This window comes from Choloepus didactylus, chromosome 11 (genome assembly GCF_015220235.1).
Source record: "Choloepus didactylus isolate mChoDid1 chromosome 11, mChoDid1.pri, whole genome shotgun sequence".
NCBI classification, from domain to species: Eukaryota; Metazoa; Chordata; class Mammalia; order Pilosa; family Megalonychidae; genus Choloepus; species Choloepus didactylus.
Window position 1 is genome coordinate 18,542,143 of NC_051317.1, and position 243,793 is coordinate 18,785,935.

Consider the following 243,793-nt stretch of genomic DNA (forward strand, 5'->3'; position numbering starts at 1 on the left):
GCCTTTTCTGGAAAGCCGCCCTGACTACACTAGCTCATGATATGTATTGTATTCTCGGGCTTTACAATTATGTTGGCACTTGTCACATTCTCTCTTGGTGTATGCTCTTTATGTTCACGTATCTAGACTCTGTAGATCAGGGATAGCAAATACGTTTTATCTCATGTGCCAACACTGATCTCAATTAGTAGTGGCTTCCTAGGGTGCTATCGCTAGAATGCTGCAGTTGCATTCAGGTTCAGTGGACAAAACGCCAAGGATTGACTAGCAAGGTGTGCAACAGACCTGGGCTTTTACAAAAGGACAATGTGTGTGTGTCATGTTCACCTTCCATGCTGTATACAGTAATTTCTTTCAATATAGAGTCCATAAACCCTTATTTATATTCCCATGAGTATTACATAATCACACTGTGCATGCTCAAACTTGAATTGAAGAATAAACATCTCCTCTTGTAACAATGACCTAACTCTAATGCATTAATCATATATGTTCTAATCACAGTTCTTTCAAACAGCTCTTGACACACCTCTGTGTAGACCTGACTCCCATCCGGAATTTTTCCAAGGCTAGATTGCATATGAGGACTGACTTTTGACACATCAGCCCCTAACATTTATGAATCTCAAAATATTAATATCTTATAACTCCTTGCATCTGTACAGTTATTGATGACTTTCAGGGTTTTTGTACCTAGTATCTCATTTGATTGCTACAAAACCTTCATGAGGTAAAACATCATTCCCATTTACAGATTTGAAACAACTTGTTGTGGGGAGCATAATGATTCATCAGGACAAAGAGGAGGCAACACCCAACAAACATTTTCCAATCCCCATAAAGTTAAATAAGCAGCTAAAGCTTTTTTTCCAGAGAACATGAGAATATTAGTAGACGTGGAACATGTTTTTTGTGGTCAAATAAGTTTGGGAAACATTAACAAGTTTCCCTATCCTAGGACTTCTCATAACTTTTAAAACACTAATGTACATGGGAAATTGCACAGAGGACCTTTGACATCAAATTCTTCTCACTTATTTGACCCCAGAATCCCTTTTGATAAAAAGCATCTTGTGTTCTGCAAACCATTTTGGAAAATGCTTGTCTGGGCTCATCAAACACTCGTTCTTAGTTTATCTAAATTACCAAGGGTGGCACTAGAAAGACAGAAGAGTAACTAAGAACCTGGGATCTTGAATCCACTGCCTGGATCCAAATTCTGGCTCCACCACATCTTGGCTGTGCAGCTGTGGACAAGTCACTGCATCTCAGCCTCCCTTCCTCACCTGTAACATGCAGGTTCTAACTGGGCCCAACTCCCAGGGCTGCTGTGAGGATTGACTGAGTGAGACAAGGCAGTGCCTGGTACCTGGTAAGCACTCGCTAAATATTAGCTGATACTATTGCTAGTGAGGGAGAGGGTCAACATGGAATCTATTCAAAAACAAAAAATAGAACAAAATGTCACAGGCTGAGTTCTCCAGGCTGCAGACTCTGCTGCAGAGTTTACGTACAGTCTGTTCATGAAGGGAGAGGACAGAAGAGAAAGCCAAGCTGTGCTGCGGCCCAATGACAGCCAATCCCACTAAGAGACAGAGAGCTAAACCAATCCTTCAGGATTCTCCCCAGACAGGCTGAGAAGGTTTGGCCTTTTCACTCTGCTTGGATCAGTCATTAGAGGTGGAGTGCACCAGAAAGGGGTACCTTGGATGACGTGGCTCTCTGCAACTCAGGCTGTCCCTAATGGGGCCGGAGCACTCCCAGCTGCTGGGACAGCAAGTCCTTCACTGAAGGGAGTGGGGGGCTCTGAGCAGTGCACAAAATGTCCACCCAAAATGAAACAAATCACACACAAAACCAAAAAAGGGGGGTTGGTAAGTTATTTCTTAATGTGTACAGAGTTTCTGTTTGGAGTGATGAAAAAGCTTTGCTAATGGATGATGATGATTTACAATACTTTGAATGCAATGAATACCATTGAATTGTATATTTGGAAGTGGTTAAAATGGGAAAGTTTGAGTTGTGAATATGTAACCATAAAAAAAAGTTTAAAAATAATAAAAGTAAAAACAAAAACCTCCTCTGTCCCTCTGGGAAAGAAAAGGGCAGTTCTGCAGACTTGGACCAAATCTAATCATTTTTTCATTCATTTATTAATGCCGCAGGCTCAGGGCTTATGAATCCGGTACTGATTCTACAGCAATAATAATAATAATGGTTTCTCTTTTCTTTTTAAGGCATGAAAACAAAGACAGGGAAACAGAGAAGGGAGAGAGAGAAAATCACTTGAAGCCAGACTATAAACTCAAGTGATCAGTCACCTGTCAGCCAATATGAAAAGGCATTAATTTGAAATGAAGAAAGGGACACAGCAATTGTTTTCCCACAGCAATACATCAAGTTGTTCTCCTGGTGACTTGGCATGCTTGGCAAACTCTGTACGCTGCACAAAACTGAATTCCCAGGTTTGGGGAAGCCTAGGCAGGCAGGAAGTACATGAGGATTTATTGCTTCAAGTACTTAAAATGCCTCCCTCTAAATTTGTCGTAACCTTCTCCCCATGGCTGTGGCCCCCAAGTTAACCACAGCCTGGCACTGAGCAAAGGTTAACAACACACCAAATAAAACAGAGGACTGCTGCGTGGTGACAGAGCCAAGTCCTGCCCATCCCTGGAAGCTCAGCTGCTTTCCTCTCTCCCCGGGAGCGGCTCCCCTCCTCAGAGCCCATCCTGGACTTCTCTCCTCCTCTCCATCTTGTTACCTAATATCTCCTCCCTAGTGGCCCCTGGAGCACTGTTCTCCCTTAGCATGATACAGCTCTTGTTTTTCCTACTAAACTTCCCACCTATTTATGTCCTGTCTTCTCAACAAGCCATCAAGCTACTCAGCAACTAATACCTCATTTGCAGAGCACTCTACAATTTACAGCCTGCTTCTGAGCCTCCCAACGAGAGCTGAGAGGCAGGCACTGCAGACATGAACACCCCCTCTCTGGAGATGAGGGCACTGGGGCCCAGAGAGGTACAGTGACTTGCCCAAGGTCACAGAGCAAAAAGGCAGGACTTAAGCCAGACCCTGTGTGCCACAAACTGGACCCACTCCCTGCCTCCCAGCCACAGGGACCGGGCCACACATTGGCAGCATGGCTTACACTTTGTAGGACAATTGATTCCAGGTCACAGGTTGGGGGAAGTCCCTGCACATACACAGGCAGGACATCCAGCCTCCCACAGGAAGCCCATGTCTACATTTATGTGCAGATACATTATTCCACTCAAACTGACCTGGAGCAGCCAAAGGGTTTTTTTCTCTTTGTGTTACTATTAAGCCAAAACAACTGATAAAAATCTTGGAATAAAATAACTGGAATAAAATGATATTGTTAGTTTGACTCTCATGATGTTAAGAAATTATGGTCCTTCGAGCCTAAATGTTTTTTCTTGTCAGTTAAAATTCCTATTTTAAATTTTTCCAAAGCACCCTTCTAAGAATGAACCCTTGGCAGGTATTCATTCTGCTCCTTGTCTTACACTCAACAAATATTTACCGAGCACCTACAGTGGGCCAGGCACGGGGCGGAGTGCTGAGGACAAGCAGACAGATTCCTGCCCTCAGGGAGTCTTACAGTCTGGCAGGAGAATATGGTTATTAAACAAGCAAGCACAATACAGAATTTAGAAACAGCCGCTTTTGGCGGCTCGGTTGGTGGGAGTCTGAAATAGGGCAATTTGGCAGCAGCTATCAAAATTTTAAATGTGCATAATTTAGGATGCAGCAGACACAAAAGTAAAACCAAACAAACTGAAGAGAAATAGGAGATACTAAAACAAGTGCATAAAGTTATAAGTGTGAAAATATTCACTTCAGCATTAATAGTAATAGCAAAGAGGGAAAAAAGGATGGAAGTAGTCAAGGAAGGGACAAAGAGAGGAGAGAGGGAGAAAGGAAGGAGGAAGCATATAACTGCCCATCCGGAGGAGAATGCTATGTGGTCAGTAACCGAGAGATCTATCTGAACCGACTGAGGAAAATGCTTATAAAATATGCTAACAGAAAACAAGCATGTTGGAAACCAATGTATATGGTATACACATCTATGTGAGAGTGTACATGGATATGCCTATAGGTACATGTGTACATGTCAATGTACATTTGTTTAAAGGCAAAGAAAAAAATCTGGAAGGATACAGACAGGCTCCTTGTGATTACCTCTATGAAGTGGAATGCAGATCATTTTAACTGATAAACTTCTAAACTATTTGTAAGGAGTATTACTTTTGTAATATTGAAAACCCAATTTAGCAAAATAAGGAGTATCACATGCTATGAAGGGGAAGAAGAGAGTGCTATTTCTGAGCACAACACAGGAGTTCATTTACTGTCATTTTAATCTGCTCATTCTATAATCTCCAAACATGTCCCTCCAAAAACCCAAGCATCTTGCAATGTGTAACCCCATCTAAGTGGCAAACACAAGTGCATTTGGGACACCAAAACCATTACGAGAGAAAAAAAAATGCTTTTAAAGGAAGGTGAAGATGATGAATTTCATAAATAATGCTGAAAAATTCCATGACTAGTGACAGAAATGGGTCCAGGGGGTGGGGAGAGGCCGTCACTAACTTTACAGGCTTGTGTGAGGATAAAATGAATACAGGCTATGATTCTCAGTTCACATTCTTGGTTGTGCAAGAAACCCAATTTTTCTTATTTTTTTAATAATCTTTTGGTAACCTCTATTTTTAGCCCTTCCTTATTCTGTCAAGGCAGCATAAACTTGTTTTCAGTTAATACAGTTTTATTTTCATTCAATACAGTACCACCCGCTCTCCCCCATCACCACCACCCCACCCCATGCACACACACACACACACACACACACACAGATAAACACCAGGACTGGGTTAAGGTTCAGCAGAAAGAAGAGAAGGTCTCTGGGATGCCAATGTGTAGAGATGGGCTTTAGGTCTACACAGGATACCGCTAAGGTGCCCCCTGTCCCTACACACTTGGCTTTTTCAGGCGCAGCAACTCTTTCTCTTGCTTCTGAATCATGGACCCTCTTGCAAGTCCATGGCTGCCTCCTTCCAACAGGACCCGCGCCACCACCACCTTCTCTTTGAAATCTGGCTACCTCCTTCCCTGAGGCAGATCCCTCCTGGGGCGGCGGGAGGACAGGGGGCAGGGGGAGAGGGGCTGGGAGGTCACAGGACCTCTTTCTCCCAGATCCAGAGTCCACAGAGTTCACGGTTCTCAATCGTCTCCTCTTTAGCTCTCCTCCCAACAACACAGACAATCTGTTCCTAGTCTGGCAAGTGCTGTGGGAAGCTGTAAAGCCCCAGACCCTCCAACCCTCGTCCCATCAACTGAATCTGAGGAGACAAAAAGGTTGCAACAGTGCAGGGCAGAGGAGGGTGTCGTACAGGGATGGGGATGGTGGTGGGAGGGAATATAAGGGAACAAAGAAAGAGGCTCGTGTGCCATGTGCAAGCATTGTAGCATGATGGTTAAAGGTTTGATTTCTGGTGTCTTAACTGTATTGGGTATGAATGTCCAATCTGCCACTTACTATTTCACTTTTGTTTAAAAAAATAATAAAATATCTACTTCAGGAGACATTTTGGGAAATTAAATGGGATAACACATGCAAAGGGCCTGGTGCAGCAGACACTGAGTCAGTCTTGGTTCCTTCCCATTCTGCATACAAACAAAGACTGAAATTAGAAATGGGTTGATTGTGATTCAATTCAGAGGGCTTTACACACCACTCCCTACCTGCAGATAAGAAATGTCAGCTATCTGAGCTTGAACCTCATGTTGACACTGCTTATTCTTTTGAGAGATGAAAAACAAGAGAAGAGTGGTGCCATCAATAGCTGAACCACTATAAGGAATTTTCAGGCCAACATAAAACCAAGAATTCTAATTTTTCCCAAGGCTGAGAGAAGCAATGGTTGAAGCTGATGGTAATATGTACTGAAAGCTTCTTCAGGGCTTAATCCGAAAGGCCTTGCTCAGAAAAGTCTTCACACAGATATATCCTATGATGCCTTGAACCAAAGAGCAAGCCTCTTCCTAATCTGATTAAGGTGCTAGTTTGCCCAACCAACACGCACCAGAATCAACAGGAAGGCTTGTTGACCTGCCAACCCCCGAGTTTCTAATTCTGTAGGTCTGAGGTAGGATCCATGAATTTGTGTTTTTAATAAATCCCCAGGTAATGCTGCTGCAGCTGGTGGAAGACCATTCTTTGAGAAACACTGGGTTAGGGGAACACACATCTCTATAGGGAAGGCCAGCAGGAAGTCTAAACTAAGAGACAGGATTTGCATGCGTAATGCATTACCCCTTGAGGTAAACCTACGGATATTTACAAGAAAGAGAAGAGTGATTTTTGGCATGCCTTGCTCAAGAACTAGAGTCTCAAATTTATTAACACTCATTATTCCCATTAGAACTGAATATGTTACATGGCTGGTTGCCCAGGAAATGTCAGGCATCAATAGGAAGCCTCCCCAAAACATAAGCCACTTATACGGAGATAGGGAATCCAACAGTCCTGTAAATTCTTGGACGTACACATTTCCTCCCAGCCATGCTCTGGGAGTAAACACTATGTCCCCCTGCTCACCGCAAATCCTTTGATGATAAGCTTCTCCTTTCACAGCCCAGCAACATAAAGTAGCCAGTGAACTAGACATCTTTTGAGGGGTCTGTCAGCTCACAAGTCTCTCTCTTCTAGAAATTTCCCCCAATCCTTGGGAGGGAGGTGGGGGGTGAAGGCCACGGTGTGACCCCACCCCCTACCATTTCTGATTGGACCAGGAATGGACACCAGGCCCATGCTCAGCCAATCAGATTCACTCCCAGGAATTTGAAGTCAGGATTCAGAGCATCCAGTCAGTATCTCAAATCAGCTGGACCGATCATCATGAAGTAGCAGGTTCCAGCAGACACCCTGAGGAGCAGAGAAAAGTAGGCTAGAGAGAAAGAGAAAAAAGAACATAGTAACAGTGCCCAGGTGGAGAGAGAAGATGGTAAGAGGGTCCCCCTGGAATATTCCAGACTCCAACTTCTATCTCCTCCTTAGGACTTCCTGGGGCCTTCTCCATCCCTGACTTGGGTTTCATGGGCTATTTTATAGCCGTATCATTATTTCCCCTTTTAGACTTAAGCTAGCTCCAGTTGGTTACTGGCACTGTCCTGGGCACCGGAGAAACTATGGTGAACACAACAGACCTATCCCTGACCCAGTGGAGCTTACAGTTCAGTTCTGTTACCCAAAACCCAGGACTCCTAATACAGGCACTCACACCAACCACAGTATAGAGAAATGCACATGCAGAAAGAAAAATCCTAGAAAAATAGATACAACTTATTGAGCAGTCTGCTAAGTGCCTCACATGCACCCTCTCTCACAATAACCCCTGAGGTCAGTATTGTTACCCCCATTTGCTCAGGGACACACAGAATTCACACCTGGATAGTCTGACCTTCAGAGCCACTGCCCGTACCCACTTTGAGAAAGAGAAATGCCCAGAACAAAGGCAGACACCAAGGGAAGACACACACACACACACACACACACACACACACACACACACACACACAGAATTCGGGCCCAGCTATACCAGCACAGATGCAGGCATCCTCTTGCTCCATGTCAGGCACTGGCCCTTCTATTCCATCATTACCCTCAAAGGAGAAAAATTCAACCCCTCCCTCTTCAGAAATAACCCTGAGGAGCCGCTGGGCTTAGTAATACTTTAATTGGACAAGAGCCTTCCAAATGTGGCCTCCTGAGAACAGCAGGGATTCATTTCCACCTGGCTTTTAGAAAAAGATGATTGCATATGAATGCTCTTAGGGTAGTGCCAGAGAATCACTTCAAATGCTTTTCCCCCAGCAGGTCTGCACTTACTCTCTAGATGCCTCCCCAGGAGCCCCATTCAGGTTCCCTTTCAGTTCCCTCCCAGCCTGCTCCCTGCCAGACCCAGCAGAGGTACACAGGGGTGAGGACGCACGCTGCCAACAGCCCCTACTCCCCTCAGGGTGGGCAACCAGAGCCCTGCAAGGCTGGCCGAGGCTTCAGAACTGCACAGCCTGGGGAGGAAATGGGATTCTACTAGGCAAATGAGAAGAGAGGAAGTAAAGTGCAGATCGTACTCCAGGAGCTGACGGCAGGTGTGCATCTCTCCTTCCCCACCTGCAAAGTTGGGATCATATCTGCCCTGCCTAGAAAAAGCCACCATTTCTTAAGCACCTTTTATGTGCCAGACACTGAGCAAACACTATATGCATATGACTTTACAGAACCCTACTAGGCAGAGATGACTGACCTTTTCTTATAATTGAGAAAACTGAGGCCCCAAAAGGCAAAGCAGTTTGTCTCGGTTCACATGGCTTACAAACGAGGACAACTGTCGGTCACTTTCCAAATTCTACGTTCTTAGCCACTAGCTGGCTTCCCTCGGGTTCTATTTGGGAGGTTGGAACTGGCAGTGAGGAGAAAGAACCACAGAGCCACCAGCACGTCTTCATAATTTGCCAGCAGCCAGCCTTTTCTAGCTGCAGCTCCACCTCCTCATCTCCCCCCACCCACTCCTTGAATTATTTCCTACAGGCTTCTTAGATCCATTTCCAGGATCCTAAGACAGGAGGCTTCAGCCACCACCCAGCCCAGCAAGTTCACAGAGCTCTGAAGGATGCACTGACAAACCAGATCCTATCACCTTGGCTGGAATTTTTTAAAAAAAGAAATCTGAGCAGTGCTGAAGGAATTAGGAAGTGGGGAGTGGTATCAGAGTTCAGCCTTCAGTAGCTTTTCTAAAGAACAATAGGAAATGTCTGTCTTAAAGACCCAGAAGTGGAGCTTTATAATAAATTTGGGAAAACTTTGAAAACTTCTCTGCCTCCCTATCCCCTCTGCTGAAAGAATCACTCACATTCTCCATTTAGGTTTTCTGCCTTGCCCTCACACAAGCTTCAGGGTGGGTGCCCTCTTTCCACTTGTCCTTCTTGAATTCTTAATGTTCCCAGCAAAAGAAAATAAAAAAAAAAAAAAAAATCAGCCAACTATCCAGTCCTCTATGGAAAAAGAAATCTGCATAGACACATGTCTCAGAAACAGAAAGATATGCTTTTACCACACATCCGATCAGGTGTGTTTCCAGTTACAGACAAGAACAACTATATCTTGGAACCAACTGTAACTCAGATGTCAGCTGGGGTCTCTCTGCCCTTGTCATCCAGAAAAATAGAGAATGTAAGCTGCATCAGGGCAAGCATCTTTGCTTTTTTCTTTTCACTGCTACATCCCCAGTGCCTAGAAATGTGCATAACACATTGCAAGTATTCAATAAATATTTTTTAATAAATCAGATTGCCTCAACACACACACACACACACACACACACACACACATGCATACATGCATGTGCACACACACACAGACACACCTTCTGTGGTAGGCAGGTTTCTAAGATTACCTCAAATAATTCCTACCTCCTGGTTTCATGCCTTTGTATAATTACCCTTCCCCTTGAGTGTAGGCTGTGCCTGGTAACTTGCTTCTAATCAAAAAATATAGCAAGTGTAATGGGATGTCAACCCCTTGGTTAGGTTACAAAACATTGTGGCTTCTGTCTTGCTAGCAAACTCTCGTTCTTGCTGGCATTGATGAAGCAAGCTGCCATGTTGGAGAAGCCCACATGGCAAGGAAGTGAGTGCATCCTTTAGCTAAGAGCCAGTGATGGAATGCAGTCCTCAGTCCAACAGCCCTTGGGAACCGAATTCTGTCAACAGCCATGTAAGTAAACTTGGGATCATATCCTTCCTCAGTCGAGCCTTCAGATGAAACCTCAGCCTTGACTAATATTTTTATTGCAGTGGGAGATCCTGAAGCAGAAGACTTAGTTAACCTGTGTCTGGATTCCTGACCCACTGAAACTGTGAGAAAATAAACTTGTATTGCTTTAAGTTTTGGGGAATTTGTTACATGGCAATAGATAACCAATATACCCTCACACTGTAGAAATACAAGACCTTCCCTAAGACTGCTTAGTTCTATGTTCCCTCTGGATTTGAACACCCGGATTAGTTTTATTTATGGACCCTTTCACCATTCCTCCTCCAAAATCCCTAATCCATACTGTCTCAATCTAGCCATGAATCTCAATCTCTTCTTTGATTTCCACAGGATAAGGAAGCAGCTAAAGTTCATCAGTGCAAACAACTTCAAATTGAACTCCTGATATCTATGACCAACAGTCGCTGCCCCATGCAAATCCCCTCAGGGCTTACACTGTAGTACAAGATGGCCCAACTTCCTTTGGCAACAGAAGGCCAAAAGTGCTAGAGAATTAACACCTCCTGGAAGAAGCTCTCAACTAATAAAAGACAGGATAAAATTCCCCAGATCCCTCCCTCCTTAGACATTCTACACTGATTCCCATAGTTACTCAGAAAAATTAAGTCTTAGTTACCCAAAATGACAAAAGTGACTTGAAAAACACCTTACATTGCTTGTCCAACATTACCTGTGTCACTTCCCAACTCCCTTACTGTTGTTTCCTGGAATCACCTCCTAAATAAATCATTTGCCATCAAATCCTTGTCTCAACGTCTATTTCTGGGGAATCCAAATTAAGAAAATGTTCTTGTTCTTAAAAGTGCTTGCATATAAAATTTCTCCAGGAAGTTCTTACTAGCTGCTCAACCTCAGCTTCATGCCATCTCATGGCCTCCTTTCCTCTTTCTCTGTGACAAAGACTGCTAATTGTTCCCAATATTTATTCTCCCTTTCTTCCTTAGTACTAAAACCCCTGATTTTATCTGGGTACATGGCCTGAGTAAAGACTACATTTCCCAGCCTCCCTTGCAATCAGGTGGGGCCATCTACATTCTGGCCAATGAGATACAAGAGGAAGTAGTTTGCGTGTGTATGATTTCCGGGAAATATCCTTAATGGGAAGGACTCACTCTCCTCTGCCCTTCCCTCACTAAGAGAAACTATGGTGCCAACTAATCAGATAATGATATAATAATAATAAGATAAACCACTCTACATAATCATAATTTACCACTATACATAACATTTATGCCAGGCACTATGCCCAATGTTTATGTGATTAAATCATCCTTATGGATCCATATTTTCATTTTATAAAAATAGCAATTTGTTATGCCTTTCCTTTATAAACTATTTATCAGTATAATGAATTAGTAGATGAAACTAAGTTTTCATTACACAAGAATTACAGTTATTAAATGATAAAGAAATGATAGAATTGTAATATCACCATTTTGCAACCCCTAATGAATTAACGGATCCATGCAATGATCTTCAGTGGGTATTACAATTATTTTTAAAAGGAGACCAGACTTAGTATGTCTCCTGAGGGAAGAAAACAGCACTTATGAAGAAGTCTGTGAAAACAAATCAAATATAAATGTGACTCTTTTTGTTTGCTAGGCTGCTCAAGGAAACACTATGAAATGGGATGGCTTAAACAATGGGAATTTTTTAGCTTACAGTTTGAGGCTAAAAGAAAGTCCAAATCAAGGCATCACCAAGTTGATACTTTCTGCCTGATGACTGTGGCATTCTCGGGCTGGCTACGGGCAATCCTTGGCTCCTTTGCCACATGGCAAAGCAAATGGCAGTGTCTCCTGGCCTCCCCATTCTCTTCCAGGTTCCGTCAATGTCCAGCCTCTTGCTTCCTGTGGCTTTTTCTCTCTCTGAATTTCATTCCACTTATAAAGGTCTCCAGTAATAGGATTAAGACCCATCCTGATTGAGGTGGGCTACACCTTCTTAACTGAAGTAACCTCATCAAAATGTCCTACTTACAATGGCTTCACACACACAGGAATGGATTAGATTTAAGAACATGTTTTTCTGGAGTATATACAGTTTCAAACTACCACAGTGGCAAAGCCTCTAAACCCAATTTATAGGAAATACAGGAACAGATGAACATGTTAAATGATACCACAGGGATGCAATCAGAAAAATCCAAACTGAATATAGGAAATAATCTAATTTCACCAAGAAAAATATTTCTAGGAAAAAAAGGGTGATGATGAAGGAACGTATAGATAAAGAGTTAAGAGGGAGGTGGTGTCACTGACAATGACAGAGTAAGGACTTCCAGAAATATTCTTCTATATAAAAGCCATGAGAAAACTGGAAAAAAATTTGTCAAAATCAGCTTTTTCAGAACTCTGGAAACTATTCAAGGGCTTGCAGCAATCCAGGGAGTGTTTACTCTGGAGAGATGGCTGACTCTAAGTAAGAATAGTGAACTTTGTGGCATTTTAACGTGCCCTGTTTCCTATCTTCACTCCTACAATCATGATGAAAACCAGCAACCTGGCAGCCACTAGAGGAGGCAGAATGGTATTGAAGCACCTTTAAAGCCCCATTCCAAGAGAATTATTTCACCTGTCTGGTGGTTCCTAGAAGACCCCACTCTAAAGTCTGTCTTTATTTGACCTGGCCTAGAGCTCATCCACATTGAACAGACTTTTCCCTAGAGGCAGTTGTTGAAAGCGATTATTGTTTAACATTGTAGCTGCCTGAGGGGGTGGATAACAGATGGGGCAAACAATAGGTTAACCAAAAAGCTTAAAAAGAAAAAATAGGGAATGAGATGCGACAGATGGTTGTGAATCTAGATGGCCACAGGCATGCATAGGACTGTATATATGCTCAGAAAAGGAAAAGGCCCTAAGCTCTCACCTTGGGCTAACCTTGAAGCTCTGCGCAAGCAGGAAGTTCAAGGCTAAAGCAAAGTTGAAACTTCCTGGCTGAGTACTAAGCTTGGGATTCTACTGGCTTCCAGCATTAAAGGAAATAATCTCGTCCAATAATTAGCCAACCACTAAGCTAATCATGCAGAGACTTCAGTGGCCACATATGACAAAGAGTGCATACTTCAGAGAATTAGTTGAGAAAAAATCACTAAACAACAACAAAGAGCAATAACAGCAAATCCTCCTCTGGGAAGGGGAGAGAATCTTATTTTAAGAGTTTTCACATTGTAGTCTTTAAAATATTCAGATTTCATCATGAATATAGGAGACACATAAAGTCAAGAAAGCATGGCCAATACAGAGGGGAATAAACAGTTAATAGAAACTGTCCCTGAGGAATCCCAGGCATTGGATTTACAACACTTTTAATCAGCTATTTTAAATATTTTCAAAGAATTAAAGAAAACCACATCTAAAGAACAAAGGAAAGTATGAGAATGATGTCTCACCAAATAGAGAGTATCAATAAATAGAAAACATTTTTTAAAGAACAAAATATAAATTCTTGAGTTGAAAAGTACATAACTGAAATGAAAAAATTCACCAGAAGGCTCAACAGCTGGTTTGAGGAGACAAAAGAAATAATCAGCAAACTTAAAGATAGAAAGAAAATGGAAGGAAAACTGAACAGAGCCTCAGAGACTTCCATCAAGTATATTAAAATACACTTAATAGTAATCCCAGAGGAGCGGAGACAGAAAAAGGGGCAGAAAGAATGTTTGAAGAAATAATGACCAAAAACGTCCAAAATTTGATTAAAAACATTAATCTATACTTAAAAAAAAAAAACCCTCAATGTACTCCAGGTAGGATAAACTCAAAGAGATCCACACCTAGAAAACATGCTAATCAAACTGTCAAAAGACAGAGATAGAATCTTGAAAACAGCAAGAGAGTAGGGATTCATCATGTACAAGGGATCCTCAATAAGGTTAACAGCTGACTTCTCACTAGAAAACATGGAGGCCAGAAGACAGTGGGATGGCATATTCAAAGTGTTGAAAGAAAGACTGTCAACCAAGAATTCTATATTCATCAAATTTATCATTCAAAATTGGAGGAGAAATTAAGACAATCCAAGATAAGAGCTGAGAGAGTGCATTACTAGCAGACTTCCTAACAACAAATGCTAAAGGGAATCCTTAGGCTGAAATGAAAGGACACTAGACAGTAACTCCAACTGACACAAAGAAATAAAGAGTACAGGTAAAGGTAATGACATAGTTAAATATAAAAGAGAATAAATGTATTTTTTTATTTTTTATTTGTAGCTCCTTTTTTCTTCATAACTGACTAAAAATACAACTGCATATAGTAATGATTATAAACCTGTGTTGATGGGCATACAAATATATAAAGATTTAATTTGTATGGCAATAACAGCACAGAGAATGGGGGTAAGGAATGGAGCTATATAGGAGCAAAATTTTTGTACACTCTGTAAATTAAGTTGATATTAATCCAAACCAGAGTATCAAAGCTATTCAATTGTAATTCCCAAAGCAAACACAAAATAATTCTAAAAAGATAATAAAAGAAATAACAAGGATTGTAGAAAGATGTCAAAGTGGGAAGCTCTAGAATTCAGTCATTCCACCAGGACAACCATTAAACAGGCAAGAATTGTCTGAAATAACAATTTTGAAACTCCAGAGGCCAGTAAAATACTGTACAGCATTCAGGGAAAAGTGGAAGGAAGAGGCTGACAAATTATAGTAAAGACAAGTAAATTGCTCTCTCCAAGTTGTGGTTGTTCTGGTTTGCTTAAGTTGTCAAAATGCAATATGTCAAAATGAATTGGCTTTTTCAATGGGGATTTATTAGGTTGCAAATTCACAGTTCTAAAGTCATGAAAATATTCAAATTAAGGCATCAAGAGGTAGATACCTTCTCTGAGGAAAGGCCGATGGCATCCAGGGTTCCTATCACATGGGAAGAAACATGGTTGCCTCTGTTGAACCTTCTCTCCCAAGTTTAGCTTCTGGTTTCAGTAGCTTTCTCCAAAATGTCTCTAGGCTTCTGTCTCAGCTCCTGTGGTTCCTTGCTTGCTTCTCCTGGGGGAAAACTCTGGATTGCATCTCTTAGCTTCTCCAGTTCAAATTCGGGACTTCATCCCTTAGCTTAGCATCTCCAAATGCCTTTCTGTCTGTATCTCCAAACATCTGGGTCTGTGTCAGCTCTCTGTTCTCTCTCTCTGAGCTCTCTTAAGGACTCCAGTAAACTATTTAAGACCCACCTTGAATGGGCGGGAAGTAATCTAATCAAAAGTTCCCACCCACAACTGGGTGGGTCACATCTCCATGGAAACAAGTCAACAAAGCTCAGCTTTGAGGCTTGTGGAAGAAGTTCCTGGTGTCGTTCCTGATCTGCTCCTCAAGGCATGTTGGAGCTGGTCTGTACCCCCTTTGTAGGTCCCTGGCCCTGTTTCGGATGGGAAAGACTGACTTGGGAAAGCTTTCTCCAGCACACCCACCCTCCCAGATTTTGCCCGACAGGTGAAAGCAGCTTGAAACAATAAAAGGAGTATAAGAAACTATAGAGGAAGAAAGTCTGGGGCAAAGGGTTGCCTGCTTTAAATGCCCAGGAGAGGGAGGCCTGTCTCCTGGGACATAGAGGGGGCATTTGAACTCCTGTAAATGGGGGAACTCCAAAACAATTGGCAAGCATGTGCCAAGGACAAGACACAGGCCCAGAAAAGACAGGGAGGACTCTGTACACTGCATTCTTATTGGGCAGACCTTCCTGACAGGAGGGCTAAAGCTCACGAAAATCGCTGTCTTATCACCAGCCAGTTACAAAATCAAGAGACAGATATCTCAGAGAATAAATTCCAGAGTTAACATTTTAAAATATTAAAATGTACAGTGTCCTACAAAGAGTACAAGACAAAGAAACAGGAAATGATGGCCCATTCAAAGGAAGAGGACAAAAATCCAGAAAACACCAATGAAGAAGACCAGAATGTGGACATACTGAACAAAGACTTTTAAAAAATGATGGAAAAAAGGCTCAGGGATATGAAGGAAAATACAGAGAGAGAACTAAAGACATCAGGAAAACAAAATGAGCACTATGGGAATCTTAGTAAAGAGATTGAAATTTTAAAAAGGAACCAAACAGAACTTCTGAAATGAAAAATTCCCAGGAGGGTTTCAAAAGAAGACTGCAACTGGCAGGAAAAAGAATCAGCAAACTCAAAGACAGTTGAAATGAGTCAGGTTGAGGAGCAGAAAAAGAAACATAAAAAGCAATGGATTATGTGAGTCCCAGAAAGAGAAGAAAGAAAAAAAAGGGGCAGAATGAATATTCACAGAAATAACTAAAGAACACTTCCCAAACTTAGCAAAACACATGAATATGCACATCTAGGAAGCCCAGAGAACACCAAACAGGATAAACTTGAAGAAAAATACACCCTACCATATATTGATCACACTATCAAATGCAAAGGACAGGAGAAAGTTCTGAAAGCTGTAAGAGAAAAGCAATGTGTTATGTACAAGGGAGTTTAATTAGATTAAGCTCCAATTTCTCACCAGAAACCATGGAGGCAAGAAGGCAATGGTTGAAATACTTAAAGTGCTGAAAGAAAATATTTGCCAACCAAGATTTCCTAACCGGTGAGACTGTCTTTCCAAAATGAGGGAGAGATTAAGACATTCCCAGATAAACAAAGGTAAGGGAGTTATCATCACTAGACCTGCCCTATAAGAAATGCTAAAGGGAGATCTTCAGACAAAAAGGAAAGGACACTAGACAGTGGTCCAAAGCAGCATGAAGAAATAAAGACCTGCAGTAATGGTAGCCTTTTTGGTAATTATAAATGCCAGTAATGTTGCATTGTATTTTTTGGTATACACCACTACATCTTACTTCCAAAACTTGCTAAAATTCAAATACATAAAGAATAATGATAAATCTATGTTTTTGAACATACAACAAAGTTATAAGTGATAACCAGCATAAAAAAAGGTGGGAGGACAGAGGGATATAGGTAAAGTATATGTGTATGCTATTAAAGTCAAGATGGTATCAAACCAAATACATTGTTATATATTTAGGATGTTAAATTTTAACCACATGATAACCACAAGGAAAATAGATGAAAAATATATCCAGAGAATGTATAACAGTGAATCTTATGGTGGACAATGCCATGATTAACTGCACAAATATAAAAAGTTCTATCATGAACTAGAACAAATGTATGACACTATTACAAGGAGTTAATAATAGAGGGATATGGGGGGGGGATGTACCTATTGCAAACTATGGACTATATAGTTAACAGTAATATTTTAATACTCTTTCATCAACAGTAACAAATGTACCACACCAACACTATGGATCAATAATAGGGGAGAACAAGGGGGTATGGGAGGATTTTTTATTTTTCTTTTACACATTTTTTTTTCTTTGTTCTTATTTCTTTTCTGGAGTAATGAAAATGTTCTAAAATTGATCATGGGACTGTATGCACAACTATGTGATGATACTGTGAACCAGTGATTATGCACTTTAGAAGGTCTGTATGATGTGTGAATATATAGCAATAAAACTGCATTAAAAATAATGATTAAAACAAAGGAAAAGTGAGAAATGTCATGAGAGAGGCCCAAATGCAGGGCTTTTAGGAGTTAGTGAGGGAGAAATTGTTGCTGATGGGGAATAAGGGCAAGCCTAGAATCATAGATTAGAAGGAAGAATATTTATCTCGACCTCTCATTTACATATGAAAAAGTGTGAGCTCCAAAGAAAAAAAGTAACTTTCCCCAGTTACCACAGCAACATTCTATCAGAGCTGGGACTTACTCTGTTTTGTAACTATCATTAATTAAGAGTTTATTATTTTTAAAAAATCCTTAAAAAGAAACATTTACAGTCAACTACATCTGGCCTTGGGCAAGTTGGATTTGAGTTCTGTAAATTTCAAATTTCAGTATTTAAATAAAGATCACTCAAACATGAAAAAAAGAGAGTTTATTATGATTTAGCATCTTGCCAAGAACTTTGCACATATTATTTTATTTTAACCTCACAATGAATTCCATTATTACCCCATTTCATGGAGGAAGCTCAGAAAGTTTATAAAACTCACCTAAGTTGGCACAGTGGCAGAGCTGGGTCTCCAACTTAGGTAGCTTATTCCAAAACGGTCTCTCTTCCCACTATACTGGGATATAAACCAGGGCTCCTTCCACAACTCCATGCTAAGTTATGCTATAGTAGGATGTACAGGGAGAGACCAAGAGATATTTCAGGCAAAGGAAATGGAGATTATACTAACACTAGTACTTTATGCTACAGGGCTTTCTACGATTGATAAATGAGCACCCCAAGAGAAAAAAACCTATTACATTAACAATGGCTGCATTCATATAAATGTACAAACTTTGCCTGCTGTGACCATTTTCCAGAAAGTGTCCTCTGACCCCTCACTCTGGTTTTCTACACTCAGCAATACAAAGCCCAGAAGCAGGAGGGATCCAAGATGGCTGATTAGAAGAGACAGAGCAAAATTCTCCTCTGTGAAAAACACTAGATAAAGGACAGAAAGCACACCAGAGCAGCAGTTCCAGGATTCCACTGGCTGGGCAGGGACTTCTACACCCACAGTGAATGTGTACTTGGAGAAACCAAGAGGCTGCATTTAGAGCCAGGTGAGTGTTCAGCCCAGAACACCACTGGGGAACAGGCAGTTGGAGCCAGCTGACGGCGAGGAGGGGAGTAGCCTTCCACACACCAGGCAACCTCCTCAGTACCTGGCCTGGGTGATACCCCTTCGCAGACTCACAGCCAAGAGCCCTCATGCCAGGCACTGGCCATTGGAGCAGGCAGACGATCGCGGAAAGGGGGTACCTTTCCATGCCCCGTGCAGTCATCTTTACAGCTGGCTGGGAGACACCCCTTCCCAACACAGAGGCCGAAAGCTCCTTTGAAAGAATTCAGGATTTGGCGGGCTTGTGACGGCGTACACTCTTCCTCCATGGAAGCCCATGGGGTGCACATCCTAGAGGCAGGGATACCCCACGGAAGTGCCAGGAGCCCTCCTGCAATCCCAGAGACTAGTGGGCACCCGACAGAAAGGGAATGTGGGGCATTCGGGCTGGAAGGTGAGACATGCAGTTCTGCAGCCCCAGAGTACTCCACCCACAGCCCCAGGAATGGCTGGACCACTGTGTCCTGGAGCGGACTCCTTGCCAAACTACACAGGGAATGCCCGCCAGCCACAGTGCTGGCAGTACCTAGTGCACACAGAAAGTTGGTGCACTGATTGGACCTCCACATGGTTTGGACCCTTACTCAGCACACAGACAAAATTGGGGAGAACTGGTTTAAGGGTAAGAGGTGGCTCAGGTACGCCACCTGCTGGTAGGTCAGGGAAAGTACACTCCACCAAGCTGTGGCTCTGCCAAATTATAGATAAATGTTCAAATAATTCTGCATATCCTAAAAAACCCTATCAAGATAAGCAAATGCCAAGAGGCCAAAGAAAAACAGAAAATTATACAGCATATAAAGAAACCAGAAGATACAGATAACCCAAACATCCAAATTGAAAAGCCAGAGGAGACACAGAACTTGGAGCTATAATCAAACAAATGAATGCAAACATCAATATGGTTCATGATATAAAGGGTATGGAGAAGACCCTAGAAGAGCATAAAGAAGAATTTGAAAGAGTAAATAAAAAAATAGAAGATCTTATGAAAATAAAAGATACTATTGATCAATTAAAAAGATTCTTGAGACACATAACACCAGATTTGAAGAAGTACAGGAACAAATTCGTGAACTTGAGGATGGATGATTGAAAGTGAAAGCACAAACGAACAAATGGTGAAAAAAATCAAAAACTTTGAAATGGATCTCAGGGAAATTATGCACATGAAGCACACATGACCAATAAGGAAACTGAGAACCTAAACAATGTGATGAACAAATTAGACTTAACAGACATATATAGAGCATTACATTCCAAATTACCAGGATATACATTCTTCTTTAGTGCTCATGGAACTTTCTCCAGGATAGATCATAAGCTGGGGCATAAAACAGGCCTCCATAAATTTGAAAAGACTGAAATTATTCAAAGCATATTCTCTGACCACAGTGGAATGCAATGAGAAGTCAATAACCGTAAAAGATCTAGAACATTAACAAATACATGGAGGTTAAACAACACACTCCTAAACAATCAGTGGGTCAAGGGGAAAACTGCAAGAGAAATTGCAAAATATCTAGAGACAAATGAAAATGAGAACACTACATATCAAAACTTATGGGATGCAGTGAAGGTGGTATTGAAGGGGAAATTTATAGCTCTAAATGCATACGTTAAAAAGGAAGAAGGAGTAACAGATGGTGGTGATGGTAGCACAACATTGTGACTATAACAGCACTGTAATATATATATACATATATATATGAACGTGGTTAAAAGGGGAAATGTTAGGTTGCATTTATGGCAACAGAATAAAAGTTGTTAAAAAACCTATGGAACTGTACTTCACAAACAGTGAACCCTAAGTTAAACCATGGACTATAGTTAATAATACAATTATAAAAATGTGCTTCCATTAATTGTAGCAAATGTACCACACCAATGCAAGGTGTTAAAAAAAATAATTTACAAATTTGCATTCTCTAATTTATTCTTGTAAATGGATTGAGGTAAATCTCCTCACTTTACCTTTTTTTATACTTTATTTATCAAAAGATTTTAAAAAAACATTTCAAACAAAACAAAACAAAGGAATAAGAAAACAAATAACCTAAAATAACTACATTGCTTCCAACTTGTTCCTCACACACTCCAAGAAAATTTGCACACCATAGTCACTCCTGAGCATTCCCGTATCATTAAGATTACTCTCCATATCTTGGACAGATGAGTAGGAAAATGGGAACAAAAATTAGATGAAGAATAGGGTGGGATGGAAGGAATGGAAAGATCTAGGTGTTCTTTTTTGCTTTTATTTTTATTTTGGAGTAAGGAAAGTTTCAAAAATTGATTCTGGGGATGAACACACAACTGTATGATGGCGCTGTGTATAACTGATTGTACACTGTGGATGACTGTAGGGTGTGTGAATATATCTCAATAAAACTGTATTTAAAAAAGTAAATGAACAATGGGGGTAGGAGGGGAATGGGATGTTTTGGATGTTCTTTTTTATTTTAATTTTCATTTTATTTTTTGGAGCAATGAAAATGTTCAAAGTTTGTTTGTGGTGATGAAAGCACAACTATATGATGATGCTGTGAATAACTGATTGTACACTTTGAATGATTGTATTTTATGTGATTGTATCTCAATAAATTGCAAATAAAAATCAGCAAAATTTAAAAAAAAGGAAGGAGTTAAAATCAAAGAACTAATAGAACAACTGAAAAAGCTAGCAAATGATCAGTGAATTAATCATAAAGCAAGTAGAAAAGAAATAACAAGGATTAAAACATATATAAATGATATGGAGAACAAAAAAAATAGAGAGAATAAATAAAACCAAAAGTTGGTTCTTTGAGAAGATCAACAAGATTGACAAACCCTTAGCTAGACTGACAAAATCAAAAAGAGAGAAGACCCAAATAAACAAAATAATAAATGAGAGGGGGACATTACTGTGGATCCCAAAGAAATTTTAAAAATCATAAGAGGATACTATGAACAACTGTATGCCAACAAACCAGGCAGCTCAGAGGAAATGGGATACTTTCCTGGAAACACACCAACAACCCAGATTGACCAGAAAAGAAACAGAAGATTTCAAAAAACCAACCACAAGCAAAGAGATCCAGTCATCAAAAAGCTTCCTGCAAATAAATGTCTAGGGCCAGATGGCTTCACAGGGGAATTCTACCAAACTTTCCAAAAAGAACTGACAACAATCCTCCTCAAACTCTTTCAAAAAATTGAAGGAAATGGAATACTTCCTAACTCGTTTTATGAAGCCAACATCACTCTAATACCAGATGACAATCTACAAAAAAGGAAAACTACAGGCCAATTTCCCTAATGAATATACTGCAAAAATTCTCAACAAAATACTTGCAAATCAAATCCAAAGACACATTAAAAAAATCATACACCATGAACAAGTAGGGTTCATCCCAGGCATGCAAGGGTTGTTCAACATAAGAAAATCAATCAATGTATTACAACACATTAACGAATCAAAAGGTAAAAATCAAATGATCATCTCAATGGTTGCTGAAAAAGCATTTTACAAAACTCAGCATCCTGTTTTGATAAAAACACTTCAAAAGGTAGGAATTGAAGGAAACTTCTTCAATACGATAAACAGCATATATGTAAAACCCACAGCCAGCATAGTACTCAATGGTAGGAGACTGAAAGTCTTCCCTCTAAGATCAGGAATGAGACAAGGATATCCACTGTCACCACTGTCGTTCAACATTGTGCTAGAAGTGCTAGCCAGAGCACTCTGGCAAGACAAAGAAATAAAAGGCATCCAAATTGGAAAGGAAGAAGTAAAACTGTTATTATTTGCAGATGATATGATCTTATATTTGGAAAACCCTGAGAAATTGGTGACACAGTTACTTGAGCTAATAAACAAATTTAGCAAAGTAGCAGGATACAAGACTAATGCACATAAGTCAGTTATGTTCCTATACACCAGAAATGACCTAACTGAAGACACACTCAAGAAAAAAATTCCATTCTCAATAGCAACTAAAAAAATCAAGTACCTAGGAATAAACTTAACCAAGGATGTAAAAGATCTCTACGCAGAAAATTATGTAACTTTACTAAAAAAAATAAAAGGGAACATAACAGATGGAAAGATATTCTGTATTCATGGATAGGAAAGCTAAACATCATTAAGATATCAATCCTACCCAAACAGATCTAGATTCAATGCAATTCCAATCAAAATTCCAACAACCTACTTTGCAGACTTGGAAAAGCTAGTTATCAAATTTATTTGGAAAGGGAAGATGCCTCGAATTGCTAAAGACACCCTAAAAAAGAAAAACGAAGTGGGGGGACTTACACTCCCTGACTTTGAAGCTTATTATAAAGCCACAGTTGTCAAAACAGCATGGTACTGGCACAAAGATAGACATATAGATCAATGGAATCGAATTGAGAATTCGGAGATAGACCCCCAGATTTATGGCCGACTGATCTTTGATAAGGCCCCCAAAGTCACTGAACTGAGTCATAATGGTCTTTTCAACAAATGGGGCTGGGAGAGTTGGATATCCATATCCAAAAGAATGAAAGAGGACCCCTACCTCACCCCCTACACAAAAATTAACTCAAAGTGGACCAAAGATCTCAATATAAAAGAAAGTACCATAAAACTCCTAGAAGATAATGTAGGAAAACATCTTCAAGACCTAGTAGTAGGAGGTCGCATCTTAGACCTTACACCCAAAGCATAAGCAATGAAAGAAAAACAGATAAATGGGAACTCCTCAAAATTAAAAGCTTCTGTATCTCAAAGGAATTTGTCAAAAAGGTAAAGCGGTGGCCAACTCTATGGGAGAAAATATTTGGAAACCATGTATCTGATAAGAAACAGATGTCTTGCATATATAAAGAAATCCTACAACTCAACGACAATAGTACAAACACCCCAATTATAAAATGGGCAAAAGATATGAAAAGACATTTCTCTGAAGAAGAAATACAAATGGCTAAAAAACACGTGAAAAAAATGTTCATCTTCATTAGCTGTTTGGGAGATGCAAATCAAGACCACAATGAGATACCATCTCACACCAATAAAAATGGCTGCCATGAAACAAACAGGAAACTACAAATGCTGGAGAGGATGTGCAGAAATTGGAACTCTTATTCATTGCTGGTGGGACTGTATAATGGTACAGCCACTCTGGAAAACAGTTTGGCAGTTCCTCAGAAAACTAGATATTGATTCAGCAATTTCACTTCTCAGTATACACCCAGAAGATCTGAAAGCAGTGACATGAACAGATATTTGCACACTAATGTTCATAGAGGCACTGTGCACAACTGCCAAGAGATGGAAACAATCCAAAAGCTCAACAGATGAGTGGATAAATAAAATGTGGTATACACTAATGATGGAATACTATGCAGCAGTAAGAAAGAACAATGTCATGAAACATATGACAATATAGATAAATCTTGAAGACATAATGCTGAGTAAAATATGACAGACACAAAAGGAGAGATACTGTCTGTTAACACTTGTGCTGGTTTGTATATAGAATGTTCCTCAGAAAAAGCCATATTCTTTAATGCAACCTTGTTGGGGCAGACGTATTAGTGTTGATTAGGTTGGAACCTTTGATTGAATGTTTCCATGGAAATGTGCCCCACCCATTCAGAGTAGGTCTTGATTAGTTCACGGGAGTCCTATAAAAAGGGCTCACAAACAGAGGAACCTCAGAGTAGCTGTGAGTGGCATTTTGGAGAGCAACTGAAAGAGACATTTAGGGGACAGCCATTCAAAGCAGACTTACACTAGCCCAGAGTTTGCTCCAGAGAAGCTAAAAAAGGACAGAACATCCCATTTTGGAGAGTGCCATTTTGAAACGTAACTTGGGAACAAGCAGATGCCAGCCATGTGCCTTCCCAGCTAACAGAGGTTTTCCAGATGCCAACAGTCTTTCTCCTGTGAAGGTACCCTATTGTTGATGCCTTACCTTGGACACTTAACGGCCTTAAGACTGTAACTTTGTAACCAAATAAACCCCCTTTATAAAAGCCAATCCATTTCTGGTGTTTTGCAAAATGGCAGCATTAGCAAACTGGAACACCACTAATATGAACTCTGTGAAAAATGTAAAATAAATGTCTTATAATGTAGAATATAAGGGACCTAGAGATAGTCAGAAACTAGTGAAGGGGGTTCAATAATCTAATATGTACAGATATGATAATGAGGGTGATCTTAATGGTATGGGAATGGTCAGATGTGACTATGGCTCGTTAATGGGATTATAAGTATCAGTGTTGCATTGAAGGTGAATGTGTTCCTAAATGATTGTTTAAAGGCAAGTAACCCACAGAGAGTAGACCACAAACCTAAATAATTGTTAGCATGATATAAGGTGTGACACTGGTGCACAGAGTTTACAATGGAGTGGTATGGAAAAACTACCCATTACGTATTAATGACTATATTTAATAGGAATATCTTATCAACCCTACACTAATACTAGGGATGAACAATTAGCAACTGATAAGAGCTCTGGGATGTATTGTGTTATGATAATTGTTTAACATTTAGAGTGATGATGATTGTACAACTAAGTGAAGATAATGTAAGAAACTGACCGTTTATCTTGGGATAGAATATATATTTAGTGAAGTTAGGAGCCCACTACTTAATAAATAAAGCCCTCAACTTGAGGCTTGCTCTTGAGAAATTTGGGGTTTAATTATGCCTAAGAGGCACCTCCAAGGAACCTCTTTGGTTGCTCAGATGTGGCATTTCTCTCTCTAAGCCCAACTCGGCAAATAAATTCATTAACCTCCCTCCCACGAGGGACATGACTCACAGGGGAATGAATCTCCCTGGCAACGCAGGACGTGATTCCCAGGAATGAGCCTGGCCCTGACAGTGAGGGATTGCCTACTTGACCAAAAGGGGGAAAAATAAGAAATGTAACAAGCTGAGGTCAGAGTGGCTGAGAGATCCCAAATAGAGTCGAGAGGCTATCCCTGAGCTCCTAAGCTCCAACTAGACATCCCAATTGGCCACAGTATGCCATGCCCTTACCAAAAGTAATCCCCAAATACCTAGGTCCCTACCTGAGATTCTATAAAAGATGCACTACACTAAGTTTTATCTTTCAGAAAGTTAAATCCACCAGAGTGTTCCTATACCAGATGTTCTGGTTTGTTAATGCTGCCATTAAGCAAAATACCAGAAATGATTGGCTTTTATTAAGGGGGTTTATTTGGTTACAAAGTTACAGTCTGAAGGCCATAAAGTGTCCAAGGTAAGGCATCAGCAATATAGGATACCTTCACTGAAGGATGGCCATTGGCATCTGGAAAACCTCTGTTAGTTTGGAAGGCACGTGGCTGGTGTCTGCTTGCTCCCAGGTGGCGTTTCAAATGGCGTTCTCCAAAATGTTGCTCTTGGGGCATGTTGTCCTCTCTTAGCTGCAGCTGCTCTTCAAAATGTCACTGTCAGTTGCTCTCAGGTCCTTCTGTCTGTGAACTCCTTTATACAGACTCCAGTGATCCAATTAACACACACCCTGAATGGGTGGGGTAAGACCTCCATGGAAATTACCCAATCAAACATTTCACTCACAGTTGATTGAGTAACATCTCCATGGAAACAATCAAAGGATTCCAATCTAATCAACATTAATACATCTGCCCCCACAAGACTGCATCAAAGATAATGGCATTTTGGGGGACATAATATATCCAAACTGGCACACCAGAAAAGTCCTAAAACCCAGAGACAACAGCTCTTTAACATCAACTATCAGATGTGGCCCACTTCCCCATACTGCCAACACCCCCTTTCTAAATGAACAAGTTAGGGTGCTCACTGCCTGGACTCCCCTGAAGATGCAGAAAGAGATTAAGTGAGAGGAAGGGGTAGCAACAAACAAGATAAGATTTAACAAAGGTCTATGAATACTGAAACTTCATATAATTATATATAATTTTGGATGCTGGGGTGTTGGAATGGCTGGAAGAAGGTGAATGACATGGTGGAACTGTGGCCTATAGCATCCTTTGGAATTTGCTCTACAGCCGCTCATTGAACTGTGCCTTGAAAGTCTTCATCTTCCTGTATATACCTTGTATTGCATAATAAGGAAAGAACTGAAATTGTGGAACTGTAACCCATAACAATTTTTGAAGTTACCTATAAGACTGCTTGTCGAGAGATGACACCTTTCTGTATGTCTGTTATATTTTACAATAATGGAAATGGCTGAAGTTGTGGAACTGTGACCCATGACATTCTTTGAAGTTTGCTCTCTGACTTCTTGGGAAATCATACTTTGAAAGTTATCACTGTTATGTACATATGTTAAAGTTCACAATAAAAATTATTTAACAAAAAAACAAAGCCCAGAAGCCCTCAGGCCTGCACCAGTAGCTCTGCACCACTCCCAGTCGGGTTCCGGTGTAGAAGGCCGCCGGGCCATCACACAAGGCCCAGCCCCCTCCTCCTCCAGATGGGCTCTGTAACATAACGGAAACCTGGGCTTTCATCCTCAGGTCTCTCAGTAACTCACCAAGTGACTTTGAGCAGGTCATACAACCTCTCTGGGCCTCAGTTTCCACATATGTCACATAAAAGGGTTTTATAAAGGTACTTTTTTCTCTGACAAGACATAATTCCATGAAATCAGAAAAGATCTCTTAGGTTATATCATTGAGGTCAGGGAAGGAGAAGGACACATTTCTTAAACATGTCCCTATTTAAGAGAAACAAGAAAACTTTATAAACCAAATATAGAACTGAAAATTAAATGCATATGTATGTGATCTTATTTGTTACACTAATTACAGTAACAACAACAATAATAGTTAACAGTCATTGAATACTGTCTATGTGCCATGAACTCAGATTCTCCTGTCTCCTTCTGGGGCAAATTGCTTAAGTCTCAAGTGCCACATCTATAATGACTAGTGGGAGAGCACATAGTTCAGAAGCTGCAAAATTACAGATTCTCAGCAATTTTTTTCTAAATCCTGTCATGTTATTTTGAACAATGTGCATGCTTATTCAGAACAATTAATCCACCGACACCCAAGGTAGTGTACAGTTTGCAGCCATGTACTGTAGAAGAAAAAAATCTATTCAAATACGTTTGTCTTTACTATTCTTGAAAATTAACATTTTTAAATGTCATCTTATGCTGTGCCAGTTTGGATATATTATGCCCCCAGAAAATCCATATTCTTTAATGCAATCTTGTGGGGGCAGATTGATTGTTGATTAAGGTGGAAAGGGTTGATTAAATTATTTCCATGGAGATGTGGGCTGCACCCACTCAGGGTGAGTCTTGATTAAATCACTGGAGTCCTATAAGAGAGCTCATAGACAGAAGGAGTGGAGAGCAGCTGAGAGAGACTTCTGGAGAGATGCTTGGGAGCTGATGCTTAGAGAGGCTTGGAGATGTCTGGAGATGCTAGCCCAGAGTTTGCTCTGGAGAAGCTAAGAGACAAGCCCAGAGACATTTTGGAAAAATCCATTTTGAAACACAACCTGGGAACAAAGGAACAGCAGATGCCAACCATGTGCCTTCCCAGCTGACAGAGGTGTTCCGGATGCCATCGGCCATTCTTCAGTGAAGGTACCTTTTTGTCCATGCCTTAGTTTGGACACTTTTATGGCCTTAGAACTCTAACTTTGTTACTTAATAAATCCCCTTTATAAAAGCCAATCCATTTCTGGTGTTTTGCATAATGGCAGCATTAGCAAACCGGAATATATGCCTTCCGGGTTGTTCATCCCAAAAGCAATTATAGTAATAAATTTATTATTTCCCCCATGTTTCCCATTATAATTCCAAAGTGAGTGCTCACAAATTCAGATAAGCTCATCATAAGATGCTACAAAGCACAAATAAGAAAAATAAAAACATTTGTGGGAGGGATGTCTTCTATTGAAAAGCTAGAACCAAAAACTGAAGGTTTGAAAAACTATGTAAATCACAATTACATACTCAGATGTTCTTACCAGCCATTCAAATATTAATTATACTATTTCCATCACCACCGTAACTATGTTCTTGCAATCGGATTTTGTGGAGACACAGAATTTTCCCTGGCTTGATTAAATTATACAGGGAAGCTGCTCCCAAGCATTGGAAGCCTGAAGGCGGGCACCAGGCTGGGGGAAGGCCAAAGCTTTGCGTGCCTGAAGGCAGGCAGCAATTTAGATAAGGGTAAGGTCTCCGGGCTCCTTCGTGCTCCTGTCTCCTGCTCCTGCTGTCTCCCATCTAGCCCCAAAGACACTGTCCCTTGAGATCAAAGACATGCAATCACACCTTACAGCTTTAGAAAAAATGTACCCTCCCTGGAATACCTGAAAACAGTAACGTAGGAGACTACCTTGTATGCTATAAAAACCTGTAGGAATGAGTAGAATAAAACTTTCTTTTGCATGAACACAGAGACGGGGTCGGCTCCCTTCTTTCACAGGATTTTATTATTTTTAGTGATTCAGTAGAATCAGGAGAGCACTTAGAGATCATCCAGTTCAATCCCCTCCCAGTTCCAATCCCTATATCCAGAAAAGAAAATGAGAACCCAACAAATGAGAACCCAGGCAGTCAACAATTAGCTGTTGAGCACTTACTGATTGTTCTAGGCTCTTGGGATACCTCAGCAAACAAAACGATACCAGGGAGAACCCCTGCCCTCATGGCACTCACATCCTAGCAGGGAGAAGTGACTTGTCCAGGGAATACGTCAGGCCAGTGGCAAAACTAGGTCACCCAGTGCACAGGCCTGGACTTGAACCTCTAAAACCAGTGACTGGACACCTTGTTTTTACCTCAAGATTTGAATCATACCTGTAGTTAGGATTATTCTTTCCACATATTGCCCAAAAAGCCTTTAACGGTTTTTTTTTTAGTGCTCTCTTGTTTTGTTTTGATAAAGCTGAATGCAATATACCAGAAATGGACTGGCTTTTTACAATGGGGATTTTTTAGCTTACAAGTTTACAATTCTAAGGCCATGAAAATGTCCAAATTAAGGTGTCAATAGACAATACCCTCTGAAGACCAGTTATGAATGAGCTTGGGCTCCTCTGTCAGATAGCAAGGCACATGGGGACATCTGTCGGTCCTTCCTCTCTCCCGGGTTTCATTGCTTCCAGCTTCTGATTTCAGCGGCTTCCTCCCAGCTTCTCTGGGGCTTCTTCTGTGAGCTTCTCATAATTTCATCTCTCAGCTTCTATATGTGTTTTATTCTTATAAAGGACTCCAGTAAGAAGATTAAGACCCACCTTGAATGAGGTGGGTCACATCTCAATTGAAATAACCTAATCAAAAGATCCCACCTACAATAGGTCTGCACCCACAGGAGTGGATTAAAAGAACATGATCCTTTCTGGGGTACACATAGCCTCTAAACTACCACATACCCTTTGGCAGAGATATAAATTTCTGATTGACAGATCACTCTGGATGGGCTACTATGGGAGACTTAAGCCTATCAAATTAAAATAGATGATACAATATCATGGACTATAATAATTATGTCTTATAACATGTGTAATGCTATAAAATTCACAAAGGTTTTGGAATCACTTGAGAGTAGGGTATCCATGCTATGTGCTTCCATAGTACCCTATGCTTCCATTATTACAGCATTTCTCACACTGTATTTGTAAGTGCTATGGTCTGTCTCCCTCTCTAAACTGCAAGCTCCCTGATGGACCAGGGCATATGTCATCCCCAGTAGGTCAATATCTAGCCCTATGCCCGGTATACTGTTGAAACCTGATATAGATTTACAGATTGAATAAATTGAAGGAATGATCCATTTCCACTCCAAATCTCTCAATGACTCTTTGAAGTGTGTAGATATTACTATTCTATTCTGTAACTGAGTTAACAAATATAATTATAATTCACTGAACTGTAACCCACTCATGACTATTAACCTTCTGATGTAATGTAGCCAAAAGCTGATAGTTGTAACTGGTGCAACTCACTGAACTGTAGCCTAGATGATTTGATGCTTTGCTTTGTAACTGTAACCGAGCAGCCTCATCATAATCTCATGACCCTGTACTTACTTATCCCATATCTTGTTTTGCAACCTAAAATCTTGTGATCCTGCTTACAGCCCCTTAATGTTTATCAACAAAGAAACCTAAGTCAACCCACCCCCAATTCCTACCTTATAGTGCTAGATAAAGCCAATTCCAACTAGAATCGCCCATCTGACATGCACAGTGGCATAGAATTTTACCCTAAAGTAACCTGTACCTCGTCATACTAAAAATCACGCCCATCGTCATGTTAAGGTCTCCAATTTCTTACATGCATCCTAAGACCAAGTAGGTAAACTACGCACATGCTCCACAATTAGACTATCTCTAACTTCATCATCTCAAGTCAATGTACTCATTATCATAAGTCTGCCTTTGCAAAAATACTATAAAACTTTCAGTCTTTCCAGTTCAAGAAGGCAGATCTGAGGCTCACAAGCCTCCTGTTCTCCTTAACTTGCACTTCGTAATAAGTACTTTCTCTCTTTGAAACTCCAATGTCACAGGATTGGTCACTGTGTGCATTGGGGAGCATACCTGCATTTTGTCCAGTAACAATTCTGCTGGCCTGAGAACTGAAACTCACAAAGCCCAGGTCATATTTCCAAGGTCACCCATATAGTTGTGGTAGAACTTGATCTTCCGACAATTACTCCAGGAAACTTTTATGTTGTTTGAAGACTAGCACCACATTTTTTTTTTTCCCATCTCTGGGCCCTTTACAGCATGAATCATGGTGCCTGGCCCCCAAGGGGACAGTAGTAAAACTAACTATGAAGAATTTCTATTATGATTAAGAACAGGAACTTTGGAATAAGAGGGTTCGAATCCCACTTCTGTCACTTCCTAGCTGAGAGCCCTTGGCAGGTTTCTTCATCTGTTCCTTTACTCACAAAAATATAATAATAATAGTCCCTACTTCTAGGGAGGCTGGAAGGATTAAATGAGAAATTGCATGTAAAGAGGTCAGCATGGACTCTGGTATTTCCTAGGTGGCACTTTCAGGGAAAGGCCTCCTTCCCACAGAAATCACAAAGGCTTCCAAGAAGGAATCATGGCTAGGCCTATCGTACTACCTCATTGAGGAAAGATGTGCCAACCAACGTCTTCTGACAGCCAGACCCTCACCGGTGCCCACCTGAATGGGTAGAACTCATGTTCCCACTTAAATTTTCTAAAAGCCATATAAAGGTATGACACCTTAATACATGCTACAACTTGGACAAACCTTGAAATTCATGCTAACTGATTAAGCTAGACACAAAAGGACAAATATTGTATGACTCTGCTTGCATGAAATATCTAAATAGGCAAATTCATAGAGATGGAAAGTCGATTAGGGGTTACTAGGGACCGAGGGGATGGGGAAAAGGAGAGTTATTGCTTAATGGATGGGTATGGAGTTTCTGTTTGGGATGATGAAAAATTTGGGAAATAGATAGTGGTGACTGTTGCACAACTTTGCAAATATAATTAATGCCACTGAATTGTATGCTTAAAAATGGTTAAAACAGGGGGATTCTGGGAAGATGGCAGCATAGAGACAAGTGGAAGACTTAGTCTCCCCCAGAACAATTCATAAATGAACAAAAAACCAATAAACAACCTGGAATAACAGCGGGGAGACAAACGTGACAGTACACTCAACTTCCACCAACCTGAATTGGGAGGAATGCCCGAGATCACAGCATAAAATCTGTAAGTAAAACTGCAGACCCGTGCTAAGAGCAGAGAGCCTAGAGCTGAGAGCTCCTCCCTCACAGAAGCCACGCCATGCACTCTCTCAGCCCAACTCCAAGTGAGGTTTTAATATTAACTGCTCAATACAGACAGCGAATCCTCAACAAGCAGACAGAGGCTTTTGGTGACAACTGACCTTGGGAGAATCAGGGGAAATACTCTGTCTCTTGCTCTCTCTCTGTGGAGAAAACCTCAGCTGTTCTCAGCCCACAAGGCATTACAGTAAAGACAGGCTCAGACATTCTGCATTCTGAAACGAGCTGAGAGCCCCGCGGCACAGCCCAGTGGCCCGGGGCTTCCCTTGAGGGACGGCGCACACTGGTGATGTAGCACGGCATTCCCTCGGCTGAGGAAGGATCACAGCTGGGAGGAGGGGGTCCGCTTGGAGAACCCAGGGGTGCTACGCCAAGTCCAGTGGTTTGTAGAGCAGAGAGAGAGAGGGTCTGGGGCTGAACTGAAATGAAGGCTTAGACTCTTGTGGCGGCCTGGAATCTCCTGGAACCAGGGGGATTTGAATATTAGAACTGCCCTTCCTCCCTGGCCACCCGTACACACGCCCCACATTCAGGGCAGACGGCTTCAGCAACACACCCAAACTGAGTTCTCCAACTGAACCCCACAAGAATCATTTCCCCACACACTGTGGGAACAAGGTTGAGAACTGACTTGAGGGATATAGGTGACTCACAGACGCCATCTGCTGGTTAGTTAGAGAAAGTGTACGTCACCAAACTATGTCTCTGAAAAATTAGATCAATACCCTTTTTTTTTGTTACAACTTGAAAGAACCCAATCAAGCAAAACAAATGCCAAGAGGTCAAAAACAACAGGAAATCTTAATGCATATGATAAAACCAGACGATATGGAGAATCCAACTCCAAACACACAAATCAAGATTTCAGAAGAAACACTCTACCTCGCACAATTAATCAAAGAACTACAATCGAGGAACAAAAACATGGCAAAGAATTTAAAGGACATCAAGAAGACCATGGCCCAGGATATAAGTGCCATAAAGAAGACCCTAGAAGAGCATAAAGAAGACACTGCAAGAGTAAATAAAAAAAAATAGAAGATCTTATGGAAATAAAAGAAACTGTTGGCCAAATTAAAAAGACTCTGGATATTCACAATATAAGACGAGAGGAAGCTGAACAACATCGCAGTGTCCTAGAAGTCCACAGAACAGAAAATGAAAGAACAAAAGAAAGAATGGAGAAAAAAATTGAAAAAAATCAAAACGGATCTCAGGGATACGATAGATAAAATAAAACGTCCAAATTTAAGACTCATTGGTGTCCCAGAAGGGGAAGAGAAGGGTAAAGGTCTGGAAAGAGTATTCAAAGAAATTGTTGGGGAAAACTTCCCCAACCTTCTACACAATATAAACACACAAAACATAAATGCCCAGTGAACTCCAAATAGAATAAATCCAAATAAACCCACCCCAAGACATATTCTGATCAGACTGTCAAATACTGAAGAGAAGGAGCAAGTTCTGAAAGCAGCAAGAGAAAAGCAATTCACCACATACAAAGGAAACAACATAAGACTAAGTTGTGACTATTCAGCGGCCACCATGGAGGCGAGAAGGCAGTGGCATGACATATTTAAAATTCTGAGAGAGAAAAATTTCCAACCAAGAATACTTTATCCAGGAAAACTCTCCTTCAAATTTGAGGGAGAGCTTAAACTTTTCAGAGACAAACAAATGCTGAGAGACTTTGCCAATAAAAGACCTGCCCTACTTCAGATTCTAAAGGGAGCCCTACCAACAGAGAGACAAAGAAAGGAGAAAGAGATATAGAGAATTTTAACAGACATATATAGTACCTTACATCCCAAATCACCAGGACACTCATTTTTCTCTAGTGATCACAGATCTTTCTCCAGAAGGGAACATAAGCTGGGACATAAAACAAGCCTCAAGAAATAAAAAAAAAAAAAAAAAAATTGAACATAGTCAAAGCACAATCTCTGACCACAATGGAATACAAATAGAAGTCAATAATTTTTGAACTGTAACTCCACTATTTACTTCCTACATGATAAAAAATACACAAACTCTAAAGACAAATCAGTGGTTTTGAACTCAATGTAAAATATGTAATTTTAGACAACTATATAAAGGTGGGGGAATGAAGGAGTATAGGAACATAGTTTATGTGCCCTATTGAAGTGAGGGTGGTATCAAAGAAAAACAAGATTGATAGAGATTTAAGAGGTTAATTTTAAGCCCCACAGTAAACACAAAAGAAATTATCAGAGAATATAACCATAGAGATGAAAAGTAGAGTTTGGATTAAGAGAAATGGGGGAAGGGGCAATGGGGAGTTAAGAAATGAGTGTAGGGTTGCTGTTTGAGGTGAAGGGAAATTTCTAGTAATAGATGGTAGGAAAGAGCATTACAACATTCTAAATGTGATTAATCCCACTAATGGAAGACTAGGGAGGGGGTGGAATGGGAAGATTTAGGCTGTATATATGTTTCCAAAACTGAAAAAAGAAAAAAAAAAATGTCTAACTAGACGACAATTGAATGCTAAGGATGAACTTGGATGGAATTGGAGGATAGAGGACAGGTGGCTCAAAGCGACACCGTTGAGACATAAGGAAAAGGAAATATAGAATGTAAGCTTTGTATCATTGTTTAATCTCTTTTACTTCTTAGCTGCACTTAATGGAATTACATAAAAGAATGTTCTTGTTCATGGGAAGTGTATACGTGAATTATAGTGTATGTTCAAGGATGTGTGCAGCTAACTCTCATATGTTCAGAAGACAAAGCAATAGATGATGGATGATAGATAGGGAGAGAGGGAGGGAGGAAGGGAAAGAAATAGTGATGTGACAGCATGTTAAAGTTGGTGGATTGAGCTATCCGGGGAGGGGTGTCAGGGTATGATGGAATTCCGTGTATGGGGCTAGTATTGTTTTTGCAACTATTCATGTAACTTTGAATTTATTTCAAAATAAATTTAAAAAAAAAGAAAAGAAAAGAAAGGGTAGGATACATGCCAAGATCCAGAGTTTCACTTCTAAAGAGAGAGTGAGACGAATGGGATTGGGGGACTGTCACATGTTCACATTGGGTAAATCTGATGATGAGTAAATGGGTGTTTATTATAAAAAAAAAAATGGTTAAAACAGCAAATTTTAGGTTATATCTATTTTACCACAATAAAAAATATTTTTAAACAAATATTTTTAAAAAGGCTTCTTTCTCAGCCTCTGTTCAGTTCAAAGTTTGCTCTGTATCTCCCATGGGTTCCTAAAGCTACACTCATTTACGACATTTTTTCCTGGTGGTTCATGTGCGAAAAAGTTGAGATGCTGCTAATCTTCAGTTTGCAAATGAACAAAGGAAATGCTTTTGGTTCAGACTAAAACCTTTGAAGAAACAATCCAGGGGCTGATGTCAGAGAGAAGCCTGACAGTCGACACAGGCAGGTCAACAGCCTAACAGTATTAATAGAACTATGAGAATAATAGGAGGCATCACAATTCTCCCAAAAAATGCCCCAAAATGTCAAAAAAAAAAAAAAGAACAAAGTCCAAACCAAGAGCACCACACACTGGATGACGGGTTAGAAACGCTGCATACAAGTCAACCCCCCTTCTTTACTCTTTTTTCCAAGTTGTTTAGCTCAGGGACACATGCTACATTGGATCTACTGATACAAAAGCCACTTCTGAATAGTTTTGACAATTCATGAGTATCATTTATTATAGTTTAGAACCTCTACAAGGGAAAAGTCTGGAGCTGCTCTTTAAAAATCAACACATTTTTATATCTTCCTTCATTCAGCAAATATTTATTGGATACCCACCCTTTGTCAGGCTCTGACCTAGTTCCTGGGGACATCACAGCAAACAAAATACAAAGGGCTGCTGCCTTCAGGGAAGTTACATTCTGGCGGTATAGGCAGACAGAAGCAAGCAAACAAAGAAATAATTAAAAATTGCAGTAAGCTCTACAAAGGAAACAAACGAACAGCTAAGATGGAGAATGGTGAAGTTTGAGGAAAGAGGAGATACCATTTTGGCTAAAACTCAAAGAACAAGGAAAAGCTAGGCATTTAAAAAGAGATACAGTATTGTATGGTTGCTTTTATTGGAATCCATTCATTGTATGATTCCATTTATATAAAATGTCCAGAAAGGCAAATCTATATATACAGAAAGTGGATTCGAGGCTGCCTATGGCTCGGGATGGTAATGGGGTGTGACTGTAAATGGGCATGAGGTTTCTTTTTGGGGTGATGGGAATGTTCTAAAATTAGACTGTGGTGGCAGTTGCACAACTCTGTAAATATACTCAAAGCCATAGACTAGTACCCCTAAAATGGGTACATTTAATGATATTAAATTTATCTCAATAAAACTGCTAACTAATTAATTAGTTAATTGCCCCAGGAAACAGGTTTTCCTGAGGGTCCCGTGACCAGCCCACCCCTTACTCTCCCATCACTTCTCCTGGGTTAGTCAAGGTTCTCATCCCTGAATTAAAAGGACACTATAGAGACTGGCTCCGAGTCCCAGCTCGCTGAGCATCCGCCCTGTGCCTCCCAGCCAAGGTTTCAGCAGATCTCATCAAAATGCCATCTCAAATGGAACATGCCCTAGAAACTATGATGTTTACGTTTCACAAATTTGCCAGGGATAAAGGCTACTTAACAAAGGAGGACCTGAGAGTATTCATGGAGAAGGAGCTCCCCGGATTTTTGGAAAATCAAAAAGACCCTCTGGCTTGGACAAAATAATGAAGGATCTGGACCAGTGTCAAGATGGTAAAGTGGGCTACCAGGGCTTCTTGTCACTAACTGCTGGGCTTGACATCACATGCAATGACTATTTTGTAGTACACATGAAACAGAAGAGAAAGAAGTAGGCATTTGAGGAATTAATTCCCCCCACGCTCATAAGAATTATCCCAAGAATCGCTTAAGGAATCTGCCCTACAGCTTCTGCCTGCATAAGAATTTCATAACAGATCAGGGTCCTTAGAAAATGCACAAATAAAATCCAACTCCCATTTGACAAGTAGTGGAAGAAAAGTCAGTTAAATGCCAGATAAACTTTTAATTTTTATATTGTTTGCATCTTCTTGCCATCAATAAACAAATTTCTTTTTTAATAATAATAAAAAAAAGGATGCTATAGAAGAGGACAAAGGTTTTCTTCTTGTCTTTTTGATTGTTTGGATTCAAAACACATAGCATATATTAATTTCTAATAGTATGACTTAATCTGATCCTATCTGAATTATAACAATTAAACTGTACCTGAACACTGGTTCAAATAAGAACTGTGGGAAGGTTTTCCCATGGGAGGAACAGCAAGTTCAAGGTGTCTGGTGTGGAGAGGGGCCTGGCACGTGGGAGGAACCAAGGAAACCCCGAGTTCCAGGGTTCCCTGGAACAGGGCGGGAGGCAGAAGAGGAAGTGGAAAGAACAGCAGAGTCCAGATCACGCCGGGCCTCAGAGACCAAGGTAAGGAGCAAGGTGCTTTCAACTCTATAAAAGGGACTCACTGCATGAATTCCTCAAGTTATTAATGTTTTGATGATAAAACAAAAAACAGAATGTAGAGAAATGATCCACAACTTCCTGTTTTAGAATATGCTGTCCCATCCTTTCTCCCATTTGCTCTTCCTGACAACCTAGTCAGAAAAAAAAAAAAAAAGTTTTATTATCTCTATTTATCAAAAGAGGAAACTGACACACAGTGAAGTTAAAATGACTTGTCCAAGTTGACACAGCTATTCACACAAAACCTAGGAATTATCTTTATTTTAGAAATAGATTCTTCACCTCATTTACCAAAACCCAGATTACCAATCTCCCTGTATCAGTTAACTTTTGCAGCACAGCAAATCATCCCAAAATTTAGTAGCTTAAAACTACCATTTATTATTGTTCATGAGTCTAGGGATCTGCTGGGTGGGTCTGTTGATCTGGATCAGGCTCAATTGATCTTCACTGGGCTTGCTCACTGGTCTGCAGTGACCTGGCTGCTCAGCTGGGATCCACTTGGTCTTGGGTGGCATCCCTAACATGTGGCAACTGACTGGTAGTAGGGGCAAAGGAGGTGATTGGGCCATATCTCTTCATCTAGCAGGCCACTTCTGGCATTTTAAATGGCGGCAATAAGATTCCAAGAGGGCAAGGGGAAGCATGCAAGGCTTCCTGAGGTTCAGGCTTAGGACCAACACCCCTCATTCCTGTTGCATTCTATTGGCCAGAGCAAATGACAAGTTCAGCCCAGAATCAAGGGGAAGAGAACAGATTCCACTTCTTGGTGGGAAGGGGTGAAAAGGCACATTGCAAAACCATAAATACCAGAAGGAGTGGAACACTATGGCCTTTTTTTTTTTTTTTTTGCAATCTACCAAAATCCCAGTCTTACAGATAGCAAGAAGTCAATTGCCCCTAAAGGACTAATGATCAGGACTTATTCCCAGAGTCCCTTTGTCTCCTCTGGCCACCACCAGGTACTCACAGGCATTTCTGATTGTGAGGAAACAAGAGGAGGATTATTATACCTGTGCATCAATTTGCCTGCCCTCTCAATTCCCCTTTCTTGGAGAGCTCTCTTCAGGCCTCTGGTTCAACCCCTCCACAGCTAACCAAATGGCCACCAGGGTGGACACCGGACCAAGCTAGGCCAAAGAGATTCTCTGTCCCAGGCATCTGGAATTGAGACTCAGAAATGCCCATTTGTCTTTGCATGCTCTTGAACAAAAAGGCTATGTAGGGAACTAGAATGACCATTTTCTGTCATGTGTGTAAAAACAGAGAAAGTCAGTCTGCAGAGAAGAAAAAAATGAAGCAGATGTTTAGAGAGAAGCAGGGATGAGGAATCATGCAAAGCATGCTGAGACAGAGACACAGACAGACAAATAGAGACAGAGATATACCATTTTGGCTTCGGAGGGTTTTCAGAGTCCTGGTTCAGTCCTTCGTGGGGCGAGATTGCGCTTCCTACCTTTAAATTCCAAGAGATACCTCTGATCCTTGTAATAAATTTCCCTCGTTGGTGTAAGTTAGCTTGAGTGGATTTTGGTTTTTGCAACCTAAAGAGCCTCAGTAATGCCACAGGGGTCTTTGTCATCCTGCCAAGATACACCTTGCAACCAGCCTGGCCAGGTCAAGAGCAAAAAGGTTTCAATCAGGAAATGGAAAGTCATGTCCCAGATGTTGCTGCTGCCTCCATTCACTGCACAATGTTATACGTTGTGGGTAGGTTCCCAGGCTGGCCCACAAGGGTCTGTTTAATCCTACAATGCCATTAGCATGTACGCTCAGTTACAGAACAGAGAGATAAATAGATAAATGTATCAAACAGCACACAAATTAATCAAATAAACTCATGTAATCTAATTTAGCATCTGCCACAATTAGGGATGTTCCCTTCTCTATCCAAACCATTCTTTCTTTCTATTTTCTTTTTTCCCCCAAGAAACAGAGACAATGAGAATGACAAAGCATTTTCACTCTCCTTTTAATCTCAATTAACTGTAGTACTTAGTAATGTCTTAATACGGAATGGACATTTGTGGTCACCCACCATCTCCTGAGCATACTACGAGTCCATGTTCTCCACGGAAGAAGCCAGCTTCCCAGCTCCCCTTGATTCAGGTTCAGGCACATGATGCAGCCCTCTCAGTCAGACAGGACATATGTGAGTCTTCAATTTGGAAACGAGGGAGATGGGAACAACTAATGTGCAGAGTCTCTCTTTTGTCCAAATGATAAACAGCCTTTTGTCAAGATTTAACTCTGTTATCAGTTATTCCAGAATATCTGGTTATTCACACAGGCATTTTGTTTTAATCAGAATTCTTTCATTTGCAAGTAACAAACCATTCAAACTGGCTTTAAATGGGCAAAAGATTTGAACTGACACTTCACAGAAGAAGGCTTTCAAATGGCCAATAAGCACATGAAAATGTGCTCAATATCATTCATCATAAGGGAAATTCAAATCAAGACCACAATGAAATGCCACTTCACATTCATGAGACCGGCTAAAATTACAAAAAATGAAAATATCACATGTTGGCCAGGATGTGAGGCAACTGGAACTTCCATACAATACTGATTGTTCCAGTTTGCTAATGCTGACGTTATGCAAAATACAGAAATGGATTGGCTTTCATAAAGGGGGTTTATTTGGTTACAAAATTACAGTCTTAAGGCCATAAAGTGTCCAAGGTAAGGCATCAACTACGGGGTACCTTCAATGAAGGATGGCCATTGGCATCCGAAAACCTCTGTTAGCTCAGAAGGCACGTGGCTGGTGTCTGCTTGCTCCCAGATTGCATTTCAAAATGGCATTCTCCAAAATGTTGCTCTTGGGGCGTTTTGTCATCTCTTAGCTGCAGCTCCTCTTTTAGAATGTCACTGTCAGTTGCTCTCTAAAATGTCACTCATAGCTGCCCTGTGTCTGGGCCTGTGTGGCTCTTTTTAAGGTACTCCAGTGATCCAATAAAGACCCACCCTGAATGGGTGAGGCAACACCTACATAGAATTAATCTAATGGAAGGTCTCACCCATAGTTGATTGAGTCACATCTCCATGGAAACACTGAACCAATAAATTCCAACCTAATCAACACTAAGACATCTGCCCTTCACAAGATTGCATCAAAGAACATTGCTCTTTCTGGGGGACATAATATACACAAACCAGTAGAAGTGTAAAATGTACAAATCCTTTGAAGAACTGTTTGTCAGTTTCTTACAAAGTTAAATATGCATCTAACCATGATCAGAATCCATCTCTGGATATTTACCCAGGAGAAATGAAAACTCACGTCCACAAAGACTCATACAAGAAGATTTATAGCAGCCTTATTCATAATAGTGTAAAGTGAAAATAATCCAAATATCTATCAATAGGAGAATGATAATCAAAATTGATGTACTCATATAATTAAATACTACACAGCCATAAAAAGGAACTAACTACTAATATACAAGACAGCATGAATGAATCTCCCAAAACATTATGCTGACCAAAAGACAATAGACCAAACTGTAATTTAAAAGTTATCACCTTTATATATATATATATATATATATATATTTCACAATAAGGAAACAACTGAAACTATGATACTGTAACCCATAACATTCTTGGAAATTTCCTATATAACTACTTGTTAAATCGTACTTTGAAAGTTATCACCTTTTTGCATATATGCTATATTTCACAATAAGGAAATAAATGAAACTGTGGAACTATAACCCATAACATTCTTTGAAATTTGCTCTCTGACTACTTGTTAATTTGCACATGCAAAGTTATCACTTCTATGTAAATATGTTATATTCTACAATAAAAAAAAAGGAAAAAAAAAGACAACAGACCAACAAGTAAAGACTGTATGATTGCATTCACGTGAAATTCTAAAATAGGAAAAATTACTTTATGGCAATAGAAATCAGAAAGTGGTTGCAGGGGATGGTGGTGGGAGAATTGACTGGCAAGCGGCACCAGGGAAACTTCTGAGGCAATGGAATGTTTTATAACCCATTTTGGGTGGTGGTTATCCAGGTTATATATGTGTGGCAACTCAACAAATTTAATACCTGATCTGTACATTTTTAAAGTAAGTTATGCCTCAATTAAAAATAAACTTGCTTAAGCACAGAGATTTAATTGGCCCACGTAAGTGAGAAGCCCAGAGGTAGGACAAGAATGACTGGACACAACAGTACAGATTACATCCTAGGGTTCCTCTCTCTCTAGAGCTCTATCTCACCTGGCTACTTTCATCCCTCCACTTGTCTACACTCACAGAGACTCCACATAGTGGTAAGATGGGCCCCAGTATCCCTGGGTTTATATGGATGTAAGAAGTAGTGATCCCAGAGAAAATGGCAGGACCTAAGGGCTCCAGCAAGAGAACCAGGGATGGTTCTAATTGGCCCTGCTGTGTTGCTCACCCCTATCCCCAAATCAAGCATTGAGGTAAGAGGTATGGAATACTTTGCACAGATTGAGGGGAGGATGGGGGAGAGGAAACTGGGGGTTTAGCACCACATGGGCTATCTAGAGTAATCAGAGATTGGAGGAGCAACATTTGATTCTTATGTCACAGCTCCCAGCTGTCCACCCATCTATGCTCTGTGACTCTAGAGGTGAGACTCTGCACATTAGCTATCCCCATCTCCCTTCTGTTCTGACTTCTGATTGGGCTCTGCCAATAGGAAGCATCAGCAAGAGATTGGAAGGGAGGAGGAGGGGGAAAAAGACTTCCTTCCCACTTCCAGTTCCTGTCAATTTTGTTCCAAAAACAGAAGATACTTTAAGCTCCAGTGTCAGCTTTGCTCGGCAGTCCTAGCACCCATATCTGAGCCACATCATGGTCCCTCACCATTGGCCATGTCACTTTAGACAGGCTGAACATCTGTGAATCCCTGAGCCCTTCACAGAATTCCAGGTATCAGCTGCACAGAGCCCCTTCCCAGAGGTTCAACCCTCCGCTATCCCCCAAGCTCCCAGGTCCTGTTTTGTTGTCGTTCTCCCACCCAAGAGATGGTGGCTGCTTTCTGCAGTCACCTCAGCAACTTCTTTTTGCCCTCTCAGTCTTCAAACAACTGAAACCAATTCCCTATATTAAATGCCCTCTGCTCGAAAATCCTAGCAAGATTTCTATTCTGGCTTCACTGTGCAACATGCCCTGAGCAGGTAAAAAACCCCTGCCCAGTACATATTTTATGTATTTATGTACACATAAATTAGAATCCATCAATTACACACGTACTTTTTTTAAACCCCATACACAAAACTTCAAACTTCCCATAATCCCTCACATAAAGTGATTCTTTGCATTTTAAAAACTTTCACCCAGAGGGTCCCAGAAACTCTGTTGCCTGTGCTTATTTTTGTAGACTGTTTGCTGCTACAAAAAGAGACAGTTCAAACTAGAGCAGGAGGGCCCACTTTTATGATAGGCTGACTGGGGTGTGGGGAAGCCCAGCTTTTGCAGACAGATCAGATTCAGATCCTAGCTCTGCAGTGTTTTAACTGGTGTAGACAAGTTACTTAAATTATCTAGACCTCAGTTTCCTCCTGTAAGAAGAGGAGATAATGAAGCCTACCTTGGAAGAGAAGTATGAGGTGTCTATGAGAGGAAGTATGACAAGTGCCCAGCACAGTGCCTGGAACACAAAAGGGACTTGCTATCAGTTCCCCTCTCGGCCTCTGACGGTCTAACTGTCTGCCATGTTTGCCAGGTTTTCTCACCCTATAACTAATCTATGCTGATCTGTCTTAGTTTGCCAGGGCTGCTGTAACAAAGTACAACAGACCAGGTGACTTAAACAATAGGATTTTATTGTCTTACAGTTTGGGAGGCTAGAAGTCCAAATGCAAGGTGTGAGCAGAGCCGTGCTTTTTCCGAAGTCCATAGTGTTCTGGTGGTGCCTTAACAGCAACCCATAACTCAGTCTCTGCCTCTATCATGTGGCCATCTCTCCTCCTGTCTCCTCCTGTCTCCTAATCCCTGTGTCCAAATTTCCTCTGATTATAAGGACTCCAGACATATTGGATTAAGGCCAACCCTCTCAGTTTTGCCTCACCTTAACCAATATCTTCAAAGATCCTATTTACAAATGTGCTCACATCCACAGGACCGCGAGTTAGGACTTGGACATCTCTTTGTGGGAGGCCTGATTCAATCTGTAACACTATCTTCCTGGTTTCATGGTGAGGCAGCAAAGTCAAGGGCATGGGCATGGGCTTTGGAAGGGCACAGGCTTTGGAGCCTGCAGATCTGAGGTCAAAGCCTGGTTTGCCTTTCTAAGCTGAGAGGCCGCTCACCGAGGCTGACAACCTTAATGGAATCCTTCTCTGACTGGTTTAAATCCCCCTGGAACAATTATCAACATACCAACTCTCAGATCCATATCCACGCTTCACTGCTGGCTTGCAATACAGGAATATATTTCTCCCTTGCCAGCTGAACTGATAGGCTTTGTCAGTAGAGGGCACTGGAAGGACACTGCTCCAGCCAAGGGATGCTTCCGATTCCAGTAGACTCTCTTCAGCGTGCATGCAGTCCTGGGGCATGCAGTGGCCAGCAAGGTGAAGGACACCCCATAGTGCTCACTTCCAGCTTGCCAGTCTGAGCCAGCCTCAGCCCACCAGCACCCCACAGGGAAGCTTCCTGCTCACCAGTCCCAGCCCGCAGTCTCCAGCCCACCAGCCTCACCGCAGGCTATAAACTAGCCCTGGTCCCAGACAACCCAGCCAAGCCTCCACCATCCAGCAGTCTGCAGCCTCTTCCTCTCCAACAAGGTCTGAATCTCAGGCTTAGAGAGGAGAACCCCCCTTCCAAATCTGGGTACACTTCCATGGATACACTTCCTCAGTCCTACTAGGGTTCTTCAGAGTTCTGTTTTACTCCCTCTTAACAGCAAATCCTCTGTGAATAGTTACTGTTTCTTTATATTAAGTCATCCCTGTTCAAATTACTGTGTGGTTTCTGTCTCCTGATGAACCCTGGTGAATACACCCCCTGTTTTGGTTTGCTAAAGCTGATGGTATGCAATATGCCAGAAATCAATTGGCTTTTACAATGAGCATTTATTAACTTACGAGTTTATGGTTCTGAGGCTGTGAAGAATGCCCAAATCAAGGCATCAACAGGACGATACTAGACTCTGAAGACTGGCTACTGGCGAGCGTGGGCTCCTTTAGCAGATAGCAAGGCACATGGCGACATCTGCTGGTCCTTCTCTCCCAGGTTTTGTTGCTTCCAGCTTCTGGCGTCAGTGGTTTCCTCTCTGAGTTTCTTCATGTTTCTCTCTTTTAGCTTCTGTCTCTCTTAGCTTCTGTGGGGCTTTTTTCTATCTTTTGTTCTCTTATAAAGGATTCCAGTAAGAGGATTAACACCCACCCTTGAGTGAGATGTGTCACATCTCAATTGAAACAACCTAATCAAAAGGTCCCACCAAGATTAATTAGGTCTGCACCCACAGGAGTGGATTAAAAGAACATGATCCTTTGTGGGGTACATACAGCCTCAAATCAACAAAACTCCTATTAGGGGATTTCATAGCTGGAACTACATCTTCATCAAAATACCCACTATAAGTGTAATTTTACATTGTTTATATAAATATTTGATTAATGTCTGTCACTCCCACCAGAGGATAAACTCCATAAGGGCAGGTTTTTACTCACCACTGGATGTTGTGCTGGTTTGGAGCTGTTACGTACCCCAGTTTTGTGAGTGAGACCTTTTGATTACATTGTTTCCATGGAGATGCGAGCCCACCCATTCAACATGGGTCTTAATCCCCTTGCTGGAATCCTCTATGAGAGGATAAATGCAGAGACATTTTGGAGAGAGCTCAGAGATGCTTAGATGGAAACGCCCCGGGGAGAAACAAGCAGAGAGCCAACAGAAGATAAGAAAGAAAATGCCCCAGGAGAAGCAAGAAGGACACACAAAAACTGAAAGAGACCAGTTTTTTTTTTGAGACCAGAACACAGGAGAAGCAGGGCCAGCAGACATTGCCTTGTGCCTTCCCATGAGACAGAGGAACCCCGCATGCCATCAGCCTATCCTCAGAGATGGTATCTACCTTAAGATGTCTTAATTTGGACATTTTCATGGCCTTAGAACTGTAAATTTGCAACCTAAAAAATCCCAATTGAAAAAGCCAACCCATTTCTGGTATACTGCATTCCGGCAGCTTTAGCAAACTGAAACAGATGCCCTGTGGGCAGCGACTGGTAGATATTAGGTGTTCTATTAATATAGTTCTTCAAACAAAGAATTAGCGAATGACCTCAGACGAGGCACATCTCTCCAGGCCTGTTGCCTCATTAGGGATATGGCAGTGGGTAAGGGAAAGATTAGGCTAATTAGGGTTTCTTTAACTTAGGTGGAGGGAGGTTTCCAGACTCCTCTGAGAATCTGTTTACAGTTATGGATCCTCTTCACAGATCTAGAACTAAACACACTCTCCCCATTTTTCCTGTAATTTCAGCCTGTTCCCAGACCCCAGGAATCCACAGAATCTAGATTAAGAACCCCTAGTCTGAATAGCTTCTAAAGGTTTTCCAACATCTCACATTATCTGAATTCTCTGAAGAAAAAACACAATTCTGGAGCCAAGAGGCAATCACAAAGTCAGGGAGGAAAAATGATTCTCCAAATTCCACTGATTCACAGCTCACCTACAGCATAAAGCAAGAAACACTCACACACATCTTTCTTGGAAGTTAACTGCAAAGGTCAATGTCTTCATTCTGGCCCAGTGGAGCAGAGGTGGAAGTCAGGAACTCAACAAAAAGAACATGGATTAGAGGCAGCTACCAGCCAGAAGGAGAAGGGTCTTGAGGCAGAGGCCCTGATGTCAAGTCTCAGCCTTACCACTAAGAAGCTGAAGAACCCTAGAAGGAATCTTGTTATCCATCAGGCCAATTGTCTTGTCTCAAAGATGAGCACACTGAGTCCCAGAGAAGGGGACTGACGGACTCAAGTTCACACAGCAAGTTAGTACCCGAGCCTAGACTATAACCCTGTTTTATCGAACCCGATGGGTGTGGCCCCTATCATTTCATTTGCCCAGTCTCCATTTTCTAGGAATTTCTGCTTCTTCCCATTATGTACAGGGCTATAGACATTGGTATATTCCTTCAGTGTAACCTGCCCACCTGGCCTTCAGTTCATGGATCCAGATGTGGGCACTGGACTCAGTTTTTGCCAATCCATCCTTTTCAGAGACAGAGAGTGAGAGAAAGAGAGAGGGGAGGGGATAAGGAGACAAAAGGAGAAGGAGGGGAGCAGGAGGAGGAGGGAAAAGAGAGAGATTCCATGTCCTCCTGGATGCTTGTACTACACATATAAACTTGGGAGCTGTTGGCAATGACCAATATGTGCCCCATGGTCTGGAAAATACATAAGTCAGAAGTTCCCAGGAACGAGGCCTGCCAGTCAGCCTCCAGATTTCTCTACAGAGCTTCAGAGAATTCAGAGATAATTCAAGAAGGTGTTTAGTCAGGGAACATGAAAAAGCTGTGGGGAAAATTAAACCTAAGTGTGGCAACTAAGACTAAGTGTTGAGGTACGAATGGAAAAAGGGACACCTCTACAACTGAGATTCCTTATTCTAAGGAAAGGATGTGTGCAGAGAGATGACTGTTCTTCATACAGTTACTTATGCGAGCAAAAAAGATGGAAACCACCTAAATGTCCAAAGTAGGAGAACTGTTAAATAAATTATGATGTAGCCCTGTGATAAAATGTTACATAAACATTAAATATCCTGTCCTAGAAGAATATTTAATGATTTGGCTATTGTTTTCAATATAATGCTAAATATAAGCTACAGAATACAAAACTACATAAAATATAATCCCAATTTTGTGGAAAGATAGATACCTATTTATATGGAAAGGAAAGGAAAGGAAGGAAAAAATATGTTAATAGCTGTTATCACCATGGGAGATATGGTTTGTTCCAGTTGGTTCCTCATTGCTCAACAGAATTAAGGATAGGAAAAAACAACTTACTCCACTCCTACCCTATCTGCACAATTAAATAAACACCCTTAATGCCAGGTTTCTTAAAAACAAAATGGGACTTATTTATTGGAGTTGTAGGCAAGAAAAGGAAGAATTGGCACCAATACCATGTCTTTCTAGATGTTCTACCCTTGGTCCTAGGCAGGATGTTTTCAAGATTCTACACATCACCCTCAAGATAATCTGGCTAGCAATGGCTGCAATGTTTGTCACCCCATGTGGACTCCTTGTTGCTGGGTTCCCACCAAGGGTGCTTGTCTGGGAAAGCTCTCAATATCTTCTCTGATAGAATGCATGTGACCCACTGCATCCCAGCCTATCACCTGGGCTTTGTCTTCTCACAGCACCCACCCTGTTTCTATCATCATTCGTCTCCCTCCCACAAAACTGCCTCCACAAGGATGTAGTTTTCATTGGATAGTTACTCTTAGGCAGGGGTGATCATCCAAATATTTAACAACCTGATTGGCACATCCACCAGCCAATCAGAACAGGCATAGACCCCAGCTCTGGAGCAGTGTTCTGGAGGCCCTTGCCTGGGTGGGCGTTGACTTTTAGTTGTTGGATCACGGCAGGGAGGGGAGTGCAGGGAGGTGGGTCCATGGCACGAGCAGTGAGGAGAGATCACCTAGATCTCAGAGCCACATCTAATGCAAACTGTATAGAAGTAATTCACTACTTTAACAAGCAGGCTGGTCATGCCAGTATACACCACCACCCAGACCTAGGCACAAAGGGTGACTGCTCTGAGCCCCAGATTTATAAGGCCCCACGTATCACCAAAAATAAATCCTTCAAAGAACACACGGGCACCTTTGTGAGTTAAGTGTTCAACACTTGCAAGCACGACCCAGTCCCTAACACCTGCTCTTAGAACCAACACCGTTCAGGCCCCGGGGAAGCAGTTCTGCTCATCTCTTGCCCTTTGTCCTTGAACAAAAGATGACTGAGTCCAAATGCTGTGAGGGTTTGTGGCTTGTGCCACTGCTGACATCAAAGACAGACAGTAATTCAGAACATGAGGAGCATTTGTATGGCAAGAGTGCTTAGGTTAGAGAAAACACTAATCAATTAATTTGTCAAATCTTTCCACAAAGATGGCATAAATGTGACAGATCCTTGAATAATGAAGCGTCATTTCCCAGTAATGCTGAGCATCCATTTTTTTGGCTTTTCTTTGTGTTTCAATGTTATTCCATAAGGATTCACAAATCGGCATGATATTCATAACTGTACATGGTGACTAAGGAATATTTGCCATATTAAATAATTCATTTGTATGTACTGTCATGGAAAGATAGCCAAGATGTGTTAAATGAAAAAGAAAGGTGCAGAATAGCATGTGCATTATGTTCCCTTTTGTGTTTTCTAAAAGTTTATATAGATAAATGTATACATTTGTACATCCTAGGAAGCTTCTGGAATTCTCTGTCACAACAAAAGGAGATTGGAGGTTCAATAAGAGGAGATTTTACTTTTTATTTATGCCCTGTGCCAGTCTGAATGTATTATGTCCCCCCAAATGCCATTATCTTTGATGTAATCTTGTGTGGGCAGGTGTAACAGTGTTGATTGGATTGTAATTTTTGAGTGTTTCCGTGGAGATGTGCCCCACCCACCTGTGGGTGATGACTCTGATTGGATAATTTCCATGGAGGTGTTACCCCACCCATTCAGGGTGGTTCTAAATTAAATCACTGGAGCCATATAAATGAACTGACAAACAGAAGGAACTCAGTGCAACTGAGAGTGACATTTTGAAGAGGAGCTACAGCCAAGAGGGACACTTTGAAGAATGCACAGGAGTTGAGAGAGAAGCTGCAGATGACAGACAGTTTGAAGACGGCCGTTGAAAGCAGACTCTTGCTCTGGAGAAGCTAAGAGAGGACAAATACCCCAAGAGCAACTGAGAGTGACATTCTGAAGAGGAGCTGCAGCCTAGAGAGGAACGTCCTGGGAAAGAGCCATTTTGAAACCAGAACTTTGGAGCAGACGCCAGCCATGTGCCTTCCCAGCTAACAGGTTTTCCGGATACCATTGGCCATCATCCAGTGAAGGTACCTGATTGTTGATGCATTACCTTGGACACTTTATGGCCTAAGACTGTAACTATGTAACCAAATAAACCCCCTTTATAAAAGCCAATCCATTTCTGGTGTTTTGCATGCCAGCAGCATTAGCAAACTAGAACATGCCCTTTTGAGTATCTGAATATTTTTGGCTATGTATAGATTACTTTTTCAATTAAAAAAAAGTATATTGTTTTAAAAAAAAGAAACTTTTTATATACTGAGTGAATTTTATCTTCTTTTTTGTTTGTATTTTTTAATTTTTTATGTTGAACATGCATTATTTAATAACTTCTTAAATTCATAAAAGTTGGAGTCACCATTTTCCCTCATTAATTAGGCCAATGTGCCACCATGGGATATTCCCCCGTCTCTTTCTGGTTATGCTGGGAAAGGAAGCCACTGCAGGGTGTGGGTGTGTATGTGTGTGTGTGTGTGTGTGTGTGAGAGAGAGAGAGACAGACAGACAGAGACAGAGAATATGAGGAAATCGGGAATGTAGCAAGATAATGTCGTAAGGAAAATCTAGGGGTGTCCAGGGGGGCTTCCCAGCATCACACTTCCCTCTGAAAATCACAAATCCCAGGCCATTTGGACGGCTTGGAGATTACTGACATATGCCGAGGAAGAGAAAGAACGCAGAACCCAGCAGCTGCTGTTAGGTTGATATCAGCCGTTCAGACAGCAGACCCATCCATATAGCCACTGGCCAGCTAACCTCCTTCAACATCTAAGCTTCCTGGTCATTCCAGAACTCTCTGCTGGCCCTCCACCTTCTTCTTTTTTTAATCACCCTAACTTGTTCATGTTGAAAAGGGGAGTCGGCTTTATGGGAAAAGGGGACACATCTGGTTGATGTTCTTGAAGAGGCTATTGCCTCTGGGTTTTGGGACTTAGCTGGCATAGGAGTTCTCTGAAGAATTTAAGTTTCTGAAGAATAAACTTAGTGAGTGAAAGTTTCATAGAGTCTCAGACAGGGATCTGAGTATTCCTTAACGTTTTTGGAACTACTGTTGACTTGGGCTTATCACACTGTGGTCATCTGGCATATCCAGGTGAAGCTTGCATAGGAGTAACCTCCATGATAACTTCTTGACTCTATTTGAATTCTCTTAGCCACTGAAATCTTATTTTGTTGCCTTTCTTTCCTTTTCCCCCTTATGGTCAAAAAGGCATTCTCAATCCCTCAATGCCAGGGTGAGGCTCGTTTCCGGAATCCGTGTCCCATGTCACCAGGGGAGACTTGTTCATCTGGGGGGGGGAGGTCCTGTCCCACCTCAGGGAGAGGGTGATGAATTTATTTGCAGAGTTGGGCTTAGAGAGAGAAAGTCCACATTTGAGCAACAAAAGAAGTTCTCTGGAGGTGACTCCTAGGCATAATTATAGGTGGGCTTAGCCTCCCCTTTACCAAGTTTCACAAAAGCAAGCCTCAAGATTAAGGGTTTGACTTACAAAGTAGAGAGTTCCTAAGTTCACAAGTCATATGCTGTATCCACAATAATCCATCCATGTCTCACATTATCATCACTTAGTTGTTCAATCCTCATCACTCTCCATTTTAAACAATTCTCATGACCCAAAACACCTTGTAGCTCCTTTCAGCCCTTATTTGTCCCTAGTATTGTGGTATTAGTATGGTCTTCCTATAAATTATAGTCCCTAGTATGCAATAGGTAGATTTTTCCCATATACCATTCCATTGTTAACTTTCTGCACTAGTGTCATACCTTAGAAGTATATCATGCAAGCACCTATCTATATTTGTGGTGCTGATCTGTGGGAAACATGCTTTTAAACTGGCCCTCCAGCTTTGTGCACAAGCTGTACAAGACTGAAACCAAAACAAGAAGTCTCCACTATCCTAAGCTTTACACCTCCAACTCCAGATTCCTCAGACTCCTCTTTTAAAAATACCTATTAGCTCCATTTCATTTCATTTCATTCTAAAATCCACCCATTCACTTGGGGAAAGAGGGCTCTTTTGATTTCTGGTGGCCTGACCATTCATAATTAACAACTTGCCTTGAAAAGAAAAAGTCACTGTTAGCTGTTTCCTTTGATACCCCCCAGAGCTTCAATCACGGAAGCCCCACTGGTTGAACCGAACTCTATTCCAATGAGGTGAATCAATAAGGAATGAACAGAGAAAAAGAAGAGCGAGAGAAAGAAAGACAGACAGAAAAACTAAGAGACGGACAAGGAGCAAGAGTCCTACAGACACACAGAGGGCAAAGGCAGAGACACAGAAAGAGGGTGACTTTGGCAAATTTCCAGCAGCCAAAGCATTGCCCAGGAAGGTTTTTGGCACAACCCTAGTTGTTTTCTAAACTCAGGCTTTGTAAAACTCCCCTGGCACTTCACGACACATAAGCATGGGAGGAGCACTCCCTTTGCCTGACGGGTCCACAAGCCCTATTGGCATCAGTGACCTTTCGAGTATGTGCATCCTCTGCCTTAAAGGTCCTGGGCTTTCCCCAAGCCTTCAGAGGAAGCCAGGATGGGGGGGGGGGGGCGTCCCTCAGCACTTAGAGCTGCTGAAACAATGAAAGTTTCAGTGTAAAACTGATGAGATTGAGGGAAAGGAGGAATGGATGGTGGTTCATTGGGTGTGTGGGAAAAACTGGGGAACAAGTTCAAAGGAAATATACTTTATTACCAAGAACTTTGTCTTAATCAGCTCTTCTTAAAAGAATGTTTTCACAATGCTGTTTATGTGTGTCTTGGTTTCAATTTCACTACTCAAGAAATAACGTGTATAATATTCAGTCGTGTCAGTTCTGGCAGCAGTGGAATGCTCAAGATATCGGAGTAGAAGTCTCTTTTCTGAAATATTCTATGCAAACACTAAACACACACACACACCAAATGAACTGACTCAAAATAGTTTCCTAGACACCCAAAAGCCCCAACAAAGTCACTGCTCCTACCAAATCACTTGTGTAGCATCTCAGTAGGAAAGTTGGAATCCAACCCCCACAAAAGACAGCCTGCAGATCACCACAGCTGCATCAACTTAATTCTTATCAATTTGCTTTGAAAAGCCTGATGTGGACATTTTGAGCTTCAAGCGGGGATGACTGCAGCACTTCTCAGAAAATTTATGTCAACAAGCTAGTTGCAAATTCAAAGTCCAAATCCGTTAATTGTGGGTAAAATGTCTTCAAATAACGACAGCACCTGGAAATTATATAGCACTTTATAGATTCAAAGTGCACTCACCTGCATGGTCTCATTTGAAGCTCTCCCAGTGCTGGCAGCCAGGCAGGAAGAGAGGAAACCACCAGGACATTGCCATGTAGGCTGCATGTATGTGAGCTGATGCCCCGACTGTCCACCACGGTTGAGGCACCAAAAAATCCCAACTTCAGGCTCCTTCCATGATACCCGATGCCCAGGAACCCTTGCCCATTGCCTGAGTCTCACATTTCAAATGTCATTACTCTGCCAGCTTACATGAATATTCCAACTCACTACCTGCCCCTCAGAATTAATGCCTCTGAACTGTACACTTAAAAACGGTAAAAGTGGCAAAACTTACCATGACAAAATTTAAAAAAAAAAGCATTAGAAGGCTAGGAAGACAGGAGTCCTCCATCTGCCTGCAATGTTCTCCCCAGGATGGCCAGCTCTTTCTCATTATTGGACTTTCCACTCAAATGTCACCTCCTCAAGAGGTCTTCCCTACACCCTATCTAGGAGGCCCCACCTTTACCACGACCCTCCCTTGCTTTATTGTCCACCTAGGACTTCACACTTTCTGAAATCATTTTCTGTACTGGTGATCTGATCTTGCTGATCATCTACTCTGCCAACAAGAACAGTGGGGGCAGAAACCCAGCCTGGCTTGTTCATCATTGTATCTCAGCATCTAGAGCAGTCCCAGGTATACAGTAGGTGCCCCAAAATACTCATCAAATGACTAAGCTACCTAATTAAATACAAAAAATCTCATGAAACAGGAAAGCATTATCATTTGCATTTTTCAGATGAGGATATTAAGGTCCAAGAAGCTTATAAGTGCTTTACTCATGACCACACAGCCAGAAAGTGGCAGAGTCAGGAAAAGAACCTGTACATGCCCTGGACAGCTGTTTTTCTACCAAAAGTTTGGGAATTGAGACATTCTTATTAATTAAGAATTACTTTATATACCATTCATTCATTCAGCTAATGATTTTGAGTATTTACTAAGTGCAAGAAAGTATATTAATACTATGGAAGGTAAAAGGATATAGACAAGAGACTTCCGGGGAAGACGGCAGGGCAGAGAGCTTTGGGACTCAGTCCTTCACTAAGACAACTAGTACACAGCAGGAACTGTCTGGAACAACTACTTTGAAACTCTGGAGGCCAGAAGAACACTGTACAGCACCCAGGAAAGAGGGAGAGGAAGAGGCTGATAAATAACAGTAAAGGTCAGTAAACTGCTCTCTCCACATGTCAGCTACCGGTGCCCATCCACCGTGGGGACCAGTCCCTGGCTAGGTTGCTGGTGACAGAAGAAGACATAAAATTTCTCCTCCCCAAGAATAGCAGTGGGCATGACTGATTGCTGATCACGGCTTTTGATTCACAAATTCGGATCACTGTGTCCTGCTCTGAGGGCAGCCACTGTTTCAACCCTCCCCAGACAGGGGTAGAGGCAGTGGAGATTCAAAGACACAGCACTTCCTCAAGACTGCTGGGGACAGGTAGCTGAAGAGCTGCACCTGCTGGGCAAACCAGAAAACATAGCTTTGGGGAGCCAACGGAGAAGCTCTTGGGGCCCTTCCTGACCCCCTCCCAAGGCACTTTGGAGCCAGTCTGTGCCATCTTCATGGGTCCCTGACACTGTTTTGTCTGGGAAAGACTGACTTGGAAAAGTCCTCTCTGCGTTGCCCCTCCTCACAGAATTTATTCCCCAGCAAAAGCAGCTTGAGACTATGAAAGGAGTGTAAAAAACTATAGAGGCAGACAGTCTGGGGCAAAGCCTGACAGCTCCGAACACCAGGGAGAGGGAGGTCTGTCTCCTGGGAAACAGAGGGGACAAGAAAACTTCTGTAACGGGGGAACTCCAAAACAACTAACAAGCACAAGCCCAGGGCAGGGTAGAGGCCCAGTAAGACAGGGAAAACCCTGCACAATGCATTCACTTTGGGCAGACCTTCCTGATAGGAAGGCTGAAGCTCAAGAAGATCTCTATCTTATCACCAACTACTAACAAAACCAAGAAACAGGCATCTCAGGAAATAAAACCCCGAGTTAACATTTTAAAATATTAAAATGCACAGTGTGCAACAAAAGACAAAGAAGCAAAAAATGATGGTCCATTCAAAGGGAGAGGATAAAAATGCAGAAAACACCAACAAAATAATGCAAATGCATAAAAAAGAAATGATAAATCTATGTTTTTGGACATACAATGTACAAAGATACAATTGGTAACGTATAAAAAAATGGGAGTGGGCAGAGGGGTATAGGAAAAGTATATGTTTAAGTTATTGAAGTTAAATTGGTATCAAACCAAATATGATTGATACATATTTAGGATTTTAAATTTTAATCCCATGGTAACCACAAGGAAATGAGAAGGCACTCAATATGGTACATAATAAAAAAAGCAAATATATATAAAAGTAAGCATTAACAGATGTGAGGGACAAAAAAGGTGCAAGACTTACAAAGGCTAAATATAGCAAAATGGAGAAGAAAGTCCCGTATTATCAGTGGTGACTTTAATTGTAAATAGATTAAACTCTCCAGTCAAATGGCAGAGATTGGCAGAAAAGATGGAAAAAAAAAAAAGTATGACCCAACTTTTCGCTGTCTACAAGAGAGTAACCCTAAATTCAAATATACAAGTAGGTTGATGGTAAAAGAATGGAAAAAAATATACCATGCAAGTAATAAGCAAAGGAGATCTGGGGTGGCTATACTAATATCAGATAAAATAAACTTTAAGTCAAAAACAGTCTGAAGGCGGTTGCTGCAAAGGAGAGGCTAGGCCTCCCTATATTTGTGCCTAAGAGTCTCCTCCGGAATGCCTCTTTGTTGCTCAGATGTGGCCCTCTCTCTCTGGCTAAGCCAACTTGAAAGGTGAAATCACTGCCCTCCCCCCTACGTGGGATCAGACACCCAGGGGAGTGAATCTCCCTGGCAATGTGGAATATGACTCCCGGGGAGGAATGTAGACCCAGCATTGTGGGACGGAGAACATCTTCTTGACCAAAAGGGGGATGTGAAAGGAAATGAAATAAGCTTCAGTGGCAGAGAGATTCCAAAAGGAGCCGAGAGGTCACTCTGGTGGGCACTCTTACGCACACTTTAGACAACCCTTTTTAGGTTCTAAAGAATTGGGGTAGCTGGTGGTGGATACCTGAAACTATCAAACTACAACCCAGAACCCATGAATCTCGAAGACAGTTGTATAAAAATGTAGCTTATGAGGGGTGACAGTGGGATTGGGAAAGCCATAAGGACCAAACTCCACTTTGTCTAGTTTATGGATGGATGTGTAGAAAAGTAGGGGAAGGAAACAGACAGACAAAGGTACCCAGTGTTCTTTTTTACTTCAATTGCTCTTTTTCACTCTAATTATTATTCTTGTTATTTTTGTGTGTGTGCTAATGAAGGTGTCAGGGATTGATTTAGGTGATGAATGTACAACTATGTAATGGTACTGTGAACAATCAAAAGTACGATTTGTTTTGTATGACTGCGTGGTATGTGAATATATCTCAATAAAATGATGATCAAAAAAAAACAGTCTGAAGGACAAATATAGTCACTATATACTGATAAAGGGGACAATTCAATAGGAAGATGTAACAATTATAAATATATATATATATATATATATATATATATTCACCTAACAGCAAAGCCCCAAAATACATGAAGCAAATACTGATAGATTTGAAGAAACTGATGGTTCTTCATTAACAGTCAGAGACTTTAACACACCATTCTCAATAATGTATACAACATTTAGTCAGAAGATCAATAAGGAAGTACAGGACTTAAAAGATACATAAACTATTAGACCTAACAAACATATATAGAACATAGCACCCAACAAAAACAGAATACACATTCTTCTCAAATGCATGTGGATCAGCCTCCAGGAAAGACCTTTGTTGGGTCACAAAACAAGTCTCAATAAATTAAAAAAAATACTGAAATCATGCAGTGTATATTCTCTGACTGCAATGGAAAAAGGTCAAAAATCAAGCTAGAAAGGAAGATGTAAAACTTTCCCTATTTGCAGATGACACAATCCTATATACAGAAAATCCTGAAAATTTCACAATGAAGCTCCTAGAGCTAAAATGAATTCAGCAAAGTATCGGGGTATAAGATCAACACCCAAAAATCAGTAGTATTTTTAAACACAAGCACAGAACAATGGAGGAAATCAGGAAAAAAGTTCCATTCACAATAGCAACTAAAAGAATCAAATATCTAGGTTATCTAATCAAATTGTAGGGGAGTTAGAATAAGCCCACAAATATCTACAAAATAAAATAGGTAATTACCTAACCAAGGATATTAAGAACTTATACACAGAAAACAACAAAGCATTGCTAAAAGAAATTAAAGAAGATCTAAATAGATGGAAGGACATTCCCTGTTCATGGACTGAAATACTAAATATAATTAAGATGTCAAATCTACCCAAAGCAATTTATAGATTCAATGCATTCTCAATCAAAATTCCAACAACCTTCTTTACAGAAATGGAAAAGCCAATTATCAAATTTATAGGAAGGGGTAAGGAGACCTGAATAGCTAAAACCATCTTGAAAAAGAAGAATGAAGTTGGAGGACCCACACTTACCGATCTTAAAATTTATTACAAAGCTACAGTAATCAAAACAGCATGGTACTGGCGTAAGGACAAACATATAGGCCAATGGAATCCATTTGAGAAATCAGAAATCAACCATTCCATTTATCACCAGCTGATTTTTGACAAGGTGACAAAGACCTCTCAATTGGGAAAGAATAATCTCTTCAACAAATGCTGCTAGGAAAACTGTATCTCCATTTGCAAAAGAAAGAAAGAGGACCCCTACTTCACACCATATGCAAAAATCAACTCAAAATGGATCAAAGACCTAAATATAAGAGATAGGCTGTTCTAGTTTGCTAATGCTGCAGAATGCAAAACACCAGAGATGGATTGGCTTTTATAAAAAGGGGGTTTATTTGGCTACACAGTTACAGTCTTAAGGCCATAAAGTGTCCAAGGTAACACATCAACAATCGGGTACCTTCACTGGAGGATGGCCAATGGCGTCCAGGAAACCTCTGTTAGCTGGGAAGGCACGTGGCTGGCGTCTGCTCCAAAGTTCTGGTTTCAGAATGGCTTTCTCCCGGGACGTTCCTCTCTAGCAAGCTTGCTCCACTTCAAAACGTCACTCACAGCTGCACTTGGGGTATTTGTCCTCTCTTAGCTTCTCTGGAGCAAGAGTCTGCTTTCAACGGCTCTCTTCAAAATATCTCTCATCTGCAGCTCCTGTGCTTTCTTCAAAGTGTCCCTCTTGGCTGTAGCTCCTCTTCAAAACATCATTCACAGCTGCACTGAGTTCCTTCTGTTATGTCAGCTCATTTATATGGCTCCACTGATCAACTTAAACCCACCCTGGATGAGTGGAGCAACACCTCCATGGAAATTATCCAATCAGAGTCATTACCCACAGCTGGGTGGGGCACATTCCAAAGAAACACTCAAAGAATTACAATCTAATCAACCCTGATAACCTCTGCCCAGACAAGATTACATCAAAGATAATGGCGTTTGGGGGACATAATACATTCAAACCGGCACATAGGCCTATCAAACTCCTAGAAGAAAACGTAAGGACACATCTTTGTTTAGACAATGCTTTCTGAAACTTTACACCCAAAGGACAAGCAACAAAAGAAAAAATAGATAAATGCTACCTCATCAAAATTAAAAACTTTTGTGCCTCAAAGATCTATATCATGAAAGTAAAATGACAACCTACATGATGGGAGAAAATATTCGGAAACCACATATCCAATAAAGGTTTTATATCTAGAATATGTAAAGAAACCCTTCAACTTAACACAAAAAGACAAAAAACCCAATTACAAAATGGGCAAAAGACGTGAACAAACATCTCTCTATAGAAGATATACAAATAGCCAAAAGGCACATGAAAAAATGCTCAACATCATTAGCCATCAGGGAAATGCAAATCAAAACCACAATGTGATATTATTTAACACCCATTAGAATGGTTACTATTAAAAAACAGAAAATTATGAGTATTAGAGAGGATGTGGAGAAATTGGAACACTCATTCACTGCTGGTGGGAATGTAAAATGGCACAGCCATTGTGGAAAATGGGTGGTTCCTCGGAAAGTCAAGTATAGAATCACCACATGGCCCTACCCACTACTAGGTATATAAACAAATGAATTGAAAGCAGGGACACAAACAGATATTTGCACACCAATGTTCACAGCAGCACTATTCACAATTGCTAAAAGATGGAAGCAACCCATGTCCATCAACTAAAGAATGGATAAATAAAATGTGGTATATGCATGCAATGGAATATTATTCAGCCAGAATGAAGTTCTGATACATGTGACAACATGGATGAACCCTGAAGACATTATGTTGAGTTAAATAAGCCAGACACAAAAGGACAAATATTGTATAATCTCACTGATTTGAAACAATTAGTATAAGAAAACCCAAAGTCAGAATCTAGAATATAGGTTACCAGGGGACCAGATAGGGATAGGGAATGGGAAGTTAAGGCTTAAAACGTACAGGGTTCCTACTTGGAAGGATGGAAATGTTTTGGTAACGGATGGTGGTGATGGTAGTACAACGTTGTGAATGCAATTAACGGCATTGAAGTATATATCTGAATATGATTAAAAGGGGGAAATGTTAGTTATATGTATGGTAACAGAATAAAACCTTTAAAAAGAAATCCATGGAACTACACTACACAGTGAACCCTACGTTAAACCACAGACTTTAATTAATAATAAAAATGTACTATAATCAATTGTTACAAATGTTCCACATCAATGCAAGGTGTTGATGTTGGGGTGGTGTGTGGGAATCCTGTATTTTATGCATGATTGTTCGGTAAATCCACCACTTCTCTATTAAGGAAATTAAAAAGGATGTAGACTAGACATACTCCCTGCCTTCAAGGAATGTATCAAATTTTAGGGGAATTAAAATAAGCCCACAAATATCTACAAAATAAAACAGAAAGCCTTAAGTCTTAAAGTACCTCAAAGGAAATGGAGAAAAGTGTTCAGCCTGTAAAAATTTCCAGCCAAGAATACATCTTGAAGGAGGCTGAATTTGACTTGGGCTTTAAATGGCAACTCAAATTTAGACATATGGAGATGGAGGGATCAGCCTCCCAGACAGGGACAAAAGCACAAGCCAAGTCACAGAAGAGGGAGCCATGGGCTTCCTCATGAAACAAAAGGAAGTCAGTATGGGTATGAAGTGTATGGAAATGAGGAGAGGGAGACTGGTCTAAAAATATGGTGGAAGCCAGCTTGAAACAGCCTGCATGGAAGATGAAAGATCTTACTGTGTTGGTTTATCCACAACAGCCAAAAGGTGGAAGCAACCCAAGTGTCCATCAACAGAAGAATGGATAAACAAAATGTGGTGTATCCATATAACAGAATATTATCCAGCTGTTCAAAGGAATGAAGCTCTAATACATGCTACAACATGGATGAACCTGGAAAACATGCCAAGTGAAATAAGGCAGACAAGAAAGGAAAAATGATGCATGATTTGCTTATATGAAACATCTAGAATAAGCAAATTCATAGAGAAAAGGTTACAGAGATTGGGGAAGGAATGGGGAGTTATTGCCAAATAGACACAGAGTTTCTGTTTCGGGTGATGAAAATGTTTCAGAAACAGATAGCGGTGATGGTTGTACAACACTGTGAAAGTAATCAAGGCCACTGAAACTTATACTTAAAAGTGGTTAGCATATCAAAATCTACCACAAGAAAATTTTGAAAAATAAAAGCATTAGAAGAGTAGGAGGGAAGAGTCAAGGGTCTCGAAGGGACCATTGAGCTCAAGGAGAAACTACCACAGCTGCAATCCCAAGATCAGGAAGCTACTGCCATTGCTGGTCCTTAAAACCCTGGAGGCTGGTGACCAGACACTGGAATGCCGAGTCCAGGCACCTTGGCTGCCTCCTAACACCCACATCGCCACTGGTCTGCCTCTTAGCAGTCTCAGCTGCAGAAAGATCACATGCAAGGGCAACAAAGTGATGGAACTTACCTTGCATTTGGAAGCTCAGCTGCAAGAACGCCTGGGAAATGTCATTTTAAGCTTTCCAATCTCTCCCAGTAGAAGGAAGGAGAGATGGAGACTGAGGAAGCCAAGTCTTGAATTCCCCCACAAGGGACGTATGAATACTGTGAGAAAACAGATGAAGGAGCAATTACCTGTCAGTCTTATTGCTGTACAACCTTCCAGGACTCAGTTTCCTGTCTCTAAAATGAGACAGCTAAACCATGTGGTTTGTAAGGGGCTCTCCAACCCAGCTATTCTGGAAGCCTAGGAAAGGCATCCTTGCCCTGACCCAGAGTTAGACAATTTTCTTCCTGGGATTATTATCTTCCTAGCCAATAGGTCAGCCCCACACATTTGACACGATCATTAAACACCTGGCAAGAAGTGCCACCCCACATTCACTTTAATAATTCACATTCCAATCCAATTACTGCAAGTTTCAAAAACAAGTGCTTATTAGAATACAGTCCTTTCCTCTGAGCAAGCAGGGTTTTTAGAAGGGAAATTACAATGATTATCTTCAAGATACAGGCATGAATAACAGAATCATTCCCCCCTTGCCTTGTTTGTATTGCTCCCCTTCTATGCTGTCTTTGATGGAAGGCTTCTAGCCCCCAGCAGCTCCCTGCAGCTACCTCTCCCACGCTGGACTCTTCCCTCCACTTGACATAAAAGGTCCTCCCTGTCTCTTCATCAAAAGTCATCTGTCCTGGGTCCCCAGGGTGCTTATGGATTTGCTAAGTGTTTTACTTATTATTTATTAATCTCTGACTTACTATTAGTGTGAAGATAGAGGGAATTTGGTAGGGAGAAGAGCAGCAGACTGATGGTCAGGGAACTGTGATGCTTTAAGGAGTTATGGCCCCTTTCTGGGTTTCCAAATCCCCATCTCTAAAACAAGGGGGTTGGATTATATCAGGGGTTCTTAATAGGACATACATGGAAAGGTTTCGGGGAGTCTAGGAACAGTCCTAAATTATATGCAATAAATTTTCTGTGTAAGGAGTGTTCAGGTCCCCAATCTTTACTTGGGGAACAATATGGCACAAAAGGCAGTCATGCCACCCTGCACTCCAAGGCAGAGCAAGTGATCTAGCTAAGAGAATCAGTGCGCTCTATTTCCTGGCCCAGTTTTGGGTCAGGGATGAGCATGTACCTAAACCATTACAAACAGATCAAATCTTCTGACCTTTCCTGGGAACACTGAGGCAAAGGCCCTCTCTCACTGGATATGAACAAGAATGATGTCCCAGAAGCTTTCCTTCCACCAGCCATCTTAGGACCCATGGGGAAGCCAGCCTTAGGATGAAGTTGACATTATGGGAGACAGAGCAGAGAGACAAAAGAAATGAGAGACAAAAGAAATGAGAGCCTTAGCAGAAATGCTGAAGTGCTGGATCAAGCTTCACCTGATTCCCCCTGAAGTTTTCAGTTACATGAGCCAATAAATTTCCTCTATTGTTTAAGCGGCATTGAGTAGGGATTTTTGTATTTTGAAACTGAAAGCAACTTAAATGACAGTATGTACACGTGAAATGTTCTAAGGAAAGAAGCCATAGTTGGTTTGCAGGAGATCCTCAAAGGGATCTGTGACCCAAAGAAAGATTTAAAATCCTTAAACTAGGAAAATCTCTAAGGCTCCTTGCAGTATTAGCATTCTGTAATCCTATGAATCTGTGAAGTCCTAAATTGCTGGTTTGGCTGATAATGTGTAACCCTTGCCAGTATTAAAATAGTTTTATTTTTAAATAAAGTTGGATTTTTCCATTACGAAATAAAATTTGTAAACTATGGGAAAACAGACTAAACAAAAGGACAAGCACTTTTAATATTTTGGAAATTTCCTCCCAAATTTTTCATTTTTCTATGTTTAATCTTAGGGAAATTTTAATATAGCTGAGTTCAGACTAAATATACAATTTTGTATATCAGGCTTTTTTTTTCTTTAATTGGCATTATAACATAATGCCACATAATTCTCACATCATTACAAATCTTTTGTAAACAGCCTTTTTAAATGGCTTCCTAACATTCCACCGAATAGATATTCTATAATTTACCATTCTCACAATGCTGGACACAATGAGGTCGTTTCCGGGTTTTGTTTTTGTTTGCTTGCTGGCTACGCATTCTGCGATTCTGTTTTCTTTTTTATCCAAGGACTCCTCACCGAATGTGCAGGAAGGAGTCACGGGGATCGGAATGTCCATCAGGGGCGGCAGGAGGTGGGAACTTTGAACCACCGTCTAGGGCGCCCCTGCCTCGCCACGGAGACAAGGGTTAAGAGGCGCCTCCCTCACCTCGCGATTTTTCCTCCGTCTGGAAGGAGCTCCCTTAGGGACAGACCCAGCCGCTCCCCACCTGGGGGTGCAGCTATTGCCCCAAAGGGTGGGCGCGGACGAGCCCTCCCCGAGGCCGGCGTCCACTTCAGTCAATTGAGTCTGGGCTGCGCTCTGCGGGGATCCGGCTTTGTCTGTTACGGGTGAGAAGTCTCTTTCTGGAGTTGGGCGGTAAGAAATCCCTTTAATCTCCCTAATCAGTTTAGTCAGAATAAAGGTGATACTTTGGTCACCTCTCTGCCCTCAGGCTTTTGTCTTATTTTTCAGTTGGTTGAGGGCACGGGCAGGGAAGAAGTATGCTATTTATTGGACTCTGGACTCTGTCAAAACCAGTAACCAAGAATAATATCCTCTACTGCTGCTAAGTCTCTTCTTCTCCTATGCCGCAAGTGGGCTGTTGGGGGCTGGGATTCTGTTTTAAAGGCTTAGCTGAAGGCCAAACTCCTTGCCACCTCTGGTTCTTGGCCATTGTTACTATGCTCAGACAGATACAGCAGAAAATAGAGCTATTTTATAAAATAGAACTATTATTATAAAATTATAACGTCTACTACTATTTATTGACCAGCAATAATGTGCCAAGCACTGTATTAAATGCTTTAGTTACACTTAGTTCATTCCAAGAGAAACCGGTGCAGTAGCGATCACTATCCCCATTTTATAAGCCAGGAAACGGAAGCGCAGAGAGGTTGGTAAGTAACGTCCAGATTCACACTGTCAGGAGTCAGGAGTCACGTTCTGGCTAAGATCCCCACAGCAATGGCACAGGCCGCACTGCGGATTCTTCCGAGGAGATGTAACGAGAAGGGACAGGGCAGAGGGTGTGAGGACTCCACAAAGCCACCACACTGAGTCAGGGGGACGCCCCCAGGCCAGGAGCCCGGCCAGACTCTCTCTCCCACGAGGCAGGCCTGACAGCATCAGTGTGGTGAATTTGAAACTGCAGCCTGACTGCAGAAGGAAAATGACCCTTAAGGATGGGACCCTCTCTCCTCTAAGAGAGTTCTCATGGGTGAATCTTTAGATAGCATCCATTTTGTAAATAGGTGTTCTGGTTTGCTAATGCTGCCAGACTGCAAAACACCAAAAATGGATTGGCTTTTATAAAGGGGGTTTTATTTGGTTACAAAGTTACGGTCTGAAGGCCATAAAGTGTCCAAGGTAAGGCATTGACAATAGGGTACCTTCACTGGAGGATGGCCAATGGTGTCGGAAAACCTCTGTTAGCTGGGAAGGCAGGTGGCTGGCGTCTGCTGATCCCGGGTTGTGTTCCAGCCCCTCCCTCAGCTCCTGTGCATTCTTCCTTCTTTCTCCCGGGATGTTTCTCTCTAAGTGCCTGGGGGTCCTGGCTTAGCCTATCCCATGGCAAACTCTGGGCTAGCAAAAGTCTGCTTTCAACAGCATCTCCAAAATATCTCTCAGCTGCAGCAGGCGTCTGGGCCTGCATGGCTCTTTTTAAAGTAGTCCAGTAAATCAATCAAGATTCACCCTAAATGGGTGGGGCCACACCTCCATGGAAATAATCCAATCAACGGTATTACCCACACTTGGGTGGGTCACATCGCCCTGGAAACAACTCAATCCGAAGGTTCCAACCTAATCAAGACTAAATACCTTTGCCCCCACAAGATTGCATCAAAGAACATGGCATTTCGGGGACATAATATATCCAAACAGGCAAAATAGGGGACCAATTCTGAAAGTACAGCATAAAGAACTTGCCTCTCATTGTCTACCCTGTCTTCCCACTTAGCCAGTCTGCTGCCTTGTAGCCATTCTCTCCCTGACTGGCCAATCCTCCCCCTAGCCCCACCTCCACCTCCACTCTAAAACAAAACCCTTCCCAATCACTGAACTAGGGATTGTGGTTTCTTCTGGACAGGCGAACTTAGGAAATCCCAGTGATTCAATCCTTTCTCTCCTGGCTTGATAGTCAGACCAAAGTGGCACTGATTTTGATGGAGTCCAGCGATCCAAGTAGCAACCTCTAGCCTAGGCCCAAGAATCCTCAATCAGCAAGCATATTATTGAGCTGTCTTTCCTGCACCCCTTACCAATGTTGGCCTTCAGTTTTGACATAGGAGCTCTGAAAACTACATACATCCTTACAATGTATTATCTCTTCTTTTCAAACTAATTCTAGTACTTCCTGGAGTAGTTACAGCAGTGAGCAGTGAGCCTAATTTGTCATTCCTATCTGTGATTTTTTTTTTTCCCTTCTGCTTGGGTAAGGCAGGGGAGAACCTCAGAGATGCTCAAAATGATACTGCCAGGATGTAGAGCAAAGGAGGCAGAGAAGGAACAGCTGACAAGGAGACCAGGACCAGTGAGGTCAACACGGGATGGACTAAAAAGGACTTTTATATCTCTCAGGACCATCCTGAGGAAAAGACCACCTACTGGCTGACTTTTGGAAACTAGATGGGCACGTGGCATATCCCTCACAATGAGGGCAAAATAATATTCTCCGGTCCCCACCTGACTCAAAGAAAGAGGCATCTACCAAGGGCTTAGAGATCCCGATAATTTCCTAAGTTGGCCCCGATTTCTCTCCATCTCAACTGAACAACAAAACTGCCCATATTCGCATGCCTGGGAAGGGAGAAGAGGAGGACTTAACAGGAGAACCGGAACAAATTACCCAGAGCAGCCTCTGCCCTCTTTCCTGTCAGGTCCCCTCCCATCTTTTCAAAATGTGCTCCAGGCATTCTGTGGTCTTTCCACTCATAAATGTGAAGAATCCTGGTTCTCCTTGATCATGCCACTTATGGGCCACCCCTACACACACACACACAGATACACACACACCTCCAGATCATTGAGTCAGTAGGCAAGCACCCAGGATTTCATAATGACAATTTGGGAGGTTCTTACTTGGGGATCTATTCATAAATTAGTAAATGCTTCAATGTGGACTCAGAATACCCCTTCATCCCACTGACACCCTTGAACAAGGACTAAACCAGAGGCCTGTGATGTTAATAGAAAGATGTTTCCTACTGTCAGTTCCTGGAACTCCAAAAATACATTATCCTTGACATCACAAAATACCAGTATTTACTGGGCCCTTACTAAGTGCCCAACATTGTGCTAACTACTTTTCATGAATTTTCTTGTTAATCCTCATATTCACTCTGTGAAGTAGGGACTATTATTAGCCCCATCTAAAACATGAGGAAATTGGAGCTTTAGAAAATTAAGTAGCTCACCCAAGAAATATAGTGATAGACCCAGAATTTTAGCCCAGTTCTCTCTGATCCCAAAGTCCACCCAAGGTCAAATTCTTCCATACATTGCTTTCAAGCTAAGCTGTCTGACTTTGGGCAAGTAACCATCCTTCTCTGAGCCACACTTTCCTTGTCTGTAAAAAGAAGAGTTACTCTAGTTTCTAAGGGCTTTTTCTGCTCTGATTCCTCAGCTCTTAATCTGTTCATCCAAGGGAACCCATCGCTCTGGCAGCTGACCTACTTTTTGAAATCTGCTGCAGAAATTCGGCTCCTCGCTCCACCCCAGTTCCAAATGGTGGTCAGACATCTTTCAGAGTATATATGCATGGTTCAAATAAACAGGACTTCAAATAGCTTTCCCGAATTCTGATATCCAGCTTTCACAGCCTCATGGAAAGCAGCCATCATTTCCACCTGCATTATGCTTCAAGGAGAACCCACCTACGGGGAAAGACCAGCTCCACGGGCAACAGGCACTTTTACAGCAGTTGGGGGAAATGTCATTTCTAATTTGTTTCTTATCAGCAGTGTGTTTCTGGAACTAAGAGAATATGTTCATAATGTCTTTCATTTGACTTAAATGAATATTTCATATTCCAATTCTAGAGAGCAGGTTAATGGAAGGGCCTCACACATGACCCCACCAGCCGGCATTCCTCCCTGCTTTTCCAGCAGGATAACTCCATTTTCCAACTAGGCCATGTTGTAAAGGGGCTCCAGCTGTCATGACTTAATAAAAACAAGCAAGGGAAGGGGGTGGGGAGTGGTAAAAAGGTGAGGGTCAGTAAAGGAACTGGTGGAAAGATCCAAAAAATGCTAAGAGCAAGCTGGAGCCAAAATGTTCACAAATTCGTAAAAAGCTCCACATCGAACCACCACTCCAACTGTGACTGCTTTGTTTATGTAGAGGAAAAGGAAAGGGGATCACATTTATTGGATGCTGCTAGCTTCCAAACACATATCCTCTTCTTTATCTGCTCAGCAACTATGGGAGGCAGCAGTGCTATAGTCCCACTCTGCAGATGCAAAACACTACGGCTCAGCCAGGAAATGAGATTTGGAACCAGGTGTGTCTGATTCCAAAGCCTCTTCCCATTACAACCAAGTGGTGTGAGGATCACAAAGCATAAAAGTCACTTTCCTTTTTCTAGGGTTTACATTTCTATTGGCATCACAGGGGCCAGTTTTAAAGATCAAATGCTCTTTCTTTTGTTTTTATGGGGTAGGAGAAAAGACTTCATTCTGATGCAGCCAATAACAATTTTAAGACTATCTTAGATTCAAACTCTCAGATAGAATAAAGTTCTTGGGGAAAGAGTACAGACAATCTGGCTTAGGGCTGCAGAGTAAAGCTTGCCCAAGGGGATAAATCCACCGTCTACTCCTTGGTTCTCCTTCCTGATGCTCACCTGCCTCCCTCTTGCTCCTGCTGCAATGTCAGAATCGCGGATAAATGATGTCTGCCATCTCTCGGGGCCACAAGATCTTCCTTTCCCAAGCTGCACTCCACACGCACTCCCAGCAGAGCACAGACATCACACAGACTTGGATTCCAGTGCTGGCTCTCCAAGCCTCTACTTCAGATCCCACATCTGTAAGATGAGAATGATAATACCTTCTTCAGATCCATCCTGAATCCTACCCCTTCTCCCTCCCTCCACCCCATGGCCCTATCCAAGCTGAATCCATGACAGTAGCGTAACTCATCTCCCTTCTGCCACTCTTGTCCCCTCACAGCCACAGCATCCACTCAGCAAGCAGAGTGGTCTTTCAAAATTGTAAATTAAATCACATAACTCTTACTCAAAACTTCCCAGGACATCTCATCATTCTTTAATTTTAAAAATTCTTTGCCATAGTCTTCCAGTCCCTCCCCTACCTGCTTCTCCTGCACTCACCCTCCTGAGCTCTCCATGCCGGCCACATGGGTCTTCCAGCTCCTGGCATCTGCACACTAGCTGTTCCTTCTGGCTGGCATGCTTTTCTCTGGAGCTTCACACAGCTACCTCCCGCACTTCATTCGGGTCTCTGTCAGATGCCCTTTCCCCAAAGAAGCCTCCTCTAACCTCCCCAGATAAAAAACAACTTCCCTAGCAAACTCTAGATGCTTACTTGCCTTGTTTCTCTTCATAACATTGATGATTACCTGAAGTTATACATGTGGTTAACTTACTATTATCAGTCTCTTCCACTAACATATAAACTCTATGAGAGCAGGAGCCTTGTCTATCTTATTCACCTAATACCTATCATACAGTACAAGCTTAATAAATATTAGTGGAATGAATGAATGATTAATGAATGAGATCACATAAGTCATGGCAGAGACTACTAGTTGTCCCCTGTGGCAGCTTGGAGTTATGTACCCTAGAAAAACATGTTCTTACTCTTAATCCATTCCTGTGGTTGTGAACCCATCGTAAATGGGGCCTTTGATGAGCTTACTTCGGTTAAGGTGTGGCCCAACTGAATCAGGATGGATCTTAATCCTATTACTGGAGGGCTTATAGTGAAGGCCACAGGGAGAGAAGCCACTGGGTGCGGCCAGAAGCTGGAAGTCAACAGAACCCCGAAGAGAAAGAAGACGTTGCCACATCCATTGCATTGCCGTGTGATGGAAAAGCCAAGGAATCCCAAGATACCAACCCCGGGAGAAAGCAAGCCTTTCAGCCTCTGAAACCATGAGTCAATCAATTCCCATTGATTAAGTCAACCCATTGCATGGTGTTTAGCAGCTAGACAATGAAAACATCCCCAATATCCTTTCTCCTCTTCTTCCTTTTAGTAGTTAAGATCCCAAGTTGAAGTTGAGCACATGACCACCCAGCTGAAAACTACATTTCTCAGCTTCTGGGTGTGTCCGTCTGACTAGATTCTGGCCAACTAGGGTTCCAGATAAAATGCAGATGCTGGTTAAATTTGACTTTCGGATAAACAGCCACTAATTTTTTAGTGTATGTGTGCCCTACTTGGACATAGAAATTATTGATTAGTTGTTTTATCTGAAAGTCAAATTTAACTGGGTGTCCTGTATTTTTATTGGCCAAATCTGGCAATGCTATTGCCAATGGAACATAAGAGAAAGTAATGTCTACAACTTCTAGGTCATTCCCTTTAAAGCTAAGAGGCATGCCCTGATTTCTCTTTCCCCTTCCTGCTGGCTAAAACACAGTCGTGTAGGGTGGAATGTGCCATCTTGGACCCTTGGACAAGGGCAACACTCTACGACATGGTGGAGCAACAGAATAAATATATCTGGGTTCCTGGATAGCCTCATGGAACAGTTTAGCTCTACTCCCCTAGACCACCTACTAGCTCAGACTTTTAGATGAGAGAAAAATTAACTTGCTTTATTAGCACCTCTGTTACTTTGTTCTTTATTAAATGGCGAAACCAATAACCAAACTAATGCAAAACTGTAAATCAGTTCTGGTAATGTAGAATGCCTGGTACATTGAAGACTTCAATAAATATTCATTTCCTATTTTCTCACAAATAGGATTGTCCCTTCTTCATCAAATTTCACATCCTTGTTTGAAAGAATTTGACATCTTCATCCTTTATCAGCAGCTCTCAAAAACCCTGGTTGCCTCAAAGGACTGCCAGGGTGGGGCTGAAGCGATTCAGCTGGCTGCAGAGGCTGGATGCCCTCTTGGCCTCTCATGAGCAAGGTTCAAAGTTAAGGGATATTCAAAGGTTAAAATCAAGCAAAGGAACTGGTAAAATTTTTCATTTCTCCCAACATCAATCCCCAACTGCCTGGAGAAGGTTCAAAATTCCATAATACGTAAGTCTGAGCTCTTGAAACACTCGTCCGTTGAAACCCAGAGAGAAGGAACCCTACACTCTGGCCCTCCAATGGGCCTGCCCATCACCACCGACTCCCAAGGCAGGACGGTGGGCAGTCCCGGGGTCTCTGGAATGTCAATCACTTGGCCACTGTGGCTCCCACTGCCTGCAGTGCTCATCTTGACCTCCTCGTGGCCAGTCTCGCAATCCACTCAAGTCTCTGCTCAAATGCCACCTCTTCCGAGAAGCCTTCCCTAAGCACCCCATCTTGCAAAGCAGCCCTGTCACTCTAGCTCCTTGTCTTGTATTGCTTTCTTCATAGTGACTGCCACTTCCTGATTGGATAACATCCATCTGCTCATTGTCTGTCTTCTCCACAAGGACAGGGAATTTGTCTTTCTTGTTCACTCTTGTATCCCAAGCACCTCATACAGTTGCCTGGTAATTAGAAGGAGTTGGAAAATGTGTTTTGGATAATAACATAGATAGGTAGGTAGGTAGATAGATAATCAGTGGTACTGACAAGCAGGACGGACTTTGCCAATGGCTTCCTCCTGGGATGACAAGAAGAGCCCTGTACCAAAACTCTGTGTGTGCCTGATGATGCAGATGTCTCACTAGAGAAAACTCAGCAGTTTGGTGTAAGGCTTGACTCCCTGTTGAAATAGAAAGCTCTGCCAGATAAAAAATCATGTCTTCACAGTATGTTGGAATGAAGGGATATGAAGTCCAAGCCCCTGAGGAGGGAATGGAACCCAGAGAGGGGATGGGGTCATGCTAATAGTAGCAACTGATACCAGCAAAGCACTTTGTAGTTTACAAAGTAACTTCATATCCTTTATTCTCATTTTATCCTCATGGCAATTCAGGTAAGTGGTGGTAATATTAGTACCATAATAATTGTATTTCAATATAATTATTAGCCACAACTCCATTTTGCAGATAAGCCAGTAAAGCTCAGAGAGCCTGGGACTGGTAAAAGTCACACAGCTAGGGACCAGGGAAGTTAGCCTCAACATCAGGATTTCTGGGTCCAATGGCAGACCTCCTCCACATGGGAGAGGGAAACAACAACCTTTGGCTACTCTGCAGACATTCCAAGAACCAACCCAAAGCTAGAAAATGGGTGCTCCCTAGTTTTCCAAGGAACCTTCTAATGTTTAATCCTGCACAGCTACTCATGGCACTCAGCTGCAGAAGCCTGCCTCTTCCATGACACCAAGGGGAGAGATGGTTGATCCAACAGATAACAGCTCAATAGGACCGTGTGTCATTTATTCTCATTTTGCAACCATTAATTTGCTCAGGGAACAAGTGTGTTCAGTGGTTACATTACCATGCAAAGTAAAATTAAACATTTATGCATCCTTTATCTCTTCAGTGCTAGATGGATAAGTCCTGTTAATGTCTGGAAAAGATATTTTCATTGACAAGGTTTATCTGTTCTACTTGACTCCAAATTACACTTGAGAAATAAGAACTATCATACCACAGTGTTTTTATATGAGTGTGATTAAAGGGGGGAGATGTTAAAGAAAAAAAATATCTAGCCTGAGATTCTAGTACAGCATAAACTCAATGTAATATGAACAAATAATCAGGCCTAAACATAGTAGGAGCTCATTAAAGTCCTCTTGGAAGAACCCATCCTGATTTCTTGAGTCCCTGTTTAGTCTGCAGCACTGTGCTAGAGATGGCAAAAGGGTTTCTTCTAATGTATAAGCTCTGTGTAATCACTATGTTGTCAAAGAGCCTGAGGCCTAATTATAAGCAGTACAGTGATAACTTGGAGTAAATTCTACTGTCATTGCCTATTTTCCTGTCCTACACTAGCTCTTCCACCTCACTTACATCATGCTTATCTCTTTCATACGGGTGGGCAGGTCTTAATTCAACACCAGGCTTCTTAAGACAGTGCAGTGCAAAGGTTAATCAGGGACCTGGTTTGAATCTTAGTGCCATCACTTACCACCTGCCTGTGCTTGCAAGTGTACTTAACCTCACTGAGCTTGTTTTCTCATTTCAAAAAAGAGAATAATAATACCACTACCACATAGGATTGTTGTGTGAATTAAATGAGATAATAGGCACAAAGCATGAGCACTACACGTGGTAGCACCAAGGGTTCAATAAATGGGCTATTGATAAATGTTCCACAATGCCTGGCACTGGATGTTCTGGTTTGCTAATGCTGCTGGAATGCAAAACACCAGAAATGGATTGGCTTTTATAAAGGGGGTTTATTTGGTTACACAGTTACAGTCTTTAGACCAAAAAGTGCCCAAGGTAATGCATCAACAATTAGGTACCTTCACTGGAGGATGGCCAATGGTGTCCGGAAAACCTCTGTTAGCTGGGAAGGCACATGACTGGCATCTGCTCCAGAGTTCTGGTTTCAAAATGGCTTTCTCCCAGGATGTTCCTCTCTAGGCTGCAGCTCATCTTCAAAATGTCACTCTCATTTGCTCTTGGAGCATTTGTCCTCTCTTTGCTTCTCCAAAGCAAGAGTCTGCTTTCAACGGCCATTTTCAAACTGTCTCACATCTGCAGCTCCTCTCTCAGCTCCTGTGCGTTCTTCAAAGTGTTCTTCTTGGCTGTAGCAAGCTCACTGCTTCTGTCTGAGCTTATACAGTGCTCCAGTAAACTAATCAAGGCCCACGCTGAATGGGTGAAGCCACACCTCCATGGAAACTATCCAATCAGAGTTATCACCTACAGTTGGGTGGGTCACATCTCCATGGAAACACTCAATCAAAGACAATCTAATCAACACAAATAAATCTGCCCCCACAAGATTACAGCAAAGAACACGGCATTTTGGGGGACATAATACATCCAAACCGGCACACTGGGTTAATCACATAGTACACTTTCCATTAATAGTTATTAGTGGTTATCTCAGGATCACAGAGGGAGTGATCTGTTAGTTGTTGTTTACTGTATTTTTTTTCTTCAATAATAGTTAACATTTACTGGGCACATATTATGTGCTAAGCACTGTTTCAGGTGTTTTGTGTGCATTAGCTCATTTAATCCTCCCACAACCCAATCAGTCTGCTGTGTGTGGGGAAGCAGAGGGTGCCCCCAGGCAGTCCAGCCCTGGCACCTGCCTCCTTGACCACCATCCTCACTGCCTCTGTCAAGAAACAGCTGTCACTTCTTTTGGAATCAGAAAAAACATTTAAATTTTTAAAATAATTTAAGATTTTAAATACACATCTGTTGAATGACTGTAAGTTCCCATTTAAATCTGTAAGAGCCTCAAGATTGAGAGATACCATTCTTCTCCTGCTGTAGGTTTAATGTAAATGAAAATTTGCATTGAGAACAGAGTATGCATGAGGCACTGAGAAAGATGCTATGGAAAATGTAAGAAATGTCCTCCCCTCAGGGACTTGTAGAGGTGGAAGGTGAATTATCATTGTATTGTTGACGGCTAATGTTCATTCGATGCTTACCATGTGCCCAGTCACTGGCCTAAAAGCTTTATCTGGTTATCTCACTTAAGCCCCGGAACCAATCAATGCAATGGGTACAATTAATACCCCCATTGTACAAATGAGGAAACCAAAGCCATCAGATGTTAATAACTTGCTCGGGGTTTGCAAGAAGGAAAAGAGCTAAGAGCCACGAGGCTGCCACAGTCAACAATTCCTGTTGTCTCTTCCCTGGCAGCATCACACAAAAAACGGGGCTCCTGATAGGAGCTTGGAACATTCCTGGCAAAGTGAATACCAACTTTTTAATACACTCCTATAGCTAAATAGCAGTGCATTTACCAGACACTAAACTTTACATGCAGACACTTTCAGAGTCAGTGAGTTCTAAAGAATTCCATTCTCCAGGTTTATGGACCTCTCTTTACATCTTCCTCACCAGCACCTCTTTTCCCATCTTCAAATTTAGAGATGGGTCTGAGATGGAGAGGAAACTGCTGTCTCCCTGCTCTCGCTTGCTAGTTCTCAATTTCATGATTTTCTATTACACCTGATTTATGACCTGACAGGGCTCATTCTAGCCCACAACCTTGAGCTTGTAAAACGCACAGGGGAAAATTTACTAACGACTGTGTTCTTCTTAATGCACTATGGGGAATGTTTTAAGTGAAAAAGACTCACGAAGCAGGGACATTTCAAATAGCCAATTATGAATAACAATTGTCTGATGGCCGAGTGCAGATCTTCCATCTCATTCGGTTTTCATCCAATTAAATCTTTCATTTCCACAGGCAGCACGCTGTAAGAGCTTGTGTTTGCTTTTGACGGTAGGGGATAATCAATAGAAGAAATGTGGACGCATTCCAGCATTTATTAGCAGCTCAATTGGAAGTTGTTTTATTTTAATAGCAACCTTGCCTTCGTTTGGTTCAGGATGAATCAACAGCTTTAATGAATAATGGACAACAGAAAACTGGTTTATATTATCCCATTAGGAGTAAAAAAAAATCAAAGAATGAAAGGAAGCTCAGAGAGAAATTGCAAAACACTTTAAAACTGCATTTTCTCTGTTACAAAAAAAGGAGAAGCAAACAAAAGTTGCCCTCCATTCACTCTAAAAGATAATCAAACCTATTTGACTTCAGCTAGATTTACCTTCCAAGAAAATGACAATAAACAGCCTCCTTCTGAAGCTTTCCATCACTTTTATTTGCAGCTTATATTTAGTTATTCTTAGTTAATTTCCACTAGAGCTGCAACATGAATTAGAAAGGGCAGAGCCAGATATGAACTCAATGTGAACGAGAACTGAAGCCAAATGCCCAAATGTTCACCTCTTCAAACAGAGGAATCCCTGGCAGAACTAGGTAGCCTGAACTCAATGGGCTTCAGACTGACCTGTGAGCCAAAAGATGTCTCTTCTGAAGTCCTGGCCAGTTATGTCCAACCATTTCCTTGACAGTTCCACGTGAACATCTATCTCTCAGGCATCTCAAATTTCCCATCTAAAAGTCTGAATGTTTTAATCCCCAGGTACAGTCCCCTGCTCTTTCCCACCCCAGCATATAATACATCCACTCACCCAGCTCAAGCCAGAGACCTGGGAACCAGGCCTGACACCCCCACTCCCGACCAGCCCCCATCCATCCATTCTCCTGAGTAACTGAATGCTCAGACTACCTCCTGCCCACCCACTACAGGCCATTCTCCATCAGCAACTAGACATAAACCGGGTCCTGTCACTCACCTGCTCCAAAGCTTCCCATTGCACTTATAATGAAATCTGGGCTCCTCTCCAGGCCTTAAACCTTCCTGAATCGGTCCACCTCTCCATCTTCACATTGGGCGTGTTTTCCTCAGTCTGTGCTTCTGTATTTCTCCACACTTTCTGTTCTTTTTTAGTTCCCTAAACTTACTAGATTCCATCCTCATTCAGAGCCACTACCTTTGCCTGGAACATCCACCCCTCATCCTTTACCTGGCCAATCACCGCCCCCCACCACCACCCTTTACTTCAGGCCTCAGTACAAACAGTACTTCCTCTGAGTCTTTCACTGATGCCACATTGCAAAAAGATTGCCTGTGCTCTCCTTCCAAGCACTCTCTCTTTTATTCCATGGTACTTTTCATAGTTCTGTATTTGTATATTCCTCTCTACCTATGGTCAATATTCTTGATCAATATTCCCAGCACCTAGTATAGTACCTGGCATATATTAGATACTCTGTAAACATCTGTTGGATAAATAAACAAAGGAATGCACGTCTTTTTAGGTCACTGTTCCATTATTCATTCAAAATACCAGAAATGGATTGGCTTTTATAAAGGGGGTTTATTTGGTTACAGAGTTATAGTCCTAAGGCCATAAACATGTCCAAACAAAGGCATCAGCAATAGGGTAACTTTGCTGAAGAACTCTGATGGTGACCAGAAAACCTCTGTTAGCTGCAAAGGCATGTGGCTGGCGTCTGCTCCAGGGTTCTGGTTTCAAAATGGCTTTATACCAGGACGTTTCTCTGTAGGCCTCTGGGGGTGTTCTCTTAGTTTCTCCCAGGCAAACTCTGGACTAGCAAAAGTCTGCTTTCAATGGCCATCTCTAAAATGTCTCTCTTGGCTGCAGCAGCAAGCTCCTTCTGTCTGAGCTCTTGTAGGGCTCAGGTAAACTAATCAAGACCCAGGCTGAATGGGCAGGGCCACACCTCCATGGAAATAATCTAATCAGAGTTATCACTCACAGTTGGGTGGGTCACGTATCCATGGAAACAACCTAATTCAAAGGTTCCAACCTAATCAAGACTAAATACATCTGCCTCCACAAGATTGTATTAAAGAACATGGCATTTTGGGGGACATACTACATCCAAACCAGCACAGTCGCCCAACCAATAAGAAGAGAAAGCCTGCCTTAACCCAGACAGCTTCAACTTTTACTTTCTTAGAATACCCAGACAGCCCTCTCTACAGTTATCTGAAACCAGCTCCACATACACAATTCTACATACCCTCTCATAACCACTTGATATCAGACATACATACTCAAAGGCCTCACTTTTCCTGAGATGGGGATAAGAGTGATGCTTCTCAAAGACAAGGTAAATGCTTTAGTTGTTCCCTGCAATGATATAAATCCATTGGCAAGTGCCCACAGCTGTCCCTGTTCCTTGGTTTTCAGTGGCATTCTGCCTTGGGTACTAAAGAACAAAATCCTTGAAACAACATGAGATTGGCAATATAGATGGAATATAAAATTAGGTCTGTGGTTGCCAGGCCCGCTGGAGCGTTCCCAGTTCCTTACCTCAGCAGTAAGGATGGAAGGGCCGGCTCCCCCGTAGTTCCTCCTCCCTTCTGCAAGCGCCTTCCCCTAGGTAACACTCCAACAGGCAGCAACTTGAGTAACGACCAATGCTATAGTGATTATTATTGTTATTATGGACTCTATTTTATTTTCACTAAATTAGTAATTATTTTAAATTACACAGCTGAGGAGCTGCTACAATGGGTGTTTCTTGACAGTCAGTGGCTAAATCTCCATCAATGCAGAAATATGGGCTATTTTGAGTTCAGCCGTTAGAAGCTATAGTGATGAACACCTCTCAGTGCCATATGGTGTAGTCTAAGCCTAGTGTCTTTTCACAACAATAGTTTCGCTTCTATTACCATTAAAGAGAAATATGTAAAAACAGTTTTCTCCCTAGACAGAGCTCCCACACTTGCAGGCCTTTGGATATCTGTGAGGAAGAAACCAAACAATTCCTGCAAGACAGACTGTGCTAATTCCTTTCTGCATCCCCCTCAAGGCTGCTCCAGTTTACAGCTAATATTTAATTGCCCATAGAACTCGTAGGTTGATACATTCTGGTTAACAAATTTGGTTAACAAGCCAGAAGGGAAATCTCAAACCTGCAGAACTAGGTGGGTAATGTATGTGCATGAAACACACAGGGTGGCACTCTTTTTGCCATTTTAAACATTTAGGAATAGTCTTATTTCCACCAATAAATATGCTTTCTTCAAATGGTAGATTCCAGCAAAAGAATAAGAGCCTAGAACATCTCTTTTTATACCATAAAGTAAGGAAGTGCCCAAAAAATAATGGACAAATGAAACGAGGACATAGAAGCCAACCTGAAGAAAATAATGGCCAAATCTGTGGAAATTTGAGTAATAAATAATGATATTTATTAAATAATTAATGATAAATAAATTGATAGTAATGAATTATAATCCATTCAATTATAATCCATTAAATAAAAAAGGCACCCATGAATCCATATTGATAGAAAAGAATAAATGAATGAGGAAAAGAGAAAGTTCTTTAGAGTAGAAAAACAACTAATAGCTACAGAAGGAATGTTAATGTTAGAAAATCACCATTTGGCAAACATCATATTAACAATTAACTCAGGCAAGAAACAAAAATCAATTTTAAAACCAGTTGGTAAAAGGTTGATGAGGAAAGGGATGTCTACATAGTCTCAAAGTATCTCCTCACAAGATAATTATTTCTTACAAAGAGAGTGAAAAGTAACTTGACAATGAAGACACGTGGCAGACACCAGCATAAATGATCAAAGTTAATATCACCGGTAAAGGGACGGACATCATGTGCCATCAGTGACAACAAATGGGATGCAACAACAACAAAAGTAGAGCATATGCAATATTTTAGGCAAAATGCATAACCATGAGGAAATAGGACAAGACCAAATTGAGGGAGAGTCTACAAAATGGCATACGATCTTTAACAGTGTGAGGACCATGAACATCAGGGAAAGGCTGAGGAAATGTTCCAGGTTGGAAGAAACTAGAGACCCGACAACTGGCTGCAGTGCGTGACCCTGGACCAGATGCTTTACCATGAAGAGTGCTACTGAACACAACTCTCTACATTTGCACTTGATGCTGCTTTCTCTCTTTGTCTACCCAGCAAACTACATTGCTCCAGTTACAGTTATCTCCAAACTAATAGCCACCCGGCCTTATCCCATCATTCACTGTCTTTTGATTCTACTTGATTTCCTATGTAATACCATCATGATCTAAAACGATATCATTAATGTATTTGTTTATTTGTGTTCTCTTCTTCTCTCACTCTGCATACCCTCCCAGGATAATCTCATGGGCTCATGTGGCATCAGTCAGATCTTAATCTCCTGCCTGGATCTCTTTCCTGATGTCCAGGCTGCACACCAAAGTGCCCATTGCATGACTTCACTAGGGTGATACATAAGCACCTCAAATATCCAACAAAATGCCTCAAGCCAACTACTCCTATCTTCCAACATGTTCCACTTCCCAAGCTCTCATCTTAGTCAGTGATACCAGTTGCACCATCAAGAAAGCTGGGTGTCCGAACACTGTGTCTTGCTACGCTTCAAGGAATCTGTCCCTGCAAACCCATTGGTCACTGTGTAAGAATAAATAATGTCTGAAATTTAGCCAAACTATTCTAGTATTGTATGCCTAAATGCTAGTGTGTATGTTATAGAAAATTTTAAAATAAAGCTCTGATGCTCTGCTTGGTCGGAGATTTCATCTTCGTACCCAGACACAAAAAAAAAAAAAAGAAAGCTGGGTGTCGTCTTTAATTCCACTCCCTACCCCAGCCAGTCATTTCAGTTTGATGATTCTTCCTTCTTAAATTCCTTCTAGTACATCTTCATTTCTTGTCTAAATTACTTACCATCTTAGTCCAGGTCCTTTAGAACAGCAGTGTCCAATAGAAATATGTATTATTTTAAATTTTCTAGTAGCTACGTTAACAAAAGTAAAAAGCAGGTAACATGAATTTTAATAATCTATTTTATGTAAACTAATATATCCAAAATACTATCATTTTAACATGTAATCAACATAAAAACATATTTAGGGGGTATTTAAAATTTTTCTTTTAATACTAAACCTCCTAAATCCAGAAGTATATATTTTATACTTACAGCATATCTCCATTTGGACCAGCCACATTTCTACCTCTAAATAGGCAACTACGGCTAGTTGGCTACCACATTTGACCACAAAGCTACAGAACATAGGCAAGGATTAAAGTGATGACATTTTCTTTGGCAGGTTCCAGGCCAGAGTGGTGAGGGTTAAAGGAAAAATGTGATGCAGTGCATTCCCATGCTGATCACCACCTCACAGCCAGTGCAAAGACTAGCAGGCTGTTCAGTAGACATAGCTCCTTCCCATCTTGTTTTCCATTGATCATGAGAAGTTCTGTGTTCCTACAACCCTTTGACAATTGTTTGGAAAGAATTACGACATTTTATCCCGGTCTGCAAGAAGAAGAGTGACTCAGCAAGGGTTAATCAGAAAGTTCAAGGAGGTTGAGGGAATCTTAGAGACACACTAGGTTTATCACTGACTGCGATTTTTGACTCTGGTTTTCTCTCTCTCCAGTACATTTTCCACACAGTAGCCAGATGCTCTTTCTAAAATGCAAACCTGATTCTATCATCCTGTATTTCAAAACCTCCAATAACTCCCCTTTGTTCTCAGAATAAAACCCAACCTCTCTTTTGTTCAAAGCTTTACTTGATGTAGCCCTGCCTACCTCCCCAGCTTCTTGTCTCCACCACCTCCCTCTCATCTTGAATGCTACGTGTGTTTGTTATCTATTGCTGTGTAACAAATTACACCAAATGCAATGGCTTAAAACAATAAACTATTATCTTAAAAAAAGGTTTAACTGGAACAATTAGTGAAACTCTAATGGGATCTCTAGATGGATATATGGGAGTTCTGTGTACTGTTCTTGCCATTGTTCTATGAATTTTAAACTTATAAAATACAGTATTTTTTAAAAATATGCTTTCTTCCATTTTTCCTTGAAACAGGCTTTCTTTTATTTTTCACCTCTAACAGTGATATGCTGTTCTGGTTTGCTAATGCTGCCATTTTGCCAAACACCAGAAATGGATTAGCTTTTATAAAGGGAGGTTATTTGGTTACAAAGTTACAGTCTTAAGGCCATTAAGTGTCCAAGGTAAGGCATCAACAATCAGGTACCTTCACTGGAGGATGGCCAATGGTGTCTGGAAAACCTCTGTTAGCTGGGAAGGCATGTGGCTGGCATCTGCTCCAGAGTTCTGGTTTCAAAAGGGCTTTCTCTCAGGATGTTCCTCTCTAGGCTGCAGCAGCGAGCTCCTTCTGTCTGAGCTTCTTATCTAGTACTCCAGTGATTTAATTAAGAGCCACTCTAAATGGGTGGGGTCTGTATCTCCATGGAAATTAACCAAACATTTCACTCACTGTTGATTGAGTCCCATCTCCATGGAAACAATCAAAGGATTCCAACCTAATCAACACTAATACGTCTGGCCCCCCAAAATTGCATCAAAGAACGTGGGGGACATAGTACATACAAACCGGCACAAATGCTTATAGGAAATAGCTCTGTTTTTCCACTATTATAAGAAAAGAAGTGTAAGTCCAGTAAAGAATAGCACCTGACACTTGGCCTCAGTATTAGAGATGGTAGGGAATGGTGTTGAAGGTGAGGTTGGGTGCCAGAGAGAGCTATAACTTTTCACTGTAAGTCTATTAGTGCTATTTGACTGTTAAAACTGTATATTTATTACTTCGGTAAAAATAAAAATTAATTTAAAAGTAAGCAAAGGTTGAGAGTTTAAGTTTTGGAATCAAACTTAGGTTCAAATTCTGTCTCTGTCACTTACTAGCTGTGGGACTCTAAGCAATTTGTTAATTTCTTTGAGCTTCAGTTTTCTTATTTGTAAATTGAGACAATTTTCAAGCCTATCATTTAGGACGATTATGAGGAAAGAGAGAAAACATTTATCACAGTGCCTGGCATATAGTAGGCCTTCAATTATATTAGCAAGACTATAAATGCCCAAAGACATGAAATAACATGCCATACGCATTGAGAGCACGAAAGCTAGTTTGGTATGGTTGGAGGACGTGGTGATGAGTGATGACAGCAGAACGGAAAGCTGGTTTTTGTAGGCCAAGATGAGAGAGTTTGAACTTTATTCTGATGTCTGTGGAAAGTCACTGGTGGGTTTTAAGCAGTGGAGCAAAATATTAGAGAAGAGGGTACAGAGGGGAGCAAAAACAAAGCTAAGGTTTTAGGGATACAGATGCCTGTACATTTCACACAGTCGTAGGCTTTCTCCTCTCCATTAACACAGATAATTAACACCATTGGCTTAAGGGAAAAACAGATCATTAAGGGAAATGGCACATTTAATGCTCTCACTTGGCCTCCAACTCCTTATCAAAACAGGAGATTCAGATATAAAGAAGTAACCAGTGGCATAAAAAACCTAAGTTTAAGCATAAACTCAAATAAGATGGCTCTCTCCTTAGCTCTCACTTTAATCCCTGGATGGAGTAGAATTCGAGGTAGCTTCCCTTGAATTTGGGGACCTAAACAAGGCTTCTGTGTCCCCTGCCCTGTGCCAGGCTTTCTTTGGACCCTTAACATCTGTGATGACAGGGCTGGGTCAGAAGACAGTTTTATGCACGCTGCAACCTGCACACCCCAGGATGCCGTGTCAGAACCTCAACTCATTTCAACATTCTAATGTGGTTACATTTTCACCACCATCCACTTAATGTCTTTTTGAACAGCTCCTCTCCCTTGATTTTTCTTTCTGCCTATAAGGCTTAAGGTCTTATGTGAAAACTCAAGGTAATAAAAGTAGCACAAAGCACACATTTCTCCAGAGTAAACTGCATTCTTGACCTGATTCTGCTCACAGTCCTTAAAGTGAGATTTATTTTAAATTTTACTGTTTTTTAAAATTACATTGGTAATATATATCCCACCTAGAACAATATCAAAGATATAGAAAACACAAAAAGCAAACCTAAAAGTTGCTTTTAGCTATCACTAAATGTAACAATGCTTAAAATATTGGTAATATATCCTTCTAGTCATTTTTTCCTCTAGTTTTCTTTGTAATGTATTATTTACACTTTTTTAAATTGGGCTTATGTTGTTCACATTTTTAAACTTGCCTAAAAAACAATAGCTATTACCACATGCCAGAAACTATTCTTAGCACTTCACATGTATTATGTTATTAATAGCCTATAGTGAAATATCACTATGTCACTCAAAATTATTTAAAATCATAATTTAATGCTATTAACTTTAATGGCTACATAGTAATTTCCCATTGTATGCATCAGAGCCACAGTATTTGGGTGTACAGTTTGTTGGCTGCACAAACCTGGCATGGGCGAGGTCTCCTTGGAATAAAATGACCTTTTTTTCTAAGTCACACAAGGTGCGATTTTGGCTAATTACATAATCTAGCCAGTTCCCTATCACTGAAGAGGTTTCAGTTATTTCCAATTATCACAATTATAAATATCTTTATGCATATCTTATTACATCAAAGAATACACAATTTTTGAGGCTCTGGTTAATGTTGCTAAATTGCTCTCAAAAAGGTGGCATAATAAGATTCTCCTACCAAATGCTTAAGCGTTTTCTTTTCTCTATGGCTTGCCAATACTAGATGTTTTCATTCTTTTTAATCCTAGATAATATAATGTGTGATAACTGGAAGTTTTTGGTATGCAAGTATTTGATTACTAGAGAGAATGAAGATTTTTTTCCATCCTTACTAATAATATGTATTTCTTCCCTTGTGAATTGCCTCTCTGTGTTCCTTACCTGTTTTGTCTATTGGAATATTGGTCTTACTGATTTTAAGGGCTCTTTGTAATTTAAGAATATTAACCCTTTATCTGCTCTATCTTTGAAAACATTTTGCCAATTGTATATTGCTTTTCAAATTTTGCTTTTGACATTTTAAAATTTGCATAGTTTTTAATTTCAGAATTGTCACGTCTATAGATCTTTTCCTTTATGGTTTTTGACATTGGTTTGTCAGTGTTTTATGGATAGACTTCATCCATATTTGTTTATTTTTAATTAAACATCCCATGTCGACAATCAAGGTTCCTTTAAACTATCCTTGGTTTATAAGGTTCTGAGTCTAACTTCTGCTAAACCATGTGGCTGCTTTGGCTGGTAGAGCGTTGGATTGGGATTGGAGAATTGAAACCAGGAAATGGGAGAAACTGATCTTCACCAAAGAACCTTCTCTCTAAACACCCCTGTGTGCAAAATGGGGAAATTACTTCTGGCCCACAATTTTAACTCTTTTTTTACTTTTGTATCATTTGGCACATATACAAAAGGCATAATGCACAGTGTGAGGAACAAGCATAAAACAAACACCCTTGTAACCACCACCCAAATTAAAGAGAGAGAAAGAGGATAAACACTACCAATCGCCTGCAATTCTTCAGGTGGATCCTTTCTCAGGTACACACCCCTCTTACCTCTCAGTAACCACTCTCCTAAGTTGATCACTTCCTTGTTTTGCCTTTTGCTTTTATCATCTATGTATCCTTCACCTATATTTTTTGCATATTTATAAATTTTTATGTTTTTTTTCATGCTTATCTATAATATCCATCTGGAATTTTTATTATATGATTTGAGGAATTTTTCACAAAATTTTTTCCCAGTTATTTCAGCACTTTTTATAGCACAATACTTTCTTCCCAAGCCAATTTTTTAAAGTCAGGTTTCTTGAAATGTACTCCATACACAGTAAAATTCAACCTTTGTAAGAGTACAGTTCGATGAATTTTGACAAATATTTAAAAAGTCAAGTAGTCACCACTACCAAGACACAGAGTAATTCCATCACCCCATTTCTCCATACCCATACCCAGTCCCTGGCTACCACTGATCTGTGTTCTGTCCTTATAGATTTGCCTGTTCCTGAATATCAATATAACAGAATATTGCCGTATATAGCCTTTTGAGTCTGGTTTCTGTCACTTAGAATAAAGCTTTTGAAATTCAACCATGTTGTTGCATATAATTCATTCTTTTTGTTGCTCAGTAGTATTCCATTGTATGGATGTACCACAATTTGTTTATACATTCATCTGTCAATGGATACTTGGGTGTGCTTTTGTTGTTTCCAGTTTGGGGAGATTATGAATAAAGCTGCTATAAACATCTGTATACAGGTATTTGTACGTACGTCTGTCCTCCTCTCTCTTGAGTAAACACCTAGGAATGCAATTGCTGGATGACATGGCAAGTGTGTATTTAACTTTATAACAAACTGTGACGCTGTGTTCCAAAATGTCTGCATTCCCACCAACAATGTCATGGGAATTCCGTTGTTCCACATTCTCAACAGCATTCGATATTGTCAGATCTTTTTACTTTAGTTATTCTAACAGGTCTGTAGCGGTATCTCCTTGTGGTTTTAATTTGTATTTCCCTAATGACTAATGATGTTAAACATATTTTCATGTCCTTATTTGCCACCAGTCTCTTCTTTGGTGAAGTGTCTGAATCTTTTGCCCGTGTTCTAAATGAGTTGGTTGGTTTCTTATTATTGAGTTGTGATTATTCTTAACATATTCTGAAAATTAGTCCTTTATCAGATATATATTTTGCAAATATCTTCTCCCAGTCTGTGACTTTTCATTTTCTTAACTCGCCTTCAAAGAGAACAAGTATTTGAACTTTGATGAAGTCCATTGTCACTATTTTTTCTTTTTTAATGGTTTTTGTGTTCTATCAAGGAAATCTTTACCTAACTAAAGGTCATAAGCATTTTCTCCTATATTTTCATTTATAAGTTTTATAGGTTTAGGTTTTAAATTTAGGTCTTTGATCCATTTTGAGTTGTTATATATTTGGTGAGAGGTATGGGTCAAAATTTTTTTGCTTTTGTTTGTTTTTTGGCATACAGATGTCGAATTGCTCCAGTACTATTTGTTGAAGAAACGATTCTTTCTCCATTGAATTGCCTCGGCACTTTTGGCAAAAGTCAATTGACTAGTGAACCCTAATGTAAACTATTGACTATAATTAATAGTATAATTATAATAAATTTGTTTCATCAGTCCTAACAAAGGTGCCATGCATATGCAAAATGTTAATAGGGAAAACTGGGTGGGGGGTGGCGCATGTGGGAACTCTGCCCTATCTGCATGATTTTTCTATTAACCTACAACTGCTCTAACAAAAAAATCAATTGACGATATATGTGTGGGTCTATTTCTAGATGAAAATTCTGTTCCACTGATTGATGTTTCATCTGTCCTTTCACCAATACCACACTGTTTTAATTTCTGTAGCATTAGTGTATCTTCAAATCAGGTAGTTGATTCTTCCAACTTTGCTCTTTTTCAAAATTGTTTTGGCTATTATAAGTACTTTACTTTTCCACATAAGTTTTAGTCACCTTGACACTTTCTACAAAAAAAAAAAAAATCTTGCTAGAATTTTAATTAGTATTCCATTGAATCTTTAGATAAATTTTGGCAGAATTGACATCTTAACAATATTGAGTCTTCCAATCCATGAACACAATATCTCTCATTTATTTAGATTCTGTTTAATTTCTTTTAAAAGCGCTTTGTACTTTTCAGCATACAAATCTTGGGACATATTTTGATAGATTTACCTCTGTTTTTGGTACAATTGTAAATGTTACTGCTTTTTAATTTTAATTTCTAATTGTTTATTTGCAAATGAGTTTCGAATATTATTTATTGCATCCTGTGGCCATGCTAAATTCACTTATTAGAGCTAGCAGCATTTTTGTAGATGGGGGGTGGGGGTGGGTTTCTACATAGATAATTATGTCATCTGTGAATAAAGACAATTTTATTTCTTCCTTTACAATCTAAATGCTTTTTATTTCTCTGTCTTTCCTTATCAAACTAACTAGGGCATTTAGTATAACACTGAAAGTGAATGGTGAGAGCAGACATCTTTGCCCGGTTCTGATTTTAGGGGGTAGATTCAATCTTTCACCATTAAGTATGATGTTAGCTATAGGTTTTTCATAGATGTCTTTTATCAGGTTGAGGAAGTTCTAATTCCCTAAGAGGTTTTGTTTTGTTTTGTTTTTAATCATAAATGGATATTCAATTTTATCAAATGCTTTTTATGCATCTTTTGAGCAATGCATCTTTGTCTGTGTCCTGGGGTGATATACTTTGCGCATCTCCCTGAGGCTTTGGCTTGGTAGGGAAAAAGTCCAGGGAAGTGGGCAGGGCTTTGTGCCTCTCCCTCCCACCCACCGTACTCTACATCCACTTAGTCTGAGCCTTGTGGAGGTTTGCTGCCCTAGCCTCAGTAGCTTAAGGCTTTTGCTTCTTACAAGAGAAGAATCTGGGATAGGGCCTGGCAAATTGGCTCACCCTCTTACAACCACTGATTGCCTCCTGCCTGCCTGCAGCACTGAGGTGGACTAGAGAAAGCTAAGTCTCCTAGTCTCCTGCCCTGCTCCCAATGTTTCTTGTGAGGACCCAGGGGAAGACTGAGGGAAAGAGTTTGCAGCTGAATGCAAACTCCCCTGTGACCCCAGCTATTTCAGATTTACACATTAACCCACACTTGAATTCTGACAGCGCATTCAAATTTTAGCTGATTTCTTCTTACCAGCTTGAGTAGTGGCCAGCACCTCTGCTTCCTGTGCTCTGCCATAGATGAGTTTGTGTATCCCATCTCTCCTTGGAGGAAGTTGTCTCTCTTTTGAATTCAGTACTTGGTTGCTTGACATCTTCATCTTTCTGATTGAGTGCAACTAAGTAATGATTTTGTAGTTTGTCATATTCTCATTGTTAGGGCAGGAGAATGTGCTTTGTGGTTTTTTATATCCTAAGCAAACATGGAAGTGCATTTAAATTCCATGTTTATCCTATACCAAGTGAGTATATTTGAGCCTGTTAGGGGGCTAAGAATAATTACACAAGAATCATGCTGCTTTAATATTAAGTCCTTCTTTCTAGAAGTGCAAGTCACTTCAATCTTCCAAAAATTATTGGCTACTTTCATCCTTTATTAAGCTTCCCAGATAACCTTAGAATTATATTGCCTACTTAAAAAAAAAAAAAAAAAAAACTTTTGAAATTTTTATTAGAATTTAAATGGCTGAGTTATTGAGTTATGCCCTCCAGGAATGTAGTATGCCCCATCATTTATTCAAATGTTCCTTCAAGTCCCTTGTAAAATTTTACAGTTTTATTTATGTAGGTCCTGCATATCTTTTTTATGTTAAGTTTATTTCTAGATATTTTATATTTTACTCACAACTATTAATGCCTTTTAAAACTGTATTTCCTAACTGATGATTGTTGACTTAAAGGGTAAACATTGATTTTTTATATACTGATTTTATAACCAAATGCCTTATTGAATTCTCATTACTTCTAATAGTTTTCCAGTTGACTTTCTTGGGTTCCTAGGTGAGCAATTATATGCAAACAATAATTTGTCTCCTCCATTCCAAAGATTTTTCTCTTATTTCATTTTATCTTACTGCTTTGACTAAACTTCTGGAAAATATTGAATGATCACGGATAGTAGGCATATTATCTAGTTCTTCACTTCAGTAGGAAACACCAGAGCTTCACCATTAAGTATGATCTTAATTGCTGCAGATACAATAAATTAACTGACTCAACAGCCATTCCAATCTCCTTCAAGCTTGTACTTGAGAAAGAAAAAAGACCAGCCCCCAGTGTCTGGAAGCTGGCCAGACACCCAAGGGTAGGCCATGATATTTTATGTCCTGTTGGACATAAACAGTCTCTCTGAATACCAACATCAGGCAAGTTTATTGTGTTGTGTGTTGAATTGTGACGTCCCTAAAAAAGATGCGTTGAAGTCTTAACTTCCAGGGCTTGTGAATGTGGCCTTATTGGGAAATAGGGTCTTTGCAGATGTAATCAAGATAAGAAGAGGTCATACTAGATTAGGGTGGGCCCTAAATCCAATGACTGGTGTCCATATAAGGCCATGTGAAGACACAGGGATGCACAGAGGGAGAAAGCCATTGATGATGGGGCAGGGATGTGTCTCCAAGTCAAGGTGTGCCCAGAATTGCCAGCAAACACCAAAGGCTAGGAGAGAGGCATGAAGACTCTCCCTTCGTGCTTCCAGAAAGAACCAACCTTGCCAGCAACTTGACTCAGACTTCTAGCCTCCAGAATAGTGAGAGAATAAATTTGTTTTTATAAGTTGCCCAGTTTGTGATTCTTTGTTGTGGAAGTGCTAAGAAACTAATACACTCTAAGACCATGACTCAGTGACTCAAAGCAAGGCCACGTCATAATTCTGTGTAAGCATTGCCACTCACAAAAGACCAAACATCCCCCTAGCTTGACTAATATTAGTGACTGCTAATTCTTTACTAATTATGCCTTTTTCCCCACTCTAGTTTGCCCTCCCTATAGATAAAAATGAGATAGTCATACAATTGCCCCACTTTCTGACAGTGTTCCATTTAGAGTGAAGCCCTGCTTCCTTAAACCCTCCCACAATCACCAAACCAAAGACTAAATCTTATAATAGGTTCTAATACCCTCTTACTAAACACAACCCATGGTTCCCCATGGTGTGTGTTCTTCCTTGCTGCAACAATAAACCCAGCTCATTCAGTTATGGTTGTGTTCCTGATGGTCTTTGACTGGAGGACACTGACCTTTCAAGGCTAGAAGACTACAAAGTACATTCCTAGATTGCCTTACAGCTGAGGTGCAGGCAGGTGAAACTTTCTGCCTCTCAGTTGCACCCATGCAAGATTCAGATATGGAACAGAACAATGTGAGGAGCTGGTCCCAGGCTGGGAGATTACACGTTCTGAAACGCAGTGTATGGGCATCTGCCCCTTTTTGAGCAGCTATGGTGGAATCCTGGTATAGGTCCACGGCATCATGGGTTGTGTTTCTGGTGAAACAGTACTGTTGTGGGGGAGGAGGTTTTTTCTGGCTGTGTAATCCCTTGTTACATTGTCTCTGGCTATGTAGCTTTAAAATCTTCTTGGGCCCTGTCTTAATTTGTCAGGGTAGCTATGACAAATAAAACACAATGGATGGGCTTAAACTACAAGCAGTTACAGTCTCATATTTTGAAGCCTAGAAATCCAAAATCAAAGTCTCAAGAAGTCATGCTTTGTTACATAAGATGTTTACATTAAGGTAAGCAGGGTGAGGGATATACAGGGGTGCTCTTACTATTTCTGCAACTTGTCTCTAAGTGAACTAACTAAAATAAGTTCAAAACACTTTTTTAAAAAAGAAACAAAAGATAAACTACACCTTTTGGTTTGATTGCTTAATTCACTTATTTTCATTCATTCTTAATAATAAATGTATTTAAAATTATTATCTTAAGTATATACAGCCTATGTTTTTATATTTAGTGATCATATTATTATTATAGATTCTAAATAGTCTGTAATTATAGTTTTGAGTCCTCAAGAATTAGAAGTGTTCTATTATCAAGTAGTTTGGATTGTGTTTAAACTTTTCAGAAAAGAACAAACTACTAATTTTAAGGCAGCATGTTTCTAAGAAAGTAGCCTATTATAATTCCTATTTGGGGGAATCTGTTAAGGTCTTCTTTGCTTACAGCCATTTGAAAAGGATAGATATTCTCTGTAAAGAACAAAATTTGAAATATTTTTCACAGCTGTAACTATATGACAAACCATCTCAAACCTCAGTAAGCATGTACATTGTTCATGAATCTATTGGTCAGTTTGTGGTGGTTCTTCTGATCTCACCTGGGCTCATTGCTGTATCTGTAGTCAGATTTGGTGTGGTTAGGCAGTTCTGCTGATGTAACCCGGGCTCTCTCACATGTTTGGGAGTCGGCTGGCTGTAAGCTGGGACTCCACGGTTTTCTTTCACGTGGTCTCCCATTCTCCAGCAGGTTATCCTGGGCTAAGTTCCAAGAAAGGTAGAGTTCCAAGAAAGAGAGGAAGCAAGCAAGGCCTTCTTGAGGCCTAGGCTGAAAACTGACACATAGTCACTTCTGTCACATTCTGTTGACTAAAGTAAGTCATAAAACCAGACCAGATTCAAGGAATGGGGACAGACTCAACCTCTTGATAACTAGAGCTACATAATCACATTGCAAAGAGCACGGATACAGGGAAGGGAAAATCAACTGTGGCCATTTGGAAAGATGGGACAAATAGGTAGGTTGGTAGGTAAGCAGGTAGATAGATACAGAGATAAAAATCATTTAAATCCAGATTTCTTACCCTGGGGTCCACCATGGACACTTAGAACTTATAGATGATCTTTAGGGAAGTTTATGGATTTTCTTAAATTGATTGCAGACTGTGTTCCTCTACATGTGCTTTAAACAACACTCTTAGGTTCATTTAATGCCTTTTCCTTAACTTTCACTTCACTGGATACTGATAAAGCCATATCTTACTTTCCAAAGAATTTGTATGAGCCTCCTTGGGCCATAAAGGAAAATAATAATTCATGTGAGTCCCTATTAGACAAAGTTTTCATTTTAGTGCACAGGTATGATTCATTTAGCAATATTTCCTCTCTCCCAAAGAATTTGTGATATCATAACATATATAGCCTAAATTATGTATTAACAATTCACATTGGGCTGTTTTTTTTTAATATTCATTTTATTGAGATATAGTCACATACCATGCATACAAAACAAATCGTACATTCGATTGTTCACAGTACCATCACATAGTTGTACATTCATCACCAAAATCAATCCCTGACACCTTCATTACCACAACACACAAAAATAACAAAAATAATAATTAAAGTGAAAAAGAGTAATCAAAGCAAAAAAGAACACTGGGTGCCTTTGTCTGTCTGTTTCTTTCCTTCCCCCATTTCTCCACCCATCCATCCACAAACTAGACAAAGGGGAGTGTGGTCCTTATGGCTTTCCCAATCCCATTGTCACCCCTCATAAGCTACATTTTTATACAATTGTCTTCAAGATTCATGGGTTCTGGGTTGTAGTTTGATAGTTTCAGGTATCCACCACCAGCTACCCCAATTCATTAGAACCTAAAAAGGGTTGTCTATATTGTAAGTAAGAGTGCCCACCAGAGTGATCTCTCGGCTCCTTTTGGAATCTCTCTGCCACTGAAGTTTATTTCATTTCCATTCACATCCCCCTTTTGGTCAAGAAGATGTTCTCCATCCCACGATGCCGGGTCTACATTCCTCCCCGGGAGCCATATTCCACGTTGCCAGGGAGATTCACTTCCCTGGGTGTCTGATCCCACATGGCGGGGAGGGCAGTGATTTCACCTGCCAAGTTGGCTTAGCTAGAGAAAAAGGGCCACATCTGAGCAACAAAGAGGCATTCGGGAGGAGGCTCTTAGGCACAATTATAGGGAGGCCTAGCCTCTCCTTTGCAGTGGGCTGTTTTGTTTTAAGAATAAAGTCTAGAGCCCTCTCAAATAGAGAATATACTGGACAGTCACATCAGGGACAGAGGTTTAAGAAGAGATGCCCATTTCTAGAAGTGTTAATGTCACCGACACAACTTTCTCCTGCTTTGGAATCTGTCTTGAAGCTCACCTATTCCAAAAACATTTCCTGTTTTAAAATCAAGTGTGCCAGGGAAGTGAATCTCCCTGGCAACGTGGAATATGACTCCCGGGGAGGAATGTAGACCCGGCATCGTGGGATGGAGAACATCTTCTTGACCAAAAGGGGGATGTGAAAGGAAATGAAATAAGCTTCAGTGGCAGAGAGATTCCAAAACGAGCCGAGAGATCACTCTGGTGGGCACTCTTACGCACACTTTAGACAACCTTTTTTAGGTTCTAAAGAATTGGGGTAGCTGGTGGTGGATACCTGAAACTATTAAACTACAACCCAGAACCCATGAATCTCGAAGACAGTTGTATAAAATGTAGCTTATGAGGGGTGACAGTGGGATTGGGAAAGCCATAAGGACCAAACTCCACTTTGTCTAGTTTATGGATGGATGTGTAGAAAAGTAGGGGAAGGAAACAAACAGACAAAGGTACCCAGTGTTCTTTTTTACTTCAATTGCTCTTTTTCACCCTAATTATTATTCTTGTTATTTTTGTGTGTGTGCTAATGAAGGTGTCAGGGATTGATTTAGGTGATGAATGTACAACTATGTAATGGTACTGTAAACAATCGAAAGTACAATTTGTTTTGTATGACTGCGTGGTATGTGAATATATCTCAATAAAATGATGGAAAAAAAAAATCAAGTGTGTTACTGAGCCTCTCTTAATCAATTAAAATTGTTAGTACATCAAAATGGACCAAAGATCTCAATATAAAAGAAAGTACCATTAAACTCCTAGAAGATAATGTAGGAAAACATCTTCAAGACCTTGTATTAGGAGGCCACTTCCTAGACTTTACACCCAAAGCACAAGCAACAAAAGAGAAAATAGATAAATGGGAACTCCTCAAGCTTAGAAGTTTCTGCACCTCAAAGGAATTTCTCAAAAAGGTAAAGAGGCAGCCAACTCAATGGGAAAAAATTTTTGGAAACCATGTATCTGACAAAAGACTGATATCTTGCATATACAAAGAAATCCTACAACTCAATGACAATAGTACAGACAGCCCAATTATAAAATGGGCAAAAGATATGAAAAGACAGTTCTCTGAAGAGGAAATACAAATGGCCAAGAAACACATGAAAAAATGTTCAGCTTCACTAGCTATTAGAGAGATGCAAATTAAGACCACAATGAGATACCATCTAACACCGGTTAGAATGGCTGCCATTAAACAAACAGGAAACTACAAATGCTGGAGGGGATGTGGAGAAATTGGAACTCTTATTCATTGTTGGTGGGACTGTATAATGGTTCAGCCACTCTGGAAGTCAGTCTGGCAGTTCCTTAGAAAACTAGAGATAGAGCTACCATTCGATCCAGCGATTGCACTTCTCGGGATATACCCGGAAGATCGGAAAGCAGTGACACGAACAGATATCTGCACGCCAATGTTCATAGCAGCATTATTCACAATTGCCAAGAGATGGAAACAACCCAAATGTCCATCAACAGATGAGTGGACAAATAAAATGTGGTATATACACACGATGGAATACTACGCGGCAGTAAGAAGGAACGATCTGGTGAAACATATGACAACATGGATGAACCTTGAAGACATAATGCTGAGCGAAATAAGCCAGGCACAAAAAGAGAAATATTATATGCTACCACTAATGTGAACTTTGAAAAATGTAAAACAAATGGTTTATAATGTAGAATGTAGGGGAACTAGCAGTAGAGAGCAATTAAGGAAGGGGGAACAATAATCCAAGAAGAACAGATAAGCTATTTAACGTTCTGGGGATGCCCAGAAATGACTATGGTCTGTTAATTTCTGATGGATGTAGTAGGAACAAGTTCACTGAAATGTTGCTATAGTATGTAACTTTCTTGGGGTAAAGTAGGAACATGTTGGAAGTTAAGCAGTTATCTTAGGTTAGTTGTCTTTTTCTTACTCCCTTGCTATGGTCTCTTTGAAATTTTCTTTTATTGTATGTTTGTTTTCTTTTTAACTTTTTTTTTCATACAGTTGATTTGAAAAAAGAAGGGAAAGTTAAAAAAAAAAAAAAAAAAAGAAAAAAGACAAACAAGGAAAAAAAAAAAAAAAACAAAAAAAAACGATGTAGTGCCCCCTTGAGGAGCCTGTGGAGAATGCAGGGGTATTCGCCTACCCCACCTCCATGGTTGCTAACATGACCACAGACATAGGGGACTGGTGGTTTGATGGGTTGAGCCCTCTACCATAAGTTTTACCCTTGGGAAGACGGTTGCTGCAAAGGAGAGGCTAGGCCTCCCTGTATTTGTGCCTAAGAGTCTCCTCCTGAATGCCTCTTTGTTGCTCAGATGTGGCCCTCTCTCTCTGGCTAAGCCAACTTGAAAGGTGAAATCACTGCCCTCCCCCCTACGTGGGATCAGACACCCAGGGAAGTGAATCTCCCTGGCAACGTGGAATATGACTCCCGGGGAGGAATGTAGACCCGGCATCGTGGGATGGAGAACATCTTCTTGACCAAAAGGGGGATGTGAAAGGAAATGAAATAAGCTTCAGTGGCAGAGAGATTCCAAAACGAGCCGAGAGATCACTCTGGTGGGCACTCTTACGCACACTTTAGACAACCTTTTTTAGGTTCTAAAGAATTGGGGTAGCTGGTGGTGGATACCTGAAACTATTAAACTACAACCCAGAACCCATGAATCTCGAAGACAGTTGTATAAAAATGTAGCTTATGAGGGGTGACAGTGGGATTGGGAATGCCATAAGGACCAAACTCCACTTTGTCTAGTTTATGGATCGATGTGTAGAAAAGTAGGGGAAGCAAACAAACAGACAAAGGTACCTAGTGTTCTTTTTTACTTCAATTGCTCTTTTTCACTCTAATTATTATTCTTGTTATTTTTGTGTGTGTGCTAATGAAGGTGTCAGGGATTGATTTAGGTGATGAATGTACAACTATGTAATGGTACTGTAAACAATCGAAAGTACAATTTGTTTTGTATGACTGCGTGGTATGTGAATGTATCTCAATAAAATGATGATTAAAAAAAAAAAAAAAAAAAAAAAAAAAAAAAAATTGTTAGTACAACTTCTGTATTAAAATGGAATAAATTTAATTACTCTTCATCACTTACAGAACACTTCACATGTCTTTTCCCTCAGGCTTAGCTAAAGCCTTATCAAGTTTGGAGACTCAGATAGTATATACCCCAACTGTACCATACATGCCACCTAGATCTCAACTTGTGGAAGGATGTTAAGATATCACAAATTCTTTGGAAGAGAGGTCCTAATATTCATATTGTTAAAAATAAATAGTAGGCCGAGCTTTCAATCTTGGGGCTTCCCCTTATGAAGCTTGTTACTACAAAGGAGAGGCTAAGCCTACTTATAATTGTGCCTAAGAGTTTCCCCCAGAGAACCTCTTTGTTGCTCAGATGTGGCCTCTCTCTCTAAGCCCACTCGGCAGGTGAACTCACTGCCCTCCCCTGCTACGTGGAACATGACTCCCAGAGGTGTAAGTCTCCCTGGCAACGCAGGTCATGACTCCAGGGATGAGCCTGGACCCAGCATTGTGGGATTGAGCAAGACTTCTTGATCAAAAGGGGGAAGAGAAATGAAGCAAAATAACATGTCAGTGGCTGAGAGATTTCAAATGGAGTTCAGAGGTCATTCTGGAGGTTATTCTTATGCATTATACAGATATCCCTTTTCAGTTTTTAGTGTATTGGAATAGCTAAAAGGAAATAACTTGAAACTGTCGAACTGCAACCTAGTAGCCTTGATTCTTGAAGATGAGTGTATGGACAGATGAGTAGAAAAATGGGGACAAAAATTAAATGGAAAATACGGGGGAATGGGATGCTTTAAATGTTCTTTTTCACTTGTATTTTTCTTATTTTTATTTTTTTGGAGTAATGAAAATGTTAAAAAACTGATTGTGGTGATGAATACACAACTATATGATGGTATCGTGAACAACTGATGGTACACTGTGGATGATTTTATGGTATGTGAATATATCTCAATACAACTGAATTTAAAAAATAAATAAATCCCTCAGGTTGGCATTCTGATATCTTAACCCTTTACTGATCCATAAGCTATTTGTCATTTTTACTCTTTCCCCTCACTGCTTCTCTTTAAAGAAATAAACTTTCAAAAAACAAAAAACCCTAGCCCTCTATATCTCCTCCTTTATAATAATCAGCACAATAAACACTTACAACTACTAAATTGTAGTCTGTCTTTCCCATCAGAATGTGAGCTCCATGAGGGCAGGCGCTATGTTTACTCTGTTCCACACTTGTATGCTCAGCACCAGGCATATGATTGCTCAATAAATTATGTTGAGTTAAAAAGACAAAAGCTAACAATTGTTAAAGTTTTATGATATATGAACATATGATACATATGAAAATATTTGAAGGACTGAAAATCTATCATATGTCATAAGTCAGAATAATGTTTACCTTTGGGGAGAAGAAAAGTGGTAGTAATTGGAGGAAGCATGAAGGGGACTTCAGGAGTGCTAGTCATACTCTACTTCTCGACCTGGGTGGGGGTTACTTTGGCATGTTTACCAGATGATCATTTATTGAGCTCTATTTGTGCATTTTCTGAGTGAGCTACACTTCAACCAAAAAAAATTTAAGTCTATCATAATTCTCTTAAAATAACAAGGAAATTACAAGCACTCAGAGTTTGTCATAGAAGAATAAATAATAGACATTAGTTTCTAAATATGTAAAGGTAAACTTCAAGTAGGGACCAAAATTTTTATTGATATTAGAAAAATGGAAACTAACCAGATGTACTTTGCACCAGAGTCTCAATGGGAAGCATTCATTAATTGAGATAATGTATGTAAAGCACTTAGAACACTACCAAGTTCAGAGTAAGTGTTATGTAAGGGTTTGCTATTATTACACTTTTTTAACACACCAGAAGCAGTTCCAAATGAAGGCTTAACCCTAGAACCATCACAAGTAAATTTTCTCCACTAGAACCCTCTGCTTTGTCTTTAACTTTTTCAAAATAGCTTCAATGACCTGATTGAAGGAGTACCTACTGTCTTAGTTTGCTATGGCTGGCGTAACAAAGTACCACAAGCTGGGGGCTTAAAACAACAGTAATTTGCTGTCACACAGTTCTGGAGGCTACAAGTCTGAATCAAGGTGTTGGCAAAGCCATGTTTCCTCCGAAGTCTGCAGGGTTCTGGCAGTGGCTTGCCAGCAATCAATGCCATGCTTTGGCTTGTGGCATAATTCAATCTCCGCCTCTGTCATATCTTCTCTCCCTGTGTCAAAATTTCCTCTTCTTATAAGGGTATCTGTTATATTGAATTAGGGCCCACCCTAATCCAGTTGGCCTCATCTTTGAAGATCCTATTTCCAAATAGGATCACATTTAGAGAAGACTGGGTGTTAGGACTTAAACATATCTTTTTGGGGAACACAATCCAATCCATAAAACCTACATTTATATAATTTATAATCATGGAGCCCATACCACCACCTGGCTTGTTTTAATCACACCAGAGGAAGTCAAAACTCCAAGGGCTAAGAATCATCGAGCATTTGTGATTGCCAAACAGTGATTGCCAAACAGCATGAGTATCAGCGGAAGGATTTGTTAAAAGGACGGATTCTGACTCCCTAAGTCTGAGAGTAGGGTCCAGGAATTGCATTTTTTAATAACTCACTCAGGTGATTCTGAAGAAAGTGATTTATAGAGAACACTAAGCCTCTTACTTTATAGATGAACGAATGGAAGCCAAGGAGAGAGGGACCTGCCAAAGTCTTCTTTCTGATCAGTAGCATGCAGAGACTAGTGCAGAGGTCGCCTTTTTACCATTCCAATGTTATTGCCATTATTCCATGCTACAACAGCTTAGGACCCAGAATGAATCTGTCCTAAACCTTGGTTATTCCACTGAACACTGCTGTCTTTTCACCCACACATTAGGTTAATACGAAAGGAGCAAAAATCCATCTGTATACTCATTAGATTTGCAAAACCAAGTATTTTAGAAACCTAGTTTATTCATAGCTCCAATATTTACAAGCTATATGACTCTGACATAGTTATTTGAATCTCTTGTGTTTTGGTTTCTTCCTTTGTAAAGTAACAAAACAGTATCTATATTTGCAGGATGTTATGAAGAGTTTCATAAAATACTAGTACAGAGTTTGGTAAATAATGAGTTCCAGGTAAATTGTAGCTATTATTAATGTCATCTGAAAACATGGCACTAAAACTACATTCTTCATTCTATTAGTGGAATGTCCTCAAAATGTGGCCACCTACAAAAGAATCATGTGGAAATGTTATTCAAAATGCAGATTTCTTGAATTCTCCCAACATCCCCTCTGAAGACTCAGTGAATCAGAATCATTGTGGTGGGGCCCAGAAGTCCACATTTTTAACAAGCAAGCACCCCAGGTTTTTCTTATGTTTATCAAGGTTTGAGAACCACTGAACTAGGGGCTATGGACAAAGATTGCTTCTTGTCAATGAAAACGTGTATCAATGACAGTCAAGTAATATAGAACATTTTAATCTGAAGCAAACAATTTTCTGGTAACAAGAAGTAGGTGAGCACCACCTACTGCCTTATTTTAGAACGCAACTCTGAGATTGGTTCAATTATCAGGGTAATTGATTTCACCCTGAAAAATGAATCAATCCTAAACTAGATATACAAGCAAGAGAAAACACTGTTGGAAGGAAACATGAAAATAGTGTTTATGTAACTATAAGAAAACCTTAAAAGTTAAAGGGTTTTAGATTAATACCTTAGATTAAAAATAATTTTATTATATCTAATAAACTCCTACAATATCAAGTTACTGTTAAAACAGTAAAGGAAAATACAATCCCCTGATCTGTACCAATAGTGAAAGCACAGAATTGTAGAAGGCCCTAATATTGCAATGAAACAACATGCAGCTCTGCTCAGCTCTACCACACCCTCCCCTAACCCCAAGAGAAAATCAAGTGAAACAAGAACAAGTTTTCTTATCTTATAACATTCTATTCAAGTCCAGTATCAAAACTGCTACCTGCAGGACAACAGTGGAAAACATAACATTACCTTCTCAAGGTACTCAAGAAAGCCTTCTGAATTGTCGTCTCCATTACTATGGTTAAAGCTGATTTCCCCTTCCAACTCACAAATGCCTAGAAATATGCCCAGAGGCTCAAGAGAGCTGGGCAAAGCCTTACAAATATTAATATAAAACTAGGAGTTATACTCCATGTTTTAATATAAAACTAGTAGTTATACTCCATGTTTTAATAAATCAATAACAAATCACATACAAAACAGCACATCTTTAATGTATATTTATTGTTAAGAAATGAATGACAAACTATACACACTTTTTAGACTGGGTTCCCCCATCATAGAGTGTTAGTGATGGTCCGGTTACGAAGCTCCTGAATATATTCTTTGGCGTGGTTGACAGCTGTCTTTGGTGCCTCGGGTGGAGGTGGGGGTCCTTCCACCAACTTCACAAAATAATGGCAATAAACCTTCTCCATGATCCCAAAGAAACCTCTGCCATGGTAGCGAATGCGTTTTAGGCACTGGCCTCGCCCTGAGGTGGACTCAGCTAGACAGGGAAGAAAAGCAGAATTATAGGAAACTACTGCCATGCACAAGTCTACAGCTTGAGAAGCTGAACATTTCTGTGATTACACGAGCTGGATGACTGGCTAGAGCAGGCGTATCTTGAAAATAAGTACCTCATAAGTAGTTATTAAAGGCCAGGCACTGTTCTAGGGGTTGGAGAGACATGAGTGAACACTAACGAGGCCTTTGCTTCTGTGAAGTTTACATTCGAGAAGGGAAAGCCAGAATATACAATAATTTCAGTTACAGGACAAGTGCTATGAATAAAATAAAACAGGGTGATGTAACAGAGACTGATGGGATGGTGAAGGCAACTTCAGATTGGAGGGGTACCAAGAAATACCCCTGAGGTAGAGATATCCAGTGTAAGATCGGAATGAATCATCGAAATATCTGGGGCCAGGGTATTCTAGGCAGAGGGAACAGCAGGTACAAAAGTCCAATGATGGGAACAGAGTTGGCTTGTTTTAGGAAGAGAAAGGTAGCCAGCATGCTGAAGCATAGTAAACAAGGGGAAGAGAAGTACAAACAAGGGAAAGGGATCAGAGATGAAGGCAGGGAGCAAGAATATACAGGTCCCCATAGGCCAGGAAACCAATGTTTCCAAAATGCTGCTCTCTTCACCAGCTACATCAGAATAACCTTAGAAACATACAAAAAATACAAATGCTGAGACCCCTTCTGGAATTCTAATTTAGCAGATTTCAGGTAGGGCCTTGGAAATTGCATTTAAAGCAAACAATGCCATTACCATTCTCACAGTAATTCTGATTCACAGCCAGCTTTAGGAACCTTTGTGTCACAAATGACCCTTTATCTTCCTTCTCCCATTCTGCCTGTCAAAGTCTGACCTTGTAATATTTGAAGAAATCTTTTCAATGGTACATAAGAAATCTGTTCATCTGTTTACCCATATTAAATCAGAGTAGTCACTTTTAATATTTTCTGAAATTTAGTCAGTTACTTTTTGAATTAATTTAATAAGCCTTCTAAAAGGGCAAAATCTATATAATACATACCAATGAATACATTTCAATATTCACCATTCTTTTATCCTTACTGTGACATAATGTTACAAATACAGAACTATATCAAAGTGAGCACTTGACAATCCTCTCATAAAACGGGTTTCAGCAGAAGCATCTTAGCATTGCCAAAGAGGAATCTAGGGATGAAAGTGCCAAGGGTCTCAGTGAGGTAAAGAAAGAGCTATTGCCTAATGTCAACTTCACCTATAGGGCACTAAAGAAATGTATTTAAGAATTTCCAAAGAGAAAGCGGCATCACACAAATCACTTTATAATGAAGCACCACTGGATTCCCTGGATCAGCCTGTCATGAGGAAAACTGTAAATAACAACAGTGATACTGAGAAGAGAGTAGAAGAATTCTAAAAAGCACTTTACAAACATGAGAGCTGCTTCTATCCAAAACTGTTCCACTACTCAACTAGAGCACCAATTTCCAAATACTCTGAGGAAAGGGAACACTACTCCAGTGAAAGAAGTATCAAAACCAGCAAACTGTGTAGCACTATATAACCTAACAAAACATAGTGATCAACCCTATCAGGATCTATGTTAACTACCATTTTCTTTCCATCTCCCCAAAGCACAAACTACAGAGTTCTACATGACAGCAGAAGCTTAATACCTGCTAAATGCTGGCCAAGATATCAATCTAAAGCCAAAAAATATCATCTGCTGACCTTATGGCACATGATACCATTATTTCTGTATTAGTCCTTCTGAAACACCAAGATTCTTTCGTACACTGTCAGGGGAATACAAAAGACCACCACCCTGAGGTCTGAATGAAATCAGGACTTTATTCACCCTGAATGAAATAGCTTCAAAACTGGTTTCTGGTCTCATCCCTCTTCTGAACATTAGGGGTTTCAAGCTGATTTTGCAAGTGGAACCATTGCAATTAAATGAAATAATACGTGGAAGCCCAATATATGTTTGTTCATTGAAGCAGGGGTTAGGGAAGACCCAAAGCTATGCTATTCATTCATTCAACACATATTTCATGCCAAGGGTACATGAAGGACCAAGATATCAAGGAGCTCTTCTGTTTGCTGCAGGCCCCACCCCACAGGCTCCACCTCTATAGGGCCCACAGAGCACAATTTCAAAACCACTGCTTATAATTAATTGTCTTAAAACATTGCCTTAACATAAATCTCTTGCCTAAAACTTCCTGTGGCTCCTGCTTGATACAGTTTGAACCTAATGCCACAGCCTGCCCTGTTCAGCTCTCTGGAATCTAGGCCCAATCCCCATTTCTAAGCTTTTCTACCCTATGTCACACTACATCTTTCAAACTATTCTACTCATTGTACTACACAGTCATTGCTCATTCCAACCTACATACCCTTCCTTATGTGATCACTCCACTTTGAAAATCTTCTCTTCTCCTGGACAGTCATCCAGACTCCCAAAAGCCTATCCTCAAAAGCCAAATTTTTCTAGGAGATCTCCATGACTATTTTACTCCATATGGACCTCTCCTTCTCTACTTCAACAATACCATTTATCTACACTACTCTTTTTGGTCCCAAATCATATGTTATCTTATACATGAGCTCATGTTTCATCTGTATATGTCACTTCTTCAACCAAACTTATACTCCTTTTGTATTCCCCTAAAAGTTATGCTCCACAAACCATAGAAATGATTTTGAAATATGTCCTCTGCTAACTAATACATTTTTTTTCAATTAGAGAGGTGTCTGATAAATTTGCTCAAACTGTGAAATAAGTCTCAAAGTTTTCCAAATACATATAATATTAATGGTATACATGGCTTTGTTCCAATTCAGAAGAACAATTTAGGTATCCTTTCAAAGGACTACTACTGTCAGAGAACAAAACTACTTCCATTAGATGTTTTAAATTGCTATAAAAGACATACCATCACCTAATTGAGTATGGGTAGTAGGCATATTGTAGGTAACAAATACTCACTGAGTGAAAGAAAACATTAAGACATCTCAAAAATGTGAACAACCAGCACTCGTCTAAAGATTATGCCCAATAGGTATCATGTATTTAAAGTATTGTTAAAATTTCCTATTACTAGTGTTGAGGTAAATACTAATCTTGAAATTTTGACATAAGAAGCTTGTCTCTCCTTGATCACTCTTAGCCCAGAAGACTGATTTACAAAGTCAATCACTTTCCCTAAACTCTATCACTTTAGATGCCATGGACGACTAAGAAGTGACACTGTGTTAGTCCTTGTCCACTTGATTAGGCCTACTCAGTGTCATTAGTCATAAGTTGGAATGAACTTTCTAAATCTGTGGTCATGCAACACCAGGTAATTAGCTTCACACTGATGACAGGCATTTAAAGGGATTACCATATAATGAGAACATATGCCACCAAAAAGCAGCTCCCTTAAAATAACTAGTTACTTATTTCAGAGGACTGAAAGAGTTACTGCTGAATTTAAAGGGTAACCAGAAAGTAACTAGTATTTCTAAACCCCAACAGAAGTCTATCTAGGCCTTTCCCCCCCCAAAAATGAGATAAATCAGTTTCCTGTATTTTCTAGGTAAACAAACAGATTCTGGGCCTCTCCCCTAGAGTTTCAGATCTAGCAGGTTGGTGGAAAGCCTGGGTATCTGTATTTTTTAAAGTACCTCAGATGATTCTCATCAGGGATGTTTGGCAAATACTGGGATAAAATGTCCTACATGTCATGATAAGATATTTCGTTTCCTCAGGATGTTTGTCCCTTTTTCCTTCACTATGGAATTACACAGCAAAATACTTAATGAATGAGTTTTAAAAATCATAAGACAAATCCAAATTTATCAGCCCTATTAAAGTAAAATATTTTTACAGTGGACTAGATGAAAAGGAAGTGCAGGAAGAGTAGAGATACTTTGGCAGAAATGTGCCTAAGGAGACTCCTGAATTAAAGGTCCATTCGTGTAGGACTGGATAAGTGTATTTTGCTTAATGGCAACAGCAGAGTTTGCTCCCTCATTCAGGATGGCAGAATTAAACTGGAGTATCTTTTTTTTTACTGCAGTTATTGAAAAGAATTTAAAGACAAATCCTATTTCATTTGTACCTGAATTCCATTACAAAGTGGTATCTATCCACTAAGAAGCTGATATACCTATGAAATTGAATAAGATTAATTAAACTTGATTTGGCATTCCGTCTTAGAGCAAGAAAGGTCACCAAGAGGTTTTAAGCAAATGGTCTTGCTCCTCATCCATTTCATCTCTTCCAATAATGCTGGGCCCTCCCCAGTATTATTTATTCATCCTGTCCCCAGAAGAAAATGCTTATGATTAACTACTGTGGCCCTGAAATATTCTGACTTGCCGTTTTGATTTCCCTCTGCATCTGTGCATGTATCAGAATATAATTAGCTATACAGGATTCTGCTTTAAAATGAGACATTTCAATTGAAAATCATAACTAATTTGAATTTCAGAAGTAGATGTGGTTGCCACGATCAATTCCAGGTGACCTAAGGTGAGATTTTAACTTAACCAGAATAAATATCTCCATTAAGTCAGAGGTTATGTGAAAAGTAGAATTTAGATTATTTTACTCTAATTGTTGAAAAAGTATGAAACACAACTAATTTCCCCTATAATGAGTCGGCCTTTCTTGTCCCCTCTTGCAAGTAGCAGTTCCCTTGTCTTGAATATTTTTAGATAAAACTGTCCTCCTTATTTGTAGGTTTGGCAGATTGAGAAAATTTTGCTTCGACATCAACATCTTTGATTACAAAACTGCTGAGGCTAGGAGTAATTGCTGCTGAAGTGAGAGGAAAATAATAACTCCAGCTACTGCTCCACTTCACTGTGGTGTTGGTAGGGGCAAGAGAGTTTTGTAATAAATGTTGATTTCCTTTTAGGAAAAGAGCTGTGTGAGGTATGTTGGGGAAAAAAAAAATCCTTACATTTGTATAATGCATCATGCTACCCAAAGCATTTTCACTTACATTAATTTAATTTGATGTGGAACGAGCAAATAAAACCAGAGATAATGCTTCAGGATGTAATAACAAAAGGGAATAAACGCATCTGTGTCATCTGAGCCTTCCAAGGCCTCTTAGCTTTTACAATTCAACAGATTTTCCATTCTGATAATTGGGATGCTAAATCATAAGACACCTTTACGGATTAGGCACCTGGCATGGCACATTATAAAGAATTTTTTAAAGTCCATCTGTGATCCTTTATTTACCTCCTTCCCGATGACAAAGAATTTATTTCAAAAAATCAGTTATGTTCTTTCTCAGTTTTATTATGATGAAAGGACCACTCTGAATCAGTCTTGGTATCCATTATTTAATAATTATTGGCAACAGGTTTAGTTCTTACAGAACTGGTAAGAATAAAACCAATAAGGTTATTAACATTTTTAACAGATTAACACTGGCATGCTGAAGGCTGAAGAATAAGTCATTACAATTCATTTTCACTAGCAAACCCAGTCCTGAGTAGTTAGATGTCAAAGAATGAATTAGATATAGAACTTGGCACCACTACTGGGAGATATTTTCCAATGCTAAAAATATCAAACATCTTACCTATATATAAATTGGATCGGAATTCCACATTGTGGTCTCTTACTGCCATATCTTGGGCTTCTAGAAGAACCTTAAACAAGAAAAACAAAGGCATTCATATGGCTGACCCTGAACTAAAATGGAATTAAATTTCTCATTTCTTGTTGTTATCTCTGTAACATGACTGCTAATCACATGCTTCCATTTTATAGTCATTTAAAAAAAAAGAATATCAAATGATCACAGTACTTAGAAGTGATACAGTGAGCTTTCCTTCCTCAGATATGAATTACAAATGCAAGGAACATTGTCCATCCCATTTAAGTTTTAAATGGAATGTATGGCCTCTAAAGGAGGAGGTAACAGCAAATGTTGAACAGTAACAAATATTTCGTCTTTGAGTCAGAGAAAAAGTTCTTGAAAAAGTTCAAGAAGCTCAGGAGCTAAATCTTATTTGAAAATTCTTATATTTTGGGTTCAATGTAACCATTAGCAGCATCAGACAAACACAGAAAATCATACCTCAGCATTTTTTCTAAGAAGTTAATTATTAAATTTAAACTCCATAGATGTTTTGAATTAAGTTAACTTCTCCCACAATAAATTTTTAAAAAGGACAAGCATGAGAAATAACAAACAAGATCTTTTCACTCCTTTAAAATAAAGAACCTAATATAAAGCTGGTTACACAACAGAAATTTAATAAATGCATTCTGAGTTGAATTAAATACATTAAAACTAAGGTATTACAACAGAACCACTTCTAAGTCTGAACCCATCAATCTCGACCATTCAACTCTAAAATGAAAAAACTGACTTAAGACGAGAATTAACTGAATATATGGAAAACAATGCTGATACCCCCACATGGTAAAGGGCAATAGTCAACACAGCTTTTTGAAACAAAAACACTTGTGTGTCTAGAATGAGTCAACACAATTACCATTAACACATTTCTAACTAACTACATTCAGAGCTGGAAAGGGCTGTAGAGATCATCTAATCCAATCCCACCTAGTTTGTGGATGAGGAAAATGGAAGCAGACAGGTTATGTATCTATGGTCACAAAAAGAATATCAGAGAAAGTACTAGACTCCAAGTTTCCTTAGTCCTGTCCAGTGATCTTTCCACTCAACTAGTTTTAAAATTATAAGCTCCCATTTGTGGCATTGATTTTTTTTTTAATCTTCCAATTTTAATGCCCCAAAACATTAAAATTAAGACTGACCATTGCATAGATAGACAAATAAATAAATGTTTAGTACAAATAAAAGCATCTCAGAAAAAGAATGCTTAATGCATACATTTTGAATGTAAAAGAACATTAACAAAACTGAGCGCCCCAGATATGTACTATTTAAAGTATGCATTTACAGCAGGAAAATTCTGGGAATTCAGGATTCAGGATGAGCTTACTAATACCTGCAAGACACTGCATGCACACGCATGTGTGCACGCGCACACACACACACACACACACAATCTTACAGGTTTACCTCTTTAATTATTTGGGCCCCTTTTTTGTCATTGAATTCCAACTGAGCCAAAGCTTGGTCAATGGACATTCCTCGTATCTAGAATTAAAAGGGTACAGACAGGAGAGAATAAACAAATTAATTTACAAAGTCAATGCCCCCTTTTCACTGAAAAGTAAAAGCCTTACTACAATCCAAGTAACTTCTAAAAAACAGAGACCTAAACCCAGGCAAAAGAAAGGAAAAGAAGTTTAAGAAGGGATGTCACCTTCTTTAAATCAAACTCGAACTTAATATTTGTGTGGGGTGATAACACTACTCATAGTAGAGTCATAGTGATGATTAAATTACATGTGTCAAGTGCTTCCCACAATGTGTGGACACAGACAAGTGTTCAATAAATAGTAGCTGTTATTATGAGGTATACAGAATGTGGTAAACAGCATAGGCTTTGGAGACAGGCACACATGGGTTTGAATTCCTACTGCCATTTACCAGCTGCACCATTTTGGCCAAATTTTCTATGGTCTCTGAGCCTTAGTGTCCTTAGCTCTAAAGTGAAGATAATAATATTTATTAACTTGCATTACTGCTGAGAGGAAAAAATATAAAAACAGACGTAAAGAACCTGGCTCTAAAGGGCACTGATATATAAGGTAACAGAGCTGGATGACTTGGATGTTCTCCAAGGATGTTCAAGGAACACAAATGTTTGTCAGTTGCTCCTTACTTTGTTTAGTGAGTGAGGCATGCAAACTGTGGGAGAAATGAATGGCTCAGGACAACAGTAGGGACATATTTTAGAAGAAGGGAAGAAAAAGAGCAGGGACAGGGACCTAAGCATCTAAGATGAGGGAAATATTTATGGGGCAGGAGAGATGTTTAAATGGGAAGGTGATAAAGTTTTGCTGTGTGAAATAACGTTCTCTTTTGATTTCCCAAGAAATAACACATAAAATCTATATTATTCATAACATCTATATTATTCTTTTTAAATTTGGATTTGTTTTTGGAGGGAGGATGTGACAGGGAGGCGAGTCTGGCCTTAAAGTGGTTTTGATGTCAAAGCAGAGGCTGCCATGAGGGGCCAGCCCCATCCAGACTGCACTAGATTCTTCCTCCTTTCCCCTTCTAACTCTTTGGTTCTGAGATTCTAATATCTGTTCTGACATATTTCCACATGAATAAGATGAAATGAATAGATGAATAAATGCAGAAAAAACATTAAAATATAAATTGAGAAATATGTATAAATGATTTTAGTCTAACCTGAAGAACTAGAAATTTCAGAATCATAATACAGATCAGTAATAACGTTCTGAAATGTTCCAACCACTTCCCCATATGAACTGTGTCTCCTGCTACCAACTTTCCCAACCATCTACCTATCATCAGCCTCTCATGAGGACAGGGGCAGTGTCATTCATTCACTTATTCATTCATTCAATATTTATCGAGTGTCTATTATATGGCTGGAACCAATCTAATGGTTAGGGATTCAATGATGAACAAGCAACACAGGATCCTGATGGAGTTTCCCTTCCAGTGTTTTCTAGTAGTGGTGAATGGGGGAAGCAGGCAATAATTTAATAGGCTAACAAACAAAACATAACACTGATTACCAGGATTGCTATGACTTGTTCAGCAAAATATTCCTAGTGCAATATCTAGCATGTGGTAAGTACTCAATAATTATCTGCTGACTAAAATGTAAAAATGTATGTCTGGAAACTCATTTCCTCTGAGCTCAACACTCTACTTTTTCCAACTGACAACTCACTGAAGTTAATATGTTTTGCCTCAAACCTTCCTTTTTTTTTTTAATTAGAGAAGTGTGGGCTTGCAGAAGAATCATGCATAAAACACAAATTCCCCATATACCAGCCTATTATTAACACCTCATATTTGTGTGGTGCATTTGTTACAACTGATGAAAGCATATTTTTATAATCAGACTATTAACTATAGTCCATGGTTAATTAGGGTTCTCTGTTGGAGTTGCACAGTTACATGGATTTTTTTTTTTGTAATTTTTGCAAAGTTAACATTTTAACCATAAAACTAGACTGCACTAGTTTTCAACCTATTAAGAGAAAGCACACATTACAGAGATCACAAGCTGGCAAGAATCACACTAAGCATTATAGGCATCTCCTCCTACAGGATTAATATATTACACATATATTTGCTGCTTTTGGTTCCCCTCATGTAAATTTCATTTTCCAGAAGGAAAATTTTTTTAAAAAAAATTAAAAAGCAACAGTTTGAAACATATTAAAATCAACTTCTACAGAAAAGAAAGCTTCCTGGATTCTCTAGTCATAGCCAGAGTTCCTCTCTGGCCTTTGTTTTAAATATCTATCTATCCAATGTAATTTAGTTTCTCAGAAGAAAGGCAAATATTAAATCACTTCTCTTCAGCAATCATTCTTTTAATTACTTACCTGAACATGTAACTATATCTTATTCTTTAATATGTGGAGAAATCAGAGCATATTTTTTTATAAGTACTTGATTTTTCAAATCTGGGGGGGGGATGGATGTTCATAGCTTCTTTTCCTAAAGGAAATATGTCATTTTGCTTACCAATTTTGCCAAATACCACATCTTGTCTTTGCTGTACTTTATTTGTCTTCGACAATGATAGATTTCCTTACAATAGAAAAAAAAAAGGTTTATTAAAATGACAGTAACAAATATTGTTACTATAGTTTTTATTTTCTATGCCTAATGAAGATGCTACCACAAGAAAGAAAAACATTATCAAGAATTTGAAATTCTTTTCCCTATACACAGTTCTATTTTCCCAAAGTCTCATCATGTTAAAAGATTACTAAGGGAAAAACAGAAACTATAAAATGGCCAGTTTGTACCAGTATTTACAATATTTCGATCCAGAGGAATCATAAAAGTTTAAATGAAAGTATTTTGAAAACAGCTGGCTAAAAAGAACAAAAGAAAAGGTACAAAAAGAAAAATCAAGTTCTTTTTAATGAGAATGATAGGAAAATGAACAAAGTTAGGTGTTTTCAGAGGAAGGTCAATACTTTAGGTATTAGTCAAGAGCATAGGTTCTAGAATCAAAATGCCTGGGTTTGAATCCCAGCTCTATCATTTACTAATCTACATAACCTTGTACAAGTTACTTAAAACTCTCTGTGCCCAAGTTTCCTCTTCTTTAAATAAAGATATTTTATTTTCTTTAAAGTAAAGATATTTTATGAAGTATTCCCTACCTCATAAAACTATTATAAGGATTAAATAAAATAATCTATATAAAACATTTAGTGTCTGAAACATGGTAAGTTCTCAATAAATGTCAGCTTTTATTATCTATTTAAAGTGGCAGGTATATCCCTGCTTAATTTTTTTATATCAATCATCTATTAAACACTTTACATTTCACAAAGCACATTCAGGCCCACTATTTCATCTGAAGTACTCTATGAGTTGGGAGAGGAAACATATTATAATCCTTTTACAAACTGAAAATCAGAGAGCTCAAGTGACTTGTCCAAGACTACAAAGCATGTGTGAGTTAAAGTTGAAAGACTAAGAACAAGGAAGTATGTTAAGTGCCTTAGACAGTGTCTGGCAGGTGTGCCATCAAAAGTTCCCCTTCTGACTCTAAAACACTAATTTTTTTTCACTACTATAACAAACTGCTGATTAATTCACTTTAAAAAATTAGAAAACATTTGCCAAAGCAAATAATAGTGAGAAGAGAAGACCTCAGAACTTTCTAACATTCTGACTCCTGCTTGAAATTTTCAAATGTCTTAGGAACAGCAGAGTTTCTTCAAGTGACCATCTTTCAACACATAGCAGATTTCATTTCAATTACAACAGAGGCTGATAGGCTGAAAAATGTAGCAATAGCCTATTTACAGCAATGAAGTGTCCTGGGGAACAAGGGGCAGGAAAGAAAAACCATCATAATGATAATATTAATCTGCAAAAATTAATCCACTCAATGAAATCTTTTATAAAGAAATCTTTCAATTCTTGGTTTCCCATAGTGGGCTATCTTTAAACCTGAACTGTGTATGACAATTTTCAATTTGAAGATGGAGGGGAGGAATGATAAATATATATATATATATAGAGAGAGAGAGAGAGAGAGAGTAATCCCGGGAAGAGTATAAGAAAAAAGAGATCAACTGTTTACCAGAAAAGGGAAAGTTACTCAATCATCCACTTCTAAAACTAAAAAGCTCAACATTTACTTTAAGAAGGTGCAATGGTCAATGGAGCACTTTTTAAAGATAAATCAGTCTCAGTAAGTAAACCCATCATGGGCTAATATATAAAATGGCAAAGTTGGAGGTCAGAAGGCCTGGTTATATATCACTACTATTAACTAACCAGTATGGTAATCTGGATAAAATTAAGTTAGGATACAATGCACAAAACATTATTCAAACGAAGTAACAGTAAGCCTAAATTATAAAACATCTAAAAAAACTTTTAAAGATATTAATTTATTTTTAAATACATAAAATAACTCAAACAAGGATAAGATGTCACCTAATAAAAGTCCTTACTTGAGCCTTATGGAATCTACATTAACAACTTAAAAGCATGACTTATTACCAGTATGTCAGTTCATAAATTAAAAATATGCCTCTTCCAGAAATGGTTGTTCAAACCGTTTTTGCTACAGTCTTACTACACTTTTAATTTACTCAACATAGCTTTCTTCAATGATGCTGCTAAAAGTAAACTCAAGATTTGAAGATCATGAAGAAAGACCTTTAATTTTTCTCTGGTTTTATTCACTACCTCATCCACTATTATTTGTTTATAAAATACATATGGCCAATGCTGAAGATCAGAATGAACTAGAAGGGGGATATCATCTGGCCTTTTTCTTTAACTAGAGATAAAACTAATTTTTAAAACGTTCACAGCTTAGCAGACTGGCAAATCTCTAAGAGACTTTCAAAGCCATATAGTGGTACAGTATTATGAACTAAATGGTTACATGAATAAATTATTCCTAGAAACCAAGTTAGGTATTTATGAAAGGTATTAATATTTTCAGTCATAACGGGTCTAATTGAATCACCAATGCCAATTTACTAAATACTATTTAAAGTCAGAAAATTTATTTTTTTTTTGTATTTTTTTATTTAGTTTTAGTAAGATATATTCACATACCATACAATCATCCAGAGTGTACAATCAGTTTTTCACAGTACCATCATATAGTTGTGCATTCATCACCACAATCCATTTTTGAACATTTTCTTTACACCATATAGAATAAAAATAAGAATGAAAAACGAAAGTAAAAAAGAACACCCAAATCACCCCCCCTCAACCTATCCCAATCTTCATTTAGTCCCTGGCCCCATTTTTCTACTCATCTATCCATACGCTGGGTAAAGGGAGTATGATCCGCAAGGTTTTCACCATCACACTGTTACCCTTTGTAAGCTACATAGTTATATGATTGTTTTCAAGCAAATGTTAATTTTAATGTATTTCCCTAAGATCATAACTTGTCCCCCAAAAGGATTAATTATTCAAACAAAATCTGTGCAAAACGGAGAATTAAGGTCGGTTTCTCTGAAGGGCCTATATAAAATCACAGGCATTTCGAGCCCTCAATCTGGGGGCGGAATCCCTTGTGAGGCTTGTTGCTGCAAAGGAGAGGCTAAGCCTACTTATAATTGTGCCTAGGAGCCCCACCACCACCACCACCACTAGAGAGCCTCTTTGTTGCTCAGATGTGGCCCTCTCTCTCTAAGCCTACTCGGCAGGTGAACTCACTATCCTCCCCCATATGTGAGGCATGACTCCCAGGGGTGTGAATCCCCCTGGCAACACAGGTAATGACTCCTGGAAATTAAACTGGACCCAGCACTGTGGGATTGAGAAAATCTTCTTGATCAAAAGGGGGAAGAGAAATGAAACAAAATAAAGTTCCAGTGGCTGATAAGATTTCAAACGAAGTCAAGAGGTCACTCTGGAGGGCATTCTTATGCACTATGTAGAGGCCACTTTTTAGTGTTTAGCATGCTGAAATGGTTAGAGGGAAATACCTGAAGCTGTTGAACTGCAACCCAGTGAATTTGATTCTTGGAGACGATTGTATAACTACGTAGCCTGCACAATGTGACTGTACGATTGCGAAAACCTGGTGGTTTGCACTCCCTTTATCCAGTCTATGGACAGAAGATTGGAAAAATGGGGACGAAAAATTGGATTAAGAACAAGCTGGGATGGAGGGGATGGAAGGTTTTGGGTGGTCTTTTTTATTTTTATTTTTATTTTGGAGTAAGGAAAAGGTTCAGAAATTGATTCTGGTGATAAATGCACAACTGTATGATGGTACTGTGAATAACTGATTGTACACTGTGGATGACTGTAGGGTGTGTGAATATATCTCAATTAAACTGTATTTTTTAAAAAGTAAATGAACAATGGGGGGAGGAGGGAATAGGATGTTTTGGATGTTCTTTTTAATTTTAATTTTTCTTTTATTTTTTGGAGTAATAAAAATGTTCAAAGATTGATTGTGATGAATGCACATCTGTATGATGATATTGTGAACAACGGAATGTACACTTTGGATGATTCTATGTTATGTGAATATATCTCAATAAAATTGCATTACAAAAAAATCACAGGCACCTGCATATGGAGTATATGTGATGCAAAAAAGCTAATCAAAATAGTTTCAGTAAATTTAATAATACTTAACGAATAATTGGATTAACATTGTTCTTCATTTGCTAGAGTTAAGTAGACTTAAGTATTTTAATTTTGCCATTTGGGATACATCATTAAGTATATTAAACATATTTTTTAATATCCAAAAGATTGGCACTACAAAATACAAAATTTTGCTCTTAAATTCTGGACCTAACAAAAAGTGTTATGATTTCTTTATTTCCCATTAATATCTAAGTTTAAAGAGCTAAGGTAAGAAGTCAAGAAAGTTCATTAATTATAGACAGTAATATTTAATTTATGACATTTGTGCAAATGCATAGCTTTCTTTAAAATTATGAACAATTACAAAATGGAGTCAACAGTCAATAGCACAGATACTGCAACAAATCTAACTTTCAAGTTCTGGTGAGATGATAAAATACGGAAGTTAAAATGTTATTTGTTTAAACTACTAGCATCACTTTTTCCTTTTATTTCCCAATCAGGCGGGAACACTTTAAATCAATAAATTAATTTGCCTAAATAAAAAAGAAATAGAAAACATAAAACTGCACTAAATCAGACCAATACTTAATCTTCTTTTTCTTTTCTCTTTTGCTTCAAAAGAATTTATTTACATAATTGAGATCATGCTGCACACGCAATTTCTATTCTACTTTATACTTTAAAATAATCATTTTCTCATGTAAAACTCAGGGCTGTAGCATCAGTCTTTTTTTTTTTTTATCATTATGGTAACATCTAATATGACATAAAATTCCCCATTTTAACCATTTTTAACCATACATTTTTCCACAGTATTAATTACATTCACAGTGTTGTATTATCACCACCGTCCATCACCAAGATTTTTTTCATGATCTGAAACAGAAACTCTATACCTATTAAGCAAAAAATCCCCATTCCCCTTCTGTAACCTCTAATCAACTAGAAAATCTCTAGTTGAGTAGAGGTTATATCTCTATGAATTTGCTTAATTCTACATATTTCATGTAGGTGGAATTATACAATATTTGTCCTTCTGTGCCTAGCTTTTTTTCCTTAACATATTTTCAAGGCTCATCTATGTAGTAGCATGTATCAGAACTTCATTCCTTTTTGGGGCTGAATCATATTCCACTGTGTGTATATACCACATTTTTTTTAATCCAGTCATCTGCTGATGGACATGTGAGTTGTTTCCCCCTTTTGGCTATTGTGAATAATGGTGAACAATGGTGTTAAGTATCTCTTCCAGTTCATATTTTAAAATCTTATTAAGTAGAAGTGAGATTGCTGAGTCATGTGGTAATTCTATAAACGTTTTGAGGAACCACCAAACTGTTTTCCACAGCAGCTGCACTATTTTACATCCCCACAAACGTACGTGTTCCAATTTCTCCACATCCTCATCAACACTTGTTATTTTCCATTTTTTAAAAAACAGCCATCCTAGTGGGCGTAAAGTGGTAACTCATCGTGGTTTTGATTTACATTTCCCTGATGACTAACAATGATGAGCATCTTTTCATGTGTTTATTGGCCATGTGTATATCTTCTTTGGAGAAATGTCTATTCAAGTCTTTAGCCAATTTTGTAATCGGGTCACCCGACTTTTTGATGTTGAGTTGTAGGAGTTCTTTATATATTCTGGATATTAAACTCTTGTCAGGTATATGACTTTACAACTATTTTCTCCCACTTTGTAAGTTGTCTTTTTACTTTCTTGATAATGTCCTTTGACATAAAGAAGTTTTAAATTTTAATGAAGTCCAATTTATTTTTTCTTTTGTTGCCCATGCTTTTGGTGTTACATATAAGAATCCACTGCCAAATCCAAGGTTCTTAAGATTTTCCCCTGTGTTTTCTTCTAAGAGTTTTATGGTTTTAGCTCTTAAAGTTTTTTAGGTCCCTGATACATTTTTATTTAATTTGTGTATATGGTATGAGGTAGGGGTCTGACTTCATTCTTTTACATGTGGATATCCAGTTTTCCTAACACCATTTGTTGAAAAGACTATACTTTTCCCATTGAAAGTACTCTTGTCAAAAATTATCTGGCCAGAGATGTGTGGGATCACTTCTGGACCCTCAATTTGACTCCATTGGTCTATATGTCTACCCTTATGCCAGAACTACACTGCTTTGATTACTGTGGCTTTTTAGTAAGTTTTGAAATCAGGAAATGTGAGAGACCTCCAACTTTGTTCTTTTCTCTCGAGATTCTTTTGCTTCTCAAGATTCAGGGCTCCTTACAATTCCATATGAATTTGAGAATCAACTTTTCCATGTTTGCAAAAAAGGCTGCTGGTATTTTGAGAGAGATTATGCTAAATCTGTAGACCGCTTTGGGTAGTACTGGTACCTTAACATGGGATGTTTTACCATTTACTTAAGCTTTCTCTCATTTCTTTCATCAGTGCACAAGTCAGTATACAAATCTTTCACCTCCTTCATTAAATTTAATCCAGTTATTTCATTCTTTGTAAACAGAATTGTTTTCTTACTTTCAGTTTTATATTGTCCATTGCTTGTGTAGAGAAACAAAGCTGATTTGGGGGTGTTAATTCTGTACTTTGCAACTCTGCTGAATTTGTTTATTAGTTCTAATAGTTCTCTCATGGATTCTTTGGGATTTTCTATATAAAGGATCATGTCATCTGTAAATAGAGATAATTATACTTCCTTTTCAATTTGGATGCCTTTTATTTCTTTTTCTTGCCTAATTGCTCTGACAAGGACTTCCAGTACAATGCGGCATAGCAGTGGTGAAAGGGGGCGCCCTTGTCTTATATTTGATCATAGGGGAAAAGTTTTCAGTCTTTCACCATTGAGGATAATGTTAGCTGTGGATTTTCACAAGTGCCCTCTATCATACTGAGGAAATTTCTTTCTATTCCTATTTTTCCGAGTGTTATTATTATGAAAGAGTGTTGGGGTTTGTCAAATGCCTTTTCCACATTAACTGAGATGATCATGGGTTTTTTTTTTCATGCATCCTACTAATGTCATGTACTATGAGTCATTTCTTAATAAAATGCATGCTTTCAAGTTCATATAAAAACTGAGAAAATGAGACAGTCCTTAGTAGAGGCCCTTAAAGATGTTTACTGAACTGGATGTTTTATAATTAACACCGTAATTCTATTTCTAAAACACTTATGACAGTTTATTTTCAGTAGGACTAAAAATGTTCCCATTTTGTTTATACTACTATTATTTACTTAAACCTTCCAAAAGCTGTGTATGACTCCACTGTAAATTCACATTAAGCTGGAAGTTAGTCTTTAATTCTCAATGAGCAATTTCTAACACAATTTAGAGAAAATGAAAAAAATTCTGAGCAGTTAAAGATAAAGATATCTCTGGAAGGAATCCTATGTTTAAACTCAAACCTTAAGTTCAAAGGTTTGTGAATTATGAAAAACTGAGTGTGTCTATATTCAAATATAAAACACTAGAAAACTAAATATATGGTTTCAACATTGACGAATGATTTTAGCCATTCTTGCCAATTCATCTTCCATTATTAAAAATCCATCAACAGAATCTGAACCTGGCGTCACAGGATTGAGGGCGGTCTTCTTGACCAAAAGGGGATGCGAGATAGGGCAAAATCAAGTTTCGGTGGCTGGGAGATATCAGGTGGAGTCGAGAGGACGCTGTTGTGGGCATTCCTGCGCACTATATAGAGGACCTTTTTTTGGGTTTTGGTGTATTGGAATAGCTAGAGGTGGATGGCTGGAACTGTCAAGCTGCAGCCCAGTGGCCTTGACTCCTGAAGATGATTGTGTGACAATGTAGCTTGCGTGGGGTGACGGCATGATTGTGGAGACCTTGTGGATCGTGCTCCCTTTGTCCAGTGTGTGGATGGATGAGTAGAGAAACAGGAACAAAAACTGGATGAAGAATGGTGTGGGATGGGGGGGATGATTTGTGTGTTCTTTTTTACTTTTGTTTTTTGTTCTTGTTTTTGTTCTTTCTGTGTAGGGAAGGTGTTCAGGGCATGAATTGGGGTGATGAATGCACAACTGTGTGATGGTGCTTTGAATGGTTGATTGTGAACTATGGATGGTTGTGTGGTGTGTGAGTGTATCTCAATAAAACTGAATTTAAAATTAAAAAAAAAAAAAAAAACTCATCAACAAGCCTCTTGGAGTAAAAAATGTGAGTATGTCTCAAGCTATCAGCTTAGTTTTGGAATTAAAGCCACTAACCAGGAAGTAAAGGCAAACAAATAAGCAAAGCAGTGACATTAAAATGGGAAATTATATGTAATAAAGCAATGATGATCTTTTTAAATTACCAAAGAAATAAATTTAATAAATCTCCTATGTCAATTAAAGGTCACTGAAAATTGCTGTATAATTTTTATTAACATGGCACAATAAATCATTGCTAGCCACATGAGGGTAAGAGCATTTTATCAAAATACAGAGATTAGTTCTACCCACAAACTTACTGCTGGTCTTCGAGGTTCTCCAGGCAGTTGTGGAGGATAAACGATTTTATTTTTCTTCTCCCATTTTCGAGAGATGTCAACAGGAGCGCTTGTGTGGATACATGATTGGGGCAAAACATTGTGAGATGAAAGAAGCCTGTAAAACAACAGACATTCAGACCTTTCCTGGGGAATTTACTGTATCTTCTCTATAACAGTTTCATTTTGATGGAAACAATTAAGGATCACAAGCAAAAACTTTCTAGAAGTATTCATTTAAAAGAGACTGTGTTTACATAAATCACCACAAAGAACTAGTTTGTTGGAGGCTAAGAAGGGTGAAAAGCTAGTAAGTCATGTAAGCCAAATACAAAAAATATTAACTCAAGATCTCCTGACCTGACTGGCCAAAAAATGTTGAATCTCTATTAAAAGTCAGTCCTAAAAAAATTTAAAGATATAATGGATCCCTGACTTGACCTGTGGAATTCATTCCACAACCTTGTGGAGTAAATAAGACACATACACAATCAGAGAACAACATAAAACAATATAACTAAAATACAGGAAACAAATGGTAGAGAATTTCAAAGAAGGCCTCCAATAGTTAGTGGATGAGATTTTAATTGGCAGAGGAAGGGAATGTACACTCCCCAAAATGGGGTAAAGGCATGTGCCACCTATGCAAAAGTGAGAGCAAGGACAGCATGTTGAGAAGTAAAGAGAGAGGTCTGACTGAATCAGGATATGTATTGCATATTGGAAAATACTAGGAAAGGTAATTGGGGTTGGAGTGGATGTCTTTAAATGCCACACTAATGGTCTGGGACTTGATAAAGACACAAATTCATCAATCCTTGACTTCCTCTACTACAACTGCCTTCATGATACAACTACTCTTTCTCCCTCCATCTTCTTCCCCAGCTACTGCTGCTCTGCTATATCATTAAAAAAATCAATCCTGAATGGTGTCTTCAACTTCTCAATCATCTTCACCCTACCAGAGTCAGTCACCAAGTTTAAAGATGCCTTCCCTGAAATATTTCTCAAATGCTTGGCCTCTTCTCCATTCCAACTGCCACCACCATAGTTCAGTTCAGGACCTGTTTTTCTTTTTCAGGACTACTATAACAGCCTCTAAACTGATTACTCTTCCATCAACTTACCCAGTTCCAACCCATCTTTCTCTGCTTAGGCACCGATATACCCTTCTATAATACAGACCTAGTCATTTCACTCTCCTGAATTAAAACATTTGGTGGGATAAAGCAAATGATGAATTATGTAATATTCTATTTCTATTGTTTGCAGCGTCGTTGACAATTGTGATTCTTTGTGTGGGAGAAAGAAGATACACATATAAAAAGAGGAGGTTTAGTAAGAATCCTGTATGTACTGGCCCTTTCCATGGGAAAGGTCTAGAAACAATGGCCAACCCAACAGCAATTAGCATCCATAGTGCCCAGATTTTGGGCTTGGAATACCATTTCTCACTGAAAAGAAACAAAGCATTGGGGAGAAATGGCTGAATGCAAGTCTCAGGCAGAAAAAGATGAGCCTGGAATATCTTGTCATACCAGAGAGCAAGAGAGCTATCAAAGACCACCAGGCTCATGTCAAAGGGATGCAGGAGCAAACTTGTGGATATCCCCACTGGCCAAAAATGTGACAATCCAAGCATCAATAAAGACAATAATTACAGTGAATTGAAATACATCAAATATGCTTACACCCATGAGTTAATAATGAAACTAAGAAAAAAAATCTACAGGTATACCTCTATTGTGCTCCACTTTACTGTGCTTCAGAGATAGTGTGTTTATTACAAACCAAAGGTTTGTGGCAATCCTGCATCAAGCAAGTCTATCAGTGCCATTTTTCCAACAGCTGGTGCTCCCTTCATGTCTTTGGGTCACATTTTTGTCTGTGTCAAATACTTCAAAGTTTCTCATTATTATTATTATATCTGTTAGGGTGATCTGTGGTCTTCCATGTTACTACTGTAATTGTTTTGGGGTGCCAAAAACAGCATCCATATAAGACGGTAAACTTAATCGATAAATGTTATATGTGTTCTGACTGCTCCACCAACTGGCCATTCCTCCTCCTCTCTCCATCTCCTTGGACCTCCCTATTCTCCAGGATAAAATAATATTAAAATTAGGAAAATTAATAACCCTACAATGGCCTCTAAGTGTTGACATGAAAGGAAGAGTCCCACAGCTCCCACTTTAAATAAAAAACTAGAAATGATTAAGCTTAGTGAGGAAGGCAAGTTGAAAGCAGAGATAGACTGAAAGCTACGCCTCCTGCACCAAACAGTTAGGCAAAATGTGAATGCAAAGGAAAAGTTCTTGAAGGAAATTAAAAGTGCTAATCCAGTGAACACACAAATGAGAAGAAAGTGAAACAGTCCTTATTGCTGATATGGAGAAAAGTTTTAGTGGTCTCGATAAAAGATCAAACCAGCCACAACACTCCCTTAAGGCAAAGCCTAATCCAGAGCAACACCCTCTCTTTAATTCTATGAAGGCTGAGAGAGGTGAAGAAGCTGCAGAAGAAGTCTGAAACCAGCAGAGGTTGGTTCACAAGGTTAAGGAAAAAAGCTGTCTTTGTAACATAAAAGTACAAGGTGAAGCAATAAGTGCTGATGTAGAAGCTGCAACAAATTATCCAGAACTAGCTAAGATCATTGGTGAAGGTGGCTACACTAAACAACAGATTTTCAATGGAGACAAAATAGCCTTCTATTGAAAGAAGATGTCATCTAGGACTTTCATAACTAGAGAGGAGACATGAATGCCTAGCTTCAAAGCTTCAAAGGACAGGCTGACTATCTTGTTACGGGCTAATGTAGCTGCTGACTTAAATTGAAGCCAATGCTCATTTACCATTCCTGAAAATCCTAGGGCCCTTAAGAATTATACTAAATTTATTCTGTCTATGCTGCTCTACAAATGGAAGAACAAAGCCTGGATGACAACACATCTGTTTACAATATGGTTTACTGAATACTTTAAGCCCACTGCTGAGAACTATTACTCAGAAAAAAACAAGATTCCTTTCAAAATATTACTGTTCACTGACAATGCACCTGGTCGCCCAAGAGCTCTGACGGAGATGTACAAAATTAATGTTGTTTTCATGCCTTCTAACATAGCATCCGTTCTACACCCATGGATCAAGGAGTTGAAAACTTTCAAGTCTTATTATTTTAAGAAATACATTTCATAAGGCTATAGCTGCCATAGATAGTGATTCCTCTTATGGATCTGAGCAAAGTCAACTGAAAACCTTCTGGAAAGGGTTCACCATTTAAGTACCATTAAGAATACTCATGATTCATGGAAGGTCAAAATATCTAACAAAAGTATGGAAGAAGTTGATTCCAACTCTCATGGATGACTCTGAGAGGTTCAAGACTTCAGTGAAGGAAGAACTGCAGATGTGGTGGAAATAGCAAGAGAACTAGAATCAGAAGTGGAGACTGAAGATATGACTGAACTGCTGCAATCACATGATAAAACTTGAAGGAAGAGGAGTCGCCTCTTATGGATGAGCAAAGAAAATGGTTTCTTGAGATGGAATCTATTCCTGGTGAAGACACCGTGAACACTGTTGAAACGACAACAAAGGATTTAAAATATTACATAAACTTAGTTGATAAAGCAGCAGCAGGGTTTAAGAGGACTGACTCCAGTTTTGAAATAAGTTCATAATACTGGGGGTAAAATGCTATCAAATGGGATCACATGCTATAGAGAAATCTGTTATGAAAGGAAGAGTCAACACGTGTGGCAAACTTCACTGCTGTCTTGTTTTAAGAAATTGCCACAGCCACCCCACTGTTCAGCAACCACCACCTTGATCAGTCATCAGCCATCAACATCAAGGCAAGAACCTCCACCAGCAAAAGATGACAACTTGCTGGAGGCTGGGTGGAAGGTTATCATTTTTTAGCAATAAAGTGTTTTTTAATTAAGGTATGTATACTGTTTTTTTTTTTTTAGAAATAATGCTACTGCACACTTAACAGACTACAGTAAAGTGTAAACATAACTTTTATCCACTGGAAAACCAAAAAAATTGTGTGACTCTACTGCAACATTTGCTTTATTGAGGTGGTCTGGAACCAAACTTGCAGTATCTCTGAGGTACACCTATAATTAGTTACCAATGGAGGATGCTGGTGAGCCAACATGTTATTTTGAAAACTGGTAAATAAAGAGAAGGAAACATGCATTTATACAGTCTTTCCTATACAAACTGTACCACTAAATAATCAAGTAGTAGATGATGGAAAGTTTGACTTCTATAAAGTCAATGGTGAAGGAATAGCAGAGTTATAATTGTACCACTTTGTAATCCTTAAAAAATAAGGATAAAGAGACCACACACATTATGTGCCTCCTGATGGAAGAACAGACCATCAACTAACCATCCACCAAGTAGTCTTTCCCTGCAAAAAGAGAACATGAATCAATCAAACTTCTAGATTCCATACAGGAAATACAGAGGACAGGGAAACATGTTTAACCACATTATGGAGATGCACTCAGCCAAATCCAGGTTGTGGGAAAACACACAACTACTTTTCTTCAGCAAATAAACTGCAAGGGAAAAAAACAGAACAAAACAAAGTGAGAGCTGAATAAAGATTCTACAGATTAAGAGATTTAAAAGAAATGTCAATTATTTAATATGTGGACCTAATTTGAATCTTGATTCAAATAAACTATTAAAAAATTATGACATTTACAAAATCACTGGAAATTTGAACATGAACTAGATATGTGATGCATTATAATGAGATACACAGTGAAATATTTATGAATGAAATTAGAATAGTGTCTGGGATTTGTTTCAAAATACAATGGGGGAGAGTAGGGGACACAGATAAATCAAGATTGGCCATGAGTTAATAATTGCTGGAGTTGTTTACTTTTGTACACATTTGAATGTATTCATAACAAAAAGTTAACAATGCAATAAACTTTGGTGTCTCCTCAATGCCCAGAATATATAGAGTCAAAGCTCCTTAGCGAGATACAGAAGGCCTTTCATAATCTAGCCCCAACTTGTCCTTCTAAGCATATTCACCCTATGGCCTAGCCACACAGATGTTTGTTGTTTCCTGAACAAATCACCTATGTTCATATCTTTACACCTTTAATCATGTTGTCTTCTCCTTCCTCATTCTCTCCTAAATGAAATGCTTCTTCTCTTTTTAAGTTCCAGCTCAAATGTCACTTATTCTTTCTCCCAGACAACCACTCCCCGCTAACTGTCTCAGTACTTTGCTTTTGCCAGCAGTACAGCAGTGAGTAGAATTATTGTACTATAGTTAGTTGGCTGTATTATAATAAGTATTAAGTGCTCTAGGTGTTGAGCACTTGAAGGCAAGTCCTACATCCTTTTATTCTAGTACCAAGGATGACACCTGGCACTTGGATACTGAGTAAACATTTAACTGGACTTAAATACTCAAAGTTGTTATATATATTGATGGATTCTCACACAATATATACAACATGGATAATTTATCTTGGCAAACAAAAGCCTTTGTTTTGGGTCTTCAAACCATTCAGACTGAATAATCAAACAAATCTGTTCTCCTAGTGGCTCATTTCTCCTACTCTACTCAAGTTTACTGTCTCATATCCTAACATTAAAATCAATGACATCAAAATATCAAAATATCTGACAAAATAGATTTGTTATTTTTGCAATTCATGTTTAGATTCCAATGTTGAAAGGAAAAGCACAAAACTAGGAAACATGTTAAGAGTATAGAATTTCCTAATGAAATTATGTCAGGAATTCTGAGAATGGTAATAAGCATTGAGGCTATGGACACCAACAGACTTAGGTTTAAATTCCAGCTCTAACATACTGAGTGAATGGCCTTGGCAAAGTCACATAACCTTTCTAGATCTCAGTTTTCTCATTAGTAAACAGAATAATAATAGTAACTACTTCATAGGTTTCTTATGAAGCTCAAATGAGATACTGCAAGTAAAATAATTAAACTGACACTTAAAAGGTCACAAATTTTAGATACTATTTATAAAATGAGAATAATACCTACTTTACTAATACATTAGTAAAATAAAGTACAGCACCCTACAGTGTTTAACCCATGATAAACACTGACGGCTAGTATTATTTTTTAATTAAGCCCTTTGAACAACTGATCTCTCCCATCCTGTCCCTCCAAAAACCTTTCTTTTCAGGTTTGTTATTGAACTTGTATGTGTCTCCTAAATTGTAATTAATGGATATACTGAGTCTGTCACCCCTTTGGGCCTCCATTTCTTTATCTGTGAAAAGAGGCCTTGGACTAGAGCATCTCTAGGGTCCTTCCTAACTGTAATTCTATCTCTAATCTCATCATTGACACCATGATTACAGAAAAAGGAACCCTGCAACTTCTATTTCAATCCTTCTTCAATGAAACCACTACTATATGAACTGATATGAAAGATTTCTGGAGGATAAGGCCCATGTCTTCTGCATCCCCCAACATCTATCAGAGTGCCTCATACTCTAAATCCTCAAAACACATTTGGTGAACTGAGTACAAATGCTGAACAAATTAAACACATTATGGATTAATAATGACATAGCTTTCTAAATACCTATAATGCTTCCGGGGCTCAAATGGTTCATAAAGTGGATTATCAAGCAAATACTAAACTATCATAATCAAATTAATTTAAAATATTACTGCAATGGGGTACCTGATTTACAAGTGTAGTAAATCAAAAGTCCTTATATGCCCTCTCCTGGCCAGTTATTGGAATAAAACTGAATTAAAACAAAACGAAGTAGCCTTAATGTAAAATGGAAGAAACCAATTCAAAACCTAAGACAACTTTTAATGTGAGAAACCTGTGCAGAGTCACTAGAGAAAACAAACTCAAGAAAAGTAGGTGGAATTAATAAATGAGGCATGGGTTCTTGCTAGGATCCATTTCCTTTGTAAAGTTGTTTTCCAACAAATATTACACATTAAGCCTGCCTATAGCTTGTTTTCTGTCAGCATTCTAAAGAATCAAATCAAAATCTAAAAAAGCTCACATTCCCTTTATACAGTGTATGGACAGATGAGTAGAAAAATGGGGCCAAAAATTAAATGAATAATAGGGGGTAATGGGAAGATGGGATGTTTGGAGTGTTTTTTTACTTTAATTTTTATTCTTATTTTTTTGGAGTAATGAAAATGTTCAAAAACTGATTGTGGTGATGAATGCACAATTGTATGATGGTACAAACTATATGACTGTACACTTTGGATGACTGTATGGTATGTGAATATATCTCAATAAAATTGAATTTAAAATAAATCTTAAAAAAAAAGAGCAATGAAAAGCAAGCTTAAAAGGTACCCAGAATCAACTTTTATCATTTTGAAATTCAAAAATCATTATCACTGATACCAGCCTTTCATTTACCAGGAAACCCAAATCCCTTTAGCTTCACCCTACCTCTGTAAATTGGGTGAAAGAAGGGCTAGCATGAACCAACCCTCGAGGGTGCATGAATGCACACACAACATACACACAAGGGCCCACTGTATGGTGAAGCTATCAGAGCTCACACAGCAAGTGGGTGGGGTATACTGGAACCAGCATCTGAATTTCCTTAATCTTGTCATTCTGTCATTTTCTATCTATTTATACTTGAAAAGGATTAAATTTAAGTATCACTTTTTAAATTCTCCTTAAAGTCATCAGGCATTGATGAGTAGTAGATATAACTCAAATTTTAAGATGAATTAATTAGTTAATTATGTTAATTCAGATAAGACAGAGTATCTGAAATTTTCCAAAGTCACAATTTGAAACAGAGAACTAACACCACCCATTTATTACTCAAAGTTCATTTTGAAATTGAGTACTAAGTATACCAAGTCCCAAGTGAAGATAATCCTGGCTGCAGGCTCAATTGTGCTATTACACTCAACAAGGTAAAAAAAACTCACTGTTCTAAATTTGCTTCTGATAACATTAAGTTAATCTCACATCGGGATCTACACTTGAGACTAAGTTAAAGAACATCCTCTCTCTTGCCTCAATTAAAATCTAAAATAAAGGGGCTGAAGTGATATGTATATTCTCATAACTCAATATAATTTTACTTCGTGAAAGTTCAAGAGTTTAGCATGACAAAAAAAAAAAGAAAGAAAGAAAGAAATTCCAGCAACTTTGGACTTAGTTTTGACCATGATATGCTCAGCATCTCTCAACCTCAGCACTACTGGCATTTGGGGCCAGATACTTCTTTGTTATGGGGAGCTATCCTGTTAGCAGCATCCCCGGCCTCTACCCATTCCAGTAGCACCCTGACTCTCATTTGCGACAATCAAAAATGTCTCCAGATCAACATGGCAATGTAAACAGCTACTGAAAACCTCTCCCCAGAGATTTAGCAAATAAAAAGACAATTTTCACTTGTTCAAAAACCTGGAGTAAGGTATAGACTGGAGAAAGATCCCACAAACACTGAATTGAAGAAAGAGAAAAATATCAGGTAGGAAACTTCCATCCTGGACCAGCCAGTCCTTTCCCCTCCCCATTACTCAGTCTCACAAACCTTGGGAAGTACACAGAGGCAGCAGCCAGGATCCCTACCACCAGCGACACAGACTATAAAATCTCTTACATCGGTGAGACAGACCCCATCTGAGACACAGAGACCTAAGCCCATAGGGACCCAGGCAGGACTTAAGCCACAGGGGAGGGCAGAATAGAAAATGGCAGCAAGGAGGAATTTCCAAAATGGAGGATCAGGGAAGGAACCGCAAAATCACCCCTAAAAGCAGCAAGTAACCAGGCAAAAATTAAACAAATCAACCATTTGGGGACCTGGGGGACAGGGGAGGACATATCAAGGCCCAGATCACTGAGGGAAGAAGAGTCTGAGAAAACGTGGACAGCACCTGTAATTCCAGCCCTGGGTCTTGGTGCCCATGCCCCACCCTTGAGGAAAACAGCAGCTGGAGGCCCAATCCTTGCCTGGGGGGTGGCTACAGACTGAGGCAGCTGGGGGAGTCCTCTGCCGCTAGTATAGGGGGGACACAGCCCACAGTGAGCCAGATTTTGGCCAGGGAAGTGACAGTTTCAGTCCTGCCCAGTCAGATGCTGCCAGGGCTCCAGGAGGAAGGAAAACACCTTCTGAGGATGAGTAAGTCACCGAAGATGAGTAAGTCACCAAACAGTGCCATCTGCTGGGTAGGCCAAAAAGTGCAGGGGAACTGCAGGGCTTTCCAGAGCCTCTCCAGACCCTATCCCAGGCCCACTGGGGCTGATCTACACCTTCTGCATAGGTACCCAGTCCTGTTTTGGCTGAGAAATACAAATGACCAACAGTCAGAGCAGTGCCATAATAGAAACCCAGACCAAAGAGAGAAACCAACCTTTATATTAGACCCATCAAGATAATGAGATGACCAGATATCAACAAAAAATCACATGGCATACTAAAACTCAAGAAGAAATGGTCCAGTCAAAGGAAGAGATAAAAAAGTTGGAGGAGACACAGAATCTGGAACAACTAATCAAAGATGTGCAAACACATCTCCTGAATTAATTTGAAGAAATGAAGGAAAATGTGCATAAAGAGATAAAGGATATTAAGAAAATACTAGAAAAACATGAAGAAGAATTCATGGGTGTCCCAGAAGGAGAAGAGAAGGGAAAAGGGCCAGAAGAGTAATCAAAGAAATTATGGCTGGAAATTTCCCAACCCTTACAAAATAACATAAATATGCAAATCCAAGAAGCCCAACGAATTCCAAACATAATAAATCCAAATAGACCCACTCCAAGACACATAGTAATCAGACTGTCAAATGCGAAAGAGGAGAAAATTCTGAAAGCAGCAAGAGAAAAGCAATTAAGGGAAGCCATATAAGACTAACTGCTGATTTCTCATCAGACACCAATGGAGGTGAGGAGGCAGTGGTACAATATATTTAAGATACAGAAAGAGAAAAACTGCCAGCCAAGAATTCTCTATCTAGCAAAGCTGTACCTCAAAAATGAGGGAGAGTTTAAAATAGTCACAGATAAACAGAAGGTGAGAGAGTTTGTTAATAAAAGACTGGCCCTATGAGACCTACTAAAAGGAGTCCTGCGAGATGAAAAGAAAAAGACCGGAGAGAGAGGTCTGGAGAAAAGCACAGAATTGAAGAATATCAGTAAGCGTAACTTAAAGAATAAAAAGAGAAAGAGGGAAAAAAATAGATCTGACAAAAAAACCCAAAGGATAAGATGGTTGAATCAAGAACTGCCTTTATAGTAATAACTTTGAATGTTTATGGATTAAACTCCCCAATCAAAAGACAAAGATTGGAAGAATGAATGAGAAAATATGATCCCTCTATAAACTGTTTACAAGAGACTCATCTTAGACTCAAAGATGCAAAAAGGTTGAAAGTGAAAGAATGGAAAGAGATATTCCACCCAAGTAGTAAACAAAAGAAAGCTGGGGTAGCTATACTAATAACAAATGAAATATAATTTTTTTTACTTTTTTTATTGTGAAATGTAACATATATACAGAAAAGTGATGACTTTCAAAGTATGATTTGACAAGCAGTTATAGAGCAAATTTCAAAGAATATTATGGGTTACAGTTCCACAATTTCAGTTATTTCTTTATTGTGAAATATAACATATAGACAGAAATGATAACTTTCAAAGTACAATTTAACAAATAACTATATGGCAAATTTCAAAGCATGTTATGGGTTACATTCCACCATATCAGTTATTTCCTTGTAGCTATTCTAGTACCCTAAAAACAAAAAAAAAATACATATTTATATAAAGATTAAGTATTCATAATCCCTTGTTAAATCCTATCTTGTCTGTTGCTACCCCTCTTTTGTGTTTGATCACTTTCTCAATCTTCAGGGTTATCTAGGCAGTGACCACCCTAACCTGTTCATATTGAAAAGGGGTGTCGACATTAAGGGGAAGGGAGATACCATTTGCTTGATGTTCTTGGAAGGCTATTGCCTCTGGAGAAATAGACTACAAATGCAAAAATGTTATAAGGGATAAAGACGGACACTATACAGGAATAAAAGGGGCAAATGAACAAGAAGAAATAATCCTAATCCTAATCAAGGTGCCCCAAAGTACATGAGACAAACACTGGCAAAACTGAAGGAAGTAATTGATGACTGTACCATAATAGTGGGAGACTTCAGCACACCACTGTCTCCAATAAAAAGAACTAAACCAAGAATCAATAAAGAAACAGAGAACATAAATAATATGATAAATGAACTAGACCTAACAGACATATATAGAACACTGCATCCCAAAACAGCAGGATACACATTCTTCTCAAATGCTCAGGGAACATTCTCAAGAATAGACCACATGGCAGGGCACAAAACAGATCCTAATAAATTTAGAAAGAATGAAATTATACAAAGTACTTTCTCTGATCATAATGGAATGAAACTGGAAATCAACAATTGGAGAACTGGAAAACATACAAATATATGGAGGTTAAACAAAAATGCTCTTAAACAATCAGTGGGTCAAAGAAGAAATTGCAAGAGAAATCAAATCAATAAACATCTCAAGACGAATGAAAACAAGAACACAATGTACCAAAACTTAGAATGCAGTGAAGGCAGTGCCGAGAGGGAATTTATAACCCTAAATGCCTACATTAAAAAGGAGGAAAGAGCTAAAATCAATGACCTAACTGAACAACTGGAGAAACTGGAGAAAGAGCAGCAAACTAATCCCAAAGCAAGCAGAAGGAAAGAAATAACAGAGCAGAAATTAATGAAATGGAGAATAAAAATAAACAACAAAGACTCAATAAAACCAAAAGTTGTTTCTTTGAGAAGATCAATAAAATCGACAACTCCTTAGCTAGACTTACAAAGACAAAAAGAGAGAAGCTGCAAATAAATAAAATCAGAAACAAAAAGGGGTGCATTACACTTCAAAAGGTAGGAATCCAAGGAAACTTCCTCAACATGGTAAAGGACATATACGAAAAACCCACAGCTAACATCATACTCAATGATGAGACTGAAAGCTTTCCTTCTAAGATTGGGAACAAGACAAGGATGCCCAATGTCACCACTGCTATCTGACATCGTGCTAGATGTTCTAGCTAAAGCAATTTGGCAAGAAAAAGAAATAAAAGGCATCCAAATTGGAAAGAAGTAAAATTGTCGCTATTTGCAGATGACATGTTCCTATATTTAGAAAATCCAGAAAAAAACAACAGCAAAGCTACTTGATCTAATAAGCAACTTCAGCAAAGTTGTGAGATATAGGATCAGCATGCAAAAGTCAATGGTATTTCTACACACTAGTAATGAGCTATCTGAGAGGTAATCAAGAAAAAAAATTCCATTCACAATAGCACCTAAAAGAATCAAATATCTAGGAATCACCCTAACCAAGGATGTAAAGGACCTATACACAGAAGACTACAAAACATTGGTAAATGAAATCAAAGAAGACCTGAATAAATGGAAAGACATCCCGTGTTCATGGACTGGAAGGCTAAATGTCATTAAGATGTCAATTCTACCCAAATTGATCTACAGATTCAATGTAATACCAATCAAAATTTGAACAGACTACTTTGCAGAAATGAAGAAGCTAATTATCAATTTTATTTGGAAGGGTAAAGGGCCTCAAATAGCCAAAAACTTCTTGAAAAAAAAGAATGAAGTGGGAAGTATCACACTTCCTGACTTTAAACCATATTATAAAGCCACAGTGGTCAAAACAGCGTGGTACTAGCATAAAGATAGACATGTTGGCCAATGGAATCAAATTAAGAGCTCAGAAACAGACCCTCAGCTCTACGGTCAACTGATTTTTTTTAATTCATTTTTGCTAAGACTCCTAAGCCCACTCAACTGGGACAGAACAGTCTCTTCCACAAATGGTGTAGGGAGAACTGGATATCCACAACCAAAAGAATGAAAGAGGACCCCTATCTCACACCCTATTCAAAAATTAACTCAAAATGGATCCAAGACCTAAATATAAGAACCAGTACCATAAAACTCCTAGAAGAAAATGTACGGAGCCGTCACCAAGATCTATTGATAGGCAGTAGTTTCTTAGACTTTACACCCAAAGCACAAGCAATGAAAAAAAAAAAAAAAAATAGGTAAATGGGAAGTCCTCAAAATCAAATGCTTTAATGTTTCAAAGGACTCTATCAAAAGGGTGAAAAGGCAACCGACTCAATTGGAGAAAATATCTGGAAACAACATATCTGATAAGGGTTTGATGTCCAGCATACATAAAGAAATCCTACAACTCAACAATAAAAAGTCAAACAACCCAATTAAATAATGGGCAAAAGACATGAATAGACATTTCTCCAAAGAAGAAATACAGATGGCTAAGAGGCATATGAAAAGATGCTCTGCTTCATTAGCTATTAGGGAAATGCAAATCAAAACCACAATGAAATATCACCTCACACCTATTAGAATGACCGCTATTAAACAAACAGGCAGCTACAAGTGTTGGACAGGATGTGGAGAAACTGAACACTTATTCACTGCTAGTAGGAATTTAAAATGGTACAGTTGCAATGGAGGAAGGTTTGACAGCTCCTCAGAAAGCTAAGTATACAGTTGCCTTACAATCTGGCAATCCCGCTACTCAGGATATACCCAGAAGATCTGAAAGAAAGGAAATGAACAGACATGTGCACACTGATGTTCATGTTGGCATTATTCACAATTGCCAAAAGATGGAAACAAACCGAGAGTCCATCAACAGATGAATGGATAAGCAAAACATGGTATACACATACAATGGAATATTTATTATTCAGCAGTAAAGAACAATGAAGTCCTGAAGCATGCAACAACCCTGAGTGAGTTGCCTAAACTCCAGTTCCTGTTCTCCCATTCATCTTTAAACCTCTCCCATCAGGCTTTTGCCTGCAACACTCCACCAAACTGCTTTATGAAGGTCATCAATGGTATCTGTGTTGGAAAATCCAATGGTCAATTCTCAGTCCTCATCTGAGAGTGATCCAAGTAAATTTGATCACTCACTCTGCCTTGAAACATTCTTTACTAAGGTTCCAAGATGTCCAAAGATGTTTTCTTCTCATGACTCTAGCTGCTCCTCCAGTCTTCTTTGTTGTTTCCTCATATCCCTGATCTGTAAATGGTGGCTGATCCAAGTCTACACTTACTCTCACAGTGAAATGAACCAGTCTCATGGTTTTAAATATTATTCAAGCACTGATAACCCCCAAATTTACATCCCTCCCCTGAACTGCAAACTCATATATCTAATTGCCTACTCACATCTCCACTTAAGATGTTTACTGGACAACTCAAACCTAACAAGTCCCAAAGTAAGCTCCTGATATTCTCCCCAAACCCTGCTTCTCCAGAGGCCTTCCTGTCTCAGCAAATGGCAATTCCATCCTTCCAGTTGCTCAGATCAAAAACCCTGGTGTCACCCTTCTTTTCACATCTCACATCCAATTCATCAGCAAATCTTATCAGCTGTCTTTAGCAAAACATAGTATTTTAACACATAATACAACCATTTCCCACCCACCTTCATAGCCACCCTAATAAAAGCCACCATGTTTTCTTATCTGGAATATGCAATGGTCTCCATACTGGTCTCCCAGCTAACATCCTTGCCCCCCTCCCCCAACCCCAGTCTATCCACACCACAGCACTTAGAAAAAACCATTCAAACAGAAGTCAGATCATAGTACTCCTCTCTTTAAAACCCTCCAATGGTTTCCCATCTCACTCAGAGTAAAAGCAAAAGTACTTACAAGGACCCATGAGGCTTTCCATGACCTCCCACTCCCTCTTCCTCTCTGACCTCACCTCCTACTCTAAACCCCCTTCTTTCATTCGCTTCTGTCACTCACTGTTTTTGACCACACCAAGTACACTCCCCTCTCAAGGCCTTTGCACTAACTCTTCCAACTGTCTAGATATTTGGATGGCTTCTCCCTCATTTTCTTAAGATATTTACTCAAACGTTACCTTCTTACTGAGGTCTTTCCTATCTACCTTCCAAAATTACAATCCCTCTCATTCATTCCCTGTCACATACAAACGTACTTCCTATCCCCATACCCTGCCTTTGTTTTCTCCTTAGCAGGTGTCACTATATAATATACTCTATGTTTTACTTATCTTGTTTATTACCTCTTTCCCTCACTAGATTGTTTGCTCCATGTTGGCAGGGATTTTTGTATGTCTTTGCTCACTGCTAAATTTCTAGTGCTAGAATAGTACCTGACACATAGTAAGCACTAAAAACATATTATAGAACGAAAGAATGCAGGGTCAGCCAGGTAATATAAATGAAGTAAGAGGGCTAGATGTAAATAACTGCAAAATCTTTACATGTGGCTAGAAATCAAGGAAAACTGGAGGGCATATGCCCCATGTAAAGGAATAAACACTCTTCAGCTCTAGAAAATCACTGCCATACCTTGTGATGTATAAGAGAGAAGATGGAAATCTAACTGCCAGTTTTTTGTTTGTTTGTTTCAGTTATTTTTAATGCAATTTTATTGAGATATATTCACATACCATACAATCATCCAAAGTGTAGAACTGTTTGCAGTATCATCACATAGCTGTGCATTCATCACCACAATCAATTTTTTGAACATTTTTATTACTCCAAAAAATAAGAATGAGTAAAATATAAAAATAAAAGTAAAAAAGAACACACAAAACATCTCATACTCCTTTTTCTCCCCTATTATTTCCCTACTATTTTTTCTACTCATTTGTCCATACACTGGATAAAGGGAGTATGAACCACAAAGTTTTCACAATCACACAATCACACCGTATAAGCTATACAGTTATACGATTGTCTTCAAGAATCAAGGATACTGGATTGCAGTTCAATAGTTGCAGGTATTTCCTTCTAGTTATTCTAGTACACTAAAAACTAAAAAGGGGTATCTATATAACGTGTAAGAATAACCTCCAAAATGACCTCTCGACTCCATTTGAGATTGCTCAGCCACTGAAACTTTATCTTGTTTAATTTCTCTTCGCCCTTTTGGTCAGGAAGGCTTTCTCAATCCAACTATGCCGGATCCAGTCTCATCCCAGGAGTCATGTCCCACGTTGCCAGGGAGACTTACACCCCTGGGAGTCATGTCCCATGTAGCGGGAGAGTAACTGCCAGTTTTTATATGTGGATTTTAAAACAAGCTTTTAAACACTGTGCAGTCCAAACAAAACATATCTGCAGGCCTGATTCATCCCACAGATCATCAGTTTGTAACTTCCTGGGGTAAGTTAGTAGAGCTTCAAAATAACTAATAAAAAGAAGTCCCATTTTTCACTGCCCCCTACTACTCTCTTTTTCTATGATTTAGCTTATGGATGCGCATGGTGGACTCCCTATAGAAGGGGAGGAAGACAAATAGAAAAACAAATAATTACAATATTCAGAACACTTTAAAAAATAATCTGATAAATTTTAAAATTTCATTCTTGATCAGCTTCCTATTTCACAGACCTAAAGACTTCCCTCAGAGAAACTAGTAGAAGCCTCTGGTGTCAATAATTATTTGGAATTAATTAAAGCATTAACCCTCTCTGATCATTCCTGTATCATTCAGAGCAATAACACAGTTATAGTCTAATTATTAACTTATTAGCATGGATATACAGACCTTCTAAAAGTCTCATTTAATACTAGAACACAGTAAAAACTGTTAAAAGAATTTGGATAATTAGCACAACCTCTGTTATTACATAGAGCTAGAAATCTGTACCTGTGCCAGTTTGAATGTATTGTGTCCCCCAAATGCCATTATCTTTGATGTAATCTTGTGTGGGCAGACTTTATCAGTGTTGATTAGATTTCTTTGAGTGTTTCTTCAGAGACGTGCCCCACCCAGCTGTGGGTGATGACTCTGATTGGATAATTTCCACGGAGGTGTTGCTCCGCCCATTCGGGATGGGTCTAAGTTGGTCAGCGGAGCCATATAAATGAGCTGACTTAACAGAAGGAACTCAGTGCAGCTGTGAGTGATGTTTTGAAGAGGAACTACAGCCAAGAGGGACACTGAAGAAAGCACAGGAGCTGCAGATGACAGACCGTATGAAGATGGCTGTTGAAAGCAGACTCTTGCTCCAGAGAAGCTGAGAGAGGACAAATATCCCAAGCGCAACTAAGAATGACATTTTTGAGGAACTGCAGCCTGGAGAGGAACGTCCTGGGAGAAAGCCATTTTGAAACCAGAACTTTGGAGCAGACACCAGCCACGTGCCTTCCCAGCTAACAGAGGTTTTCCAGACACCATTGGCCATCCTCCAATGAAGGTATGCAATTGCTGATGTGTTACCTTGGACAATTTATGGCCTTAAGACTGTACCTGTGTAACCAAATAAACCCCTTCTGTAAAAGCCAATCCATCTCTGGTGTTTTGCATTTCAGCAGCATTAGCAAACTAGAACAGTACCCATGCTTAATGTGCAATTACGATTACTTCTTGGGACTGGAGTGGAAAAACAGGACTCTCGATTCCTTGCAATCCTTCAGACTACAACTTGCATCTGCATAAGGATGACATATTTCATCAACTTACACTTATTAACCAACTAATAAGGAGAGACAGGTGATAGGGATGTTCTAGGTGATAGGGATGCAGAGAGATATAAAGCATGTTCCCAGGCTATAAGTGATTTAAAAGTCAGTTGGGGAGACAGAGAAAGAATTAACCATAAATGTGAACTAGGCATTAAGATGTCAGAAGGAGCAATCATGAGGGCTGAGGTAATCAGGATAGCTTTAAGAAGACAGGATTTGAGCTGAGTGTTGAAAGTACAGACTTGGACATTCAGAGACCAAGTAAAAGGACACTCAAGGCTGAAGTAGTACCATAGGTATGATTTACAAGAAGTCTTTCTTATTTGGAGACCTGAAGATGATCTATACCTCTTTTTTTAACGGCCAAAAACATTGTATCTTTAACCACCACAATCATTGGGATATCATTATACAACATTAGGTGTGTTTTCCAAAACTAGTTCCCATCCCCAAACAATAGACAATACAAGCATTTGTAAGACATTTTTAAAAACATTAAATATGATTTTTTTAAATACTGCAAGTTAAAAATTTTTTCTGACAAAACTCCCTACATACATAGAACTAGAAAGGGTTTCCAACATGATGACAGGTAAGGAATCCAGCAAGAAGTTGCATTTAGAGAGTTCCTTAAGGAAAAGAAATCCACCTAAAACATGTATTTCAGTCAAAGTAACCTGGATAAATTCACATCGTAATTTCCTATCTTTCTTTCCTAAGCTTAAAAAAAACTTCTACTGAAGAAGACCTTCTTGTCTGTTATTTTTCCTTCTACTATATGAAAGTCAGAACTCCTTTTATCCCAAGAGATGTATCCCAATTTTATCCAACAGATGTTTTCATAACATGTAAATGACATTTACTATTGGGTTGAATCATGTAGGAAAATGTAGGATACATAGTAGATAAGGAGGAAGGCAATTAATATTTGAACATCTACTGTGTGCTAGATGTGTACGCATGCAAGAGTGTTTTTGAAAGGGCAATGGTAATTGGGAAGATAGCAGGAAATGGTTTGCTATTCTGTGGGAGAAACTAATGAAATGACAAGTTTATACTTTGTACTATGTACTAAATAGCAGGTATCTGGCTCCGAAAATCTCTAGCTAATCACACAGAACTAAGCCATTTCTTTTCCTAATTTGATGAACTCCCAAAGACACAGTTACCAGGACAGATCTGTTAACACTACATATGCTGGAAACATGTAGAGATAGATAAAAATATCATATTATTAGTTTTAGTTTTTTGTGTGTTTCTAACCAAAGATACATCTTTGAAAGAAAATATTAACGTATACCAAGCACACTTACTTTTATCAACTGAGATGTTGATAATTACCAATCAAGTGGTTTAAAACTCTAACTTTAAGAAAAGCAAAAATATACATTATGATATTTGGGTACGCTTTTTTATATGCGTTAACATTCTGCTATATTTCATTCATTTGTTGTTTCTGAGGAACTGAAAGCAAAGGGAAATTGAGGGTAATCTGAAGGTTTTTTCCCAACCAAAATCTGAGTCTTGCAGTACTCATGCAGCCCTTTCTTCCCATTATTAAAAATTTTTTTTGTAAATAATAAAGTCATTTTGACTTAAATCCAGCATAAATAGCTTTTCACCAGTTCCTAACCTAAGACAGCTAAAATTAACAATCAAGTGACAGAACTATCCTTTTAAAGTATTATATGAGGACTGCTAGTTAATCTACAGAAAAGAAAAACGATACAAGTTTAACGTGTTCTTCAAATACCTTTTGTGGATGTCATTTTCTAGTAAACAATGTATGCAGGTTCCTAAGGAGATTTTTTTCCGGTCTACTCAGAACATTCAACAGAGCTCTATATACAGAAATGTTACACAGATTTTTTAGGGAACTGATTGATTTACTTTCGGATGGGTGTGCATTTCCCTTTGTTTCAGATATGAGGCACAACCCTATGAATTTCAGCTCTGTAAGGTATCATAGAAACATCCAATTTACAAATAAGGACTTCTCTGTGGGTGGGGACTCCTGTATCACAATAAAGGGGGAAAATCATCTGTGAGTCATAAAATGGCTAGGTATGCCGAAGAAAGGCTGTTGCATTTTTCCTGTTTTAGTTTTTGAATAAGACATACCCAAGTCAGCTTAAAACTTGCCACGGGCCTCAGTTTCCTAGAGCATCAACAAAGGAGTCCAGTGGCACACAATTATGCTTGTAATCACAATATAATTTAAGGCATGAGTAAACTTTTTTTTAATACAAAACTGAAAAGCATCCCTTCCCTTCTGTCCTCTGCCCTACCAAAGAAACAAAAAAGGAAATCCTTTAGCTTCTATTGACTAGTGTGGATACAATTAGGTTTCCATGCCTCACTGCAGCTAGAGTGATCAATCTTTTCCTTCCTCAAGAGAAGGAATCTTGTCATGCACAGTGAACAGTGAACAATCACGAACAGTGAGGCACAAACCTCAGTTCTGCATAGCAAATTCCATCTCAAATTCATAAAGACAAATTGTGCTGGTTTGGATGATATGTCCCCCAGAAACACCATGTTCTTTAATGCAATCTTGTGAGGGCAGACTTTAATTAGACTCTTGATTAGCATGTGATATGTTGATTAGATTATTTCCATGGAGGTGTGGCCCTGCCCACTCAGAGTAGGTCTTAATTAGATCACTGGAGTCCTCTAAGAGGCTCAGGAAGAGAGACAGGAGTTCAAGACGCTTAGAGATGTTTGGAGATGTGGACAGAAGGATGCTTAGAGATGCTAAGGGATGAAATCCAGATTTTGCCTGAGAGAAGCCAAGAGAGGACCCCCAGATGCTCAGAGAGAAACACCCTGGGAGACAGAAGCAAAGACACACAGGAGCTGAGAGAGAAGAGCTGAAACACAACCCAGGAGCAAAGGACCAGCAGACACCAGCCACTTGCCTTCCCAGCTGACAGATGTGTTGCAGATGCCATTGGCCATTCTTCAGTGAAGGTATTCTCTTGTTGATACCCTTGTATGGACACTTTTATGGCCTTAGAACTGTAAATTTGTAACCTAATAAATCCCCTTTATAAAAGCCAATCCATTTCTGGTATTTTGCATAACGGCAGCTCTAGCAAACCGAAATAAAAATACAACAATCTTTCCCTGTTTTGCTCAGCTTCTCTGAGCTGTGAAATCAAGTGTAGTCAACTACATCTACTATAGCTCTAATAAAAAGAGTATCTTACCTGCTTATAATTGTGCCTAAAAGTCTCCCCCGAGTAACTCTTTGTTGCTTAGATGTGGCCCTCTCTCTCTAGCTAACCCAACTCAGCAAGTGAACTCACTGCCCTCCCCCATACGTGGGATCTGACTCCCAAAGGTAGAAATCTCCCTGGCAATGCAGGATATGACTCCTGAGGATGAATCTAGGCCCTGCATTGTGGGATTTAGAACATCTTCTTGACCAAAAGGAGTATGTGAAATGAAACGAAATAAAGTTCCCGTGGCTAAGAGATTCCAAATGGAGTCAAGAGGTCACATTGGTAGACATTCTTACGCATTATATAGATAACCATTTTCAGGTTTGAATGTCTTGGAATAGCTAGAAGTAAATACCTGAAACTATCAAACTGCAACCCAGTAGCCTTGACTCCTGAAGGCGATTGTATAACAATTTAGCTAACAAAGGGTGACAGTGTGATTGTGAAAGCTTTGTGGATCACACTCCCTTTATTCAGTGTATAGATGGATGAGTAGAAAAATGGGGCAAAAACCAAATGAAAAATAGGGTGGGGGGGTAATTTGGGTATTCTTTTTTACTTTAATTTTTTATTCTTATTTTTACTTTTTCTGGTATAAGGAAGATGTTCAAAAAATAGATTGGGGTGATGAATGCACAACTATATGATGGTACTGTGAACAGTTGATTGTACACCATGGATTACTGTATGATGTGAATATATCTCAGTAAAATTGAATTTTAACAAAACAAAACAAAAAAAGAATATCTTGATTCCCTAAAACGGCAACACTTATCGTCTTGTGACAAGGTTTTCTCTATACACGCTGTAGGCCTTCAAATGTTATTGTTAGCTTGTTTTTGTTTTTTTTAATTTATTGTTGTTGTTGTTATTGCTGCACCAAATTTAAGATTGTCCTTTCAGGCAAGCAGTGATCTCTATCTGTTAAAACATTTCCTTAGTGGATCACAATAGCTTTAAAACTGCCCTTCTAATAAAGGCCATCAGAGAGGGAATACTAAACCGTGCATCTGTCAAATAATAATATCAACTGTATAAAAGCTCATATTCCAATCCTAGGTCAAATGGAAAAAGCTCTACATAGTTGGTTTCTGTCTTTGTATGAAAGCTCTGACTGGTTTTATGCATTTTGCTATGAAATTACTTTTGGGTCTCATAATCAGTATACCTCTACATAGGAATGTGCAAATGATTTTATACAGCACAATGCTAGTACTGCTCTATACGATTTTTTTTTTCTTCTTTTCTAAAAGGAAAATATCCCTAGTCGGAAATAAATGAATTTACATTCTCCTCTACACAAGACCTCTTTTGAAAGAGTCTTTTCAGATCTATGAGTTCAGACTTCAACCAGACACAAACTCCAATTGAAAGAACTGGTTTGAGAGTGCTCTGAAAGGAAAAAAGTGTCACATAAACAAGACTTAATAAATGAACATAAATATCATAGAATTGTAAATGTCCATCTATAAGATCTCCTTGTTTTAATACATTATCATTTTAGTGTTTATTGTCAAACTACAAATAATCATTGAGTTTTCTTTTTTCAAAAATGAATGTCAAATACCACTTCATTTCTATTTGAATATTTTTAACTAAAACATTAAGAGATCATTAAATTATACCACCCATTTTGATCACAGTTTGTAGTTTTTAGACAGTGTCTTCATTTTTAGGAAATACACCCTGAAAGTATTTAGGAGTAAAGTACCATATGTCTGCACCTCACTTTCAAATGACAAAAAAAAAAAAAAAAAAAGAAAGCATGTCTAGTTATATAGAATGAAAGCCAATAGTGAATCCAGCTGAAGGATATAAAGGAGTTCATTATAAAATTCTTTCAACTTTCATATAAGATTGAAATTTTTCAAAATAAATTGAGGGAAATATTTCACCCATTAATGCACAGGGTCACTGCCCAAAACACTTTCCAATATACTTTACACCACTAATCATCAACTGTGTACTCACTGCATGACAAGCATTACAGCACCTCACGCATCACAAACAGATGCTTATGTTTAACTGTGATGTCCCAGTACAGAGATTCCTAGACACAGGATTATGAAATGACAAGCAAAACTCTGAGTGCAATATGCATTTTTCTTGGAAGATGTTTTGTGGCTTTCCTCATATTCTCAAAAGGTCTGTGACTCAAATTTAAGAACCACAATCCTAAAAGGCAAGGAATCACAACCACTCAAATCACAGGCTAACAGTCAAGAGAGCACAAGATCAATGTCACCAAATCTTGCTGGTCGTGGCAATCAGAACACTGAAAGCATAGGTGAATGAAAATCAGAGATAATTTCTACCCTTTACTTTGGAAAAGTCTTTTAAGATTGACCAAACTAAATAGAAAAATGGACTAATTTATGTTTTAGTTCCTTATCTTCTTGCCAACTGTTCTAAAAAAACAGGACTAACAGATGAGAAATGTAATCCTATCTAGGAGTATAGAATGACTAACAATTACTTCCAGCATGAAATCTGAATCCTTTGAAAGAACTTCATAATGATACTATCCTCACCACACCTCCACAGTGCCAGGCACCATAGTAAACATTTTACATTTAATCCTCACAATCAACCTCTAAGATAGACATTATCCTCATTTTTTGAGATTTAAAAAAACTGATCCTCAGAGAAGTTAAGCAAATTATCCAAGGCCACAAAAGAGTCAGGGTTGAAATCCAGCTCACTTTATCTTCTGCAACCCAGTGTTTATTCAAATATATTACACTGCTGTCATCATTTGTCCACTAAACTGCTAATTCATGTCATTTCCAACTTGGTTTTTCCTATGGAGAATATTAACCTAACTTAGTTATTAATACCTTCAAACTTTTACACTAGCCCTTCTATCCCTAAATCACTCTTTCACTCCTCAAAACAAACTTTTTTTTCTTTTAAATCTCCTTTGACAAACCCCTTCTGGGCCCATCATTCCATCCATCCCATGGTGTGAACGAGCACTCAGATCCTATTAACTGTGTAGCCTTCAGGAAGTTACAAACTTATTTGCATTCATCAGTAAAATGAGTGTTGGAATTCAAAGGTTGAAAACTCTAGCCTGCCATCAGTCTGCCTGCAGAAAAGTTAATATGGGCAGCAGCACTTTGTCTTAATCCAATTCAATGTCTTCAGATGAAACATTAACTCTACTGACTGCCACAGGCCCTGACATTCCCACTCATTTTACACTGACCACTTCTCCTAGTTCACTCATTTCTATTACCTGTTTGGCCCCTGTATGCATTAAGGTTCTAATCACTGAATTAAATGATCTCTAAGATTTTAAACTGTTATCATGGACATTATTTATACCTTTTCCACTTGGTTTTCTTGTGGACATAACCTGTCTTCCCCATTAGGAAGTTCAGAATGGGGATTCATAAAATTATATAACTTCAGAATTGAAAAGGGTCTTAGAGATGATCTAGCAAAGCCCAATCCTCTTAAATATGTGACATAGATGAAAAGACTGAAGCCAAAACTGCTTAAGTTACTTGCTCAGAGTTTCTACCATAAGTTGGTGCAAGACAATTCAAATCAACAAATATTAACAAAATACTTTGTGCAAGACCCTGAACTGGAGCTACAAAGAGAAGCAAGAAGTATCCCTACCTCTTTAGGATACACAAGCTAGTAAAGGGCACAAATGCATATATATGAGGCCATGATCCAAGGCAAACATGCTAAGGGAAAGGAGAAAATGTCTTTCAGTTTTAGTGAAATCTGAAAAGACCCCCTGAAGAGGGAAACATTTAAACAGGGGCTTGAATAATAAGCAGAACTGCAGTTATAGACAGGTAGCAAGGTCACAGCATGAAAAAAGGAAAGAAGCAAGTAATGCACAGTATATTCAGAAAAAGTAAATCAACATGGTTGGGGATGGAGCCAGACAAGGTAATGGAGGAAAGCAAACTGCAGACAAATCCTAAGGATCAGAGCTTTCCATTATCTTCTTTAGCCGGGTCTTTCTCCCCCAATCCAAGTATCTAGTACAGGGCTAAATATAATGGGAACTTAAAAATAATTTTAGCCATAAAAACAATAATGACAGCTAAGATTATTACATGCCATATACTGTACTAAACGCTCCATATTATTATCTCATTTAATCCTCATAAAAACTTTATGAAGAACATACAAATATTAATCTCACATTACATAAGAAATAGCTCAAACTTAGAAAGGATAAGTATATTTTTTCAAAATCACAGTTAAAATGACATCCAACCACGCACCAGAAAGATCTAAGGACACTATCAAGAAAGACCAGGGACTGTTCAGAAAAGATATCACACTTGTTCTTGGGTAATGGGTAATACTGATCTCCGCAAAGATATGCAATACAGTGGCGGAAGAATGGAGTGACAAAGCAGAGACCCTGGCTTGTTAGTCTCTGTAACCTATAGCCTAAAGCAGACCTTGGCACACCGACTTTCAGTAATTTATCTCTCTAGTAAAAGAGAACTTGCTACCTTCTGCAACCCCGAGGCGAGAGACTTACCTCAAGGCCAGCTTCCCCTGGCTCCTCATATTCTGCATCCATAACGCACCTGCAACATCAACACAAGTAGTCAATTCATACTGCCACCTCCACTCCCTTCTTCCGTCCCTTAACCACTAAGAAACCCTCACCCAACTGCTCCAGTACGGTAGCCGCCATCTTCCTTCTCCTACGGAGGCCTCCGAGTTCATACACCGACTGGACATGACGCATGCGCAATACTCCTTATTTCCTCCCGATCAGAGACCCAGCAGTACCTGTACAAGCGGTGTTGTTATGGAGACCGCGAACAAGCCGCCGGTGCTTAACATGTGATTAGGCCAGCATGCCTGGAAAAAAATGACTTAGTAAAGGCCGAAAACTAGTGAGTTTCCGGAAATTCACCCGGATCCAGAAAAACTGCGAAACCTCACCTCTCAAATGGTCTGAAAGGATTAGGTAAACAGTCCATAAACAAGCCACATAACCCAGATGGGCCTCAGTTTTCTCCTCAATAAAATAAGAGGTAATCGGAAATATCTATCCTACGGCACAGGCTTGCTGTAAAGATCACTAGAGATCACGGGAAAGCTCTTTCAAAGAAGAAACAGTTCAAATACAAAGTATGAAGTCCTAATCCCTGCTAATCCCCAGGTTGATATCTAAACGCTAAAGGTTAATTGGGCACTTACTACAACATACGTCCCAACAGTCACTGTACTAACTGAATCTCATTTATTCTTCACAGAAATCCAACAAGGCACGGATTATCATCTTCCTTCTTCAGATGAGGAAACAGATTTCAGATAAATTAGTCTCTCAGTTAACAACTGGCAAAACCAGAGGTCAATTTGGAGCTGGGTGCCTCCAAAATTAATACCTCTACCTACTATGTTTGCCCTCTCTCTATTAAGAATAGGTATTTCAAGTTTCTGTTGCTATATATACATGAATGCTAGATCTCCAATGCAAACAAGCTATACAGGGGTAGGTGAGTGTAACTGCAGAAGCCCCTTGTTTTGAGTTGGAAGGAAATTTCCATTCCTTTTCCACCACAACACTTACCACATACAGTTCCCTTCTAACTTAGCACCCAATCAAGCAAATAAAAAAGAATCAATCCATTCTTGCTTCTCTTCAATCTCTGGGTACTAAGAAGCCAGAGTCAGAATTTCTACCGAGTTGCAGAATTGTTCCTTCCTCCGTTTATCTTTTTTGTTAATTGGCCTCTTACAGTTATCTTTAGAGAGTCTCCAGAGCTAACAAAATGCCCTTGCACTGAGCGATCAAAAAATATTTGACGCGAGAATGGGAATAGCGATTGAACGGGTCCGAAGAATAAACGGGTCCGAAGAATAAGCGTGGGGAGGTGACTCCATCAGTCTAACCTCTTAATTATGTGTCTTTGCTGTGAGATGCGAGAACCCCTAACGCCGGGGATGGGATCAGACCCTCAGCCGGGTGGTGAGGAGAAACTCGCAAGGCCTGCTGGGTTAGTAGGCAGATCACAGCAAGGGCAGCCCCGCCCTTGGCAGCCAGTAGACCGCAGCTGGAGCGCGGCGTGCGGTGTGGCCTGGGCCTCGGCGCGCGCCGTAGCGACGGGACTGAGGAGGCGGGGCTCCAGGCCCGCTCCGCCTCCCTTCCCGGCTACGGCGTGGGGCTGTGGACTGACTGCTCCGGCTGCTGCTGCCTCGGTACCAGCAGCCTGTGGTCATGGGGCAGGAGCCGCGAACTCTGCCGCCCTCCCCCAATTGGTACTGTGCCCGCTGCAGCGACGCTGTGCCCGGGGGCCTTTTTGGCTTTGCGGCACGGACCTCAGTCTTCCTGGTCCGCGTGGGCCCGGGCACCAGCCTTGGAACGCCCCCGTTTCGAGGTAATCCCTTCTCCCGAACCCGGGCCTTTCTCTTCCTGTGCTTTTCGGGGGCGCCGAGTGGTCATCCAGCCACCCATTTTCCTAGAGATAGGCCGAGGCAGGCGGAGCGATTTCCCCACAATCACTCAACTGAGTTGCGTCCGGGTTTCCAAGACTGAGCTGTGGCAGACAGGTCCCGCCTCCTGGCTCTTGCACGTGCGATCACTCTCTTGCTTAGACTTTAGCCCTGTCTGGTCCCAGGCTTTTATAACATTCATGGCCTGCATTCCCCACGTATATGCGCAGGTCCCCTAGAAGCCTTCCTGGGGTAGAGGGTTTGCCTGCAACTGTAGGGCCTAAGCAAGATCATGCAAATATGTGATTTTCGTTTCTGTAAAGCGAATGGGTTCAGCCATATACTAGCAGCCTTCAAACCAGGGTTTAATTGTGCCTTGGTTTATGACAGCATGCCAGATACTTATTTTATTCCAAACGATCCTTGATCAGATCTAAGTAAGAATCACTTTCACATTTTTTATCTGAGGGTGCTCCCCAGCATCTGAATTAGGCATAGCAAGGGATATTATAGTTGAGAAGACTGAAGCTCATAGAAAGGAAATGACTTGCCTAAAGCCATGTGACAGAGCCAGTGCCAGAACTTGGGGTTTCTGATTGTGAATCTGTAGATCTTTTTTTATACCATGGGATACCACAGTATCTGCTTGCTCACCATCCAGTCCGTATGATTCTACCTGGAATCTTGGATAGCACTTTAATTAACCTGGTGTCTGGTTTTGCTTAAAGTAATAGGGGAGTTGGTGGGACACACTGAAAGAGTCTCTGGCTTCACGTTTTCTCATCACCCTGGTCAATACAATCTCTGCGCTACCAGCTCCGATGATGGGACTGTGAAAATCTGGGATGTAGAGACAAAAATAGTTGTGACAGAACATGCACTCCATCAGGTAACATGGCTTAATGGTTTCTCAGACCACATTTATATTTGTGCTGAGAGTTCTTTTGTTTGAAGTGCACATTTGCTAGCTTATCTGTGCAAGGTAGCTTTTATACTTGCATCTATTACTTAGATCAGAAGCAGTATATTGTAAAGTGCTTCAAAGCTTTTTTGAAAGGAGCTGCATATAAACCAGAAGTGGGCAGACTACCCTGCTGCCTTTTTTTGCTAATAGTTTACCAATTAATACACAGCCATACTCACTTATTTAAGCATTATCTGTGGCTGCTTTCGTGCTACAATGGCAGAGGAGACACAAAGCCATATTTGTGTGCTGTATTTGCTACCTGGTCCTTTACAGAAGTTTGCCTACCCCTTAAATAATCCATTGATGAATCTGTGAAACTCAATTCTAAACCAGATGATTACTTGGCATGCCTGCCTTTTGAGAGATCAAAAGAAAAAAAAACTCGCTTAATCTTAGTAAGAACTTTGCATGTAAGCTGTTAAGGAAAGAAATGGGTTTTTTGAAAAAATGATTCTTCCCTAAAAAGCCTATATTTTTCTATTATTTGTTAATAGAATCTTGCTATACAACTAGTACTAACAAGTATTTATTAAGTACCTATAACATGCTAGCATTGTGATGATATTTGATAAAGGTTAAAAATTCAACATTGGCAAATGAGAAACAAAGGCTTTTTGTTTGTTTTAAAGCATACAATATCAGCATTGCATTGGTCTCCTCGAGTGAAGGACTTAGTGGTATCTGGAGATGAAAAAGGAGTAGTTTTCTGTTACTGGCTTAATAGAAATGATAGCCAGCACCTCTTTATAGAGCCCAGGACAATTTTCTGTCTTACCTGTTCACCTCATCAGGAAGATTTAGTAGCCATTGGGTAAGTATTGTGCCACCTATATTGATAATTTATTTTTGTTTATGATGATATTTTGCCTTTGCTTTACTTCCTACCATCCATTTATTCCTCAAAGGAGGCCATTTACAAGTGCTTACTGCACCCCACCCCACCCAGCCCTTGGCATCATTTCCTGTGAATTCCAGATCTTTGTCTCTCCCACTCCCTCTGTTTCCTTAGTTTCCTTGATACTGTACTTTCTTCATTCTTCATATCTGATTCCTCCTGTCAATTTCTAAATGTCCTCTTTGATCTTTTTCTTCCTCTACACTTGACGTTGGATATAACATTTACTTCCAGTGTTGCAGATGACTCAGATCTGACTCTCCGGTGTTGAGCTCTTCCTCTACATTGGAAAAGTGACCTGGCATTGGGATCTGTCATCAAGGTTGTTTCAAGTGAGCTGCCTGAGTAGGCATCTCCTATTCCCTCAAATTCTGTATACTTCTCTCCCAAAGATGTCTACGCCTCTAGTTGGGAGACAAGTTGAATTATTTTGCCAGAATGTTGGAGGAGAAAGTCTGATTGGAGTTGGTTCAAGAGACTGGTGGGTAAAGTAGTAGAGATGCACATGGAGACAACTTTTTCACAAAGTTTGCTATAAAAATGTGCATCAACATGAAGCCAGAGGAGGTATATGGGGGTCAGGGGTCTAATTGGAAGATGGCAGTGATGTGTTTTTATCCTGATGGAGGTCAGTCAGAAGAGGGAGAGATTATGCAGGAGTAAAATGTGATAAATGGAAGAGTGAAGCTGTTTAGGAGTCAAGAGGGAACTGGATCCAGATACAAACAGAACAACTGACAATATGGAAATAGGTGCAGGTAGGTTTGTAGATCTGGTGGGAAGAAGAGGGTGTTCCATTCTGATTGCTTCTGATTTTCTCAGGCATAAAGTGGTAGCGTCAGGTTCAGGGGGGAGATAGAACTGGATGTAGGGAGCAAACAGTCATCTCAGAGAACGGGGTGGTGAACTTATTGGAGAAATTATAGATTTGGTGGTCATTGTTGAGTGCCAACAAAAGGATTGTGGTCAGAAATTTAAACAACGTAGACTGGTTGAGAAAAAGATGGTTGGATCCAACCAGGTTTGAGGTTTTGTGGAGTAAATACCCTGGAGGGAAAGGGGACAAGGGAGATAAGGGTATTTTCAAGGGAATGATTATAATGCTGGACCTTGGAATCTGTGCTGGATAGGAAGACAGGTGTTGGTGAGTGATAGTGAAAATGTCAAGAAGTCAATGGATTGAAGGATTCTGTGAAGTGGGAGAATTGTTGCAGTAGGGCTACTAAAGAGAATGAGCAGAAAGAGTGGCAGGCAGAGGTCAGAGGGTGAGAACTTGAATCAAACTTAGCCTTGAAAGAAGAACAGGTGGTATTCACAAAAAAGAGAAGACCCTTCCAGGCAGAGGGAACCACACAGTCTGACACAGTGTCTTGGATTACAGTGATTTGACTGTAGAAGATATTTAAGATAGTGATTATTCCCTGAAAGTTTGCCTGAAACTGCAAAACAGCTTGAAATGGTGAGTCTTAGGTTGCATAACTTGGTGATACTCAAAATCCATGTCTTCACAGATTGATATATTCTATGATTTTTTTTTTTAATAAAGTTGAAATGGAGTTTTTTCCTATAGAATAGTCTAAAGTGTAGGAAATGTTTAATATGTACAACCACTTTGGAGACCAGTTTTGCACTTTCTAATAAAGCAAGGATGTGCATATCTTATATTCTGGTAATTCCATACTAGACATTGATTCTCAAATTGTCTTAACTGTTTACCAGAACATTAACAGCAGCAATTTTTGTTTGTAATAGCAAAAATGGAAGCCCTTCAAAGGGAAAAGAGATAAACTGAGGTATATAGTGGAATACTAAGCAACCGTATAATGACTAATCATGATCTTAAGTTACATTTGTCGACATCAATGACTCCCATATAGAATGAGTGAAAGAAGCAAGCTGCAGAAAAACAGACAATCTGGTATCATTTATGTAATGTATAAAAATATACAAAATATATAAAATAATTCTCTACCTTATTTAGGAATATGTACAATCCTTTTATTGGCTAAGAATGAAAACAACACAACATTCACAATAGTGAGTTTACACTAGGGAAGAGAGGGAGAGAATTTGATTGGGGAGGGATACACAGAGAACTTAACTGCATGGTAATTATTTTTTTCCTAAGCTGGAAGGTAGGTACTTTTTTATGTGTGTGAAATACTTCATCATTTTAAAATATTACATAATAGAATTTCTCTGTTTCTTCTGAATTCATAAAATGACAGCCTTGAAATATCCAGATCTAGAATATAGAGTTCTGTAGTTTTTGTTAGGTTCAGAGTTAGAAAAGTAGGACAACTTATAAAAAGGAGATTTGTTTACAAGGACAGATTTGTCTCTAAATTAGAGGTGATAGACCTCTATAAGAACTGTTTTTCTATAAGTTCCCTTAGAACAAAACCATTTGAGCTGTGTGCCAGACACATGTACAGTATTACTTAGTGCCAAGAGTTTGGTCATATAGTAAGAGGGTTTTGACAAAACCAGGGAGCATGAAATGAGCACTTTAGAAAGAGGATAGAACAAAATTTCTTGTTCTCTTCCCTTCCCTCCATCCCAAATGGACTTAACTTTGAGAAATGCAGAATGATAGCTCTTAAGCCAAAATACTTACTAAAGATATTGTTCTGTTTTCATTTTTCATTAATATTCATAAATCTTTTTTTTTTTTTTTAGCTACAAAGATGGCATAGTGGTTATAATTGACATCAGTAAGAAAGGAGAAGTTATTCACAGACTTCGAGGCCATGATGATGAAATCCACTCCATAGCATGGTGTCCCCTTCCTGGTGAAGACTGTTTATCCATAAATCAAGAGGAAAATTCAGGTAGAGGTGATTTAAGGGAGAGTTCAGTATACTTTAGACCTAGTGAACAAAGGGGATAGAATTTTATCACTTGAATTATATTTAAAACTAGGTTTTACAGATCAAATCCATGAACGAGACAGTTAAATATTGGAAACCCTTGCAAAATAACTTTTCTTTGATAAATGCTTGCTCAATGCAAATTATAAAACAAAATTATCATCTCTGTCTTAGAAGAACCTGAAATTCTCAATGGGAAAATTATAACACAAACTCCAGTACCAAAAGGCTGCTATTTAGCCACTGGAAGCAAAGATCAGACCATCCGAATCTGGAGCTGCTCTAGAGGCCGAGGTAAGATTGAAGTTTCTTTTGTGAAATAATCTATATTCGTCCAGTTGAAGAGGCTTCTTATCTTTTCCTCTGGTCCTAGGCTCCAAGAGTGTGTTATCTATTGGAAAACACTTCTTTACTTTTCTATCCAGAAAGTTCCTTCCCCAATTTAGCCTGGGCTAGAATTCTCTGTGTTCTGAGCATCTGGATTCAGCATTGGAGATAAGAGGTTCTGATGAGTTCTAGGAGAAGGCAAGGACCACTGCTTTATAGAAGGATCACTGTTTGACCGGGGTGGGGGAGGCTGGATGTTTATTACGAGAACAGGAGCTTGGCAAGGCCTAGGTCAGAGGAATGAAAGAGATCTCTAGAATTAGAGCTTTTAATGAACAAATACAGAACAAATAATATGCACCAAGCATAGAAATATATGTTTAAAATTGAAAAGCTTAGTTTATCCAAATTCCAGACAAATCAATTTTTCAGCCTCCCCAGACTTCTCTCTTTGAACAGAATTTGTACCTTAAGTTTATAAATAAAGAAAAACTCCCAGCAGAGTGGATGTTACTTTAATAATAAAAATCTATACTTTGTTTTTTATAGCAGTCTTCTCTTTGTCCACTGTATTGTAAACCACAAAAGTTTTATCATCTTTGTCCAAATGCATTAGCATATGTAAAGCAAGTAGCACAGTGCTTGGCACATAGTTAGAGCTTGGTCAATGTTAATTAGTAGTCTGACATTGGAAAACAATTTTTTTAAGGTTTGTGGAGTACTTTTGTACATACTAACAGCTGAAACTCCAAGTGGACACATCAAGCTAAGAATCCCTCTAGAAGGGACACCTCTAAATTTATGTTTGGTTATGTCTTCATGTTTGTTTCTACATCAAAATTAGCTGGAGCATTCTTGAAAAATTTAGGTTCTTTGTCCTCCCTCAAATCTACTATATCAGAATCTTTAGGAGTTGGGCCCTGACACATGTATTACAAGCCCCACTTGTGTTTCTTCTGCATAGTGGGGACTAAGAACCACTGGTTAGTTGCATGCCAGGGGTTAGTAGATCGCCACAGTGTGTTGACTTCCAAGTTTTGCCTGTTTATTGGATTTCTTGCCAACTAGAAGAAAAATCCCACCTCTATCTTCTAACTTCAGGGAATCTTGGATTGTGTTATCACCTGGGTTTTCAATTCCAGTTGGGAGCCCATTTTCCTGGAAAAGCAATATTCTTAATGTGTTTAGGTTGCCAGGACAGCCTGTAAAAGCTTGTTTGACCTAAATATATTGAGGCTAGTATTAACTGCTATTTATTATAATAATGGGGAAATGAGATCTGAATTCTAAGTAACCAAATAAACAAGTTAAATTTTTATACCACAAACTGTGTATCGTAAACTAGTGACTTTATGCATGTAATTTCACTATCTTGAGTGCCCATTGACCCTCTTTTAATCTTCAGGCGTGATGACTTTGAAATTGCCCTTTCTGAAAAGAAGAGGAGGGAGTATGGACCCAACTGTTAAAGAACGCCTGTGGCTGACACTCCATTGGCCCAGTGATCAGCCAACACGGCTGGTATCCAGCTGTTTTGGGTAAGTGTTTTTTGGACATGTTTTCTCTGATATACTTTGCTTTCCATTTGGCCTCAGGGGTTCCTAGGCTTTTTTATATATAGGCAGAAGATGGAGAAAGCAATGGCCAAGGCTTGTATTGTGATGGGCTGTTTGTAATGGAAAAATCATGGCACTAATTCCTGAGCTGTCTCCTAACAGGTATGAAAAGATTGAATAAGTATAGCCCAGTGGTTAAGAGTGCAGACTCTGAAGTTAGGCAGAACTTATTTTCAGTATTGATCTGTTACTTAGCTGCTGTGTGTTCTTAAGCAAGACCCTTCACTTTTCTGAGCAGTAGTCACTTCGTGTATAAAAAGGGAATGATTATAATATTTCCTATTTCTTGGAGTGGTTAATGTCATTCATTAAACAAACTTTAGCGGCGATAATAAGTGAGTTTCACTGACAAGGTCCCTGCTTTTAAATGAGGTAAAACAGGTAAAGCATGTGTCTATACCCATAAAATGTTAGCCATGGCCCTATTCTCACTCCCAAGAAAGAGAAATTTTTGTTTTAAAGCCTTTTGTAAGGGACTATGCAAATTATGGTGACATTTCATAATTAAAGCTCTTAGATTAATCTACTTAAAAGTTAGTCCAGTACATTCACATGATTCACATGACTCTAAAGGACTTATCGTATAAGTCCCCTTCCCACCTCTATCTTCCTAGCTACCTGGTTGCCCTCCCTATAGGCAGTGACTGGTTTGTGTGTGTGTATGTGTGTGTGCGCTTTTCCAGAGATGTTTTATGCATATTTCAGAATATACTATATTTCTCCTTAAAGGAATAATTAACAACAAATTATTTTGTACCTAAAGGCCCAGACTATGACTCAGCAATCATTTTTGTTCTCAGATTGCTTGTGAAAGGGAACTAATGCTTTTATGATTTTCCTTCACAGAGGAGAACTTCTACTATGGGATCTCACCCAGTCTTGGAGACGAAAATATACCCTCTTTAGCACTTCATCAGAAGGGCAGAATCATTCAAGAATTGTGTTTAATTTATGTCCTTTACAAACTGAGGACAACAAACAGCTGCTGCTTTCTACATCAATGGATAGAGATGTACGAATTGTTTATTTGGATTTAGCACTCTACAATAGTGATTTACAATGAGGGTTAGATGAGGGAGCTTTTTCAAACCACCCACCAGTCTCCCCACTCCCACCCCCACCCTTCCCTGGGTTCCAGTTTCAGAGTTACTGATCAGCGCCAAATATATCAACAGTATAGAAGTAAGAGAAACATAAGGAAACTCCAAGGTGCCTTTTTGCTAAAGCAGACATGATAAAAGAGTAGATGTGTCCGGGGAAGGTATGTGAGATCATCATGCTTTGGCTTTAAAATATCCTGGTCTGTAGTTCACGAAGCAGAATCATCTGCTCATGGTGAAATCTCTCAGAGAGGATTAGTCTCAAGAATCTATGCACTTTTTGGCAATGGATAATGGTGATGGTAGCACAACATTGTGAATATAATTAACATCACTGGCTTATATACTTGAAAGAGGTTAAAATGGGAAATGTTATGTTGTATATATGTTACCACAGTAACACTTTTGAAAATGAATCTGTGCCTTTATTGTTTTACAATTGTGCTAGGCTTATTTGATAGACTTTGTTTTCTCCCAAGCCCTTCCGTTAAGCAATTGACAATTGGAAACTTACCACTCCTTTTCTCCTGGGTATAAAGTATTTACTTTTTCTTTTATTTTTCCACTGTCCTGGGGCATCTTCATCCTTACTTAGAGTTTACCCAATGAGGAGATTACTAATACTGTAATACAGTAGAGTGGAAAGGGCACTGAACTCTGGGAAATAGATGACCTGGGTTTTGGTTAATTTATTGTATGACTGAATTCACTTGAAATTAACCTTATCACTCTGGAAATGTTGATTCATTTTCCTATTTCTCTGCTCTTTTTAATATATAAGTCCTTACCCTTAATCTTTGCAGGTAAAATGTTGGGACATGGCCACCCTGGAGTGCTGCTGGACTCTTCCTTCCCTTGGTGGGTTTGCCTATAGTCTGGCCTTCTCTCCTGTGGACATAGGCTGTTTGGCCATAGGCGTTGGAGATGGCATGATTCGCATATGGAATACACTCTCCATAAAGAACAACTATGACATGAAAATTTTTTGGCAGGGTGTCAAGTCCAAAGTTACAGCAGTAAGCATGCCTTGAACTTTTTTTTCAAATAAGTAATTATGTTTTAGAGAATACCTCCTCACTAAATGAACTCTACTGGGAATCAAAACTTGCTCAAAGGTATTTAGGATAAGGTTAGAACTAGAAAAGTAAAAGTATCCTCTCTAGCCAAACCCATTTTCCCAAAATTCAGAGTTTAAATTTTTAAAAAGACTTTGTTCAAGTCACCATGTTCTCCAATAGTACAAAATTAGAAATGTCCTGAATATGCCTTCATAGAAGATACATTGAATCCATCAAATTATGAAATAAGTGTATGTTAGAATGGTATTAAACTATTAAAAACAATAATGTAGGTCTTTACTATGGAAAGATGTTAATGATTCATGAATACTGCAAATTATAAAACATAGAATACAGGTTACAAACCATATGTATAATTTTGTTGTTTTCTCCAAAATGATACTTCTGTTATAGCTTTCTAATCTTTGTGGTTGAAAAAGAAAACCAAACAATGCAGAAGTGTAGAAAGCAAAATTTTTTTCCTATGCTAGCCTGTATTTTTCCACTTCCATAATCCAGAGAGCCACTGTTGACAATTTGTGATATAGCTTTCCAATTTTGTTAATCATAAGTAGAATCATTTTATAAATTGTTCTGGAATCTTCACCCTCAGCTGTGTATTGTGGCCATATTATTTGTTCATTGTTGAAATGTTTTAACCCATTTTTGCTTTTTTATATTGTATATATCTAAATTAATTCCCAAAAAAATGTCCGGAAAGAGAGATACAAAATTGGTAATGGTTTTTTTTTTTTTTTTTTTGGGGGGGGGGGCTGACATTACAGGTGGCTTTTACTTTGTTTTTAATGCTTCTTTGTTTCTTTTAAATGATGAGGATTTGTTCCTTTTTGAATTAGAAGAAATCAAGAGCAAGAAAATTTCCCATTTAAATGCTTGAAAGATTACTTGAGGATTCCCTAACAGTGTACCCTCTAATAATATATTCCTATTTGGGAACACCTTTTTTTGTAGCTATGCTGGCACCCAACCAAGGAAGGTTGCTTGGCCTTTGGAACTGATGATGGAAAAGTGGGATTGTATGACACCTATTCCAACAAGTAAGAAATGGTTGACCAAAATGTCAGTGATGGATTTAATTTTGAGTTCATATAAACCTGAATATACATCAGAATTGCCTGGGAAGCTTTTTTAACATAGGATTCCAGCTCTGAGGCTAGGGCTCAGAACTCGGAATTTTATTTAATTTGTTTTTTCAGATGGCTGTGATTTAGCCCATGTGACTTTTGATTACTACCAAAATAATCCATTTGCTTTTGTTTTCCCCCAAGTGTTTTTTTTTTGTTTGTTTTTTTGGTTTTTTGGGTTTTTTTTAAAGTTTTCAGGCTTATGTGAAAGCTGAAAGACTAATGGAAAGCATACTTTCCATCTAGATTCAAGAGTTGTTAACCTTTTTCCATATTTGCTTTATTTTTATATATGTGCATGTCACTCAGTTTACATGTTTTACCTGAAACACATGAAACTAAGTTGCAGACATCATGACACATCCTTCTTCTTAATAATTCTATGGATAAGGGCATTTTCCTGTGTAACTACACTATTACAACCTCACTTAGGAAAATTAACAGTAACTCCACAATATGTTCTAATATCCAGTCCATACTCAAATTTTCTCAGTTGAGCCAAAAATGTTTTTCCTAGCTGTATTTCAAGTATTCAATCATGGTTCACACATTATATTTTGTTTTTTAAGTCTCTTAATCTCGAGTAGGACCCCCACATTTTTTTCTTTCCATAACATTTTCTTTTTGGTTTGAAGACTCCAAATAAATGGTTTTGGTTTTGTCGAATATTTTACATTTTGGACATTTCTGCTTATTTCTTTGTGGTGACTTCTAACTCACTTCTCTATTTCCTAAAAAGTGGAGGTCATGACTAGAGCTGCACTATTACAGTCACAAGCCACATGTGGCTAGTGAAGACATATGTGCCAAGTCCACATTGAGATGTGCTATGAGTGTAAAATACACACTGGATTTCAAAGACTCAGTACAAAAAAAAAAGAATGTAAAATACCTCAATATTTTTTATATACTGAGTTAAATAAAATGTTGCTAAAATTAAATGTCACTGTTTCTTTTTTTCTTTTAATGTGGCTACTAGAAAGTTTTAAGTTACACACACGCCTTGTGTTTGTGGCTCACATTCCCTATCTCGTGGACAGAAATGCTTTAGAAGCCTGATTCTAAACCAAACTTGTGCTGTTGAATTTGGTAGCCACTAGCCACATGTGACTATTTATATTTTAAATCCTTAAAATTAAATAAGATTAGAAACTCTGTTCCTCAGTCACACTGACCACATTTCAAATGCACAAGAGCCATATTTGGCTAATGGCTACTTTATTTCAACAGCACAAATCTAGAGTATTTTTATTATTATAGAAAGATTTATTGGACTGTGCTGTTCTAGACCAAGGGTCAATGAACTGTGGTCCATGAGTTAAGAACCTTTTTAAAATGGTTAAGAAAAAGAATCAAAAGAATATTTCATGACATGAAAATTAAATGAAATTCAGATTTCAGTGTCTTTAAAGTCTTATTGGATCATAGCCATATACTCACAGGTTTATGTCTTCTCTCTGGAATTTATTAAGTAATTCTTTACTTACATAGAACCTACATATAATTTAACTACTTTTCTCCTTTTTTTTAATTCTCATTTGAAAAAAACACATGCACATACGATTTCAAAGAGATGTTTAGGAAAATACATGTATACCAATTTAAATAGCTCCTTGTGGTCATAAAATTGCTTGATGCGTTAAAGTAACAGCTTCTGATTATTATAAGCTAACTATTGAAACTAACACTAGAAAAGACATGTAAGAATAAGGATGTTGCCGTAGATAGATACATTGTTAAGCATTCAATCAGAACTACATATTCTGCTTTATCCAAAGAAATGTTGGTTCGTTGTCTAGAATGATAACTGTAAATTATAATAACAGTTCTTTTTTCCCTAAGAAGCTAAACTTTATTACATATATCATTTATCACCATAACAACCATAGAAATTACTCTTTTAACAGCAATGTTTCTTTAAAACAACAAAATAAAAAACTTGAAAACTTGTCTTAGTTTAAAAATGTGATGTTCACGTCACAGGCTAACTGTAAAATGACTTGCAGTTTATTACTTGAATATGAGATGGATATATATGGAAGGTGATAATATATGCATAGTAGTAATTTTAGTTCTGGGCTGAACTGTTTGCCATTTTCTGTCTTGACAGATGGAAGAAACAGCTTATTTTGCTCTAGTTGTGATAGCCTTTATTCTCCTATGTATTAACAGTAATATTAGTATTTGACACTTAATCAAAGTGGACAATTCAGAGGGAAAAAATGAGGGAAGTGACTGCAAACTGGAAAGTTGGGTGGGGGTACTATTTGTTTCTGGGGAAACTATACTTGGGACTTACTTATTTTGGTAGTAGATACCATTATATGCTGTGTTTTTAAGTGCTGCCTTCTTTACAATCAACTATGTGAAGAAGAATGTTGGTAAAGGATTTTTTTCTAGTATCAGCAAAGATGGTCTTTGTTCCACTATGCTTTTTTGTTTAAATTTTTGTTCTTTCCCCTCCTTCCTTCAATCCCCCACCCCCTATCAAGACCTCCACAGATTTCTAGCACATATCATAAGAAGACTGTGTACACTTTAGCCTGGGGACCACCAGTACCCCCTATGTCACTGGGTAAGTGTCTGAGCCATTCTGTAACAAACATGAGGATATTCTCTTTCTTAGTTTAATCCTAAAATAGTAAAGCTGGAAAGAGTCATGTAGATGATCTAGTGTAGTTATTCCTTATATGAGTTTCTATAACCCAGGTGTCCATGAAGACAGTAGTGGCAGATAATGAGTCAGAATTCCTGGAAGAAACCATCTATCATAAGCCTCCCCAAACTCTGAAACCTTGTTTCTTCTCTTTGAACTGAATTTTCTCATTGTGCTTGTAGTTATCTCATGCTGGGTCCTGATAACCAGTCCAGTGTTCACCACCACTTGCAATCACTTTTTCATTTTATCAGAATTAGAAGGTTATTTTCACAGTTCTAATAGTATAATGATCAACATCTTTTCACTTACAATTTCTGAAATGATCTCTTCTTGCCTTTGATTATATTTTGCCCTTTTCCCTCTTCTAGTCTCAGCCTTGTCTTGCTTTTCCTTAGCCCTAAAGTGGTAGGTTTTTCATTGTAGTATAGCAACAAGTAGTTGAGCTGGTGAAATACAAAACTGATAAGCTTTCTTTTCTTGACTCGTATAGGAGGAGAAGGAGACAGACCTTCCCTTACCTTATACAGCTGTGGAGGGGAAGGGATTGTCTTACAGCATAACCCCTGGAAGCTTAGTGGAGAGGCTTTTGACATCAACAAACTCATCAGGGACACGAATTCAATCAAAGTGAGTTCTTGCGGTCTAAATTCTTCTCTTTGCCTCTACATCATGGATTTCTCTTTGTTTCCCATCTTGCATAATAAAATGCCATTATTGGAGATATCCATCATGCTCAGTCAGATTTCTTGGATATTCTTAAAAGACTCTGAGTGAATTTATGAGTTATATATATAGCACATGTCTTAGGTGTCTCTATCCTTGAGTACAGCAGAGAACTTAACAACAAAAGAGGTTTGTCTGAATTGCAAAGACAATTTATTATAAACGTTCAGGTCTTGGATGTAAAGCATCCTTTTCAGGCCAACAACTTCCTCCAGAGTGACACCTTGGTAAAAATAACTTTATAATCTGGTATCCAAATGGAGTTACAAGGGGTGTTTCTCAAGACAGAATTGTGGTTTTGTTTGTAATTTTTCAGTCAAAATAATTTGATTTACATAAAAACTGCACGGATAATACAAAGGTGTACCCTTTACCCATATGCCGCTTTTGATTGTATTTGCTTTACCATTCTATCAACATGTCTCTATCCCAGAACTGTCTTTTGAAGTCACACTATAAATGCTGACATATCCTTACCCTTTCAAAAGAATATATTTTATATCAATGCTCATTTTTTGTATGACTAGCATAAAAATAACATTTAATTCATTAATAGAATTATCATTTTTTATTACATGCCTTCATTGTTTTAAATGTCTGAACATTAACATTTGGCAGTGTAATAAAAGAATAAACTTCGTTTTCATAGAGCTTTTAGTTTAGTGACAATTAAGTATATGAATCAGAAATTAAGATTCTGGAAAGGGAAATTTGGAATCCTTGCACATATTAATGATAGGTGGTGAGGCTTCAGACATGTGGGCTAAAGAGACAAGTAAGAAAGAAGAGGGTCCTCAGAAAGCTAAGTACAGAAATACCCTATGACCCAGCAATCCCACTACTCAGCATATACCCAAAAGAAATGAAAGCAGGGACTTGAACAGATATTTTCACACTGATGTTCTTGGCTGCATTATTCACAGTTGCCAAAAATGGAAGCAACCCAAGTGTCCATCAGCCTGTGAATGGATAAATAAAATGGGATTTATACATACAATGGAATATTATTTTCAGCCGTAAAAAGGAATGAAGTCCTGATACATGCGACAACATGAATGAACCTTTAAGACATCACGTTGAGTGAAATAAACCAGTGAGATATTGTATGATCTCACTAATATAAAACAATTAGAATAAGCAAATTCATGGACAGAATCTAGACTCCGGGGGATAAGGAATGGGAAGTTAAGGCTTAAAATGTACAGGGTTCCTATTTGGCAGGACGGACATGTTTTGGTAATGGCTGGTGGTGATGGTAGCACAACATTGTGAACACAATTAACAGCAATGAAATACATAGCTGAATGTGGATAATAGGGAAATGTTAGATTGTATATATGGTAACAGAATAAAAATTTTTTCTAAATCTGTGAAACTATATCTTATAAACAGTGAACCCTAAGTTAAACCATGGGCTATAGTTAATAGTACAATTATTAAAATGTGCTATCATTAATTGTAACAAATGTTCCACACCAATGCCAGGTGTTGGTGGTAGGGAGGTATATGGGAATCCTATATTTCATGCATGATTGTTCTGTAAACCCACAACTTCTCTAATAAAGGAGGAGATTTAAAAAAAAAAAAAACAAAGAAAAGGAGGCCCATACAGCCTTGGGAAACACCAACATGTAGAGGTAGAAAAGGATGATCCGGGAAAGGAAACTTAGAAGAGATAAGAATAATACAGGAAGAGTATTTATAGCTTTTGTTGGTGAGACCATGACCCTCAAGTTGGCAAAGCCAACAGACATGTCTCATTCTTTTTTGTGGGATAAAAAATCATTTTTACGTGTTCATTGCACAAGGTTAGACACTGTAGACATTTAGTACTTATGGCCTCTCCTTTTTTGTCCCAATCAGGAAATTATAATTAGAATACTGGTTCTTATTAATCTTTGACTAATTATGTAGATTTCCAAGAATGGCTGTTGTATAATTAGAACATTTTTAAACTCTAGGGATTTTTTTTTCTCATACTGTCATCACTGATTTGTAAGTTATATGGAGAGAAAAGCCAATTTTTATAGTCAAGATTGCTTTGTTTTGCTTTCTAGTACAAATTGCCTGTACACACAGAGATCAGTTGGAAAGCAGATGGCAAAATCATGGCTATTGGCAATGAAGATGGGTATGTGTTTGTTTCTTTAAATAAAAGTTAAAAAAAAAAAAAACACACACTTTGCAGTTACACATATATTTGATCACAAGCTGATCATCTGTAACGTTAGCTGAAGAAGCCCAGTCATATTTGGTATTCCGATTTATCTTTGATATCCTTGACTAATCCAGGAACTCTCTGCATCTTTGAGGATGGCAGAATTATTTGGATATTTTCCACAATCCAAGAAGAGTGTTTTGGCTACACTCTTCTCTCCATGGCTGTCTTCTGCCTTACAGAATGCTCATCTCCTGCACTGAACTGCCTAAATCTTTTTAGAATTGCTTTTTAGGCCTCACTGTGCCCTATCCAATGTTGCTCATAGTAACATAGTCTTAATTCAGCCATTGGCTCATTCCTTCTTGTCTTTTAGCTTCTCCCTAATACTTTTTTTTACAAGCCCCAATAAATACAACTTTCCAGAGATGGCTAGGATTTTTTAAAAGCTGAATGTACTGACATGAGAGAACAACTTTTTGTTCCTGCTTCTTTAGGAAAGAATGACCTTTACAGTGATAGATAAGGTTATCCTATATGTTTCACCTTTCCCTGACTGATGGAATGAAGGAGATAACCATTTGCACTGGACTGTAATTTGATCATCAATCTTTCTTGCCTTGGTGTGTCTCTTATTCCAGATCAATAGAAATATTTCAGGTTCCCAACTTGAAACTGATCTGCACCATCCAGCAGCATCACAAGCTTGTGAATACTATAAGCTGGCATCGTGAGCATGGCAGCCAGCCAGAGTTGAGCTATCTGATGGCCTCTGGGTCCAACAATGCTGTCATTTATGTGCACAATCTGAAGACTGTCATAGGTAACTGGTTTCTACCTTGTTAGGGATATCATGTCTTCAGTTACTTTCCGTTCCAATCTTTTACCTTTTTATTTTATTTTTAGCCTTAAAATAAATGTTATTCTTACTGATTGTTCTGCTGTCAAAAGTAATATATTGGTCTTATTTAATGAATTCTTTCAAACATGACAAAAATGTTTACTTAGACTATGAAGTTTTCCCCAAAATCCCAAGTCTCAGTATTAACCAGTGTTGTTAGTTTGCTGCATGTTTTCTCCAGATTTTTATAAATATCTATTAACCTACTTACATGTATGTGTTAGTATGTAGGCTTGCATTCACATGTATTTGTTTGAAAGAACAATCCTCTGAACCTAGCTTGAAATTAATCAACATATACATGTCATTTGCAATTTTTCTTCTCTAAATTTACAATGAATGTCTTAGACATCTTTTTACGTCAGTACATCTAGATTTACCTTACTCATATTAAAATATGTCTAGCTTTGATTCCATTTTGTGAATATACCATAATTTATCCATTCCCCAATTGATTATCATGTAAATTATTTATTGTTCGCAACTTAAGTAATATTACAGTAAACAGCCTTGTACATACATCTTTGTGAACTTGCATGCGTATTTTTCTTATGGAAAATTTCTAAAAGTGTAATTGCAAGGTTAAGGATGGGGACATTAAAATGTTTCGTTATTTATAGTTATTGTCAGGTGGCTCTCCGTAAAGACTACACCAATTTATACACCCTCCAGCACATTTAAGAGTTGTCTATTGCATACACACACACCATTCCCATATTGATTGCATGGAATTCTCACAATCCTACGAAGTAGGCACTGTAATCCTCGTTTCACTGACAATTAAATTGAAGCCCAGAGAGGTTAACTGACATTCTCAAGTTACACAGTATATGGTAGTTTAGATTCAGGTATGCAGAATCTACGTGAGTTCTAGAAAGTGCTCTTCCCTGCCTGATAGTTATCTTCTTCATATGTATGATTTATTAAGAAGTCTTCCACTTCTTGGAATCTCCAGTCAGCACCTCAGAGAACAATAGCAGTTGGTCAGAATAGCTTTTTTTTTTTTTTTTAATCTGAGGGAAATAGGAACATTTTTTGGTATGAAGAAATTACAATCAGACATTAAGCTGTTTCCAGAGTGCTGCTAAGTATGTGCTCTCATCCATAGTGAAAAAAGTTAAACTTTTAAATTTTACTAGAACTAATTTCCAATGGTTTTTCTGCAAATCCTTATTTGTAACACAGAAAATTTGATTCTGGCAGTGGCTCTCCTGAATTAAAGCAACATGGGAAAATGTTAAAGTATAGACAGATTTTTCTAACAAAAAATCATAGGCAGTGTGTGACTAACAAACAAATACATGTGAATGCAAGCCTACATACTAACATATATATGTATGTTAGAAAACTGATCCTCATCCTTATGGTAATGACTGGGATTCCAAATTAAACGTCCAGTTTGTCAAAACCTAATTCTTAATAGTAATGCATATCTTTGCTTACTGTAACATTATCCTATTTTGTTTTTTATTTAATATTTTCTGAATAGTACAAAAAGGAGGAAGACTGCCAGAATTAATTTGATTTTGTTTTTTCCCTTCTTATTTTGAAATAATTCCATACTTAGAGGAAAGTTGCAGTAGTACAAAATTCCTGTATACCCATTCCCAGATTCAAGTTTTTACTATTTGGTCACATTTTCTTCATTCTTTTATGTGTGTGTACCTATTTCTTCTGAACCATCTGTGTATACTGCATGTATCATGCCCCCATAGCCCTTAATATTTGTATCTTTTGTAAGATTAAGGATATGCCCTTACATAACCACAGTCCCATGATCAACTTTAGTTACATTAACTCCATATGATCTAATCTGCCATCCATATTCTAGTTTTATCAGTTGATCCAATAACATCCTTATTAGTAATTTGTTTTCCTCCAACATAGGATCCAGTCCAAGATCATGTATTTACATTTAATCATCATGTCCCTGCAGTCTCTAATCTGAAACATCTTCTCAGCCTTTCTTTCAGTCTTTCATGACATTTTTGAAAAACACAGGCAGTCATGTTATAGATGTCACATCAGTTTAAGTTTGTCTGGTATTTTCTCATAATTAGATTAGAATTAAACATTTTTAGCTAAATTACATATAAATGATATGTTCTTGTTGGTATTACATCTAGAAGGCATTATTTTCATTTTCATTTTGATGGCTTTTGGAAAGAAATGACAGCTAACACTTCTTGAAGCTTTCCATGTGCCACACACTATGGGTGTGTGCACATTCAACCACTAAACAATATGCCTGCTAAAAATCGCCTGAAAGCATATGGCAAAATCTTAACGCTTGTTATGTTAACACCCTCCGATATGAACCTATGACATTTTCTCCTTGCCTTCTAGAGAGCAATCCTGACTCTCCAGTGACCATTACAGAACCCTACCGAACCCTCTCAGGACACACAGCCAAGATTACTAGTCTGGCTTGGAGCCCACATCATGATGGAAGGCTGGTATCTGCTTCCTATGATGGTACAGCCCAGGTACTACTGTGTCCTTGAACCTATGGATTCTTCACTCTGTTCTCTAACTTAAGTCTGTTTCCCCTAGTCATGTACATGTTTTCCTCTTCTTACCCCCAACATCCTCTTCAGAAGGGGATTTTCTGGGCTATAGAAGGCATTTTTGTTTTGATTCACATATCTAAAACTCTTGGCAGGCAGAGATTGTGTATTTAACTTAGATGAAAGGAGGGGTATTGATAGGAACTAGCTAAATTCTAACATTTAAAAATTTTTTATTCTGACTTACTCTCAGTATATTGGACTAAATTGATAGGGAAAATACTCTTCTGTTCAAACACAGAAATGTTGGCTATAATTTTTAATAATCTGGCAACTCAGTGATTCCCAGGTTCTAAAAAATAAAGATGAAATGCCATGCCAGAGCTATGAACAAAGTAGGATTTAGCATATCATAACCAGAATATACTTTGGAAGCCAGGGCTGTACCATCCAGAATAGTTAAATAACTGCCTTGCTGTTGAGTTATAATTGAGCTATCTGCACAAAACTGGGAGCCAAAAGGGCTGCTCTCTGTAAAATGGGGACTCTCATGTTTCAGGGAATGGCAAAGAAATTGTTCTTTTGCCCAGGGATTTGGGGATAGAAGAATCATCTGTGAAAAATGAGAACCTTAAGCATGCACCATATGTGCAGGTGTAGGTTCTGAATTAGCATTCTCTTCTTGATAACAGAACCCTCAGCCCAAAAGTGAACATACAATACTGGTTTGGAATGTGAAATCCGTAGGGCACTAATAGAAGCTCATTCAAAGTCATCCCCACAGGAATGCCTCTACATTCCAGAGCATATAAGCCTTCCATAGGAAATTGCACGCTGAAATTGAGTTCCTAAGAGAAAATTACAAATTACAGAGAAAATAAGAGTCAACAGATTAAGAAGTTGAAAAACTTAGATCCCCCAAACAGTAGAATAACCAGAATTTTCTATTCTTCATGTGATTTTTGGTTTTAGGTGTGGGATACTCTCCGGGAAGAGCCTCTATGCAATTTCCGAGGACATCGAGGTCGACTTCTTTGTGTGGTATGGTCCCCGTTGGATCCAGACTGCATCTACTCAGGGGCAGATGACTTCTGTGTGTACAAATGGCTTACTTCTATGCAAGACCATTCCCGGCCTCCTCAAGGTAAGTCAGAACCTGGAACCCATCAAATGCTTGCCTAACTCCCTTTCTCCCTTCTTTAATAATGGAGTTGATGAACATCAAACATGATGGGCATTTCTGCAAGGCAGCAGTGACATTCTCACAGAGGTTTGGAGCCTAAGCAAGGAGGGAACCGTGAGGAAACAAAGGGCAACAAAACTCAGATAGTAACAAATATACCTAGCATCCAGATCTTTCTAAATATTATTCTTCATTAAAAGGGACCAGGGCTTCTTGGAGAAATGACTGATTCCAAGTTGTGGAAAAGGAAAATACAAGATGAACCTAGAACCTCATCTTATGTCAGTAGGGAAAGGAGTGCTCAAAGAATTAAGGGAACACATCAAGAAGACAAAGAAGCCAGCTTGAAGAGGCTCCCACTGGCCCAATCTGGGACAATTTGAACTTGAAAATAAATAACAGCAGCATTCCATCTCTGATTACAAAAGATTAACTGATACCAGACTTGCCCACCTGCCATAAACAACTAGGAAACTGGACAGAATATATTAAATGACTAAGAAATTTACTCAAAAGAAATGAACTGATATGTTTATATAAAGACTTATACAAGAATGTTCATAACATAATCATAATCACCAACAACAGGAAACAGTCCAGATATCCATCAGCAGGTGAATAAATAAATTTCATATATCCCTACAGTAGAATTCTACTCAGCAATAAAAAGAAAGTAACTACTGATAAATACAACAACATGGAGGAATCTCAGAAAACAAGCTCAGGGAAGCCAGACACAAGACTATATACTGTAAAATTCTATTTATATTAAATTCCAAAACAGGCAAAACTAAGCCTGCGGTGACAGCAGATCATTGAAGGCCTGGGTTGAGGATGTGTGACATCTCATCTCCAGGGAGACTTAAGGGAACTTTGAGGTGGTGGAAATAGTTCGTACTTACTTGTGTAGGTGGTAGTGGTGGTTTCATGACTATATATCTGTCAAAACTCATTGAAATATTAAAAATGGGTATATTTTATTGTATTAAATTAACCTCCATAAAGTAGGTTTAAAAATAAGCAAAGGTCAAAAATTTTAAGCTAGAAAGTAAGTACCAGTAATGGATTATAACCTAAAATAGGAATAAATGAATGCAAGAAGCAAAAACTCCTCCTTAAAGTAGAATGCCAGCTAATAAATCTAGAAAGAATGATGGAATGAGAAAATCACTATTTGGCAATTATCAGATAGTAAGATTCATTTAGTCAGGAAACATCAATGGATCCTAAAACTAGTGGATGTAAAGACTTAGTAATTACAAAGGGAAAACAATTTTCACATAGAAACCTTCAACACCTCCCCTTAATCAGATGATCAAAGTAAATATCATCAGTAATGAGACAAAATATGTATTCCCTGATAGGTTGCACTGGAAGAACACAGCATGACTTCTGTATATTCCAGTCAGAAATGCATAACCTAAATCTAATCAAGAGGAAATATCAGACAATCCTGAACTGAATGAAATTCTACAAAATAATTCCTGTGATCTTTAAAAGTTCGAAGTCATCAAAATCAGAGAAAAACTGATCAACCTTTCCAGGCTGGAGGAAACTAGAGAAACTTGACAACCAAGTGTAATTCAGGATCCCAGACTGAATCCTTTTGCTATAAAAGACTTTCTTGGTATAACTGGCAGAACTTACATAGAGTGTTAGGAGTAGACAGCAGTAAACTATATTAATATCCTGATTTGGATGGTTGTACTGTGGTTGGGTAGAAGAATGTCCTTGTTTGTAGGTTACAGACTAAAGTATTCAGGGGCATTTGGGTATGATTTAATGAAATTCCAAAAGAGATTGGTTTGGTTTAATACTATAACTCTTAAAATTCACAGGAGGAAGGGAAAGGACAAGAATGCTATGAAAAAGGATAATGAGGTTATATGGGTGATTCCTCCAAGGGTGCTGTTAACCAAGAATATATATTTTAGTCTTTTTTCTTATTGTGATTCCTATAGGCAAGAAAAGTATTGAATTAGAGAAAAAAAGGCTCTCTCAACCTAAGCCAAAACCCAAAAAGAAGAAAAAGCCAACCTCGAGAATGCCTATAAAACAGGAATCATTTGATGGGAATGAAGAAGAGAGCATAAAGGAGAACTCAGGACCTGTTGAAAATGGTGTATCAGACCAGGAGGGTGAGGAGGAAGCACTGGAGCCAGAGCCACCCTGTAGCCTCGCTTCAGTGGGTATGTGGCGCAATCCTGTGTTTCACTAACTCCCCAGGACTCCTTACGCATGTCTAGGAAACTAAGCAAATTCCTTATTCAATCTGAAACTTTTCTGCCTCTGACCTACCTATCTTCCCAACTCCTTTATTAACCCACGTTGTGTCTTTGGTGTCTTTGGAAACCGTGTTAGTATTTTTTAAATCTTTATTTAAGCCTCTAAAATAAACACTCTTGAAGTGTTTAAGAGAATCTAATGGGTGATTGGGATGGAAATGGTGAAGTTCTGTACAGAAAACTTCTCTTGTCAACTTGGACAGGGTAAAACTATGGGACAAAGTAAAGCTAAGATGGCATGTACATGGAAACTTAGGGAGAAAGTTTTAATATGGTATCATTAGCCATGTAGTTTGTCATTTGACTCACGAATATCTGACTTACTAGCTACCACCATTTTGGGAACTTGCAAATTCTCACTTTTCCTACCTATAGTTTGTTCCTAGCTTTCTCCTCAGAGAACAAAATTATGAATGGTGCTAAGGTTCTTCCAATCTGTTAAGCTAAAGTGGCAGTTCTCAGATTTCTCACAAACAGTTTTCCAGGATTCCATCATTAATTTCCAGTAATATAGTCGACTTCTTGTTTGAAAAAAAATTATTGGATAAAATTTTAGCACTTTTATTCTTTTGTATATTAACTTTAAACTGCTGATGTCGATTACTTGTTAAAATGAATGATTAAATAGAAAAGAGTTTAAATAGAAGCAGTGACTCATGCTTAATTCTAAAACAAAATATTTGTTATGACAATTAAAATGGCCAAAATAAATGGTACAGTGTCATCCAGCCCTGACCCTCTCCATCCCAAGGGATGTTTTTTGCACCTGTGGTTTGGTCATAGTGCTAAAAGCTTAATGTATTTATTTCCTGTGTTCATCAAAATATCTTTTTATCATAAAATGGCTGCACAAAAACAGCTTGTTTAAAAAAAAAAGTTCATGATTGAGTATGCTCAAGATTGTGACTCCATATCAAATACATATATTTTCTATTAATAAAAGTTGTTTCTTGTTTGTATACTTAAATATGCACTTTGTATTTTGCCAACCTAAATATGTCAAAAGTGCTTTGTCACCTAAACAAAGGTTGAACTCCTGGGCCTATTGTATACAGTTGTGCAGGCTAAAGCTTGTAACTTCTCCTTAGATCACTTAATCAAGCTCTAAATAAAGAACTTACAGATTTCTGGAACACAACTATTTTGTAAGGTAGGGAAGGGGAATCTACCCATGCCTCCTTTCCAAAGTATTTTATCTCATGTTTCAGTAATAGATAAAATCACCTCACTGGTATACCTCTGAATGTTTAAAACTAACCAGATCTGGCATTGTTCTTATCCCAAACTGTTTCTTTCTTTTTCCCCCATGACGTAGTTTCTAGAGAACCAGTTATCTACCCTCCAGATTCCTTAGGCCCTGAAAAGTCAAAAGTCACCGTTAATAACAAAGTCACTTTACTAAAAAAGGAGCCACCTAAAGAGAAGCCAGGTTGGTGTCTAATAATTAAAATATTTTGTTAAAGCATCCTAAAGTATTACGTGCAACTTAAAATCAAGTTTTGTTTTGTTTTGTTTTTAAATATTTGTAAGGTATTTTGATTATGTTTCAGTTTGGGGTCATGCTTTAAAAAAATTTATTTAGCACTTAATATGTTCTTTCACAGTTGTTGATACTGTTTCTTCGGTGTTTGCAAAGGCAGTATTGTGTGTATTATGAACATTGCCCCTCAGCTAATTTAATTTGAAAGTTCTTTATTGGAATAGGAACTGTCTGTGCCCGATAGTATCTATCCAGTAGGTTACTTTCACACAATGGGCATATTCACCTTTGTGTTTCTAATCAGCTCTTCTTGAGTCAGACTGCCTATATTTTTATTACATTTCTAGAAGCCTTAATCAAGAAGAGAAAAGCTCGTTCCATGCTTCCACTGAGTACAAGTCTGGACCACAGATCTAAAGAGGAACTTCATCAGGACTGTTTGGTACTAGCAACTGCAAAACATTCCAAAGGTACAAAAATACACTTCCATGGTCTCTGGGAATTGGCACATAAGAGGTGCTTACTTATTTGTTGAATGAATGAACAAACAAATGTTTAAAATTGTTTGTATTTCTACATTCTTTTCCAGCATGTCTTCCATCCCCATCCCACTGCCAAACTCCCAATTCTAAACCACTGTCAGCACTACCCAATACCTTTGAGATGTAGTACTCTCTTTTATAAATCTAGTTGTTAACAGTCATCTGTGTGATAGGATTAGTTTGTCATCTTAAATATCTCTGCATGAATTGACTCCTTCAACTATTTTTCCCCATTAAACAGTGTCTTTATGTTGAATTAAAACTATTTGCATATTGGAAATATACCCATAATATGGCAATTCCTTAAAAAAAATTTGAAGGAAGTTTTTGTTTTTCAAAGTCCTCATATAATGCCCATTATTTTCATATTTGAGAAACTATATAATTTTTTTTAATTTTATGTGTTGAAAAGGGATGTACATGATAAAATAAAATTCAAACAATATAAAAGAAAATAGAGGAAGTAAGTCTACCACCGCTGGTGCCTAGTCCTCCACTTCTTCCCCAAGGCCACTCTGTTAATAGTTTCTTGTCTCTTTCCAGAAATACCTTATGCTTTTATATACTGTGTTAGTCAGGATTCTCTAGGGAAACAGAATCAACAGGAGATATCTGTAAATATGAGATTTTATAAAAGTGTCTCCCGTAGCTGTGGGGATGCACAAGTCCAAATTCTATAGGGAAGTCTGGAAGCTGGCAACTCCGATGAAACTTTTGGTGGAATTCCACAGGAGAAGCTGGCTAGCCGAAATAGAGATGGAAATTCTCTTCTGACTGCTGAATTCATCACCTCTCCTTTTAAAGATTTCAACTGATTGGATTAAATGTCTCATTGTGGAAGGCACTCCCCTTAGTTGATTACAGCCATAGATGCAGTCAGCCTACTTGTGATTTAAGTCCACGAAATGTCCATGCAGCAGGTTAGGCCAGTGCTTGCTTGACCGCACAACTGGGTACCATCACCTGGCCATGTTGACACATGAACCCAAACATCACATATACTTAACACTGAATTTTGTGACAATGTCCTATAACTTATACAATTAATCATATAGTTTTACATTCTTTCCCTTATTGGAAAATTACTTGTTTAAAACCAGAACAGAATAAATCTCGAATCCCTTCCTAGTAGATCATGGTGAATGTTAAGGATATTTCTTTACTTGTTAAGTGTTTGATTTGGTTTGGTTTTTAAACCAAATTTAACTACATGTTGAAATTTAAATCTGGGTTTGCTTTTAAAAGTCTGGGGTTTTTTGTTTTGTTTTTATTTGAAAAAACCTGTGTGTTTTTTTGTTTTGTTTTGTTTTTAACAAACTGTATTGTCTTACTGGATTTTGCCAAGGCTGAGTTTAGCAAACTCAGTTTTCTTATTTTGCTACCTTTGTAAACACTAAAAGTCTCCATTAGGGTAAACAAGGGCATAGGACCCTTTTTTTCTCAATATCTGAAATGGTTGTTCTGGATATATTCCGACGTAATTGGACAGAAAACAGTAACCTATGTAATGATTTCATCTGATATTTTGTCTCTTTAAATGAACAGAGTTAAAAGAAGATGTGTCTGCTGATCTTGAGGAAAGATTTCACCTGGGGCTTTTCACAGACAGGGCTACCCTGTACAGGATGATTGATGTTGAAGGTGAGGCAGATCCAGATAATCCCTTTCATCTTTGTGGTCCCCTAATATTACATATACCTCTTTATGGTTGCCATCTGTGGTGTTGTGATGGTTAGTTTTACATGTCAAGTTACTAGGTTTTGAGCTCCCCAACTTGCTTATTTACATACACCCTTTGACTCTAGCAAAGGACCCCCCCTAAATATACAGTGTTGCCTGAGTGACTGAGTGCAAGTGGGTGGATGGACAAGTGACTGGTGGGCTTCAGGCCCCATTATGATCACTGTGGTCAGTGGTTTACCCATCAGCAAGTGGCCACATATTCTAAGAGTTTGTTCCATTCTTTCAGCCTCTTTTCTTTTTTTAGAAGTCAGTGAAACACACGTTTCTGAAACACATTCCAAACATTATCTCTCTTCCAAACAGGAAAAGGTCACTTGGAAAATGGCCACCCAGAATTATTTCACCAGCTCATGCTTTGGAAAGGCGATTTAAAAGGTGTTCTTCAGACTGCAGCAGAAAGAGGGGAGCTGACAGACAATCTCGTGGCTATGGCACCAGTAGGTATGTTCTTTTCAACAAAAGCTCTGTCATCTCTAGGATAATTTCACTAAAGATGGCTCTTAGCAGTACCAATCTTGATCCCAACATCACTTACAATTTACTAATATGATGCAAAACTAATTTTTTTCTGCAGCAGTAGGCTCACTAATAAATCAGGTCATTGATATATATTGATGGCAAGAGTATAATTGCTGACAATTCCTTGAAGGACAAGGAATTTAAATTTTAAAATTTAAAATGCATGTATCTTTTGACTCAGCAATTCTAATTGTAGAAGTTCAACTATATTCACAAGCAAAATGACAGATATACATAAACTGTCATTGCAGCAGTTTCTGTAATAGCAAAAGACTGCAATAAACTCTAGGCCTATCAAAAGGGACTGGTTAAATCATGTACATTCTTACAGTAGAACCCTCACAGGTGCCAAAAGAATGAGGCAGCTCTGTATGTTCTTATATGGAATGGAGCTCCAGAATATGGTAAGAATCAAGGTGTAGATGTACAACAGAATATATAGTATTTTCTCATTTGTATGTATCCATCTGTGGTTGGATATTCATAGACTATTTGCAAAGGCTTCAAAAGAAACAGGTAACAATGGTTGCCTCCAGGGAAAAAAATTTGAGGTGCAAAGAATAGGAGTGTCAGTATAATAGAGAAACCTTGCTTTTATGCCATGTCCTGTTTTGTTTTGTTTTTAGCTTTTAATGAAGGATATTATATAACAAGAAAAGTACACAGATCATGAATGTACAGTCAGTTTCACAAGCTGTGAATACACCCTTGTAACCAGCACCCATATCAAGAAGCATAGCATTACCAGGATCCCAGAAGCTCCCTTCATTCTCCCTTCCAGTCACTATGAACCCCCTTCCCAGTTGGGGTAACCACTCTCCTGAGTTTTTTGTCCTTTTGTACCTTTTGAATTTTGTGCCATATTGTATGTTTTATGTAATCAAAGAAATAATTTATGTTTCAATATGTGCAGATGAGGGTAGGCAGATGACCTGTAATGGCAGTTGAATTAGTGTCTAAGTGCTATGCTTAATGCAGTGACTATGGAAACAAAGCATTTTTCAACCTGAATATATGTGTCTTTTTTTTTCCCCTCTTAAACTTGCTTTATTTATTTATTTATATATCACCATCTTTGATTTTTTTTTTTAGCTGGCTACCACATGTGGCTATGGGCTGTGGAAGCTTTTGCCAAACAGTTGTGTTTTCAGGATCAGTATGTCAAGGCTGCCTCTCACCTGCTTTCCATCCACAAAGTATATGAAGCTGTAGAGCTGCTCAAGTCAAACCATTTCTACAGGTCTGTATGACCCTAGAATTAAGCTAATGATTGGATATAATATAAAAATAATCTACTCAACAGTTCTGCTTCCTGATAACCAACCTAAAATCTTTATTGTAATTAAACATCTCAAGCATACAGAAACATATGTACACTAGCTTAACGAACATCCAGGCACCAATCACCTATACTTAAGAAACTCCTTTATTGTTAGAGTAACACAGAAAGAGAAAACAGCATAAGACAAATGTACAGCCTAATGAATTATTAAAAGAGGGACTCTCTTTAAGCCCCACCTATGAAAGGAGACAAAATCTTGTCAGCCATCCCAAAAGCTCTCTGTGTGTGTTGGTTGGTTTTGAAAAAATACTTAACACTCCAGATTTCATTGAATTGCCTTTCCCCTATCTCCATCCCTATCTTTCCTTCTATCTTCATCTCCACATTCTCTAGAAGTAACCACTCTCCTGGGATTGGTACGAATCCTTCCTGTCCAAGTGCTTATTCTTTCACTACAATAGATATGTGAGTATAAGCGAACAGAGGGAGCGAGATATTCTTTGTAGACAGCATTCAATTGGGTCTTGTTTTTTATCCAGTCTGACAATCTCTGCCTTTTGATTGGAGTGTTTTATTAATGTAATTGTTGATATGGTTGATTTAAAATCTACCATCTTGCTGCTTGTTTTCTATTTGTCCCATCTGTTACTTGTTCATTTTTCTTCTTCTCCTGCTTTCTTTTGGATCAGCTGAGTATTTTTAGAATTTCATTTTATCTCCAGTACTGGTATATTAGCTATATTCCTTTGTTGTTGTTGTTTTTTAATGTTGCTCTGGGGTTTATGATAATCTCTAACTTATCACAGCATACCTTCAGATAATATTGTATCACTTCTCATATACAACAGTATACTTTCTTCACTGATTTTCAACAGTTTGTTAAAATGCTTTGTTGAGGTTTTCTCTGTGATTTTTCTACTTTGGATTTTGTTGTCTTCCTTAAAAGAATGTTGGACTTTGTTTTGGCAGGCAGTAAAGTTAATTGTGGATCATCCCGGTATTTTGAGGTTTCTTTTTAAGCTTTGTTAGGGCAGGTTTAGAAACCCTTTTTCTGGGATTCATGTGGCCGGCCCTTCTACCAAGGCATAGGACCCTTCTGGTGTCTTTACTGAATTCCTTGAGTACTCAACAGGGATTTTTTACTCTGACTGGTCAGAACTCAAATGTCTCTAAGCCCTGAGTGAGCTCTGAGAATTGTTCAGCTTACAGTTTCATAATTGTGATTTGTCCAGCCTCGTGTTTTATCCTACCCATGCCCAGCTTGTGTTCAGTGGGACATTTAACCAAAGTTCTGGAGATCTTTTTCTCTGGGAAGCTCCTTCCTTCCAATTATCCTACCCTTCAAATTCCAGTTGCCTCGTCTCTTCTCAACTCAAGATACTGCTATGGCTCTGCTCAGGTTCCCCTTGGAAAATGCCTTCATACAGAAGGCCAGAGCCATGATAGAGCACGCCTCATTTGTTCCTCTTTTCTCAGGCAGCACAATCCTGCACTGTCTATTGTTTAGTGTCTGAAAACAATTGTTTCATACATGTTTTGTCCAGTTTTTCAGTTTTGTGGCAGGAGGGCAAGTCTGGTCCCAGTTATTACTCCGTCATTGCTGGAAGAGGAAATTCCAAAATATTTCTTAAATATTGTTCTCTCCAGATCACCTTAATCTAAAACAGTATTATTCCAGCTACAACATTATGTTGGCTTCAACTAAGAAGCTGTCATTTGGAAAATGCTGGTTCATTGAGTCATGCAGCTCTTTCAGATGTTGTTTTATTTTAAAATATCTCAAAAAATCACACTCCTTAATATCACCATCACTCTCATCAGAAAAATCTTTTTGGGAAGCTATCAAGCTCACAGTCACGGGTTTTTCAAATATCTAATTTTAACTTGAAAGCTCAAATTTTGTCATTGGCAACAAATAATATTGGTTGTTTTCCATGAATTGACATGCTTACTTCGTTTATTTAATAATTTTTACTGCTTTATCAAGGACATTTGTTTTATGTTTTTGTTTTTGTTTACTGCAAGGGCCACTATTCTTGATTTTTGCTAAGATACCAGCAGTTTTACCCACCTTTGCTTTTGCATAATAAGTGCAAATATTAACAGTAAAAAAAAAAAGGCAAATAAACTCAGCATTATTATGAAAATAGTTTCAATCTCATGAACTCCCCCTGAAAGGGTCTGCACTTTAAGAACTGCTGACCTAGGGGAAGAATCGAGCACAGCGTGCATTTTTTAATTGCCCATGTAGTGCAGGAATATAGTCTTTTATAGGAAGCTGGAACAATATAGACAACACAGAAGAGACCGTCTGTCCTATCTTGCAGCCCCTTCTAGGACCTAAGGAGAAGAGCCTTTGCATATTGGTTAATTATCTCTTTTCCCTCAGGGAAGCTGTTGCAGTTGCCAAGGCCCGGCTGCGCCCAGACGACCCAATCCTAAAGGACCTGTACCTCAGTTGGGGAGCCAACCTAGAAAAAGATGGTCATTATGCCATGGCAGCCAAATGGTAAGCAACCCTAAGGGAAATAGGAGCGTGCCTGAACACTGAAGGGTTTCTGCCTAGAAGAGCAGGACAAGAATAAAAGTAATAAGTTTAGAGGTGGAGGTAAAATGGGTACAAGTAAAAAAGTATGCTTGGTTATCAAAACCAACTTCATAAAAATGGGGACAAGAACTAAATGAAAAATAGGGTGCGATGGGGAATGTTTTGGGTGTTCTTTTTTACTTTTATTTTTATTATTGTTTTTTTTGGGTTTTTTTGGAGTAAGAAAAATGTTCAAAATTTGTTTCTGGTGATGAATGCACAACTATATGATGGTACTGTGAATAGTTGATTGTATACTGTGGATGCCTATAGGGTATGTGAATATATCTCAATAAAACTGTATTAAAAACAAAAACCAACTTTGTAAGCCTCACCAGGATCAACCTCATTGAAATTACCTAACCATTCAAGAAACTTCAGTAGCTGACTCAGAAATTATCCTTTTTTTTCCGGTGATGTCTTGGAACATCAAATAAGAGAAATAAGAGGGTGTGATTCCTCAGCAACTAAGGAGGTGCCATTACGTCCTTAACCCATGTGAAATTGTCCTCCTACTCTGCTCAGCCGTGCTGGCTTGCCACAGCCTTGTCAGAACAACTAGAGACAGTGACACCTGGGGCCACAGGAAGATCCACAAGACAAAATGGGCAGGAAGAAATGATTTGACCCCCTGGGAAGTGGAAGTAGGAGATTTGTTGTAACACTTTGGGGTTTCTTTTATATTGTAGTTATTTAGGGGCCACTTCCACTTATGATGCAGCCAAAGTTTTGGCCAAAAAGGGGGATGCAGCATCACTCAGAACAGCTGCCGAGTTGGCTGCAATCGTAGGAGAGGAAGAATTGTCTGCTTCACTGGCTCTCCGGTGTGCACAAGAGCTGCTTCTGGCCAGGAACTGGGTGGGCGCCCAGGAGGCCCTGCAGCTCCATGAAAGTCTAAAGGTCGGTCTGTTATTTCATCTGCTCATGTTTGGGAGGGAAGGGCCCTGAATCCTTTTCTAGTTGAATTCCAAGTGGATACCCAGGTGCATAAGCTGTATCAATTTGGCAGGTATTCTTAAGACATGTCCACCCGGGCCTGGCCATACTATCCCATTGAAATACAGTGGCTTGTCAGTTGGCATATTCAGAGTAAGAGATAATATGGTCATAAATAGTCATTGTCATTGGTTTGTGTATATAATCTGTGAGTAGACTTGAGGCAGCCCAGCCCCTGGGGTGGCAGTCTAGTATGTCTTCTTTGGTATCATCAGCACAGTCTTTTTTAAAGAGAGAGAAGGATTGACCTCTTATAAAAATTGTGATGATTTTCTCTTGAGCTAGAAGCTATAAAGAAGTATGGTCATTTATTCCTCGCTGGTCATAAATGAGTAACCTCTTACTGCCTTTTCTGATACATCAAAACTGAGATTTCTTTTAAAGCATGAGCACTCTCACCTAGTTTCCAAAACATGTAACCATTTGGTCCATTTTAGATGACTTTGTCAGATTTCAACCTGAGCATTTTTAGTTCCTCTTTCTCTAGCAGAGTAACTGGGCCTAAAGACAGTTCCTAGCTGACTATTTGAAGCCCAAGGAAATTGCTAAGTGGGGAGGTAGCTTGGGCAGTAGTTTTCTGGGAAAAGCAAAATAAAAAACAGAGGAAACGTTGTAGAACTCTCAAAGATACAGCTGCTTTGTGTATTTACAAAATGACCAGAGCTAGAGAGATTTTAATTTATCCACAACAAAAATAAGTTTCCAGAATAGTTATTGGCATTTCATTTTTTCACTTAGATGACATCCTTAAAAAACAAGAAAAACCATAAGCTGTGGCTAAATATAGGGCTATTTAGGCTGTAAGGAAGAGAGATCCTCCCAAGCTTACTGGAGAAAAGATCATTATAGGTGTACACAGGAATCTCATGGCAACTGAAAGTCCAACAAAAAAATTGAAACTTCCCAGGCCTTTTCTCTGTGCTTCTGCTGTCTGCTCTTCCAGCTGACTCCTTGTGTTCAGTCTGCTTGGACCTGACTCATAATGCCTGCCCCAGCTCTCACATCTACACAGCTTGCCTGCTGCAGCACCCTCTGCCATTACACTTCACTTCTGTATTCCTTAGTCTGAAGTTTAGGCTTGGGGAAAGAACCTGATGGGCTCAGCCCATCTTTTCTCAAAATGGGCCACAAGTCTTAGATGATTGGCCTGTATGTGGCTTAAATTGTAGAGGGGTAGGGCTATGGTTAGGGTTCCATATTATAAAAATAATTGTTTGGACTCCCAAGGGCTATGGCTATAGGAAATGTATGTTAGATCATCTCTCTTCTCCCCTCACATACAAATTGAGCAGCCCTCTAAGGGAGTTTGGTTACTAAAGATGAAAAGGGGGGTACTTTGAGGAAATGAAGAAAGCTCTCTACAAAATGAAAACACTCCCTTGTGTAACCCATTCTCTTCTTTGTTGGGTTCCAGGGTCAAAGACTGGTGTTTTGCCTCCTTGAGCTACTTTCCAAGCATCTGGAGGAAAGGCAATTTTCAGAGTGCAAAAGCTCTTCCCCTTCTTACCATGATTGGACCACAGGCACTGAAGGGCCCTTCGTGGAGAGGGTGACGGCAGTGTGGAAGAGCGTCTTTGGCCTTGAAAGCCCACTGCAGTTCCAGACAGCACTTCAGAAGCTACAAAGCATCGAGTACCCTTCTGCTACAAATAACACTCCCTCCAAACAGGTACTCCATCTGTACCAGCATTCGATATTAATCACTCACTAGCAAGACTTCCTTAATCCGTGTCTAATATAATAAGGACACAAATAGAATACCAGTTGCATTTTAGAAGGTCTAAGGCAGGTCCAGGCTTCCTAGAAGGAGCCCTCAGACTAATTAAAGCCCTTTAGCATTGAAGTAGATCACAGAGAATACTAAAATAAGAACCCATCACCCAAACTGAACAAAGGTTGACATTGTCATTTTGCTTCACATAATTTTTTGTTTGGGTTTTGGTTTGGTTTTTGATAAATGAAATACACCTCGACAGATAGAGTTGAAATCCATCCCTCTTGTTTCCCTCCTCAGTCCGTTGCCCTTTCCTAGCTCACCAAAAGCAATCCCTATATCATACCATATGCAGTATTTTGCGACTTGCCAATTTCACTGGCCACTGTAAAACCTATCCATGTCAATACAAAGAGACCAAGTTGATTGATTTTTAACTGCTAAATCCATCCTATAAACACCCTTCACTATTTTTACTTTCTTTTTAGGAAAGGGGACAAGACTTCCTAAAATGCTATAGCACTTTGGAAAACAGTCTGGCATTTTCTTATTAAGTTAAACATACACATGCCACCTGACCTAGCATATCATCTCTAGAAATTTCACTAAGAGAAATGAAATCATGTGTCCACATAAAGACCTGTACACATGTTCACAGCAGCTTTATTCACAATATAGCCAAAAACTTGAAACAACCCAAATGTCCATCAACTGTTGAATGAATACACAGGTCATGGCACATTCTTACAATAGAATACTATACTAGTCAGAAATAAGAAGGAGCAAACTAGTGGTGCACAAATAACATCAGTGAATCTCAAAAAGCAGTATGGTGAGTGAAAGAACCAAGACACAAAAGACTACATAACTGATTCCATTTATATGTTTTCTAGAAAAGGCAAAATTATAGTAGCAAAAAGCACATAAGTGGTTGCCAGGGGGCAAGGGGATGGGATTGACTTTTTAGGGGCCCATGGGAATATTTTGAGTTAATGAAAATATTTTATGTCTTGATTATGGTGGGAGTTTCAGAACTATGTTTATCAAAACCCATCAAATTGCACATTTATAAGCTTTATTTTATGTTAATTGCATCTCAACTTTTCAAAACATTACAGCTTTTAGTTCCAGAAACTAACTTTTTTATTTACTTAAATGCAAGTGTCAAGGCATTTTCTTAAAATGAACAGACCTTAACATCAAATTGTATAAGTTGCTGTGCAACTAGATATGGAAGTTTCTGATAGGGGAGTATAAATAGGTAGTGGAGATAGTAGGATCTTTCTTAAATGTGACTTGTATGTGCTTGTTTCCAAGTGCAGTTGATAGGAACATTTCTGGTGTTGTCCTCAGTACCTGGTGTGTGTGTGGGGGGGGGGGGGTTGTTTAATTAAGATTCTGGCTCCTCCTCCTCCCTTCAGCTCCTGCTTCACATCTGCCATGACTTGACCTTGGCAGTGCTGAGCCAAGAGGTGGCTGCCTGGGATGAGGCCGTGAAAGCACTACTTCGGGCGGGTGGTTCCGGAGCTATGACGCCGGCAACTTCACCATCATGCAGGAAGTCTGCTCAGCCTTTCTTCCTAAGGGTAACTCACTACCGCCTCTGCATGGGGCCTGCCCCCTGGCAAATACTATAACCTATAGCCACCACGTGGTGGGTGGCACAGGGAGTACATAGTTTATTGGGAGGAAGAGACTGGCCAGTTACGTCATTTTAGTGAACAGGTTGAATCCTCTTATCTGCGCTCCTAGAGGTAGCCAGAACAACTGAGCCATTTTCCTTTCCTGGCTGTACCCTCCTTATTGCCTCCTACACTTTCCACACAATTTTTTTTTTAATAAGGGACTTATTTTTATTTTTTTTATTTTTTTGTTACTTTGGTTTTTTATGCAGTTTTATTGAGATATATTCACATACCATAAAGTCATCCGAAGTGTGCAATCCCTTGTTCACTGTATCATCATATAGTTGTACATTCATCACCACAATTTTTTGAACATTTTCATTACCCCAAGGAATTAAAATAGATTACCTGAAACTTCTCATGCTACCCCCCTCCATTATTCATTTACTTTTTGTCCCCCTTTTTTCCACTCATCTGTCCATACACCAGATAAAGGGAGTCCACACAGTCACTTTTAAGAAAGAAGGAGAAAAACTAATGTAGTCACAAGGTAGTAAGAAATGGAGACACATAGCAAAAACATAGACATTCCTTGGGCTGCATAATTAGCTGGTTAACTAGATTATTATGATTTTTAGAGATTCTTACCTTAGTCATTGTGACCCTAGAGCCTTCAGTCCAGTGGGACAGGGACAACTGGGAGTGCTTTTTCTATCCTGCTTTCAGTGACTCCTGGCCTGTAGCAACAAGCATATTGTCCCAGGCCAGGAAATGTTTAGCTCCAGTAGGCTTTTGGTAGAAAGCTTGTAGTCCCATGGATCATGCTGCTGTCCTTTCTTGGAATCTGCCTCATAGATGGTAGGAAGCCAGATTTCTGGCAGGTGAATGTACAACCCAAAATCATTTCTTTCTTCCCCTAGGCTGTGACCACCTAAGAGCCAAACTGGGATCCCCCGACACACCAGCTTTCAAAAGTTTGGAGGCCTTTTTTATTTACGGGCGTCTGTATGAATTTTGGTGGTCTCTCTCCAGGCCTTGCCCCGAATCCAGTGTCTGGGTAAGGGTTGGTCACAGAAGGAAGAACTCTGTTGAGGAAAGACAGTATTTGGACAATGCCAGTCCTGAAGAATCTGACCCTGAAGCTTCTTCTCAGCCAGAGCCAAGTGAGCCTGCAGACTTGAGACTCACAGAAGAAAGTGAACAAATGCTGAATGCTTGTAATGAGCTCTTTTCAGAAAAGCATGCCAGTCTCCAGAACTCACAGAGAACCATTGCTGAAGTCCAGGACACCTTGGCAGAAATGATTCGCCAGCACCAGAAGAGTCAGTTCTGTAAATCCTCAGTGAATGATCCTGAAAGGAATGAACCTGAGCAGGAAGCAGAAAGGTCCCCCTCTAACCCTCAGAGCCAGTGGTAAGTATTGAGTCAAGTACATGATGGGATTTAAAATACGGTGCTGGATTCTCATTTAGTTAAATAAAAATAAACACTTGGTATAGATCAGGTCATTACTAAGTAAGGCACAGGCTTTGGAGTCAGATGTGGATTCTAATCCTGGCTTGGCTGGGTGACCTAAGGCAAAAAGTTTCTTACCAACAAACACTTTACTTGGTTGTTTGTAAAATTAAACAAAATTACATATATTACTAATAACAATAATACAGTAAAATCCTGCTATTGTGCAATAAGTGGGTTCCAAAAAAATCACTCAGGTAAAATTTGGGGTTGCATTATCGCATCATTAATAAAGAACATTGTTTTTCAGCTCTGTACTGTCACAAAAACAAAACACACAAGAAGGATGGTGTACAAAACGGCACACTGAACTAAGAAAATCCCAAATGACCAGAATGCCATCACTTCCTAATCACACATATTTGAAAATAGAGGCCAGATGGAGGACAGGAGCTGATTACCAATCCCTGTAGAGCTGAATTTGCATTATCACAGGGTGCTCTGCCATGGGGTTTTTCAGTTCTTAATTATTGATTGGTTACTATGCTGAATGCCTTTTACCTGCAATATGTCCCCCAGCACATGCCCTAGAACATTGTAAGTAGTACAATCAATAAACTTACAACTATTACTAACTTAAAAATTAAGACTAAGAAGCTTTAAAGCCTGTTTTTAATCCTCTGAAAACACTTCCATTGAAATCATGAATCAGAGAATGAGTCGTTTCGCTAGTAAGCTGTCACACTCCAGGCAGCTTTAGGTTTGGTTTTTATAACAAGAAAAACATCTAAAAAGTGGCTCTTAGCCTGTGGATCACAGGACCTCTTTCAGAAGTTTAACATACTCTACCCAGAAAAATGTTCATCTATACATCCACATGGATCCCAGTTTAAGAGCTCCAGCTCTGTCTAACCCTTTCCCCAGAGAAATCCAGCTCTAATTCCCTGCAAATCCTAAATTGTCACTGGGACTGTGTGTCTGAGAACTAGGAATTAGGGAATAATGTTGTTTTTTCCAACTTTTGCTTTATATCACATCACAATAAATTGCCTTCTCTTGACTTCTATATTTAAAGATGAGAGACAAAGAGCCAGGTGATAAGAGAATTTTATTTATAGAAGAATAGACCAAAAAGTTATCAGGGGCAAGACATGACTTGTACTGTCATTTTATTACTAGTAAAGAAGAAAAAAATGAACCAGTTTCTCTGCCTGAATTAACCAAAAGGCTTACAGAAGCAAATGAGAAAATGGCTAAGTTTCCTGAGAGTATTAAGGTAAGATGTATAGCAGTTCATTTGGTAAAACATTACTTTTTGTTTTATCAGTCAAGTTCACCATTTCTGTGTTTAGTTTCTGAAATCTCTACACATCTATATGTGCTTAAAAACTTAAGATCTGTTCCCTTTGGTTAGCAAAAATGTTTTGTGAGAGTAGAATTATTGACCACACAAGTTAATTCCATACCTCAGTCTTCAGAGAAACCAAATTTTGCAGGTGGGAGGTAAGAAGAAAAATTAAAATTGGTAGCATGTATTTAATAGCTTACAGATGGGTATTTTGGATATAGTCCTAATAGTAATAGAAACATCATTTTTTCAGTGTATTTAAGTAGGGCTTTTGAAAGGATTGTATCATTTGAGAAGGACATCTCAGTGTCCATCCCAGTTTTGAGTATCATCTCTCCTTAGAGTAACTAATGGATGAAGAGTCTTATGAGAGAAATGTCTCAACTGTGCCTGAGAAGAGAGGGTTGATGAAGTCTGTGTTACTGCTGCTTTCTGTACAGATGTTTGTGACTCTTGTGCAAATGCTTTGTTAATTCATTTGCATGTCATCTTTCAGAACTGGCCCTTCCCAGATGTGCTGGAGTGCTGCCTCGTCCTGCTTCACATTGGGTCCCAGTGTCCTGGCTGGGTGACCCGGGAAATGCGGCAACAGGCCCAACAGCTCCTTCAGAAATATGGCAGCACTCAAGTTTACAAAAGACACTGCCAGACTTTCTCCATATGAACTTTCAAGGACCTCTCAACAACGGCTAAATTCAAAACGTTCGACACCTTTCACCTCTGCATTTATACCTCAGCAGACATTCACGCTGATCCCGCGATGCTTTTGCAGTGATCCAAAACAGTACAAATGGATTTCAAGTTTAAATCAGCTCTACCCTTAGACACAATGGAATCTGACTAGTTTTAGAGTTCGAACCTTTGGATTTAGTTATGGTTTCCTGCTGGAGGACAGATAATGAAAAGCCAGCAGTAGTTACTCAGAAGACTGCAGAGTAATTGCTGGTTATCTCTAAATTAGCCTTATGTGGGTTTCACCCAAAGAGGAGAAACATTTTTTAATCACCCAAAGAGTTATGTTCTCAAACACAAGCTACCTTTATAAAAACTTCACCTTATCATATACATGTCATTCTTGTTAGAATGGTTGCATCTTATGACTATTGATACAGTTTTTTAAATTGTGTTTTAATTAAGCCAGGCTCTCCCCCTCCACTTTTTCAAAGATTGAAGTTTGAATATGAAATAGGCCTTACCCATCATGTGAACTATTTACTCTCTATGTGAATTTTAGGTTGAAAATTTGTTTTTTTGGTTTTCGCGGTTTTTTGTTTTGTTTTGTTTTTTAATATAATTGCTTATTTGGATAAATCACTAAAGCTTTAGAAGAACAAATGAGTAACTCAAACATGTTTTCTCCCTTCAGTTTTGTAAGAAATGACTGTTGATCAAATAGCTCAGGAAGAAATTGTGTATCAGTGGTTAGTAATCTTTTTTGGATCATAGAATCCTTCGAGAATTAGATTTAAGCCACAGCTATTCTGAAGAAAAAAGCACATTCCTAGTTTTGCATAAATGACTTGGATCACTGAATGCCAGCTTTAGCATAATGGAAACCTACATACTATTTTATAAATCCTTGTCCTTATTTTTCTCCCTAATAAGCATTCTCTTGAGGTCTGTTCTCTTTGGTTATGTAAATACTTGAACAATGTCAGGCACAGATGTTTCTATAATATCCCAGTTGCTGTGACTTAAAAATCAGACATTCTGAGGTGGGGTTGGTAAGGAACACTCCTTCCCAGTAGATGAAGTATTTTCTTCTGGGATTCATTGTGAAGGCTTTTCTGCATGAGTGTCCAGTTTAATTTTCATTTTGTTACTAGAGTTGGGGTTGGGTTGTTGTGGACAACAGGAATGAAATTCATTAATGGGAACTCTCTAGGCAGATTTCAGAGACCTGATTTTTTTATTCTAGCTAGTTGGAGTTTAAAAATACTATACTCTAAAATGGAAATATTGTAAAATTGAGACCCTCATTCTTTATACACTTGAGTGAACTATAAATAACAAGAGGATGCACTGATACCAGGGGGCTGGAAACTCTTGTTGCTAAGATAGAAGTAGGGATGGCTAGGTGGAGAACTGAATACCGGTTCTACAATCTTGGCTAAAATGAACAATGTAATGTTCAAACATAGAAAAACAGTTTATTCCCTTTCACTTGAGCAGAACAGTATTAAACTAGAAACTCTAAATGCTCTTAACTCCTTTATACTCTACCAAATCCATTACCTGTGGCTAGAGGAATCTTACACACTTCAGTTACTGTGTTGGTAAGAACAAGAATTATTACTTGACAGCTAAGCAATATAACTACCCAGTAGCATAATCGAAATGACAAAACTCAATTTCCTCTTAAACTCTTCTCTTTCCAATACCAAGTAATATATTCAAGCTATTGTAATTTATTTTCTCCCTGATTATCAGAACTACAAAGAGCCAAAGCACTGAAAGAATCAAGCTTCCAAATGGATGAAATATATCAAGCAATTCAGGAATCATTTTTGGTCCTTTTATCCCATCCAATTTTATTTCTAATATCTCTCCCCTACCTCCAACAGTAGTCCACACGACCATCTACCATCTCAATTAGCCAGATGACAGCAATCACGTTATAATATGTCTCTCTGAATCTGCCATCTTGTCTATCACTAATTCTCCATATGGCAGTCACTGCTCTAAAATGGAAATCAGATCTTGTCAATTCCCTGCTTAAGCCTTTCAGTAGTTTCCCACTCTCTTAGGAAAAAAGACAAAAATCTTGAATGTGACTTAAAAGACACTGCCTGATCCAGGCTTTACCTCTTGGCTTCTTCTCAGGACACTCATTGTTGCTTCTAGATTCCAGCCACACTGGTGTCTTAGCTGCTAGAATCCAAGTTACCTTGTCACTCCAGGGTCTTTATCCATGTTGTTCCTCTGCCTGGTTCACTGTAAATTTTCTGTCTTTCAGATCTCAGCTTAAATGTCCTTTCTCTAAAGACTCTGAACCTCAGCCTCAATGACATCAGTATCTTGTATTTTTCTTTACTAAGATTTCACAGATCATATTTGTGTGGATTATTTACTATCTGGTAACACAGGGCAATTGTAAGCCCCAAAGAGAGCAGAAATTATGTCTAATATGTATTTTATTCTTTCCTAGCATCTATTACAGTGTCTACTAGGTGCTCAATGAAATTTTATTGACTAATAAACTAGGAAACTGAAGGAAATAATACTCTTCATTAATAACTTGGAATTAAAGGGCTCTAAACTGAACTCATTCATACCAGCACTGGCTGAAAATTAGTTTTGTGATTGCCATTCAACATTATTGGGCTAGAACACTAGAACTTGAGAACATCTGGCAGTGTCTGTGGGGGTATTCAATTATACACTTAGTGTTCATCTCTTGGTTACGTTTCAGCACCATCACTTTCTGAGTATAACTACTCACACAGCCCTGCCTACACATATATATGAGAAGTTCTTGCCAGTTCAAATAGACTGTCTCAACATCTCTCCGGACAGAGAGGTCAGTAACTGTCCCCTATAATGGCAAAGATAATTCCCTAATCTGATACAAATATGGAACATCTGTATAAGGCTTGCAGTCACCAGCATGCCAAACACCGTGGTTGAAAACCACTGACACACACTGCTTTTACCACAAATTGCATGATGAAATCTCTCTCTCTCTCTCTCCATATATATATATATGTGTGAGCATCCCAGTCAAAATCCCTAGTCTGGTCCTGTACCAGATGCCTTACAACCCCACATTTTTGGTGCCAATAGAAAGGGCTGGAAACAGTCCTGAGCCAAGTCTAGAGTATCAGAAGTTCAATTTGTCTAAAAGAATTCCACTAATTAACAAGCTAATTCACCATATATGACGGAGTGACCGCAGGAAATAGAACTAAATTGGATTTCTAGTAAGGAAGGCCTAACAATCAGCAGGGGTATGAAATGAAGAGGCAATTCATCTACATACACAGTTGCTCATTAAAAGCTTCCTACAAAATGAGATATTCTGTATGCATGCAAACTTGTGAAAAATTGAGGCAAGAGTTTGAAGATGAATAAGATGCTTCCATGTTACTGACGTCAAATGACCATGTTCCAGAGCCAGCAATTCATAATTACAAAAGACCAAATCTCCATACCAGTCAGTGGTTAAAAAAAATCTTTATTTTACAAAATTAAAAACATAAATAATATTTACAAGCATCTTAAATATCAGCTTATAATACTTGACATTTTTGAATCATTTCAGATTGAATTTTCCATAAACTTTTAAAATGCAAGGCTATTCACCCACTTCAATGAGTTACCAGTTTTCATTTCCACCATTCCAAAGGGGTTTTTGGTTTTTAGAAACTGTCCATACTGTCATTTAAAAAATATACAGTGTATATTTTTTAAATGACTAAATTAAAAAAAAAAAAGTCCTGAGAATCCTACCCCAGATGTGGGATATTACTCCAAGAGAACTCTATAGACAAAAATCAAATTCCTTTACTGCCCTGTTTACATGTAATCACTACAATTTTTTAAAGACACACATTTCTGGTACTCACATTAAACCATCTCCCCAACTTCTCCTCAGGTTTGCTGAAGAAAATCAGGGAAAACGAACAGAGGTGAGAGAATACAGATGACCATCTCAAATCACATTACTGAAAATATAGCCAATTTATGATACAAAAATCTGATCTTATTAATTTCCTTCAGGCTCAAATCCAGGATACTTTATTATATGAAAACTTAGAATGATTTCAGATAATGCACATGTGACAGCAGATCTCAGGGGCACAATGGAACACAGACTTTAAGTGGTCAACTTAATACCCATTCTGGAGTTTCTCATGATGGGGTAGATGGATTCAGTAGAAGTGTTTGCTTTTAAGAAAAGTTTTCATTATCTGGTCTTCAAATTTCAGCACTGAGTAATTCATTTCCATATAATAATACATAAAGACTACCAAAGTGTGAGGAAAGCAAATGTCCTTGAGAAAGGTCAAAAAAAGAGGGGAGGGGAAGAAGGAAAGGAAAAGACTCAACACCTATAACCCACTTCAAAGAACACCATTTTGTTCCATTTTCCCTGGACGCCCTCAGCTCAGCTGAGAATAATAGCAAGTCTTCATTCTCAGAGATTAGCAACAATTTTAAAAGAAAAAGAATGACAACAGGTAAGAGTTATATACATTTTACTAGTTTGTTTCTGACTGGTCCTGGATATTTAAAAAGGTGTCAAATGAGTCATGGATGCTGGTGGCAGGACACAACTGGAGAGGAGAGGCTTGGGGATAAGGTACAGGGAAGACTTGTTTACAAATTCAGAGCAAACTCCCCTCTTCTGGATCTAAAATAAAGACATCTTTGTCTTCAGTAAAACAGAAGTCTTTCCGCTCCACGCAGATGGTAGGTACAGTTTGCTCCAAAAAGCATTTTCTCTCAGGGAAGAAAAGTCCACACAGACAGCACAGTAAGCACCACTCTGGGTCAGGGCCCACCCGGCAGGGTTTCGCCGCCATCACTGCTGCATGTTGTTGATGATCGCCAAGATGCTCATCTTCTCCTGGGCAGAGTCCACATCCTCATTCTGCTTCTGGGCCACTCCCGTGCCTAGCCCATAGAGCCGCCCACAGTATTTGGCATCATCAATACTGTCCTCAAAAAACAACTGCAGAATGGGACAGAGAACCCATGGTGAGAATCATACCAAGATTCAAAGTTTCAGCACTACCACATCAGCATCTCCCAGCTCTACTGAAGCAATGAGAACCTAGCAAACTAGAAAGAAAGGTAAGAAAGTCTCCGAGTCTTTCCTGTGTAGTCTTTTCATGTTCCTTTCTCTAAATGTAGGCTCTCCTTTTTGAAAAGACATACTTTTCACAAGTCCTTTTACTGCCAGGATCCGTGTGCTACTGTTTAATATGAGTGCCCCCTTCTCCTCCTCCCTTCCCTTTAACAGGCAGTGCAATGCTTAAGACTCAGACTGACTCAATATGTGACCTTCGGAAAATCACTTCAATTCTCTTAAGCCATGGTTCTCTACCTAGAAAATGGGGTAATACTATAATAGGGTTTTATAAGGAGAGAGCTAATGGACAATAAGCACTTAGAGCAGAGTGTTCAATCTCAACAACTATTAGGTCAGGTAATTCTTACCATAGGAAGATGCATGGCCAACAGCACCCCCCAAGAAGGACAACCAAAAACATCTGCAAAATTGCCCCAGTTGAGAACCACTGACTTAGAACATTGCCCAGCACATGGCAGTGACAGAAGTTGTATAAAGCAGCTTCTCATGTCCTCTACCTCTTCAACCACGTTTTAAAACATTGTGTGGGCAAGTAAAGAAACTATAAGGGAAATTCAGATTCTTTTTACTAATGAATTGTAGTAAACTCAATATAGTATTTGATAATAGAATTTAACATAAAATACATGAGTGGTCTAACAAATGTGTTCATATTCTAGAAATCAGAAGAAAGCAATTGACTCAAAGGATTAGAGCTTTTCTGAATCCTAAATACAAGCATACCTCAGAGATACTACAGGTTCTGTTCCAGACCAACACAATGAAGCAAATATCACAATAAAGAGAGTCACACGAATTTTTTGGTTTCCCAGTGCATATAAAAGTTATGTTTACACTATACTGTAGTCTATTAAGAGTGCAATACCATTGTATCTAAAAAAACAATGCAATGTACATATTTAATTTAAAAATACTTTATTGCTTAAAAAAATGCTAACCATCATCTGATCCTTCAGCGAGTCATCATCTTTTTGCTGGTGGAGGGTCTTGTCTCGATGTTGATGGCTGCTGACTGATCAGGGTGGTGCTTGCTGAAGGGTGGGGGACTGTGGCAATTTCTTAAAACAAGGTAACAATGAAGTCTGCCACATCGAATGACTCTGTAGCATGTGATGCTGTTTGATAGCATTTTACCCACAGAACTTCTTTCAAAATTAAAGACAATCCTCTCAAACCCTGCCGCTGCTTTACCAACTAAGTCTAGTTAATATTCTAAATCTTTTGTTGTCACTTCAACAATGTTCACAGCAGCTTCACCAGGAGTAGCTTCCATCTCAAGAAACCATTTTTTATTGCTCATCCATAAGAAGCAACTCCTCATCCTTTCAGACTTTATCATGGGATTATAGCCATTCAGTCATATCTTCAGTCTCTACTTCTAAATTCTAGTTCTCTTGCTAGTTCCACCACATCTACAGTTCCACCACATAAGTCTTGAACCCTTCAAAGTCATCCCTGAGGGTTGGAATCAATTTCTTCTAAACTCCTGTTAATGCAGATATTTTGACCTCTCATGAATCATGAATGTTCTTAATGGCATCCAGAATGGTGAATCCTTTCCAAAAGGTTTCCAATTTACTTTTCCCAAATCCATCAGAGGAATCACTATACATATGGTAGCTAGAGCCTTACAAAGACTCCCTTCACTTGAACACTCAGAGGCCATTGTAGGGTTATTAACTGGCCTAATTTCAGTATTGTTGTGTCTCCGGGAATAGGGGAGCCCGAGGAGAGGGAGAGAGACAGGGAACAGCTGGCTGGTGGAGCAGTCAGAACACATACAACATTTATCAATTAAGTCTGCTGTCTTACATGAGCACAGTTCATGGCACTCTAAAACAATTACAATAGTAACATCAAAGATCACTGATCACAGATCAACCTAACAGAAATAACAATAATGAAACAGTTTGCAATATTGTGAGAATTAACCAAAATGTGACACAAAGGCACAAAGTGAGTACATGCTGTTGGAAAACGGGCACCAACAGACTTGCTCAGAATTATAACAAACCTTCAATTTGTAAAAAATGCAACACCTGCGAAACGCATTAACACAAAGTGCAATAAAATGCGGTATGCCTGTAATATTTCTGAACTTAGGTATACTGAGTGGCCTCCACTTCAAAATCCTGCTTCTGCCTCTCAAACTATATTTGATATGAACGCCATAACAACAACAGCAACAAAACACGCTCTGAAAGTGGCCATCAACTCCCAACAGAAACTATAAATTTTCAACAATCAGTCAACAAAGTAACTTAGTAACTTAGCCTTCAGCAAGTTACTGCAGATGGGCACTCAGAATCAAAAGCACTTACCTCTTTCATCCTAAAGAATGCCATTCCCGTCAGCAGTGAGTCTGAGCCTGCCTGGTGCTGCCTTCCAATTCTCTGCAAATCCAACTGATCGGCAACTTCCTGAAGACCTCCCTGGAAACAAGAAAAGGGGAAATAAACATAGTATCACAGAACCACACTCCTCTACTGGAATCAACCTGCTCCTTTTTCAGTTCCCTTCTATTGGTGGCAGGAAGTGGGAAGAACCCCAGCAGTAACCTCTCTTTCTAGCCCTTAACGCTCTCCTTCCATTCAAATGATTGTGTGTTATATTCCACATTTTGCTCCTTTCTTTTCTATGTCATTAATTTTGCCAGACCTCTGTCCTCTGAAGTACAAACTTCAGTAAAATAAAGTTGAGGAAATAGTAAATGTCAGTCCAACTCTAGACAGCAAACCTTATGTGTCAACAGTTAAGATAGTGGTAACCCCTCTGAGAATCTAAAACACTACAGACTCCATCCACAACAAATGCACATACACAATGTTGCCAACTATTTCACTAGATTCAAAGGCCTCACATAAAGAATGCCTGCCTTAGGATGAGAGAAACAGAAGGACTCCCTTCTTGCCCAGGTGAAAGATAGTTGCCACACAAATCCCTCTGCCAATCAACTCTGTATTATGCACCCTGTCTAGCACAGTATCAGCACCTAAAGAAATGCTGAACAAATAATGATGATGGAAAATAACAAGCTTGAGTTTTGTTCTTTTTTCTTTTTTTACATTGTTAGTATTAGCAAAAACACTGTGTACCTTAAGATTTTTGCAGCTCTTCATCAGGTATTTCACATCATAAATCGATGGGAAGAAAAGGTTCAGAATATGAAAGAATTCATGTTCCTCTTCGGGCAAACGAGAATCCGTAAGTAACTTTACCATGTAGCCAAAATCATAGCCACTATAAGGAGAAAATTAAGCACTGAGGTTAACAAAGAGCAGTTATCAGGCCATACTACTCATCCATTTAATTTCTCAAAGCTACTGCATGTTATGAACTTTCACAGTCATATTTTCCAACAGTTTACCCTTCTGTAACCTGATGCTTCTACTAAATAATAGATTAATATGAGAAGCTATATAGAGAACTCAGATGTTAATAAATGTAAGTTCTAAACCAAAAATTCAAAAGCACAATAAAGGTAAAGCAATCTCGTAACAGAAAATCTAGCTTTCAAGTACCTGTGAAACGCCAGGGCAGTCATTTAAAAGGCAAGAGAAAGAGGACTAGGTTCTGCCACTGTCCCCACCCTCCATCTTTTTGCTTAGAATTATACCTACTGATGGCTATATGATAGAGCCCAATACTGTGTCATACAACCCAGTATGAAGGCCAAAGGGTTTTTTTTAAAAACTGAAACATAAGCAACATTTACTATTTCAACCTAATATCTGCTACTGATTAAGAGAAGAGAGCCAACAGGACCAGACTTAAAAATATTAATCAATTCTCTGCTCCAACAAGGATCAAAGGAAGAGAGAAATTACACATTCTCTGGATCTGACCTGTGAAATGAAAGCCATTTGACATTGTCACAGAGAACCACCCCTGATGTCATAAGTAGCTCTGCAAAGTGCAGTGTGTCAATCCCTTCCTCTTCATGTTTCTGGAACTGCAGTCCTGAGTTAGCAAGGAGATCTATGGAATCCTGGGAGTACATGTCCTCTCTAAAACACAAGAGGTTCACTTATTAGCTGGTAGCTAATTTAGACAGAAGTAGTGGACAACAATATTAATTACCATCACCTTATAATTATAAAACAAGTTTCTTGAAATGTTATTTAAGAATAGATCAATTCACTCTCTTCAGCATTCTAGCAAGTATGCAAAGCAGATAATCTTATCTCTGTGACAGAGGAAAATGGGATTTTTTTCCCCAGAGACTAAATTTCCTAATTTTAAAGATACTCATTTAAAAAAAAAAAAATCAACCAATATAAAAATGTTTTTTTAAAAGCAGAAAATGAAAAATATGAACGTTCTTATAATGTCTCCCAATAGAAATAACTGTTCACAACTCAGTTTATATATCCTTTCAGACTACTTTCTATATCTATGCATACACACACCCATACCCTACCTCCCTACATCTGTATATCATCGACCCATGTTTCCAGATAATCACTTAACAGATATACCACATCCTTTGTAACTCTGGCATAATATTCCACTGTAAAGATATGTCAATCTATTTAAACACAGGAGTATTTAAAATACAAGATAACACAAAAGTAGGGAAATAAATTTAGACTAAATAATGCCTTTTCTAGTGGATTTCACTGTTTTCTTTTCATTTGTTTTTCACCTAAACTTAAGAAGGACAAGCAGAAAGACAAAAAAAAGTCACAATCTTAATTTTTCCCACTAAATAGTTTCCTATTTCATCTTAAGTAAACGTTATTTAAACTTGTACCATCCACAAACCCCTCAATAAAAACCCTTACTTCTTTCTTGCCAGTATTATATTATCTATATGTTACAATCAACAGGCTTTGGCAATTGACTAAAATGTAATTAAAGGAAAAATCCAGATCACCTCCCCCAAAATATTCTTTGAACCTCAAAGGAATCTCCAAAAGCTATAAACTACAATAAAAAAATCATTCCAGAGCTAGCAAATGTTCCCAATGCCTAGTTAAACAAAGAACTGAGGCCCAATAAGAAATATACAAAGGATACCTCCTGCAATCAGCAAAATCAGTCTCCCCCAAATTTGCATCATAACTTTCCCACTGTAAGATAACCTTTAGATTCAACTACCCCTGATTAGCATCCACTCCATAACTTAGTTCTATTATAACCCTGTTTCACAGATAAAGAAACTGAATTACAAAAGGTGAAATGACTGACCCAAAACTACCCAGTTAGAAAATGGCAGAACTTCAATTCAAATCCCAATCTCCTAACTGGGACTTAAAAAATAAAACAAAACAAAACAATAACTAAAAAAACATCTTTACTGAAATATAATTCACATACCAATTTACCCAGTTACAGTGTAGTCACAAAATATACAACCACCACCACAATCAACTTTAGAAAATTTTCATCACCTCAAAAAAAAATCTCATACCCTTAAGCAGTTACCTTCCCATTACCCTGCTATGCCTCTCCCCCTACTAACCTACTTTCTACTATTCTGGACACTTCATATAAATGGAATCATACAATCTGAGGTCTTTTGTGACTGGCTTCTTTTACTTAGCATAACATTTTTTAGGTTCATCCATGTTGAAGCATGTACCAGTACTTCATTCATTTTTACTGCCAAGTAACATGACATTGTATGGATATGCCATGTTTTATTTATCCATTCGTCAGTTCATGGATATTGAATTCTTTCCACCTTTTGGCTATTGTCAATAATGTTGCTATGAATATCTGCGTACAAGTTTTTGTGTGGACAAATGTTTTCATTTTTCTTGGGTCTATAACTAGGAGTAAAATTGCTGGATCATACAGTAACTTGTTTAACATTTTTGAGGAACTGACACATCGTTTTCCAAAGTGGCTACACCATTTTACATTCCTACCAGCATTAAGAGTTCCAATTTATCCACATTCTCACCAACACTTATTTTCAGGGTTTTTAAAATTAGCATTATTATGGCCATCCTATTGGGTGTAAAATGGTATCTCACTGTGGTTTTGATTTGCATTTCCCCAATGGCTAACAATGTTGAGCATCTTTCCATGTGCTTATTGACCATTTATATATCTTCTCTGGAGAAATGTCTATTTAGTCTATTCAGATCTTTGGCCCTTTCTTAATTGGGTTATTTGGCTTTTTATTGTTAAGTTCTAAGAGTTGTTTAAGGGGGACTTTACTTTCTGAGATTCCCTATTCCATCCTCTGTGGGGTAAATGAAAACAGAACTTCAAATTAATAAAATCAATTAGAAATCACAGCCTGCAAAAAGGTAGCATATCTAAGAATAACATTGAGAAGTGTCTCAGACACTTACGTGAGATTGAATTTGAAGTTGAACTGCCAAGTGTTGATTCCAGAAGGATATTCTCCCTTCTCATTCGTGAATGTAAGGCCAAGTTGGATAATTTTTAAAAGATCAACATTGCACCGCAGAAGCTGATACTGGTAATCTATGGAACTACGAAATTCACCAATGGGTCGCACCACAACACCTGGAAATTCTGTGTCCTGGAAAAGGAAAGTCTCTCATCATAAAATTTCACAAAACAGTAGATACTGAATTGATAATTAATAAACAAAAATTTTACCTCTATTTATAACAGTTATGTGACAAGCCCCCAAGATTGAGCTCAAAATCTATCTTAAAATATTGATCTCATTGATATCTACTGGAACACTATAATCATGAAGCTTTGCAGAAGAATTTGGAGATCCTAAGCAGGATGTAAATAGAAATAGTTGAAGAGCTACAGGTAGAAATACAGTCAATTAAGAACACTGTAGGCTGAGAACAATATGTAAATAAAAAATGTAAGTATGGGAGAGTAAAACAAACACATTAAGAAAAAATGACCAGTAAAACAACTAGGATGAGATCACAGTTCTAAACACCAGGCTAAATACTTAATTTTATAATGTCTAAAGCAGGAGTCACAAACTCCAGGCAGCTAGGGTAAAGGAGTAAAGCAGGGTGGGTATGAAGATGGAAGTAAGTAAAAATGGGGACTGAAACAAACAAGAGAACTGATGCCTGATCTAACAGAGGCCCTTGGTATTACCATAATACTCATCTCCCTCTCCAGCCACTCGGTGCCAGGCAGGAAGGCAGACCTTGTACTGACAAATCTTCCAGTTTTTCCAGAGATGCCAGAAATCTGGAATTTAAGTGAGGTCTCTGATTTGTAAATGCTGGCAACTAATTTAAAAAATTTTTTTAATCCTGCACAAATTCATGGTATCTGTGGGACAGATGTGCCATATGGGCTAATGTAATTTCTGCTTTAAAAACTTTTGAAAGAGGAGTAACATCACAAAAATTCCAAGATACTGGTGAGATTATTTCCCTCTCAGAAACATTAGCTACCTTGATGTTTCATAAGAACAACACAACCTTCCTTTAAGTTTAATTTACTATGGTTTTAGGGTAATATAATCATTTCTTTTGAAAAATCTCACTTTAAACTTATCCCCTAGGCCCATACCAGGTGAGTCAAGTAGAGTAAAGCTCTTTACCATAGCAATATAACTATAACTGAGCACAATTTCTCGGATCTTCCTCATCTCTTCTTCTAGATTGCTGGCCCAGACTTCACAGATAACCTGGCTGTTCTCCACAAGCGCTGCAGGCATCCTGAAGAAACCTGAGAAATCACCTCAGCTGACTACTTCAGAAGGCAAGCCAGACAATGGTTGATCTGATCTAGATTCAAAAACATATTTTGAAGTCACATAAATTTATACGTCAACAAAACAAAGACATTAAAACAATATTTTACAATCATTTCATCAGTTTAAGTGAAACGTTAAGACCATTATATTTACTCTTCATTTTATATGGGGAAACTTGCTTTTGTCAAGACACAAATACACACACTGTTCTTTAACCTGAAGAAACTGAAATTAACTACATTTGCCGAAGCTGCCCTTTAGCACAGAAATGAAACCACTACCCTAAACTAAAAACTAAAATGGTCCACCTGTGACCACAAATATGCCCTTACCTGATTTTCACATCACTTTGCATAGAGAACAAATCTTGAAACCTTAGTAAAGGAATCATGTCACAGCCATTTTAAATGTACTTTGAATGTCCGAAATTCTGAAAGAATGTGGACTTAAACTCTCAGAGTCTTTATACTCATATGATGAATATGGGCATGGATTCCCAACCCCCAACCTCCACCACCACCAAACACACACAAAGGAAATTTTCCCCACAATCCAAAAGTCAAATACAATTACAGGTAATTAACTAACTTAATATAATGCCTCTTCAGATTTGAACAAACAGATCATAAAGTAAGGTACTTAAATGGAATCCTGTTTGCTAATCTGAACTTCTAGCAACCACAGGTCCACTTATAAACACATGTAAAAAAACTAAACAGCAATTTAACAATAATAGAGATGACAGTAGTTAGAAATAATTCAACTAGGAAGAGAATGATGAATGGTATATTTTCTGAGAGGAAATTGAGAAGGGGAAAGTATTCTGAAAGAAAAAATTCAACACAGTAAGGCCTCAGTGTATTGCTATTATTATAGCAAACTCAACATGAGAAATAATTTTAAAAGAGCAAAAGGAGCTTATCATAAGGGCATTTACCTACAAGGCAACCCCAGAGCGATCCTCAACATAATTAATAGGGGGCTCCAGTGTATATAGTTACAGAAAACTTCCCAGAAACAGCAAAATAAATGTGAGTAATTTCCAAATGACGGGCAAAAAAAAATCTCTTTCTACTATCAAGATAGGCAGATGCAACAATGAAAATCTGTGACAAAACAAAATTGGCATTCTTAAGTGTCATTTCTTTGAGAAACTTCTGAGAAACCAATCTGTTGGTCTGTCAGCAGCCTTTGAAGATTCCATTTATTCATGGTAGCCAGCACGTCTGTGTCTGTTTCTCTGAAATTATAGCTGTTAAATCTAAGAAGATTGTATGGTATCTCCCCAACCAATACAGGTAGAAACTTCTTAAAGGAAGAATCCATTTCTTCTCTTGTTTTTGTTAATAATTAAAAGTCCCAGTACTGTTCAATATACAATGAGCACAAATTAAAAGCTTGCAATAAACAAATAAAGAACATCAAGAAAAGGGCAGATGTACAGACTGAATATGGAATAAATTCCACTAAAAGACAAAAAATAAGGAAATGACAGGGCTCAGAACTTTAGATTCTAAATTGTGCATAAGGTTTTTCCCTGCAAAAGGGCTTAATACTATTTCTATGCCCATTAATGTTAAATCAGTGCCATCTCACTTCCTTATTTCTGTAACTGAAACAATGTACTTCTTTTTTGGTTTTATTTCAAACATAATCATAAACTACTCTAGGAGTAAGTGGGTATCACTCTTGGGCTTTTCACAGATGTTTCCATAAAAGCAAAAGCAACAAAAGGGACCCAAGCAAAAATGCCTTGGTCCTCCATGTAGGAAAATGCAGGTTTAAACAGAGGAAAATTAGAAGATATTTACACTAAACTTTTACACAGGTTCTTCAGCAAAAAAGCTCTCATAAGACTACTAGGGTTGTGTCAGAAGAACTCAGGAATCAATCTGAAGAGGTTTCCACTGGCCAAAACAATGATAATATGAACATCATTACAGATAAGTTACTATAATGTACTGAAATTCCTCAGATAGGCTTAAGTCCATGAGTTCATAATGAACTAAGAAAATAAATCTGGTCACCACGGGAGAATGTTAGTGAAACAATTTACTATTTGTAAAAATATATATCTTGAGACTTCCAGGAAGATGGCAGAACAGGTGAGATGGAGCAAATGTCTCCTCCATAAAAGAAACTAGAGAAGGGCCGGAGGACGCCCAGGACTGTGGTTTCAAGGTGCAAGCAGCCATAGGTAGACTTCTATAATACATGGTGGGTACTTGGATGAAAAACTAAGAAACTACATATGAAAGGACAGGGTGAATTTATTCAGCCAGGATCAATGCTGGGGGCTGGCAGTGGGAAGACAGATGGTGAGCAGTAGACTCAGCAGCTCTCCATTCCCATGCACCCACCTCAGCAATTAGGTCAGGAGATAATCCTCCACAGCCACAGGGCCGGGAGCTCCAGTGAAGGAACCCAGGAGGCAGCGGACCAATGTTGTCCGCATTTGCTCTGCTGCCACCGAAGTCAGTGGTGTGCATGGACAAGAAGCAAGGATAGATGAGGGCCCCACACAGAAGCACCAGGACCCTTCCGACAACCCAGAGGCTCCTGGGCACATGGCTGATAGAGAGCAGGGCATGTTTGAGCTGGAGAGTGCCCTTGAGAGGAATCCCTGCCTAACCGCACAGGATCCATTCCGCACCCACTGGGCAGGTAGTCCCCAGTGCACACACAGAATTGGTGTGCTAACTGGATTCCCACCCAGTTTGGACACCACCCAGTGAACAGGCGAAGTTGGGGGAAAGCTGGCTTGAAGGTGACAGGTGGCTCAAGACCACCATCTGCTGGGAAAACAGGGAAAGTGCACTCCAGCAAGCTGTGGCTCTGAGAAAAAAAAAAATAAACACACACACATACACACACATATACACACATACAGATTATGCATATATATACGTATGTATATATAAAATTGTTGAAATAATTCAGCGCTTCAAAAATAACCTTATCAAAAAGAGCAAATACCCCAAAGCCAACAGAAAATCCTAAAGCACATTAAGAAACAAGAAGATACAGAAAAGCCAAATGAGCAAATTAAAAAGCCAGAGGAAAAACAGAACTTGGAGCACTTAATCAAAGATGTATATACAAATCTCCAAAACAACTTCAGTGAGTTGGCTAAAGACATAAAGGATATCAAGAAGACTCTAGAAGAGCATAACGAAGAATTTGAAACAGTAAATTTAAAAATAGCAGGTCTTATGGGAATAAAAGATACTGTGGATAAAATTAAAAACATTCTAAAGACACATAACAGCAGATATGAAGAGGCAGAAGAAAGAATATGTGAAACAGAGGACAAACCAATTGAATGTGAACACACAAAAGAAAAAATGGTGAAAAAAATAAAAAAATTTGAAATGGTTCTCAGGGAAATGATGGACAACATGAAGCACACAAATATAAGAATCATTGGTGTCCCAGAAATAAAAGAGGAAGAGTAAAGGGCTAGGAAGAGTATTTGAAGATACAGTTGGGGAAAACTTCTCAACCCTTCTGAACGACTTAAATACACAAATCATAGATGCCCAATGAACTCCAAACAGAATAAATTCAAATAAACCCACTCCGAGACATATTCTTACCAGATTGCCAAATGCTGAAGAGAAGGAGAAAGTCCTGAAAGTGGCAAGAGAGAAATGATTCACCACATACAAAGGAAACCACATAAGAATAAGTACTGACTACTCAGCAGGCACGATGGAGATGAGAAGGTAGTGGTATGACATATTTAAGATTCTGAAAGAGAAAAATTACTAGCAAATAATTCTTTACTCAGCAAAGCGGTCCTTCAAAATTAAAGGAGGAGGATCTAAGATGGCAGCATAGAGAGAAGTGGAAGCTAAGTAGTCCCCTTGGAACAACTGAAAAAAAAACCAGAAACAACTAGTAAATAATCCGGAATAACTGCAGGGGGACAAACATGACCGTCCACTCATCATACACCAACCTGAATTGGGAGGAATGCCCGAGATCACAGCATAAAATCTGTAATAAAAACTGCAGATCCAAATCGGGAGACCCCTCCCCCACAGCCCGAGCTACAAAGCCTCGTGGCGTCAGAGAGGAGCTTTCTCCCAGCAAGCAAATATAGCTCAGCTGAGCTCCAACTGGGGTTTTAATTAGTGAGTGTGAACTGCTGACTACGAAGTACGAATCCCCAACAAGTGGACAGAGGCTTTGGGTGACGACTGACCTTGGAGAGCCGGAGGGTCACCTCAGACTAGCTCTGATCCTTTTTCGACTCAGTGGAGAAAGCCTCAGCCATTTTCAGTTCCCAGTTCTGTGACCCAGACAAGGGTATAGCACAGGCAGAGAGAGACCACTGAAATGCTAATGACCTCCCCCTAAGGCATCTATTTTCTCTAAGAGGAAAGGGGTTGGGCCCAGCTCTACTACCTACCTTTCATTCAGAACTTACACCAGTCAAGAATTATAGGCTAATCTTTGTATCAGGCAGAGAGCGTCCCTGCACGGCCGGGCGGCCCAGGTCTTCCCTTGAGGGACGACGCACACTAGTGATGTAGCACAGACTTCCCTCAGCAGAGGTCCTGGAAGATCACAGCTGAGAAGAGGGGCCCACTCGGAAAACCCAGGGACACTACGTCAATGCCAGTGGTTTGTGGGTCAGCGACAGAGAAAATCTGGGGCAAAACTGAAATGAAAGCTTAGATTCTTGCAACAGCCTTCAATCTCTGGGAACACCTGGGAGGTTTGAATATGAAAGCTGCCCTGCCTCCCTAGCCACCCAGACACACACCCCACGTTCAGGGCAGACAGCTCCAACAACAAACCCAAACTGAGTTCACCAACTGAACCCCACAAAAATCATTTCCCCACACACCACAGAGACAGAGTTGGGGAGAACTGACTTGAGGGGTATAGGTGAATTGCAGACGCCAGCTGCTGGTTAGTTGGAGAAAGTGTATGCCACCAACTTGTATTTCTGAAAAATAAGATTGGTATTTTTTTTTTTACAACTTGAAAGAACCCTATGAAGCAAAGCAAATGCCAAGAGGCCAAAAACAACAGAAAATCTTAATGCCTATGATAAAACCAGATGATATGGAGAACACAATCCCAAAGACCCAAATCAAAATATCAGAAGAGACACAGTACTTGGCACAATTAATCAAAGAACTACAACTGAGGAACAAAAACACGGCAAAGGATATAAAAGACATGAAGAAGACCATGGAACAGGATATAAGGGACATAAAGAAGACCCTAGAAGAGCATAAAGAAGACATTACAAGAGTAAACAGAAAAATAGAAGATCTTATGGAAATAAAAGAAATTCTTGGCCAAATTAAAAAGACTCTGGATACTCATAATACAAGATTAGAGGAAGGTGAACAATGACTCAGTGTCCTAGAAGTCCACAGAATAGAAAATGAAAGAACAAAAGAAAGAATGGGGAAAAAAATTGAAAAAATCGAAATGGATCTCAGGGATATGATAGATAAAATAAAACATCCAAACTTAAGACTCACTGGTGTCCCAGAAGGGGAAGAGAAGGGTAAAGGTCTGGAAAGAGTATTCAAAGAAATTGTTGGGGAAAACTTCCCCAACCTTCTACACAATATAAATACACAAAGCATAAACACCCAGCAAACTCCAAATAGAATAAATCCAAATAAACCCACTCCGAGACATATTCTGATCAGACTCTCGAATACTGAAGAGAAGGAGCAACTTCTGAAAGCAGCAAGAGAAAAGCAATTCACCACATACAAAGGAAAAAACATAAGACTAAGTTGTGACTACTCAGCGGCCACCATGGAGGCAAGAAGGCAGTGGCATGACATATTTAAAACACTGAGAGAGAAAAATTTCCAACCAAGAATACTTTATCCAGCAAAACTCTCCTTCAAATTTGAGGGAGAGCTTAAATTTTTCACAGACAAACAAATGCTGAGAGATTTTGCTAATAAAAGACCTGCCCTACTTCAGATACTAAAGGAGCCCTACCAACAGAGAAACAAAGGAAGCAGAAAGAGATATAGAGAATTTTAACAGACATCTATAGAACCTTACATCCCAAATTACCAAGACACTCATTTTTCTCTAGTGATCATGGATCTTTCTCCAGAATGGACTAATATGCCGGGACATAAAACAAGTCTCAATAAATTAAAAAAAAAAAAAAAAATTGGATATACTCAAAGCACATTCTCTGACCACAATAGAATACAAATAGAAGTCAATAATTTGTGAATTGTAACTCCACTATTTACTTCATACATGATATAAAATACACAAACTCTAATGACAAATCAGTGGTTTTGAACTCAATGTAAAATATGTAAGTTTTGACAAGAACTACATAAAGGTGGGGGAATGGAGGAGTATAGGAGCATAGTTTATGTGTCCTATTGAAGTTAAGTTGGCATCAAAGAAAAACAAGATTGTTATGGATTTAAGAGTTTAATTTTAAGCCCCACAGTAAACACAAAGAAATTATCAGAGAATATGACCATAGAGATGAAAAGTAGAGTATGGGTTAAGAGAAATGGGGGAAGGGGCAATGGGGAGTTAAGAAATGAGTGTAGGGTTGCTGTTTGAGGTGAAGGGAAATTTCTAGTAATGGATGGTGGGAAAGAGATAGCATTACAACATTCTAAATGTTATTAATCCCACTAATGGAAGGCTAGGGAGGGGGCAGAATGGGAAGATTTAGGCTGTATATATGTTTCCACAATTGAGGGGAAAAAAAAGGGGGGGGGCAGTCTAAATAGATGACAACTGAATGCCAAGGATGACCCTGGATGGGATCTGAGGATGGAGGACAGCAGGCTCAAAGGGACACAGTTGAGACATAGAGGAGAAAAAGAAAAAAAAAAAGGAAATATAGAATGTATGCTTTGTATCAATGTTGAATCTCTAGTACTTCTTAGTTGCATTTAATGGTATTGCATAAAAGAATGTTCTTGTTCAGGGGAAGTGTGTATGTGAATTATAGTGTATGTTCAAGGATGTGTGCAGCTAGCTCTCACACATTCAGAAGACAGAGCAATAGATGATGGATGACAGATAGGGAGGGAGCGAGGGAAAGAAATACTGGTGTGACAGCATGTTAAAGTTGGTGGATTGGGGTATCAGGGGAGGGGGGTCAGGGTATGCTGGAGTTCTGTGTATGGGGTTTGTATTGTTTTTGCAACTGTTCCTGTAACTTTGAATTTATTTCAAAATAAAATTAAACTTCAAAAAAAAAAAGAAGGAAAGAGGACCCCTACCTCACACCTTACACAAAAATTAACTCAAAGTGGATCAATGACCTCAATATAAGAAACAGTACCATAAAACTCCTAGAAGATAATGTAGGGAAACATCTTCAAGATTTAGTATTAGGATGTCGCTTCTTAGACCTTACACCCAAAGCACAGCAACAAAAGAAAAAACATAAATGGGAACTCCTCGAAATTAAAAGCTTCTGTACCTCAAAGGAATTTGTCAAAAAGGTGAAGAGACAGCCGACTCAATAGGAAAAAAATATTTTGGAACCATATATCTGATAAAAGACAGATATCTTGCAAATATAAAGAAATCCTACAACTCAATAACAATAGTACAAACAACCCAGTTATAAAATGAGCAAAAGATATGAGAAGACATTTCTCTGAAGAGGAAATACAAATGGCTAAAAAACATATGAAGAAATGTTCATCTTCACTAGCTATTAGGGAGATGCAAATTAAGACCACAGTGAGATCACACCAATTAGAAGGGCTGCTATTAAACAAACAGGAAACTACAAATGCTTGAGAGGATGTGGAGAAATTGGAACTCATACTCACTGCTGGTGGGACTGTATAACAGTATAGCCACTCTGGAGGACAGTCTGGTGGTTCCTTAGAAAACTACATATCAAGCTACCCTACGATCCAGGAATTTCACTTCTAGATATATACCCAGAAGATTTGAAAGCAGTGACATGAACAGATATTTTAACACTGATGTTGACAGTGGCATTATTCACAATTGCCAAGAGATGGAAACAATCCAAATTTCCTTCAACAGATGAGTGGATAAACAAAATGTGGCATATACATACGATGGACTATCACGCAGGTCGTGCAACATATGACAACATGGATGAATCCTGAAGACATAATTTTGAGTGAAATAAGCCAGACACAAGAGATATTGTCTCTTACCACTAATGTGAACTCTGTGAAAAATATAATGTAAGTGTCTTATATTGTAGAATGTAGGGGACCTAGAGACAGTAAAGGGGGAATGATAATCTAATAAGAACAGATAAGATATTGAAGGTAATCTTAATGATATGGGAATGCTCAGGAATGACTATGGTCTGTTAATTTTCTGGGGTTATAGTAGGAATATGTTGGAAGAATGCAGTTATTTTAGGTTAGTATTTCTTATGCCTTTGTTTTGTTTTGTTTGAAATGTTTTTTTCTTTAATTTTTTGATAAAGTTTTTTTTTAAAAAAAAGGAAGAGCTAAAATCAAAGACCTAACTGAACAACTGAAGAAGCTAGATAATGATCAGCAAACTAACCCTAAAGCAAGTAGAATATAAGAGATAACAAGGATTAAAGCAGAAATAAATTAAATGGAGAACAACAACAACAAAGAAAAAAAACAATAGAAAATAAATGAAACCAAAAGTTGATTCTTTGAGAAGATCAACAAGATTGACAAACCCTTAGCTAGGCTGACAAGTTAAAAACAGAGAAGATCTAAATAAACAAAATCAGAAATGAGAGAGGGGAGATCACTGTGGATCCTGAAGAAATTTTAGAAACAGTAAGAGTATACTATGAACAATTGTGCACAAACAAACTAGACAATTTAGAGGAAATGGATGATTTCCTGGAAACACACCTGGACTGACCCGAGAGGAAACAGAAGACCTCAGCAAGCCAATTATAAGTAAAGATATCCAATTGGTCATCAAAAAAATTCCTACAAATAAAAGCCCAGGGACAGACGGCTTCACGGGGAAATTTTACCAAATTTTCCAAAAAGAACTGACACCATTCCTACTCAAACTCTTTCAAAAAACTGAAGAAAAAGGAACACTACCTAACTCATTTTATGAAGGTAATATCACTCTAATACCAAAACCAGATAAAGATACTACAAGAAAGGAAAACTGCAAGCCATCCTCCCTAATGAATATAGATGCTAAAATACTTACAAATTGAATCCAGAAACACACTAAAAGAATCATACACCACAACCAAATGGGTTTCATTCCAGACATGCAAGGTTAGTTCAACATAAGAAAATCAATCAGTGTAATACAAGATATTAACAAATCGAAAGGGAAAAATCAAGTGATCATTTCAATAGATGCTGAAAACGCATTTGACAAAATTCAGCATACTTTTTTTATAAAATCACTTCAAAAGGAAGGAATTGGAGGAAACTTCCTCAATATGATAAAGAGCATAAATGAAAAACCCACAACCAGCATAGTACTCAATGGTGAGAAACTGAAAGCCTTCCCCCTAAGACCCAGAAAGAAACAAGGATGCCTGCTGTCACCACTATTATTTAACATTGTGCTTGAAGTTCTAGCCAGAGCAATCCAGAAAGATTAAAAAAAAAAAAAAAAAAGGCATCCAAATTGGAAAGGAAGAAGTAAAACTGTCATTATTTGCAGGTGATATGATTGTGTATTTGGAAAATCCTGAGAAATCGACGACAAAGCTACTTGAGCTAATAATCAAATTCAGCAAAGTGGCAGGATACAAGATTAATGCGTAAAAGTCAATAATGTTCCTATATACTACAAATGAACTAACTCAAGAAAAAAATTTCATTCACAATAGCAACTAAAATATCAAGTACCTAGGAATAAACTTAACCAATGTTCCTATACTTCCTATACACTAGAAATGACCTAACTTAAGAAAAAAATTCCATTCACAATAGCAACTAAAAAAAAAAAAAAACAGTACCTAGGAATAAACTTAACCAAGCACATAAAAGATGTCTACACAGAAAATTAGAAAACTTTATTAAAAGAAATCAGAGGACTTAAATAGGTTGAAAGATATTCCATGTTCATTGATAGGAAGGCTAAACATTGTTAAGATGTCACGTCTACACAAAATGATCTATAAATTCAATGCAATTCCAATCAAAATTCCAACAACCTAATTTGCAGACTTGGAAAAGCTAGTTATCAAAATTCCCTGGAAGGGAAAGGAGCCTCGAACTGCCAAAAAACATTCTAAGAAAGAACAAAGTAGGAGGACTTACACTTCTAGATTTTAAAGTTTCCTATAATCCAGTGTTCAAGACAGCATGGTACATTGTCAACACCCCCTTTCAAAATGAACAAGTTAGGGAGCTCACTTCCTAGACACCGCTGAAGATGGAGAAAGAGATTAAGCGAGAGGAAGGGGTAGCAACACACAAAATAAGACTTAACAAAAGTCTATGAATACTGAAACTTTATATAAATAAATATATATATATATTTTTTGGGTGCTGGTGTGTTGGAATAGCTGGAAGGAGGTAAATGACATGGTGGAACTGTAACCTATAACATCCTTTGAAATTTGCTCTATAGCTATTTGTTGAATTGCGCTTTTAAAGTCTTCACCTTTCTGTGTACACCCTATATTGCATAAGAAGGAAAGAACTGAAACTATGGAACTGTAACCCATAACAATTTTTGAAATTATCTATATAACTGCTTGTTGAGCTGTATATCAAAAGTTAACACCTTTCTATATGCATGTTGTATTTTACAATAATGGAAATAGTTGAAGTTGTGGAACTATGACCCATGATAATTCTTAGAAATTTGCTAATTACTTGTTAAATTGTACTTTGAAAGTTATCACTGTTATGTATATACGTTAAAGTTCACAATAAAAAAAATGCATTAAAAAATTAAATGAACCAACAGAGGTCAAAAAAAAAATTAGCATGGTACTGGCACAAAGATAGACATATTGACAATGGAATTGAATCAAGAGTTTGGAAATAGACCCCCAGATCTATGTTGACTGAGTTGATAAGGCGCCCAAATCCACTGAACTGGGATAGAACAGTCTCTTCAATAAATGGGATGTGGGGAACTGGATAGTCAAATCCAAAAGAATGAAAGAGGACACCTACTACCTCACAACCTATACAAAGTTCAAAGACCTCGATAAAAAAGACAGTATCATAAAACTCCTAGAAAATAATGTAAGGAAACATCTGCAAGACCCAGTTTTGGGAGGTAGCTTCTTAGACCTTACACCTAAAGCACAAGTAACGAAAAGAAAAAATAGATAACTGGAACTCCTCAAAATCAAAAGCTTCTGTACCTCAAAGGAATTTGTCAAAAGCTAAAGAGGCAGCCAACTCAATGGGAGAAAATATTTAGAAACCATGTGCGCCAGTTTGAATATATTGTGTCCCCCAAACACCATTATCTTTGATGTAATCTTGTGTGGGCAGATGTTATCAGTGTCGATTAGATTGTAATTCTCTGAATGTCTCTTTGGAATGTGCCCCACCCAGCTGTGGGTGATGACTGTGATTGGATAATTTCCATGGAGGTGTTGCCTCACCCATTCAGGGTGGGCCTTGATCAGTGGAGCCATATAAATGAGCTGACTGGCAGAGGGAACTCAGTGCAGCTGCAGCTATGAGTGATGTTTCGAAGAGGAGCTACAGCCAAGAGGGACACTTTGAAGAAAGCACAGGAGCTGCAGAGGAGAGACAGTTTGAAAAGGGCCATTGAAAGCAGACTCTTGCTCCAGAGAAGCTGAGAGAGGACTAATATCCCAAGTGTAACTAAGAGTGACATTTTTGAGGAACTGCAGCCTAAAGAGGAATGTCCTGGGAGAAACCCATTTTGAAACCAGAACTTCGGAGCAGACACCAGCCACATGCCTTCCCAGGTAACAGAGGTTTTCCGGACACCATTGGCTATCCTCCAGGGAAGGTACCCATTGCTGATATGTTACCTTGAACACTTTATGGCCTGAAGACTGTAACTGTGTAACCAAATAAACCCCCTTTTATAAAAGCCAGTCTATCTCTGGTGTTTTGCATTCCAGCAGCATTAGCAAACTAGAACACCATGTATCTGATAGGAGACTGATATCTTGCTTATACAAAGAAATCCTACTACTCAGCAACAATAATACAACAGCCCAATTATAAAATGGGGAAAGATATGAAGAGACATTTTCTGAAGATGAACTACCAATGGCTAAAACACACATGAAAAAATGTTCATCTTCTCTAGCTATTAGGGAAAAGCTAATCAAAACCACAATGAGATATCATCTCCCACAAATAAGAATGGCTGCCATAAAACAAATAGGAAACTACAAATTCTGGAGAGGATATGGAGAAATTGGAACTCTTCTTCATTGCTGGTGGGAATGTATAATGGTACAGCCACTGTGGAAGACAGTTGGGCGATTCCTCAGAAAACTAGATTATAGAGTTACCCTATGATCCAGCAATTTCACTTCTTGGTATATACCCAGAAAATATGAAAGCAGTGACACAAACAGACATTTACACACTGATGTTCACAGCGGCACTGTTCACAATTGCCAAGAGATGAAAACAACCCAAGTGTCCTTCAACAGATGAGTGGATAAACAAAATGTGGCATATACATCGACAGAATACTATGCAGCAGTAAGAAGAAATGAAGTCCTGAAACATACCAGGACAACATGGATGAACCTTGAAGACATAATGCTGCGTGAAATAAGTCAAACAGAAAAGGAGAGATATTTTATGTTATCACTAATATGAACTCCCTGAACAATATAAAGTCAGTGTCTTACAATGTATAATATACAGGAATTAGAGATAGTTAGAAGGTAGTAAAGGGGGAATGATTATCTCATATGTACAGACATGTTATTGAGGGTGAACTTAAAGGTATGGGAATGGACAGAGGTGATAATGGGAGTATAAGTATCAGTGCCGCATTGAAGGCAAACATGATTGAAAGGGTTTGTTTAAAGGTATTGTGCTGGTTTGAAGCTGCTATGGACCCCAGAGAAGCCATGGTCTTTTAATCCAATCTTGTTGACTGAGTGTTCCATTGAGATGTGACTCACCCAACTGTGGGTGAGACTTTCGATTAAATTATTTCCATTGTGACCCTGTCCATTCCAGGTGGGTCTTAATTAGGTCACTAGAGGCCTTTAAGAGAGCTCACAGAAACAAGGGGCTCAGAGAAGCTGAGAGAGACATTTGGAGAGAAGCTAAGACATGTAATCCAGAGTTTGCCCGTGGGAGAAGCTAAGAACCAAAAGAGACCCAGATGTTTGGAGATGCTGGAAGATGCAGACAGAGGGACATCTGGAGATGCCAAGCTAAGAGACAAAGCCCATAGTTTGCCCTGGAGAAACTGAGAGGACCCCCAGATGCTCAGAGAGAACACCCCAGGAGAACCAAGCAGAGAGTTGAGAAAAGCTAAGAGAGACAGAAGCCCAGAGACATTTTGGAAAAAGCCATTTTGAAATATAACCCAGGAGCAAAGAACCAGCAGAAGCCAGCCATGTGCCTTTCCAGCAAACAGAGGTATTCTGGATGCCATAGGCCTTTCCTCAGTGAAGGTATCCTCTTGTTGATGCATTCATTTGGAAACTTTTATGGTCTAAGAACTGCAAATTTGTAACCTAATAAATCCCCTTTATAAAGCCAATCCATTTCTGGTATTTTGCATAACAGCAGCTCTAGCAAACTTGAATAGGTATGTATCACAAGTGCTTGCATGATCTACTTCTAAGGTATGACACTGGTACAAAGAGTTAACTACAGCGTGCTATACGGGAAAAACTACATATTGCATGTTATAGACTATGTTTAATAAGAATACCTTAGCAGGACCACACTAATACTAGGGATAAAAAACTAGGGGATGATAAGAGCTTTGGGGTATTTTGGATTATGATAATTGTTTAAAATTTGAGAGTGATGATAATTTAACAACTAAGGGAAAATAAAATGAAACACTGTTCATCTTGGATAGAATATATGTTATGTGAAATTAGGGCTACCCTAATCAATAAGTCAAGCCCTTGATCTTGAAACTTGCTCTAGCAAAACTTAAGGCTGTAAGTGGGAGGCTAAGCCTACTGATAATTACGCCTAGGAATCACCGCCAGAGAACTTCTTTTGTTGCTCAGATGTGGCCTTTCTCACTCTAAAACCAGCTCTGCAAATAAATTTATTACCCTCCCCACTACATGGAACATGACTCCCAGGGGAGTGAGTCTCCCTGGCAACGTGGGACATGACTCCCAGGAACGAACCTGGCCCTGGCACTGAGGGATTGAGAATGCCTTGTTTACCAAAAGGAGGAAAAGAAAGGTACAAAGAAAAGTCGCAGAGGCTAAGAGATTTCAAATAGAGTTGAGTGGCTATCCTGGAGGTTACTCTTAAGCAAGCTAGATATTCCAAATGCCCACAGTATACAAGCCCTAACCAACATTAGTCCCAAAAATACCTAGGCCCCTATTGAGACTCTATAGAAGTTTCACTGACTAAGTTTACTTTCAGAAACTTAAATGCCCACAGTGTTCCTATGCCAGATAAGTCCAAAAACCCAGAGGCAACAGCCTCGCCAAGAACATCAGCCAGGTGCTTCCCCCTTCCCCTAATGCTGACACCCTTTTCAGCATAAACAAGTTAGGGTAGTCACTGCCCAGATAACCCTGAAGATTGAGAAAGTGATGAAAAAAGAAAGAGGGATAGCAACAGACAAGATAGGATTTAACAAAGGATTACAAATACTGAATCTTTACATAAATTTTTTTTTTAGTTTTTAGGGTACTAGAAGAGCTACAAGGAAATAACTGACATGGTGGAACTGTAACATATAACATGCTTTGAAATATGCTCTATAGCTACTTGTTAAATTATGCTTTCAAAGTTAACACAAGTCTGTATATATGTTATATTTCACAATAAGGAAAAAACTGAAATTGTGGAACTGTAACCCATAACATTCTTTGAAATTTGCTCTTTAACTACTTGTTAAATTGTACTTTGAACGTTATCACCATTCTGTAAATTTGCTATACTTCACAATAACTGAAATGGTAGAACTGTAACCCATAAAATTGTTTGAAATGTGCTCTCCAACTACTTGTTAAATTGTACTTTGAAAGTTATCACTTTTCTGTATATATGTTGTATTTCAGAATTTAAAAAGTATAGTCTGTGTGTGTGTGTGTGTCTGTGTATAGTCTTTCCTGTATAAACTCTGAAGAGCAGTTAAGGAGAAGTTTCTCTTTATAGAAATTTTGCAGTTAACAAATGAACATGGAATGAAAGAATTAGAACATCATAATTTTGTAACCCATGATTTAGATTTAGGCAATAATCATAATGGCATACATAAGAAATGTTCAGAAAAAGCAAATCTATGAAGACAGAAAAAAGACTAGAGTGGTTGGTTGAGAATGGAACAAAGGAATAACTGTAAGCAAGGTATCTTGTTCAGTGATAAAAATGTTCCTAAAATGAAGTATAGTAGTAATAGCATAACTAGGAAAATCTACTAAAAATCTCTGAACTCTACATTAAAATGGATGAATTTTATAGTATGTAAATTAAACCTCAATAAAGATATCAAAATATTCAAAATAGATATAATCGTCACAAAAAGAAAAAAACCGATATTATGTGCCATGTGCCTTCTGATAGAACACACCACCCACTATGAAATACTCTTGCCAAAACAAACAAAAAAAAATCTAACTTGAATCTGATCAAGTCTCTGAATTTAGCTACCAATAAAGAAGAAAGAAATACGACAGAGGAAGATGTTAAATGACATCACAGAGATGCAATCAGCAAAATCCAGACTGGGGTTTACTACACAACAATCCAGTTTCTTCAACAAATAAATCGTAGAAAATAAAAGACTCAGAAGACATATCAGCCAGTCAAAACGTGTAGACCTGGCCCCCATCAAGATGGCGAAGTGAGAAGTTTCAGGGTTCTATCTCCCCACAGAAGCTTTGAACAACCAGCAAGAACTGGCAGAAACATCTCTCCCAAATGAACACAAAACAGTTAAAGGATTGCAGCAACAAGGCAAGCACTGAATCAAGAAAAAGACATCCTAAGAACAGTAGGGAACTGATGGGAATATAAAATATAGCTGCTGTGGAAGACTGTTAGGCAGTTCCTCAGAAAGCTAAGTATAGAGTTGCCTTACAATCTGGCAATCTCACTACTCAGTATATACCTAGAACAACTGAAAGCAGGGACACAAACAAACATTCGCACACTGATCTTCATAGCGGCATCGTTCTCCGTTGCCAAAAGAGGGAAACAACCCATGTGTCCATCAACCGATGACTGGATAAACAAAACGTGGTATATACATACAATGGAATATTATTCTGCAGCAAGAAGGAATGAAGTCCTAAAGCACGCGACAACAGAGATGAACCTTGAGGACATTCTGCTGAGTGAAACAAGTTAGACACAAAAGGACAAATATTATATGATCTCACTTATCATATGTAAACTCACAGACACGGAATCCAGAATATAGGATACCTGGAGATATAATGAGGCTAGAGAATGGGGAGCTGTTGCTTAAAATGTGCAGAATTTTAAACTAGGTTGAATTTAAATGTGTGGAAATGGATAAATGTGATGGCAGCACATTATTGTGAGTATAATTAACAGTGCTGAATTGTGTTTGAATGTGATTGATAGGGGAACTTTAGAGTCATGTATCTTACCAGAAGGAAAACCAGAGGTTAAAAAACGTGGGATTGTATACCACAGTAAATCTTGTGGTAGACAATGACTGTGATTAACAATACAATTACAAAAAATTTCTTCCATGAACTAGGGGTGGGGGGGGGACCAACAGGAGGGGGAGCTTGCCTCAATCATGACAGCAGAATGAGATGCTAAAGGGTTCTACATCCCCAAGGAAGCTCTGAACAACCAGCAAGAACTGGCAGAAATGAATCATTCTCAAGTCTCCAGAAAACAGTTCAAGGACTGAAGTAATAGGGAGAGTGCAAAATCAAGAAAAAGGCTACTTAAGAGGTAGGATCTCCTGACCCTCTGGCAGGGCCTATTCCCCACCCCTAACCAGTATGGTGTGGAGCTGACCCATGCTCCCAGTACAGATCCTTGGTCCCAGTTCTGGAGGGAGCAGAGTAACTAACACTCATGCACATATGAGGAGCAAGTACATTTGGACCAATCTATCTGGTGGTGCCATGAGGGACTCACCATCCCAGAACTTGCCCTTCATGTATAAATGCAGCTCACAGAACACTCCTACAGAATGCTGTGGGAGCAGTCAAGGCACGCTGCCTGGAGCAAGGGATTGCTGGCTGTAGTACATACAGTGCAGTGCCAGGGACTGTGAGGAAATTGTTTCCTAGGGAAGAAGTGACATTCAGAATCATGTACAAAGGAAAATTCCTAGGGCCACACAGGCATGCCAAGACAAGATGCATGCACAGAAAGGATCAGTGAGGCCCCTATGCTTTGGCTTGGAACTATTCTCCAAACTCACTGTAATGGATAAGCCCTGAAGGAGACCACTTGCACAGGTCAATCTGCAAAGCCCAGGAAAAGTGTTTTCTTTTATTCCTTCATCCTTCTTCTTCTTTGTTCGCATCTGGCATTCATGGAAAGCTTTGTCATAACACTAGCTGAACACATAAGCATAAGGAGCAGATGCCTCAGAGTCTAACTTCCAGTGATAGCACATTAAAAAATCAAAATATCCAGGTTTCATCAACAGGTTACAAAACATACAAAGAACAGTAAGTGATGGCCCAGGTAAAGGAGATTAAAGCATTAGAAACCATAAGTGAGGAGGACCAAAGCCTGGATCATACCAAAGACTTTAAAAAATGATCCTAGATATGTTCAAAGACCTAAAGGAAAACGGACAAAAAACTAAAGGAAATAAGGAAAACAAAAGTTGACTACAAAAAGAACATCAATAGGAAGATGGAAATTACGAAAAGGAACCAAACAGAACTGAAGAACACAGTAACAGAAATTTAAAATTCCCTAGAGGAGTTCAACAACAGACTGGAGCTGGCAGAAGAAAGAATCAGAGAACTTGAAGATAAGAAAACTGAAATCATTCCGTCTGACAAGCAGAAAGAAGAAAAGTGAACAGAACCTGAGGAACCTGTGGCACACCAGGAAGTATACCAATATACTCATTGTGGGAGTCTCAGAAAGAGAGAAAAGCCCAGAAAGAATCTTGAAAGAAATAATGGCTGAAAACTTCCAAAAGTTAACAAGTCATTAATATACACATCCCAGACACTCAATGACTTGCAAACGCAATAAATCCAAATAGACCCATGCTACAGAATAGTATAGTCAAACTCTAAAATGCTAAAAATAGAGAATTCTGAAAGCCTCAAGAAACATATGTGATGTACAGGGGAGCCCCAAGAATTAAGTGTTGATTTCTCATCAGAAACTATGGATACTAGAAGGCATTAGGATGACATTTAAAGTGCTGAAAGCAAAAATTGCCAGCCAAGAATTCTATATCTAGCAAAACTATCTTTTGAAAATGAGGGTGAGCACACACATTTCCAGACACAGGGCAAGACCCAAGACCACAGAGACCACAGAAACGCAGGGCAGAAAACAAGCCACTGAAGAGTGCTGCATAAAAAAGGACCCCAGGCACCTCCAAAATGGAGGATTAGGGAGGCAGTGGCAGAACCTCTCCCAAAAACAGCAAGTAGCTGAGTAGAAACTGTCCAAATCAACTGTTTGGGGATCCAGAGACCAGGGGAGGTCAATACAACACCCAGGGAAGTGTGGCACAAGGGACAAAGAGACTAAGAAACCATGGTCAGAGATTGTAATTCCCATTCACAGCTCCTGGTGCCCATCCCCCACCCTCAAGGGAAACAGTGGCAGGAGCCCAATCCTTGCCTAGAGGGCAGCTGCAGGCTGGGATGGCCATGGGAGTCCTCCCCACAGTCCAACACCGAGCCAGATATTTGCCAGTGAAGTTAGAACACAAACTTGAGATCCCCACAATTTCAGCTCATCCAGATCAGACGCTGCCAGGTGCCACCGTTTTCACTGCTTCAGAGGTGAATCTGGCAAAAAGCCTTAACAGATTGCCTTCACAGGGCTGAGGGAAATAGATAGGTGAAGAGCACCATCTGCTGGGCAGGCCAGAAAGTACAGCCTGGTGACAAGACCCGCTCCCAGGGGCCACTGGATCTGGTCTAGACCCTCTGCATGGGTACCTGTCCCTGTTCTGGCTAGGAAATACTGATGATCCAACTGTCAAAGAAGAGACTTAATACAAATCCAATCAAACAAAATCCAAGCAGATCCTCAATAAAATGCCGATCTCTAACCAGAAACCATGCAGGCAAGAAGGCTGACACATTTAAAGTACTAAAAGAGAACAAATATAAAGCCTCCCTTCTATTAGAGCATGCCTGCTTTTTAGCTCTCAGGAAACAGGAAATTTAGAGGACAAAGGTATTTCCAGGAGTGTTGTCCTAGACTTCTCTCAGCGGGGCGAGTGCCCCCACCTTGGGAGTCTAGGTCTAGATATCTCCCAGGGATGAACGTCCTGGAGACGCCAGGCAACTTTACTTCCTGCATTCCCAAGAAAGGACTCCTTGAAAGCACTGTCCTGGAATTCTTCCAGGCAAGGCCCCGGAAAACCCTGGAAGCAGAGGTCCAGACATCTCTCAGGAAAAGTGTCCCAGTGACACCAAGTGACTATATTCCCCATGCTCCCTCTGTTAGCTAAATTTGCAGGGTGAAAAATTATTTACATATTTAGAGATTGTTTAAAATTCCTAAAAACTCAATGTTCTCACTGTCCATGTTACATCCTGATACTGATCTGTATGATGTTAGATGTCGTTAGTCATGGGTTTAGTTATTCCTAGAAAAAATTATAGCTCATAAAACAACCAAATTTACTTCTCAGTTATACTATTTTGATATAAAGCTTCCAAAAGTTAAACTTTCTTAGCACACTAATTTAACCTGTCCAGTCAATTTATTTAAAACAAGCTAAATCAGGTTTGTTTGACATAGAACCTAAAATAGAAAATAAAATCTTAATCACAAAACAAAAATATCTGCAAAGTCACTTAAAAAACAAGAGAAAAAAAAACTATTAAACTTCTCCACCTGGGAAATTCTTGCTATTCTCTTAAGCAATAGTGGCTCCCAATTTAAAAAGTCAGGCCCTTGATCTTGAGGTTTGCCCTTAGGAAACTTGTATCTGTAATGGCAAAGCTAAGCCTATTTATAATTAATGCCTACAAGTCACCACCAGAGAACCTCTTTTGTTGCTCAAATGAAATCTCTCTCTAAGCAAAACTCTACAAATAAACTCACTATCTTCCCCTCTACATGGGACATGACTTCCAGGGGTATAAGTCTCCCTACCAACGTGAGACATGACTCCCAAAGATGAGTCTGGACTTTGCACCATAGAATCAGCTGACCAAAAAAGGGAAAAAAAATTTCAGTGGCCAAGAAGTTTCAAAGAGAGTCGAGAGGCGGGGCAAGATGGCAGACTGGTGAGCTGTATGTTTTAGTTACTCCTCCAGGAAAGTAGGTAAAAAGCCAGGAACTGCGTGGACTGGACACCACAGAGCAATCTGTCTTTGGGCATACTTCATACAACACTCATGAAAACGTGGAACTGCTGAGATCAGCGAAATCTGTAAGTTTTTGCGGCCAGGGGACCCGCGCCCCTCCCTGCCAGGCTCAGTCCCGGGGGAGGAGGGGCTGTCAGCTCCAGGAAGGAGAAGGGAGAAATGCAGTGGCTGCTCTTATCGGAAACTCATTCTACTGATTCAAACTCCAACCATAGATAGACTGAGACCAGACACCAGAGACTCTGAGAGCAGCCAGCCCAGCAGAGAGGAGACAGGCATAGAAAAAAAACAACACGAAAAACTCCAAAATAAAAGCAGAGGATTTTTGGAGTTCTGGAGAACACAGAAAGGGGAAGGGCGGAGATCAGGCCTTGAGGCGCATATGCAAATCCCGAAGCAAGGCTGATCTCTCTGCCCTGTGCACCTTTCCTTAATGGCCCTGGTTGCTTTGTCTATTAGCATTTCAATAACCCATTAGATCTCTGAGGAGGGCCGTTTTTTTTTTTAAATCCTTTTTGCTTTTTCTAAAACAATTACTCTAAGAAGCTCAATACAGAAAGCTTCAAAGAATTGAAATTTGGGCACGTCAAGTCAAGAGCAGAACTAAGAGAGCTCTGAGACAAAAGGCAATAATCCAGTGGCTGAGAAAATTCACTAAACAACACAACTTCCCAAGAAAAGGGGGGTGTCCGCTCACAGCCACCATCCTGGTGGACAGGAAACACTCCTGCCCATCGCCAGCCCCATAGCCCAGAGCTGCCCCAGACAACCCAGTGTGACGGAAGTGCTTCAAATAACAGGCACACACCACAAAACTGGGCGTGGACATTAGCCTTCCCTGCAACCTCAGCTGAATGTCCCAGAGCTGGGAAGGGGGAGCAGTGTGAATTAACAGAGCCCCATTCAGCCATCATTTGAGCAGACTGGGAGCCTCCCAACACAGCCCAGCAGCCCAGAACTGCCCTGGGGGGACGGCACTCACCTGTGACATAGCACAGTCATCCCTCAACAGAGGACCCGGGGTGCACAGCCTGGAAGAGGGGCCCACTTGCAAGTCTCAGGAGCCATACGCCAATACCAAAGACTTGTGGGTCAGTGGCAGAGACAAACTGTGGCAGGACTGAACTGAAGGATTAGACTATTGCAGTAGCTTTAAAACTCTAGGATCATCAGGGAGATTTGATTGTTAGGGCCACACCCCCTCCCCGACTGCCCAGAAACACGCCCCACATACAGGGCAGGCAACACCAACTACACACGCAAGCTTGGGACACCAATTGGGCCCCACAAGACTCACTCCCCCACTCACCAAAAAGGCTAAGCAGGGGAGATCTGGCTTGTGGAGAACAGGTGGCTCGTGGACGCCACCTGCTGGTTAGTTAGAGAAAGTGTACTCCACGAAGCTGTAGATCTGATAAATTAGAGATAAGGACTTCAACTGGTCTACAAACCCTAAAAGAACCCTATCAAGGTCAGCAAATGCCACGAGGCCAAAAACAACAGAAAATTATAAAGCATATGAAAAAACCAGACGATATGGATAACCCAAGCCCAAGCACCCAAATCAAAAGACCAGAAGAGACACACCTAGAGCAGCTACTCAAAGAACTAAAGATGAACAATGAGACCCTAGTACGGGATATGAAGGAAATCAAGAAGACCCTAGAAGAGCATAAAGAAGACATTGCAAGACTAAATAAAAAAATGGATGATCTTATGGAAATTAAAGAAACTGTTGACCAAATTAAAAAGATTCTGGACACTCATAGTACAAGACTAGAGGAAGTTGAACAACGAATCAGTGACCTGGAAGATGACAGAATGGAAAATGAAAGCATAAAAGAAAGAATGGGGAAAAAAATTGAAAAAATCGAAATGGACCTCAGGGATATGATAGATAATATGAAACGTCCGAATATAAGACTCATTGGTGTCCCAGAAGGGGAAGAAAAGGGTAAAGGTCTAGGAAGAGTATTCAAAGAAATTGTTGGGGAAAACTTCCCAAATCTTCTAAACAACATAAATACACAAATCATAAATGCTCAGCGAACTCCAAATAGAATAAATCCAAAAAAACCCACTCCGAGACATATACTGATCACACTGTCAAACATAGAAGAGAAGGAGCAAGTTCTGAAAGCAGCAAGAGAAAAGCAATTCACCACATACAAAGGAAACAGCATAAGACTAAGTAGTGACTACTCAGCAGCCACCATGGAGGCGAGAAGGCAGTGGCACGATATATTTAAAATTCTGAGTGAGAGGAATTTCCAGCCAAGAATACTTTATCCAGCAAAGCTCTCCTTCAAATTTGAGGGAGAGCTTAAATTTTTCACAGACAAAGAAATGCTGAGAGAATTTGCTAACAAGAGACCTGCCCTACTGGAGATACTAAAGGGAGCCCTACAGACAGAGAAACAAAGACAGGACAGAGAGACTTGGAGAAAGGTTCAGTACTAAAGAGATTCGGTATGGGTACAATAAAGGATATTAATAGAGAGAGGGAAAAATATGGCAAACATAATCCAAAGGATAAGATGGCCGATTCAAGAAATGCCTTCACGGTTTTAACGTTGAATGTAAATGGATTAAACTCCCCAATTAAAAGATATAGATTCGCAGAATGGATCAAAAAAAATGAACCATCAATATGTTGCATACAAGAGACTCATCTTAGACACAGGGACACAAAGAAACTGAAAGTGAAAGGATGGAAAAAAATATTTCATGCAAGCTACAGCCAAAAGAAAGCAGGTGTAGCAATATTAATCTCAGATAAAATAGACTTCAAATGCAGGGATGTTTTGAGAGACAAAGAAGGCCACTACATACTAATAAAAGGGGCAATTCAGCAAGAAGAAATAACAATCGTAAATGTCTATGCACCCAATCAAGGTGCCACAAAATACATGAGAGAAACATTGGCAAAACTAAAGGAAGCAATTGATGTTTCCACAATAATTGTGGGAGACTTCAACACATCACTCTCTCCTATAGATAGATCAACCAGACAGAAGACCAATAAGGAAACTGAAAACCTAAACAATCTGATAAATGAATTAGATTTAACAGACATCTACAGGACATTACATCCCAAATCACCAGGATACACATACTTTTCTAGTGCTCATGGAACTTTCTCCAGAATAGATCATATGCTGGGACATAAAACAAGCCTCAATAAATTTAAAAAGATTGAAATTATTCAAAGCACATTCTCTGACCACAATGGAATACAATTAGAAGTCAATAACCATCAGAGACTTAGAAAATCCACAAATACCTGGAGGTTAAACAACACACTCCTAAACAATCAGTGGGTTAAAGAAGAAATAGCAAGAGAAATTGCTAAATATATAGAGACGAATGAAAATGAGAACACAACATACCAAAACCTATGGGATGCAGCAAAAGCAGTGCTAAGGGGGAAATTTATAGCACTAAACGCATATATCAAAAAGGAAGAAAGAGCCAAAATCAAAGAACTAATGGATCAACTGAAGAAGCTAGAAAATGAACAGCAAACCAATCCTAAACCAAGTACAAGAAAAGAAATAACAAGGATTAAAGCAGAAATAAATGACATAGAGAACAAAAAAACAATAGAAAGGATAAATATCACCAAAAGTTGGTTCTTTGAGAAGATCAACAAGATTGACAAGCCCCTAGCTAGACTGACAAAATCAAAAAGAGAGAAGACCCATATAAACAAAATAATGAATGAAAAAGGTGACATAACTGCAGATCCTGAAGAAATTAAAAAAATTATACGAGGATATTATGAACAACTGTATGGCAACAAACTGGATAATGTAGAAGAAATGGACAATTTCCTGGAAACATATGAACAACCTAGACTGACCAGAGAAGAAATAGAAGACCTCAACCAACCCATCACAAGCAAAGAGATCCAATCAGTCATCAAAAATCTTCCCACAAATAAATGCCCAGGGCCAGATGGCTTCACAGGGGAATTCTACCAAACTTTCCAGAAACATCTGACACCAATCTTACTCAAACTCTTTCAAAACATTGAAAAAAATGGAACACTACCTAACTCATTTTATGAAGCTAACATCAATCTAATACCAAAACCAGGCAAAGATGCTACAAAAAAGGAAAACTACCGGCCAATCTCCCTAATGAATATAGATGCAAAAATCCTCAACAAAATACTTGCAAATCAAATCCAAAGACACATTAAAAAAATCATACACCATGACCAAGTGGGGTTCATTCCAGGCATGCAAGGATGGTTCAACATAAGAAAAACAATCAATGTATTACAACACATTAAAAACTCGAAAGGGAAAAATCAATTGATCATCTCAATAGATGCTGAAAAAGCATTTGACAAAATCCAACATCCCTTTTTGATAAAAACACTTCAAAAGGTAGGAATTGAAGGAAACTTCCTCAACATGATAAAGAGCATATATGAAAAACCCACAGCCAGCATGGTACTCAATGGTGAGAGACTGAAAGCCTTCCCTCTAAGATCAGGAACAAGACAAGGATGCCCGCTGTCACCACTGTTATTCAACATTGTGCTGGAAGTGCTAGCCAGGGCAATCCAGCAAGACAAAGAAATAAAAGGCATCCAAATTGGAAAAGAAGAAGTAAAACTGTCATTGTTTGCAGATGATATGATCTTATATCTAGAAAACCCTGAGAAATCGACGATACACCTACTAGAGCTAATAAACAAATTTAGCAAAGTAGCGGGATACAAGATTAATGCACATAAGTCAGTAATGTTTCTATATGCTAGAAATGAACAAACTGAAGAGACACTCAAGAAAAAGATACCATTTTCAATAGCAACTAAAAAAATCAAGTACCTAGGAATAAACTTAACCAAAGATGTAAAAGACCTATACAAAGAAAACTACATAACTCTACTAAAAGAAATAGAAGGGGACCTTAAAAGATGGAAAAATATTCCATGTTCATGGATAGGAAGGCTAAATGTCATTAAGATGTCAATTCTACCCAAACTCATCTACAGATTCAATGCAATCCCAATCAAAATTCCAACAACCTACTTTGCAGACTTGGAAAAGCTAGTTATCAAATTTATTTGGAAAGGGAAGATGCCTCGAATTGCTAAAGACACTCTAAAAAAGAAAAACGAAGTGGGAGGACTTACACTCCCTGACTTTGAAGCTTATTATAAAGCCACAGTTGTCAAAACAGCATGGTACTGGCACAAAGATAGACATATAGATCAATGGAATCGAATTGAGAATTCAGAGATAGACCCTCAGATCTATGGCCGACTGATCTTTGATAAGGCCCCCAAAGTCACCGAACTGAGCCATAATGGTCTTTTCAACAAATGGGGCTGGGAGAGTTGGATATCCATATCCAAAAGAACGAAATAGGACCCCTACTTCACCCCCTACACAAAAATTAACTCAAAATGGACCAAAGATCTCAATATAAAAGAAAGTACCATAAAACTCCTAGAAGATAATGTAGGAAAACATCTTCAAGACCTTGTATTAGGAGGCCACTTCCTAGACTTTACACCCAAAGCACAAGCAACAAAAGAGAAAATAGATAAATGGGAACTCCTCAAGCTTAGAAGTTTCTGCACCTCAAAGGAATTTCTTAAAAAGGTAAAGAGGCAGCCAACTCAATGGGAAAAAATTTTTGGAAACCATGTATCTGACAAAAGACTGATATCTTGCATATACAAAGAAATCCTACAACTCAATGACAATAGTACAGACAGCCCAATTATAAAATGGGCAAAAGATATGAAAAGACAGTTCTCTGAAGAGGAAATACAAATGGCCAAGAAACACATGAAAAAATGTTCAGCTTCACTAGCTATTAGAGAGATGCAAATTAAGACCACAATGAGATACCATCTAACACCGGTTAGAATGGCTGCCATTAAACAAACAGGAAAATACAAATGCTGGAGGGGATGTGGAGAAATTGGAACTCTTATTCATTGTTGGTGGGACTGTATAATGGTTCAGCCACTCTGGAAGTCAGTCTGGCAGTTCCTTAGAAAACTAGATATAGAGCTACCATTCGATCCAGCGATTGCACTTCTCGGTATATACCCGGAAGATCGGAAAGCAGTGACACGAACAGATATCTGCACGCCAATGTTCATAGCAGCATTATTCACAATTGCCAAGAGATGGAAACAACCCAAATGTCCTTCAACAGATGAGTGGATAAATAAAATGTGGTATATACACACGATGGAATACTACGCGGCAGTAAGAAGGAACGATCTCGTGAAACATATGACAACATGGATGAACCTTGAAGACATAATGCTGAGCGAAATAAGCCAGGCACAAAAAGAGAAATATTATATGCTACCACTAATGTGAACTTTCAAAAATGTAAAACAAATGGTTTATAATGTAGAATGTAGGGGAACTAGCAGTAGAGAGCAATTAAGGAAGGGGGAACAATAATCCAAGAAGAACAGATAAGCTATTTAACGTTCTGGGGATGCCCAGAAATGACTATGGTCTGTTAATTTCTGATGGATGTAGTAGGAACAAGTTCACTGAAATGTTGCTATATTATGTAACTTTCTTGGGGTAAAGTAGGAACATGTTGGAAGTTAAGCAGTTATCTTAGGTTAGTTGTCTTTTTCTTACTCCCTTGCTATGGTCTCTTTGAAATGTTCTTTTATTGTATGTTTGTTTTCTTTTTAACTTTTTTTTTCATACAGTTGATTTGAAAAAAGAAGGGAAAGTTAAAAAAAAAAAAAAGACAAACAAGGAAAAAAAAAAAAAAGATGTAGTGCCCCCTTGAGGAGCCTGTGGAGAATGCAGGGGTATTCCCCTACCCCACCTCCATGGTTGCTAACAAGACCACAGACATAGGGGACTGGTGGTTTGATGGGTTGAGCCCTCTACCATAAGTTTTACCCTTGGGAAGACGGTTGCTGCAAAGGAGAGGCTAGGCCTCCCTATATTTGTGCCTAAGAGTCTCCTCCTGAATGCGTCTTTGTTGCTCAGATGTGGCCCTCTCTCTCTGGCTAAGCCAACTTGAAAGGTGAAATCACTGCCCTCCCCCCTACGTGGGATCAGACACCCAGGGAAGTGAATCTCCCTGGCAACGTGGAATATGACTCCCAGGGAGGAATGTAGACCCGGCATCGTGGGATGGAGAACATCTTCTTGACCAAAAGGGGGATGTGAAAGGAAATGAAATAAGCTTCAGTGGCAGAGAGATTCCAAAACGAGCCGAGAGATCACTCTGGTGGGCACTCTTATGCACACTTTAGACAACCTTTTTTAGGTTCTAAAGAATTGGGGTAGCTGGTGGTGGATACCTGAAACTATTAAACTACAACCCAGAACCCATGAATCTCGAAGACAGTTGTATAAAAATGTAGCTTATGAGGGCGGACAGTGGGATTGGGAATGCCATAAGGACCAAACTCCACTTTGTCTAGTTTATGGATGGATGTGTAGAAAAGTAGGGGAAGCAAACAAACAGACAAAGGTACCTAGTGTTCTTTTTTACTTCAATTGCTCTTTTTCACTCTAATTATTATTCTTGTTATTTTTGTGTGTGTGCTAATGAAGGTGTCAGGGATTGATTTAGGTGATGAATGTACAACTATGTAATGGTACTGTAAACAATCGAAAGTACAATTTGTTTTGTATGACTGCGTGGTATGTGAATATATCTCAATAAAATGATGATTAAAAAAAAAAAACATTCAATAACATTGAAAAAAAAAAAAAAAGAGAGTCGAGAAGTATTCTTATGCAAATTTCAGCCAGATATTGCAAACTGCCATAGTGTGCCAAGCGCCACCCAACAGTGTTCCTAAAAACTTAAAGAATACCCTGTGCTCCATCTTGCTCCTGCTTCTGTTCAGACTGTGTACACAATTTCTCACCCAGTTTGTTTCTTCCAGGTTAGAAGCCTTTTACAACAAACATCTCACCAGAGGCTATGCTTCTGTTCCTTATGCTCAACCAGCCACCCTCAACAGCCCTCAAAAGTAGGGCGTGCGACCCATTGAAGGCTTGAAGCAGATACAGAAGATAGACCATCGGCCCAAATTCCCTTAAGATTAAAGGAGCTGGAAATTTCTGATGGGGAAAATGAGATAGGATTAGAATTAGAGTGATGGCTAGATATGCAAAATCCACAAATATATAGAAGTTAAGAAACACACTCTTAATAAGTCAAAGAAGAAATCATACGGGAAGTCAGGAAATATCTTGAGATGAATGACAATGAAAATACAACATATCAAAATTTATGGGCCATAGCGAAGGCAGAGGGAAATTTATAGAGCAAAGCACTTACATTAAAAAAGAACAAGCTCCAATCACAGACCTAACTTCACATCTGGAGGAAGTAGAAAAAGAAGAGAAACCTAAACACAAAGGGAACAGAAGAAAGAAAATATAGAGCAGAAATAAATGAAACAGAGAAATAAAAAAAACTAAATCAATGAAACAAAAAGTTGGTTCTTTGAAAAGACCAATAAAAAATAGCAAACCTTTAGCTAAACTGATAAAGAAAAAGAGAACACAAATAACTACAATCAGAAAGTTGGAGGACTCACACTTCCTGATTTTAAAACTACAAAGTTACAGTAATCAAAATAGCATCATAGTGGCACAAGGACAGACATACAGACCAATGGAATCAAATTGAGAGTTCAGAAATAAACCCTCACATCCATGGCCAACTACTTTTTCATAAAAGTGCCAAGTCCACTCAATGGGGAAAGAATAGTCTCTTCAACAAGTGGTGCTGGGAAAACTGGATATTCATACACAAAATAATGCAGGAGTTAACAAAAGTTAACTCCAATTGAATCAAAGACCTAAATATAAGGGAAATATCTTAGTGAACTTGTGTTAGTTCAGCGGTTTCTAAGACTTATACCAAGAACACAAACAACAAAAACAAAAATGTATGAGAATTCACCAAAATTAAAAACTTTTGTATGTCAAAGGACTTTGTCAAGAAAGTAAAAGACAACCTAGAGCCCCAGTCACTGAGCCGCCGCCGAGGACTCAGGAGCCTCCCCCTCGAGCCCCCTCGCTTCCCGACGCTCCGTCCCCCCTGCCCGCCTTCTCCCGCCGCCGCCTTCCGCAGGCCGTTTCCACCGAGGAAAAGGAATCGTATCGTATGTCCGCTATCCAGAACCTCCACTCTTTCGACCCCTTTGCTGATGCAAGTAAGGGTGATGACCTGCTTCCTGCTGGGACTGAGGATTATATCCATATAAGAATTCAACAGAGAAACGGCAGGAAGACCCTTACCACTGTCCAAGGGATCGCTGATGATTACGATAAAAAGAAACTAGTGAAGGCATTTAAGAAGAAATTTGCCTGCAATGGTACTGTAATTGAGCATCCAGAATATGGAGAAGTGATTCAGCTACAGGGTGACCAGCGCAAGAACATATGCCAGTTTCTTGTAGAGATTGGACTGGCTAAGGACGACCAGCTGAAGGTTCATGGGTTTTAGTGCTTGTGGCTCACTGAAGCTTAAGTGAGGATTTCCTTGCAATGAGTAGAAAATTTTCCTCTGTCCCTTGTCACAAGTTTAAAAACCTCACAGCTTGTATAATGTAACCATTTGGGGTCCGCTTTTAACTTGGACTAGTGTAACTCCTTCATGCAATAAACTGAAAAGAGCCATGAAAAAAAAAAAAAAAAAAAAAAAAAAAAAAAAAAAAAAAAGACAACCTAGAAAAAAGGAAAAAATATCTGGAAACCATATATCTGATAAGGGGATTTAATATCCAAAATATATAAAGAAATCCTATAACTCAAAAAAAGAAACAACAACCAAAAAAAAAAAACTGAAACAACCCAATTAAAAAATGGGCAAATGACTTGAACAGATATTTTCCCAAAGAAGATATACAAATGGTCAACAAATAAATGAAAAGATACTCAACATCATTAGCCATCAGGGAATAGCATATCAAAACCACAATGAGATCCCAGCAGAATGGCTACTATTAAAAAAAGAAGAAGAAAGAATGAAAGAAAAGAAATGTTGAAGAGGATGCAGAGAAATAGAAACACTCATTCATTGTTGGTGGGAAGACAGTTTGGCAGTTCCTCAGAAAGTTAAGTATAAAATTACCATATGAGCTAGCAATTCTACTTCTAAGTATATGCCCCAAAGAAGTGAAAACAAGGACTCAAACAGATAATCACACAACTATCTTCACAGCAGCGTTATTCACCAAAATTGCCAAAAACTGTAAGAAACCCAAGTGTCCATCAACTGATGAATGGATAAACAAATGTGAAATATACATAAAATGGAATATTATTCAGTCATAAAAGGTAATTAAGTTCTAATACAAGCAACAACATGGATGAATCTGGAAGATATTATGTTGAGTGAAATGAGCTAGACACAAAAAGACAAATAGGCTTTGATCTCACTGGTATGAATTAGAATAAGCAAATTAATAGTCAGAAATTAGAATACAGGTTACTGGGGGCTGGTGCAGGGTTAGGGTATGGGGAGTTAATGTTTAATTGCTACAGTTTCTCTTGGGCAATGGGTGATAGTGATGGAAATACAGCTTTGTGAATATAATTAACACCAATGAACTGTATATTTGTAAAGGGATAAAAAGGGAAATTTTAGGTTGTATGTAAGTCACTGTATCTTCCAAAAAAAACCCATAGACCTGTACAGCACAAAAAAATGAAGCCTAATGTAAACAGTGAGCTGAAGCTAATAGCATGATTATAATTTTATTATTTAATCAGTTCTAACAAAATACCACACTAATGCAAAGTGTTAATAATAAGAAAATTGGGTGTGAAAAGAGAGCATATGGTAATTCTGTACTTCCTGAATGAATTTTCTATAAACCGACAGCTGTTCCAATAAAAAAAATTTTTAACTGAAAAAAAGAAACAAAAAAATGAGGGAAAGATTAAGGCAATCCCAAACATAAGCTAGGGGAGTTTATCACCACTATACTGGCCCTACAAGAGATGCTAAAGAGAGTTGTACAGGTTGAACAGAAAGGACATCAGACAATAAATTGAAACTACATGAAGAAATAAAGATCTCCACTGAGGGTAATGACATGGTTAAATACAAATGCCAGTACTACTGTATTTTGGTTTGTAACTCCTCTTTTTACTTCCTAAAGTAAATGCATAAAAGAAAAATGCATAAAATGTAAAGGAAAAGGAAATCTAAAAGGAAAATGCATAAAATGTAATGCTAAATCAGTGATTCTGGACTCATAATGTATTACCATATAATCTGTGACAAAAACCAAATATTTATTTATTTATTTATTTATTTATTTATTTATTTATTTATTTAGGGGCGTTATAGAGGGGAATAGGAATATAGTTTCTGTATACCACTGAAGTTAAGTTGGTATTAAAGCAAATGAGACTTTTACAGATTTAGAATGTTAAATTTAAGCCCCATGGTAACTGCAAAGAAAATTTCAGAGAATATGCAAGCTCATAGACAGAAATTGGAGTACAGGTTGCCAGGGCTGTGGGGCAGGAGAAATGAGAAATTAATGCATAATGGGTATAGGGTTTCTGTTTGGGGTGATGGGAAAGTTTTAGTAATACAAGGTGGTAAGGGTACTGCAATACCGTAAAAGTGATTAATCCCAGTGAATGGTATGCTTGGGGGTGGTTGAGATGGGAAAGTTTACACTGTATATTTGATCCCACAGTTTTTTTTAAAAAAGTGCAAAGAAGGAGACAATGACAATAAAATGAAATACATGATCCTGGATGGGATCTAGCAAAGGAAAAGAGGCTCAGAGGAACATCATTGGGACTTATGAAAAAACTGGAATACAGACCATAAGCTTTATATCAATGTTAAATTTCTTGAGCTTGGAGAGGCGGGGCAAGATGGCAGACTGGTGAGCTGTATGTTTTAGTTACTCCTCCAGGAAAGTAGGTAAAAAGCCAGGAACTGCGTGGACTGGACACCACAGAGCAATCTGTCTTTGGGCATACTTCATACAACACTCATGAAAACGTGGAACTGCTGAGATCAGCGAAATCTGTAAGTTTTTGCGGCCAGGGGACCCGCGCCCCTCCCTGCCAGGCTCAGTCCCGGGGGAGGAGGGGCTGTCAGCTCCAGGAAGGAGAAGGGAGAATTGCAGTGGCTGCTCTTACCGGAAACTCATTCTACTGATTCAAACTCCAACCATAGATAGACTGAGGCCAGACACCAGAGACTCTGAGAGCAGCCAGCCCAGCAGAGAGGAGACAGGCATAGAAAAAAAACAACACGAAAAACTCCAAAATAAAAGCAGAGGATTTTTGGAGTTCTGGTGAACACAGAAAGGGGAAGGGCGGAGATCAGGCCTTGAGGCGCATATGCAAATCCCGAAGCAAGGCTGATCTCTCTGCCCTGGGCACTTTTCCTTAATGGCCCTGGTTGCTTTGTCTATTAGCATTTCAATAACCCATTAGATCTCTGAGGAGGGCCGTTTTTTTTTTTTTTTTTTTAAATCCTTTTTGCTTTTTCTAAAACAATTACTCTAAGAAGCTCAATACAGAAAGCTTCAAAGAATTGAAATTTGGGCACGTCAAGTCAAGAGCAGAACTAAGAGAGCTCTGAGACAAAAGGCAATAATCCAGTGGCTGAGAAAATTCACTAAACAACACAACTTCCCAAGAAAAGGGGGGTGTCCGCTCACAGCCACCATCCTGGTGGACAGGAAACACTCCTGCCCATCGCCAGCCCCATAGCCCAGAGCTGCCCCAGACAACCCAGTGTGACGGAAGTGCTTCAAATAACAGGCACACACCACAAAACTGGGCGTGGACATTAGCCTTCCCTGCAACCTCAGCTGAATGTCCCAGAGCTGGGAAGGGGGAGCAGTGTGAATTAACAGAGCCCCATTCAGCCATCATTTGAGCAGACTGGGAGCCTCCCAACACAGCCCAGCAGCCCAGAACTGCCCTGGGGGGACGGCACTCACCTGCGACATAGCACAGTCATCCCTCAACAGAGGACCCGGGGTGCACAGCCTGGAAGAGGGGCCCAATTGCAAGTCTCAGGAGCCATACGCCAATACCAAAGACTTGGGGGTCAGTGGCAGAGACAAACTGTGGCAGGACTGAACTGAAGGATTAGACTATTGCAGTAGCTTTAAAACTCTAGGATCATCAGGGAGATTTGATTGTTAGGGCCACCCCCCCTCCCCGACTGCCCAGAAACACGCCCCACATACAGGGCAGGCAACACCAACTACACACGCAAGCTTGGGACACCAATTGGGCCCCACAAGACTCACTCCCCCACTCACCAAAAAGGCTAAGCAGGGGAGATCTGGCTTGTGGAGAACAGGTGGCTCGTGGACGCCACCTGCTGGTTAGTTAGAGAAAGTGTACTCCACGAAGCTGTAGATCTGATAAATTAGAGATAAGGAATTCAACTGGTCTACAAACCCTAAAAGAACCCTATCAAGGTCAGCAAATGCCACGAGGCCAAAAACAACAGAAAATTATAAAGCATATGAAAAAAACAGACGATATGGATAACCCAAGCCCAAGCACCCAAATCAAAAGACCAGAAGAGACACACCTAGAGCAGCTACTCAAAGAACTAAAGATGAACAATGAGACCCTAGTACGGGATATGAAGGAAATCAAGAAGACCCTAGAAGAGCATAAAGAAGACATTGCAAGACTAAATAAAAAAATGGATGATCTTATGGAAATTAAAGAAACTGTTGACCAAATTAAAAAGATTCTGGACACTCATAGTACAAGACTAGAGGAAGCTGAACAACGAATCAGTGACCTGGAAGATGACAGAATGGAAAATGAAAACATAAAAGAAAGAATGGGGAAAAAAATTGAAAAACTAGAAATGGACCTCAGGGATATGATAGATAATATGAAACGTCCGAATATAAGACTCATTGGTGTCCCAGAAGGGGAAGAAAAGGGTAAAGGTCTAGGAAGAGTATTCAAAGAAATTGTTGGGGAAAACTTCCCAAATCTTCTAAACAACATAAATACACAAATCATAAATGCTCAGCGAACTCCAAATAGAATAAATCCAAAAAAACCCACTCCGAGACATATACTGATCACACTGTCAAACATAGAAGAGAAGGAGCAAGTTCTGAAAGCAGCAAGAGAAAAGCAATTCACCACATACAAAGGAAACAGCATAAGACTAAGTAGTGACTACTCAGCAGCCACCATGGAGGCGAGAAGGCAGTGGCACGATATATTTAAAATTCTGAGTGAGAGGAATTTCCAGCCAAGAATACTTTATCCAGCAAAGCTCTCCTTCAAATTTGAGGGAGAGCTTAAATTTTTCACAGACAAAGAAATGCTGAGAGAATTTGCTAACAAGAGACCTGCCCTACTGGAGATACTAAAGGGAGCCCTACAGACAGAGAAACAAAGACAGGACAGAGAGACTTGGAGAAAGGTTCAGTACTAAAGAGATTCGGTATGGGTACAATAAAGGATATTAATAGAGAGAGGGAAAAATATGGCAAACATAATCCAAAGGATAAGATGGCCGATTCAAGAAATGCCTTCACGGTTTTAACGTTGAATGTAAATGGATTAAACTCCCCAATTAAAAGATATAGATTCGCAGAATGGATCAAAAAAAATGAACCATCAATATGTTGCATACAAGAGACTCATCTTAGACACAGGGACACAAAGAAACTGAAAGTGAAAGGATGGAAAAAAATATTTCATGCAAGCTACAGCCAAAAGAAAGCAGGTGTAGCAATATTAATCTCAGATAAAATAGACTTCAAATGCAGGGATGTTTTGAGAGACAAAGAAGGCCACTACATACTAATAAAAGGGGCAATTCAGCAAGAAGAAATAACAATCGTAAATGTCTATGCACCCAATCAAGGTGCCACAAAATACATGAGAGAAACACTGGCAAAACTAAAGGAAGCAATTGATGTTTCCACAATAATTGTGGGAGACTTCAACACATCACTCTCTCCTATAGATAGATCAACCAGACAGAAGACCAATAAGGAAATTGAAAACCTAAACAATCTGATAAATGAATTAGATTTAACAGACATCTACAGGACATTACATCCCAAATCACCAGGATACACATACTTTTCTAGTGCTCACGGAACTTTCTCCAGAATAGATCATATGCTGGGACATAAAACAAGCCTCAATAAATTTAAAAAGATTGAAATTATTCAAAGCACATTCTCTGACCACAATGGAATACAATTAGAAGTCAATAACCATCAGAGACTTAGAAAATTCACAAATACCTGGAGGTTAAACAACACACTCCTAAACAATCAGTGGGTTAAGAAGAAATAGCAAGAGAAATTGCTAAATATATAGAGACGAATGAAAATGAGAACACAACATACCAAAACCTATGGGATGCAGCAAAAGCAGTGCTAAGGGGGAAATTTATAGCACTAAACGCATATATTAAAAAGGAAGAAAGAGCCAAAATCAAAGAACTAATGGATCAACTGAAGAAGCTAGAAAATGAACAGCAAACCAATCCTAAACCAAGTACAAGAAAAGAAATAACAAGGATTAAAGCAGAAATAAATGACATAGAGAAAAAAAAAACAATAGAAAGGATAAATATCACCAAAAGTTGGTTCTTTGAGAAGATCAACAAGATTGACAAGCCCTAGCTAGACTGACAAAATCAAAAAGAGAGAAGACCCATATAAACAAAATAATGAATGAAAAAGGTGACATAACTGCAGATCCTGAAGAAATTAAAAAAATTATAAGAGGATATTATGAACAACTGTATGGCAACAAACTGGACAATGTAGAAGAAATGGACAATTTCCTGGAAACATATGAACAACCTAGACTGACCAGAGAAGAAATAGAAGACCTCAACCAACCCATCACAAGCAAAGAGATCCAATCAGTCATCAAAAATCTTCCCACAAATAAATGCCCAGGGCCAGATGGCTTCACAGGGGAATTCTACCAAACTTTCCAGAAAGAACTGACACCAATCTTACTCAAACTCTTTCAAAACATTGAAAAAAATGGAACACTACCTAATTCATTTTATGAAGCTAACATCAATCTAATACCAAAACCAGGCAAAGATGCTACAAAAAAGGAAAACTACCGGCCAATCTCCCTAATGAATATAGATGCAAAAATCCTCAACAAAATACTTGCAAATCGAATCCAAAGACACATTAAAAAAATCATACACCATGACCAAGTGGGGTTCATTCCAGGCATGCAAGGATGGTTCAACATAAGAAAAACAATCAATGTATTACAACACATTAAAAACTCGAAAGGGAAAAATCAATTGATCATCTCAATAGATGCTGAAAAAGCATTTGACAAAATCCAACATCCCTTTTTGATAAAAACACTTCAAAAGGTAGGAATTGAAGGAAACTTCCTCAACATGATAAAGAGCATATATGAAAAACCCACAGCCAGCATAGTACTCAATGGTGAGAGACTGAAAGCCTTCCCTCTAAGATCAGGAACAAGACAAGGATGCCCGCTGTCACCACTGTTATTCAACATTGTGCTGGAAGTGCTAGCCAGGGCAATCCGGCAAGACAAAGAAATAAAAGGCATCCAAATTGGAAAAGAAGAAGTAAAACTGTCATTGTTTGCAGATGATATGATCTTATATCTAGAAAACCCTGAGAAATCAACGATACACCTACTAGAGCTAATAAACAAATTTAGCAAAGTAGCGGGATACAAGATTAATGCACATAAGTCAGTAATGTTTCTATATGCTAGAAATGAACAAACTGAAGAGACACTCAAGAAAAAGATACCATTTTCAATAGCAACTAAAAAAATCAAGTACCTAGGAATAAACTTAACCAAAGATGTAAAAGACCTATACAAAGAAAACTACATAACTCTACTAAAAGAAATAGAAGGGGACCTTAAAAGATGGAAAAATATTCCATGTTCATGGATAGGAAGGCTAAATGTCATTAAGATGTCAATTCTACCCAAACTCATCTACAGATTCAATGCAATCCCAATCAAAATTCCAACAACCTACTTTGCAGACTTGGAAAAGCTAGTTATCAAATTTATTTGGAAAGGGAAGATGCCTCGAATTGCTAAAGACACTTTAAAAAAGAAAAACGAAGTGGGAGGACTTACACTCCCTGACTTTGAAGCTTATTATAAAGCCACAGTTGCCAAAACAGCATGGTACTGGCACAAAGACAGACATATAGATCAATGGAATCGAATTGAGAATTCAGAGATAGACCCTCAGATCTATGGCCGACTGATCTTTGATAAGGCCCCCAAAGTCACCGAACTGAGCCATAATGGTCTTTTCAACAAATGGGGCTGGGAGAGTTGGATATCCATATCCAAAAGAATGAAAGAGGAACCCTACCTCACCCCCTACACAAAAATTAACTCAAAATGGACCAAAGATCTCAATATAAAAGAAAGTACCATTAAACTCCTAGAAGATAATGTAGGAAAACATCTTCAAGACCTTGTATTAGGAGGCCACTTCCTAGACTTTACACCCAAAGCACAAGCAACAAAAGAGAAAATAGATAAATGGGAACTCCTCAAGCTTAGAAGTTTCTGCACCTCAAAGGAATTTCTCAAAAAGGTAAAGAGGCAGCCAACTCAATGGGAAAAAATTTTTGGAAACCATGTATCTGACAAAAGACTGATATCTTGCATATACAAAGAAATCCTACAACTCAATGACAATAGTACAGACAGCCCAATTATAAAATGGGCAAAAGACATGAAAAGACAGTTCTCTGAAGAGGAAATACAAATGGCCAAGAAACACATGAAAAAATGTTCAGCTTCACTAGCTATTAGAGAGATGCAAATTAAGACCACAATGAGATACCATCTAACACCGGTTAGAATGGCTGCCATTAAACAAACAGGAAACTACAAATGCTGGAGGGGATGTGGAGAAATTGGAACTCTTATTCATTGTTGGTGGGACTGTATAATGGTTCAGCCACTCTGGAAGTCAGTCTGGCAGTTCCTTAGAAAACTAGAGATAGAGCTACCATTCGATCCAGCGATTGCACTTCTCGGGATATACCCGGAAGATCGGAAAGCAGTGACACGAACAGATATCTGCACGCCAATGTTCATAGCAGCATTATTCACAATTGCCAAGAGATGGAAACAACCCAAATGTCCTTCAACAGATGAGTGGATAAATAAAATGTGGTATATACACACGATGGAATACTACGCGGCAGTAAGAAGGAACGATCTGGTGAAACATATGACAACATGGATGAACCTTGAAGACATAATGCTGAGCGAAATAAGCCAGGCACAAAAAGAGAAATATTATATGCTACCACTAATGTGAACTTTGAAAAATGTAAAACAAATGGTTTATAATGTAGAATGTAGGGGAACTAGCAGTAGAGAGCAATTAAGGAAGGGGGAACAATAATCCAAGAAGAACAGATAAGCTATTTAACGTTCTGGGGATGCCCAGAAATGACTATGGTCTGTTAATTTCTGATGGATGTAGTAGGAACAAGTTCACTGAAATGTTGCTATATTATGTAACTTTCTTGGGGTAAAGTAGGTACATGTTGGAAGTTAAGCAGTTATCTTAGGTTAGTTGTCTTTTTCTTACTCCCTTGCTATGGTCTCTTTGAAATGTTCTTTTATTGTATGTTTGTTTTCCTTTTAACTTTTTTTTTCATACAGTTGATTTGAAAAAAGAAGGGAAAGTTAAAAAAAAAAAGAAAAAAGAAAAAAGACAAACAAGGAAAAAAAAAAAAAAAAAAAAAAAAACGATGTAGTGCCCCCTTGAGGAGCCTGTGGAGAATGCAGGGGTATTCGCCTACCCCACCTCCATGGTTGCTAACATGACCACAGACATAGGGGACTGGTGGTTTGATGGCTTGAGCCCTCTACCATAAGTTTTACCCTTGGGAAGACGGTTGCTGCAAAGGAGAGGCTAGGCCTCCCTGTATTTGTGCCTAAGAGTCTCCTCCTGAATGCCTCTTTGTTGCTCAGATGTGGCCCTCTCTCTCTGGCTAAGCCAACTTGAAAGGTGAAATCACTGCCCTCCCCCCTACGTGGGATCAGACACCCAGGGAAGTGAATCTCCCTGGCAACGTGGAATATGACTCCCGGGGAGGAATGTAGACCCGGCATCGTGGGATGGAGAACATCTTCTTGACCAAAAGGGGGATGTGAAAGGAAATGAAATAAGCTTCAGTGGCAGAGAGATTCCAAAACGAGCCGAGAGATCACTCTGGTGGGCACTCTTACGCACACTTTAGACAACCTTTTTTAGGTTCTAAAGAATTGGGGTAGCTGGTGGTGGATACCTGAAACTATTAAACTACAACCCAGAACCCATGAATCTCGAAGACAGTTGTATAAAAATGTAGCTTATGAGGGGTGACAGTGGGATTGGGAATGCCATAAGGACCAAACTCCACTTTGTCTAGTTTATGGATCGATGTGTAGAAAAGTAGGGGAAGCAAACAAACAGACAAAGGTACCTAGTGTTCTTTTTTGCTTCAGTTGCTCTTTTTCACTCTAGTTATTATTCTTGTTATTTTTGTGTGTGTGCTAATGAAGGTGTCAGGGATTGATTTAGTTGATGAATGTACAACTATGTAATGGTACTGTAAACAATCGAAAGTACAATTTGTTTTGTATGACTGCGTGGTATGTGAATATATCTCAATAAAATGATGATTAAAAAAAAAAAAAAAATTTCTTGAGCTTGATAACTGCACTTAAGGTGGTTATGTTGTTCTTAGGCAATGTACATTGCAGTAATAAGTGTTCAAGGAGCATGATAAATACAACCTACACTTAAGTGTTCAGAAAATGAATTAATGGATGGATTGACAAATAAATAGAATGATATGGCAAATATGGCAAAATGTTAAAACTGATGGATCTGAGTATGGGGGCTGGGGGTTAGGGGAAAGCTGGAGTTCTCTGTAGGGAGCTTGGATTATTTTTATAACTTTTCTGTAAATTTTTATAACTTTTCTGTAAAAGTATTTCAAAATAAAAAGTTAAAAAAAAAAGATGTGTGGACTTTATTTGGATTTGCTTTAAACAAACTGTTACCAAAAAACAAAAAACAAAACAAACAAAAATGACATTTATGAGACAGAAATTTGAACACTAACTGCTGTTGGGTTGTGTGTGTGTGTGTTTTGTTTTGTTTTGTTTTTTGCTTCTTTCTTTCTTATAATTGGTGTTAATTATATTCACATATATTGTAGTTACATGTTTTTAAAAAGTTTTTAAAAAGAGTCCTTATATTTTAGAGGTAATACTGAAATATTTAAAGGGGATATGATTCACATTAACAGTGAAGAAAAATCCTCACAACCTTGCACAATGTTATCTTCCTCTCCATTTTACAGATAAGAAAACTGAAATTCAGAGAATTTAAAAAGGTAGTATCCAGGACTTCAATTTCAAATGCAGAAAGGAACCACGAGAATATTGGAAGTGAATGAAGCAGGCTAAGTAGGAACCATAGTGAACTGCAGAAATGAAGGCCATTGTTTTTGTCAGGTGTTCCAAATTTCTAAGGAAAACCAGAAATGTGACATTTTATGTACAATGTGCCAATTTTCAAATGTTGGCAACCAATTAATTTGTTTAAAAACTGCAGCTCAAACAAAATGCATCTAGAGGCCAAATCAGGCTCATAGGCAACAGTTTGCAACCTGTTATCAACAAAAAGAAATGTCCAAGTCATCCAAAGTGTCTTCCTAAAAGTTACATTCTCCAACAGCCCAACAATGTCTGAACGCATCTCAAGATGATGCTGTATCCTCACAACAACCCTGTTTCATAGGTAAGAAAACTGAAATTCAGAGACGTTAGTTTTGATGGTATCAGGACTTCCATTTCCAAGAGAATTTACTTTTAGAAAACTAACCACTGTTACACATATCTGACTAATGGAGAATGCACAAGCCAGATCACTGGCAAAAATATGTAAGAAATTCTTGCATCAAATCCTTAAGAAGTCCGTCGAGATAAAACAATAGCTTGCAAGATGATAAATGTAGGACCACTAAAAAACTGAAGAGGAATCACATCAAACTATGCACATTTAACTTAGCAAGTCAAAGTAATGGATATGCCAGCCAAAACAACCAGAAAAGAGCAATTAAGATATTGTTAGCACTTTCTGCCACTTTCCATTCAGTGGACACATGCTCTAGAATGAGCCTAAGATGGGAACTACAAACATCCTATTCCCTTGGTTAGTCTTCCTCCTTTTAAGCTTCCAGTGCAAGCATCTCACAGTGCCAAATGACTATGCCATTCAAATGTTTATTTTTATTGGTACAACATAGCCACTAAACGTAACCTAACTACTTTACGTAGGTTTTAACTAAAGAAACAGTAACGAGTTTCCAAGGAGATGAAAAAACTGACTGTGCTGGATTTACGGAGAAACCAGATGGCAATCTCCAACTCTGCACCTTCCCAAGAAATTTTTAAGGATAATTTTGATCACATGTAATGTTTGCCTCACAAGCTAGCTAACTTTAAAACTTGACTCCCACATGAGCTACAACTCCATTTCAATATGAAAGCAATACACAAGCACTAATATCAGTTATTTCCTAGTTCTTAAGCTGTACAAGGCCTAAATGAGTTCTCATTCACACACACACACACTTATGAATTACTGAGGTCCCTGCTCTGTGCCGACCCGCAGTTCAGTCTGTTTAAATCTCTCCCAATGACCTATAATGCGAATTTCTCCAAAACAGAGTTCTTTACCCAGGAGAGTTATGGAGCACAAATCATAAAGCCAACCAAAGGCTTTTTCTGCAAGCAATCCACAGTAGCAGGCCTTGCTTGGGAAAAGAATGTTTGGGTTTGTTGGGTTTTATTTACACTTAAATGTACACGGAAACAATTGACATCACTTCCCCATTTCAAGGACTGAACAAAGGCTTTGCCGTGCTTGGATAAAATGGAAAAGGAAGTAGCAGCAGGTTAAAAGAAACTGCAGGAGCTTGAAAGAGGGTCCTCTCTACACCCGACCGCCGCCGCCATTCCATCCCTCCACACCGCCCCCACCCCTCCGAAGACTACTCTGGACTGAAACGCAGGTCAACCAGTTCCTAAAACCACCCGTGCGGCCCAGGCCTCTAGGCTAATCCTCTAGAGCAACGGCTCTGGCTCGTAAAGTCACAACATCAAGGAAAGGTTGTGGGGCCACAAGAACTAAGAAGGGATAGACGAGTTAGAAGGGGGAGACCCGCAAGGTTCCAAAATCAGGCCCTCTCCCTCTGGCCCGTCATCACTCTCCCTTCGGGATCACCCTCCCCTTCAAACCACATTCACCCATACACTCCTCCTTCTAACCTCCCTTTCTTTTATTTTTTTTCTAGTAAAGACATTAAAAATACAGCCTTTGTATCAGACAGGCCTAAGTTAGAATCCACACCACATCACCTACTAGCTGGGTGGACCTGCATAAGTTACTTAACTCTCGTGCCTCGGTTTCCCTATATTATAGAATGGGTTTAATAATAGTATATACCTCAGAGGATTGCTGTAAATAGGAGAAAGCATGTAAGGTGTTTAGTAAAGCCCTGGCACATATCGCTAGATTATTATTATCGTTGTGGTGGTGGTTATTATTACTATTACTCGGTAGGTTTCTTTTTCTACTCACACACTCTGCCCCTAACACACGCCCTCAGTCCCATTCCTCCCACAGGTCCTCGATTGCCTTCCACAATCTCTCATCTCCTCACGCTCTTCTCTTTGGTAAGCACCGGCCCGCTTACCCTGACCAGCAGAGCCCGCAAAACGCGGGCTGGCAGGCTGAAGGGCGGGCTGGCGGACTTCCCGGCGGCGGCGGCCCCTAACCCGGTGCTCTCCTCCCTCTGCCCCGGATCTGCTCCTATAATCGAGAGGGCCAGTGAGATGGGTACCCACTTCCTAGAGTAGCCTTACGCACCGTCCACTAAACAACCCGGGGCGCCACTCTACCCACCCGATCCGTCCGACTCGGCTGCTCGCCTAGCGTCCCTCCAGACGCGAGCGCGCCTGATCATGCCCGCTCCTCCCTCTTTGCGCGGCCCGGCGAGGCCGGGCAGGTTCGCTTAGCCCCTGAACTCGCCGGGAGCCGGGCGCAGACGCAGAATCAAGCAGACCCCCGCGAGATAGGTGGGGCTAGGCGGACACGGAAGACGCATGCGGAAGACAGGCCCGCCCTAGGCCTTCTTCGCGCGATTAGTCGCGCTAGCTCAATTTCGGCACGGCCCTACTCCCTTTTGGATCTCCTTCCGCGCGCTAGGAAGGGGCGTGGTCTAGAACAAAACCCCGGGTGGGTGTGGCCAAAAATGACCAGCGCTCGGGGAAAGGGCGTGGCCCGTCTGACCAAAGCCCCCGAACTATAAACGTCCCATCCTCTCGGGTTTGAAGGACCGTTAAAATTCTTGGTAGGAGGGGGATTTGGTGATGGGGGCAGATCCTGACACCCTCTTTTGGTACTAACGCAGTCCCCTGGACCTTTCCCTTACAAAACAACTACTTCACGTTCCTTCGGCAATTAGTTGGGGGTGGGGCAGTACTCCAGACCAAGTCTGGGCGACACCCGCCAAGGCCCGCCTCCCTTCTCCCAGCCTCACGGAGCCGGGCTAGGAGCGTTACCATAGCAACCGGCCCCGCCTGGCCGCCTCGGGTTACAGAAACGACCCTGCTTCCCCCGGGCAAAGTATATCTTGGGCTTTGGGGTCGCTAAGCAGGCTCGCCAGGTTTGGGTTGCGAGAGCAGTGGGTCCCAGGCCTAGCCTAGGAGGTGTCTCAGGCCCCTTCCAGCCATTTGAGTCTCTGTTAATCCCATTTGGAAAGGGAGCAGTTTGCCAACGCCTATCCTTGGCAGCGTTTCACCAGCCTCGGATGACCACTTGTTCTCTAACAGTAGGAAAGAGGACAAAGTCCTGACTTCCTGCACACAATCAAAGATTGTGGACCGCCCTCATAGTCCCTGACCCTGAGAGAAGGTGCCGACGGCCCAAAGCACGGTTCTAGTTAAGTCTCATGATTAAGTGGAAGGGGCTGTTGGTAGGTATTTGGCAAGTGGTGGCGCAAGTGGCCTTCCTGCTATTCGCTTTGTACTTTTAAACGTTTTCCCCTAAGGGGATTCCCCAAGTCCTTCTTAACGTTTCCAAGCTGGACGGCAGAGCAGGCCTTCAGAGACAATTTCAAACCAGACCCCTAAAAGCTTGTATTCTCCCGGAAGGTATGCTTCCACCCCCAGTCTCCCGAGCAGAGCATCAAATGCACTTCCTGAACACTCCGAAAAGCCTCCCCCTCCTCCCTTCCAAATGAATGTCTAGCTCCTTGTCTATAAAATAGGGATACGAATGACTGTTTCACAGAATTGTTCTGAAGATTAAATAATTTAATACAAAAACGCCCCGCACGGAGGAAGATAAATAAGAACATTCAATAAATAATTTTTTTGGTTTCAGTTTCTTATCCCTGAGATACTCAATATTTATTAACTTCCCCGCCAGATTAATTCCGTTGAGGAATACTGTGATGGGGAAGGCAGGCAAGACACTGCCTTGCCCAGTCAGTTCTGTGGGTTTTTAATATCTTTTCACCCTTTTGTATTTTGATTCGGGAGACAGTGGCTCTAGACAGACGGGCACTAGTCAAATGAAGAGGAGCCTACACAATCCTTCCTTAGAATGTTGTGTTTTTTTCCTGCAGCACCGGGTCTGGTGTGCACTAAAACAATCAAAAAGGAAATACATCACTCCTAGTCCCTCTACCACCCCTCAGCCAGAACTGAATGTTCGTTTCTCAGGTTACTGAATATGAAGGTAAAACAAATACAGATGGCTTGTATTTCAGGAGGTGTAGGAGTGTCTAAGTTTGACACATTGGGTTCTAACCTGCTCTCATGCTTTTGCAAAATTAGAACAATTGTTTTCATTCTGATCACTGCTTCTCAATAGGAGGGAGGCCCCAAATGAAAATAGTTGAAAAAGAAGAGTTTTTTTTTTTTTTTTTTTTTGGGGGGGGGGCGGCTATTGCTTATGAACTACAAACTTTAGAAAATAAAGCTCAAACAAATCTCAGGTGGGAGGTTATAGGCTTAAAAGAGATTAAGAAACCCTGGTTATAAAATGGTTCTCCTTAAGAACGAGATAGGGTGATATCCTTGGCTAGTCAAGGCTTTCTCTTACTCCCAATCCTAAAGAAATCTCACAGGATGCATTTACTAAACTATAATATGTGTAGGAAGATAAAAGTTTAAAGTATATATTTTAATTTGAAATATTTTGAAAATGGAGACAAGGGTAATTGCCTCCAATTAGTACTGCTATACCTAGTCCTCTGGTGTTGCAGATGTCAGGCATTATTTACTGAGAGATTCATTTTGGAAATCACTGAAAGTGATTGGGATTCCTGGAAAATTGTATTTAGCAAGTTCAGAAACAACTATGTTCAAAGAGAGGGGAGGCAGGGCCAGAGTCTCAAAAATCTTTATGTCCCTTAGAGTGCTGGCATACTTAGATGCCTATAAATTAAAGGATTCCAAAAGTCTGTTACTTTGTATAATGTTACTTTTATCATATTACAGTATTTGCCTTTACGTTCAACTCAGCTCCCAGCTGAGTTCTTTTTTTAAAGTTCAACTGCAGAATGCACCCAGCTTGGTTCTTTTTCTTTGGTGTGGTTGTGGTGAACTTCCTGTTTTTGAACTGTTTTTCCTACATAATGGGAAAACCTCCTTCTGGTTCTAGGAAATTATCAACAGATCATCAAACTTGCCCTGTATATAAAGCAAGGATCATGTTTCATGACTAAGCATTTGAGTGTTATTTTGATCTTTTCATTGCAACCAGAAAAACTTTTTGATCTCTGATGATTTCAGGTTTCTAAAGAGTTTTCTCACTTCCTTTTTTAAAATCTGGAAATAGACATCAAATCTATTTTATTGGTATCTCATTCTATTTTTCTTCCCCTTTAGTCTCTACAAAAGTAACGATATTTCAGAATCTACCAGTATAAATCATAGACTTTTAAAATTCTGAAGCTTTGAGTGTCCATAAAGATGTTCTAACCAATAAGTTCCCTTAATTTCACAGAAAAGAATTAAATGACTTGCTCAAAATCATCCAGCTCCCAAAAATAGCACCAGGATTTAAATCTTCTAATTCCCAGTCCAGTATGAGATTGTGTATTCATCCATTCACCAGTGTTTGTTTTAAGGTCCATTTGCTGTGGTCCTGGCCCCATGTTGACACTGGAGATACACTGGTGAATGAAAACCTGGCCTTATGAAGCTTACCATTTGGTGGCAGAGACTAATAATAAAATAAGCAAATAAGCATTCAAATAAGAAATAAAAGGATAATGAGAAATTGTGATAGCTATCATGAAAGAAAATGGGAAGAAGTGACAGAAAACTGAATTGGGAGAGTGTATTGGTCAGAATTTTCAAGAAGAACAGAACAGGGATGTATATGTATGTAAATATTATGAGATTTATTACAGGAATTGGGTCATGCGACTATGGGGATTGGCAAGTTTGAATTACATAGGGCAGGCCACACATTGGGAACTCTAATGAAGGTTTCAATACATTCCCCTGGAAAAGCTAGCTGGCTGAAGGAGAGACAGAAATTATTTCTGACTGCTGAAATCC

At 39.0% G+C, this 243,793-nt stretch overlaps 4 protein-coding genes and 1 pseudogene across 12 annotated transcripts; 3 read left to right on the top strand and 2 right to left on the bottom strand.

Moving 5' to 3' along the window:
* The first annotated feature begins 36,884 nt into the window (after nucleotides 1-36,884).
* LOC119505881 lies at nucleotides 36,885-37,177 on the top strand (annotated as a pseudogene).
* Nucleotides 37,178-98,438: 61,261 nt separating this feature from the next.
* Nucleotides 98,439-144,966, bottom strand: MRPL22 (mitochondrial ribosomal protein L22). 5 transcript variants are annotated; one of them, XM_037798750.1, is made up of 9 exons: nucleotides 144,832-144,966; nucleotides 143,596-143,793; nucleotides 143,465-143,513; nucleotides 118,134-118,269; nucleotides 109,598-109,663; nucleotides 107,033-107,110; nucleotides 105,557-105,626; nucleotides 99,739-99,971; nucleotides 98,439-98,660 (listed from the first exon to the last, which is right to left on the bottom strand). In XM_037798750.1, exons 2-8 carry the CDS (start codon nucleotides 143,675-143,677, stop codon nucleotides 99,760-99,762), a joined length of 693 nt encoding a protein of 230 aa, XP_037654678.1. In that variant the 5' UTR covers nucleotides 143,678-143,793; nucleotides 144,832-144,966; the 3' UTR covers nucleotides 98,439-98,660; nucleotides 99,739-99,759. The 5 variants fall into 5 exon arrangements, with proteins under 5 accessions (XP_037654678.1, XP_037654677.1, XP_037654679.1 ...); XM_037798749.1 differs by lacking the exon at nucleotides 98,439-98,660 and having other exon boundaries at nucleotides 99,680-99,971; XM_037798751.1 differs by lacking the exon at nucleotides 98,439-98,660 and having other exon boundaries at nucleotides 99,680-99,971; nucleotides 143,596-143,721; nucleotides 144,832-144,961.
* A 98-nt stretch (nucleotides 144,967-145,064) lies between these two features.
* On the top strand, nucleotides 145,065-186,274 carry GEMIN5 (gem nuclear organelle associated protein 5). Its single transcript, XM_037798742.1, is given in 29 exon segments — nucleotides 145,065-145,316; nucleotides 146,100-146,260; nucleotides 146,968-147,149; nucleotides 149,913-150,064; nucleotides 150,278-150,397; nucleotides 151,836-151,968; nucleotides 152,893-153,058; nucleotides 153,950-154,162; nucleotides 155,177-155,262; nucleotides 157,842-157,924; nucleotides 158,499-158,635; nucleotides 160,789-160,862; nucleotides 161,531-161,712; nucleotides 164,137-164,276; nucleotides 165,270-165,441; nucleotides 167,442-167,669; nucleotides 169,081-169,194; nucleotides 169,593-169,715; nucleotides 171,333-171,428; nucleotides 171,834-171,971; nucleotides 173,142-173,289; nucleotides 175,721-175,840; nucleotides 176,608-176,818; nucleotides 178,329-178,583; nucleotides 180,050-180,142; nucleotides 180,145-180,214; nucleotides 181,174-181,666; nucleotides 182,888-182,984; nucleotides 183,553-186,274. Coding segments are annotated over 29 exon segments (4,515 nt in total). The 5' UTR covers nucleotides 145,065-145,156; the 3' UTR covers nucleotides 183,721-186,274.
* Nucleotides 149,126-240,414, bottom strand: CNOT8 (CCR4-NOT transcription complex subunit 8). Of its 5 annotated transcripts, none has more exons than XM_037798746.1 (8): nucleotides 240,123-240,414; nucleotides 239,914-240,029; nucleotides 196,376-196,562; nucleotides 195,177-195,370; nucleotides 192,717-192,878; nucleotides 191,967-192,111; nucleotides 191,193-191,303; nucleotides 149,126-150,103 (listed from the first exon to the last, which is right to left on the bottom strand). In XM_037798746.1, the coding sequence occupies exons 3-8, from the start codon at nucleotides 196,490-196,492 to the stop codon at nucleotides 150,098-150,100; spliced, it is 735 nt and encodes a 244-aa protein (XP_037654674.1). In that variant the 5' UTR covers nucleotides 196,493-196,562; nucleotides 239,914-240,029; nucleotides 240,123-240,414; the 3' UTR covers nucleotides 149,126-150,097. The 5 variants fall into 5 exon arrangements, with proteins under 5 accessions (XP_037654674.1, XP_037654671.1, XP_037654672.1 ...); XM_037798743.1 differs by lacking the exon at nucleotides 149,126-150,103 and adding an exon at nucleotides 187,211-188,730 and having other exon boundaries at nucleotides 240,123-240,413; XM_037798744.1 differs by lacking the exons at nucleotides 149,126-150,103; nucleotides 239,914-240,029 and adding an exon at nucleotides 187,211-188,730.
* On the top strand, nucleotides 226,146-226,808 carry LOC119505873 (eukaryotic translation initiation factor 1). Its single transcript, XM_037798754.1, has one exon. It carries the CDS (start codon nucleotides 226,284-226,286, stop codon nucleotides 226,623-226,625), a length of 342 nt encoding a protein of 113 aa, XP_037654682.1. The 5' UTR covers nucleotides 226,146-226,283; the 3' UTR covers nucleotides 226,626-226,808.
* Nucleotides 240,415-243,793: the final 3,379 nt, after the last annotated feature.

Bases quoted from the DNA above. Each gene is read 5' to 3' on its own strand.
- LOC119505873 (XM_037798754.1), top strand. From the start codon at position 226,284: ATGTCCGCTATCCAGAACCTCCACTCTTTCGACCCCTTTGCTGATGCA.
- CNOT8 (XM_037798744.1), bottom strand. From the start codon at position 196,492: ATGCCTGCAGCGCTTGTGGAGAACAGCCAGGTTATCTGTGAAGTCTGG. The intron at 192,112-192,716 runs GTCAGATCCAGA...TTCTCCTTATAG, and splicing joins AAATGGCTTTCATTTCACAG to TGGCTATGATTTTGGCTACA. The intron at 188,731-191,192 runs GTAAGTGCTTTT...CCCATTCTGCAG, and splicing joins CATTCTTTAGGATGAAAGAG to TTGTTTTTTGAGGACAGTAT.
- MRPL22 (XM_037798750.1), bottom strand. From the start codon at position 143,677: ATGCGTCATGTCCAGTCGGTGTATGAACTCGGAGGCCTCCGTAGGAGA. The intron at 107,111-109,597 runs GTAAGCAAAATG...TTTTAATTCTAG, and splicing joins TGTGGTATTTGGCAAAATTG to ATACGAGGAATGTCCATTGA. The intron at 105,627-107,032 runs GTAAACCTGTAA...TTCTTGTTTAAG, and splicing joins GGGCCCAAATAATTAAAGAG to GTTCTTCTAGAAGCCCAAGA.